At 39.1% G+C, this 239,191-nt stretch overlaps 1 protein-coding gene across 7 annotated transcripts; it reads left to right on the top strand.

Annotated features, from left to right (window-relative positions):
- Nucleotides 1-2,464: 2,464 nt before the first annotated feature.
- Nucleotides 2,465-216,347, top strand: LOC103480793 (phospholipid-transporting ATPase ABCA1). 7 transcript variants are annotated; one of them, XM_081600007.1, is made up of 51 exons: nucleotides 2,465-4,263; nucleotides 14,325-14,460; nucleotides 34,383-34,512; nucleotides 39,768-39,861; nucleotides 40,262-40,403; nucleotides 40,492-40,631; nucleotides 43,480-43,598; nucleotides 44,289-44,486; nucleotides 51,048-51,134; nucleotides 52,472-52,667; nucleotides 63,810-63,949; nucleotides 64,676-64,792; nucleotides 72,157-72,354; nucleotides 77,233-77,438; nucleotides 78,524-78,700; nucleotides 90,944-91,166; nucleotides 92,276-92,497; nucleotides 96,908-97,112; nucleotides 97,894-98,010; nucleotides 99,049-99,220; nucleotides 100,478-100,609; nucleotides 101,374-101,513; nucleotides 102,583-102,720; nucleotides 107,600-107,823; nucleotides 110,406-110,481; nucleotides 112,057-112,262; nucleotides 114,596-114,644; nucleotides 116,344-116,445; nucleotides 117,259-117,291; nucleotides 117,460-117,599; nucleotides 121,942-122,069; nucleotides 125,632-125,730; nucleotides 125,899-126,088; nucleotides 136,955-137,049; nucleotides 138,090-138,195; nucleotides 145,513-145,587; nucleotides 147,876-148,045; nucleotides 155,078-155,255; nucleotides 157,030-157,145; nucleotides 159,964-160,108; nucleotides 168,183-168,306; nucleotides 170,459-170,588; nucleotides 171,319-171,439; nucleotides 177,052-177,114; nucleotides 181,472-181,578; nucleotides 187,437-187,578; nucleotides 189,041-189,175; nucleotides 197,922-198,025; nucleotides 199,040-199,132; nucleotides 207,785-208,028; nucleotides 214,841-216,347. In XM_081600007.1, the coding sequence occupies exons 3-51, from the start codon at nucleotides 34,447-34,449 to the stop codon at nucleotides 214,967-214,969; spliced, it is 6,753 nt and encodes a 2,250-aa protein (XP_081456133.1). In that variant the 5' UTR covers nucleotides 2,465-4,263; nucleotides 14,325-14,460; nucleotides 34,383-34,446; the 3' UTR covers nucleotides 214,970-216,347. The 7 variants fall into 7 exon arrangements, with proteins under 7 accessions (XP_081456133.1, XP_081456127.1, XP_081456131.1 ...); XM_081600001.1 differs by having other exon boundaries at nucleotides 116,341-116,445; XM_081600005.1 differs by lacking the exon at nucleotides 90,944-91,166 and adding an exon at nucleotides 87,459-87,681 and having other exon boundaries at nucleotides 116,341-116,445.
- Nucleotides 216,348-239,191: the final 22,844 nt, after the last annotated feature.

The following is a 239,191-nucleotide window of genomic DNA, read 5'->3' as shown; positions in this document are numbered from 1 at the left end:
TTGAAGCACTTAACTCAATTAATGTCAGATTTTGTGACGCAATAATGGGAGACCGAGCAAAAATGGCTTCCATGGGTGGGAGAGAAGGCTAAAACCACCGATAATTAAATATTACACATGGGCTCATCTTACAGTTGCAAGTACAGATCTTGATGATTCCCCCAACTCTTGTAGTTTCAGTATTCTGAGGACTAGAGAGACTTTTTTTTTTTGAAAATGTTCGTCTTGTGATATCAAGAGGGAAAGTCACACAGCATTTTAGAAAAAGGACATTCTACAGTCAGCTATGATGGTGGTAGTGTCATGGTCTAGTGTTGCTCTGCAATTTCACGACCTTGATGACTTCCTGTAATTCATGGACTCACAGGTTGTTCACTCCAGTAGAAAACACTAAAGGAGAATGTCCAACAATAAGTTTGTGGTCTTAAGCTCAAGTTTAGTTGGGATCACAGCAGGACAATGATCCAAAGATGACCAGCAAGTCTACATCTGAATAGCTCAAAGGAAGAAAAAAAAAAGCTTTTGTTGTGGCCCAAGGTTTAATGTGATGGAGATGTTGTGGAATGATGCTAAACAGGTATTTTATGCTCAATATCCCTTCAACGTGGCTGAATCGAAACTAATTTGCAAAACAGGGCAGCCAAGATGCTTCTGTCATGATATAAAAACAAGTGCTTGATATAAATGATTGATGTTGTTCCTCACTGCCTTTGTCTAGGAAGCAATCGCATTGAGGCAAGGTTAGTTTGGATTCTTCTTAATAAATCAAAATCTAAATTAGAAAATTGGTTTGAAAATTTGAGATGTTTGACAAAAAAAAGCTAATGAAAAGAAATCCAAGAGGCAAGGACTTTGTTAAAGCGCTGCATTAGATGTAAAACAAAATGTAATCTTTCATTTTGACCCTTTAATTGTTTGAAAATTATTTTAGTAGATTTTTATTACATTTGAAATGGTTGCTTTTTTTGTGTGTCTGTCCATTTTTTTTTACAGTACTAGATATTACCACTTGCAAAATTTTAACCTTGTTAATTTTCATCAGCTGTAAGCTTCAGATGTTCAAACTAGAAAACAAAAGCCATCCAACAGCCCACTTTACAAGGACACAGATAAAAGTGACCTCTGCGAATCAGCTTTTGTCTGTTCTGTGGTTATTACAGTTGCACCAAGGTAGAGCGAGAAATCACATCTGAGATGAAAATCAGCTCTGTGGCCTTTTCCACTGCGTGTCGAGACGATCCTGTAAGACATAAATTATAGATACACCACAGATAGGATGCTTCACAATAAACCTTAACGCAAAAAATTTGAACTGTAGATGGAGAGGGAGAAAGCGACACTTTGTGATGTGACCGAGTGTCACTCTTAGGGGTATACTTGTGCAAATGCCAAACTGAGTGATATTCCTGCCGTATTTACAGAAAGTTCATTTTCCTATACAGCAGAGGTGTGACTAAAGCATAAATTTATTCATGCTAACTGCAACTTTTTTTTTTTTTTTAATAGCTACCAGAATTTGCCTGAGTAGATGAATCACAAATACACTGACTGTGATTGATGGAGGGAATGCACCGTAGAAGACGTTTATTGGGAACGAACAGGGCAGCAGAGAAGATGCACATTTGTTTATTCATGAGAGCATTAGTTCTAAATGCAACGTTCAGTTTGCTCTATTTTTTTTTTGCCCCCAACAGAGAAAGGAGCAGTGTCAAAATACAAGCCCATCAGAAAAAACAAAGCTTATTTAACAGATCTATTAGTACAGCGGTTTAAATGCCAGCATAGATTTGCACATAGGAAAATATTGGACTTCTGGATCCTCTATAAAAATAATTTAAGTCACATTATTGATTCTCAATCCAAATGAGGACTTGATTATGATTTGACCATTTTAACAAATGAGTTTAGCTTTTAAACTGCTAGCATCACCTCACAAAAATGTTAATATGTAGGCCAAAAAGTTTTTTTGTCCAAAACGTTCATGGCAGACCAGAGCTCTTCCCTTAACTAGACAAATAGAGTTTGCATGTCAACAGATTTTCCTACTTGAGCTGTGAATATCTGCTGCTCCTCCAGAGTTACCACAGAGCTCTTGACTATTAATATTGTTTCATAGACTAAATTTTAAACAATATCATCATTCTCCACTTCATCGCCTGTGAACTGACTTTTATGTTGCTTTATCTTCATGATGCTGTTTGTTCACTAATGTTCTCTGGTAAACCTCTGCTACAATCGATGAGCAGCTGAAATGTTTAAGATTTTGAATCACTAGACAAGTTGTGCTCTATTAAATAGTTAATTGCCAAAAGTGATTGGATGCACTCAGTCCTATTTCTGGGCATAAGACAAATGCATCCCACACTTTTCAGACGGCTTGTTTCTCTATTTTTATTTTTTTTAAATCACAATTAAATACATGTTTGTGTTGCAATGTCACAAAATAAAAAAAAAAAGAAAAGAAAAAGAAAAGTTGAAGGGGTATAAAGACTTGCAAAACATTGTATAATAATTCTATAGTCATTCTTAGAAAAAAAAAAAAGTTTAATCTGTTTTTATTTTGTCTTCTTCCTTTTTAAAATCATGCAAGCAGCTGATCCCGTCCCCACTTGATCCCTTCAAACGTTCCTCTTCCTGCGTTTCTCTAGCATTTGCTGTTTGACTGCAGTGACCTTAGATTTTAACCTGACATTTGACGTCCAGGCCCCTTTCTTCCATCTAACTGAGAGCAGTGGCACTAAAGCTTAACAAGACCTATCTTAGTTCAGAGCCTAACCTATATATCTTTCTATGTGCAGTTGGGAAATGTTGTTCTCAAGAGAGCCGACCTACGAAAACTCTCCAGTTCAGCCTTGTGGCATAAACGACCTGCTGCTTGAAAAGTACACTTCTTTATGCAGTTCTGGGTATTTTCACATTGTGAAAACGCAGTGATAATTCTCTGAAATGGGGTAAAAGTATTCCAAATGAATCATGAGCTCTTCAAAAAAAAAAAAATCACTATCAAGGTTATAGACAATATTACCAAGAGTCTTCACGAAAAAAAAACAATGTTCCGAAATTAAACAAGAACATGGGGTTTAAATCAAATGCCAAACAGTTGGCTGGTTTGACTATGAAATTATTAACAAAGTAAGTAATTTTAATTAAAAAGAGTCAGAGGACCAGCAGATTAACAAAATAAAATTAGCCATTCTCAGCCTCCATCAGTTATTGTTTTATAAATTCCTGGCAGGTGAGATGTGGGACAGTAGATGAAGGAGGTCATGTGTGCAGTGGCGTTCTAAAACAGCAATTTATTAACAAAATACTTTAACTTTCATATAAAAAACTTCAGAAAAAAAAGAAAGACAATTCTTTACCTAAGCTTCAACTAGCCTAGTAAGTAAAAATGAAAAGAATAAAAACTAAGACGGGAGAAAAATAGTAAAGGGAACCTTTGAATAAAAAAACAACCAATAAATGCAGTGATATGACAGGTTAGTGTGAACAGCCTATGTACTTTTAAGAGCCCAGGTTTAGTTTAGTGTTCTAACTGTGCAGTTTAGTGCTTTTTGATGGCTGGGACCAGCACAGGTCTCGTCCTCCGTCCTTTGCCAAAGAAAATTTGGTTGATAATTAGAAAACAGAGCTGTAATGCACATACAATATGAGCAATTCAAGCTTTCATCCCTTTATGAAAGCAATAACCAGAATTTGAATCCAAGTCCTCATGTGAAGACAAAGATCCCAAAGGACAAATGATGCCTGCATTAAATTAAGAGAGCCTTCTACTGCCATCACATCACCCAGAGCATCTGTGTCTGTGTTTTCATAATTATTCATGTCCTGCTGTACATCTGTGCCACAGCTTATTTAGTATTCCAGCACATATACTGTCAATTAAGCTCAGTTCCCAAGATGTCGCCTCACTGGTAAGTGGATTGATTAAATTGTACATATGAATTTGTTTTTGTTTTTGGATTTTATGGCATGGCAATAAAATTAAAGCCGTATTCTGGCCTTCGGAATCTCTTCGTACAGATGTGTGTTTTCTTTTTATTTCATACTTTTTTTGTTGTTGTTTTTGACTTTTGTGTGGAATTACATGATTTTACTGGATGCTTAATACATCCATATTTATAACTGGAAACCTGCCATGACATGGTTGTCAACCTTGTCGTGGTTGTCATGGTTTCTAGCCTGACAACAAGAGTGTTAATCAGAGGAGGCCAAAGGAAAGTCTGCTGGAACTGCAGAGATTTGCACCTCAAACAGGAGGCAGTAAGTCATGTTTATATGCGCAAAATTTCTTGATAGAATTGATGTGTGTTCGGCAGTGGTGGTAAGTAACGAAGTACAAGTACTTCGCTACTGTACTTAAGTACAATTTTCATGTATCTATACATAAGTAGATTTAATAATGGATACTTTATACTTTTACTCCACTACATTTTACAGTAAGTATCTGTACTTTCTACTTCACTACATTTCTACAAAACTGTCGCGTTACTCGTTACATCCAAGTCGCTCTGCGCTTTTTGTCCGTTAAAATGTGAAGTTCAGGGACTTAAGGTGGCAACGTAAAATCCAAGCAATAACGTGACTTAGTGTCTGTTGTCACCCATCGGCTCCACCTTTACTCGCACGTGGAGCTCCAAGAAATGCGCAGTGGTTTCCTCTGAGCGGGAGAAAATGTCTGTCTAATAGTCAGTAATATAATAGCGCTGCATAAATCATAAGATATGGCGACATGTAAAATCAGCAGCGCTTCGCTTTCACAGACGGTGGGGACTTCGTCCAACTTTTAACGTCACTTGGAAGGAAAGCTTAAAGAAAGGTAAGATCTGTGGACGTGATGCTAGCAAAGCTAGCTGTACAGAAACACATGCTGCATCTGCTATAAAAAAAAGTTGTCACTCATGCTCTGAATTATTGAGTGGAGGTGTTGACTGAGGTGTCCCATTTATGGGACAACACTGTGACCAAAGTGCAATATAGTGATATGACATTCAGGAACGATCCGATTCTTCTGGACGGATCTTTACTGATAAAATTTATTTCAGCTCTAAGTATTTAATATCTATGGGAATGTGGATCTTTAAGATCAAATTGAGAAGCAATTTTGATAGGTAAAACCTATTTTTTTGTGTCATGTAGCATGGGGTGCTGGTGTTGACTTGGTCTTGGGTAGGTGATCTTGACTACAACTCTGCTACTGGCTCCTCGGTTGCATGTCCTCCCCACCCACCTTCTTTCCATCCCCTTTCTGTTGGATTTCTTTAAAAATAAAAGCCACTAGTGGCAAAAAAGTGAAATTCATGCTATGTTAGGACAGGAGACAAGATGCTTCCATCCCTGAAATTATGATGCATAGAATCACATATCTAAGTCTAAACTATGTTACAGAGTAAACACAATAAAAACATGATTTATCTGTGGCATTGTCCATTAAACTGGCACATTTCTAATGTATTAAAATGAAATACAATCTGTTCACTTACTGATATTGTATTAGGGATTAGGTAATGCATTCAGCAAGTACTTTTACTTTTAATACTTAAGTATTTTTAAAAGCCAGTACTTTTTTACTTTTACTTAAGTACAAATGTCAATGTGGTAGTTTTACTTTTACTAGAGTACATTTTTGTCTGTGTATTTGTACTTTTACTTAAGTACGTTCTTTGAGTACTTTCTCCACCACTGGTGTTCGAATTAAGTAATTCGAATGCATTGTTTACATAAGAACAAAATTAAATAATCCGTTGATGACGTGTTTCAATGAACCAGGCTTATTTCAAAAAAGAAGCAGACACGTGTAGAGGTGCACAATTTTCCCCCCAAATAAACCACAGAAGAAGAAGAAGTTGTACGTCCATCTGTGCTGAACATAACAATAAATTCAAGCAGCGTGTTCGCTCTGTGTTTTTTGAGCACAGGTTCTCATAACGGTGCGAGACGTTACTGCGCTACCTAATTAAGCTACAAGCTAAGCAACACTTGCTGCTGATTGTCCTTCATCACAGGATGAGAGAGAGAAGGAAGGAAATAAACATCCTTCAAAGTTTTGACATTAACGGACCACTTTTAGATCCGTTTTGTTTCCTCGACATTGCGTCTAGCCGATGAAGGGAGTCGAGTCGACATAGCGCACGCATCAGGTCACAATCTTGGTTTGCTTCAATCTGAGGGCAACGCAGGGATATGCAACCATTAATGCACACCTAGGGATAAATTACAGAGACCAGTTAACAGGTTTTTTTGGTGAGAGAGCTGGAGTACCCAGAGAGAACCCCCACATTCACAAGGAAAACATGCAAACTCAATGCAGAAAGACCCCAGATTGGGATTCGAACCCAGCACCTTCTTGCTGTAAGGCGATAGCGTGACCCACTGCACCACTCTGCAGCCTCTGCTTATCAGATATTAAAATTTAATCTGCCAAAGATTAGAAGTGCTGTATTGTGTGCGTGTTTTGAAATACAAATTGTTTCCTGAAAAAAAAAGAGAGATGCATTTCTCCTCTTGGTTTCAACTACAATCAAACAGCGTTCTGTGCTGCTGGTAGTCCGGTGAGCTGATTGATCATATATAAATGTTCACTCAAGTCGAGCTAAAATAACAGACAGATCATTTCCAACACTAATCAAAGTATGACTGTTTAATGGTTTTATTATAACTAACCAGGATGGAAATAATTGAGCCCCTGAGCAAGTTGTTTTAAAGATTGTTTTTTTTTTTTTGTGTGAAAGTTTCTGTTCAAGGTGTCTATTATCTAGTAACACATGAATAATTCATTCCTCTGGTACTCTAAGTAATTTGTTTCTCAGTTCAGGGTCGCTCGGCATCAAGGAGTTACAAGGCAAGCATCCAGCTATAATAAGTACAACTTCATTGAATTCTAATTCATCATTCCTCTACCAAATGCAACCATTAGAGCAAACGGATTGCTTTTTAATTGTCTGTCTGCTGCGATACTGCAGCACTTTTTATTGACGGTAGTGTCTAAAGCCTTGTTCAATTATGTTTCCGGCTTTATTTTTGATTTGAGGTCCACGTTAAACTCCTCACCTATTGGCACCTCGCTCTTTCTCCTCCACGCATTTCAATTTTTTTCCTGTTTTTTGGCTGTCGGATTAATTAAAGGTGAAACGTTTATGGATGTAGATATTGATAATAAATAATTCCTCCATTTGACTGGTTTAAATTATATTAGTTGAGTCAGGTAATGGTTATCTTTTTTCTTTCTATTTAAAGTCTGTTGGACGGTCAAACAGTGCTTTGGAAAAATATTCCTACCCTTTGAAGTTTTTAATGTTTTTGCCATGTCGATACCAAATATTGTTGCGGATATCAGAAAAGTGTGACGTCATGCAACTTTGTACAGCCACTCTGCTTTCATACTTTGTAGAACCAACATTTGCAATTACAGTTTTAAGGCTATGCCACTGCCAGCTTTGGACACTCGATTTTGTTTTTCTTTGCGAAATAGCTCAAGCTTAGTCCATAAAATTTTGAGTTTATAAAGCATTTTGGAAAGTATGTGTTATTTTCCTTCCACATCATAAATATGTGTTGCTTTGTGTTGGTCATCGCACAAAATCCCAATGAAATACATTGAAATTTGTTGCCGTTACTTGGGAAATTTGAGAAGGTTGAAAGAGTCGGAATGCTTTAGCCGAGCACTTCTTGGTCTTTTATGGGGTATTCTTTTTAGATGGCTGTTTTTGTAGCCTGTAGGTGCTACTCTGCATGTCTATTGATCTCCAAACAACTAATAACTCGTTTATATGCGACTTCATGTCTCCGAGGCGTGTGCTGCAAACCACGAATGCAATCATCAGCCAGCGTGATCTTAATTATTAAAACTCTGCATTCTTTATTAGCCTAATAGTTCTGGTTCAGACCCTCGTGCGGCAGCGACGCAGGAAGCCAATAAACAGTTCATCAAACTGGCCAATGTGGAAAAGGAAACTGCGTTTAGCTGCATGATTAATGGGGTCAATATGCTACTGACGTGGGTACGCTGAAACATGTCATTTTAATCATAGCGGCGCTTGTTCTGAGGCAAATTATTTCATTACCATTTCCAAGCGTCTCGCCTGCACTGCAAAAGGAAGAAAAAGAAAAGCTCAAGCACCGCCTGCTCAAGGCGTAGAAGTTGTCGAGTGCTGAGCTCAAAAAGGAGAAAGTCTGTCATTTCACGTGGCTTTTCCCCTTGAGAGCGGAGCCATAATGCCAGGGTGTGTTCGACGTTTTAGCGTGGAAACGGCGTGCCATCAGTGTCGGAGCTTGTGAACTTTTCATTTTTTTATGTGCTGTCATGTTTTTTGTCAAGGGAGCCTATTGATGTAGCTCTTGTAATGTCTTTTGTGTGTGTTGACACAAGTTTCTGCACGCGGTGCTGATTAGACGAGTCCAATATAACCGCAGAGGAAAAATGTTTTTCTTCACAGGCTGCCTGGCAGAAATGGCAGCTCATCCGAGCACTGGTGTATTTGTCACAAGTAATTAATTTCTCCTTCCATAAAAAAAAAAAAAAACGCCCACTGGGATGATGGAAAAGGTGGGTTCATTAACCCTCCTCATCCGAGCTTCCTGTGGCACTTTACAATGTATTGGTTGCTGGTCTCTCCAACCGTCCGTGACAAGAAAATGTGCAGGAATGGAAAGTCTTTTATTCTAAAATGGCTGTTTTGCTTTGGGAGTAAAATGGATTTGTGTGGCAGCTCAGTCCGAAAATTTTCAGATGTTTTCACAGCCCCTTCACACTCAATTTCTTCTTTTATCCAAGACACATCCAAAGATGTCTTCTCTATTTTGTTTTTTTGGGGGGTTTTATGCCCTTTCTCCACAACATTCTGGTATTCTCTCCTTTGTGTTTCATTATTTTCCCCTCAGTTCTTCTCATTCCTTGCTGGATGTTGTTCTCTTCCATTTCGAAGTGCTTAAGCTTTGTGTTCTAGAAAATATCTGTGGCTGTCAAAAAAACTTTGCTATGTCGAATAGTAATGGTAGAGCGGCAGAAGGAAACGGCAGGGGCGACAAGGATTTATGGGTGATTAATAATTTCATGTACCAATAAAGCTTGATGCCGATTCATCTGCATTAACTACCTCTGCACCAAAATGACTGAGCTAAACAAAAGTGCTAATCAGGTCTCTTGTTCCCTGCATAGAAATACCTCTCTCATTCTATGGCAGCTGGAAGTTGTCCGCAGTTGCAAAATTTGCCAAGGCCCACTTCACATTTACTTTAAGACGTTCTCATTAAGGGCACGATTCATCAAAAAACGCGAGTGCCTTTCGTGAATGCTAGTTTCACTTTTGCACGATTTCTGTGCTGGTAAATTCACTACGTTTTTTTTTTCTTTTTTTTTTAGCAGTGCTAGCAAATACCACAAGTGTGCAACATAAATAAAGAAAGAAACTTGTATTGAACCTTAATTCCCCCAAAACCGCAGACGTCTGCTTTGAGACTTTAGTTCAGTTTCCTTACTGTCCAGTTTTTTTTTTTTCTTCAAATTTTCCCCCACGGCAAGAAAGAAAACCAAGCTACTCGGGTTTCCAATTGTAATGTCATGAGTGAGTTAATTTCTCCCTCTTCATGATCAGCCGTACGCAGTGTCAGTCTATCAGAGAAATCACAAGAACGCATAGTGAAGCTTATGGTTGGATCGTTCAAACGTCAACGTTTTAAAGGGATAATCCTGCCATTTTAAACTAAGCATGTCCCATTGTTTGTATTCTGATCATTTCCTTGTTGTTTATTTACATTCTGTAGGTCTTGTGTTATGTTCTTTGGGCTTTTAGAATTTCAATCTTAAATTACTGTTTTCCTGTTTTTCTTTTAGGTTTTTTCTTCACAATTCTTTCTCATTTCATTGCGCTCCCCTTCGCAGCTGTTCCCCATCACCTGATATTCTGAATCAGCTGTTCCCCATTCGCCTCTGATTACTTCTCTTGGTTGCTTTGTCATTTCCACCCTCGTCTCAGTATGTATGCTCATCGGTTTTCATTTGTCATTACTGGATCCTTCTGTTACGCTTACTATTTGGTTCCTTGTCTTGCCTTCACTACTTGTTTGCCTGTAAGTTGTTTATTTTATCACATTTCTCCATTTCATTCACAATTTTGTTCAGCATTTGGGTAATTTCAAATAAAAAAACACGACTAAACAGTACTCTACAGGGTAAAGAAAACTATTAAGCCTGAAGAAGTAAAAGAAAAAAAAAATTAATGTCATTTTTTTAGTTTATTTGTCCTTCATCTTGATGCAAAATAGAAGATAGAGTCAAATGGAGTAATTTCTCTTGAACAGTTAATCTAAATGAAATACTCGCAGCACACATGATTTGTCATTATTTGAAAATCATGTTGTTCCTACAAACATGATTGCACTTTTGACAGCATTTATTGAATTATTGAATTTATTGAATTCCACTAAGCTTCACAAAGCCCATTTATTGTGAGCCTTTTAGCTTTCCGTATTCCCAGCTGTTGCTCTTTAGTCGCCACACATCTCTGGAAACCTGAAGGTTTTCCATGCTTCTGATTAAAGAGGAGCAGGCAGGTCCTCGTGCATCTGTGTGGCATAAATATCATTATGTACTTTTTTTCCCCCCTGTTTTTGTATTTATAGTGAATTCACCATGCTGGAATGAAGGCATTTTTACTTTGCATTTAACAATATATCATAAAAAAAAAGATCTTTCCTAAGATGATTAAAGGAGTGACACCCAAATGGCATCACACCATACTACGATGACGTTTATCGGTGACTGACACACGGCGTGTTAAGACTCGGTGCGCTTGCTGTGTGGCTCAGGCTCGGCTCCGCGAACAGTTATACATCTTCACACTCATCGCTTACATCATTCAGAGTGATCTACCCTCCTCCCCACCTCCCCCGAGGCTACCAAGAGAGCATCAGACAGATTCTGAGGACACCATGCATGGCACCATTATCAGAGCCCAGTAATGGATTCCCTCAATGGTCAGCCTGTCACGGTCAATGTTTGCACTGACATTTCATGTAAAGTTCTTCTCCCTCAGTGAAATATTGTATTGCTGCCAGACGGCGATCGTTTCGCCAAACTGGTTGTCATTGTGTTTGTCCTATAATTTCGCTCCTTGTCCTTTCAGCCTGTCAGTTCTCAGGTCTTAAGATTGCACTTATTTTTCTTCCGTCACTTAGATGCACATGGAAAAATACATTTATGGATTCCAGTTTAGTTGGAAGCCCTGCTCTTTACTGATGCAACCTATTATTGGTAATGTAACACGCGTTTAGGACATGAATCTACTCACCATTCGTTATTATTTTTAATTAGTGTGGATGCATTAAAACATACAAATCAATTCTTCCATTTTTGACCTAAGTCCCAACACCACTAAACATTTAAAGCACAGATGAAGCGTAATTGTTTTTGAACTCTTCCCATGGACACCGTGATCCCCAAAAAGCCATCGTGTTGCTCATGCTTCAGGAAATCCCCCACAAGCAAAATAGGTTTGACATTAGTTCATGGCACAAACAACAGAGGCTGACATATCCAATAGAAGAAGAATGGCAGGGCTAAATATTTTAATTTTTTTCTCAAGCCATAGAACAGTGAAAACAAAATGTGGTTGAAGGGTGGATCCGAATTTGAAAACTGCATTCTAGCAAGGCCAAACGGCTGGTGTATGTCTCCTCTATGTACGTTGGTGTTATTAGAAGTCAGAGAGGACACACATCTTTAATTTAGAAATTCAAAACGCCTGCAGGCAGATTTAATAGATCTTTGCAAAGATTTTCTCTTACAAATCCATTACCTTTAAATTATGTAAGCAAGTCACTTAATTAAATGTGTAGTTCCGACATAATCCACAAATGGGAAGCAGTATGTTTGAAAGTTGCAATTTCCACCAAAAGAGCGATTAGAAATATCTGTTATATTACCGTTTTCTGAGACATCCTCACTGTATTTAGTCAATCAACACTTGAGCCACATATTGTACATTTCTTCGGAATTTCTTACAATCAGTTCAACAAGGTGCCACAAATTTTTTACTAGAGGTCCTGATCCACATGGGCATAATTGGCGTCACACAGTTGCCACATGAGCAGATTTGTCTTCTGTACATTCATTATGGGAATCTCCTGCTGTGTCTTGTTCCAAAGGTGCCGTATTGGATTAAGATTTAGTGACCGTGGAGGCCAGTGGACTTATTGTCTTGTTTAAGAGACCAGACTGAGATGATTTGAGCTTTGTGACATGCTCCATTAGCCTTTTCGCTGCTAACATTAGACGGACTGGATCCATGCGTCCATGTTGTTTGCACCAAATTTTGATCCAAGCACTTGAATTTTGCACCTGAAACGAAGACTCATCAGGCCAGACAACGTGTTTTCCCTGTTCGCAGCTGAGGGTATGTATACTGCTCAAAAAAATAAAGGGAACACTTCAGTGTTCACTTAAATGTTAAAGTGTTCCCTTTATTTTTTTTGAGCAGTGTAGTATGTCTGTGAGGTTTTCTGCCACTGCAGCCAGTCTGCTTTCAAGGTGTGACATATTAGAGGTCGTAATTCCATGTTTGCTTGTAGCGGGTGTTTATTTGTCTCTTAAATATTATAAGTAATCCCACATTTTACAAGACATTTACCACAAGCTAATGGAAATATGGTTCATTATAAACTTGACACAAGACGATACAGATAATGAAGCAATGAGGGAAAAGTGATTACTTTTATGATTATCCATCTGCAAAATTCACCCAGTCTGCAAAATTACAAAGAGAAATCAAGAAATTCGTGATGACTGGTACTCTGAAATGCATCGCTTTCAGAATTAAGTGGAGGGAAGGTGGGACAAACTGGGTGAACTGACCCAGAGATCATTAAGTGAAAATAGATCAAGAAAAATAATAAGGGCTGCATTGAAAGTATCAGCAGACATGCAAAGAGCAGAACAAAGCGGGCCACTGCGTCATCCTTGGTCATTCTCCACCTCCAAAGTTGTCTTTTTATTTAATAAAAAGGCTGTTTGAATGTGGCTAAGGACTGCAAAACAGCAGAAAATATTTTGCTCTAAAATGTCATCATTGGCAAGAAAAGAGCTGCAGAGAAATGTCATAATTTGTATAACCCAATGCCACACTGTCCAGTCAGACGGAATCCCACAACGCATCCCTTAATTTGTAAACTGCATACAAGAACCGACGAGTTCTAAATATATGAAATTCCAATGTGCTCGTGTTGTATGTTGTTCTTAAGCTACTCATCAGCATCTGTCATCTTAACTTGTAGCACAGAGGCTTTTAGTCAGCTTATGCAGCCTAATTTAACTCTTAGCTTCCAGTTAACTTCCTGCTGGGCAGAGTGTGTCATGTTAGAGGAAATAACCCAAGTAGATCAATGAACCTTTTTTTTTTTTTTTTAAATGTCAATCAGACTTTGAACAGAGATCATTTTGGGATCAAGTGTAAATCCCAAGGTCAGAACGTTCAGAAAATCTCTGTCGCCCGTAGCCTTACTCTTTGAAAGGCGAGAAACGCTCGGACAAGCAGACCTGTTCTAATAGTTATGGGATGTCTGCTGTTTTGTTTTTTATGTATTTGTGGTGGATTACAGTCCCTTTTGAGTAAAGTTTGCATAATTAGTATTCACGTCTCTTATGATTTCTCTCACATTCTGTCGCATGGCAATGAAAAACCTCAAAGTATTCTAATGAGATTTTATGACGGATCAACAAAAATACTTTTTTGTTGTTGTAAATGATACATTTTTTTCTAAAATTTTAATCAAGATTTTGAAGTGTTATGCATCTCCTCTCGGTTGAATCAAATGACTGACCTACCTCTTCAACATGCCTTCACATTTCTCAGAGACCAAAGGAATAGCAAGCCATTCATATGAATCAGGTGTGTTGGAGAAAGTTGCATCTAGAAGAGTCTCATTTCACATTTCTATCAAGGGGGGGAAGCCAAATTTCTGGCAAACTGCTGTGAGAAGCCTGCAGACAGAAACCAAAAAATGTATGACTTGACTCATAAAATTTGAGGCAGTTCCACCAAAAAGTACAGGAAATGTGTGCAATCTTCTGAATATGATGAAAGTTTAAAAAAAAGAAAATGTGTGTCTGGCATGTAGCAACAGAATTGATTCTTGTAGTTCTGAGTGATGTACAACAGAAAACTTGTAGTCTGATTTCATACAAATATTAGTCAGTGAGGAAAAGAAAAGTTGACGCGTCTCTCCACTTGGTGTATGTAAACGATTCATTTTAACGGCACGTGTAATTCTCTGTAAACCAAAGCATTGTGCTGGAAAACACAGCAGAGCTCTGTTCTGTCATCTCTTAGGCACGGGTCCTTATTAAGAGACCAAGGCAGCTCCTGCAGACGTCCTCGAGCCAGTTTATCCACCTTCTATCGACGTTTCTCTCATGCGGCGAGGTGAATCACAGAAACCTCTTGTTCTCAAATACGGCATGAAAAGGTACAACTCAATTTCCCTGTAATCCCAGCTTTAGAGCTGAGGGCTGCAGCATCACACCGAGATAAGTTCTTTGCCATCTGAACAGGTCCTGTTACACTCAAACATTGTGAATGTGGGAGATGGTACGAGTTAACCGCTGATTTGCTATCAAACTTGGTTGCCCTGGATCTAAAGGTTGTTTTCTTTTTCTTTTCTTTTTTTTCCCTTTGATTTCCTCTGGCACTTAGTCAGCATACCACGATGATATAAATGCTTTGACTTATGTGAATAATATTTCATGTTAATCCTGAAGTATTCTAATGACTAAGCAAATACTTTTATTCAATATAATTTTTCGCAGACCTGATTGTGAAATGCACAGTACGATTTTACAGTTCAGTAAAATGTTGATCCACTTTTGCAGTTGCTAGAGGAATAACACTAAAGTTAATGTAATGGTCTCGGTATATCTCACTGTTTTCTGTGCTGCTTTCTTTTTTCTTTTTTTTTGTCAAACATTTCTAACTTCTGTTTCCAAAATCCCAGTCTTGGGTGTTTTTTATAATTCTTCAGACTAATCCTAAAAAACTTTACAACAGTCAGTCAGTTGGTCTGCAGGCAGCAGGATATTATCTTCTGATATCTTCATAGAACTTGTCATAATTACACCACACTAAAACAGTGTTTTAAATGCTTGTGGAAATCATTAAGAGATTATAATTTTGTATTTGACTAATTATTAATTACTTCCTAATGAGTGTGTTTTATAATTTCTTGATGTCTGTGAGCCAAGATAAATTAATTTTACACATCATTAAGAAACTTGCTTCCTGGAGAACATTAGACAATAATATGTCAAATACTCTCTTTTTAATTCGAGCACTCTCTACTTGGAAAGTGTCTTCAATAAATGCACTAAAATCTGTCTTCCTGAAATTAGGAGGTGCATTTTCCATAACTACCTGATGTTTGCCCTGGTATTTTTCCATGTAAAGATTTGTCAAAAGGCTACTAAAATATTTGACAGGCAAAATATGACTTTTTTTTTTAAGTTGAGCACTCTTGCCTGTCTTGAAGTTGTTTAAATAGTTGTTGGAATTGAAACAGTATTTCATTTATTTCAGTCTTGGATATAAACACATGTTTCACGCTCCTTTCACATCATTAAAGTGATGGTTTAAATTTGAATGAAATGCCATTTTTGTGGAGTTTTTTTAGGACAGTTGATCTCAGACTTCCAGGAAATAAAGTTGAAAATAATTTAGGTTATGAGAAATATGAGAGATTTATTTATAACCATTACTCTTCGCTTACTTTTGTGTTAGGCAAGTAAAATGGTTCAAATTATATCTCTTGTGGCTTAAAACTCAAGATATATATATATTTTTAATCAAATTAGCCTAGATTTTTATTTGCCTGCATTGATTCGACCCAGATCTTTCCGTTTCTCTATTCTCTGCCAATACCAATAAATCTTTGGATTTATTGGTATCTTTTTGGTCATTTACACATTGCAAAGTTCAGATTTGCTCTTTATGTTCTTTCCAGATGAACACACATTTTCCTTAAGCACCTTCTGTTGCACGATAGAGTTTGTAGTGGGTTTTACAATGATTAGCAGGCCATGTACTGCTGCAACAAAGTGTCCCCAAACTATGACACCTTCAGGTCTATTCTTTACTATTGCCTCGATCTTAATACGTTTGGAAATTGTATTTTGTTTTGTGCCAAACGACTCCATTGCTTTTGGTGCTCAAGTAATTGGATTTTTGATTTATTTGACCAACAAACATTGTTCCAGATGTCCTGGTCACTGCCTGTATTCAAAGATTAGCTCCTTGCACAGACGTTAAACTTTATGTAGTCTCTCTTTAATTGTAGACTCATGCATTCTCTTGTAGTTGGTAGCAAAGTAAACTTTTGGATTTCTAGAGACTTTCTTGTAGCATTTTGTTCACGTATCGTCGCCTGGAGAGAGAGTCGGGAGCACAACAAGCTAAGCACATAAATGAAGAAAATGTTAAAATGTTGGCACTCTACAAAGATTAGAGAGAAAACAGGCCTCAAGCTTTCAAAAGTATTGTGTCTAAATCTGACTAGTTTTCTGGGAGTGTTAACTAACTCTGTTAATTTACATTACTTTGCATTGACTGCACTGCAGGCTATAGGCTGTAGGCTATACTTGCGAAAATTATGCTTGATTTTGTCTGGCTCAGTAAAAAATATATTTGTAGACGTTCTTTTAGTAGGCTCTAATTCTGATCGTAGAGTCGAGCTAAAGTTCTGTTCTTCAAACCGAGGTCATTCGGAAAGTTATTTATGAAGGCAAGACACTTATCAGAATAAGTCCACGGAAGCTCGTTTTAATAAAAACCTAAAACAACCTCTTGAACTTGTGCATGTAGAAACGCAAAGGTTAAGTACTGCACATAATGTAAGACAACATCCTACCTTTGCCTCACCTCTAAAAAGCAGAAAGATGCATGTTAACAGCTCATTTGGCAGTTGTACTAATTGACAGTAATACATGGCCATTTCTGTCCAAGTTGGTGTTTCCTCTGAGAACATGGCCTGCCATTAGCACTCTGCCATTTTTCCTTGACATGGGCCCATAAACAGTGGTCATAGCACAGTACTCACCAAATTAAAACACTAATTCATTTTGAAGGCTTTACAATATGATAAAGTTTGAAGCTGTAAACAGTGTAGAAAGTAGGGACGTCTAATGCATTTCCTTATTAGAATTCCTTCATGTTCAGTAATTAGAATAACTCTGTCTGCCGGTGGCAGCTTTTCATGTCCAACAATAATAATAAGAAAAAAAAAACAAAAAAAACAATACATTCATGTTTCAAGTAATAATCTGAAAGGACGACTGGTTTTCACACTTCTTTATTTTTTTACAACTTCTTTTAGGAGTAATTTCTTTTGATATGACTAGGTATTCAAACGAGGCTCAACACAAAAACATGAACATAAAATAATGTTTTTGAAGCGGGGGGGAAGATGAAAAAACAGGCCACGAATAAGACACAAAAAGCCTTTATTTTTGTCTCGCTGAATCAGTCGCAGCTCACAATGTGCCCAAACACTGCTATTTATTTCCGCAAAACAGGACTTGAGTTTCTCTGAGACACAAACCAGGGGCATTAATCAAGCCTCTCTTTGTTCGAGCCTCGGACGTTTGCGTCCATTTGTCATGAACGATCGCTTTCCCCCCAAAACGCCACCGCTTTTGTATATTGATGTCGCGCCACTCTCCTCTGTTTAAACAGCCTCTAATGCATGGCACCATTCGTTGTTTTAATAAGGCTTTAGAGCCCAACATCCAGTGATCTCATCATCCTTTCTGATTTCAACGTTCACTCAGAGAAGCAGAAAATGGCCTGCGTTATCTCCAGAGACATCGCAGACGCAAGCTCCTCCACTGATTGGTTCAATAGAAAGTAATCGATACGCAATCATCATTCTTTTTTGCTCGCTGAAGGAATAATTTGGTCACTCTTTCACATTATTGGTAGCTTCAGTGAAAGTGGACACACAAAGCCGTGGACACAACTGGAACATTCAGAAGAAAATAAAGCAGTCCAGTGCAACTCCCAAACAATAAGCGATGCTATTGTTTAAAATGTACTATATAATTACCTTACCTAGTTTCGCATATTGTTTATGTGTATAAATCGCTATCTCCAGTCAGTGATTTTGAACGCATCCCTTTGAAGCACATTCATCTTGGAGCATAAAATCATTTAGTTTTGTTTAGATACGTATACATACATACCTTCCAGAAAATGCCACGTCAACCTATGAAATTTTAAGTCTTTTCTCATTTGTTTATCCCTTGTGTCATTTTGGCTTTCCAACAATTAAAAAGAAATTGCTGATAAAGCTTAAACTATGATTAAAAGCAGTGGCATGTAAGAATAATATTTAGCCGCATGAGTTGCATAAATTTGAGAAACCCCACAAGAAATTCAAACTTCCTTTTAAAGTTAAAATATTCTTGCTTGTGTGATCGTTTCGCCCTGAAGAAAACTTCTAATCGGCACATATTGCTCAAGCGGAGAAGCAGAGATTAATTTTACCGGAACACTTCATCACAGTAGGTGATAATTAGGCGCTTAGAAAAATGTATTAAACCAGGTAAAAAAATTAAAAAAAACGATTTTGTGTTTTCACAACCGAAGTCATGTTCCCATCAGTGGACTGACCGGCACTGTGACTCGAGGCCCAAGCTTACGGGTTGTTGACTTCTGGAAATGCCAAGGACATAAACTTCTTACCCAGCACTACAAAATGAAATGGACAGTATACGGGCTGCTAAAAGCTCCTATTAAGTCAGTATAGCTCAGCTCTAGTTCACTCTTTCATTACTGAGCTGTAAAATGATGAAAAAGGATTGATGGATCTATATAGAAGGCCACTTAAAGCCATTAAACAAATACGCAACGTAAAAGCATTGCGACATGAAATGAGCTTGAGGTAAGTGTATTTTGAATACCAACATCAATAAACATTTGCCAGGAGGCAAATTAAAAGTTCAATTAATAAATATTAATATTTAAGGCTAGAGAGATTAAAAGGGACAATTGGACTTTGTTGTTTATGAGGTTTGCGGAGAAGTCACGAGCAGTCAATATGAAATGGAGCTTTAGAGCAAATAGATTGTCAGAAAAATAAATGGTCTTCTGCCATGTTGAAGCATCTTGTATTTGATTTGATTTTGTTTTGTATTCATCTCTATTGAATTTTTCATATTTTGTCCCTTCACAACCACAAACTTCAATATCTTTTAATGTGTCTTTTTGTGATAACACAAGGAAGAACATAACTGTGAAATAATAAAAAGGTACATAATGACTTATGAGACTAAAGTTTGTACAAATAAAAATCTCAAAGGTATGCTTTGGATTTGTATTGACCTTTAATCTGATTTCACCTAGAGAAAATACATTGTAACCACCCAGAACAGATTTGGGCTCCTCCAAATAAGACTTAAGTTGACGAAAATGTGCCATAGATTGGACTCTTGAAAAGGAAAATTATTGTAAATGTAAAGCTGCAAAGATTTAGAGATCAACTAAATTTAGAATCTTCGCTTAAAACAGAAAATATATGTTCTGCATCTTGTCTGACTGAACTTGAGCTATTTTGAAAAAAATTGACAACAATTTTTGTCTCTAGATGTCTGAATCTGGTAGAGAATTGAAACTGTGGCTAAAGGTGGCTCTACAAAATGCTCAATTTTTTCCCCCAGATATTTCTCACGTAAATATCCTTAAAAACCACATATTGATTAAATCAAACAATTCCCATTTAGTTTTAGTTATCAGATGGTTTCTTGTCAGGATATTCTTAACATGTTCTCACACTTTAAAACTTTGTAGTGTTCACATAAACTGGTGATGACATGAATTTGGATATGTTTCAACATGGCAGAAACGCAGGGAGTATCATCTACTAGGAGGAACGTATTGACAAGTTACAGCCTTTTCAATATAACAGTTTAATTTTAACCGTGCCTTCAGAAGCATCCAATAAACGAGGGACCAAGATTGGCTAAATTACTGTGTATTTATATTAATGGGTGTTACACACAATTTATGCTTAACGTCAAATGTTCTTCGAATGTACACCTGCCTTACTTTTGCTTTTTGACAGATTCCGTATGTAATTTTCACAGTGCTAAACGTTGGCGTCCTTTAAAATGACACTGCTAGTGTAAGTTAAAGAGGGCAAAAGCAAGTACTGCAGATTATACCAGGGCAGATTCGAGCCCCATCAATATGCAGGCAGAGAACCGGGTTGGAGCTGTTGTTCCTGTGGTTCTCCATGCGAGAGCAGCAGCAGGTGCCAACGTCTGACTGTGACCGGGCAGACGAACCCATTGATCATAGATTAAAATCACGCACAGGTGAGGAAAAAAGTCCTATGTTTAACTGGGTTCTTTAACCAATAAGCCCTGTGTTTCATCTAAACTTCAGCAATTAACTTGATTACTGTTCAAGAGCTAAAATGGGAAATCTGCATATGCAGAAATTTATGTAAGAATTGTCTTATTGAGAATTTTGTCATTATTTGTACTTTTAAATAAAAAAAAAAAATGGAAAAGGCTTTTTCTGGAAATGTCTTAAGGGAAATAATAAGAATTGCTCCAACTTTGCCAGTAAAAGCTGAGCACAACAACTCTCTCACACATGTAACTTTTCCTCTGGTGTTTTAGCATTAGTAACCTTAATTCAGAGTGAAAATCTTCAACATAGTCTGTCAGATCCCTTGGATTTCAGATGGCCTTTATTTTTGTGTATTTAGTTTACTTCATTCTTGCAACTCTGTCTCTACAGAGCAAACTCCTTTTCTACTTATTAACTTTGTAATTTTTAACCTTTGTATTCCTCTCCTTGGGCTGCCACCTTATCGTGGTGGAGGGGTTTGAGTGTCCCAATGATCCTAGGAGCTATGCTGTCTGGGGCTTTATGCCCCTGGTAGGGTCACCCAAGGCAAACAGGTCCTAGGTGAGGAACCAGACAAAGTGCAGCCCGAAGACCCCTATGATGAATACGAACTTTGGACTGCGTTTTCCCTCGCCCGGACGCGGGTCACCGGGGCCCCACTCTGGAGCCAGGCCTGGAGGTGGGGCACGATGGCGAGCACCTGGTGGCCGGGCTTTTACCCACGGAGCCCGGCCGGGCTCAGCCCGAAGAGGAGACGTGGGTCCCCCTTCCGATGGGCTCACCACCTGTCCGAGGGGCCAAAGGGGTCGGGTGCATTGTGCTATGGGCGGCAGCCAAGGGAGGGGACCCTGGCGGTCTGATCCTCGGCTGCAGAAGCTGGCTCTCGGGACGTGGAACGTCACCTCTCTGGTGGGGAAGGAGCCGGAGCTAGTGTGCGAGGCTGAGAGGTTCCGGCTAGAAATAGTCGGCCTCACCTCGACGCATGGCTCTGGTTCTGGAACCAGTCTCCTTGAGAGGGGCTGGACGTACTTCCACTCTGGAGTTGCCCACGGTGAGAGGCGCCGGGCTGGAGTGGGCATACTTGTTGCCCCCCATTTGGGCGCCTGTACGTTGGGGTTCACCCCGGTGAACGAGAGGGTGGCCTCCCTCCGCCTACGGGTGGGGGACGGGTTCTGACTGTTGTTTGTGCTTACGGGCCGAACGGCAGTTCAGATTACCCACCCTTCTTGGAGTCCTTAGAGGGGGTACTGGAGAGTGCCCCTCCTGGGGACTCCCTTGTTCTACTGGGAGACTTCAACGCTCACGTGGGCAATGACAGTGAGACCTGGAGAGGCGTGGTTGGGAGGAACGGCCCCCCCGATCTGAACCCAAGCGGTGTTCTGTTGTTGGACTTCTGTGCTCGTCACGGATTGTCCATCACGAACACCATGTTCAGGCATAAGGGCGTCCATATGTGCACTTGGCACCAGGACGCCCTAGGCCGCAGTTCGATGATTGACTTTGTCATCGTCTCATCGGATTTGCGGCCGTATGTCTTGGACACTCGGGTGAAGAGAGGTGCGGAGCTGTCCACTGACCACTACCTGGTGACGAGTTGGCTCCGGTGGTGGGGGAGGAAGCCGGTCAGACCTGGCAGGCCCAAACGTGTAGTGAGGGTCTGCTGGGAACGTCTGGCGGAGTCCCCTGTGAGACGGAGCTTCAACTCTCATCTCCGGCAGAACTTCGAACACGTTCCGGGGGAGGTGGGGGACATTGAGTCTGAGTGGACCATGTTCCGTACCTCCATTGCCGAGGCGGCCTATCGGAGCTGCGGCCGCAAGGTCGTTGGTGCCTGTCGCGGCGGCAACCCTCGAACCCGTTGGTGGACACCTTCGGTGAGGGATGCTGTCAAGCTGAAGAAGGAGTCCTACCGGGCCTTTTTGGCCTGTGGGACTCCAGAAGCAGCTGATAGGTACCGGCGGGCGAAACGGCATGCGGCTCGGGTTGTCGCTGAGGCAAAAACTCGGACGTGGGAGGAGTTTGGAGAGGCCATGGAGACAGACTTCCGTACGGCTTCGAGGCGATTCTGGTCCACCATCCGGCGTCTCAGGAGGGGGAAGCAGTGCAGCACCAACACTGTTTATAGTGGGGATGGTGCGCTGCTGACCTCAACTCGGGACGTTGTGGGCCGGTGGGCGGAATACTTCGAAGACCTCCTCAATCCCACCAACATGCCTTCTGTTGAGGAAGCTGAGCATGGGGACTCTGGGCTGGGCTCTCCAATCTCTGGGGACGAGGTCGCCGAGGTGGTCAAAAAGCTCCTCGGTGGCAGGGCCCCAGGGGTGGATGAGATCCGCCCGGAGTTCCTTAAGGCTCTGGATGTTGCGGGGTTGTGTTGGCTAACGCGACTCTGCAATATCGCATGGACATCGGGGCAGTTCCCCTGGACTGGCAGACTGGGGTGGTGGTCCCCTGTTTAAAAAGGGGGACCGGAGGGTGTGCTCCAATTACAGGGGGATCACACTCTTAAGCCTCCCTGGTAAGGTCTATTCAGGGGTCCTGGAGAGGAGGGTCCGTCGGATAGTCGAACCTCGGATTCAGGAAGAGCAGTGTGGTTTTCGTCCTGGTCGTGGAACACTGGACCAGCTCTACACCCTCAGCGGGGTCCTGGAGGGTGCATGGGAGTTCGCCCAACCAGTCTACATGTGTTTTGTGGACTTGGAGAAGGCGTTCGACCGTGTCCCTCGGGGGGCCCTGTGGGGGTACTCCGGGAGTATGGGGTACCGGGCCCTTTGATACGGGCTGTCAGGTCCCTGTATGACCGGTGTCAGAGTCTGGTCCGCATTGCCGGCAGTAAGTCGGGCTCGTTTCCGGTGAGAGTTGGACTCCGCCAAGGCTGCCCTTTGTCACCGATTCTGTTCATTACTTTTATGGACAGAATTTCTAGGCGCAGCCGAGGTGTTGAGGGGATCCGTTTTGGTGGCCTTAGGATCGCATCTCTGCTTTTTGCGGATGATGTGGTCCTGTTGGCTTCATCGGAACGTGATCTGCAGCTCTCACTGGAGCGGTTCGCAGCCGAGTGTGAAGCGGCCGGGATGAGGCTCAGTGCCTCCAAATCCGAGGCCATGGTCTTGAGCCGGAAAAGGGTAGAGTGCCTTCTCCGGGTCAGGGGGGTCGTCCTGCCTCAAGTGGAGGAGTTTAAGTATCTGGGGATCTTGTTCACGAATGAGGGAAGAAGGGAACGGGAGATCGACAGGCGGATTGGGGCAGCGTCTACTGTGAAGCGGGCGCTGTACCGGTCCGTCGTGGTGAAGAGAGAGCTGAGCCAAAAAGCGAAGCTCTCGATTTACCGGTCGATCTACGTTCCCACCCTCATCTATGGTCATGAGCTTTGGGTCATGACCGAAAGAACGAGATCACGGGTACAAGCGGCCGAAATGAGTTTCCTCCGCAGGGTGGCTGGGCTCTCCCTTAGAGATAGGGTGAGAAGCTCGGTCATCCGGGAGGGACTCAGAGTAGAGCCGCTGCTCCTCCACGTCGAGAGGAGCCAGTTGAGGTGGCTCGGGCATCTGGTAAGGATGCCTCCTGGACGCCTCCCTGGTGAGGTGTTCCGGGCACGTCCCACCGGGAGGAGGCCTCGGGGAAGACCCAGGACACGCTGGAGGGATTACGTCTCTCGGCTGGCCTGGGAACGCCTTGGGATTCCCCCGGAGGAGCTGGAAGAAGTGGCTGGGGAGAGGGAAGTCTGGGCCTCCCTTCTGAAGCTGCTGCCCCCGCGACCCGACCCCGGATAAGCGGAAGAAAATGGATGGATGGATGGATGGATGGAACCTTTGTATTCATATACACTAAGAAATGAACCAATTTAACCTTTTGAATCTTACAAATTTATCACAGAAGTACCTCAAAGCTGCTGCTTCTTCTTTGGTCTAATTGGCATGTGTAAATAGCTCTGCGGTTTTTTGTTTTTTTTTCTCTGCACTATGTTCTCTCTGCAGGCTATGTAGCATTAATGTCAAAACAGACTACCCAAGTTAAAAAAAAACCACCTCTCCCTCTTCACAGTATGTGTGGGCTATGTTGGCTGACGTCAAAACAAATGCAATGTTAACCAGAGCCAGCAGTCAGAATCAAGCTACAATATCTGTTGAGGAAAGCCATTATTTGTTTTCCCTCAAGTTTTCTGCTTTTCTCTCCTTCAGGATGAATTTTCACTTGCTAAGAAAAAAAGTGAAAGCCACAGAACCGGCTGTAATTCTGCAGCGCTTCTCATATTTTCAGTGTCCGTAAATTTATCTGACAGAAGAATCAGATTAGCATAATTGCTGAGTAGAATAATTCACAAGTGACTGATTGTTAGCACAGCTACAACTAATAAAAATATTGTTATACTCAGCAAGATGAATGAATATTAATATAAACGGTTCGAAGGAGATGCCCGATATTGGCTAGAACATAGTATTAAAAACAAGGTCACTGACATTATCTGGAAAGGGTTACAAAGTCATTTCTAAGGTCTTAGCACGCCGGTGAATCGGTTAAAACCTTTCAATCTGACAAATGAGCCTCATTGAAACGCACATGAATTTTTTTTCATTTCATTGGCTTGTCCAATTCCTCTGCAGAAAACCGTAAACATGTTCCAACATTCTTCAGCATTTTATTTTCTTCATCAGTGGAGCCTTGTGAGATGAGGTTCACTGGTGTTTTGTGACCGTTGCTAAAACTACCTGTTATTTCCAGATTTGTCTAAAAGCTCTCTGCAAACTCTCCTGGACTCCAGCACAAATCTTTGAAATTTGTATTTATTTGTTTGACTCCACTGTAAATCTTACAAGGAACTCTTGACCATTATTGTCTTTCCACTTCAAGATCCAATTTCTCTCACTGTAACTTTCAAGAGTTTAGAACTGCAGTCAATGTCCAGGCAATGACAAGGACACTCACACAGAGATGGTATGTCTTTCTGCCTTAACAAGGACTTTGAAGTGGCTTCCATTTGCTTTTTATTCTTTTCTGTTGTCCTAACCCTAAACCTAACCATTTCCATTATATACCAAACATAAACTCAATTCACACCTTGGCTCTAAACCCAACTCCTAAACCCAAAAAAAATACTTTGGTCCCCACAATGTAGCGTGTTTGAAAAATGGTCTTTACAATGTATAAAATACAAAGCCACACACGCACACGCACATGAGCCTAATGATGCAAAGCCTCCAACTCAAACTTTGTTGCAAATAAGTCATTCTGTGCTAACTTTTCTTTTTTTTTCCCTTCACTATGCCAATAAAACACTGTAGGCTACAAAATGTTTTTACTGTTCCTCCATTGTTGTCTAGAAGATAATGTCACTGTAAATCACAGGAAACATTGGTACTTGTGTGAGCAGAGGAGTGGAATAAAGTGTTAAAGGGCTCCATTGGGGAGTCTTCTCACAACGTGATTAAAGTACAGCTCGGAACAAGCCAAGACTGGAGAGAACATTTCATCCGGCTTTGTTTAATTAATCTGTCTTTTACTGGTTACATTCGGGGGTTTTATCCAAAATGCCCTATTAGTTTTACTTTTGCTAATCTTTCTCCTGGACACTTTAATCCGCACAGTTTACAAATTATTTCAATCACTGCTTTCCATTTCAGAATAGGAAATGGCTCTCCCAATTACTCAATGTAGAAGTCCCAGAGAGAGTACATGATTTATAGATGATGAACTCCTTAAAGGTGAAAACCAGCTAATGAAGTGTTTGCCAGGAGGAAAATCTGCTTTTCTGATGGATTTTTGCTAGTTTCCCTTACTTACTGAGTGCATTAGGCAAACTTCTGTTCACATTGTCCTTTGAAAGTGGCAATCTTTTTTTTCTCTGTGTATATGGCAGAATAAAAAGGTTTACTGACCTGGGAACGACAGACGTACTCCACAGCACTGGCACGTTCCAGCAGCAGCACTTCATTAGCTGAAGCAATTACTTTTGAGAAGTCAGTCTTTCACCTGGGCTCCATGAGCTCAAATGTGTGTAACTAATTGAGTATGGGCCCGCAACTGAAGTACAAGTCACACTGACCCCTGAGTGATTGCAAGCACTGGAAAACTTAGCTTCTTTGAAAGGAGCATTAAAGGTGACTATTTGGCAAGAGTCATGAAAAACAACTTTGTATATTTGATTGCTTTTAGACTTTATCTGTTCATTGTGATGTTTTTGGATGCATGTGGTTGTACAAAGTCTTTGTAAAGTCATAATTATTTTTATTTTAGGCTAATTTCCAGATCGGGGCATGGTGTGTTGCTTTTTGAGATCTTAAACCTTTTTTTTTCAAAAAGGTTCCCTGGAAGTAATTTCTTGATTCTGCAGATTTGACAAGAATGTGGAACGTAACATTTAACTCAGCTTTCCAAAAGCTGAGGGGTAATAACATTTGCATATGACCAAGTTGGAACGTATACCTTTCTTCCATCCATAAATGAAACCATCACTTGGAAACTGTAATCTGTACCTGCAGTTTTCAAATTAGTTTAAAATCTACAGGGAGGAAAATACCTTTTCAAAGCATTGTGCCTACGTTATTGCATATCCACTGATACGTCTTTAGAGTTCAAATTTTGAAAGAGCTATTGACTCAAAAATGACCCTCAACATATAGAGATACAACGTGGTTTAGATTTAAACATATTGTGTTAGAAAGGCCTAGTCAAAGTCCAGCTTTGCTATTGGAGGTATGCCAGTTTGAGTAACTGCATGTTAGAGATATGAATGTCATATGGTGGAACGTGGCGCCTATTAAGGTGAAATGAAAACGGCACGATACCAACATCTGTAACTGTTTTAACATGACAGAAGCATCATCCAGTGTGAGGTTTCTCTTTTCATTACTCGTCTTCGCTTTCAGCAAACACCCATCTCATCTACATAATTATATCCTCCCAGTGCACCTTTGGTATTATTCTTTATCATCCTGAATAATAAACTCTTAGCCCCCTTGTTACCAAATTATATTGTTGCTATAAAAGCCTACGGTCGATGCACTTAGCTGCTCTCCCCCATGTGACGCATTCGGCTGAGCATCGACAATATCATCAACACGTGCATCTTGGCCTCGTCCCTCAGTAAACAAGTGAACAAATAGATGAACTTCTTCCGGTCCCATCTGGTCTCTAACCTCTCTGACTAATGTTTTATTTATTAAAAGAAGAGGATTAATTCAGACTAATTAGTTCAGGAACAGCCAAGTCAACAGGCAGGTGACTAAATCCCAAACTGAGACACACAAGGCGAATGAAACGCAGGTCAGTGCTCCTGTTTGCCCTTCCTCGCTCAGTCAGAAACAAGAAGCTGACAAACACAGTCTGCTGCGGGACTAAGCTTTAGGGAATTTTCTGTGTAATGTACGACTCTTGTGTGCTTCCTGGTTGGAGCATTGCCGTGGCTACTGTCACCACAGTGTTCTCTGCCGAGGCCATTTGCATATTTTATGACTGTGGGTGAAAGAGGACGGCAGACACAGGAGGACGGCATGTGAGTGAGAAATAAGAGACAGGTAGTTCTCTCTTAGGTGAGGCATAAGAGGCCCCGGCAGGTAAAAACTACTCCATCCGTAGAAGCCCTAGGATGTGCTGATGGGTAAAGACCGCACAGCTTGGAGGTAAGTTGTTTCTGACAGTTTGTTTTCTCTAACAGGACACGTGTTCTGCAGCCAGGCCTCCTGTGATGCCGTCTTTGGTCTGGCTGCTGTTGTTGTTTTGTTTTTTGTAGCTCGCTCCTGTACTCCTGAGGCGCGCTCAGGCTCTGGGCTCGTAGTAGCTGTATGTGTGTTTCCTTCCCTCCCGTCTAGACTGGAGCGGGATCAAATAGACTGCCTTGAGAACTGCTTATTGCATTGGAAAACGTTTATTAAACTGGTCTGCGGGCTACTGCTGTACAAAAAGGAAAAAACAAAAAGAAGGCGGCGAAAACAAGGAAAAATAAAGCGATGCGTAATTTTCACCAAAAAAAAAAATCACCAGAAATGAGAAAGTTACTGTTTATTGAGCGTCGGATTTTGAATGCGAGTGTATTTGAAATTTGACAGAGAGCTTGTTTGCTAATCTGGAAGCGCTGTGAGCTTTGACCCCCTGTTGAGTTATATACTTCAATCATTTACTGCTTTAAGTGGAAGCCGAGAGGTGTGTATACCTTTGCACCGCACATATATACCAAACGCATGTCTGTGACTGACATGCAGTAATGATTCACTAACTCCAAAGATTTATCCCATAATATTTTAGCCATCACGTTGATTCATTTCTAATGAAGGAGCAATTAGCAGAAAGATGTGACTGACAGCTTTGCTCCGTGTGGCACAATTTTCAGATACTCAACATATTCTCCAGTGAAAATAACCTGCAGAAATGCCCTGCAGGGCAATGACCTGCTGTAATTGTACTGTAACATTATGACAGTATTTTACTGCTCTTGAAAGGACAACTGAATAGTCTTTCCTTTCCGGGAATGCCACTTGCTCACGTAATATAGCAGGCAGCTTGTAATGTAGAATAAAGAACAAAAAAAGAAAAACGATTGTATCACTCGTCCTGTCTATTAGGTACCACTCTCGCCTTTAGAACTGCTTTTATTTTGCTGGATGTTGGAACCGTTCCTCAGAGATGGTTGGTTGTATGGACATGACGGCATCACTGAGTTGCAACAGATTTTTCAGCTGCACTTTCTGACGTGATATGTCCATTTCGTCGCATCCTAAAGGTACACCGTTGAGTTGAATTCTGGTGACTGTGGAGGCCGTTGGAACTCCTTGTCACGTTCAACAAATCTGTTTCAGATGACGTAAGCTTTTTACAAGATGGATTGTCCTTGAAGTAGCAGTGGCTACACTCTGGTCAGAGGGCAACGGGTTTAGAAACTGACCTGTTATCTTATTATAAAGAGTTTTATTTTCTGTTTATCACTTTTTTTTTATCATGTCATTTACTTTGACTTGCGGTATTCCATAAATTCTTTTGACTGCGTTCATTATGTTATTATTGTCAATATTTTGGGGGACTAACTTTTGACATTCTTTGGCTCAAATACATTTTAACAATGCTTTGTCGCACATTGTAAATCAAAGAATTTTCACCCGTCTCACTCTTGCACATTCTAATGCCCTATATACAGTACATACCTTCGAATCAGAGGTCAAAATATGAAGCTTAACTTATTTGACTAAATCAAAGGGGTCAAACCATTTGACCTCCAAACTGAATTATCAGGACGTGTGTTTAAAGCATTATTTTACCTTCAGCCAGACTTGAGCTGTGTTAAGCACCTATTCAACAACAGTCGCTTTCTATTCTTACACCTAAAGGACAAAAAAAAAATCCCCATTACGAGTAATTTATTTGTTTTCAAATTTAACGTCGGCACAACCTCTTGTTGAGGTCCGTAACACCAGGGTGCAGCAGCACAATTTGGCCACATTGTCCTCTCAAGCGTGGCATAACTCTCAACCCAAATAAGTAATTACGGGTGCGCGTCTGAGTCAGTCTGTCGAGAAAATGAATAGCCGTGGAAAGGGGCTTTTCTTCATTATGTGCAACACTGTTTGCAGTGTGTACATGCTTATTTTCTGACAAGGACACTGCTATCCTCAGAATGCGAACTGGAACAGTAAAATCATCTTGGCACTAGAATAATTGTGCTCTGAGAGACACGTGGCAGGTTAGTTGATTTCACAGCATTAAATCTATTGTTGCGCATTGTATTGTTCTGCCTTTTTTTTTTTTTTTTAGAGGTGCGTGTTACAGTCTGTGGCTGTGATCTCTGAATATAAATGGAGAAGGGAAAAGGTGCTTATATTATCCAGAAACTCTCGGCTTTCTTTGCTGAGAAATCAGTTTGGGGGGCTCCAAATGAAAATTAAGTCTCATCTTGGGGTCAGTAAACTCTCTCCTACTGACAGCTTGGTGGAGGCATGAGACGTGCCTGAAGGGAGAACAGGGGGGGCTGATAGCTTAAGGTGCAGCGCTGCAGTAAAAAGGCAATGCAACGATACAAAGGAGGTTTTCACAGCTGCCACAGGCGGGTGATTATGCTGCAGAAACTCAGAGGTTGGAGTGGCCCACAGCGCTGTAGAGCTGAAGGACGGGGCTGCTGATGGGCCACCAGAGGAAAATCATATCTTACAGCATTCCTTTTATTTTTATTTTTTGTAGAGAAACTGGAAAATCCAGTCATGCTTGATGTCTGTTGATATGTTGAGGTAATAAATTTGCACAAGAATAATGGGAGAAGGATAAATATAATTTTCTATGAACTCATGTTCTTCATCTGAACTGACAGGATCGAGTAGAGCTCCAGCTGGCAGTACGGCAGCGCTGCAGCAACTCTTCCTTTAAGACTGGAGAGTTTGGTTGTTGTTGGAACTGTTGTAAAACTGTTAACGTGGGAGAGTAACATCTGTCATCCAACAGGAAGCCGAATGTACCTTTGATTCTCACGTGCTTTACAGAATTTTTAAATGAATGTATTTTTGTATTTATGTATTTTCTAAAAATGGAAAATATTTGACTGTTTTAAATTTACCTCTTTAGTAGAGTATTTTGAAACCAGATTTTGGTTTTGCTTTTTTGACCTATATCAAGGTATATTCCTATACCACAGAAAAGTACGACTTCAAATGAGAACCACTACAAATTTTATTTAACTTTATCTGAAAAAAAGTATTAACATCTTTTTTTTATTTTTGTTTCTCCTGCTTTCGATACCAATGTATATTGACACCTATGTGGTATGGTATAGGAGCCCAAATACAACCTTATCACCTGTCAGCAGACATGTTTACCTTTTTTGGACACCGCTTTTACTGTCTAGAATTTTTGTATTGTGAAAATTGCACTGATCATAAGACGGAGGTGGAGGCAGACACAAAAAAAAGACAGATTGAACAAAGAAGCACAGGGACCATTATGCTCTTCAGAGGGCCATGGCGACCCATCTTGTAAGTGATGTCTGCTGTCATTCTTCGCTGTCCTCTGCTCTCACGCTCTATGACAAATATCTGTTTTTCCTTTCGATTATCCTGCAGGCTGAAATAATGTACTTCACTCTTCAGTTCCCAAATGTCAGGAATGCATCACCACTTATATTTTCCCCCATAGTTTACTTTCTTTTTTTATACAGGAATGGTTTTTCCTGCTTTCATTTCAGCTTGGCTTTTTCTGGAACTGATACAGTAATAAGCTGATACAAGTGCCAAATAGCAACTGTCTCTTCAAACTTAATTTGAAAAGGAGAAAGTCGTAGATTAAAATCAAGTTCTGGAAAACTGCTCGACATGTAGATTTCTTGTTTTCCCATCACAATCGTAGCCCTTTTCAACTAGGAGCAAGTCATTGAATTTAGCTTTTTTTTTTTTTTTTTTTTCCTACGACTCTCACCCACATCACAAAACTGGGAGGAAAATATATATTTTTTTCCTTCAGATATAAGCAACGCCTGACATGCACATTTTTTGACGCGCAGCTTCAGTAAATTCCCAGAGATGTTGTTTACCCTTCACGGTTGACGTGATTTCTGAGTGGAGGTGGTACCGAGCTGTTCCCATCTTGTCCGTTGCATGTTTCAAAAGATGAGCCTCAAACTCTGCGGTAGAATGCTGCACTTAATTATACAAGATGGTTGAAGGAGTTGAGTTTTCACGCATGTATGCGAAGCCTCGGTTTAATGACTCACCCTTTTCATTTTTGTGTTGGTTTTTTTTAATGTATTTTTTATTTTTTTGTCCTTGTAGAGTTCCATAACCATCCCCTTCAGGAGACAAAGAAATATCAGGGACCGAGGGGGCAGGAACACATAATAAACACTACAAATAAAACCACTCTGATGGTAGGGAATTGGATTTTTCAGCCTCTGGTGACTTGTTAAAATATGAGTTTTGAACAAGAGCAGTGGAGAAATAATTCAGTTCAACCGGCATCGATTAATTTAGCACTAGCCAGCTCTCAGGTTATAAAGTCCAAGGCCTCTACCTGCTCCACCCCGCAGTCACAGTTCAGAACATTAAACCTTAAAAGTAAAAAAATGTTTTCAACATATGTCAGAACATAATTGGTCTTCCTAAATCAGTGGTGTCCAAAGTCAATCATCAAGGTCCAGTATCCTGCATATTTCTGCCACATTCCAGTTACCTCGGAAGGGGGAAACCGGAGCTGGGCTTGACGTCACACTCGATGTAACGATATTCCAGTTAGGAAGTCGGAATTTCAACATTTCGATGTCCATGAACGTTGTTTACAGTACCTCTTATGAACATCCAGCTTTACTTTCCATATATAAACCAGTTTAATTTGTTCAGCATAGCTGCACGAGCAACATGCAACATTGATTTTAGACACACTCTTACATGCGTTTTATGAAATAAACATATTTCCGCCACAGCCTACTACTGTTTGTGTGAGAAGTAGCAGCCATATTGTAAAGTCTGAGTTGCTCAAAGTCAGACTTGGTAGAACATTCCAGTCAATTTTTCCTGACTGGGAAGTCAGAACTTTCCGGTTCTGTCTACAACTGGAGCATTAGTACTTCACCTGGCTCATATTAATCAAATGATGGTTCATTATCAGGCCTCTGCAGAACATTGACATGCTGAGGAGGGAGAGACACATCTACCTCCTCAAACGGGCAGAACACCAGCCCTTGAGAACTGGAGCTGGACACTGCTGCTCCAAATCCTGATTTATTGAATGGGATACAACTTATGGAGAACACTGCTTTGCCACCGTCTTGAGTCATTCCTTATTTTTATGTTTTGCTTCCTCTGTTGTGGGTTTATTCTTAGGTTTTAAGATTCCTTTTTTCATCTTGTTTTCACATCATTATTGTACTGTAAAACTTACTTATAAATTATTCAACCACAAAAAGATCCCTGGAGAGATGAATATGATGTGTTGGCAAAGAACTCGACAAATAATCAATTTGTTACAAATTGGATCTTAGGCTACCAGCAGACTGTTGCAAAAAGTACAATTTGTTCCCTTTGTATTTTTTTATTTTTGTTATCGTAGAATCTATGAAAAACCACAAAATGGTGAAAGTATACAAAAATTAAATTGTCAAAGTATGGGTTTACTAGCGTCATCAGCACTAAACTCTGGTGGATGTTCTTATTGGAGGTTGTACACCAGTTTGGGTTTGTTATTGGAAGGTCCTGACGTGATCAGTGGTTTTGATCAGGATTCCATGCCTGTCTTAGTTCTTAATATTTCTGTCAAGGTACATAATGTTGTAACTTTGCACGATTGTTGCAGAATTTACTTCATCATACCCATGTTGGGTTTAAGTTTGGTTTCCCTTACGGTGGAAGAAGGAGGGCTCTAGTAGTCCATTGAAAATAGCAACGGAGCCAAATTCCTGTTTTAATAAACCTATGCCTTATTTCATACTAACAAGCCAAGTGAAGTTAGTGGAAAGACACTCACTTGTGGAGCTTTAATAAAGGTCATTCTTGATGTAGCCACATAAAAATAGCACAGCAGACATATTTGTTTATTAGCTGTGTAATCAGGGTTGAGTAGCCTGTAAAATATGCAATAAATATTTTACACCAGTCTTTTGTTACTATGAAAAGTGATGAAGCTGTTAAAACCTATTTTTTTTTCTACTTTTATTGTTCTCTATAGTCTTTTAAGCTGAATAATTGACAGTCGGGAAGACAGAAGTCTCTGAGACGAAGACTACGCCATGTGCTGAAAGAAGAAATTTCTTTTAGCCCTAATATGTGTCATATCATCTTTCAGTTCCATGATGTTTGTAAAAAAAAAAAAAAAAAGTCTTGTGCTGTGGAGGCAAACTGTGTAATCTCCACATGCTGAGACGTTGGCCGTCTTGAGATTTGCTGAGCGTAGGTGATAATAATTCTTCGAACAGGTGCTGCGCCATAAGCCCCAAGGCTTGGGGAAGTGAGTGATTAGTGGCATTCCCTCAAGATGTATTGCTTCGCTGTATTAAAACCAAACTCTGCCTTTTTTTATTCCCTCTAGGGTTTATTAAGTGGGCCAGTTGCCATCGCGACACATTGGCAAGATATTGCCAGGAAAAGCCATAATGGGTCTCCTGACGCAGTTCTCTCTGCTCCTGTGGAAGAACTTCACTCTCCGGAAGAGGCAAAAGGTATACTCATGCTCACCAGCCTTTCCCTTTCTTCTTCTTTTTTTTTTTTTGTGTTCTTTTTTCCTGCAAATCAACGTGTATCTGCCAGAATTGGTCAGCAATAGGGGGAAAATGAGGATGTGGTCCCAGACTTGTGTTATCAAGGACAGCTAAGTTATTCATGGAGAGGAACGGTAATAGGCAGGGATTTACAACAAAAATCGTCTCCTATAGAAGTAAGCTGCCTTTAACTCCCTCTCTGGAGAATGAGAACAATCTTATCTTAATGCCAGCCAATTCAGAGTGTCACCTTCAATTTTTGATGATCTATCTCTTCTACCCGTTATGTCACATTGCCTGTATTTTACTTCTAACAAAGCCAGTGTTAGGCTCGGTGGGAACGGATAGGGACTTTAAAAGGCTTTGTTTGAAGGGCAGAAAGTCTTTCTTCTCAGAGACTACACTTGCTACCTAAAAGGGGACGTTATAAAAATAAAATTTGCAGTTTTTAATTAACTTTTTCACCAATAAAACATATTTTCTGACGTTTTCTTTGATGGTAGTCCTTTCATATACACCTTAACAACTATAACAGCTACAATAACATCAATAATTTGTGGCACTCCTGTAGGATATAAATGGCTTTTGTTGTTCATTAGTCCGACGACAGCTATACTGCTTTCAGTGCTTTAGCTTAATTGTTAGCACTTTAAGAAGTCACAACATGACAACTTAAAGGTTTGAGCATTTCAGCTAATTTCACTTCATTTGCTTTAAATGCTTTAACTGGAACTCCATCTGCCATGCAGCATTTCTAATGCCGTTAGAGGTTCCTGTGTTCAAAGGCATCCCGCAAAGAACCACGCTGACAATTTCTGTCAGAAAAATATCCCTGTTTCTTAAATGGCTATTATTATTTTATTGATGTGACATTTTATCACTTTCTGCACTCTGAAATAAGTAGATTTTCCAATTCTTGTGTAGTCTGTATCTAGAATATTAGTCTCTGACATATCTATGTTTAGAGAGACAGAGATGTGTGAGTCAAGCTCGCACTTAATTAACAGTCCAGCTCATTTCTGTTAAAATGTTAACATTTTTTTTCAGAAAAAAAAAAAAATTCTTGCACAGAACCTTGCCAGTTCCACAACCCTGCCAAAACAGGCAGGGTGGCTCCATCGACCTCATCAACTGCACTGAAGCATCCTTGCACAGAAGTGAACTCACTGCACAGAAAACTGTGTTAAATTCAACTCCTTTTCTGAGTTCCTATAATTCTCACAGATTCTGGGTTAAAGTTATACTTTGAAAATAATTAACATTTTAACTCTTTGATATTGTTAAATTATATGACATTCTGTTGTTCCATAACACCACGTAAGTGCACTTTTAGCTGAAATGTATTTCCTTTCACTGTGTTAATTTTTTATTGTGCATCATGTTATTTAATGGCGCATTAAAGTGTAAGGTGTATTTTTAACACTAAAATTGTGTGTCTTTCCACTGCCATTGTTTTGTTTTACCACACAGTAAAAGTGCACTCCGCGTTCACCAACCTAAAGTCACCAAATCTGAAAATTCTTGAAGTCAATTTCAATGCTACAGGAAGTTAGCATACTGTAGCATGGCACCTCACAGCTTCTGAGAGAAAAGTACAGTTGTCATTTAAATTTTTTTTCATAATTGCCAGAGCGCTTAGAGCAACGTACACATTCCACATGTTGTGCTGCCATATATGGAGATTGATTCCCGTGAAGATCACTCTGCAGGTTTTTAAAGGGTACACAAGCAATAATGCCAAGTATTGGAAGCTATTGGTGTGCTCCCTGCACCCATATAAAAGGCAGAAACTCTAGTTTCAGGGGGGCGAATTTTATTGCCTTTGTTCTCCTGACTGTTCTTAAAATTTTGGTTCTCTTAATTTCTAATTTTGGGATTGCTTAATCTGTAAATTTGGATTTCTTAAAATCTTTAATCAGTTAAGTATGTCTTTACAGAGTCTTCACTTATGCATCTCACAGAGGCATATTCTATACAACCAGGATATTTTGCTGAGTGATGAGCTTATTTAACTACTTCCTCTTAGCTGTTGATAAAAATCTATGTAAATAGTATCAAATATTCCAAACAATAAACTATATGTACTATATGGAACACTACATTAGTATATCTAATTTATAGCAAATAAATTTGGTAGTCAAAGTGAATACAGAATCGCTTCTTTGTTTATGCTAACTGATCCTCAGCATTGATGTTTTTTTGTTTGTTTTGTTTTTCAGAAATTAACCAAGTTGCATAGGTATGAAAATTAGGAGGAGGGTTGGAAAGCAATCTGGACACATCTACAGACCATCGCAGGGCAACACAGACATTTACAGAACAAACAACCATGCACGCACACACTTGCATGTAAGGGCAATTTAGAGAGACCAATTAACCCAACAGTCATGTTTTTTGACTGTGGGGTGAAGCTGGAGTACCTGGAGAGAACCTACACATGCACAGTTAGAGAATGTAAGCTGCGTGTAGAAAAGACCGCAGGCTGGGATTTGAACACAGGCTTTACTTACTGAAAGATGGTAGTCTGCCAACTGCCGTTGTGCATCTTCACAAGTATGCACTTAAGATATACATTTACTTTTAAGCATGATGTTTTTAGCTTCTTAACTGTCATGAGGACAATGGTGTCCTCTTGGACACGTTTACTTGCATGTAAGTGTTTTGAGGGTGACAGTTAAGGGGTTTTAAATAAAACAGTGGGACAGATGGTTTAAAAAAAAAAAAAGAAAAAATACTCCTTTGCCAATTCTTACTTGCACCGCCACCACATCACATTTGATAAGTCAATAACACACGCTACGGCAGCCTTTGATTTCAGCTGACGCATCTCGTCTTGCTAACACTTAACCCAAGTAACCTTTAAAGTACCCAAATAGGTAATCGAGGAATCTAGCGAGACTTATTTGATTTCTGGGCTGGTATTACTATTACTGAGAGCTGCGGAGTGTTTGATTTGTTCCGTGCAGTGATGACAGGACTCGCTGCCATGAGCTTGTTTTGTCAGGAGGCTCGAGCACAGCAGTGTTTCTGTTGTCTGAGTTCAATAAAATATAAAAAGTGAAGACGGTAAGCAAGTTATGAAAACATACCTCTAAAGAAATGCTGAAGGCAGACTTGTAGTTTCACGTTTTTGCAGCCTGCGTAAATCTATCAGCCTTGCAGAGAAACATGTGGGTATTAAAAAAAATTTGGGAGGGGAAAGGTGGGTTGTGGGATGCTTCACCCCAATGATGCATAAGCAGACAGTGGCGGCTTTATGCTTCAGACTGGGGGATATTTAGCCAACGTCAACATGAAATATTATTATTAGGGAAAACCAGTGGGAGTTAGCAAGGACAATGGTGCTTGTGGAGGGCTTGTGGAGGTTAATGACCAATTATATGAATGCCTCACCAAGCATTTTAGGATTTTATAACAGGCATGAAACTGATTTTTATGGTCCAGTATTCAGCATAATTTCTTAGGAAGAGATTATCTATTCACAAAGACTCTGGTGTCCAATGGCAAAACGCCTGGGGAGCCAGACACTGAGAGAGTCTCAGGGATCTGCGTTCACCGTCCATTCTTCCTCTGTTCAGAATACATTAGGATAATGCCTGCTCTCGGCAGAGTTGCAGCGTCACTTGAAACAAAGTTTTAAGAAGTTTCTCTTCATAGCTCTCTATGCAAAACTACACAATTCTTGTCTAGTCTGTAATTTAGCCAATGCTCCGAATTGAGATTGTTTTTTCCAGGTCAGACTCCATTTGGTTCACCTATCAGGACTAAAACAGTTGTCATTGCTTATTATTTCCATTAATGTCATCAGATGCAACCATCTGAGTGGTCTAACCAGGTCGCTTCACCTGAGCTGATGCGCGTGTGTGTTGGCAGAATAGGTCAGCCGAGGTTAGGTCTAAGAGAATGATTACACACGACAGTGGGAGTGGTGTGTGGTGATGTGGTAAGCAATGCAAAATACCAGATGAAGATCCATCATGGACTGCTTCATTATGTTGTTTCAGTCCAAGTTGATGAAATTTGCATGCTATTGTCGCTTATATAATCTGTTTATATAGAAAAGTGTGAATTACAATATGTTATGTCTGTGTTAATATTTAAACAAAAAAATAATGGCTCAATAAAATGACTTATAAACAAAAATTATCACATTTTTTGTTTTAACAAAACATCAGCAATGACTCCTGCAGCTAAAATTATATGTATATTCATTAAATCCAAATATGTAGCATTTTCTTTGTCACTGGATATTAGTCATGTCTCCTTGTTCCACTTGAAGCAGCTAATCAATTAGTACAATAAGTGTGTTTGGTCCTGAGGGAAAAATATGACAAAGCAAAGCCTTGAGGTCACCCTTTGTGCTTTGTTGGTTTGTCTTCTTACACCTTCCTCTGGTGTTGAAATAAAAAGCCTGACACGCCACTCGGGACTCTCCCTGGAAGGTGGCGAGAAGTGGTTGTATTAACGCAAAGAAGTGGTTGACACTTGTTTTTTTTTTTTTCCAGGAGAGGATTGAGTGTGGCAAGGAGATGATAAGGAGTGTGTGATAGCTTCAGTTTAGGGAGTTACTGGCAGAAATGGCTCTCTCAATCTTGTGCTTGGAGTAATAGTTGGAGTAAATCGAGGAATGCTGATGTAGAGTCATGAACTGAGCTGAAACTTCAACATTTTGTTGTAAATATGTGTAGCAGTAATATCTGTTAGACAATATAATGTTGTGAAAAGGTCAAAAGGTGATATTGTTTTCTGTTTTTACTTTTGCTGTGTGTATAAAAATGATAAAAATAAGTAAATAAAATACAGTGACTGTCTTCAGCATTTCTGTCTAACAGAAAAAATATCAATTTAGGAAGAAAAATGTTCTCTGTGCACAAATTGACCAAAAACAGATCTTCTATGAAAGCTCTGTTTTGGTTGCTAGTTACCGTGCTTACTTTAACAGGTTGCCATGTTTTTTTCTCTAGCTTTAGTTCAACAGGTAAATGACCAGATTTTCCAAAAAAAAAAAACGGTTAAGGTTTTCATTTACAGTATGGCTTAATTTTCTTTTGACCTTTCTAACAGAGTCGAAGCGCACTGAGAATTTTTATCTTTTGCTTTGTGGAGATTCAGAGTTGACTGCTGAGAACACAATGCAAATTACTTCAGCTGGCATGACTTTTAAAGATGCATTTTATAAGCAAAGCATTTGAATGAAATAAATGTCTTTGTTGCAGGTGCGGCTGGTTGTGGAGCTGGTCTGGCCTCTGTTTCTCTTCTTCATACTGGTGGGGGTGAGGACCACCAATAAGCCAATTCACAAAGACCAATGTAAGTACAACAGGTTTATCCTGCATATAAAATAGTCTGGCATTTTTGTTCCTTTGAACATTTGTTCTCTAATGAGTGAGATTTTAATTGAAACTACTTTTTGCTGAGGGAAACGTGTTATAAATACATAAATATAAACACTTACTATTACAGCTCAAACTACCAGTCCAAACAAATTGGATGTGAAGTTAAAAGAAACTCATCTTTATATGAATGAATCATAGAAATATAGTCGTAGCTCACACGTGTAATTCACCAAGTGAAGTCACATGCTGACATCTGGATAGTATGACCAGAGTTGATCAGGAGATCTCATTTAATCGCTAACCGTTGCCCTTCAGTAAGGCGTGATCAAAGAACATGTGTTCATCTCATTTTGCTTTTTTTTTTCCCTTTTCAGGCCACTATCCAAACAAAGCCATGCCATCTGCTGGCGTACTGCCCTGGCTTCAAGGAATTATATGCAACATCGACAATCCATGTTTGAGCCACCCAACGCCAGGGGAGACACCAGGCCAAGTGAATAACTTCAACAACTCCATGTATGCTTTGGGATTACATTCATTACAATATTAGTGTGGCTTTTTGATTCAACAATTTGAGATCTTCTGTGTCTTTTCAATTCGCTAGAATTGCTGGAATGTTGATTGAGCTGCAGTCTGTGCTGGCAGACAGGTCTGTTCTCAGTAAGATGCAGTTGCTGGCAGATGATGTTGACCAGTGGACTTCAGTGCTGTCTAAAGCGGGACTCGGAAAAGGGAATCGGACTGGTAAGCAGTGGCGACTGGCCAACAGAGGGCGCAAGGGCGTCGCCTCACCAATGACCTCTCGTCACATTTGCTCGAATTAAGATATAAAATAATAACCAATAATAAAATTTAATATTTGGAAATATTCTTATCTTATTCTTATGATTGTAGTTGTGTCAGATAAATATTTTATAGTTCATCATGAGATAAACTAAAGTTGTTTCGTTCATCCACGCTCTCCAATTGTTTACGTATTTCGTATTGGAAACCTGTGTTTGTTGACTGACTTTTATTTGTCCCGCTTACGAGACAAAAGCTGAAAAAAAGATCGATTCTCTTCGCGTTTAAAATAACCCAAAACAACGTAAAAAGACCTCTACACAAGACCTCGTTTATTTATGTATGTATTTTTATTTTGATAGCTGCTGATTAAACTGAAAGTTACAACATTGACATGATTATATGAGTAGTTTTTACCGAGAAATCGATCAGAAGCGCCGTGAAAATGGTCAGATCCGCCGGATCCACCTCTCTGGCCGCAATGCGCGCTCCCGACACAGGGGGAACAGATTTTCACAGGGACATATGTCCCTGTGACAGATTGGCGACCTGTCCAGGGTGAACCCCGCCTCTCGCCCGGAACGTTAGTTGGAGATAGGCACCAGCATTCCTCCCAACTCCACTAAGGGACAAGGGTGTAAAGAAAATGGATGGATGGATTATTCATGTTATAGCTATCTCTGGAGGAGAGCAGGTCTTGTGGGTGAGGTCAAATTTGGTATACTCACGCCACAGTGGCACCATAGAAAAAAAAATTAAAGAAAGCCAAAATAGCCTTGTCATGCCTGCACTCAATCAAGGAAAGTATCCCCTTCACTTGGATGACAAGTTGGAGGATTTGTTAGTCCCCTTTATCCCTTAAAAACAATGGTGTGTGATTATTTATGATGCAATTTGCTATGCAGACTGACAGATCGTTTGTCTTGATAAGCTGCTGTTTTGCATTAGGCTCATTTAGTCTGATGATATTCAGATTTTCATACTGCACCTAATTTGCAAAAAGCCAATAGAGGTAGGGAGGAAGGGAGGGCTGTGCTGCTCAACAAGCGGCCTGTGGGCCATTTGCATTTTGGGGTCACCGGTTTGTAATATACAAGATTAAATCCATCAAAGATTTAAGCCTGGACATAATTAATGGCACTTGCCGTCTGAGGCGGGAGCACGAAAGATCATTAAGAAGGAAAGGGAGTGAAGTGCTATCAAAAAGGCTAAAATGGCAAAGGTGATTGTGTCGTCTTCTCTCTCCTTTTTTGTTTTGTTTTGACCATGGGCTGATTAAGAAGACCCAGGTGGCCATTTGTGCAAAGCATGTTCTGTTTCCTGGCCATCTAAACCTCCTGCAGTCATGAAGAGCATAATAATTGTCATCAGTAGAATTCAGAAGGTGAAGGCTGCGTTTCCGACGATGTAATTAATTCTAGTCATTCCCACAATACATCTGTCAGAATTGGACCTTTCTTACCCTACCCAGATAATTGACTGTGGTACCCATATTACAATTACAAAAGCTGTAATTGAATTATTTCATGTGGTCCCTTCATCATCAGCTGCAGCACAAGTTAGACTCCCAGGAAGCAGAAAACACGCACAAAAAAAGAAAATGGCACGGGTAGGCATGCAGGAGTGGGGACCCCTGCTGTGCGGCATCATTGTTTCTTTCAGTGATGAAGTGTAACAATAAGGCGATTTTTTTTGGAAACCTCCTCTCCTTTTTGGCAGCTAATCAACAGAGAACACTTTGGTAAATGCGTAGCATAAAATTATCTCGTCGTTCGCTCTCATCCGGCTGAGGTGTTCATCCCTCTTGCAAGGGATTTAACTGTAATGAAGAAAGCTTTTATTACATTTTTTTTGGGGAAAAAATATAATAGAATTTGTGTTTCTTTGGTCATTTATTCTAGACCAGTGTCTTCTTGAAAGACCCCATGATGACCTCCTTTTGAGTTTCTTACTAGCCAACAGATTTCAATTTAATTTGTCCATGTTCCGTTTAGGCTTCCTGCGGAAGAAAACAGGCCCGCAGCATCACAGATCCTCCACTGTGCTTCACAGGATGCATGAAGTGATTTTCCACACAATCGTTATTTGTGCGACATCATAATAATATGCATTGCAGAAAACTCATCTTACCAAAACATGTTTGCATTGAAATCCTCAGTAGAGCTCATGTAAACATAGAACAGAAAGTAGTTTAGCACTTTTCAGAAACAACCCGGATGTGAATAGCGTCCAATGGTTTTTTTTAAAAACACTTGGTGATCAGAAGACCGTCCAGTGAGTATACTCAATTTAGAAGTTGTTTTTCTTCATGCGTTCCCTCTTCCAGGAACCAGCCCCTTTATTGAAAGCCAAACAATTCACCATTTTAAAAAAGTGATTTTGCTTTTGGTGTTCCACCTTAAGCTTTAAAAACTGCATGTTTCAAAAATAATATCAAATTGTTGCAGTCTTTATTTACCATTGCATTTAAGATAACATCATCGGTATGTAGAGTTGGCATATTGGGTATTCATTGTGACAACGTGTCATGAACCTACAGATCAGTTCATTTTTGTTTCCGTTAAGAGGGTGCAATCAAAGCTCGGAAGGATGAGCAGAGAGTCGTACGTATGCTTGTGACCAAAAGAGTCTGAAAATAGTTTTTGCTTAATTGTTGTGGACAGAAAGTGGCACACGATTCTTAAAAGCATCAAATATGCTTTTTTTTTTTCTTTCTCGAGTTCAGTCGCATTTCTGAACAGCGTGTATGACTATGCATATACAAAATGTATCCATAAAACACTGTTTCTCCACATTTCTTTTTAATTAGTGATCCTAAGACGTATCCTACAAGACAGTGAAACCTTCAGCGCCCATCTGACAGAGGATTTGTCAGTTCCACCAGACGTAGTTCAAAGCCTCATGGATGCGAAGATTCAGCTCGGTTCAGTAAGTAGTCCTCTGCCAAGAAAACAGTAAAGCCACGTTCCCTCGGGTACCCATTCATTTCATGGTTAGTGTGACCAAAGCAAATTAAAAACTATTATACTTTTTCAAACAGCAAAATGTGCCCAAAAAAATAGCATTTCACAGCCTGTCCGGCAAGAGAAGCCTCTGTTTCGACATTCAAAGTGCTCTCCGAAGCTAATTTAACAAAGTGCAGCTTCAGTTTGCTAAAGGGAAACAAGTTTATCCAAATGTCTATTGCCTCATTGTTTAATGTGCATTAAATGTTATCAGATAAACTGGAAATAATTTTTTTTTTTTAATTATTGAGAAGAAAGGTTAAATTCATTGAATTGCAGACTGTTTGATGGCCAGAGAGCCTGGACATGTGAAAACTGTGGCAATATTGTATAAAATGGGTTAGAGGGAATTTTGAGCAGCCAGTCCATGTGCAAGTTAAGAGCATAGAAACTTCTTATCGGGGTTGTAATAAAAAATATGTTTCTTGCATATTGTTTTTATCCATTCATTAACAATAAGAAAAGTCATTTCTTTTTAAAATCACCTAGAAAGCTACAAAGACTTGCTTTGATACATTTCGGTACGTATTTTTGCTACAGGGTTACGACTAAATGGGAGAATAAACCCCTCGTGTGTCAACTTTTAGCCAATGTTGTCTCTTTTTTTTTCCAGACGACGGGCATCCCAAGGCCTGACAATGTGAGGAGCATCTTGTGTGAGGGGACAGATCTGGATGACTATGTCCAATTTAGCAGCCAAGCTGAGAGGGAGGCTTTTCAAAATGTCAGCTGCTCCCTCAGTCAACAGCAGCTGATTAAAACCCAGCAAGTCCTTCTACAAAACGTGGACGTGAGGAAAGTGCTTTCAGAGGTGAGTCTCCTCCTCGCCAACCTCCGCTGAACCAACATATTTCAAAACTTGTCTAACAAACTTTTGCTTAGCAAGTTTTGAGTACTTTGGAATAATGAAAAGGAATCTAGGATGATAATATTTGGTAAGGGCTTCACACTGATTGGATGAAGTAAAAATGGTAATCTTAATGAAAGAAAAAATCCTACTGTTTGGATTAATCAAGGCTGTATTAAAAATAAGAATTTAATGAGAACTGAACTTTTTACAGCGTTCCAAGATGATTTAAGGAGTGGCAATTTTAATAGCTCTAATATATTTCAAGCCTCCTTTTTATAAGACTCAAACAATTTTGGATTTTTTAATAGAACTGGAATTAAAAGTTAACTCAATGTTTACTGGAGATGCACAGATTCTGGATTCGCCTTAAGAATTATAATTTATCAATATATAAGAACATCATTTAAAACCTGTAGCATCCAGTCAGCCCAAACTCCATAAATCATTGATGAGAGAGGGTTTACCTAAATACTGTTGCTGTAGTGCAACACTAGGTTGTCTAAATATTAAAGCAAATTATTAATAGTAGTATTAAAGCATACTACTATTGACAAACAGCCAACCTGTAGTTAGTTTTACGTTTAAGATTCTTTAAGTTGTAAAATGTAATACAGTAATAAAATTAAACCATAGCTATGCATATTTTACATGCGATGTTGACCTATAGAAGTTATGTTCGGTCATTGTTTCTTTCTGGTTGAATCTGTTGACTTATTTTTCACCAGCAAAGACTAAAACTGAATTAGTTTATGTTCATGGCTCATCGCTTAACAAAAAAAATTGAGAAATTTTTCTATGACAAAAAGTGCTCTAAAAAAAGTTAAATGTTTGTAGATTTTGACCATCATTTGATAAATTGGTTGAAAAACTGTCATCATTTTTACCAGAGAGCTATTTGCATTTGGGTGATTCTCTCCACGTGTTTTGGTCAGATAAACAGTAAAATTGTCTTTCTTTCACCTCTTCCCAATTTTGCTGTCGGAAAGCAGGACAGAAATTGTGACTGAACAGTGTGTGGCCCATTAAAGTTTATTTTTTATTTTTTATAGCGCCTGCTTTAAAAGCACTGTTTGGTGCTTGAATTGGATAAACTAATCATATTTCGGCGCATCAGCAGACAAAAACCTCAAATTAAAGACATCTGTGCTGTTACATTCACTGTACTTGCACATATTGTGGTGAGAGACAACAGAACTGACTAAAACGTCTTTTCCTAATTTGCTAATCTATTTTGTTCTTCTGGTCTCCATTTGCAAGCTCATTTACAGTGTTTCGCAAAATTATTCATACTCTAACATAATTAGATACTGCAAGGTTACAAGCTAAAAGTTTGTATTTTATGTTTTTATAAGAGACCACAATATGGTACATAACTTTAAAGTGGACAGAAAGTGGCACACGATTCTTAAAATACCTTACAAATTAAAATGCATCTGAATTTGACCCTCTATTATCCTTTACCCCCTAATAAAAGTGAGTACTGAGGGAGGTTGGGGACATGGAATCAGACTGAGTCATATTTACTACCAAGACATTTGGTTGGACTAAAGGAAACTCTGGAAAACTGTTAACTGACTGTGGAAGGGAAAAGATGTTGATGCGTGGTTTGAGGGGGCAACTGCTAAACTAAGACTATTGTCGAAGGGAATTGAAGAGTTATCAAAATGCGATTTCATCACTATTGCAGAGGTGTCAAGGTGGTTAAAAAGCTCCCCAGTTAGCCAGGTGGCACAGAGGAATAAGATTTGGCTTGAGACGCCGAAGCCTCTGTACGCTGTAGGGGCTGTCATGGTTGGCGCGTCTTTTTAGTGTCACATGGAGAACTGGGACATCACTGGTAGGGTGACATCCTGGGCAGATAGTCCTAATTTTTAAGCAGCAGGACCAAAGTGTGCGTCGGAGAGGAAGATCTTACTGACGATTGAACCTTGGACTAAAGAGGGAGTCCAAGGTTTTTGTCCCAGCCGTGAAAACAGTGGACAAGGTTTATACCATTGCGGAACTGCTGAGCAAACGCATTCAAAGTTTTTGTACTTTACAATTTCTTTTTGAAATAGATAAGATAAAAAACTTTATTGTCCACAGAAATGGAAATTTGGTTTTCGTAATCAGTCAGATGCCTCCCATAAGAACAGCAATTATAACACAACATCATAAACATTTCCACATAATGCATAACAGAAAGCTAAAACATGATCTGCACTGGCGAGTTCGTTTATTCCTCTGGTTTAGGAGTTTGATAGAATACAGCAGCAAAGCATCATCAATCGCTTCCTGGATGGCAAAAGGTCAAACTCACTGCTCAACACATGAGCACATTCTCATCACATTCTGTTCAACGCCAAGCGTAATGTACCATGAACAGACTAACTATGTTAGATGACACACATTTTGGACATCAGTAATTAATTTTGAACCCATTTTCATATTTATCAATGTATCGGTCATCGAGTTTTCCATCACTAGGTATTGGAAAGAGATTTGCAGCTGAAACTGCAGCAAAAGGTCCCTTGAAAAACTGTTGGAATAGGGAGTCTTTTGTAAAACGAAAATATTAAATTGAATCATTTTTATCCCATTTCAGTTATGCGTCATGTTGTGTTGCTCATTTACATGAAACTCTCATAAAATACATTGAACTTTGTTGTGATTTCAAGGGCATTTTGTCAAGTGCAGCGTTGATAAGGAAACTTCTCTGAATCATAGTCTGTCTGATTAATGTAAAAAAAACTTTCTGAATAGAAAACATGAAGAATTGTCACTGAATACTCTAAACATTGCGAGCAATACCATAACACTGTAGTAGTAGTGTCATAGGTGTTGATGTATATATGTTTTTTCATCTGTGAACCTATTCAATATATGCAGCTACATAATAATTACTCATTTAAGCAAATGTTTTCCTAATTTATTTATTTTTTTTAAATTGCCTCCCTTTCCTTTGGGGGATAACGAAAGCTTGTACTTTTCTTTGACTTTATCTTTGAGAGAAAATATATGGGACAGAAAATCCAATAAATAAGTGATAAGGCAGGAAGTTCGTAGGAGAGAGCTTTTTGAACAATTTAAGCCCACAGGCGTTTTCAGACGTAGAAAAAAAAGGGAGGCCCAGACAAGATATGGTGGAAAAGCTCTTCAGCGCCGCAAGCAGATAGATGGAAAAGAACATCAGTGCCTTCACACTTAAAGCTTGACATTGCTGAGTGATTGTGATAACAACAACGGCACTAAGAAATAGACAAAAGGAAGGAGTATAAGGAGTCTATAAACTGATCTCGATGTAGTTTCTTACACCTTTGGGTGTAGAGGAAGTATCAATACGTCGTCCTCAATTATCAGAACCTCCTGTCGTATGCACATTATTTAAGATAAATGTGAGATTGCAATAGTGTTAGAATCCCTGGAACTTCTTCACATTTTGTTAAGCCGCAAAAACAAACATTAGTGCATTTTTATTGAGATTTTATGTGATACATGAACACAAAAGTGTACAGATTGCGAGGCGGACGCATATCTTTCAGTACTACAATGAGGAAAAAATGTTGGTGTCTGTAAGTACAAACCTGGTAGAGCCACACCCTAAATCAGAAGTTCATAATGTTGGTCCTTGGGGTCCACTGTCCTGCATGCTTTAGGTGTGTCCCAGCTGCTGCAATGACTGGGTGATTAACAGGCTTCTGCAGCAACTGCTAAAAAGGGGATGCAAACATTTGAATCAGTTGTGCTGGTTTAAATGAAGCACCTAAAACATGCAGTACGGCGGGCCCACAGGACCAGAGTTGGGGGACAGATGCTTGTCAGATTTAAATTAATAGAAAATTCGAAAACCGTCTATCTTTTTCCATCCGCTTAACAATTATGCGGCATTCTGGGTTGGTCTGTCACACAAAACGTCGATCAATCGCAGTGAAGTTTGCCGTCGTATTGTGACGAAATGTGGTAAAAATCTCGGGGGATATTTTTCAGAGGCGCCACATATCATCCTAATTCTTGCACTAAAACAAAAGCTTGTAAAACAGTGAAGTTTACAACCAGAAAGCAGTTGTGATTTGTGATGGTACCGACTTAATGTACCTCTTAATCGGACTCCTCGTCCGCTGATCATTACCAGGTGATTTAGCGCCGTCTTCCTCAAAATTAGGAGACTCCAGTGAATCCCATTTTAATTTCCTTCTCTCATTAACAATGAAAGTAAATATCTCCTTTTATTTAAACAAAAAATATTCAAGCTTTTATTTGAACAAAGTGGTTTGTTTATATTTTTTCTCCTACAAATTGTTTCTCATAAATCTCCTTTGTGTATTATCCAGACATGACATCTACTCTGAACTTTCTTGACCCTTGTTTTTCATGCGTCCCTATGCTTTGGGAGTTAAACCGCCAAAGACGAAGCAAACACTCTTTAATAAAGGCTACCGCTGACACTTGATGCATGAAGCTGACGGTGGTTAAAAGGGCGTGCCATTTATTTCCCCCTGATCGCATTCATATCGTAGGCTTTCAGAATGTCACAGGAACGCTAAGTAGTACTAATGCCAATCTAATAGAATTGTGTTTGAACAACGCTGAGACAAAGGTTATAATTACATCAAATTATGAGTGAACATAAACTACCCTTCGTGTTGACTGGCAGTGAAGATGCCACATAACCTTAAAATTGTGTTGTTGAGGATTGATCTTGTGATGAAAACTTTGCTACAGATCTTTAACATCGAGCAGTGAAGATTTGTCTTCTCCAGTTGTGGTAGCAACAAATACTTGCATCCTAAGTTAGAGGTATTTGTCAAATTTTAGGTTTTTAAACTTTTAAAAATTGGTTGCCATTCTTGCCTAAATGGACCATACTTCTTTTTCCTCCACCTGAGCATGCGCTCTTTCCCATTTTCAACAATAATTGAGAGATTGTTAGTCATTTTGAATGTGTGCTGATATTAATAGCCGATATTTATTTCCACCTTATTTCTGTTTGTGTTTCTGGAGGAGTAGGGATGGAGGTTGGTCATGTGGCATTTGTTTGGAGACTGTGATCGTGATGCAGTTCAGGATTAGGCGGTGTTTAACTGAAGCAGAGAGACGGCAAAAACACATCAAATATATATTTATAATATCTGTTTCCAGCCATAACAGCAATATTAATATCTAATATCACATTTTCAAATCGGTACATCCGTCGGTTGTAACCCACCAAGACATTTAGATGCAATCTTATTACCCCCCCTGACCCCCGTGCACTTTGACATTTAATTTAAAGTAACAAAAGAAAAGTGAAATAAAATAAGCTACTTTTGTATAAAAAACAATCCAATTTGAAATGCTTCCAAATGTTAAAAATCTGGTCAATATATTATGTTACCTTTTTAAGGTTGTGAATGAAATATAATAATACTACTTTTACATAATTTAGGGGAACACACTAAACTACATGTTATCTTGGTGGCTGTAACAATGCTGGGTTTTAAAAAAAAACAAAGAAATATGATGCTAGATTTTGTTTTTATATGTTGGTGAAGAAAACCGACAACATAAAGCATGACACATTAATAACCATCAAACTGCACATTATAGTAATTGAGAAAAATATCCAACAGCTTACGTCTATGTTTTCTAAGCACAGTTAAAATACCAGACATGCTGCTACACAACTAGATTTTTCAAGGTTTTTGTGCCAGTGAAAATATTTTTTAATCAGGGAAGCACATTAGTAAGTCTGTTTGGCAAAAAATGAATGTGACCCTGGAAATTTTAATTCAAAAGTTCAGATGGAGCTGGCCCTTCACCGTCCCCTTAACACGACAAAGAGCTGTCATGTTTTGAACTCTCACGGTAAAAAAGAAAAGAACAAGGGGATGGGAAAGGATGAGGGAACGGATGAAAGGTGTTTTTTCCCTTCCTTTTTCTTATTCACATTACCACCACTTCAATGTAATTGGACTACAGAAGGTAGTACAATTTATAAAGAGAGGATAGATTTTTTTTCTTCCATTTTTTTTAAAACAACTACAAATTTATCTTGTGCATTTCTGTTCAGCACCGCTTTTACTCCTGTTTGACCACATTTCACAATAAATACATCAGGGGTTTGTTTCTGCTTGGTTGCATATATACAGGTGGAAATTTAACACATTCATTTTTTGCAAAATAGCTCAAACTCTGTAACGCTGGTTGTTGACAGCAAATATCAATTAAATCTCTGGACAGGACTGTGACGTTCCCACGACTAGCCAAACCATTCCATTTTAGCTCCGGTTTATTGTCCCGCTGGAAGGCGAAACTCTACCGCTGAACTGTTTCAAGTTAGCAGCCTCACACAGCATTCATTCCAGAACTGCACTGTATTCAGCTCCATTCAGCTAATAGCCGTCTTGTTGCAAATTCTCCTACATGTGCTATGGAAGTCTGTGGCTCCTCTATGACTATAGCTACTTTGGCCAAGTGACATGACTTCTGTAATGTTGCTGATAATTTTACTGTCAATGTTTTTGCGTTGTGGCTAATTTCTCTCTGTTTCAATTATTCCTCAAGATCCCTTCAGCTGCGGACCTGAATCCAGTGGACACAGAGGCACTAATGAGAAAAACCAGTGCAGACGCACTGCCATTGATCGAGAATGTGAGTGTTAATTATCCTCACTCTTTTTTTTTTTTTTTTTTTTGAAGAATCTAAATATCCTCTAGATCAGTGTTTCTCAACCTTTTTGGGCCAGCGCCCAAAAAAGGTTGGGCCAATAAATATATCAAATCTAATTAAAAACATAAATAAGTGATCGGTTTTTTACTGTTATGGTCTGTAAGATATTTATTCTCAGTACTAGATATGGTCTCAACAAACCCATGGCACTTAAACAATATTATTTTACCTTTTATCTGGAAATAGTGTCTGTTTATTCTTGCCATACTGTCCTCTGTATTAATTATTGCTCGAAAGGTCTTGCCATACCAGTTTATTCCTCTGTATTTACTTTAGTTTCTTAGTTTATTCTTGCATTTTGTTCTTCATTCATTTCATTTAGTTTCCTTTGATTAGTATCATCTTCTCTTGGTTTATTGCTATGTCCACTTTAGTTTCTTTCCTGTTGCTAGATTTCTTTTATCATTTATTGACGCTATTCACCACCAGTAATTTTCACTCATCACCTGCTGCGCCGCCTAATCGTTATGTGTTTCACATCATGTGATGATTTTTTTCACTGTTCAGCGTCGTATTCTCTGTTTTTATGCCATAATTCACATCTAGTTCGTCGCTCCATTTTATGTCCCGCTTCTCCTGTTTCAGAGTTTTGCGCAATGTGAACGTCTTTTTTTTTAAGCCCCTAAGGTGCAGGGCGGTCGGGAAGCGTATTGATGGGGAAAAGGCAGACTGACATAAACCTTTTAAAACAACGGAAACAATTTCTGCATTCTGATTATTGAAATTTAAAAGTGCTGTGTTGTTCTATCACCCCCGTTTCATAGCGGACCACTTACAGCACCGGTGTTAACGCTATAAAATGAACGCCCTCTATCGTGGTATCACCCATGGAGGGATTTCTTTATTTCTTTATTTAAATGGGTTCATTTTTCAGAGGGATACACAGTGATTTTAGCTACCAGTAGCAGGAGAACGGAGCTGCGCCAAGAAGCTAACAGAAGCTAACAAACACTAGAAGAGCTGCCATCAGTACAGCTGCAGCCAAGCATGGTTTAATGTTACACAAGACAGTTTTACCAAGTTGCTCAAAGTCTAAACTGGCATTGTTGTGCATTTAAGGTGTAAAGTTTACCTTCGACCAAACGCCCCCCTAAGACATCCCAGTGCCCCCCTTTTGTAAAATTGTCCGCCAGCGCCCCCTGCCGTCCTCTGAACGCCCCCTGGGGAGCGGTACCGCCCACGTTGAGAACCGCTACTCTAGATGATAGGAATGTTATGTAAAAATCGTTTTTCTCTCTTGTTTTTTTTTTCTCAACCAGGTGGTCAGGCTGCGGAACTCCATGAACTTTAAGGCAGCAGAGTCCCTGGATTTTCGGGAGGACATGTTTGGGAGCGTCAACATGCTGCTCTGTGGGAAGCAGCCTAACCACAACTTCACCAAGATGACTTTCGGTTTTCCTTCATCTACACAGATGGCTAACAATATGTCAGCTTCCAGCATGGGCAACAGTTCCGGTAGGTGCCGTAGGGATGTAATTTATGTGCGACATGCGGTCGCACAGATCCTGTTTTCCAGCTGTAGGTCTGCACTAAATTTGATAACAGCATCTAGCAAAAGTAGGGGAAAAAAACACAAAAAATAAACAGAAACCTGTGATGCTTAATGCAGGATGTCACAGGGATTGATTTGTGGTAATTTTACTGCCCCACATTGCTTTTCATTGTGCTGCATTCTGAAAGTAGGAAATTGCTGGGAATTACACAGGATTATCATGGGTGGCAGAACATCCCTGAGTGTTCATAAAGCCTCCGTTTTATCTTTTTTGTATGAGAATCCGAGGCAATTTTGGTTGAAAATTGTTGAGAAAAAAAAAAAAATCAGAATTTAATCATGCCGTACACCAGAAATGGACAATTTATCATGTTAGGGGAGCTGTTGAAGAGACAAACACTCAAAGTAATTATATTTCAGCAATTACACAGTTCAGACAGATTGGAGGAAACCTCGTGCATTTCCTGTGTGCTGGTGGGGAAGAGAAGATGAATTAGCAGGGCATGGTTGCACAGTGCTGCCAGCTGTGCAGGTTGCACAGGATGCGGCCACTTACGCACATCCAGAAGCAGGCACCTGTGACACAGTCGGCCCCTTCACTGGAGCTCAGAAACCGGGCTTGATTAGCGATGCATCCTTGCAGATTGAGTCTGCGGCCCGGCATCTGCCGTAACCAATCAAATCAGCTCTTTTCATTCCATTTAAAAGTTGTTTGGTCTCTGTACCGACAGAATGATGTTTCGTTAATGCAAAGGAAATGACACGTCAGATTCTCCCAAGCGGGAGTGAATGTTTGGATGGACCAGAACCACATGGTGCACACATATAGCATGCTAAACTTGGACACATGGCTTTCAAAACTTCCCACAGAGGACAGATGGTCCACGAAAAGTCTTGATGAAGATTTGAGTCTGAATTAGCATTTTGTGATATTTAGAAACTACAATGCTACCGTGGCAGCCATGTTCTTCAACTAATTGCTAATTATAGTGCTGGGTTCAACTGTTATTGGGATTTCTGTGAAGATGGCTGAGTTCACCTACAAGTGGTTCCCTGGACAGTTTTGATTTTCGTTTAAAAAGGGTCTGGTGGTTTGGTGTGACCTGCCAATCATTGCTGCCTTAAGTTTAGGGGGGGAAAAAAGGTGAGTTTTCATGTGAGAGTCAAACTTGTGACTGGTTAGAATGGTGACGGTTCCAAAGCAGATTTATAGCACTTCAAACATTTACAGTGTTGAATATTTCTTATTTTCATGATATTTACAATGCCAACACTTTTCCATGACATATTAATATAAATAGAAGTGTTACTTTTATGAGCATAACGGACCACATTGCCCTCAGATGTTCAGGAATAGTGCTGTTTTACAGAAATTGGCCAGAAGGGGATTTTGCTTGGCCACAAGTTGTACAATTAAAAAACTTTTGTAATAAAAAGATATACATTTTCAGCACACAATTTCATAAAATTAAGTTTTAATAAAGCAAGGCAAGAAAAGCTATTAGTTCAGCTTGGCGAACAGTCGGATCGCTGATGTCTGATTGGTTGTTTGGACTGACGCTAAACTGGGGCTTTTCCCCTGAGAAATTTAAATCAAACGGAAGAATTGTTTTGACCAGCCAGAACGACGGACGCCGTGATGGATGCTAACACGAATGCCGAAAAGATGATCATCTTCAGAATGTAAACTGATTCAGATCTGTTTTTACAGCATATTCCGCAGATGCTGCCTTAGTTAAGCGAAAACCCAACACAGCAGCAGTCACACAAATAACATCAAATGTAATCCGTCCAACCAGTTACAAGCAAAATAATTGTCAAATGTCAAGCTGTCGTGCTGCTCAGGAGTGAGACAGATTGTGTCCCGGTTATGAAATCAATCCTAGAGCAAGCATAAAAGTTAAAGTTATTCACAGTGAAACGAGTCTTGTAGTGGTAAGGGCAGAAATGCCACTCGCCAAAGCCTTCCCACGGATTTCCTATACATTAGGCGTACATCTTTTAGATGTTTGACTTCCCGTATGGATAATTCGCCGCAGTGCTGGTACCCATCAATATTGTAAAGTTAAGACTTCTTCCACACGGCTGTGAGCCTAGTTGAAGTGTGAAGCTGCTGATTAGAGATTTATTCCAAGTAGTAACACAGAAAACTGGTTCATTTACACAATTTGGAAGAAACTGAAACACTTCCTGCGAAAATAACACAAGTGTACTCATGCTTGATTGATTTAATTAGTAAAAGCTGAAATGTAGATTACATAAACAGTTGTGCATCAGCCTTTGATCTAACCTGGCGCTCTCATTGCAGTAAAGCTCGTGTTTGATGTCTGAATTATTAGTGTAAAGGTTGAGGACTCTATCAAGGTGAAGTGGGTGCACAAGGTATGCATGCAAGGATTTTTGTTTCTCATGCCTATGGAGCAATTTGTTAAAGACAAAAGGAAGAAAAGTGCAAATAAGGTACATCCTGCATAATAATTTAAAATGATTAAAGTGCATTTAACATATCTGCTTCCTTTAAAGAGGACAAATACAACGGGCTGCTCATTTAAAGACTGGGTTGCTAAAAGTTCTGATTTTTATTTATTTATTTTTCATAATTCCAGAGAAACAAATGTAAAATTTGGCCAGTCTGTAGTTTCACCAACAGACTTCTTTAGCTTTACCTTTTATTTGCTGTTATGAAAAATTTTTTAGAACCTAGTTTGTCAAAAGATGAAAAAAATTTGTGAACTGCTTTTGAAAAACATGTCAGAATTCTCAGAAACATGAGAGATTTTCAGTATGCAGATGTGTTTATTTATTTATTTTGTTTTGGTTAAAATCAGCGCTTGCCCTCTTAAATGCTTAAATAAAGAACTCAATAATATGCAACCTTCAATTTTGAAATAAAATTACTGGAAATAAATTAACTGGTTAATAAATTACCCTTTTGTATACATTTGTAGTTGAAACTACAGATAATTTTTTTAAAATTGTTTTTAAGAAAAGACAAAACAAAACTATGTATCCATAAAAGCACAACTCCAGGTTACGGTGTGGTGCGTTTGTGGGGAGCTTAAAGAATAACTGAATGAGCTTGTACCATAAACGCTCTGAGCCTTAGATGTGCAGCGAAACATCTTGTAGCCCTGTGCTCATTAGAGACCCCACAGTCCTGTTTCATTAAATGCTTGCTCTTTGGAGAAAACTGCACAAAATTAGATTCTAATAAGAAGCTGCTATTCCTTGGGAATAAAGTTACTCTGCGGAGTGAAACTGCATGCTCATGCCAGTGCAAATTAGCGAAGACAGCATACCCTACTTACATAATAAGCAGTAACATCTCAGTTAGCATGCTAATGGCTTTTTCAGATCTGCTGTAGCATTTCATTGTGTTGGTCTATGTAAATGGTCCTGGGATATGCAGTATGTCTGCATAATGGCCAATTATGCCTCTTGTGTAAGTCTAAAAGTAGTCTCAAGAGGACCAGGGAAACAGAGGCCAGATCTCGGGTTTTTGCTAATGAATCAGCAAAATCTCTTTATTGGTTAACTTTGGACAATAACCTTTGTATTGCTTACGTAAAGGAAATGGAACTATATCTCATAGAAATATTGTACTGGTTGTTTTCTCAACTACTTATTCAATAGCGGCTCACTTCAAAATGTGAAAAACTAAATTTGTTTCACATTCTGGTTGAGCAATGTTTGTTTTTTATCCGCATTTGAGGATTTTCATAAAAGAACCACATCCCATTTGGTGTCCAGACTTCAGTAGGTTAGAGTTCACGATTCAGCAACAATAAACAGGCATTCAGTTCCAGGCCGGAAACAAGAAGGAAACAAAGGTCCATTTTATAATGGATAAATAATAATAACAAAAACACCTTGATGATCCCTAAGACCTTTGGAAAAATATTGAGTGAACTGACAAGTGAAAAATAACATTTTCAGAAGGATTGCATCTTGTTAAATCTGTTGTAAAGCTTGCACAGAGTCATATAAACATTCAAACATGCTGGGGGTGGCCCAAAGCTGCTTTCTTCCTAAAAGTTGTGGATGACTTTCCATAATTAATGAAATCCATTAATTCTCCTCCAAAAAATATAAATATATACAAACAAAATGAAAGTTTTGGAATAACCTTTCAGTGAGTTCTTTAGATGTTCCTTTTCTGACGTCCTGAATGAGTCACCGGTAGCTACTCTTAGTAACCCGGACACTCCTGAGAAGGTTCTCGATTATTCCGTGTTTTCTCCATTTGTGAACAGAGTCTCTCTGTGGTTCATTTGAGTCCTACAGCCTTAAGAATGAGCTTTAGCACTCTCTAGAAACTTGCAATCATTTGTCCGCCTTCATGTTATCGAACAGGTTCCAAGTATGTGATCTCAACGGTTGAGATAAACCTCAACCATACCTTTAAAAAAGTTTCTCTTTTTTTTGCATTTGTCTAAGCAAATGAAATGGTCCGGAAACAGCATTTGCTGTTTTTCCCGGTTATCATTGTCTGATATTTGAATTGGCTTGATTTCAATCTTTCAAGTATAACCAAATAGGAAAAACAAGATGGATTACTGAAGTGAGCAAACACTTTTATTTAGTTTTCCAAAGCATCATATAAACATAAATTTAATGTTTATACGATGTTGTTTTGAGGTGAGTTATCGAACAAGAAAATATATGTGGTGTTTGTGCAGTCTTTCATGTGTTTCATAGTTATTTTCTCAGTATCTCAGTGCGTCATGCTGGTGGAACTCAGTTGACCATAAATACACGCAGACGGCTCGGAACCTGTAAACAAGAAACGACACGGACGCATGTATTTCTCCATCTTTTAAATGAAATGCATGACAAATCACAACTTTGTAAACTATTACACCATAAAATGTTTTCATGTAACAGCTGGAGCTCACCCAGGAGTCCAACGGGCAGCTGTTGTTTATGTAAAATGTCTGTTACGTCACGGCTTAGCTAATCATTACGCCAACGTTCTTCTTTTTTAACTTCCTTTTAAAATACCATGCTGCACATTTAGTTTTATTTTAATAGTATCTTTTGTTACCTTTGACATTTTTTGCTGAACATTTTACTTTAAAAAGGACCTACTCCAACAAAATTATACCTTGATTTATTGCATCACAGTTCTATCGGTGCAGATCAGAGGTTGTTAAACTTCTTGTTCAAAAAGCAAATGGAAGCCAATGCATATGGTTAGAAAGACCAATATAGTTAGAAATATAAATGTCTGTGGGTGTGCGTGTGTGAGTTTGATGGCACTGTTTCACAGAGGTACTGAATTGAGCCCCTCTCTAGGGTACAACTCAAATTGATTAAATTTGTCAGGTAAGTTGAGGGGCTGGCTTAAGGCTCCAAGCAATTATTTTACCGTGGCTATGGCTGGTGTATAGAGCAGCTTGTTGTTTTGTCTTGTTTCACCGTCTGTTCGGTAATAAACTAAGCTTCTGTTGTCAAAAAAAAAAAAGCCACAGAGACTTGGAGAATATGTCACCTCTGTAATCTGATGCTCCCTTCAGCACAGAAAATATACAAAAATGATTTATCTTTCCCAAGACACAAAGGTGATTCATATTAAGCTGCAAAGCATTTGTCACTGTCACCTTTATTCTCACTTTATTGTTGAGAAAGGCCGCCTCTCACTTTGATTATCAGAATACATTTATGAAGGCAGGAACAAAACTGCGCGTGTCTTTTTATTTAGTCCATTTGTCAATTGCTCGCAAATTTATTAAAGCACTTTCCAATGGCAAATTCAAGAATAACATTGAGTGTTCAGATGGGGTTTTTAAATGTCTAATGTTGGGAAGGGCATGATGTGAAGAAGCAGTTTGTTACAAAATTGAGGAGCAGACCCAACAAAGGCCTGATTTTCCCCTTTGCTGTGATATTTTACAAGTGAACTGGCCTAAACAGGATCAGAATTACAATCAAGAAAAATGGAGTGTAGTGAAAACAAAATCACATTGGGCTGCTTCAATCAAAGAAATATAAATACTGATACTAAAAACATGATTATTTTGGTCAATAAGTCATTATTAAAATGATTAAAATGTTTGGAAATAACATTTTTCCCCAAATGAACATTTCTCTGTTGATTCTCTCTTAAATTAACTGACAAAGTACTTTGTTAAATCCGAGATATTTAAGTAAGATAAGCACAATAAAAATTAGCACAAGTAGCAACATATTTAGACCAAAACATATTTTGGTAACCCTAACACCGATTTATCAGCCAGCCGATTTGTCAGTGCCGATTTCCTTAATTTTGGGAGATCGGTGATCGGCCGACTTTTACATGTGAAGCCGACGTCATCCACTGATCTTGTCTACCTCGACAAAGGTGAAAAGTCGACCACTGTCTTCTTCTGCTCTCCCGTGAGAAAGGTTTTACTGATAGACTGGCCCACCAGGTCATGTCTGCATGTTTGCAGTTAACAGAAGTCATCCCACTGGCGCCCATTCAGCAATTTTCTCGCTATAATGAGTAACATTTCAGGCAACAATCGTCTAAAATCGGTATTGGCAGGTTAGGCGTTTTACAAAGATCGGCGATTGGCCAGAAAACTGCAATCGGTGCGCCCCTATTGATGTATAACAGTGATGTATGAGGACAAAGATTACTAAATATTTTTTTCAAATGCACATATTTAGAAATATTAAAAGGATTCATTCTATTCATTGTCTAATGCAAATGGTGAGGAACAAAGTTCATCAGGTGTTTTCATCATTTTCCTTCTCTTCATCAATATTCTTTTGTAATCAATATACACATTTACCCTGCTGTGGAAAAAAAATAGATAAATAAATTACTAACATTTTAACGTACTTCATTAGGTATTCTATTTAATGTTGGGAGTTGTAAACACACTGCTTTTTTTTTTTTTTTTTTACTACTCCAGACTATGAAATCACTGCCTTAAAGCTAAATTTTAACTTCTCTTATATGCCCAAAATTCACATTTGCTTTGTGAAACATAAAGCGCATCTGTTTCTGTCCCATCATGAGCAGAACAGCTGGCCAAGTTTAGCTACACAGCAGTCTATTAAACAAAACAAGTGCCGATTTTACTCAAAAGAAAAACAATCCCTGCAGCTTTATGGGCTGAAACAATAAGTAAATAAAGAGAAGAAGTAATGCATTTGTTCTGTCGGCTTGGATTTCATTATTAAAATGCTTGACAATCAAGTTGAAACAAACATGGTTGGAGAAATATCTATTTTAATTGCTCATTAAAAATGGAAACCTAAGTGAAATTTGAACTTAAGCTTTGAGATTCTTTGAGGGTCAACATTATAAAGCAAGACTTGTTTTTTTTTTTCTTTTTCATATTCTGAAATGATAAATGGGACATTGAGTTCATGGAAAATGGTGGATAATTTCAATTCGGCTATGATTGTTTCATATTTTAGATGATATTTTTTCCTGTCAACACAGAACTTGCCATGCACTGCTGACTCTTAAATCTGCATCCACAGGTGCAAAGGAGAAGATTGTATTGTCAACCCCAGAAAGGACTGTGATAGTTTATGCAGTTTAAAGAGAATTTGACAATAATAGATGAGGAAATGAACAATACGTCCAGGTCATGAGACAAGACATAGGTCGATTTTTTTAATTTTTTAATCACTGTTTCTCTCCATGTGAGTCTCTTCAGGTTGAAATGCTGTCAGTCTGAAACCAGATGTGATGCAGACCTTCCAGAAAGTTCAATTGTTTCCTCTATCGTTCCTCTGACTCATTTTCTCTGATGTGAGGCGGATTAGCATTTGAAATGTTCAAATGGATGCCATTTCTGTCAAGTTATTTTATTTTATTTTTAATCGCTGCGTTATGAACGCTGGGCTTAGCTGCGGGACAAAAAAGGCCCCTGTGCCGTAGATGTTCTAGATAAGTAATGGAGCAGTTTTGGTAGCTTCCCCTCGCCTGGGAAGGTTCACCATTGCCCCATGTTTTCTCCAAAAATATCTTTGCAACCCTTTATTAGCTCATAGCTCTTATTGATTTTGTTTCTCATCAGTGCTTGGGATTTTTTAGTCAGGACATGAAGTGTTGCTTTTTAAGATCTTTTGTTGAGAAATTCTTTTTAAGGGTTAGATTTATTTCAACGATCATGATAAAATACATTAATATCAACAAATCGCATCACATTTGCATATTATGTTTCATTCTTCCATCAAAAGTAGTTGGTATAAACTTACTGTACATATTCTTAAGACAGTCAACTACTAAATTATTTACAAAGGTTACCATCAAAAACAAAAAAAATCAGTCATGCTACTGCAAAAATAAAATATACACAAGAGTTTAAATATTGCAAAACAGAAACAAATCTTTAGCTGCAATATTTTGAATACGTCAGTGTTTACTGTCCAATATTAAGCAGCTGTTTAAATGATTCAGTGGTACTACAGGTCTGCCAGTAAAGAACCTGGAGTGAAACTGAGTCAAAATCATGGTCAGTGCCTGTTAATGATTTCAATGAGGCAATTCTACTTTCACAAATAGGTGTTTTTGGGTAGATTTGTTGTTTACTCTTATAGGACTGATTACATGTGACAGGGGAAAAACAGACAACTAAAATATTCTTGCCTGAATAAATGTTTACATCTTGCCCTAATCTCTGAGAAGCTTGCTTTTTCTTTTACTTCAGACCATATGAATCCTGGAATTGTCTTCAGAAATACTGACAGGACAATCTATGCCTGTGGATGTAGTGAAATCAGAAGTTTATTGTCTTTATCTTGTCACCTACAGTGTAAAACCTTCTTACTGGCAGTCTGCAGCTGCATTCAGTCAAACCCTGACATGTCTCACCAGGCGGTTGGTGAGACATGTCAGTATTGCTAATGGTTTTTTTTTTCTTCTTTTGTGAAACACCATAAGCTTATAAAGGATATTTTCTAAAGTGGAGTTAGTTTTCCAATCAAACCAAAGCGCGTGTTGAACAGACGGTTGCTGAGCTGACTGTAATGCACACTGCTCATTTCTCGAGTGTTAGGATTGCAGAAAGTGCCATCGCTGCAGCTTGCGAAGAGAACAGGTGGCCGGACCCAACCTAAAGGGAGGCCATTAGCCGTGTGTGCACCGACCTCCCTGGAGCACCAGGGAAAGATGACCAGCAGGCAGAAGGGCTAACATTTAATTGCACTGAAAATGGCCTCTAAACTACCTCAGATGGGAGACATGGCTGCTCTGGTGAAATGAGAGGAGAGAGCTTGGAGGCACCGAAGTCTTGACGGTAAAAAAAATAAAAATAATAATAATTAGATGCGACAGGAAAAAGCAATGACTGACAGGCGTCAGAACAACGGGGACGCCTGTCAGTCCCCGTCATCTGAATGGCAGATGACGTACCACATTGATCGGTTGCTTGATGAAGTACCGCACTTCAAGAACGACTCATTCGGATTCAAAACAAGCAAAAGGAAAGTTAAAGAACAAGCCTTCGATGTGCTCCAGGTGCTTTTGCTCACAGCACAGACCTCATGTAACTTACAGCACTCTCACACCGTAGCAATATTCAGGTTGGCAGAAAAGTTAAATTAATAATGATCTTGCTGCTTCTGTGCTTATTGATTCTTCTTTTTTCTTTTTTTTTTACTTGGTTGATGGAAGTTTTTTGGTATGTAGTCTGGTGTGGACCCTTGACTTGTGTTTACTGTCAGTATTTTTTAGTGAAAAAAACATGATAAACACATCCTCTCTGCAACTTTCTTTTTCCAAAGCTGTTGTAGTTATAACTGTCGGTGTCCATTTCGTTGAGTGATTTTTATTCACTGACTGAAATTTCCATTGAACGTTTCACTAATAAGGTCACATAGAATCCTCCCAAGTACGGTAAACAACCACTTACTCTCCAACTTTGAACCAAGTTTTCCCAACCATCTAAAGCTCACTCGATTCTGATCTTTCAACTAGCAGTTGTATTATTCTTCCAACAACAATAATAATAATAATAATAATATGGCTAAGTGCTCAAAACCACTTCATTTCGAAGCGTTGTCATAAATGCTTTCATAATTATTTTTTTTTCAAAGTACCTGCAAAAGTTTAGCAAAGAAATCAACTACGTCTGCCAAGCCAGTGACTGTAACTGATTGGAAAATGAACAAGTCCTTAATCAAGGCTACGGTTTATATAGACATCTGTGCTGAAGGGCTCTGATTGGATCAATATTTCCCCCATGTTGACAATCTTTCTTTCTTGCCATGCTCTTTAAAAGCAATTTGATGTGTTTTCTCTTCCTCGCACTTCTTAAAGTTAACTGCTGCTACTAGGGAGATTCTCAACACGTTGGGTTCGTTCTTATTTCCTGGCCATATTTCGTCAGCAACAGAATGGCGAGACGACAACACAACACTATTATTTGTTTAGGTCTTCAAACAGATATACAGTAAGCATATTGTATATTTCATATCTAACTTTGATGGAAGTTAGAAATGACGTTTCAAACTAATGAATTTGTGTGATTTTGCCTGAACAAACATTTATGGTTGAATAGGGCTCCACAAACTTCACAAATTTGAAAGATACTTGTGCGAAAGGACGAGGAATGACGTTTGTCGTCATAGGAACATCAGAAAAATGCTCTTTCTCTCTCCCTGTTGGCCTAAAAATTCATAATTTAGGAAGGGGTCATTTACCTTTTCACACAGCCAGGTTGGTTTGGATAGTTGTTTTAATTTTAACCTGCTTTTTGTATTTACCCTGAATCTTTAATATTAAAACTTAGTTCAAGATTTATTTAAACATGCCTCAGGTTTATGCCAGCTCTTAAACACTGGATAGTTCTAGTTAGTAGTAGTTGGTTTGTTAAAATCAGACTTCTCTTGGCATTAAATAAACTTTTTTTTCCCAGATAATATCTGTGATAAAAATTCAAAATCTGGAAAAAATTCACGCCGGATGAACATTTTTTTCAAAAGCGTTGCGTATCAAATTAAAAACGCACGGTTTATGTTCACAAATTATTTCTGAAAAGACGAGAATTAAACGCTCACAAATGCAAGACAGCTACTACATGTTGAACTCCTGTTTGTCAATGTTCCCTTGGCCTTTGATTTGACTTTCCCAAACTTCTCTGCTCACCTCCTGTCTTCCGCAGATGCCTTTTGTCAGATTCTTGTCGACACCCTGGAGGGCACACCTGGTCTGCGCTACATTTGGAGCACCTTCAAGCCATTATTGCAAGGGAAGGTCCTCTACACACCTGATACACCTGCTGCTCGCCTCCTGGTGAAAGAAGTAGGTTCAGAACAAAAAGAGACAGAGAAAAAAAAAAAACATGTTATGCTGTTGGGTTTTATCCCTCCTGCAGATGCAGGCTGCATTTTATATAGCTGGAAATCAGTTTTATTTGGAGTATATATATTCGAATATATTGTTTGGTGCATAATTAATTCTAACTAGAGGATGCTTTCAATTAGTATAAAGCCTGGATGTCACACTTTACAAATGGGGCTGAAGAAAAAAAAAATCAAATATGTAGACTTGAGGCCTTTTTAATGAATGTTTTATCATTTCATGACATGATTTTTCTCCAAGAGATCAGCATAATTTCAGGCGAAACAAACTCAATGTGAAGGGTGAATTTTCCACAGCGATTGTATAATGAGGGCGTGCAAAACCTGCCAGCTTCACAGCCACCGGCCCGGCGCTCTACTCAAGCCGACCCTTTTCACACCACACACTAAATGCTTACAAGTCGGTGTTATAGAGCAAAAACAAGAATTTACTTTCACCCCCAGGAGCTTTGGGGGTCAGAAGCAGGATAAGAAGTGGTTGTGGAAGGAGGTTTTATTGGAGTTGCGACGTAATGAGTTCCTCTTGAGAGTGAAATTGTAGAGCACTTTAATGTATGTGTTGGCTTCTTAGTGCCTCTCATTGAGAGAAAGGAAGGGCGAGTTGGAGGTTTTTTTTTTCTAAACATTGTTTTTTTTTTTTCTTGGTGTGTTTTGTTTTTTGTTCCAGGCAAACAGCACTTTCAACTCCCTGGCCATGTTAAAGGAGCTGGCAGATTCTTGGGATGAACTTGGCCCACGTGTCTGGGATTTTCTGCAGAATAGCACTCAAGTCAACACGTTGCGGGTGAGGCCCAACGAAGCAGATCCACACCGAATTACCGCTGTCCTGTTTTTTTTCTTTTTTTTCATTTCGCTTAGGTTATCTGAAAGGTTTTCTTCGTAATTTCAAGGTAAAAGAGAAAAAAAGTGTACTTTTTTTGACACGATAAAAAAAAAGTTGTGGTTTTCTGTATTGCCTCTAGTATAGACACAAGTTGATCAATTATGCATCTATTTATCGTTTATACCTGCTTGTCCCTGTGGGGTGCCCGTCTCCAGCAGTCATTGCTAGTCCAGCAAAATGCAGAAGAACACAGGACAAACAACCGTGTGCACTCACAAACTAATACTTATCTACAGAGAACTTATTATTTTAAAGTAGTTCAGATCTTTGTAACAGATATGCTGACCTATAAGTTGTTGCTACTAGATTTAGAACAATTGCACCGCTAAAAAAATTAATGAGTACTATAACTCAGTGGTCCCCAACCTTTTCATTACCACGGACCGGTCAAGACTTGGAAAATTTTGCTGCGGCCCGGGAGGAAGAGGGGGGTGGGTTAACCGTCAGATAAAGCTTCTGCATGTTGGTGTTTATCGCAGCCTGTGGGGTTTTTCCTAACTGGGAACGAGAATACAACCTGTTGAATGTGACAGGTAACCAATCTAAAAGCGTGGTGACGTAAGAACAGAGGGGAATCCCAAACAGCTGACATATCGCACAACTGTGAGTCCGGTGGATATCAGAGATGATATGTGGAAATGTTTATTATTATATGTAAAGGTCATTATTGTATCTGTTTATTCAGTTAAAAATGTTAACTATGAAAACACATAGTTACCTCCAAATCATAGTGCAGCAAATAGAGCGGCTGCTCCCTTCGTCTTTTATCCATCGCCTTTTCTTTTTGTTACATCTTTTATCTCTTAAAATGAGTCCACAAACTATCACTATTGCTTCTACATAGTCATCCATGTTTGGTTATCCTAAATTCCCGCTATGTTGGGGGTTTTACTGAATTATCCTCTGGAATCGGGATGTTTGTGCCTGGAATCGGTTCGTGTTGCTCCTGCCTTGGACACACGAACCGATCGAACCTGTTGTACTTTTATCAGCTCTGTGATCACAGAGGTTTGGAGAATCGTCCGACAATTCTTAAATCTTGCCGTCTAAACCAGACTTAAGACTCACAAGCTCTACTCATCTCCTCTTGACCACTGCCCAAACGCTCTCTGACTCTGGTCGCTGTGGTAACGTTTACATATCCCTTCAAACTAAGATACAGATACGCCACAAAAACGAACATTTTACTTCATTTTACTTTCGTGAAAATTTTAACTCACGATAATGACTAACGGGAGCCCTGAGCTTGTTTCTCTGCAACGAGACGGTCATCAGGGAGTGACGAGAGACAATGACCCCCGAAGTGTTGCTTATATCCACAGCCTGCTTGGTCTCTACGTGGCAAAGCAGTTTGAAGCTTCATTGCCTCATTAGCAGCCGGTCGCCGCAAGTTATGCAGAGCGGGCTTGTAATGTGGGTCCAGGATAAAATCCATTGTCCTGTTTCTTCTCTGGGCCTTTTCCCCTTTGCAAAGAAACTTTCCAAAGACATCTGGTCTGTTTCTTACTCATTTTGCTGCTTGTGGCCTCAGTGTTGGCGCGCAAGTAACCGAGAGAATCCGGTTAAAGATTTTTCAAAATAAAAGATCCTCCAGACTCGATACATAAAACGGAAATATTTAATTATTTCTTGCGCGGCCCGGTACCAATTGGTCCACGGACTGGGGGGTTGGGGACCATTGCTATAACTAACTATAAATCTGTAGTTTTTTTTAATACTCCAAATCACAAGATGCCTTCTTTTAAAGGACAAGAGGCTTTAAAAGCCTGATTCTTCCTGGGGCCAGAAAGCACAGTGCCTGACGGCTGACTGAAGACGCAGCTGTGTAGAACGAAAGTAACTACTACAAGGTTCATTAGGCAGGATGAAACTAAGCACCGTTTCTGGCATCTCATTAAAAAGGAGCTGCTTGAAGTAAACTTTTAGATGTTTTACAAGTGTCTTAGTCTGTTGTAAATCTTAAAGCTGAACATTTATCCATACCAAATTGCAGTCTGTGGATGCCTGAAGCAAACGGTTTTAAATGACCAATTTACACTTTGTAAAAACCCTGTCTACTTTTGTCTGCAATGGGTTTGTCTTGGCATTTAGTCCCGGGTCAAATGATAGAGGAAAATTACCAATCAGTTGCTTGCTTCAGCAGAGACGTAAAAAAAAAAAAAAAAGGATGCACATATGAGAGCACTTTAGTTTTTGCTGAGCCTCGTGTGCTTGGAAGTGCAGGCCTGTGCCCCTGCTTTATTTTATTTTTTTCTCTCGCCACACATTTATAGTCCAGAGTCTCACACGAGGCCGAGTCTGACACTAACAACAACAACAACCCAGGGATCAAAAGATGAGCAGGATCAATTTTAGCAGCCTGCACTGCACTGTCTACAGCTCGCTCTCTCCTGTAGGCCCTACTCCTGCAGTTCAGTCAAAAATAATGAACAAATTGTCTCTGAAAATTGTTCTTATCAGCAATTGTGTTCCACTCCAGCCCATGGGATGAAATTCTTTTGTTCTTAAGAAGTGTACAGGCTGTCCTTTTTAAGAAGAAATAGGAATTACTTAACATACATCGCCGGTCAGATGATTACATTAAACTCAGCGTTAGCATACATTTGGCAATTAAGCATTTTACTGATCCATTTAAATCATTCTTTTTGCAGAAAAAACGAACACAAGAATAGGGTGCACAAGTTTGAATTAATTGTAGATTGTAGCTAAAGGATACATGTTCAAATTCTGTTATTTTTCTTTCTGTTTTATTAAAGTATCAATGGAAAAACCACTAAAATTATGCAGTTACAAGGATTGGCATATTTTTCTGTGGAAAAAAAAAACTAAAATAAGAGGTAGGAGAATGAAGCTGCAGGTGAACATATACATGCTGTGTGCATCAATTTGCAGCACCTTCTGTTGGGTACGAAAACCGAGGGAGAAAAGTAATTATGGATAAGTGCAGGATAATTCTCATCCTGGCAGAGGGGATTATCCAGCAGAAATAAAGGTTGCAGACTCTTCGCCACCACTTCTCTTTCCTCCTCCTCTTTTGCTCTTTGTTTGCCTCTCGCTGTATTTCCTTGACACTGACATTACTCCGGTGTCACTCCAAATGAGCTTATAGGCAGCTGGAGGGAAGCAGACATCGGGAGCTCCATATAGCAAGGGTATTCATTACCCTAGCCCTAACCTTTACACAAATGGACCTGCAATCCTCCTTTGTCTTCATTTTCTCCCAGCCCGGCTTTATGCCCACCGCTCACTATGAAACTTGTGGCTTTCAAAGGTTCGTCATCTCTAGAGGTCCCTCAAGGTTACAGGCTGCTGTTTTACTCCAGTATCTTCAACCATTGCGTCTAGAATTAGGGATGAAATACCTCGTGTCTCATCAGAAATGATCAAATATAACGAGACATATATTTGAATCACGGTAATGTATTTGAAGCATGCGACTCGAAGGTAGCCCATGGTGCCATAGTATGGCCAGGAACAGTGTCTGCAAACATCCACTCCGGTGCATCCTTTTGGAGACCTTTTGACCTTCTTGGAAAATTGTACAGCCACCATGCGGATCAAAGGTTTCCATTTCTTTTAGGAAGAAAAGCAAGCACATATGACTTTGTCACCGGAAGGCAGTCTTATGACAAATAAGTTCATTTAACACTTGACCCGGGAGGTTAAACTGTGCATCTGCAACAATTTTGGTTCAAATGCCACAGAACATTAAGCGGTGGACGACCCATTCAGACACAAACTTCAGCTGAACAGACGCTTTAACGGCTACCCTCCATTTGACTGGCTGATGCTCCTACATGACATAAACCCGTGAAGTAAAGAAAGTAAAGGTGCCAATTCTTTTGATGCTAGAAGCTATGGATCACTACAAATTAAAGTGATCTTATGTAACCAAATTGTAACATAAAGTGGGGAAAAAGGCACAGATTTCTCACAAGCAATACTTATTTAGCGAAGATGAAGAAAAAAAATGGAGTACAGTCCATGACTCGAAGGGTTGAGACTAGAGGTGTGCCGATCGATCGGCCACCGATCATAATCGGGCCGATTTCCGTGAAAAAGTGCATGATCGGTGATCGGCGATCATTGGCTCTTGTTGCCGATACCGATCACCTGCATCTCATTTCGCAGCCTGCTTGTGCAGCTGGTCTCCTCTTTCCTTCACACTGCGCAAACGCGCAGCAACAAATCCTAATCGATGTGGAACTATAACGCACTGAGTGAATGGGGACGTTTGCGTGTTGCGGCGAAAAATTGAAGCACGTCAAAATGCATCAACACAACGAAGCTAATATGACATAAAAACAATGCCATACTTGACAGAGTTCGGCTACATCGAGGCTCACTGCAGTAAAAAGACATATGGAGGATCAGATAGCAGGTAAAGCAGCGCACAGCTACAAAGACTCACCCAGATTAGCATGACGGTCAGAAAGCTAAACAAATAACCCGCAAAATTATTTAAGTCTTCGAGCTGCGATGTAAGACGCTGGTTCTGCTCTCGCTGTTGAACCGCTGCTACGCTACAGGTAGTAATATTTCACAGACGGAGCGCCGCTTCTGCTCCACCTGGTAGTGACTCTCACACCGAACCGCTGTTTGAAGCTGCAGTATCTAACTTAAAAAAATAAATTTTACATACGTATTAAAACTTTCGCTGTCCTAACATGAGACAGATAATCTCAAAAAAATAATCGATCTCCTCCCTGTTCTGCATAATTACTTCGCTCAGTCAAAAACCGCCACTCAGAACTAGCAGTAATCAGCTAGCCGCTATGCTATCAGGAAGTTTTCATTCAGCAACTCAGGATTGTTTATTGTAATGGATCCTGTATTTGCCTTTGAATGTTAAGTTTTATACTTTAATTTTTTTGGCAATGTTGAGAGGTTTTATTTTGGCTCTTTACATTATTTAGCCTCTTCAGAGCCTTCAAATGTTGTCAGTCTGTTAAAGATAGTATTACCGATCAATTTGCAGAATTCCTGTTGTGTTTAGTTTTCTTCTTGGAAAAAGTTATTAAAAACAAGTTTTTGTCTAAATTAAGGTGAATTCATGGTTCCTTTTTCCACATAATGTAACCGGTAGTGCTTATGATTAAAAAAAAAATGATGTGATCGGTATCGGTGATCGGCCCTCATGGGTGATCGGTATCGGCAGGAAAAAACCTGATCGGCACATCTCTAGTTGAGACCCACTTTAGCAGCAATAACCTGGAGTCGTCGTGCTTTCTTCAACTATCTGTCTTAAACATCATTCTTTCTTTGAATTATGAAATTCTTTCATTCTTTCTTTGAATTGCTTCAGTTAAGTTTTGTGAACATTCGTTTCGTCACAGTACCTTTCAGGTCCTGTCACAGTTTTATTCATGTAGATGTCAAATCATTACCCCTCTACCACTGTGCTTCACCGCTGGTTTAAGTGCTGCAGTACATCAGGGGTTTTTTTTGCACTGCAAAAGTCTACTTTAGTATCACTTGTAAAGAGGAATTTGGTCCAGAAGAGCAACATTTATTCACATGTGGCTGTTTTTTTGTTGTTGTTTTTTTTAGAATTAAGGCCTCCACTTGGTATTCCTCAAGCTAGAATTGTTTTGTCGTTAACTGCCCGGACATGCATTTTAATATTTAACGTTCCGAATGTGGTTTGTAGAATATGAAAAGGATAGGTTTTGAAATTTCTCTAAACATTTCATGTATTTACCATATGGGTGAATTCACTGCGACATCAGTTCCTGGGAAGTTAGGCAGCTGCCATTAATTTGTCTCACTATGTCAATATAAATTTGGAAATTCTTTTTGTTTGCTTTACTTATTAAATAATTACAGTATCTAATCTGCTGTGCACTCTTACATGTGAGGTTAGATTTTTAATCATTTAAGAACTTGGTAAAAACAATACATCCTAATGCATTAAATCCTAAACTTGGATGGTCAGACCGTGATGACAAACAATTTTAATCATAATTCCGCATCTGCAAAGATGAACATTTATTTGGATGTTGCGTGTTTTTAATGTATTGGCCACACACACACACACACACACACACACACACACACACACACACACACACACACACACACACACACACACACACACACACACACACACACACACACACACACACAAAAAGCTAAGATATATTTCCATTTTATTCCTAAAGGTTACACAGCAGAAACATTATTTAATGTGACACTCTGTTCTTAGGTTTGGCATAATGTCATGAGAAGTGTTGGTGCTGAAATGCCACCGAGCACACTTGGCAGAAGACGCTTGAATGTCACGTCAGGATTTAGCGCAACAGATGACCGGTGCTCGGTTGACGTTCAGCTGAGTTTCTGCACCAGAACCTCGTGCCTATTGGCTTTGAAACATAATAGTTAGCTGTAATGGGTTTCCAAACTACATCACAATACAATGACTTGTAATTAATCGGGCGGTCAGTTTCTTTCAGGTTCTCTAGCAGAGGCCTAATTTTAATGGTTCTAATGATTGTCCGGCAGCCATATATAGTCCCTTCGTTTTATATGACATCTGAGTAACACTTGGAGAGGAGGAGGGAAATGATTATGGCTACTAAGTGAAGGGCATCACTTTTAAACTAAAAAGGTGGGAGTAGAACGACTGCATTATTAGAGAACTTTTGTATGAGGGACATTTAAATGTCTATATTACTGCTGCACTTGTTCCCACTCTGAGCCTCATATCAGCTTTGCTAATTTTTTGCAAAGCAGCTCTATCCTTTTATGTCAAGTTTAGAAGGAACGATGCACATGTTTTCCCCTTATCCGTGAATGAAAAAATTGTTTATGGGTTCTCGATAAGCAACAAGATTTGATTAGGATTTATTTTTACTATTGAGAAAATGTTATATTTTTCGGTGTTTTTGCATACGCAGTTGATCTTTGTCCAGATCTGTTGACATATGAATGTGTACAAGTCAGTAATCATTTTATCAAAAATGATGAAAGACAACTTTTCAAACTCAAAATTCTAACAAGATTCTAAAAAAAGAAGAAGCTGAGATTCTAAAAAAAAAATCTTGAGAATTTTGAGCTTGAAAAATTGTCTTTTGAATCCACTAAAAAGTTAAATCCAGTCCTACTTAAATCTGGCCTGCCTTTACCCTTCATTCGAATATCCCCCCACAGTACTGGACCCTGTTAGTCCCCCATTAATATTCATTTTTCTTCTCACTGCCTTTTTGTGCCTATAACAACTGACTGCTGTAGCCTAATCATGTACATCTTCTTGGTGTCAAAATCAGGCTCTGCTGGCAGATCCCATATTCGCAGCTGCCCTCAACCAGCGCCTCAGTGGGACAGGATGGACGGCCGAGCTGCTGAAGAACTTCCTGTACAATGGCGCTCCAGAAGACCGTCCGCCCGGCATGCCGCCCTACAACTGGCGGGATGTTTACAACTCCACCACTGAAATCCTGAAGCTCCTCTCCAATTTCCTGAATGTACGTAATATAGCTCTGTTTTTTTCTTTTTTGTGCAAAGCACCTTACATTTTAGAGATTTCTCTGCCATTTAGGTTTCGAAACTCAATTCAATCAAGAAAGCTCTGGCCTGTTTGTGCTGTTTGGCGTCTGGACTTCGGTGGCTGAAAGTCGTGCTCCTCTGAGTTTGCAGGATTGAGCCTGCTTTCGTCAGCCTTGTGCGCATTTCTGTGCAGGCTTGATCGGATTGGGATCAGGAGAGTTTTAGTTTGGATCAGTGCCTGTGGGTTCATTAGTGTTTTAAACCCTTTCCTGAGCAGTCTTTTGTAATACGCTGGGAGACGATACTGCCATTGCCACTGTTCTTTTTGCCACAGCGGGGTTGTAATTACAAGACGACAGAGATTTAGGGTTTTTTCAAGGCATCCTCATGAACAGTAAAAACCCAGATTAAGATCGCAATATGAGGATTTCCATTTTTAATGCTGGTGTATTAGTCAGTTTAGATAGTTACTTTCTATAGCTGGTTGAAATTGCAGCGATCTCACATAATTTACTAGATCGTGTAATTAAAGTAGAAGCGCACTGCTAAATAAGTATGCAACATTTTTCATTCCCGTTTGTACACATGCCACAGAAACGCAAGACAGGTGCACAATAGTTCAACAGCAGCAATAAATGTGATTTTGTAGCCTGCATTGCAGGCACCAATAGACAAAGTTTTAAAAACATAAATAGGCATGGAGTCGGTAAGCACACTGCAGTCGTCTTTGTTTGTTTTTGATGCATTATGAAGAAGTGGTTGCTAAATAATTAAAAATAAATCTTTGAGGGACGCGGATGTCGAAACCCAGTAAAACAGTGGCCACAGTAGTAGTTTTCAGATATCCCTCGGATCAACAGACAAAATAAAATGTTTTATTTAACGACACGTTTGAAGACATTTTTAATCACAACATTGCTGCTTACTGACAGCTGCGTGTGTACTTACATTGACGTAACGTGGCACTTTTTAACCCTCTGTAAAGTCAAAAAAAATTTGCACTAAGATTATTCAAGGCTGCAGCATCAGCTTCCTTATCAGCATGATTTCTCTTTTGCTCCGTCTTGAGAGAAGACGGAGTCTTTTGGATCAGTCATGTGTCTCTAAAATAATTGTCGGTTTACTTTAATTTATCTCTGCATCTTTTTGTTCGCAACTGTCTCATCTGTCATCTACCAGAACATCAGGGGTGCCACAATTTGTTAGCCGGGCGCGTTAAATCTAACACATCCTTGTTTAGCACAGCACTTTATTGTTTTCCAGCTCTTTTGTTGCTGGATCTATTCACTGCTATTGTTCGCACCGAAATCAAGGCTGCAGCTTCTTGAAATATCCCTCCATCTCTCTGCTTTTGTATTTTTTTTTTTGTGGAGAACAACCTGAAGAGGATTAGTGCATTTACTCATTAAACTCTAATACCTCTGACTTAACAAACTGTCAAGATCTGTCACCGTAGCACATCTATGATAATCATATAATGAAAGCACTGTCACAGACTAGACTGAAGTAAATGTGAGAGGCCATTAAACAGGCCGCTGTGTGTAAAAATACACACATAATACGGTTGACAGTGATATATTGACAGTCTATAGCAGTATATTTTTTTTCTCTTTTTTCTGTGCAGCCAATATATAAACACACTCATAATAATTCACCAGCAGGTAACATGGTAGCGTAAGTCCCCTGTGGTATACCGTACATAATATCGCAACCTGTTTTCTTAGTCGATTTTGTTTTCAGTCCAAACACATAACAGAGCTATTCTAGCATATTTTCTCAGCTTTGTTCACTCCAGTGGATACATGCATATTTATTGGAATTACATTTTTTTTTATAAGCAGGGGAATAAGTTGACATAAAATTATCCGTCATAATACACCATATTTAGTCAAAGTACAAAAAACGAAAAAAACATTATGGAAAGTCATTTTGCTTAATGGTTCTTTAGAGAAAAGTGGAATGCTAAAAACATAGGCAGTGCTTAAAATGCAGGTACAAGAGAAGATTAAAGCACTTTGCCGACATCTAACATAAGTAACACATTTTTGTGAAATTACAACTAAAGATTCAAACCCCAGCGTAACCCTGCTTCTCTAAAAGTTTATCTGTAACCCATCTGTTGTGTTTCTTGGTCTTAATGATGCTACAAGGCCTTCACAGAACAGCTGAGCTTATGGGATTAAATTAAAACTCAAGTTGACTCTATTTACTATGTGACTTCTGAAGGCACTAACACCTAATTTCATTTTTCGGGTATCAGAGTAAAGGAGGCTGAATATAATGCATAGCACACTTTTCAGAATTCTCGATTAAGATCACCGCTATACTAGTTCACAATTTGCTACAAATGTAATTTTACTGTTCAAAATGTATATTTGTTGACAGATTTTTAACTAAAGCATGACCACATTTTGGCAGGAGGTGGTGATGACATCAACAATATTTAAAAAAATAACAGTGGAAGAATTCAAGAACATCCTGAGCTCTCATAAGCCAGTGGTTATGTTTTTATCTTTTTATCAAATGCCCACTCCTCTCATCTTCATTTTCAGTAGCATGAACATTTTTTGCATGTTATCATAGGGCTATAGTCATGTACTTACTTTATTTAAATGGTTTGTTTAAACAATGCGAACAGCAGAAATGTAAGTAAATGTATGCAAGTATCCTGCACACCATTCCGCAGGATAGCTACAAAAAAATCCTTCAAAATAAAAGACTTAGACGATCTTAAACATATACAGTAGTCCCTAAATTCATGCATAATTGCACATTTAAAGGCAGTGAATGAAACTACTTCACCCGTCCTCCTATTTCGTTAAAACCGTATTGAGCTTTTGGTGGAGCAGATAAAATAATAATTGCCACTGCATCATTTGCATCCCAGGGAATAAACTCAATTAGTTGCTACTAATAACCCTGGTCTGATGCTCACAGAGATTAATACACTGCTTCAAATGAATGCTTTTTTTTAATAGAATAATATTCAGTGTAAGCCATTGTATGAGCTACTGGAGTCCCCCCCACCTCACGAGTATACAAGTTTAAAGGATAAACAGCAGATGTGATGGTTCACACTTGCACAGCCTCTTGACTAGAACATTGGCTGTAACTCATCCGGTGTTTGTGTATCCCAAGGAGCTCAGCTCATCATTTAAATTAGCAGCCATGTTGCAGCTATGTCTAAACAACTGCGTGTGTGTGGTTTCGAAGAGGAAAGCCGAGCTCTCAGCACGGTCTGGTCTTTGTTTTTGGTTTGTTTTATCAAGCTGGAGTCATATTGATGACATCATTTTGCTGAAATTTGGCTGCCAGCCCGGTGGTCATCGAAAACAAAGCTAAATAAAATTAATAAACATCGAGTTTGTGCCCTCTAGGAGCGTCTTGGCTGTTTGGACTGAGGTTAACAAAGAATGGTGCTTATGTTCCAACATGACAAAAGAACATAGTAAACAGACTGGAGAGGCTCTGAGGGACTTGTGTATTGCAATAGATGTACATTTTCAGGCGTGTTGGAATATTTCTCTCTTAGGGGGTGAATAGGGTCAGTTTCATAAAAACTATTTTACACACTGAATGCTGCTATAAAACATCTTCTGTTCTCTGTGCCTGGTATTGAGTATCATTGTGTAACTTGTTATTCAAAGATTAATGGTGACAATAATCCCTCCGAAGGAAATGTTTAATCACATAAACATAAAAAATAGGATATGCCTTTAGCCTTAGCAATATCAAAATGTGGATAATTGATGTCTAATCCAGTTTAAATATTATTATAGCTGATCCAGTGTCTAAAACAAGGCTGCCTTTTTGTGCTTAACGGAGATTGAATTAGTCCAAGAGTTTTGGGTTAAAAAAAGTCAAATCTTTATGTTTTCGGGGTTAAAAGTCAGACAAAAAATGGCCAAAGTAAAATGTCCACGGACATTTTGCTTTTAGTGGTGTGTAAATCACAGTTGGAGGCAATATCATATTGACTTTAATTGCTATCACATTAATGTAAGTTTTACAGTAATGCATTCAAGTACAAACTGACAACTTCTGATTATACTCACTGGAAGAGGGACAGTGCTGGAAAAAAACATCTTTAAGATACCATAACGGACTTCCTCTTTCAGCAGCATTTTATCCCAATTAAATCTCCACTTATCATGTCAAGGCTTAGATCATTGCATTTCGTTGTGTTAGAATGGCTCAGTCAAAGTCCAGATGTTCTGCAGTACGCAGAAGCTGGTACCAGAATTATTCAGCGCATTGTCTTCCCTACATTTTTTCCCAGCCATTATCCAAACTTTTGGCCCATCCAACTCTTCAGTGCCCTGTTATCCTCTCTATTATGTACAGAACAAATGGAGTAGCTGTAATATTTTCTGTCATAGCTTGATATAGAATGCAGGCTGCTGGGGGGGAGAAAGAAATGATAAAACTATTGCAGCACCGAGATGCGTGGACATCTGTCAGGTGTGGCTGCCTCCCAGGATGGCTGGCTCATTATCGTCTCGTGAAACGAGGGGACAAGACTGCAGAACAGGGGAGTGTTACCAAGCCTGTATCTCATTTGCCCGTCTCTACTGAAGCCCAAAACATGTTCCCACCCCCCTGGCAGCTCCGGATAATTTGAACTACACTCTGTATGGTTTAGTCAATAGCTGTGTGAATAGCTTTTTTTTTTTTTTTCCCTCTTAAAAATCCATCTGCTGCTCTTCTAATGAGGTTATTCCTGCCTCAGCTTTATTCCCTCGTGTGAAATCCAGAAGTTTGAATAAAAAGACAACCTTTCTCTGAAAAAACACAGGGGTTATAGTAAAGTAAGAATCTTTCTTTTTCTTTTTGGTTTTCTCTGATTTTGTTGACAGTGTCTTGATCTGAATAAGTTTGAAGCAGCCGCGACAGAAACCCATCTGGTGAACAAAGCCTTGGAGCATCTGAAAAATGGCACATTCTGGGCCGGAGTTGTGTTTGCGAACCTCGATCCAAACTCAAGTCACATCCCTCCTTATGTGAAGTACAAAATCCGGATGGACATTGATGAGGTGGAGCGAACCAACAGGTTGAAAACAAGGTAAGGACTTCTCCTACGACCTCTTTCTTTATCTGCTATTGCTTCTAACTTTTTTTTTCTCCACAGGACTTAACATTAGCTTTATCATAAAAATAGGTGTATGTTGCTTTCAATTGGCCCAGTCTTACAAGTCCTGGGAAGGACTTTGCATACACTGTTCAGGTCACATTGAGATGACTTTTATAGTTTTCATCACTAGTAGCAATAGTATAAACGATCAAAAGTAGGGATGTAATGGCTATTTCCTACACACAAAAGACAAGTTGGTACCTGAGGTGTAACTTGATAAATCCTAAACTGTCCACGGCAGTTTTAAAGGTAGGAGGTGAGACTAAAGGAGCTGAACTGAGATTCAAATAATAAAAGGTAAAAGGCCTTGACAATAAGAGCTAAATACAAAAGTACAGGAAACGGAACTTAAGAATAAAGAAAGATGCAATGCATAAAGAAATGACACAACAATAACAGAGAAATAGCAGAATATATAGCAAGACCTACGGAACATAAACAGCTAACAGGGAAAAGATCAAACCCCCTCCCAAAAAAAAGTCCCAAACTCAAACACCCAAGGAACATGGCATTAAAATGCCGCTTGTGGTTTTGGGAAGAAGTTACATCTCTCTCATCTCAACTTCCTCATGTTTTTATGTTTATTGCTTCTGGCCCACAAAACATTAAAACAGAATAGGTTTGTTGTAAACTTTGACTGCATTTTAAGTGAAGTTGATGGGGGGGAATTAAATTCTTCTTGTAAATACGGAAACCTTTTGTAGTTTTCTCACTTACCTTTAGTTAATCAGAGAACTGACGACAGTCAGTTCTGTCTAGTCTAGTATAGCTCCAAGTATTTATGCAACGGTAAACTTTTTCTTTAATAAATAAGATCGAGATTTAATCCAGAGGAGGAAGATTTATGTTCCACGACACCAATTATTATTATTATTTTTTTTTCTTTTCAGAATAAGCTGTTTATTTTATTCCATTAATGACTTTCAAAATAGTCGGGATAGATGCCTTGCTGCTCAGTTTATGGTTTACTTGCCCTTTCAAGCAACATATCATTGTCTGACTTTCTTTTTAATAAGGTCATGGTCTCCTGGAGCCAGGGACAGCTCCTTTAACGACCTGCGCTACATCTGGGGAGGCTTTGCCTACCTGCAGGACATGATTGACCACGCCGTTGTACGACTGCAAACGTCAAAGTCTCAGCCGCTCGGTGTTTTCGTCCAGCAGATCCCGTACCCTTGCTTTGTCGATGATGCGTGAGTACTAATGCTTTACTCTGTTGCCATAAGTGTGCGATTGGAGATAGAGGAAGGAGGTTTTCGAGGGATGCCGCTTTACCCACTTGAGGTGCTACTCGATGTTCCACATGGTTAAATGATGGCCCTATTAGTTGCCTATGCACTTTTAGATTTCCCTGTTGAAAAAATGTGTCAGTTTACCTATCAAGCCATTTTTTTTAATAATACGTTTGCGGTTATTCTTGTGTCCTATAGCATTTACCTAAAGAAGAGAGGGAATTTAGCTATATGTTGAGGGTCAGCAAGGGAGGTTGAATCAAAGAAGACAGCGAAACAGCCAGAGTAAGTTAAAAGTATTGATTTTAGCCAAACCACGGGAAGTGTTCTTATAATTAGGTTGTGTTTAATTATTTAAGATTCCAGTCAGTTTCAATGCTTTCCTGTATCTCGTTCTCTCGCAAGTGTGCCGTCTTCAATTTCTTTATATGAAAATAACACATTTCTGCTTCTTTCAAATAAAATGTAATGCCTGACAGAGATAATCTGAGTATGTCAAACATGATGGAGCCGTGAACTCGGTTCTCCACCAGAAAGTAGCGAAGAAGAATTTCTGACCATCAGCTCACGACCTTATTCAAAATGCATACGGTTTTGGAAATTAGAATATGCCACAATTACTTCACAGTTTGATGGCAGTTGTTGAAATCCATACTGGCTCAACTAGTTGTGCTTGGTTTGAATAGCTCATTTTCTCTTAATAACTGAAATCATGATTTGAAAAATGTTAAAATTGGACAATTTTGAATTTGCCAAGGCTATCTTTGGCTGGTAAAATTAGTTTGATCTGAAACATTTAGCTGTGATAAAAAACAAAAAAACAAAACTATAAGGGAACAAATACTTTCTCAGAGCACTACAGGTTTAAGAACAGAACATAAAGGTTAAACCCTAGTAGAGTTGAGTAATTTTTTGTTTAATATTTTGTATGTGTCGAGTCATTTTACTTTAGTATCTTTATTAACTCTAGTAATACATGTCCTACTGTTTTTCTAAGGTATAAATATGACACAGTGGTCAACTTCTCTTAGGTTCTCTGCAAAATGGGAAAGACAAAAATCATATCATGCAAGTAAGGAAGAGCTCTCTCTCACAGATGTACAATCAAAGAAATGACCAAAATCTTTCATGCATCAAATAGAAGGTACTGCAGGCGGGCTTGATAATGGCTTCCAACCATGCAGTGGTATTATAAAGATCAATAAAAACAAAAAATATATATAATCAATAAGATGGATAATTGTAATAAAAATTCAGAATCAATTGTGCATACGCAAAAATTTAAACAAATTTTGAACAAATCTTGTATATTGAAAAATCTGGTAGATTTTGGTATGAATACATTTAACTGAACTTCAGGTCACTTGACTTCATACAGCTTTTAATGCTACATGTGTACAGTGGCGTTTGAAAACGCAACAAATAATTGCACAAAAAGGCGTCTTGCACCTTTCCAGAGTTCAGCTCTTTGCCTGTCCAGAGATTTGGAACATTTCTTTAAATTATTAACGTTCAAAAATACTCTTTTACTTCTAAATTATTCAGAATGACAGCACAGAAAGGAAGAACCATTAAAACACAGAAAGTCATGTTGTGGAAAAAAACTGTTTTTCAGCCTCAATTATTTTACCAGGGAATATGATAGACAAGGTATGTTGACGTTTTTGATGTTTTAGTCAATTTCTTGTTTTTGTTCTCAAAACATCAAAATACCTCCTTTACTTTAGCGATTTAAAAAGACGGTAAATGATACCATCTGAATGGAATGATACAATCTTGCTTGGTTAAAAGGGAAAGTGAACATCATGTAAATTTACATGTAAATTTACTAGATTGGGATGCACAGTCTAATTTTCATTTGAAATACTAAAATGCACAATTATTAAAATAACACAATCACAAAGGGGGAATTAATACATTACAAAATAAAAACAACGCTGACATTATTCAACAGCCACTAGTCTTATATGCATCAAATAATCAAAACTGATGCTTATTCTACAATCTGATGCTTGTTTTGTTTTTTAAGTAGATGTACAGCAGCATCTTGAGCAAACATCTGACAAACTAAAGTAGGTCAACAATTGTACTAAAAACTAGAGTACCCAATATAGAACCCTGAGGTACACTAGATTTAATAAATAGACTTTTTATTTTAATTACTATATGATTTTTTCCCCCCTGTTATTCTAACATGACTTATTATATTAACAGAAAATTATATTACCAGAAAATTAACTTAGGTTTATCATATGTAATTTATATTGAATTGTTTTGACAGTGGCCCGAAGCAATCGCACCATTGGCTTCTCTGAGACCTTATCATGCTCTTTTTTTTTTTTTACTTTGTTTTATTTTTCTTCAAAACTTGCATAAACATTTCCAGCATCCAAATATTCTCTACTGAACCCTAAAGCTCATGCTCGTACCTGCTTTAGCAATATTTTTTTTCTTTTCTCCTTCCTCAGTTCCACCCTTTGCATTTTTGGCAGCGAAACACCTGAAGAACCAGAGCAATCTGGGCAGCTTCAACAACAGCTGACCCTGTTGGCATTTTCAACATGAGATAACCAAACTGGTTTAGCTCCCAGTACTGCCTCATACACACTGAGCGCAGGCCTGCAGCGGCAGCGTGGGATGCAGCCAGACCCCTGCAGGGCCCTGATATCACATAAATGTTCTTTTATCAGCAGCCTTTGCTCTGCTGCACGTTCCTAAATCAAATGCATGTCTTGTTTGGATCCTGAGGTGCTGCTCCACACCAGCAGGTCTCGCATTCACATAGGATTGATATGAAGCAGAAAACAAGCAGAGATGATCTATAGTGAATGTTTTTACCTGTTTACAAGAAGAAATTCAACTGAGACATTCAGTTCTGTATGCATAGACCATTACCTCAGATCAGTAGCATGCTGGACTAATCGATACTGACGGACTGGAAAATTCTACAAGAAAATTGTGGAAAAATATGTCTTAACACACACACACACACACACAAATTATATATATATATATATATATATATAAATCTTCTAATAGTAGGAGTGATATTGACAGTTCATTTCTAGAGGAGCTATATATATATATATATATATATATATATATATATATATATATATATATATATACAGCTCCTCTAGAAATGAACTGTCAATATCACTCCTACTATTAGAAGATTTGTTTCTTCCTGTCTAAATTCACTAAACATATTGGGACATATTTTAACATATTCAACTAAAACAAATTCATCTTCAGAGTTACAGAGTTGTTGCCACAGCTGCTTGGATCGGTGCAGAACTATGGCACGTCAGAGTGCAGAACTATGGCACGTCAGAGTGCAGAACTATGGCACGTCAGAGTGCAGAACTATGGCACGTCGGTGCTGTCTGAATCAACGATAAGAGCTCGTTAAAGCTGGTTGTTTATGTTCCTGTGGAACATTTTTGCGATCTCGTAGCATTCACGCCGAGCGACGCAATGATACGTTTATACAGTAAAAGTGGTGGGTTTGTAAGGAATGTGATGCAAAGGTTAATTGCTCGGAATCTGTTAGTTTGATGGCTTCATGAGCGCGATAAAGAAACTCAACTCAAGTAAAGCTGGTCAATCTGGACAGTTGACAGTAATAATGATCACAGTGTATTTCTTCTCAAATTTACAAGATACAAAAGGAAATGCATTTTGTCCGGGTTGCAATAACCACATGCAGGGCAACTATCTTTCTGTTAAAATGTAAATTAATGCAAGCTAAACTGTAATATATATATATATACTTAAAATAGAGAGAGAAAAACACTTAAAATATTCCGGTATTCCAGATAGATAAAAATATATCTACAGAAAAGCCCAGAAATATTTGCTGCAAAATGAGGTTTAAAGTAATCTTTCAATATTTAATCATTCAGTCTGACTAAAATGTTAATTCTGTGGGCTTAACTGTATTTGTATCCCATTCATCTCTATTGCCATATTTTGTTATTGCAGCAGGATGTTTGTTTCACATTTATAAGAAATGTACTTGTAATTCCAGCTGACAGTAAATCCCAAATCAATAATTAGTAGCTTTTAGCAAAGCATTGTTTCTACAATTTTGGGTTAACAACCCATGACTTCCGGTTTACGTGAGGGTTTAAATAGTCTTGACACAGATGTCGATATGTTTTTAACCAATTTTCAAGATAGGGAAAAGAAGGAGAACATGCCATTTACTCAAATTTCTTTAATACTAATGTTGAAGTTCAAAACAACTGAAAGTTATTTCTCATTCCAACTTTTATTGAGGGATGATCATATTAATACTGATTTAGGTTATACTTTAACATGTTCTTATTCCAGTTCCATCAGCTCGCCCAAGCAGACGTATCTCTGCTGTTTGGTCAGACTGAGTGACTTGTGAGTCAAGTGCTCAGAGGTCACTCTGATGGAGCTTTAGATGTCTTTCGCTGGGCTTAGCCAGAGTTGCAGCCAGCACAGCGTCCTCCTTCAATCAACCTTTTATGGCAGAGTGGCTGAATACAACTCTTAAGTTTAGGACGGATGACAGCTCCCATTGAGTTTGAGAACATTTTAAAAGACTTTTAGAGCACCTGGTCTACTGGGAGAAAAGTTAAAGTGTTGGAGAAGTACTTTGACAAACACATGGACTGTCCGTTGCATACCTAATGCCAAACGGCGGCAGCGTCCCCCATTAAGAGTCTCTGGTGAGACAACTGGACTGCTCAGAAGTGCAGGAAAGATAATTTTTTTGTCCAACATAGATATTTTATTAAGGCAAAGCAGCATGTAAGCTGAAGACCATTGTAGATTTTCTTTTTTCACTTTGAGTATAAAGGATTTTATTTCAAGTTTGAAAGCGCTGAAGCAAAAAGCCTTAAGAGCAGGGAAGTCTAAAAAAACTCAAAACATTACATTTCCTTGTGTTTGAAGTCAGGAGGGTTATTAGCTGAGATTCATATTCTATGAAGAAAGACACTTTCACAAGAATAGATCTGTATCCAATGCAGATCTATTCATTGTACACAAACAAAAGCAAAGCATGTATCAAGCTTCCATCAGAAATTGGCATGCAGACATAGTAAAGAGAAATGTCATCCTCTTTCAGTTCTAAGGTTTTAAGACTCGGGCCATAATAAAAGTTTTTTTTTTTGCCATGTTCAAAGGTCACACTAATTTAATCTGCAGTGTACAAAAACATGCAATCCGTGCTGTCATTGCTTCATACACAAAAATTAGGACAAAATTAAAAGGTGTGTGAAAGAACTAAGAATCACAGGGTTGACTTTAGCAGCAATGACTTTGTTAATCTCTTAATTCGTTGAGAAGGAATTTGGCAAAACTTCTTTTACAACATTGATTTGGTTCACTTAGGCTTGTGGGCAGAACTCACTTGAGGTTTTTTTAATGACTTTCAATTAGACTGAGGTCTGGACATTATTTATTTTTTTGTTCCGACATCTGTTGTTGATTTGCTGCTGTGTTTGAGAGAGTTGCATGTGAACACCTTATGGCTTCTTACTTTGTCAGTCTCTGAATTTGGTTGCCATTTTATATTAAAATTAAACATGGTAAAAAGTTACTCAGTTACTCATGCAACTTACTCAATTGCATGCAGTTACTCATGCAATTGAGTAACTGACGCTGATACTTCCTGTGCTGTCTGATAATTACATAATTTTAATGTTTTATTAGCAATATTAATATATTAATTAACCTATTTCATTTACTGTAATATTTTCCTATTTTGGATTTTGATTTTTTTTTTCCCAGTTGAAAAATTAGATATTTTCTCACATTCTAAAGTTAAAGCATTTTCATTTGCTAAAATAATCTAAACAGTAATATTAATAAAACTAGTTTTTTTATGTTAATATTTAACTAGACTGTGAAACCACATTTCTACAAAACTATATCTTGTGTAAATTCTCCTATAAATGCAAATGCAATTTGTCTATTTGGAAAATAAACAAATAATTCCTAATATATGATTCTTATAAGCTATAAAAAGAACCCAAAAAAGAAAATACAGCCTACTCCTCTCAGTGAGTCCTTCACTTTTTCGAGCGCTGGACCTGAATGGCATATTTGTCAAAAATGAGACCGGATGTAAACCTGTGAGGGAGGCAAGTCGTCTCTTTCTCGATTTATCCGTCTACCAGCTTCCCCCAAATTTAGGCCAGCCTGCCAATGTTCCCGAAGCCCCACAACCCACGGGCCGCCTCAGGTTCTATTACTTAAGCACCTTTGATCGATCAGCAGATGTATAATTCACGAGAGTCTTGGTGGCAAGGTTGTCAGTGTCAGACACGGTGTGCATGACTGATCTCCTCTTCCTCCTCCTCCTCAGGGAGAAAACAGCCACAGAAGGAGTTAACTCACACAGGATGTTAGTCGCTACGGCCTGTTTGGAGCAGATAATGCCAGAAATTAGTATTCTGACTCTTACTGGAGGCTTTCATACATATCAGTTAGCTATTTGTAACTGTGTATCGATTTAATTATCTCTTCAAAGAGACGATTTTATGTGCGTAAGCGAATCCGGGGTTTCGGATTCGGTTGATATGGGTGTGAACATTTAGGACACAATGTCAAACGATCCTTTCCCTAAGCTTCTGGGATGTCGATGATCGATTCCTTTAGGGTTGTGTAAGTGTCCTCAAAAATATCATACTTTCTCCTTTATACTTTTAATGCAGCAGGACTTTTATTTCTTGCAGCTCACCATAAGCACTGTTTGTTTCGATGCTATTTTGCAAAAATACTACTGTTTATTGAGACCCCTGACTTAATTTTTTTTAAACATTTCTTATTCATGTTTCAATGCAGATGTCTAGAACTGGACTTTTAGAATAAAACCACACAACGTCGAAAATGTGAACTTTTCCTGCACTATTAGTTATGAATATTTGCTCCTTGTTATGCAAACTGAAATTTACAGGGCAATAAAGCATAAAAATAATAATTTGCTTAACCCCATTAAATAAAAATAAATAGTACAATGACGAACAATAAAAGCAGAACATACCACAATGGCTTAATTAGAAGAGCAACACCATTAAGACATTAAAGGCCAAGATGAGAGTTTTAAAAGGTATTATTGGCACCCAGGCAGCCAACGTAATATAATTTTGATATTTATCTGCAATATGGTTAATACAATTCCCTTTAACGCCAACGTATATGTTAAAATAACCCAATCACCATTCGTTTTTTTTTTTTTATCGATCAGAATCTTCAGAAAGAACTCGACAAAAAAACATGACTTTCTGTTGTTTTTTTTTTCTCTGTGAATAAATATAAAACAAAATCACATTGTCAGTTGTGCTTTAACACTTTTGACTAATCCTTACACGGAATGCCAATTACGTGGATGGCGCCTTGATTGACACGGAAAATTTCAGAGTAACCACTTTAAATGTTGACAAAAGGGATAATTCATGGTAGTTTGTGTAAAAAAAAAAAAAAAATTGTTCTGGAGAAACGGATTAAAGATGCAAAAACGTCCTTCCAAAAAAGAAGATTGATGCATGAGCGAACTGATCCTTAATGTCAGGAATTCAAAAAGATTTGTCCAGAGTTATAATAGAACCTAATTTCTGCACGCGCTCTGGAGACGCAGCTTTCATCAGGTGTTTATCGGCATTTTCTCAACAGAAAGGCCCCGTTCCTCCAGCGACAGCAGATTCTCCGTGGTTCATTCATCCTCGTATTTGTGCTGAACAGAGCATCGCTTGCACCGCGTCACCGGTGTTTATAGATATGCAAGCATTAACGTTGAACACTTTGTCAAAGCGTATTTGATATCTCTCCTTCACTGTCTCATAAATCAAAGGAAGCACTTTATTATATTGGCAGCGTAGGAGATATTGACATGGCATTTTGGTGGCATTATGAAGCCAGTTTAATATTGCCTTATTGTGTTGTAACGGCATCAAATCGTACATCATCTCAGGCTTGAGCTGAAGCACTAAATGCTCGATTGAGCTGATGCACCAACTTTATAAAGGTTAGCTCAGCGTAAAAATGAAAACGCCTCGAAGGCATCGAGTCCGTGAATGCTGCTCGGATCGTCTTGTTTGTTCTTTGGGAATTTAAAACTTTTATTATCTCCGAAGGACATTTCCTGTCCTTTTTGACTCAATAAATGAAGACAAACATTGTGGAAGGTTGCCTTTGTGGATTTAACATTTGTTTTACATCGGCTCTGCACACCTAAAGCTAACAAAGTCTTTCAGAGCGAAGTGTCTAGGACTTACAAAACGTTGTAACTCTGCATTTCTAACTTTAAATCGCAGGCAAACCTCGTGTTGTCTGAAATTAGTTCAAACTCATTTGTCCCTTTTTTAGTTTTAATCAAGCAAAGTTGTTTCAATTTGCTAAATAGCAGGTTTTGTGTTTGTGCATCTTAACAGAAAACCCAGCGTAGAAACGGCCTGAGCTTTCCCTATTTAACACTTCTCAAACTTCTGTTTTGTTTGTTTTTTTTTTGGGCAGAAAAATGAAAGCAAAATGTTATTTGTTGTTCAGTTTTATTTAGTAGGCTAGGTTGAACGTTTCAGCAAATGTCACCAAAAAAAAAAAAAAAACAAGCACCCAGAAACTTTGTAAATGCACTTTCTGACAATCTGTTTGGCAGGTACAGTTTCCATGTTTATAACCACGGTGAGTGCTGTGTGTGACGACGGACTTCTGACATCATTTGGTTGCTTTCCTCAATGCCCAGCTTTATCCAGAGTATTGGAGCAATTCTACCCATGTTCCTGGTGCTGGCCTTCATGTACTCTGTGTGCATGACCATCAAAAGCCTGGTGCTGGAGAAGGAGCTGCGGCTTAAGGAGGTGCTGCGCGCCGTCGGTGTTCAAAACGGCGCCCTCTGGTCCGCCACGTTCACAGAGAACATTGTTCTGCTCACACTTCCGTGTGTGCTCATAAGTATCATGCTCAAGGTCAGTAGGACAGGGTTTGCTCAATTGAAAGTATCAAAACTCAAAGCATAAAATGTGAAGGTTATCCAAGCCGTTTTTAGAGCTTTTCAAAATCCACAAAGTTAGGAAAAAATGCTTACGAATAAATCTCACATAGGTCAATCTGGACAAAAACCGTTTATGCTTTGTGTTTTGGTTCTCTCTCTCTCTCTTTGTTAATCATAACTAATTGATGAGCGTAGAATCAGATCATTATCTGCAAATCTTCTAATCAGCCATATCCGTCTAATTAATTAAGCATGCAACCAAAACTGCACTCGTGTTTTCTTCTGTTCCTGTAATCATAGGATACAGTTGTAATTGCTCCTATTTTCTAATTTGGGAAGTGACTGTTTGCTGCTACGTGTTTTTGTGATTGCAGAGGAAATGAATCATATTTCACTGCCGAATAAGTTTGACACTATATGGTGTTGAAGGTAATTTGCTTCGTGAGAGTCGTAAAGTGGGAGGTAAAGGTGAGGCTCTTGTTCAGTGATGAGCGATGGATGGGCTGAAAAAAATCTCTTTGGAGGTTGAGATGGGTCAAATCTGTCACATATTGTTATCTGTACTTATTATCTTACAAACTTACCTAGGTCCAATAATACAAGAGATGAAAAAAAGTTTCTGTGCAGTCTCTAGGTTCAGATTTTATTTTATTGATGCACATTTGTGTAAATTATGCTGAATATATATAGACAAGAGATGAATCCAAAAGTGACCAAACATTATTTACAGTAACTTGCAAATGTAAGACAAAAAGTGATCCTTTTTTATAGTCTTCATTTTTTTTTTGAACATGTAGTATCAAATAATTTAAGGATAATTGATCTGGATTTATATTAAAACACATTTGCGTTTTGCTGAGAATCTGTTAATACAATATAACATTCAAGGACACCATCAATGTTACACAGGTTGATATTTTTTCTGGTAATTAAAATGAACAGCTGTTTAGGGTTTTTAATTTTTTTTGCCTGCAAGCTGGCTTGATAAAATAAATGGTTTTATTGTATATCTGCTCATTTTGCTTTTGGTGCACATGTCGGTGTTATTCATCTGCTCGAATAACATTCGCTTGAGATCTTTTTAGGAAATAAACACAAGCTGTCGTGTTAAAAGAAATCACGCCTCTAGCGTTCGCCCGGCGAAGCGGGATTCAAACCCGACCCCCTTTAGATGTTGCGCATCCTTCAAAAAAAAAAAAAAAAACTTCTCGCTTTTGAAGGCACATTTAATGAAGTAAAAATGATGGTTATCGGGGATGAGTGTAATCAATTTGAGCAGCTTAATTGGAAAATGTGGCTGATAAATAAGAAACCGATACTCGAGCAGCTGGGTTAAATGTAATTTCCCATCAGCCTAATGCGTTTGCGAGCTCTCAACAGTTTGTAAACATTAATAACAATAAATTGAGTTAGTCGCCTGCTGCGTAGGAGCCAGAGCAGTGTCTGTGCATTCAGATCACAGGCTCGTTCTAAATGATAATTTCACAGCCATTTTCAGCGCGTTAATAATAATTGTGAATCAAATGGTAATTATCAGACGCTGGATCTGGATAAGGTCTACCAACAAGCGGTTTAGTCGCATGCACCTGGGTCCTCCGTCACTGCGCGCTTGTTTTCTCTTCCACTATAGCAGAGATAATGCTTTGACTGTCTGGCACACAGGTGGATTTATTTGCGGCGCTCCCACATGTGGCTCCCACATCAGATCAGTTCAGTGGAGGAGTTGTGTGATCAACTTTCCAAATGCATTTTTTGCTGTTCCCACATTTCTGCTTGGTGGTAAATGTTTTACTCCAAAAACGACCTTCTAAATCCACGGCATCATCACTGAAGCGTTTAATATCCGTCGGTATTGTGAGCCGGCCAGCTGAAGAACTGAAGAGGTCTCTCTCTTCACTCGCCCCTGCCACAAGCCGAAATGAAAAGCCTTTAATGGAAAACTCCCAAGACGCCACAAATTACACGCTGTGTGTGAAAGCAGCACGCTTGATGCCATGTTCAAAGAAAGAAGGAACTTTGTGTGACATTTGTGTGATCGACTGTTGTGTGACCCCCCTCCTCACAACACCACCGGCACAGGTCTAACTAGTCATCAGTCTCCGCCACTGACCTTTCTAAACCAGACACTTCTCAGGATGAGAGTCTCAACTTGGTCAGATGCAGTGTACCTTCCAAGAAATGCCATTTTTCACTTCACCTTTCAGTCAGCCGCCACACAGGAGGTTGAATATGGAGCTAATTATTACATCAATCCCTTGTTTCAATGGGGCTCCTGATGTGGGTGACACATGCGCTGGGTCCCATTTACCTTGGTTGTCATATTAAGATTTTGGAATGATGTCACTCTTGGCAAACTGGAAACCTTGTTGGCGTTTTCTATTTATTTCAGTATTTTAGGATAACACTGTAGTAACTCACTTATTAAAGCTCTTTTCTCTGAGCGACAGGTTGTTGGACACACAACTCTCCTTAGTTTTAAAGTAACCAGCCTATATGTGCAATTTGGAGGGATGGGTGCTTCTCCCCATCAGGGACCCCCAGTCCACAGAAAGCACCATATAGACTCAAGGGATCTGTTATTGATGTAGAAATCTTGAATTGAACTGCTTCACTGTGAATAGCATAACAGTTTGGTGAGGTTCTAGTATCGGTACCAGGTCGACGTTGTCCATTTTATGTTCTCTAATAACCGACCTAATCAAGTAAATTTGAACCACATGTTCAATATGACGTATTCTTTTTGCCAGGTTCATCTCTGCCTTCAGGATTGAGCAATTCTTTCACCATAATGAATTCATCACAGATGTTTTCTGTTCACTCTAAGCAGTTGGGCATCTGTAGTGCTCGATTACATGGAAAAGGCGACAAAATGTTATCTTTTCAAAACCTTAGAGAGACCATCCAAAGTCCAGTTGGTTTACGTTTTTGTGTGTTCTTGTTGTGCAGTGATGGCTGCCTGCTAAGGACTAAAAAAAAACAAAAAAAAACTTGTATTTATTTTACTTTTATTCAGAATTCAACTATCAACACTTTTATCTATTGGAGCAAAAGAAAATCACTTCTGAGTTTAAACAGAATGCATACGTTTATTACTGCACGCATTTATTAAAAGCTCTGTTGTTCTTTATGCTGCTAGTTTCTTATTTTAGATCAGTGGTCCAAAATGTGATGTAGGAGGATATATTACATTTGTACCCAGATATAAACTTTTCTGGTAATGCTCCTTCACCTTTCAGATTCCTACGGTCGCTGGCGAGTTCTCTTCCCTTGTACATGACCTTAGCGTGGGTTTATTCGGTGGCCATGATCGTTAAAGGCGTTGTTTCTGAGAAAGAGGCGCGACTGAAGGAGACCGTGAGAATCATGGGCCTGAGAAACGGCATCTATTGGCTGACCTGGGCGGTTTCCAGCATGTTGCCGCTAGCCATCAGTGCTTTTCTTCTATCTCTGACACTCAAGGTGATTTAAGGATAATTTAAAATTGGCTCAGAAAGGACCTGACTCTAGTTTTGGAGAGATTTGGTCGTTCATTAATCTTAGTAATAACAATGGTTTTATCCTAAGCAGCACTTTGACCTTGGAAGATAATTAATTTACCTCAATTGACCTTAAATGTTCTCTTTGATTTTAACAGGCTTTTACATCATGGAACTTCTCTTTAATGAGAATTAATCTTTCTCAGAAGAACCATGTTAATCAGTAGTGCAGTGGGTTTTTTTAGTTAATTACAGAAACTACAACTGCATTGCTGATTTTGTTTAAAGTGAATAGACTGCAAGCGGCTCTCTAAAATTAGAGAATGGTCCTTTATCAAACAGGTAGAGTAAAAGCGTTGCACATTAAAAGGGCATATCTATATCTATATCTATATAGATATATATATCTAAATTTTTACACTTTTTCCTTTTCCACTATGTTCAGGCTAATAAAGTTACTTCTAAAAAAATGGAATATGGTGTAAAAGTGCAATATTTCTTACCAATCATCTCAGAAAGATACAATTTTTTAGAATAATAACAGATTTACATATTCCAAGCCTTTATTTATTGTAATTTTGTCGATTATGGGTTACAGAAAATGAAAACCCAACATTCAGTGTTTCACAAAATTTAAATGCCGTGGGCCAAGGTCATTAATAGAAACTCGCATGCAACACCGCCAATAGGCGTTAACCAAAATCATCTTTTACTCTGCCTGAACTGGCAAAGCCATACAAATTCAGAAATTGTAATACGAGCTGAAACCTCTCTGTTCATTTTTGATTTCCTCAAATTGTTGAAAATTCCCCAAGAGGTAAACTGGAAAGAGTACAAAAAAAAAAAGAGAGAAACGACATGCATGATGTATCCGAGTTGTGGCTAATGAAACCTGCTGCAACAGATGGATGGAAATCTGTTTTGAACAAGAGAGGTTTTAGTCAACGTTCTGAAATAACTCTGTGTGGTCTGCTTCTGCAATAAATCTGCTGCGATGATCATTCTCTTCCCAACCAGCCTCCGTGATTTCTTTGCAGTGTTTTTGAGACTAACTTTTCTCTCCGTCTTGTTCACCAAACTTCTCACATACAGTACGGCAAAGTCCTGCAGTACAGCGACCCCTCAGTGATCTTTGTCTTCTTGCTGGTCTTCTGTTTGGCCACCATCTCCCAGTGCTTCCTCATTAGCGTCTTCTTCTCCAAGGCCAATTTAGCGGCGGCGTGTGGCGGCCTCATCTTCTTTCTCCTCTACCTGCCACACAGCCTCTGCTACGCCTGGAGGGACGTCATGGGTTTCGGGGCCAAGGTGGCTGTGGTAAGTCCATCTTTAGCTCTAACATTTCTTCTTTTTTTTTTTATTATTATATCTTCCCCTGCTGTTATTATAAGTAAGGGTGGATTTTTATCTTGAGTGTTATTCCAAGGTTATATTTGAACTATTTAGATCAAAACTTAAAGTCCCAGTTGTTCGTCCTATATCTATTCACTGAAAAAAAAAAAAAAAGACCCAGAGTATTTTATAGTGAAAGGAGTGAGTTCACCTCTAGCACCGGTAATGTCCATCTCCGATTTGTCATCGTCTTTGTAAGCCAACAGATGGTAAAATGGGATCTGCTGTGAAGTCTTGCAAATGAATTGAGGACGGTAGTGACATTAAATGACAATGGAGCTGCTTGTGGGAAATGCTTTTTCTATTCGTGATGTCTCCATAAATTTTTGTTACAGTTTTGTTTGTGCTGCCACGTTTTCACATGAGGATTCTCATAAAAGATTTGCATAAATGAAAAGACAAATACTCATATTGTACATTTTTATTGTGTTTTCTCCTGTTTCCGAGTAAGAAAAGACAAACAGTATACCGCTGCTCAACTTTCAGCGTAGCCTTTCTGTGTGACCTTCATTACACTTCTGGTATTATTTGTCTTGACACTGCTTCTTGCAGATAGAAGGATGAGAAATCTTGATCCTTGAATGCGGTGTGAGCCGACGCGTCCTTAAACAAGTGCATCAAGTCGAGTTTTTTTTTTTTTTTTGCCTGCTTCAAAAAGGCTGCACCAGGTGTTTTTATGGTCACTGTTTTTATGTTGTTTCATAAAACGCAAACATTAACGTGTGAAGTGAATGGAATATCAAATGGAAAGTCTGAACTTTGTCTAGACTGCTCTACACCATGAATTTGCTTTGGTTTAAAGTATCCAGAGTCTCTGACTTTGCTGTGTCTCCCGTGGCTCATGGAAAACTGCAAACAGGGCTGTATGTTTCAACAATGACTTTCTTTCTTTTCTTGGCACTCGTTCATGACAAACCTGTTATAGGCATAGCTAACAGGTCTCAGATTCTGACACCTGAGCTGTAGTTCCCTGAATTTCCTTCAGAGTTACCGTGAGCCTCTTGGTAGCTCCTCTGATTGCCAATCTTCTTGGGTGTGTCCAAGTTCTTGGCTGCTTCCTTTGAAGGCCTCGGCTTACTCAGTCAATGCTCTGGAATATCTAGGAATTTCAATATACCCAGTTCCAAACAAAAGCATCTGTTTTCTTTTATTGCAGCACAGACTTAATGGCACATTAGAACCGGTCTCTAAACTCCACAGTTGGCTGTTCAGTGTTGGAAACAGAATTAACTCCTGTTTAGATTTACGCCCTTATTAGATCTTGGAAAACCCCCCAAAGGGTCATTTGCATTTCCTCCCCAAGTTTGGAACTGCAATAATGACACAAACCACCATCCAATTTATTCTTTCTCTCTGTCAGAGTGCCGGTCTCTGTGTGTGTAGTTTCCATTTTTTTCATTCAGCTCAGATAAAACCACATTATTCCAAGGCCAACACACCCCACCCCCTAACACACGCACACACACCTTGATACTTTGGTTTTTAATCTGAACGAATTTTTTCCATTTTGTAAAGACAATATTCACCTGTGTGCTTGAGGGAGAGCTTCAGGCAGTGCACAGAGGTAAAACAGAGAAAATTCTGCTGTGCTTTGACCACTTCCTTTCTTTTTTAATGAGATAGAAAATAGGAGAGGGGCTAAACTTCCTTTGTGCTGGATAACCAGAGACATTTTCAATTAGCCATTAAGTCCAGGAAAATCTTGAAAATTGCTAAGCTTCCCCAAAAAAAAAAGAAAAGAATGTGGAACTTTTCAGGCTCTTCTTTGAAATCAATTAATTGATCTGTGGTTTTATGACAGAGAGCAGTAGTTACACGACTCCACTGGCACATTGGAATCTACAGATGAAAGAAGTGTCTGTTACGTAGAGCTGGGGCTATTTCAGCATTGGTTCTGAAACACAGTACAAAGTCAAAGAGGAAATGAGAAATGAGAATTCAGTTTATTTAGGATTCACATGTAGCTGCAGCAAAGCAATGGTCCACACATCATATGAGCACAACTCTAAGACAATTGTTAAAAATTTAATTAAAACAAAACAACATCATGGGTAGGACTATAATAAGGACATTTTGTGTTGGGCTATGATCTAAAATCCCAATAAAATGCATTGAGGCTTACAGTTAAGCTCAAGGTTGGGAAGTGCAACAAAATGTGAGAAATCAATTATTTGTCAAGGATTGGAGAGAAGTGTAGCTTTTTGCTGCTCAGGTCTCAAAAATGTTCAACGTCTTGGAGATAGAATAATAATCACATCTAAGAGTAAGAATGGGTACAACACTTTGTAAAGGAGACTTTTTCAGACAGAAACATATTTATCCCTGTGGGGTTCTTTGCCTGTCATTCCAGGAATACCGGTCATAAATGTCAAAAGCGAACAAAAAGAGTAGCCACCTTGATTACTCTTCCTCTTAACAATGGATTTTGTCCAAAGCCAGCTGAACGATGTCTAAATCTCCGGTTTGACATGTGTTCAATAAGAGGGGGCTTGTTTTGTCTGCCTCCCAACTTGTGCCCTTTTCTCAACAGCCAAAAGGATTGGGCTCTTGTTGTTTTGTCAGCCGTTCATACAGAGGTCGAGGATGGGTAGTCCCTCGCCCCGCTGTCAGCCCTCATCTGTTGACTGATTGGCAGATGGGCAGCGGAGGGCAGCGAAAGATGCTGCCAGCAGGGTTAGGAGCCAGGCAGGCTAGAGGTTTGGCGTCGGCCACAGAGCTGCTCTCTCGCTCGTCCCCTCTCCCCGTCTCTCTGTGTAGTTGTGTAACCTCGGCTATCCGTGATGATTCGTCTCTCAAGCTTCAGCAAACACTTGTGCAGGAGTATAAATGCTGCGAGCAAATGAGGTGTGATGAAACAGCTGGCGGGCAACATGGCAATGTGGAACGAGGGGCCATGGCAGATGATGTCTCACGCGGGCAAAGCATCATTTGCAATTTCCCGCTGTATGAAAAATCCGACAGATTTTTGTTTGCAGCAGATGGATTCGACTGTCCGTCTTGTCGGGTGGCAACAGTCTCTCATTGGCTTCGCCTAAATTCGGTAATTAAAGATGGGGCTTTTTTCCAACCATTTCTTTTCATTAGCTCGACGTTTTACGGCGCAATCGTTTAGTTTGTTAACCTGAAACGATTTGTGCTGGAAACACACAAATTTAGTGACCTTTTTCACATTCTGTCATGTTACAACCACAACCCTCCATTGACCTTGTTAGGATTTTATGTGCTTGATCAAAACTAATTGTGCGATTGTGAAGTAAAATTGAAACAATACAAGGTTGTTAAACTTATCATTCAGCCACCGATTACTCAAATAAAATCAACATAGCTGTTAAATAGAGGTCACCTCTGTGTAATTTAGTTTAATTTTAAATACAACTGTCCAGCAAGGTCCTCGGTTTAAATTTATTCAGTGAACCATCAGTATCATGAAGACCAAGGAACAAGGGATAATGTTTTGGAAAGGTGTAAATCGGAGTTAGGTTATGAAACGACATCCCTCTGAACATCTCATCTGTTCAGTTTACCATCTTAAAATTAAGAGTATAGCATGATTACCAACCCACTAAGAGTGGCCTATTCAAAGTACAGACCAAATAAGACTCCATAGAAAGAGCTGTAAATTAATGTCCACACATTACCTCGATCCAGAGAATTGACAAAATCCTAAAAATTGTGTAAAGAAATAGTCTGAAGTCGCAGCAAAAGGTTTCCACCCACCAAGAGGCTGAATAGAAAATGCACACCAGACTTTGCGAGAAAAATGGAAACTGCGTCACGACCCTTCAATTTCTCAGTTATGCAAAGCTTTGTGTTTTTCTCACAAATCATCATCATCGAAGCGACATCAGAAATGTCGCTTCGTTATATGAGGATTTTATGTAACAGACAATGAGATAAACTTCAATGGATGGGAATACTTTAAAGGCAGTGGATTTGACTGTACTAAGAAGGGGAAAAAATGTAAACAACTCAGCACGTCTCCTCATAAAACTCACTCCCTAATTAGTGATCTCCTAGTTTCATTGAGAAATGAAAAGGAAAAGCACACATTTATTGTTTTTTTTGTTGGTTGGTGAGCCAAGCTCTGTTGGCTGAGACCGCTCACCAGGCATCCACCCAAGACTCCAGATCCAAGCTTAGCTGATTCCTCCGTTCCCGTCTTTACAGTACAGTATGTTAACACAACCAACTGCTCGCCCCTATTACATATTTAGCACGCAGATGAAAAGGAGCAGGGTGAACTTTGTGCAACATTTGCATATTTTCTGAGTAGTTAAGAATTTTGCTTAACTAAAAATGTTTGTTTTTGCTTTTTTTTTCCCCCCCCATCTTCAGAGTTTACTGTCATGTGTTGCCTTTGGTTACGGGTGCGAGAACTTTTCCAAATATGAGGAGCAAGGCGTCGGTATACAGTGGCACAACATTATGAGGAGTCCCCAGGAGGGGGATCCGTACACCTTCATCATCTCCATCGCCATGATGCTCGCCGATGCCGTCTTATACTGGGTGCTAACCTGGTACATTGAAAATGTCTTCCCAGGTAATGATCTGAAGCAAATTATTAGTATATGTCCAATATTGTCTGCTGTTTTAAAAATGTTTTTATGTTATAGCTTTTGAGAAGAAATGACAAATAGTACAAATGTTGCGTCGAAAGCTGATGAAAGCCGTTCTAATGTGCAAGGAGTGGAGATTGTATACTTTTTCAAGAGCAGCAGCAGGCTAATACAGCATTTAAGCTGTTGTGTTTGGTAGCTGACATGCTCAGTGACCACAGTAGCCTATATTAGCAAAACGACATTCTAACAGAAGTACTTTCGTGCACTGTGGCAACAATCTCACCGTCTTGAGTTTGGACAGGATAATAAACGTTCCAAATTTTAATGAAAATCATTTTCAAATGAGGTTTTGGGGAGAGCAATCCATCTTTCTTAGTTGTAACTCTGGATTCAATGGGTCATTAGAGTAGATTTTTCTCACTTCAAATTTGAAATGCAGGCCTGTGAGTGGAAATATTAACTCCGCAGGAGAAACTTGTGTTGTAATGAACTATTAAAAGATTAAGTTTGCGATGTAGCCATTTGTTTTCTCCTTAATAGTTTTTCCAAATAGCATTTGTTCACTGTTTCAACATCGCTTTGCCAAACAATAACCTCTTGTTCTTGAACATAATTCTGTATTTTATTAATGTCTATGCAACAATGTCCTTCTGAACCCAATGAATCATTTCTTCTTCCTCCACTTCTATTTTACGCCTTGCATCTCCTGGACTTCATTGTGTACTTTAAAATATGACGACCGTTGTTCTCGTTTGATTGCAGGTCAATATGGGATTCCTAAGCCGTGGTACTTCCTGTTCACTTCCTCCTACTGGTGTGGGATGACACCAGTAGCTGAAAACAGCCCCGATCTGCTGACAGACTCTGGGGCGCACGTCGGTAAACTCCCGTTTCGTTTTCAGTTCTCACTTCTTAGTCTGCAATTGTTGATCATATTCTCATCAGCCTGTTTATGTCCCGTGGGGAAACGCGGTTCTGATAAGACCTTGGAGGTGAGAAGAGGAGGGTTGCGAACAAACATTAGCACCTTATTTGTCACATCTGGTGATAATGGTGCTTTGTGCCTTGAGGAGGGGTGACGGGGGAAGCGGGAGTTTCAAGTGAAGGAAACTGCTAAAAACAAGCAAAAACTCCAATTAACGTTCCTAGTAACAAGTTTCTGTTTCTGTTACTTTCTGTTTAGCTTTTCTGTGTTTCAGTTTTTTAAGGCGTGTGCATATGGGTGCATGTTGTTTCATGGATCAAAATGGGCTCTCAGAAATTTGCTAAACTCAGAATATGAGTAATTGTACGTAATTAGAAAAGTTTTTGATGGTTTTCATTATTCTTAAAACGTTGGTCTAAACAAAGATGTAATTGATGTAAGCAATTGATGCAAACCTTTATAGTTTGAAACATATTTTCTTCTGTTTTTTTTTCTTACGTTTTTTAAAACGTATCCAATTTTTTGCTAATGTAGTTTTTATTTATTCATTTATCTCTTATATTTTTTTTCTTACTTTTCGATAGTATTCAAAAAGACATCGGTGTAAATATTGATGCAGGTGTGGTAAACACTTTAGCACTTTACTTCACTTTGTTTATTCTAAGTTATCCATTTTTTGATATTGTATTTTAGTTTAATTTGTTTTGAACCAAAGTTAAATGAAAAAAAACCCTCAAAACATTAATACGTAAAAGCATTTATATCGATGCAGATGTTACACCTTCAAACAGTTAATCTGCAAACATGATCAACTTTAATCATATTTTTCTTTAATTTCAATGTATTTTTCTTATATATGTAAATTTATTCTCTTTTTTTTACTTTTTTGCTTTTTCAGAATTTATTTTGCTGAAAACAAGTTTTTTTTTTTCCCTTTTTAAATGCATTTTCCTTGTTTCCCTGTTTGGGGCCATATGTGTGTTTTCATAAAGGATATTTTGAAAGACCACCTCCCAGTGTGAAAGCGGGGGTGTCGATTCGCAATCTTGTCAAAATCTACAAGACCGGGAAGAAGCTGGCGGTGGACGGGCTGAGCGTGGACTTCTACGAGAATCAGATCACATCGTTTTTGGGCCACAATGGCGCTGGAAAAACGACCACAATGTGAGGCATATTATTCAATCCTCTTGTATTTTTTCCAACCTGTCTCAACCTTTGTGCAAATTGAACATAAACTGCTGACTTCACTGTAGCTGCATGTATTCAGAGTTTACTGCTTTGAAAAAGGGAGATATTACTGTAAAGACATCCATCAGAAAAAGTCAGCTATTACAACCGATCGTGGGAGTTATCTAATTGCTGCTTGGGAAACGGCTGAAAAAAGGCTGGTTGGGGTTTTGGGTGACAGAAAATAAATGAAATCCAGTGGCCCAGAAAGTCTGAGTGACACAGAGAGCGAGTGATGCAGGACCAAGGGCTGCAGGGAAGACGTCTGCTCTGAGCCGCTGGAACGAAACATAACAGGGAACAATAAGAGGAAGGACAGAGTAAGGACTCTGTCACATACTAAAACACTGTGTCGGTGGATTTTATTAAGGGCAATATCTCCTCATCAGGGAAATGGGATCTCATAGCTGATGTTTTTTTTTTTTTTTTGTAAGTCATGAGAAGAGAATCTAAACTCTCCCTAAAACTGAATTTAAGTTTTATTCAGTTTCAGTTTAAACTGTGAGTTTAAACAGATACAGTTTGCCTGGACCTTATGATGAAAATAAATATTATACTGAAAAAACAATCTTTAGATATAGGGGAACAAACTTGCTTTTAGGAGTTATGATTTTTTAAAGAAAGAAAACTGTCTATACATAGTATAATTTGGGGCAAGAAAAAAAATCAAGCCAAAGACATTTATTTCACTAAATGAAGTAGAAACTAAGAAATAATTAGACACAAAGTTATTTATATCTCAATGACATTTAACCAGAGGGTCAGACTTTTCCTGTTTTAGTTCACTTAATCTTGCTGCAATACTTTAAATTTGTTACGTCAGAAAAAAATAGATTTATCTTATTTTTTACTTATTTAATGTCAGATGTGGTTAGTTGCATGACATAAAATGTGCTGGGCCATTCTCCTTCAAGATGATCACAATAGCCTGCTAGAATTTTGGCCTATTCCTATTGAACTGAAGAAACTCAGTCAGGTTCACCTCTTCACATTTGTCAACAGTTTTTTATCTCTCCCAAATATTGATCTTTTTTTTGTTGTTAACCCATACTGAAATTAACTTGACTGCATGGCTTGGGTAATCTTTTTTTATTTATTTATTATTATTATTATTATTATTATTATTATTATTATTATTATTATTATTATTATTTTTAATAAATTCTGGCATTTTTCCTTTGCTTCTCTTCATAGGTCAATTCTGACCGGGCTGTTCCCCCCTACATCAGGCACAGCCCTCATCCACGGATACGACATCCGCACCGACATAGACGGCATCAGGAAGTATTTGGGAATGTGTCCGCAGCATAATGTCCTATTTAATGAGTGAGTGAATTAACGAGGCTTAGTCATTCTCTCTCTTTGGATTACAAAGTGGAAGTATGTGGGTCTTTGCGCAACAATGTATTTGTTCCATGTAATGAGGCCTTGTAATGACTCAGGCTCCCCAGCAACACATAATTATTCAGTGTTTATTTTGAAATGCATTGACCTTTATTAATACCGTCTGCAAGACTCTCCTTAAACTGCCTTTACTGATCACCATATGTTACCTTTTTATTTATTTATTTATTTATTTATTTATTTATTTATTTATTTATTTATTTATTTATTTATTTATTTAATGTTTTTAATTTATTTATTTGTCTCACTTCTTTGTTCTTTGCCTCTAACTGATACTCTGGTACCCAATGCAAATGTGACAGCCCAATTATAGCAGGTCCCAATTAATTTCCTTGGTAACTTCCCATCACTAGAATAGGATTCCTGTAAAATGCCTGTCAAATTATATTATATATTGTATGTTTAGCAAGTTTTTTTTTATTTTTCTTATTATTGCTAAAAAGTTTCTGGAACTCCAAATACCTAAGTCTGTAAAAGTATTGAATTTTGGCATGAAACAAAAATGGTTTCAGTGGGAACCCTGACTTAGTTAAAAATGTTCATTAAGGTCTAAAGATGTCTGGAGGGAAATGAATTGCTTTCAAACATTTCAGCGGGCAAAAATACGACAGTTTTGCTTTAGGCCACTTGCCCCCCTTCTCACATTAGCTGAACTGGTCTCTCATGCTGTTTTAAAACTTTTCTAGACTCACTGTGGAGGAGCACATTTACTTCTACGCCAGGTTGAAGGGACGCAGTCGCAGTGAGGTCGACTCCGAGATGGACCAGATGATTAAAGATGTCGGTTTGCCACACAAGCGTAAGGATCTTGCTAAGAACCTCTCAGGTGAGGCTCAGTGTACCACGACACATCGCTTATGATCTGATTGGCATTATGCTGACCTATAAATTTAGTCTTGATATGTGTAGTAATAAGTGTAAGAATATTTTTTTATAAAGAAAACATGCTAATTATAAGCCACTCCTTCCTATCTTGCTACCTGCATGCATCTCCTCCTCTACACCCGCTGTACCTGTGCTCTGTAATTCATTGTCTGGGGAGGCACAAGCAGATCCTATTTGATAAATTGTTCCAAGTCACGGAATGCTTGTGAGTAAAATCACTGAAATACGACTTTCAAGGTTGATCTACGATGACATTTCCACTACATTAGCACCGCACTGGATGCATTTTGAAGAGCCTGCTAAGAGAGAGGAGCTGAGAATTATTGTTGTGAAAGTGCATCTGCGTCTCGGCCATCAATCATTTCACAGCTTCCAAACGGCAATAGAGCACAGGGCCAAACGTCTCGTCATATTTATTCCATAATCACTTTCCAATATTGTGTCTGTATTTGAAACTTAATTCTGACACAGCCACGTGGTGTTTTGTTTTTGAAATGTGATTGTTTTTACCTCATTTACATTTGATTAAATAATAAGTGAGAACGGTGCTTTTTTTCAAAAGTATTTGTAATCCCAGAGCTTTTTCACATGTTGTCGTGTTGCAACCAAAAACATTCAATGTCCACCTAAACTTGGCAAGAAGAATTATTGTGAAGTTCACACAAATCATAGTCATTTTCTTCAGTGAAGACATACGCATAAAACCCAGTACACACCTACATAAATAACGAGTAAATGAATAAATAAATCATGTATTTATTAATTCTGGATGGCGCCACTTAATGAAAACACGTAAATATTTTGTAATAATAGTGTGTTTTAAGAAATTATGTCGGTGACTATATACAACCCCACCGTCTGAACTGAGATAAGCCAGTCGATCACAGGAAAACTGTCAAGACAGCGATCAAGACCGTCTTAGCAGATTAAGAATCTGGAAATTTGTGAAAAAAAACAAAACGTTTTTCAAAACGTTTTAAGAACTATGTGTTGTCTTTAATGCTTTTCAGGTGGCATGCAGCGAAAACTCTCTGTGGCAATAGCCTTTGTTGGCGGTTCAAAGATTGTCATCCTGGATGAACCGACAGCAGGAGTAGACCCTTACGCTCGCCGGGGGATTTGGGAACTACTGCTAAAATATAAACAAGGTGGGAATTCAGGAATAAATACAGTTTTGAAGTCTTTTGTTTTTACTGAAGAAGATGTATGGCTCAAAGCTTGTTTGAACCGTTTTAGACTAAGAAACAAAATCTTCACCTGTACTGAACCTTTCAACCTGCAGCAATATTAGATGTAGGCTATTAAAGTAATCAGGCACTCAGAATAGCCTAAAAAGTATCTTTTCAGCCCCGCTGTCAGGAAAAAGTCAACTGTAAACGGAGAGAAACTGTGAATTGTACAAACACGAGTCGAAGCGGAAGAGAAGACAAGTAGCTTTTATTGACGGACTCCCTAATTGTCTGCTGAATTAGTCAGCCTGTCACTCTCTGGCTTTATATACACTGTGGTTGCTGAAGACTATAAGCAGAGCATGCACATTTTCTCTCCAAATGTCTAAATGTTTAATGTGCACTGAGTGACATTCCGCCCTCACTGTGTCATTAGCATCTGCCTCTCTCTAATCAAGGCCCTTTTTACTCCAATCGTTAGCTGCAGATAACTCGGTTCTAATGAGAACCCCCACATTGTGGCTGCTCGGAATGACTCATTTTTTGTTTCTCTCCGGTTTTTATTTGAGCCGCTGTCTTACGAAGGGTTGTCATTAGGCAAAGGATGTGGGGAAAATGCTACAGGGAGACTATTTGTGTGGAAAAACTGAAGGATGAGTTTAGAGTTAATATTACAGTTCATCACAGCTTATTAAATGTGGAGGTTTTTCCGCATGGACAGGTTGACCACTTTGTCTCAGAGTGGGTGTAGCTTTTATTGAACTGAGTGGCGGCTTATTTGTTTGGTGGCACTTTACCCGTTATGTTAAAATTACCGGAAATAAAGTACTTTTTAAAGATATTGTATGTTCGTAAGCCTTTATATATTTAATTTAACTGTCGGCGTAAGCTAAACAAATTCATCTGAAACCTATAACTTTAGTTATTGACTCCTATGTCTGACTCACAGGTCTCCATGAACTTTACATTCTGTGTTTTTTTTTTGTACGCATAAGGATTCAAAAAACAGAAAAAGAAAAGAGGAAACAAAAAGAGAAACAAGAAGAAAATATCTTACTTTAGAAAGTGATAGAAATAGAAAATTCTGACTTTTTGATCATTATCCTTCACTATTCATTTGCCCCAGTCAAAATAGATAAAGCCCTGAGAATAAATTATATAATCAATGAAGATTTTCAATACGGGCGGTATGGCTGTGTGTCCAGGGTCTCTGTCCATCGTGGTCTGACCCTGAGCTGCTGAAAAACACAAACAAGCAAAAAAATAAATAAATTTAAACAAGGAAATCTTTTATGTTTATGTTTATATTTATAACAGCCTTTGACAAACATGGAAATCGCATGGACTGCTCAAATCTGAGGTGAATTAATCAAATATTAAATGATATACTTAACAAAAGATTTGGTAAAACACAGTTTAAAAAAAGATGTATATAAAACAAGATACAAAATATGGTGTCCTTTTTTATTATCTTTTGAAATGCTTTTATATTAGTATATCTCTCAATGTAGGGAAGTTCTTAATTTTGGTTTAACTTAGTTTCCTTGTTAGAATTATCCCCAAGTTTCTTAAATATTGAATTGAATTCGCAATTTATTTTTATTCCATAGAAATGAAAGGGATTCTGGTGATACAAGGAGTTGGAATGATTTCCTGCATATGTAGCATACCCATAATTTAATGTTATGAATTGCAATGGATGGTAAATTACAACATACATACGAAACATGACATAAATTCAGTCAAAATGAACGTAAATAAATTCTGAATAAATGGGACGTTTTTGCATTTGCAGTGAAAACTTGATGGGACTAAGAAAATGTTAACTAAGCCTTTGTACCAACTATTTTAGGACTGCGACATGTTTTATATACCATACATAGTGCAACTGTCACACAAATGCAAATTAATGTTTAGCAGACAAATGGGATAAAGTATAGAAGTAGTTCTTTTTTCATGCAACAGTCAAAAATTGACCAAAAACAACATAGTAATGACATATGAAACAGTTCCCATGACAGTACACAGCATCTTGCGCCACAATCACAAATGAGTTTTACAAACCATAATGTCTAAAATGTGTTAACATTTTATAATAAGAACAAGGACTTGTAACCCAATGGACAGGATATACATTGAGTTGAAATAACTTAAGAGGTTTAAGACTTGAAGTGACTGTCGCTAATAGCAGTTATAGAGTTTGCTTGTTCTTTATTACAAAGCCAAAGCTCGTTATGTTTTCATCCCGCCTTTCTCATCCACTGTGCAATCCACCTGTCTCCACTTGACTTAGAAGAAAGGAATCTAAATAAAAGAATACAGTTTGGCGACTGCTTTGCTGTATGTGTTTTGAGTATGTAAAACAGCAATTTACCTGAACACATCCTTGATATATTACCGCATGCTCTAATTTGCTGCAACTTGCTATAAATCAAAATACCTTTGAGAGCCATTTGCAGTCCAAACAAATTTATTTTTTCCTCCAACTTGCAAACGACTCGATACTCTTCGGATTTTCTCTACACGCACGCACACATTCATCTTCCAGGTTTGACCATCCCATGCAAAAACGAGCCCAGTCGGTTTGACTAAACCGCAAGCAATCTCTTCAGCCGTCCCCTTTTTTGAAACCATATTTCCCTGCTGTATGTTAAATTGACTGGATTGCGTGCCTTGCTGTTTCATTTCAGTTTATGTAGAAGGTAGGCTGAGTTTGTGAGGCAAAACATCATGCAGCAATGCTTTACTGTGAAGAGATGAATTAAGCAGTTTGACTGGTGGCAGGGGCACAGTGGCGTAGAGAGAGAGAGAGAGAGAGAGAGCATGTAGAAATAGTTGGACAAGCAAAATGGCCGCAACGGGCCACAGTTAATGACCTCTCAGTGCATCCTTATCCCCGGGATAATGTGACGTGTGAGGATACAAATTTAACTTTGTGCAAAAAACAGCCATGCTCAGCACCGTGCCTGACCCTTTGCAGTAATAACCATCCTCAACATTTGTGCAGAAAGGGTGAGAGTCCTTGTTCGTACTAAATTTAGAACGCTGATGTCTTATACCTTACACATGTAGAGCTGTGTCTCAGTAGGTGGCAAGAACTGAAGATGCTGCAGGAAAAGCTTCACAAAAGTCTTGACTTCTGTGACCAGAGGAGGAAAAATTGTAAATATTTTTGAAATAATTATTAGGCTTATTTCATATCACATTTACTCTTTAATATAAAATATATTAAAAGCAAAGTTTGATTCTACTAAAGTGAGGGTAGGTGGGGTACTTATTAGCCTTCAGCAATAAGATTATATGGAAAACTGTTTAGAAAATATGTCAAGTCAAGCTAATGGCTAGCAATCTAAACTAATTAGCTATTTAATTTAATGGGTACTATAGCTAATTGCCACTTAAGCTAACAGTTACACTAGCAACAGCTCCCTAAACTAAAAGCTTCAGTGGCTTTTAGTTGAGCAAACTACTACTCAAACTGACAACTGTTCAAGACAATTGCTACTTAGCTTAACGACTATTTCAGCTGACATCAACTTACCGGTAACCTAATGGCTACTTCGCTTAGCAGCTACTTTGACAACTTCCTAAGCTAGCAGTCACTAAAGCTAAAAGTTACCTACAGTTCATCCAGAAAGTATTCATAGCACTTTGCTCATTGTTGCCAACTCCTCAGAAAAGAAAGTAGCTATTGGCTGTCATGGAAGTCACTGGATGATGTCATTGGGTAATTTGCATATTTGGTCATGTGTAATGGAGGCAGAAGAAAAAAATATCAATGTTGGCAAGACACAATTATTATTTTTTTTCTCAAAGTTGTTCAGTGATTGTAACTGAGTAAATCTAACCAGTGGCTACACACCTCTGGATCCTCCGCTATCTGTCTTTCTGCCTCGATTGAGGGCAGTTGCTTTATATCTCCAACAGCTACCCCTTATTTTAAATTTTTTTTAAAATTTATTTATTTCTACAGTGATTCTGTTGTCAAAAGAAGGCAAAAAAACATAATTTTTATGTTCGCAATCACAAGTTCTTCTGTTAAGGTTTCTGGATTTAATCAGGCCATCTTTGAGGTTGAACAAATGCGCAAACTATTTATTCATTGACAGTAAAGGTGTGTCTCTAGCATGTGATTGCAATTTATTTAGACTTTAATAACAAATCACTTGAGAAACCCATGTCAAAGCAGCTATCTTTCAATGTAATAGAGGTAACAGGTTAAATGTTTGCTACTTAAAAACATGACTGGATCAAAGAACCCATTTCTCTCTGATACTGCTTTCCTGCAGACAGCAGAGACAGGACCACGCTGTGACTTCATTACAAATCTGCCGTTTTTTTCCCTCACTTTCTGGGGTATGTGATAATTAATATGTGTTATCTGATCCAGCGTGATGTAAAAGGATTAGAACACCTGTGAATAATCGTGCGATTCATGCCGTTTTTGTCACTGCAAATGCTTTCAGTTTGATGCCGCTCGAATCAAAGGACTCTGGGAACAAAACGGAGCTGGAATTTGTTTCCTATAGAAATGTTGGAAAGCAGCTTGTGGAAGGCCTTTATCGTTATTTTAATTATGTCCCAGTTTCACATCCCACGCGCTTTTCTTCAGTTTGCTTTGTTACCACGCTCAAAGGCACGAGGAAAAAAAAAAGATCACAGTGAAATTGACGCTAAGATAAGTGACGACACGCGGATTCAAATTTTGATATCTACCTCGTTTTTTAGGAGACCGTGTCCACACAAACGCTTCGTCTGGATTTCCATGACTAACTTTTACAAGCCGTACTTGGAGCCTGCGTTTTATTTTATCTTTCAGCAGTTATCTAAAAGACATGTCTATTGTGGTTCTCCTAAGGTCGCACCATTATTTTGTCAACACACCACATGGACGAGGCAGACATCTTAGGAGACCGTATAGCCATCATCTCTCAAGGAAAGATGCGATGCTGCGGCTCCTCGCTCTTCCTGAAGAAGTGTTTCGGCAGTGGCTACTACCTGACTCTGGTCAGAGACGGAACAGAAAAGATGACCAATCAGCGTAAAAACATCAAACAAAGTCTGTCCAAGGAGAGACAAAGGGTAAGCATGTTTTATTTTAGAAATTATTTGTTTTAAAAGCAATTGGATTTTTTTTTTTTTGCCAATGTGTTAGTGTATGTGCCTTTGTTAGCAGGCAGAGTAGTAAACATTCGATACATCCAAGGGTCAAATTTGATCCGTGTTCTCCTTGAGAAAATTGGATATTGGCATGTTAAAAGTAAAGCAAAGCCATAACTTTTCTTTTGACACTTGCACACAAGTATCAAAAGAGCCAAACTGCAACCTTGGCTCTTTACCCTGAAGGTTCCAGCCGATGTGTGCAAGTGGTTCGTCGTCGCAACGTAGCAAATCCCCATGCACATTCACACACTAAGATCCAGTCATTTATTACTTGGCTGTGCTCTAAAGCATAATAGCAAGAAGTTAGAGGGTAGAAAAATATACTCTCAGCTAATGAGATCGTTCAATGAGGAAAAAAATTCTTGATCATACAACAATGGAACAGCTGTTCTTTGTTCTTTTCAAATCTTTCGACCTATGGTAGCGCAGCTAAAAGTTTTTACACATCTGAAGAAATTGTATAAAGCACATCTTGTAAAAACGTTGTATCCTGTCATGTAAGTATTTGGCTCAAGACGTTTGTGCTTTATGGAGTGAAGTGTGTGGAACTGTCAGGATACTACTGCATTGGGACAGTGATTTACACTCACATCTTTTTCTTTTAACTTTGTTTCAATTTAATGACCAAGTAAACGTCAGAGAATAACTCATAGAGTCTGACACTCATCGGAGTCTATGAGTATCCCCAAGAGTTAAGAAAAATGCCAGCTAAGTCAGTCTAAACTGGCTAAAGTCCCATACCTTGTCGGATGCTGCAAACAGTTTGCTTGCCGAGGTGAATGAATTTTCCTCAGCATAGATAGAGATGGTCCACCTGCTCGGCTTTTAGCAGCTGGAGTAGCGGGGTTCTGCAGCTTTCTCCTGTATGTTCAGAAAGTTTGGCCTAATGTGTGTGATGCATCCAGTGTTGGCTGTGGGTGTTGTCACGTTTTCTGCCTGGGTCCCGGAACGCCTGCTTACAGTGGGTTGGAGATTCACTTGATAGCAGGAAATCGGCAATGGTGGAGCAGGAATGGGTTGTCTGGCGGCAAGGGCGCCAGCGTGTGGGCTGCTCTGAGGCGTTGGTGGTGGGCATGCGATCTGACCTGATGGCATTGCCAGATGGGGCGGGGGGTCTTTATTTTTGGACTGGGTTGCGTTTAATTGCCTCCGCAGGGGGGGGTTGTCTACTGTCTGCAGGATTATGACGACTCCTTTCTGTGGCCATTGGCAGTGTGAAGGTGTTTCCTTTCTGTGGATCTTGTTAGGGGTTTGGAGTGCAGTGGGAATAGTTTATGGGGGCCTGCTGAGTTTCCCTCAAAAGTTAAATGCCACAACTTTTCTTCCACTACTTTGAATAATTAGTTACAAACAAAACCAACATAAATGCATGGAGGGGGGGTGAAACTACATAATAGAAAGCGCATACAAAAAGGGAACACAGCAGTTGAGGCAGTTCTGTCACGGTCTGCATAAAATAACGGCTTTGTTTTTCATCACTGGAAAACTGCATTCTGTAATTAGTTCCTTCGTTTTTTTATCAGTTTATATTGACCTGATTAGTTATTTCACAAAAACTTTATTCTGATCTTGGATTTTTACAATAACTTGGAATAGGGTTATTCCTTTTGATGTAATGTATAAACAGATTTCAAAAGAATGTTTAACATATTCTTTGTTGTTAGGAAAGCAGCTTAAAATTAGGTTCTTTATTGCAATCTCCTCACTGCTCTGATCTTAGTTTAGCCCTTTCAATAACTAATAAATGTCTTTAAGTTGGACAAGAAAAAAAAACAACTAAATTGCTGCTTTTGGTGGCCTGTAAAACCTAAGTTTGACACGTATGGCATTAAAACTACCAGTGAGTTTTTAGATCCATTTTTCTTGTGATTGACACTGTGTGCTTTATCTGTACAAGTTTCCACAAATAATATCCTGTTGTAGAAAACCAACACATCCTCTTTTTGTTATTCTTATTTTTAAATTTAAAACAGAAATAAAATGGCGGTCTTCAAAAATGACAAGTTTCCAATAGTAGATTTTATCCAAATGTATAATATGTCTTCTCTCGAAAAGTCATGTAGTTTTTGTAGCTCTAAATAAATTTTATTTAGCTGGACTGAGGGCCAAAAGTTTCTCTTCGAATTAAAAAGGTTGCAGACTCTTTCTGTATTAGTCAACTGTTTAATGAAGTTAATTTAGTCATTGTTATTTCACTGGGAAAAAAAGCAAAAACTATGCATTTTATTCTAAAAATTTTAAAGATTTACTCAACTATTTTCTGAGACCAATTATTCATGTGTTGTTGTTTTGCTTGAAGATGCAAACAGCGAACACTTTTCATCACAGATTGAGCACACTTCATGCTGATGTACGCACACGGCTCTATTTAGACTAATTAAGTGCAAACTTACAGAGGCACATTATTTGATTAATGCTTCATAGGAGTCCTGGAGGAGGCACTGCTCATCATTCTGAGTGGTAAGGTATGATAGCCTTTCTAATCCAATTCTGATTAACAGGAGACAGCCCGTCCTTCCAGGCAAAGTCCAGATGAAGGCTTCGGAAGTCAAACGTGGGAGAATTCTGGCCGTACAGGTACACGGTTACTTAGGTTCATTTGCATGCATGTTTAAAAATTAGAAGTATGTTTTAGATGTTTTTTTTAATTATTATTTTGTACATTTTTAAATTTCCACTTTATTCAAACCATAAACACCAACAGCTCCCCCCGAGCTCTCGTCATCTGAGACTCTAAAACTTGTCGGAAGAGCATAGAAACTGGGAAAACTATCATTTCTGACGGTGGAAAACAGTGTTGAATACAAGTGAATTCTTTATTTAATTAGTTTATTTAATGTTTACTTTTGTGACTCACCTTTTTAACCTTTTTTTTTAACTGGCTACTAAATTAGACACGATTCCTTTAAAATTATATACTTCATTCAGTCATTTTGTGTTCTTGTTTTTAATTTCTTTCAATTTGTAATAATCAGAAATGACTTCTGTTGACAGCCGGCACTGCATAAATGACATAAACTATGCTCAGTTAAAGTGAACCTCATTAAACTCAGGCCTTGACTCTTCATTCTTCAGTGTCAATTATTTGTATAAACTAAACCAGTCTTTCTAAGACGGCAAACATGAGTTTAAATACATGCATGTTTTTTTAACAGTATACACTAAGCATGAAGTTATTTATGGTATTTTTTTTTACAACTAATTGTGAGGGTTTTATCACAAAGTAAATTCTTCATACACAGATTCTGATTAGTTTCTGGTGTTTATAGATGCAAACTAAAGATAGATTGATGAAACCAGATCCTTCCTTCCTTCCTTTCCTTGCTTCGTTGGGTGCAGAGTGGCGGGCTCCTCTCCCAGCTGCGATTTTATACCAGGTTGGCTACACCCTGGAAGGGGTAAAAGTCCATTGCAAGGTCAACACAGGCACCCACAGGGCAGAACAATTGGAAGCGCACCTTTACACAAAGGGCACAGCATCAAGTTCAAGGAAAACACCTTTTTTTCTGCACAACAGTTAAACACTAGACAGAAAAGCAGCATAACAGCAGGAATCACATTTCTATAAGTGACAGTCCATTATTCTTCATTAGTCTAAAACAAGCAGACCACATCACCACACGTGTGCATTCCAAAAGGCGATTCAGTCTGAAGTGTAAAGTAGATCCATTTACTTCTCCACAAAGTGCCAAGCCAGTAGTTGTTAAGCTTCAGTAATTATGTATGAGAGGCGCTGGATCAATAATGGATGTGTTGTGTTCTGCAACGCCGTGTGGATTGATCCTCACCAAATCCCCGCTTCAGAGCAGATGACTGAGAGGAGTTACAGTTTGTTCGGAGAAGGTGTTTTTTTTTTTTTGTTGTTTTTTTTGCAAATGTCAAATGATCAGGTACGCAACCTTTTCAGTGTGTTTGGGGGCGCTGCACCAACGCCACACTGCAGGTCTTTTAATATTGCATGTCGTTGCTGAAATTTAGTGGCGGCTACTCTTAAATAATCTGGAGCCACACCAAAAACAAATCAAATCAAAATGTATATTCAGCAAAAAGGAAAGGAATACTTTTTCTTTCTGTTTGGGGGTGGGGGGAAACGTTACATTCTGTACATAGTTCTTTAAATTGATTCTTTTTTTTTTGTTTTATCTGTTAAAGCAGATCTTGATGCTGTGACTCGGCTTGTGCGCCGCCACGTACCAGAAGCTGCGTTTTTGGAGAGCATCGGTCAGGAGATCACCTTCATCCTGCCCTATGGTGGAGCCAGAGACGGGTCCTTCGCCACCCTCTTCAGCAAGCTTGATCTCGCTATGGCTGACCTTGGCCTGACCAGCTATGGCATCTCTGACACCACACTGGAGGAGGTAAACTGACGGCAGCATGGACAGCATTCAAAAATAATGAATTCACTGTCAGAAGATTAGAAGAATTATATCCTTTATTTTATCTTCAATAGTTTTTAGCATTTATTTAGAAGGGAAAATATTATATTTTAAGAAATTGGTATCACAATTGCAATGTCTTTTAAATAAAAGGAACTATGGTAGTTTTTTTTGTCCATACTTTTACAGTTTCACAACTTCTATATCATATTCTTTCTACTTCTCAGAGCTTTAAATGTAATATAATGCAAAGGGGCATTTCTTTAAAACACTGATCACTGGCCTGGACAATGACCTACATGTTTCTTTTCACCAGGAAGAGGTGGACTACTCTTAAATAATCTGGAGGCGCACAAAAGTGAATCAAATCTAAAAGTATAATCAACAAAAAGGAAAAGAATACTTTTCCATATCTCGCTGTTAGAGAACTACAGCAAAGAGCCGTCAAAAAAGAAACGCAGACGTCACTAAATTCTTCTGGGCCTTTTATGTGGAACTGAAATCAAGCTTGTCAACACCGAGCTCTCCTGGTTCGGTGTGCAAACAAGGGATGGATATGTGGAAAATCACCTCGTTGCCTCAATGCTAAGTACGATGGAGGATCTGTGATGCTCTGGGCATTTTCCTTAACCAAAGACTGTCTTAAACACCAGGACAGTTAAAACAGTATTTAGTGGCTTCTATCACTCAGAAAATGGGTTGTCATTGAGTCCATCAGCGAGATAAAGATCCAAAGACTATGTCAAAAGCGACCTATTACAGTAAATGTTCACCCGTTTTTTTATTTTTTTATTATTATTATTATTTTTGTTTAATTTTATTTTTAAACTTGTCATTCAGTATTCAGTATTTATCAAAAATGTTCAGGGTGAGGTCATGCAACTGATTAAGAATACATTTATTCAAAGGTTGTTGTTTTTTTTTAAGTAAATGTGCACAATACTCTGTACTTGATAAAACATGTTCACAAACTCAAAAAATCAATGAATTCACAAAATTAAATATTATTATTGAACATCTTTTCAGTCCCTCCAGGATTTTGTGATATTTTATTTTATTTTTTGCAATTAAAAAGTGTTTTTGGGAGTAATTTGGAAATATTTGCCCTTATTTATGATGGTAAACGTGACTTTTTATAACTCGTTGTATAGATCATGGACTATAATCTGACATCAATTAATCCTGAGGCAGCTGTTTAGTACAAGTAAGAAAGTTTTTGACAATTTTTGAGAAAAATCTGCAATAAACTCCCAATTATTAGCTCAGAAAAGTGCGGGGATTTGTTGATTTTGTGTGAATTGCCACGATAATTCTCAAAAAACTGGAGGAACTGATTGATATAATTTGGCAGTAAACGCATAAAAACTGCATTGATTTGATAACATAATATTTAGGCACACTTAGTGTTTAGTCTGAAATTTAGAGGGCCACATAAAAACCTACCGTGGGCCTCGAGTTTGACACGTGATGTATAATATTACAGATTCTTTTCTCACTTATATATAAAAGCCTTAGTTTCCCATATGGATGACTCTTTTTGGAGGTGAACTAGACAGATATACTGTTTGATCATAAACGTGTATGACTCTTCATGTGCCTTAGACAGACCAGAGACACTCTTGGCTGGAAGGCAATATGAATAATTGCTTTTTAAATGTACTGAAACTCAACCATGACAAGAATTTTTTATAATTTTTTTTTCCTTCATCCATTTCATCTTTTGAAGCCTGAATATGCTGCTGTGAATATTCGGGTATTAATAATTGAATATGAACATAGAACCTATGGAAGTTGGTTTAAAAAAACAAAAATGTCGAAAACCTGGATTGGGAAATTTGTGTTAAATGAAGAAATTGGCCATGTGAAACAGTCTGTTTAGAAGAATTGCTTGTTTTTGTCAAAGCAATGTTCACAAGAGGATACCCCTTGGGCATCCTCTTGTGAGGATGATACCCCTTGGGTATTATTTGAAATTAGATATGGTAAGAAATCACTTGATTGTTTACCTCTGAGCTGCATAAGTAAATACAGAAAACCGGGGTATCATTATGGACAAGCTGCATGGTATATGTTCAAATGAAGTTCATCCCACCAGACGTATGAAACAGAGCAGGTTGACAGAAACTTTATGACATGTCTGTGTGGAAGTCTCAAGTTCATAAATACTGTAAAAATACAGAAACCTGAAAGTCATTCTTGTGCTTTAGAGTTACCATCCACGGAAATTCATCATAATCGTGCACTTGATATGAAGTGTCTTGTAAATACTAAACCTAAATATAATGAAAAATGTTTCAATTTTGTTTATTTTGCAGATATTTCTGAAAGTGGCAGAAGAAACCGGCGTGGATGCAGAAGTGCCATGTAAGACTGCAAAACGTGTGGTAGAGCAACAATGACGCATCGTTCACCGACATAGAAATGGTCTTGTTAAGAAAAGCAGAGTTTAAAAGGAACAAAGTTTGTTAAAAACCAAAAACATTTCAACCACTCATGCCGAGTCTTATAATCAAAAAAATGCCTCTCACATGGGGTCTATTAACATATTGTCCACTATGGGAAGTGAAAAAAGAAGCACCAAAAAAAAGTTATTTCATAAAACTTTTAATAAAATCCTATTTTACTTTATTTCACCACCTGACAAGCAGGAACTAACAAAGTGTCTTACTTGTCTGAAACCAGCTCTTCATAAAATATCAACTCAGTCAATCATTTATTTATTTATACAGCAATTTACACATAAACAATATTGTCACAGTATAAGTCTTGAGCTTTGATTTAAAAAGTTCATTTACAACTTGAAGTTGATTCCAGAGCCACAGAAAAAAGCTTCCTCATTCTAACCTATATACTGTGTCAGTGGAACCGTAAGTGTTGACTGAAATCCCTGAAGCCAGACGGCTTCAGGGATTTCGACATTAAAAATCTACAATTGTCAGATTTTTTTAAAAATAGAGAGCCTCACTAACATTTGAGTGTGTGTGAAAGCAGTGTATGACCGTAGAGGTGAAACCACATCAAAGGAGTTTAGACTTCTTTTTTTAAATTATTTATCACCATCCCCTTGTTGTCAGTCTGGTCGTCTGAGAAGATGGCCTACTAGGCGTAGAAACATGCAAATGGTGTTCAAGATGGTGGATCTGGTGGACCACATGTTGCATGCAAGAGCATGTGCTCTGCACCAGTTGGTGTTTCGGCACAACCCTAACCCTCTCATCAGTCCACAGATGCCTCTGCTGCACATGCTTGACATGAGTTACTGTAAGCATGTCAATGACCAGTCTGAGAACCTGCTGTCTGCAGCAGGAGCTCCAACCAGAGATTCTTGTGAGGAGAAGAATATCTAAAACTCTCCTGAGTCGTAGCCCTAGTTATTGTGAAAGCAACTGCAGATATGTGTGGCTCATGTAGCGGGTTTAATCAAGACATTTTAGTGTTGGGATGCAAGACCTGGTATAAAGCATGACTAATTCCACTTTGTTTTGCTGATCGTTCTTGATTAGTTGACCCCTGCAGGTTAACTTGGCCTGGACGCACTGGTCCCCCAAGTCTACTTTCTTTTCATTTTGAGTGCAAACAGTGGAGTTAAATCTGAGAGAGGGCCTTGCAACAAAGATAAATAAAACAAGTGCAAAACATCATTTGATCAGGTTAAAGTCACAGATGGGAATGATTACTGTCATTTGAGATGAGGGGTAAGTCAAATACAAAACTGGAAAAGTGCTAAGTACAACTATTCACATAATAAAAGTGATTCATTTGTGCTGCTTTTATTATTAATCTTAAAAATATAAGCTACTATTCACTTTGTGATTGATTGAGTTCATTTAAAAAAAATGTTTTACCTGCTAGCTTTTTTTTTTTTTTTTTTTTTTCATCCATTTCTTGGAAACTTCTCCTTCCAGCTTATCAGAAGTGTCTGTCCCTTTAAAAACTCCTGAGTTTGTGCTTTTACATGGCATAATGTGGCATCTTGCGAGACAAGGAGCTATTCTTATTGTTATTTATATCCTTAAATTGGGTCAGGCCAAAACAACATATCTTATTTGTATTCCCACAGCAGCAAAGGAGCCATTGGTTAGAGACTGGAAAAGAAGCTCCCGCGAATCTAAAAGGAACAGCGTTGCCAGCGTCCGCGCCAAATCGGAGCACAACGGGACGAGAGGCATGTTCTGTTTTTTTTTTTTGTTTTTTTTTTTCAAATGAATGATACAATAATCATACTCCTTAAATATTACATTGTGTTGATAAAAATGCTATACTGACTTTGTACAAGATGATGTGTGCTCTCATAGATGTAGCTGGTTTTGCATTAATTACTTTAAACCACTGACCAGCAGTCCAGTCTAGCTTTTTATTCTTTTTTTTTTTCTTACCCCCAGATTAGATACCTCAGAACTTACGATTTTAACCCACATCCTGATTATGCCTTTGCATTGTGGCTTTTAAAGTCTATACCTTGTGAATCTTGTTCAAACAAACTCTTAAATGTATTCTGCTTCATATTTGTCTCAAAGCTGCAATTATCCCTGTTGCTTCTGAAACTTTTTTCCGCCTTCCCCTCTGCTTTCCATGAGTGTGCCTCGATATAGCACTCTCTTGAAAAGCCAGCTTGTCTAGGAGAAATCTTTTATAGGTTACTCTCCGAGGAGAGGGCGGATGTCTGTGACTGTCTTCTGGGCAACTCTGAAGTTATTCTACAGAAACGCATTTCTGTAGAAATGTGCATTTGCCTCTTATAATAATCCAATTTTCTGAAAAATTGAAATTTTTATTTGTAAGGTTGTCATAATCATCAACAGCAATCGACATTTGAAAGATATTTCTCTGTTTTGCAAGAATGTGTTTTACTTTCAGAAATAAAGTAAAATATAAGTTTACAACGATAGTTTATTGAGATATTCCTCAATACAGTGTGAAAATACTGTAGTTATTGTAGTGTCTTTCTAAAGTTTGATATTTTTCTGTTTTATTTCAGAAGTTAAAGAAAATTTTTTAAACAAAGTTGAAGGTATGTACTTTTTTCCCACACTAAGGAAAAAATAATGACAATTTTTGATTTACTATAATTTTATTTAGTAAAGAATAACCCGTCATGCTGATAACTGACTGAGTCAAGCTGACCATTTTCATATATATGCATATATACGAGATGAATAACGGTGTAACTTAACGGCAGATTATAAGAAAAGCGCCAGCCTGAATGGAAGAGGATCCATGGTCATCACCGGTTGGAAGCTGATCAGAACGCAGTTTGTGGCTCTCTTCATCAAGCGCTTCCACCACGCCCGACGGAGCCGCAAGGGACTCATTGCGCAGGTAATGGCCTCGGTTTGTCACATTGATGAATTGAAGGGTTACCCTCACACAGCTACACAGGAGGATCAAGGTAGGATTGTGTGAAATGCATGTTGGCTTTCCAAAATCAGTTAGTGACACGTATGATCGAGTGCGTTAATTTAAACTCCGGAGGGAACGCATCAGTCTTGATGTAGTCAATAGTTGTGGAAATTTAAGTTGTTCAAAAAGAAATTCACACCGAAAGCAGTGCATAAAGCGTTGGAAGACTGAACAGCGGCGCCTCGGAGTGATGTAACGGCGTGTCAGCGCGGCGCGTTTGCAATAATCGTCTCCGTATCCCCGAGGCACGTGTCGCACAAGAAGACACTCGAGAGACAAAAGCGAGGGCTAATCGTGGAGAAGGTCTTCCGTATAATTCAGACACGTTCTTAGTCTCAATATAACCCGGTGCAAATTTTTCAACATCCTGTTTGCCCTTTGAAAGGACAACACATTTTGTACAGCCAGAAAAGAGAAGGAAAAACACATTTCCAGAGATGAAAGGCGCTCCAGCTGCATCATATCTTCCATCTGACCACTGAGAGGGGAAAAAAAAAAAAGGAAGACATCCAGTGTGACGCTTCCGATTTGTTTTCACCAATCAGGTGTTTTGATTAGACACGCATTAAAATTGAACAATTAAACAGATGACAGGCTTCTGTTAGCTCATTAAGTGAATGTCTGTGTTATTTTCTTCTTTGTAAATATAATTTCAAAAGTCAAGACTAATAAAGAGACATAATTTCAGCAAGTCGAAACCAATTTCAGTAAGCAGCAATTTTTCTAGGCAATGAATATTTTATTTATTTATTTTTCCCCACACAGCTTTGAGACTTAAATTGCCTTTGCCATTCCTCTGTATTCATTATTCACAACGCTGCGCTTGTATATATGCAGCAATGCTATCAGTTATGATCCCTCCCATTATGGTTAAAATAATCAGGACTGAAACAGAGCAGCAAAGAACATCCTCTCCTTTGTTGGAGATGCAGAACAGAAAGAACAAGCACTTCACCTTTGATAGGCTCTTCTTGTAATTTGCTGCGGTACCAATCCCCATTAGTCACTGTCAGTCCTGGACGTCCCTCTGCAGAGGGTACGCATCGGAGGGCGGTTCGGTACGTGTGCGCGCGCTGATGTGTATGTACAAGGCCACATCTATTTCTCATTTAGCTAAAGGTCTTTCTTTTGCTCGGTCGTGTCAACAGCTTTCATTGCTGACGGATGTGTTTCTGCAGTGAGGTGAACTCTTTGATTGCGAGCTTTTATGGAAATCTCAATGAATCTCCAACACGGGAGGTTATTCAAGGGGCAAGAAGTTGGAGATGGCATTTTTGATTTAATGTTTGAAATGCAAAGAGTTGTCTAATAGTTATAACGTGGTAGGCGAGTTTAAAAGTTTGAATACGCAGATGCTGAGACAAGACCTCTGACTCTGAAACGATTGATTTGGAAGTAGACACGTTTTCCCAGCATTATTTGACTGGTTTTGAGTTCAATTCCCCTTATTTTTCAAAAATATTTTATTTGAAATATTGTACCTCTATTTCATTTCTTTTACTTGAGATTCTACTAAGGTTAAGATATATTTTAGAAAGAAAATCCTTTTCTACATTAAAATGTAGATCCAGCTGGTGCCAGGACAAATTAAAAATTGCATGTTTAATCAAACCGAATATTTTTTAAGGGGAATTACTTTCAACAGGACTTGTGTCTAAAATTCAAAAGGGTGGTTCAGGAGATGTAGATTTTAAAACTGTTTTATTATGTGAGGTGCCATTGTTTTTCTTTGGAAGTTGGTGCAGCTAGCACTGCACAGCACACTGTAGAAATACATTTCAGCCTTTTCATTCAATTTCATATTAGAAAAAAAAAAATGCCAGCAGAGTGGTTCTTTCGTTCTTTGTTTTTAATTTGACTGCTCCTGGTCACTGCAGATTTTTGTAATTACTGCATGAACTGAAAGGGCTACCTGAAAGGGGTGGGAAAAAAAACATTTCTGTCTCTAATGGCCTTCTTCTGCTTTGTGTCCAGTAATTATTTCAATTTTCATCGTACCAGGCAGCTGCTTTGAGAAGTCCATAGGTGCTCTTTGTAGAAACCACGCTGTGGAGTGAAATTCTTTACAAAAGCTTTCAAATACGCATCACCTTTTCCTTTTTTTTGGTTTTACAATAACATTATTTTCTTTTTCAAAATTGTAGGAGTTTTTTTCAACTATATCGACCATACATGTTGAACCTCAACTTATTTTGCTGATTAAATGGTGATATCTTGGCACGTTATGTTTACAAATTTTACCTCCAAAAAACTTTGTACCTCTTCCGTACGTGGCACTAAATATCCAGTAATTTTCAAAGCATCTCCAGTGTGTCATGTGACTGTTACATCATTGATGTGAGAGAAAAGCATCATAATTGTTAACAATAGTTGAAATTATAATTATGAAAATTCTAAAATGATGACAAAAAACTCAGTGAAGTGAATCGCAACACAGTCCCACCTCGATGTATCCAAACAGATTTCTCTTCTGAAGTTGCAGTCAGTTCTCCACAAAAGGCCACTGTTTTTAGTTGTGCTTTCTATATCTTAGCTTTTATATGATCTTGTGACAATCCTATTGGCTGCTGTTGCGCAAAAACTTACAACTCTTACTTGAGTTGTGAGTGGCCAACTCAAATAAGCCTCAGAATATCTGGTAGTCTGACAATCAGACTACCAGTGTTGGGCACCGCTGCTATCTGACCTGTTAGCGAAAACAAACATTAACCCTAACCCGGTTCGTATATGACATCAACCTCTTCCCAGAATCTCCGCTAAACTTGGGGGTGCAATAAACTTTGTCATTGGTTTGTGTAGCATGTGTGAGCGCCGCTCCTTGTTTATATGCAGGTTCTCTCAATGTCAGACACACCAGCTGTCACCTGTATTTATTGCTGAGAAGAAGGAAAAAGCGAAAAACAGTTATTTATTTTTTTGGTGGTCTGCCATTAGGCTTTTTCAGTCCAATTTCTGCTGTTTGGTTTTCCTCTGCGCACATTTTCATTTAAATTTAACGCTTTCAATTGCAGTTCTGCGATTTGGCTGGACAAATTTCCACGCTCTGCAATTAATCAGCTGGATGCAGAACCTCCCCTTTTTAATATGACTCGACCTACAAATGATTAAATATCAGAGATATGTAGGTTTTTTTTTTCCCTATAACCCCCTTTGTCAGCTGTAACAATGTAATGAAAAGAGAATTACACAAAGAGGATCGGATGTGAAGACGAGGTTAGGCAAGAGTGTTTTCTGTCTGCGTGTTTGGGCGCGTGGGTGTGTGTGTGTTAAATAACAAGAGACGAAAGAAAGGCGAGAATCTAATTATATCTGAGTGGCCAGATGACGACGGGTGTGTTGCAAGTGTTTAATCAAACTCATAAAGCATGCAGAGGGGCCCAAACAAGTTGGCAGGGAGCATATTAATGTGTAAGATTTGTTGTACTGGTCCTGGATTATTGTTAATTAGATGAGCCTCTTTTGCATGTTGCTATACAAAACAACCAGAAAGCGGAGAAACTTAATGACATGTTGTTGATTAGGAGTTGTGAAACTGTAAACATTGATCTGTTTCAATATTTGGAGGAGTCTTTTTCCTCTTAGAAAGAGGACAATTATATGTTTACCCTTTACTGTAACAGTTGAAATGGGATCGTAAAAACCAATGCAACTTGTTTACATTAAAATAGAACATGTAAATGGTTTGCTATACTTCACCGTGAATAGCTGTTGATGATGAAAAAGTATTCATATCCCCCCCACCTTTTTCAAAATGTATTACAACAATCATGTATTTTATTGAGATTTTTTTTTATGACCTATGTATACTGAGATAAAATCAGAGTTTGACTCCGTTTACTTGTTCGGAAGTGCAACTGGTCGAACTCTTTATTTAAGGGCGTCAGAGTAATGGCTGCCAAATTCACACCACACTTTTCAGGTTTGGATTTGTGGAAAATGTTGAAAACTATGCATTACTCTTACCTTCACCACACTCTTATGCACTGCTTTGTTTTGTTCTATTTCACAAAATCCAAAAAAGCACATTTTTTACTTTATTACTAGTTATATGAGGTTGTTGCTTTTGCAGGGCACTGTGTGCTTTTAATCTTTAATGCTGATTGTAAAAATTTTGGATTGATTTTACGCCGTTCGCATATGGTCATCTTCGTATCGGATTTCTCTGACTTTCTCATTATAACTCAAAAGGGTTTCAGACGGTTGCAGCGTAGGGACAGTTTAATGAGGTGCTTTGACTTGAAATTTGTCACTGTCCCCCTAGGTGGTCTTGCCTGCTTTCTTCGTGTGCCTGTCTCTGATCTTCTCCCTCATCGTTCCACCATTCAGAGAATATCCGAGTCTGGAGCTGCAGCCGTGGATGTACAGTCTTCCCCAAACCACATTTTATAGGTAACAACATCTAATAGAATATCATTGATTTTTTTTCCCCCTCCCCAATACACTGAAGTTTTTTTCCTTCAAATTCACCAAGGAATTTTATTGGAGGTATAAACGACCTCATTTTTTTCTAGCCACAATTTTATTCCTCCTGAAAATAACTTTTAACAGTGTGAGTTTATAGCAAATTCCGTTTTACATGGTGATTGGATCATATTCTGTGGCCTCATGATCGAAGATAAACACCACGAAGGTAAAGAGTTTGGCTATCAAAGACTGAAACCTAAAACTGATTTATGCATTAATCCAGATTGCACAGTTTTAAGATGCCTCATCTGCATTTGATCACCTCTAGATCAAAATATAATCCTGAATTGGATTATTCTATGGTGAACATTGATTCATTACAGCACAGTCTGTGAAGCCTTTCCTTTTTTGGAAAAACAAACACGATGCCCTAAAAAAGGGATCCTGCCTGGAAAACTGCAGTACTTAAACAAATCTCGTCTGGATAAATTATTTCTACTGATTCAGATTCTTTTGAATAATATTTAGTCCATATACCAACATTTAAATGAAAATATTGTTGTTGTTGATCCTGTCTAATCCTCTTGGAGTAAATTATTACACTCTGAACTGATGGCAACACAATTGTTAATAGGAACATTTACCACTTCCTGAAGCACAATACTGAAGCTCTTATGAGGAATTTACTAAATAAAATAACATTCAAAGCAATTTGTCTATAACCCTAATAAAACAAAACCCATTAGACTTTTACCAGAAATACATTTCCCGGCAAATAATTTTAACTGTTGTCATAACATGTCTCTTACAGTAATGTTTCAGTATTTTTCATAGGGCTACAAAAGCGCCTTTGGCAATATTTAACATTAAAGGCAGAAAATCAAAGCAAAAAGATGCAAGAACTGCGCTCACTATGTATTGGCAGCAGATTTTGTATTGCTAAGGTCATCCGTCTGGACGTTGTCCCGCTATTGGCTGACTTTCTACATCACAAGCATAACTGCTGACAAAGTTTTGCTCTGACTAACTGTGTAAACAGTGCAGCAGAGTGTACCTTTGCAAAAACTTTAAAAAAGAAAACTCACCGTATTATCATGCATAAAATAAATACTAACGCAAATGCGTGTTTCCAAACATTCTTTTTTTTGTACGTAGAGAAAGTTCAGTTACAGACTTCGAGGGTCATTGCTGAAAATTTTGTGTATTTTTGAAATGCGAATATTGACTTTAGATATGTCAAACTTTCTTTCTTCATAATTATAAAATATTAAAATGCTAATTTTTGCAACTTTTCACTGAATTAAAAATTAAAGTGTTTTTTTTTTTTTTTTTTTTTTTTTTTTTACAACCAAATTGTTTCTTTTAAAAAATGCCCAATTTTATGAAGCTGCCTCGTTGAATAACTGAATGCCATACACCTTAAAATCCCATTATGCCACATGGTTCTGTGTGCAAATAACCAAAATTCCCCTTTACCTTTTTACAAGATAAATTAGCAGCTATTTTTTTCTCTTTTATGTTATAAAAATAGTCAGTTATACGGTGACATTTTCTGAATCTGTTGTTTATTGAAAATACAAAAGATGCTTTAACAGCTATGTCATAAACAATAAGTGAAATTCACTTAATGCTTGAAAGTGATAAACGTTTTACACAGTCCAGCTTATTGTAATTGCACATACGAGCTAACATGTATCCCTGAACAGAACCTTTGTAGGCCCTAATCATGCTGCCAATAGTATCTGACTATTATAGTGTTCTTGTTTCCCAAGTCTCCCTCAAATGTTCTTCCCATTCTCCGTGCTAGTTGCACCCTCTGCCCTTTACTTTCATGGTGCTTTGGGATTTAAAACGGTACTTCATAAAGACCGCGCTGATGGCCCTCGGCCAGCAGTGGTCACAGCTCAGCCAACCATTTGGATTAATATAGTGTTCATTGTCTCATTTAGGGGCGTCTCTGTGAAGGTCATACGGCCGTTTCCTGGCCACCAGCAAGTGGAAGTAGTCTGCTTGTAAAAAAAAAAAAAAAAAAAGATTATGTGCAGCCATCTGTTTTGTAATTAACAATGGCTGGGTTACTGTGTTATTTAAGATAATAAAACTACTGGATAGCTCCAAAATGAAGACTTGGGCATATACATGGAAACGGTGGAACTAATGAATGACTCGCAGAAGGAGGAACTAAGCCGATATGAGCAGAATGTCAAATAATGGCCTGGGAGCATCTTGTGCGTCTTGGATTCACATCTTATTTTCTTACAGGGGCGGTATTATGTATTTTCCAGGTATGTAGTGCCATTTTATGCCATAATCAAGAAATTGTGTTGCCTTCAGTTGTTCTAAAATGCGGCACATATCAAACATGATTTAATGCCTTGAAATTGTTGCTTTAAGAAGCTCTTGCTCTTTCCAATACTCCACCTTTAGCATGTCATTGCAACATTGACTTTCCATTAAGTCATTTACAACCGTTTTTAGGAGCGTTGAACAGAGTAGTTCAGGGGTTCATTGTGAGGCGGACGCTCGGCAGAAGACTGCAGCTCCAATGAAGATCTTTGTGGAAGTGGGTGGTGCTTTGTGGCAGCAAACGTGTAGGCAACCCCCGAAGAGCTGCCGCAGTAGATTCAAGGATTTCTTAAACAATGCATGAAATAATCGGAGCAAAACTTCAGGTATGTTTTTGGTGAGGCGGCAATTCTATTGTAGCATTACAATTAGCTGGACTTTATAGAATTATAAAGACACAAGCTCTAAAAGCTTTAGGCGGTTCCCTAGTAGCATGCAGGACGGTTACCAAGACTTTACAATGTCTCACCATCGTATTTTTCATTTTCCATATTTTTAGGATTTCTAAGCACACAATATTAGATGTTGTACAGTTGCATAAACTTCAGTGTTCTTTTTAAGTTAGAAAATTAATCAATTTTCAAATATATTCTAGATCATTTGTTACCAGAAACGCAGTAAAGGTCGGCTTTCAATACAGTATATTATAGCTAAAAGCTTGATTAAAACGGTGCCATCCACACATTTTTTTTACCTTTCTAATTCTGTTTAGGGCCCCATTGAGACTGGAGCCAATTCCATCAGAATTTTTCCTTTTTCAATTATTTTTGGGCTTACGGATCAATAGTCGCCATCATCTCCCTGTCCAAAGTTAGAACATTTCTTTACACATTTAAAAAACAATCGGGATAAACAAGTGAGGCTTCATCCTTTAGGAAAAACACACTTGCTTGGTGAGTAAGTAGAAATCTACAATCTTCAGTTTCACAACTAAACTTAGAGTGGCGCTTTACTGTTCAGTGTAGCAGGTCCTTATCAATACGTATTTCTTATTGTGCCAGGGAATGGTGCTTAATCTGGTTTGAACATTTAAATTTGTACTGTATTGTCAAAAATGTAAATTTAAAATAAGGTTCTTTTCAGACTTTAAGTGAACAGAACTGTGAGGCTTTTGCATTTGACTTGCAGACTGTGGAATACAAAAACATTGTCTGTTGTAAATGTAGTATTTTAATTTTGTATCAATTTCTAATATGCACAGCAATGACATGCCTGAAAACTTGGAGGTGTCCAAGGTGACAGAAACTTTATTGAACAACCCTGGTTTTGGGACACGTTGTATGCATGGAGATCCGATACCGTAAGTATTCTGGACTTTTTCAGCTAACAATCATATATTAATTTAACGAAAAAATCAGTGTCTGAGAGTTTTAAAATACCTATAATACTGATAATACTAACCTCACTTGTAGGGGTCTGTGGCTGTGAAAGGAATCCACATTAATAGTCTCTTACTATTGCCTTACAGAGGTTTACCGTGTTCGCCGAAGTACTCTGATTGGTTCACTCCATCTGTGGATCAGTCAATCACAGACATCTTCCTCAACGGGAACTGGAGCATGGCTAACCCTTCGCCTTCCTGCCAGTGCAGCACTCCTAAACGGACGATTTTGTTACCCGACTGTCCACCCGGAGCGGGAGGTCTCCCTCCGCCACAGGTTAGTCTGTCATTCTGTACAGTGGGACTATTTCTTACAATAAATCGCTCTGTTACCCTCCGAGGTCCCTTTACCACGACAGGGCCGCTGTGTGCCGAACAGCATAGTAAATATGTGGCACAGAGCGACGAGGGAATGCAAGGGTCTAAATATAAGAAACGACAAATAAATCAGTGACAGTGCAGTACAATGAAAGTGCTTATCATCGAGGCATTTTTGCATGCTCTCCGAAAGTCCCAGTCAGCACCATTTTGATTCAAAGATGTAAAGGTACTTACAAACAGGAAATTTGCATCGCATTGCAAAATGGAAATCAGACTTCTGTGTTAGCTCTTTATTGTGGAACTTGCACTCAAGCATGAAAGCGGGGGACCAACTAAAAATATCATGAGATTTATTGTCGGCGACTCAGCTAGTTCTATATATTTACTAAAAGATTAACATAAAAATTCACCCTAGCGGTGTCATGTACACCAGTAAGTACAGTAACTTTCAAAATATGCATTAGCTTTAAGATCTTTAAAATTTTGCCACATTAAGCTCACTAACTTCAGTGTATCGCCTTGGTGTTTTATATGATATGAAAACAAAAATGCAAATAAAGTTAGTGAGCAAACAGACATCAGGGATAAAGTTATAGCATAAACTTCATGCTTTACACCGAATACGGAGGACAATAAGCAATACACATCACTCTGAAACTCATCTCTATGGTTACATGTGGTGGTGACAGTCTCACGATGTGGGAATTATTATTCTTCAAGGAAGAAAAGTATTGAATTAGAAACGTAATCAAACTTTTCTGATTTTCTTCTATAAAAAATATTTAAAGCCATGCATCATTTTCCTTCCATCTCATAGATATGCACTGCATTGTGTTGTTTAATCATAACATTGTACGTACCTTCCGATGTATTTTGAGTACCTTCCTACATGTGCAATATGGTGTGTGTGTATACAATTAGTCATCCTGGGATTTTGACAATGGCAGCATGACAGTTACTGAATGAACTGTAACAGCTAAAGAGTAATACAGAATACAGAAAAAAAACTAACAGGATATAAACTCAACATATTGTACTCAAAAGCTAGAGAGAAGACTAAGGGTGCGTTCAGACCACTCAAGCTTAGTTGGCTTTCTCAAAAAAGTCAACTCTGGTCGCCCCATTAATAATGATAATGGCGTAATAATGCAAGCACACCCTCTCAAGGATCAATAAACACATTTCTAAAGAAAACTGAACACTGGAAAGTGCAAAACTTTTTACAAATCTGAAACAAATAAACAAATGGATTATGGAGTCTCTGCAAACAAAGTTGCCCTTCAAAATATACTCATCATTAGACTCAGACAAGGAAAAACAGGCTGTATTGTCAGGTAGGACTTTTGTGGAAAAATATTTATGATATACCAGATGATCTAGTTTCCATCACAACTAATACAGTCGTGGTTTAATAATTTCTAAAACCACTGTTATCAGCAATGCCTTAATGCATTGTATGTTGTTTTGCTCAATAAATGCTTAAACATGTTTCTCTGTCATCTCGGACATCTAAGTGGTATAAACACTTTGACAATGCAGTCACAACTTTAAAAAAAAAAGTCTAGCACACTTGTTTGACTGAATGCAGGGCCAGCCTAGACTTCGCTTTTTTTTTCTGCTCACATCATACGTCCAGGGAACTTAGCAGGTTTCATCCCGCAGCAAATCGATACCGATTCTTCATAGACCATTACTTCAACAACAGACATGGACAAAATGCAACCCGGACAAATGCTTCACGGTCGGACCTGAAATGAAGTGATCCAAGCGGGGGATCGATGGGCGTCTCTGGGACGCCGCGTCACTGCCAAGCTGCAGCCACCTGCTGGCTGAACTAATCGTGATGCGGAGAGCAAGTGGGATTTCATTTAGAGCTAAATGATTTGCACTGCTGTTGGCCAATGATGATGAGAAATCTAAAGTTTAGAGGGAGAGAGAGAGAGAAAGTAGATGGATTTTTCTTCCTAGGGTCGATCTGGTCTGTTTACGTTGGTTTTGTGGAATGTACCAGCATTGCAAGAGAACTGGATTTAAACATCTCATTGATAACCAGAGTGAGCATTATCTTTCTGTAATGATTTGACAATCATGCTGCAGGATACGACGGTGTACTACTTTTTGCATATTGTTCTACACAACTGCTTGTAAAGCCTAACAGGCATCCTTATGATGCTGAAATACCACCTGTCAAGTTTTTTTTTTTCTCCCCAAAAACTTTTCACAAGCTTTAGAAAGATCTCTTAGGAAATAAGCTGTAGCCCACACAGTTTGGATTGTGTGCTGCTGGGCAGCCTTGGTATAACCGGATTTTAGAAGTGGGAAGGTGTTTCAGCAAATCTTGTTGCGCAAGGTAGGTGTGGAATTGAACATTAAAAACTAGGAAAATGTTCCATTAAGTACGAGACAGTGGTGGTGTTTGCATATTTCTCAGATATTTTTGTTATTGTTTTTTTTGGGGGGGGAATATAATATTAAGTCTAAATGCCTTTTGATCAGGCATGACTCACTCACATTAGGTCACACTTTGGTTTTCTCTTAAGCTTACAACCATATGGTTATATTAGATTAGAAGTAACTCCTTTGTTATTTTTGCAGGACCAATTAAACAACTATCACCAGGACATTCGACGTGCAAGAAAAGAATAAAATGCCTAAAGCAATGATATAATATGCAAATGGTACGCAGAATAATGACTGTAGTTCACGGTAGATGCAACAGACGGGGGAGCATCTTACGTTCATTTTGTAGTTTTCTTTTCCACCAAGTTTTTACTCTTCTGTGAAGAGCAGCATGGTCAGCATGGCACAGCAGCCAGACCAGACAACAGTACAGTGAAATATGCCGATGTAGAAATTTGTCTGAATCCTCGATGAGAGGTGAGCTGCTTTAAAAGTCTTTGAGGTATAGATGCTCATGCGTCATTTTGACCAGATTGTTTTCGAGCTGCAACATATAAAATCAAAAGAGGTTATTTTAACCTCAACTCCTCAAACTTGACTTTTAAAAAAACGATGCATTAATGCTGTTTGCCTGGTTGGTAAACAAAACAGATAGGTTTTCATTAGTATATTCATGAAACGGATAATTTACATAGCACCAAATTAGACTTTAACACTGAAAAAAGATTAATAAGGGCTCATAATACAGACGACGTATGCACGATTCCCGTGCTCCATATATTTATTTTTGCAAATTCATAATGAATAATACATAAAGCCTTTAACGCATGCCATCCTGGCGTAACGAATGAAGATAACTTTTTCCCGTCGCTGTTAGATCTTTATTCATTTGAAGTTAATTATGTAGAAAGTTTGCTGCAGAACATGCAGATAAAGACGAGCACCACATCAGTGTTATTTACGTGATTTTAAAATAGATCTTTGGGTTGAGTTCAACTTACAAATATGTCAGCAACAGTCTTTGGTGTTTTGAGTTTGGATATATAACTTCTAAGTTATAGATTTACAAATAAAAGCAAAAAGAAAACATATCAATAGAATAGTTCCTTGATGTTATGCTCACTGTGCATGTTCCAGTGATGCAATTTCACAACTTGGTGAGCTAAACGTAGGGGTGTCACAGGGATTGGTATAAAGCAAATGTATATAATGTATACCATACATTTCAACTCATAGTACAGATATGAATGTTATTGTTGTGAGCCATACGAATGAGTATAAAATAAAATTATGATATATGCGATGGGATAAAAAAAAAGAGTTGAAAAAAATGCAGCTACATTACATGAAATCAGTTCCATGGCATTTCACTCTGAATTAATTAGCTTTTTTTTTTGGTCATGTTGCAAGGACAAATGAAAAAAAAAAAAAAACATTGTGAAAGGAAAAAAAGTCAATACCTTCCAACGAGCAGGAAATCTATTAATATTCCCTCAAACTGTTAATTTCACTGCTTAGTTTCTCCCAATCCCCCCTATAGCTTCCTTATATCACAATGAAGTACTGTAATGTGCTATTTCACACTTGGCGTGGATTTCCAATCCTTTGTAGGAGCCATGTGAGACTAAAATGGTGGACTTCTCCGTAACAAGACCATCCGGAGCACTTTTAAAGGAGCAGCTGTCCAGGAATCATGTTAAAGGATGATTGTTGAGCCAGTCAAGCAGAAGTAGTGCCCTTTCCGTAACCTTTTCCAGCTTCTGATGTGCAATCCTAGCACATGAGAGCATTGTTGCCATCTCGTATCCTGCTGGGCCTTCAAGGTCTTTCCCTGAAATTTTTTTTTTCTTATTATTATCTTGATATATTCTTCATTCTCTCTCTGCTTTTCAGCTGAGGGAGGAAAACATTAGATGCGTCTCTGCCCGAATTTCTTTCTCATTATTCAAATTTCTGCCTCTTTGTAACTTAACAGGAGTACTGCCATTCCCCAGCATGCAATTAGTGGAAAGCAGCTTCAGTAGTCAGCCCTAGTAAAAAGGCCATTTATCAAGGCCACAACGTTCGTCTTGTTACCTCCACTTGCACTGTTCCTTATTTATTCATGGCGACTTATTTCCTCGATTTGTGATCCTGTAAAAGAGAATTAAATCGTCTCATTTTTTTCATGGAAACAACCTTGAGGACAGTGAATTACCATCATGCAGAAGGATTATTGCCAGTCATCACACACTGTGTGTGAAGGTGCTTGAAATGTCACTTTCTCTGCCCTCGATACTTTCCTTTTGTAAAAAATGCAGTGCCTTGTGTATTTGGCAGAAGTCAGATTTTGACACACTGTGAGTCGGCAAGCTTTCAAGGCTTGTATTTCGACATCAGAAACTGGAAAAGATTTGTGATGGTATCTGATTTTTGGATGGTAGAGAGACCGTGATTCAGCATGATCTTGTGATGAAATAGAGCTTTTTCTCTTAAGGCATTGATTCTAAGCTGTGGATAAAACTGTGCTGCCAACTCTCCACAGTTAGATTTTTATTTCGTCCTTAAGCGTGATCTGTTGGGTCATATGCACAATCTGACACACACAACACCAGAATGCTCTGTCTTGATGACTAACTGCTGCTTGATGAGTCATGACGAACACGGTGACAAATATATTTAATGTACAAGTTGTGCATTATGGCTGAGTCATTAACATTTTATTTATGATATACCCGATGATCTGGTTTCCATCATAACTAATACAGTCGTGGTTTAATAGTTTCTAAAACCACTGTTATCAGGAATGCCTTAAATCCTAGTAATTTTTTTTCTCTATGGCAGGAAATGAATGGAGAGGGAGCGATGTCGCTTCCTGAATGTTGGGTTTTACCCCTGGTTGCTATGACGTTGTCGTGTTGCTGTTGTTTTATCGCTCCCTGTGTGTCAAGCCCTTAACGAGGAGTGAACTCTTGCATCAGGCACTTGCCAGGCTCATGGTGTCGTACCACAGAGTGTAGCATAAAAAACCCCGCGAGGAAGAACAAGCCAGACTGGTTTAAGAGCAGAACATGACAGCTGCAGCTGGGGAGCACTTTGAATTCAAGCTGAATGACTGTGGTGAACCATTTAACCTGTGTGTCATGATATGTTGCATTTGTTACAAAGCAGCGGCGACTGCAATACAACAAACATGGAGCTTCTACCAAGGCATAATCACGCCTTGCAGATTTACGGCTTGGGAAAAAAAAAAAAAAAAAAAACCAATGGGCTGTCTCCGTCGTACCGGAAGTCGAGAATGAATTTCTTTTAATCGACAAACAAAATATGAAAAGGCCATTGCAAAGTAGTGCACACTAAGTTTGCTTAATCGCTAAAGAGATTCTGCCCTTTAATTTCATTCGAAAAACGCCGCAAACTTTTGACGCCCCAGTACACAGTTGTAAGTTTGCACTTTTTTTTTTTTTCCACAAAAGTCCTACCTGACAATACAGCCTGTTTTTCCTTGTCTGAGTCTAATGATGAGTATATTTTGAAGGGCAACTTTGTTTGCAGAGACTCCATAATCCATTTGTTTATTTGTTTCGGATCTGTAAAATGTTTTGCACTTTCCAGTGTTCAGTTTTCTTTAGAAATGTGTTTATTGATCCTTGAGAGGGTGTGCTTGAATTATTACGCCATTATCATTATTAATGGGGCGACCAGAGTTGACTTTTTTGAGAAAGCCAACTAAGCTTGAGTGGTCTGAACGCACCCTTAGACTTCACTCTAGCTTTTGAGTACAATATGTTGAGTTTATATCTTGTTAGTTTTTTTTCTGTATTCTGTATTACTCTTTAGCTGTTACAGTTCATTCAGTAACTGTCATGCTGCCATTGTCAAAAAATCCCAGGATGACTAATTGTATATACACACACACCATATTGCACATGTATGAAGGTACTCAAAATACATAGGAAGGTGATAGACCGTATCACTACACTGCAAATATGTACACCATAATCCACTGTCAAGGCTTCTAAATTAATTCAAGTCCATGGCAAAGACCACCCATGAAAGTAGAGCATATCATGAGGATGTACTTCCTTTGACCTGGAATACTCTCCCGTTGAATAAATCATGACAAAGTGCACCAGCTCCACACTAGTTTTCTTCTTTTTATCTTTTATCCTGCCAATCCTCAGAATATGCCCTTGAGAAGCTACAGAAAATAAGAGAGATGGGGGAAAATACTGGATACTACACCGCAGGAGGTAGTGTGGAAACAATGTTTCCATGGTAATGACAAGCAACAGCAAGCCCGCTATCAGTTCTGAGGTATTGACTCTCGTTCATCTGTGATATTTAACCTTCACAGACGAACAGGCAGCCATGCATGCACTGGAATTGATAAAGGCGACGTATTCCCTACATTACGATTAATGTCATTATCATTTAGAACCTGGCAGAATACTCTGCTTGGCCTCCTCATCTGTCAGGCTGCTCAGGTCGGCCATTAAGTTATAGTTTTTTATTTTTTGAAGATAAAGGAGATGGGTCTGCATGGTGACTAGCACTGCTTTGGCAAAAACAGTGCCAAAACAGAAGACTTGTAGTAGAATATTTGCAGTGTAAGGTTAAAAGTAATTGCAGCATCTCTTGCTGCTTTGAGGTCAGGTTGTAGGAATCAGTTCCTAAACATTGCAGTTAAATTGTATGGGTTTTTTTTTTTGTTCTTTTTGTGTGTGTGTTTTTTTCACCTCTATAAAAGTTGAATTGGGAAATATACAGGAACCCTACAAACCATAAACTTGTGATCTGGAGGAGTAAAGCATTTTTTCTTATTTGTTCCAAGATGTGACATAAGTAGTATTGATGAAAATCCATCACCACATGTGCAAAGTCTCCAACAACGACATTGTTGGTTTTTTTGTTTTTTTTTAGAGCTGCATGTTCGCAATATAGTGTGTCCTTTGTCTTTATCTAAAAGCTACATCAGGCTAGGTTTTAAATTATTATGGGGTTGTGATTGCAGACATTCAACAAATGTCTGAGCAGTTCCAGAAACACATATTGACATTCACGTCTAAGAAGTAACGCTGTTCCAACATGAAGTGGTACGCAATACTTGCTATAAAAGTTTGAAGGGTTTTTGCTTTTACCGTGGCTTCTCACAGGCTTGTCAGCATCATTATTCTGTTCAGCACTTGTAAGACAAGGGACTCTACAGCTTTAAAAGTTTAATTTAAAAAAAAAAAAGAGTTCACAAACACAGAATTCAATTTCAGCTTTACCTCAATGGGAGCGTGGCCATAACCAGCACCAAGAACACAACTCATTCACGCATCTCTGCAGTGTTCAACTATGCCAGCTCCTTCAATGGATTTGATTACTTCTTGGTTTACATTTCCCTCACCCCGACTCGCTTCCTTGGCCGTCAAGCCGCACAGAGAACAGACGACTTAAACGGACAGCTGAATACACAGAGCCTTGCTGACGGAAGCCCAGGTACTATTCTCACATAATGTTCCCCCTTTCAGTCTTTCTGATGGACGACATGGACCAAGGCCAAAATAATTAGACCCACACAGTCTAAACTCATTGTGCGCACAGTGGATCGTGGAAGCTCTTACTTTAGGTTCTGTTTGTTTGTGTCTCGGTTCCCGTGGCTTTCAGAAAGAGAAGCATGTTTGTTCAGAGATAAGCCAAGGTTGTCGTGCTGTTCATCCACCTTATCTCTGATTCATAAGCCAGATGGGACTCTCTTCTTCCTCTGTTTTCTCATCTTGTCTCTTCTTTGCCTTCTGATTTCAGTTATCCTCCTTGTTTTCTTCTTCTTCACTTTTTAAATTAGCGTTGCAGTTTTCTGCAGAACTGCGTTTTCATTTGAGTTTTGTTTTTGCCTTTTCCAGTCCAAATTTAATTTAGCCACCAATGTTTTTCTGTATAAAATTATAGTGCCTTGCAAAAGTAATCACAAGGAGTAGTGCTGCATAGCATGTTTCTAAAAGCATCCTATCTGAAACAGAAGCTTATTTAGCTGGTCTTAGCAGAGGTTACTCTGAGGCATTTGATGCTTCTTTGGCGCAGTCAGAAGGTTTTTGTTGTTTTCGCTCATTGGAAATTCAGAAGACAGTTGGTTATGGTGCAAAAAACACATTCTTGTTAAAAAATAAGGGCTTTCTTTCTTATATGTAGGTTCATAATGGGACTTGGTGGCCAGCAAGGACAGTTTATCCTATATTTTTAAACCCGTATTGTTTTAAAAGAAGACACAGTTCCAAATCAAAATCAGGCTAGATAAGATTTATGTGATGGTCTATTTCAGAAACACTGGCATTATGAATGCATTCATTTCCAAGAGCTTACTTAGTTCTGAACTGTAAGTCATTTTAAAACCCAATTCTTGATATGTACTGATCTTTTCTATGACATTTGAGTAAGCAGTTTTGTGTAATAGAGTCATGTCTGCTTCATCTATGCATCTATGTAATAATCTTTTTTTTTTTTTCAGTTCAGTCTAATGTCGTGAAGAAATCGGTGCAAAATGTTTGTGTTGAAAAAGGCCCCATAATGCTACAAGTACACTGAAGAGTTGTGGTTGCTTTGAGACCAGATGTGAAAGTTGAAGAGATATAAACACTTTTTTCAAGGCAACGTAGCAATCTTAACTTTAATTGAAATGCAGTTCTATATGCTAAGTGAGAAAAATGAGTATACATCCAAGGCTAATTGGCACAGCGGTAACCGATTAAACAACATACTGTTTGAACGTAAAGCTCACTCATCAACCCTTTTTGTAACTGGGGGCATGTGGATAAATTGCATCACAGTTGGGGGTCCAAACCCAACTTTATAAAGGACAACTCTGCTTAGTAATTAGCGTTACCTCTGTGAACAAGCTTTGCAATTGCATCTGTGGAGGCGGCGTTCATCCACTGAGCATCGCTCTGCACAAGGTGCAGTTTATTCATAGCTCTGAATCTAACCCCTTCCTAATTGGATGTTTGAATGTGCCCATTCATCCACAGAGGGGCATCTAATTAAGGTCCTTTGACATTAGACACAGCTTTCTGAGTTTTTGGCAGGGGTCTCAATTTCAGCCAGGCTTCCCATAGTCAAGCTTAATTGACTATTATGATAAGAGTTGAGAGTGTGTTTCTCAGCAGTGTAAACACATGCCACCTGTTAAGTATTCTTGCTTTTTACTGTTGTTGATTTTGCACAGTGAATCGTAATGCACAGGTGAGTGTTTATTTCAGCTCAGACATGTTTGATGAGCAGCCCTTCGCAGGATGTGACAACAGGTCTGAATACAAATGATTTAGGGTATGTTGTGCCAGAATACATATCTAACCCGATTGATAGTTCTGTTTTCAGACATTATCCTCATTGTTCTAATCTGAAGTTTACACACACACGCGGTCACAAACGCATCATCGCCATGAATAGCTGGTTAATTTGTTCGGGGTGGAATAACTTTGCAACACACAAACATGTTTTGTATGTTTTTAAATCCACAAAAGGTAAAAAAAAAAAAAAAAAAAAATTACACATACAAACTTAAGATATAAAAACACCACTCATATTTAGGTAAATGTTACCTAGTAAGTTACAAGCAAAGTTTAACATTAACCTCCATTGTCTAAAAAGTTTTGGGTGTCATTTTTCTGTTGCAACACCCGATTATGTCCAGGTTTCTGCTATCTGACCCAAACTATCACCTTTTTGTTGAAAAAAAAGTTGGTTAGGATGTTCAGGAACAAATGTAGGCTCAAATTTATCATGAACTGGAAACTGCTGGAGCACCACTGTCGGTGTCACCAGCTTCTTGTGCACCAACACAATAAATAAGCTTCTGTTTTAAAATTAGAGCAGGGAGAAGGGGGTGGAAAACGACTGAGGAACCAAAAGATAAAATCAAAATAAACGGCTGTAGCAGGATTCAAGACGGGAAACTGAGGGACGGAGATTAATTTACACAAGGGAGTTGAACTAAGACTCAAAGAACTACAAACCAAGAGATGCCTGGCAGTAATGTACGAAATCAATTCAAAAGTAAAATACAGGAATAAAACTAAGAAAGTAACTAGAATGGCAAAACCCAAATGATGATGATAAAAACTGAACATAGCAAGATGTTTTAACAATAATAATCCCAGTAATGATAAACACAAACACCTGTGGATTGTGACATGCTCTCTGAGAAGCCTGCATAAGATGACGAAAACTCTGCAGAGAGCTTATTTTAGGTGATTCTGTCTTGAGGCAGCTGTAGGAAGCAGCTGTTTTTACTGCAAATACACATTGATCAAAAACACAGCTTGGCTGAATGCAAGTAAAACTGATGAAAAAAGGGGGTGCCTTGATGTTCCCTAATAAACCAGATGTTCTTTTGAAAACATGCATAGAAAGAAAAAGGGTCTACAATTGTTTACAGTTGTTGGCTTGCTGTCTTTGACAGAGAGTACAGAACACAACAGAAACTCTGCTGGATTTAACTGGACGGAACATGACAGACTTCTTGATCAAGACTTTTGAGGACTCCGGAAAAAAAAGGTAACAAATATTTATTTTATACTCTAGTAGCACCACTTTTTTTTTTTTCTCCCACAAACCCAGCCAAATTCCTGCATGCTGTCATTTCTCGTCTTCACGGATTTTGCAGCTGAAATGTTTTGACAAATCCTTGTGGGCCACTCTTTGATTTACTTTCCTTAACCTGTCACTCTGCTGTATGGAAACAGTTTCCGCCAACTGTCAGTGATGGAAATGAAAGGAATTAGCTTGACGTTTGTTTAATCGTGACTCTAAAGCTGTCCGCGTTTCTAGTAGTTCCTTTGCATTCCGTGTACCCTCCATGAGTATGGCCGCCTCTCAAAAGGATGTTTAAAAAGCCTTAAATAAATCCATATTTTATATGTATATACATTAATATATATTACTCTCACAGAACCTCCACCGTGGTCTGATGATTGACATATTGTCTGTCTATGTAATGGCTTGACTCGGGAAGAATAATCACTTTGTTGGTGATATGATTCCAGGTTTTGTTTTTTTTATGGCCCCTTGTCGATGTGCCGTTTGGAGAGGCGCTTAACCAAGTGCAAAATAAGGCAACGTGTATTGTTGGTGTGTTTATCAGGCGCATCGCCATACCCTCACATTATTTACATTGACAGATAAGGGGAACAGTGACAGATGACCATAAAGGTGTCAGATAGAGGTGATTACAAGTGATCAAATTGTAAAATGCCACCTCGACTTGTTCTTGTTGCAGATGGATCTAACCTCAGTTTCTTGCGCTAATGGTTTTATTTTTTTTTTCTTTCTTTTTTTGGGGGGGCAAAATTCTGTGTCAATAAACTGTGCAAATTTGTCCAAACAATGGTTTACTACTACTACTGCTGAGATGGTGTGTACCTTTTTTCACGTATGTGTACAAAACACATACGTGACGTAAAGACAAAATGATCACCAATGCAGACGTTTGGCACGCCTGCTGTTGCTGTTGTCAATATGTATGCCTTCTTCTCCAAATGAATCCGTCTCCACTTGTGTTTTTTGTTTGTTAGTTGTTTTTTTTTCTGTGATTGCAGGTATGGAGGCATTTCTGTGGGAGCAGTCAACTCACAAGTCCGTCTAACCGAGACAGAGGTCGAGGATGTCTTCAGGGATTTGAAAAATCTTTTTAACTCATCTCAGGTACGTCATAAATGTTTGCACTGATTGCACCAGATTGGCTTACACAGTTGGTTTCTTTGTGTCTACGTCTAATGGTTCTGAAACAGCACCGCAGTTCTGGAAATCCAACACTTTTTTTGTGGAGACTGGATTCTCTTTTGTAAAGGCTTTATTACAAAAACAAGAGTAGAATTCTTAAGTCATCTCTTTAAAAAAAAAAAAAAAACTAACTAGTCTTATCAATCTTTAATATCTCACCACATGTGTGTGTTGTCTGGATGTTTGCAACTTGCGACAGGGACATTTTTTTTTGACAGCTGAAGAAAACGTATGAACACTGAGTTTGAAAATAACTAGAAATTTTTGTGTTTGATCATCCTCAGAAACAGTATTGGTTGGGAAACTAAAACATTTAGTTGTTCGTATAAGTCTTTAGAACAAAAAAAAAACCCTAAATAGTTTGAAAACTGGCCATCATGAGTAGATGCAAACATTAGCACTGTTCTTACTCGAGGTTAAATTGCCTGTTCATACCCCCAGTTCTTTGCCTAACCTTCGCTGTCTTGCAAAACTATTCTTGCCCCTTTTGCTGTTTTTATATTTTCTGTAACTGAAGAGCGACGGAGCTAAATACAGTGCACAACTTTGAAAGAGTTGAGACTGGATCTAGCCCAGATATTAGTTGATGCAATTTTGTGACGCTTTATTCCCATACAAGAATAAAATTAAATTTAATAATGCAAATAAAGATTTTTCCAATGATCAAAGAAGACGTGCGTAATTGTTATGTGATTTTACAAGCAAAAAATTGATGCGCCTTTCAAATTGTTAGTACACAATTCGATTTTTTTGGCGTTGTAAATCACTGTAGTCTAGACTGCCGTGTATTGTAGTTTCGACAACTTCATTAAACGATTGCTCAGACGTATTTTGTTAAATAGATTAGCCTGTCACAAAGTAAAATTTTGCACAGAAGAAAATAACCCTACATGTAAGCTCCAAAAATAATATGAAAACAATAAATAAATGAAATCATATTAAATTTTATTTATTAAAGCAATAAATAAAGAGACAAGTTTCGATTCAGGACTTGGCTTTTAAATGAGTTCGTATAAGCACAGCGACGTCTCAGCATTGACATCAAGGCTGCAGCTCTTGCATCTAAACATTGCTTTCTTTATTTATCTTTTTTTTTTTTTTGCCTGTGTTGTGTCGACGGTGGCTCTTAATTTTTGTAGTGTGTAGACCTTGATGAATTGCTGAACAACAAAAAGGAATAAAAAAGAGGGGCAAAGACCAACACTCCTCACATCTGTCTTTGAGTGTCCATGGCAACAGACCACAGCTGTGTGATACTTTAAATAGACCAAGAAGTTAAGAAGCTTCATGTTTAAAACAATTCATGCTCAAAATCCTTTAAGGACTTTAACTCACACATGGTTTTTATGTCGTTTGTATTTATAATCTTAAACTCAGTCAGTTTAGCTCATGTGAAGTTTTATAGTCAAGCTAAAGTATTTATAGCCTCAGGGGCAGTTTTTCTAGAACCCCATGCCAAGCCCAGTTGTCTCCCTCTTTTGTCTTTTTTTTTTTATTTTCCCTCTCTGTTTGTTTCCCGCAAATAAACTCATTAACATTTTAAATTTGTGGACATTCTAACTACTCTAAGATCAGCGGGCTGCTTTGGCTTCAGGCAACCTCAGCATCATCCTCGCCCGTGTTTACCCCCCTGCGTCTCCGGGATCTCAATGCTAATGTGACTTTAATTTGAGCAGCAGAAATGATGTAGCCCTTAATGGCTGGGCATTAACTGTCCTAGCATTGCTGTCCTTGTTATAAAAAAAAAAAAACAACATGTAACACTGTCCTTGGGAAATGTCTGGCTTTCTGCTGCTTCTTGGCAGGTTTGTAATGTGAAACGGTAAATGGAAGTAGCACTTTTTTTTTTTTTGTACTTTGTCAGTTCCGACTGGGAAGTGGGCATTTAAATTTTGGCTTAATTGCATTTTCTGTATCCAGCAGGTAGAAATGGAATTATGTGCAGCGGGATGCATTGGGAACAGTAAGAAGCAGAAAGCCTAAGTGCTGAAAATTTCATAATTAGGCCAAAAAGGAAAGAAAGACAAAAAAAAAATCACACACACAGTAGTTGGATGATGTGAGAGTTCGACTGTTTCCCGAAATGCTTCTGTAACCCGTTGAAGGAAGTTTTCCTCACTGAATCTGTTAATGTAATAATCTTTGACTCTTTTCTACCTGTGTTAATATCCGCTTATTTATACATCTGCTTGTTGTAGCTTTGTTACTGTACATAGGAGGAAATAATAGATGACCAGGTGGTTTTAAATGCTACTTGAAAATACTTGTAAATACTTAATTAATGCAACAGAAGTAATCCTAAATACGTACCACAAAAATTGCTTCAAATCAATTTACCCATTTCCTAAATCATACTAAATTTTTCTCTTTGCGTGTTTTCATTTTGCTTTTTTGTGCTCTGCTTTTATCCACTCAAACCATTTTGCATGAGCGTAGTTGATTCATTTTTAATCAGTTAACTATTTTGCACTTAATAATTGTAACCTTCTAAAACCTCAGTTTCCTGTGAAAGTCTCCCAAATAAGAATTTTCTGTTAGGAAACACATTTCTTTTCTATTTTTGTGTTAAAATTTCAGATTTTGATTTTTGACTTTATGACACAATTCTGATTTTGTACATTCATTTTTGCTGCATTATATGAAATTAAATCTGCACCTGCCGCCTCAACAATTTTAAATCTATCGTAATGCAAAACGTATGAATATTATTTGTGGGAAAACTATACAACATCCTGTAACGGGGAGGATGTAGAAGCAAAAACGCGACACATACGCTGCCAGCTTTGGCATGTTTATGTTGCAGACATAATGTCAAAACATTTTTAGCAGGTTTCACTACATGTTTTCCAAAAACTCTCAATGCATCTGTCCACACAAAACATGTCGCATATTTTGTATTTGCATCTCATTTTCACATGGAAAGGGAATTTTTGGTGGAAATAAGCAAGATTAGTGATTTTTAAGTAATTCGGAAAACAAAGATTGTGTTGTGAAGTGGACATGTTGAATTATACCTTAGCAGTCAGTATGGTTAGTGTGGTTAGGTGTGCTAAAACAATACTGTGTGAATTTTTAATCTGACTTTTACAAATTCACCAGGTTTTGTGGTAGACAGACATTATAGAAAGAAAAAAAACGTTAAAAAGTAATTTTACTCCAATAAATTTTCCTCCCAGAGATTAAATAGAAAATACTTTCCTATTAAATTGCCTCTTTGTTCTTCTGCACCCTTCATCTTTAAAGACCACATTGATACTGAAAATCTTCAGTTTTCTTCGCACAGTAACAGAATCCATACTAAAGGGTGTTGCTGTTAGCTTAACCTAGTAGTCTTTAGTATGTTCCTGATTGGAAAAGGGTCTGATATGGGTTTTAAAAATTATGTACATTGGTGTTTGATGGCGAGTGACACTATACATTCTCAAACAACTTTACTTTCTACATCAGAAATATTGAGCTTGAACCCTAGACAAGAAAGGACAATTTGGACCAGGCGTTTTCAACTCCAGTCCTTGTTGAGCCACTGTCACAACAGGCTTTTGGTTACCAATATGTGGAATGAGAATGTATGGAAAAAATGTGAACACCATTTGCTGAGTAAGGGGACAACTGCAATGCAAACACACACACACACTCACACACATACACAAAAACTACCAAACAGGCAATTTGACCAGTGAAACGGTCAAAAAGATTTCCCTCGCACATTTCAGCGGTGTGTCGTGAACCCCGGCGCTGACTGGGGTCTTCGGGCCAAACTAGCCTTGTCATTGTTGTTGAGCAGGAAGGAGTTTGTCAAGGATTAGACTCAGGCAGCTGCTGGCCCACTTCTCATCTTGTTTCAGTTGCCGCTAATCCTCGGGAATTCTCCCAACTGGAGCCTCTTTTTTCCTGCTTGGCACGATTCATCCCAGAGTGGAGTGAAAACGCGAAACACACACACGCAAAAAGAAGATTTCCTTTGGTTGTTGCTGTGGGATGCATCACAGACAAGCGTAGGAGTCTTGTTCTCGGCCCCGTGCATGAATAGACTTGGAACAGGGAGAATGTTATTCAACAAATATTTCTGTCAGCAGAGATTTCGGAGCTCTTCCCTTGTCCCCCTTTCATCCACCCCCCCCCCCAACACTGATACAGAAGAAGATGATGAGTTCATGCTGCCTTACTGAAATGATGTGTAAACATTTTGTTAAGCCATGCAAGCAGAATGATTCGAAAGGAGGACAAGAAATGCTCTGAATAGACAAAGCATTGCACTTCTGAGAATGCCACTGTGCGTTATAGGTTTTTGAGACTGAACGATTGTAGAATGGAGAGAAATAAGCCCCTTGTAACTGTCTCTGGAGCTGGAGATGTCTCTTTGTTGTCCATTGCTCTCCTTTCCATTGCCGCCGTGTCAGTGCAGACAAGAATTTGCACCTGAGCACACTCCTGCATTCTTGGGATGTCTTTCTTGATTTCTCTCCTCTTATTTTTCCCCACCTCCCACCTCCCACACCAGTTGTCACTGACACTTTACCTCCTCAGACTTCTCTGATACCGCATACACTTCCCCCCTGCAACCCACCGACACACGCACACACGCGCTCACACACAACCTCTTTTTTCCCCGCTCCTTTCGTTTGCTTCTGATGGTCCAACAGGAGGTCCATTTGCATTTATATCACACATGTAATGTCCTCAGCACTCTCGCGGCTGGGCTCAACAGCGTGGTGTCAGCATGCCACTTCTGAAAATCGGACGCCCATCATCTCGCGCCCTCATCTCAAGGCTCATTTCACATGATGCGCAAGTGGAGGGCAGCAGCTTTTAATGCAACCTGTCCGGTCTGCTCTCCCTCCAACATTTGCATCTCCTCACCACTTTGAAAAGTGTTTATTATCCGATTTAATTGTCTTTCTTGCATGATTGATTACATGAGGTAATTAAACAGTTGTGGCGCTCTGTAAAATAACTCATTGCCTTTAAACGTATTCACGTTTTTTGTGACATTGCAACCGCTAATTCCAGTGTGTTTCATTTGAATTTTCTCTTTTATGGTAAAACAGAGGAGCACTTAAATATGAAGTGGAACAAAAACAAAACAGGGTTTTCAAAATTCCGTACAAATAAAAACCTAAAAGTTGTGATCTGTGTATTCTTTAGCCCCCTTAGTTAAATGCTTTATAGAACAACCATTTGCTGCAAACAATACACGTAGAAGGCCTTTTACCGGCTTTGCACTCATAGGGGCTGACATTTTTGCCCATTCTTTTTTGGAAAGTGGACATGACTTTCAAATCTGGCCACAAGTTTGACTATAACTGGGCTGTTCTAATACGTGAATATGGTTAGATCTAAATTGTATCACTGAATATGAAATGTACACCTATCATATATTCCCTTTAATAATTGTCCTAGAGAGTCATGTTGCCTCCTCTGATGTTGGTCTCTCCATCTCCTAAGTTGTCTTAGACTGTTGGCTGTTTTACTGAGTAATGCTCCTCTGTCCCAACTTGTCATTTGGGTTGACAGCCACTTCATGGTTCGGTTACAGTTTGCCTTACTCTTTCCATGGTCAGATGATAGATTGAGCAGTGCACTTGAGACGTTCAAAACTATTATTTTGTAAATATAACCTTCTCCACAACTGTATTCTTGATAGTTTTTCTGTTTCTTCTGAATCCTTATAATGCATTGTTTTCCTTATGTTCTCTAACAAATAGCAGGTGTTGTCCTCCCAGTGGCTTTTCGACAACTGCTGTATTTATACTGACAACACTCCATCCATCCAACAGGAGGATTAAACTAGACTTGTTTTCTGTCATTTTGACTGACATGGTCAAAAAAAAACCATCTAGTCATAATCTATTTTTATCTGTCCTTTTTAAAGAATTATAATATGCATTTAATTTTCACTGAGTTGAGTTAATATTCAGTCTGAAGAAGCTCAACTGAGAATCCACATTGTGCTATCACACATCCAGCAGATGAAAACATATTACTTTTTCTCCACAGTGACAAATACCACTGACTCTGGCCCCAATAACTGTATATGAGCAATGAAAACAAACAATTGCACTTAAATTATGGATGATTCACCTCCTGTGACATGAAAGCAGTCTTATTATTTCCACCTGGTATGCATGGACTTGAGATGCCCACCCACTTGTGTGTCTTGGACAGTTGATTTTCACGGATGTTTCGATACTAATCTGGAGGCTGAATCCATTCTGCCGCCACACTGGACACTTGAACTACAAGCACCACTTCAGCCAAAGTTTTGAAATCAGGGAACATTTCTCCAACTAAAGTGATCAGAAGTCGGCAAGACTCTGAACGAGGACTTTTCTGATATTATTAGCCCTCGCCTTTGTGAGTGGAAATCTTGCAGCATGCAATCTTTTTTTACCTCCTTGTTTTAGTTGCAACAGTCTGTAACCTAATGTGGTCACAGACGTATTCCAAAGTCTCCATAACCCTTCAATGTGCTGTCAGCTCCTGGATAGTGAGATCCATTGAGTATGGTTTCCAGGTTAGAGATGGTACTCGGATGATGCGATGGGAATAATTTTTTTGTTTCAATTTAGTTACCTGCACTGTGCGAAAAGTTGAAAATGTCCATTTATCTTCACCATGTGGTCAGGAGTGTCATTATGTCAAAACAACAGATGTCCAAAAAACATCCACTTAACACATCCAATGCTCTACTATGCAATGGACACTATTTTCTAATTTACATGACTTTTATAAGCAATCGACTGCACTGGATTTTAGTTGGGTGTGATTGAAGTTAAAAGGGGTTGAATACAAATGCACATAAAACTTTTTTTTAAATTGAAAGTCAATATTTTCCTTCCACCCCACAACTTAGCGTTTGTCTATTTCATAAAATTCCAATAAAACAATGAGGTTGTAATGTGACAATATGGAAAGAGTTCAATGGGTTTGACTACATTTACAAGGCACCGTTTGGTAATAGTGCACTCATTTTAATTATTTTGCATAACAAATCCAGAAATGTCAAAAATGGAGAAAAAAAAAAGCAATCAGAAATATGGTGGGCATATTTTATTTCCCCTGAAGCCTGAGTAAAATAAGTGGCTCAGTACTCCCTAATGCTCTCCAGAAGTCTTAATTCTTGTCTCCCCTCTGCTTCACACTTTGCATTTCAAAGAGCACTGGTGCTTTTCTAAGGGTATCCAATTAAGTTTCAACTCAGGATTGTTTTTCTCTTGTTTTCTCCCCCGTCTTTATTAGGATAACGTCACCGATCAGACCCTGCAGAGAGCCGAGGCGGTGCTGAAGAAGCTTGGAACCAGGGACAATGTCAAGGTATCGTATTAACACTCCGAGGCCGTTGCGTCAAATTAAAGAGGATGAAAGTGTGACGGCAGGAGAGGTGAAAATTAGTGTGGTGCATTTGGGGCTTTTTGGGGGGAACTGTGGTGATTAAAAGGGAATGGAGCACACAGGCAAGAAAACGCTAATGCAACATTTTATTCAAATGAAACTGTCATAAATTGTAATGTTGTAAGTAATAGTTGAGCATCTTCTCGGACTGCAAAATGACTTCTCCTCCCACTTAGCCGAAGTCAATTCTGGGAAAAAAGCTGTCAGATTGAGGACTTGAGACTGATGTGGGGTTTACCTCCAATTGGGACATCAATTCTGAAGATACATCCGGAGCTACATAGAAGTGGTTTAGAGTTTGAGAGCAACCATGATTGATTAAAAGGAACATAAAGGCAGTATGTTATGCATGTTAACATCTTAGACTTTTAAATCACAAAAACGCCACACAGAAATGAAGATAGTTTCATGAAAGTGTCAGTAATTGAGACAGAGTGGCTCAAATAATGAACAAAGTCCCTATTAAATTGCACTAAAATAACCCATATTTGATGTTTTTGAATATCCTTAAGCAGAACTGGCAAAAAAAAATAAAAAATCAAGTCTGTTCAAATTCAGTAAATTTGTTTTAAATTATAAAATTATGTTGAATCCCCCTTACAAACATCAAACACTTCTCTTACTGGGAATTTCTCTCCTCCGTGGAATTCTTTGATGCTCTTTAATTTTTCTAAAAAGTAAAAATTCTAACAGGATTTTTCCACTCTGCTTGTCAAAACTACGTATTTAGTCGACGAGCCTTGTGCTCTCAAACCTCGTCAGTCTTCAATGAACGATTGATGTTTTGGAGAGGTTTGCTGATAAAATGGCAGGTATTTTTCCTGAGATAAAGCAAGGCAGAGTGCACACGTGTGTGTGTGTGTGTGTGTGTGCATGTGTGTGTGTGTGTGTGTGTCTGCGTGTGCTAATTCCTTCACAGGCTCCTTTGTGATGGCTCGTTGTGTTAGGCTGGTACTCAGACACCATCCACTCTTAATTATCGCTGAACTACCAGCGGGGAGTCCTCTCTCACACCCACTTTCTTTCATCCTCTTTTTTTCTTCTTCTTCTTCTTCAGCTCCCCAGCAACCAAAGGCTCAGAGAATCACTTACATGAAAAAGAATGTGTTAAAAATATTTTTGCTTCACGGCTTGTGCGCTGTGTCGCATCAGGATTTCACTGTGAGATGACTGATGCCCAATTAATAAAAAAAATAATACACGCTTCTCAATGCAATTGGTTATTTTTGATGGTCCGTACTTCCTCCAACAAGCTCAGAATGTCATTTGAACTCCTTTCTTTTGGAAAAATAAATAAAATAAATTGGCTTAGCAGTGGACTTGAAGCACAGAACTGCAGCACAAAACATTAGAGGAGTGTCCCACGGTACCAGTGTTTTATTATAGATCATAGCAACAACTAATGCTCATAATCTATTTCACCTGCTTCCTTATGGCCATTATAGTAAGACAAATTCTCTGTTTTATTTATTAGGCAGGCATACCTGTTGAATTCTTGACCAATCACATAGCAGCATCTGGCTATGTATGGTAAAATATGTCTTAATGAAGTTGAAACCGTTTAACAATATGAGGAAGAAAGACTGATTTAAGTAGCTTGAAAGACAGCATGGTTATCGTTACCACATGGGCTGGTCTGAATATTTTAGAAACTGCTAACATGCTGGGATCTCTATGCATTACCAAGTTAATAGAGAATATTCTAAAAAAAAGACAAAATAAAATGTCTAGTAACTGGAAATTGCATTGACTAAAAAAAATTGTTTTTAAATCAGAGTTCAGAGGAGAATAGGCGGAATGGTTCGAGAACATGGAGTGGTAACGGTAGCTATGCAAACCTGCTACACAGAATACAAGCTCTGAATCAATGGAGTGGGCTACAGTGGCAAAAGACCACGCCAGATGCAACTCATGTTAGCTAAGAAATAAAAGCTATAATTCACACAGACTGAACTACGTGAATTATCATATCATCTGAATTTTGCATTAGTCCTTACCGTTTTAACTATGTTAAAATTAAGGCATAACTTCAAAAAAAAAAAAAGGTAAATGTGTTACTATGTAAGTAAATTATAATTTATCAGAAGCATGTATTCTATTTTTTTCTGATCTTGGAATGTTTTTTTTTTTTTTAATGTTGCTTCATAATTTTGGATATGTAGATAAATGCTAGATCTCATGCAACATCTAGAACATTCTCCGTTTTGTAGGTGTGGTTCTACAATCAGGCATGGCACGGCGTGGTGTCCTTCCTAAGTGTGGCCAACAATGGCATCCTGAGAGGAAATCTTCCCAAGGGAGAGGATCCACGCCGCCATGGCATCTCCGTTTCTAATCACCCCCTGAATCTCACCAAGGAGCAGCTCTCCTCTGCAGCCATGTAAGTGAAAACAGTCCTGTTGGCGTTTCTTCTGCCCCTCTCACAATATTATCCATCAGCCTTTTTGTGTCAGTGGTATTGAAAGAAATAATGAAATGGAAAAATAATCATCTCTCTTCCTATGTGTTTAGCACCATAGTGTGCTCGGCTTGATCACCACATTAACCAGCTTGCTAGAAATAATTTTGGAGAAATTCCACCACATTAGTGCACCGCCGCCACAGAAACCGTTCGACTGCAATGCTAAAGGTTCCAGTGACGTTACTTAATAGTCTCACATATTTGACTATGCGGGATGCTTTACTTACCTCCTGGCCACGCACAGGTACAACAATGAAAAGCATTGTACTGTGTAATGGGGCAACGATTTCACATTTCAGCAACAAGTCATTTCAAAGAGCTTTATATCAATTGTGAAAACGAGCAATAAACATCAACCCCCCCGACATATTTTATGGATTCTCAACATGGATGCTGAGGTCTCCTACATAATCAAACAGTCATAATAATAAATGCACAAAACGGATAAAAGCTTACAAATATCATTGAAAAAAGTTTGCCACATATTTTAAGGTTTTGTATAAAGCTTGTGTCAGAGTTCGCTTACGGCCTTTTACCTCGAGTCCCAAATATTCAAAAGAGTCAAATATTATCAGGAAAACTTTATTATAGTTTAGCGAATCATGAAATGTTGTTGCAACACCTTCCCCCTTATACTTTCTATTCTTTACCCCCGAAATTCTCTCAGCAATGCATAAAAAGGGCCACATATATTTCAAAGACATCACATGACTTTATGTCCAACAAAATCTCTATTTGCATTCATGCAAAGTGTTTTTTTTTGGGGTGGGGGGTTTAACACCAGCACACATGATGCCACAACAAAAACAAGTTGCTTGCTTCATTTTGCATATTATTATTTAACTCATTACCATTGTTTAATGAAAACATGGATGAGTTCGTTTATTTCAAACAAACTATTATTTCCGTATGTAAACTGTTAGGAAGATGGTGCAGTAAGAGAATCTACTGCCTCGAAACAAGACCTGCGTGTATGTGCACTTCCATCTGCTCCCTCCAACATTATAAGAAAAGTCATGCAAGTTAGTTTACTTGATTCCAGATAGAGCCTCTAGATATGAATGTGTTTTGACCTCTTACTACTGTTAGGTGAAAGAAACTGTCAGCAGACTCACTGCAGTGTTTACCTTTAGTTTCCTTCTTAAAATTTCATCTTCGTCAAATAGAGAGAGAGAAAATGTTATTTTTTTTACTTCTGCTGTTGGTGGCCAAAGAAACCTTTCTATCCCTGAGATGTCAAAAGATACAGTCTCATGCTTTTAGCTTGTATCGTTGCTGGCAAGTTTCCAGCAGGGATCACTTTTCTTTTTCTTTTTTTTTATAATGACACTGACCCTTCAACTATCCCATAGAAGTGACATCGTGTTAAGTGTCACTTCCTGTATTTAACTGGAGAACAGCCTCTCATAGATTTTATGTCTTTTAAAAAGAAAAAAAAACTCTGATCAAAATGTAACTATATTTGGCTCATTGGTCTTAATACCATATTTTGCAGCAGTATCAGAGGATGCGTTTTGATTTCCAGTTTTAATTAGGCCCTGTGGCTTTTTCTCTAGATGCAAAAAGCAACTGGATGCAATGCGGTGATTTTGGGGATATATTTTTAAAATGTGTTTAGTTATGTTTTAATTGGCTTGACAGTTGAGATTTAATTATTTAATTTTGACTGTACTTAATCTAAAACTAACCTATTTCTGCTGTACTCATTGTGAAAATCCCACAAACAACTAGAATCAGACTGAGAAGAATTCTTACCCTGAGAAAACTCCCATAACTACCAACATGTGTTGGTAAGTTGCCAACACATGTTGGCAACTTACCAACATGTGTTGGTAAGTTGCCAGGTAACTTACCTGGCAACTTGAATTTCCCTCTGCTGTCACTCCCTCATTAGGTTCAATTTCCACCTGGTAGCAAAACTGCTCCTTACATATAAGCAAAAAACAGTCTGAAAAATCAGGATTGTTGCTGTAGTTCATAATTTCTTCATTATCTGTGTAAAGTCAGCTCTTGAAATTCTCATTTCAGTTGGGAGTTTCACACATAAACACACATCGCGGTGAGACGAGAATAAGCTTGCATCACGTTGAAAGAAAGGGAACATTCAATTGTCTGTAGCAGTAAAAGACCATAATGGTTGCTGCTCATGTCAGCTAAGAACAGGGAACTATAGTCCACAATGTACACGGGCTGCACAATAACATAATAGGAAAATGATGCTCGGACAATTAGTCTTGATTTTACTCAGATTTACTTGGCAGTCAAAATGTAAAGATGTAGAAAAAGTGATTTATTCTGCTTTTTATAAACCAGTTTAGCCGTTGGTGGCGGTGTTTTGGTGTGTGGATATTTTCTTTGGACACCTTAGTGCCAGTTAAGCTTAGCCAGTACCACTGCTGACAATAATATCCCTTATAACCACAATTTGAATGTTGACCACTATGCTTTTGGTCTTACGTTGCCATAGTCCCATTGGGGTTATTTGTTCCAATCTCAGCTATTGACTGTCTAAATAGCCTTTGAGATGTTTTGTAAGCAGATCAAATCTAGCTTAGTTTTTAACATTTATCAGATGTAGTTTAGACGTATTTTGATCTCAAAAAAAAAAATGCAGAGCTGGAAATGGAGGACAAGAGGCACAGCAAGGAATGCAAAAAATAAAGAAAGAACAGAATGATATGAAGTACTGGGCAAATCAACGGATGATCACAACATTTATAGTATTGGCACCATTCATTTCTAATACCTCATAAACTCCACATATAAGAGATAAGGGACACTGCTTATTACAGCGGATTAATACTTCATTTACTGAGTAATGAATGGATAGATGCTTGTCCCGTGTACTTTAGATCAGCATCGTGGTCTGTTGTTGATTTTGGCTGTAGCATCGCATCCATCTGCTGCAGATAATCACAATCATATCTCGTAACAAAATACAGGCTCCTTGCTTTCCATTGAGATTGGTTTCCATCCATGCTCCCAATCTGCAGCCAGTCTGGTGTTTATGAAGTGCCTGGGGGCCAACGACAGCTTTGAGTTAGGGGGGGAGGTGGCGCCCGGAGATAATTACGACATTCTGTCTGCCGTAGATTCAGCCTGAGCCTCTCCTTCTTTTCTACCTCGCGGTCCAGAGCGTGACATAATTTAAGAGCTATGATTTCAAGATTAGATGGCACTTTCCTTAATATTGAAAAAAGCAGACAGGTGTCGGGGTATTAAAAAAAAAAAAATTAAACGTTGACAGGTGGGGGAAGGGACCCGATTAAGCACAGCAGTAAAGCTCAGTATACATTGCTTCTTTAATCAGAATGACAGAGCTACATGAAACATTGCGCTCACACTCGCCATTTTTAGCCGTAAGCAAGAAAAGATCAATAAAACTGCTCTGTCCCATTATTTGTTCGAAAAAGAAAAGTTGGTAAAAGCAGGTTGAGGAGTCAGCGTATCTGACGGTTTCAATCTGGAAATCTGTTATGGTAAAAATCACTTACTATTCAGCCTGTGAAAACGTGAAAGATAAATATCGCCATGTTCATTAAGGGAACAAAACCTCCTGTGTAATTTGTCTGGGGAAAAAAGTGTTCACATAAAAAACTAAAAGGCGAAATATCTGTAATATAAACACTCATAATTAAGCACATTTTAGAACAATAATTTAACCAAATATGAATGACTTAGTACTGGTAGCAAAGAAGCACCCTGAGAAAACTCCCATAACTACTGAGAGAACGTGACAACTTTACCAAAGAAAACTAAGCTGACTTTCAAACCAGAGACCTTTAAGGTTCAAAGTGACAAGGCTCACCACCACTGATTGGACAAAAGAAATTATTTTTGTTTAATCCAACATGGCCAACAGACAAAAAAGCATGCCAACCGACCCGGTGCCTCCTTCTACTGTAGACGACTCTTGCAGGTAAAAAAAATATTGTGATATCAGATAACCTCCAAAGAACAATACTACTGATGTATTTTTCAAGTAACAACTTTGTATTTGGAGAAAATTACAATTGATCACCTAAAAAAAATTATATATGTATTTTGTTTTTTACAAAATAATTTTCCTACCTTAAGAAAATAAGAAAACAATTGGAAAAAAATCCTGACACAAAGGATCATAATTCATGCATGAAAGGGTTAATGATTTTCTCCACAAAGTTTGATGGTTAGAAATTAATACATTAGGTGTGCTGTGGTGGCACAGGGGCAAAGCACAACCCATGTATTGAGGCCTTAGTCCTCATGCCGGTGGTCGCAGGTTCTATTCCCAGCCTGGTGACATTTGCCACATATCCTCCCCTTCTCTCATAACCCTCCTTCCTGTCAAACTACTTTCAAATAAAGGCCACTAGAACCAACCAAACCTTTAAAAAAAAGAAAAGAAAAAGAAATTAATACATTAAAAAAGAAAAAAAATAAGTTTTGGCCTTCTCCATCCATCCATTTTCTTTCACCCTTGTCCCTCAGTGGGGTCGGGAGGGTTGCTGGTGCCCATCTCCAGCTAACGTTCCGGGCGAGAGGCGGGGTTCACCCTGGACAGGTCGCCAGTCTGTCATAGGGCAACACAGAAACACACAGGACAAACAACCATGCACACACACACTCACACCTCGGGGCAATTTGGAGAGGCCAATTAACCTAACAGTCATGTTTTTGGACTGTGGGAGGAAACCTGAGTACCCGGAGAAAACCCACACATGCACAGGGAGAACATGCAAACTCCATGCAGAAAGACCGGGGCCGGGAATTGAACCCAGAACCTTCTTGCTGCAAGGCAACAGCTCTACCAACTGCGCCACTGTGCAGCCTGTTTTGGCCTTCTCTTCCCTATCAAATGTGATTTTTTTTTTCAGACTATATTTGTGTGAACTTTCCTTGTGCTCTACTCTAGCAACCGTTAGCTCTAATTTTAATGTTTTGTCTAATGGCCAAAACTTCCAACAAAGCCTTCTGTTTCTCAAATAATCTGCAACAAGTGGATTTTAAATATAAGCCTCTGACAAAAAAATAAATAAATAAATAAATAACAATATTATGAACAGACAGTAATTGTGCAATTCTCGAGGTAATTTCTAATTGTGTGTTATTTTTTATACGCATCAACCAGTTTGTTTTGACACCTCTATGCTTTGCAGCTATTTTTAAACTTGTGTGATGTTTAAAAAAAACACAGAAAATAATTTTTCAAAGTAAAAGAGAAGTCATATAAAATTGCAGCTCAATTTTTATGTGTTCACTGTTCTTTATCTGCACCGATACAAAAATAGAGCCTTTGTTAATTTTCTTCTGTTATTTAAAAAAAATAAAAATCTACCGTCTCCTCGACTGCACTGAAGTGTTTTCTCTGGCAGATGACAAAACCTCCAGTTTAAGTGACTGTAAAACAAATTAATCTAGAAAAACATTGGAAAACTGCTTCAAACTTACTTGCTGCATTTCTTGTACAGTCCTGCATGAGCTACATATTGGTCACTGTGCAAAAATGTTTTATATTCTGTATTTACCACAGCCTCCTTTCACTGTTGCATTTAAAACTTTGCTCTGCAGCCCTCGGCAATAAAATAATGCCCTGAAGGAGAGCAATACCTTCTATCCAGCTTTCCTCCCACTGTTCATCTTTCTTGTTCTTCCATTATTGGTTAATTAGCAGATTGCTTGTCCTCTTTTCACAGTAATTAACCACCTTCAAGCATTCAGAGCTGGTTCATTCAGCGCTCCGTCCCCTGCATTACCTCCCCACAGCCCCTTGAAGCCGGCAGAAACGTGGGCCGGAACCAACTCGGTGTAAATTATTTTGCATTTATGTGCTCTAATTGGTGCCTGTTTGTCAATGATAAATGTGACAGGGGCAGCTGATTTAATATGCAAATGATGCAGCGGGACGGAAGCACCGGAAAGCGGGGGTTAAAGAATGAAAATCATTTTTATCCGGTGCTAATTAAGCTGTTGGACTGAAGGACCTTTTAGAAGGAGAACTGTATTAAAAAGAATGTGTGGCAACGAAACGAAGGTCAGCTTAATAAAAAAGACGGTTTAAAAAAAAAATCTGTTTTGTCTGAAATAACGTCCTCTACTTACAACATATTGATGTGATTGGGGGGGGAAAAATGGAACAAAATGTGGGGTTTGCAAACTAGTGAAAAATGATGAGGATCCTCATCATTTTTCACTAGTTTGCAAACCCCACATTTTGTTCCATTTTTTGACTTGATGGAGCCACGCAAATAAATAAATTGAATGAGAAGTTGAACTACTTATTATACGCTTTTGTGTTGGGACACGTTAAATTAAAAATACACATTTAAGCATCAGTTTATGAGTAAAAAGCACACAGGTATATCTTCACCAAACCAGTGTATGATTCCAGCCAAGCATCTGCAATTTGTAAAATGGTCCTCCGAGGTTCTTTGACATCTGTGGGATTGTTGGAATGTTTTGAAGTGAACCGTAGTGCGGCTGCACTTGGACGTTTCCTCACCCCTGTCATCATTTTATTTTCAGAAACTTTCAGTAATTTGGACGTCTTATCCGTGGTGCAACATAATGGGGATGAGGTGTTTTCTGTTTGTACATCTTGCTAAGTAGATTTAGAAGAAAGCATGCACACAGAATCTAAAATCCCATTTTCGCTGATCACACTGAGGTTCCGAAACCTAAATTTTTATTTGCATGATTGACTGCATGCATTGATTGATTTTTAATGAGCAACACTAGAAGTGCTATAAAACTTGCATTATAAATTCTCTGAACCAAAGCTAACCCTAACCTTATGCACCCAACTGTTTGTATTTAAGAGTTATTCAGCATGGAAAAAAGAACAGTTTAAATAAAATAATTTAAAGCTCAAAATCAGACATTCATGCCTATTATAAAATGTTTTTTTTGTGTGTGTGTACACTTGCCTCTCTGCTTCACTTTAAATCTAAAACGTTATCTCTTGATCCGCAGGGCGACGACCTCTACAGACGTGGTGGTGTCCATCTGTGTTATTTTCGCCATGTCCTTCATCCCTGCCAGCTTCGTCCTCTTTCTAATCCAGGAGAGGGTGAGCAAAGCCAAGCATCTGCAATTTGTCAGCGGCGTAAACCCGACCGTCTACTGGTTAACCAATTTCGTCTGGGATATGGTAAGTGTTCCAGCTCTCGAAGGATTACGTCTCAATTAATAATGTTGAACATGTGCTGCTAAAGATGCGTTCTTTAATTCTTCCAGGTTCGCTTCGAAGGCCTTTTTATTTCTTGTTTTATAATCTTAACTCACTGACGTCCGAAAGATTTTATTCCCACCTAGGGCTATGGGTGAAAAATTTCAATCCACTGTAATTGATAATGCAGCTCTGACAGCACCGGCCACAGGGAAAAGGGCTTTACCTGATGCACTGTTATAGGCTGAGGCGTAATTATCGACAGCAGCTGCCCCCGTTGGTTATGCTCAACAGGCTTACTGGTACTTTCCCCCAGGCATCATGGAAGTAAACATTTCATCAGGCTCTTTTGGTAACGAAATGCTATCAGGACACACATCATTATTGTGAATAAATGCAGTCTAAGTGGAGGACAAATTCACCTAGGGAGCCAGACTAAAGATGTATTTATTTTTTTTGTTTTCTGACGTGGACTGCATTACCAAACAAATACAATCAAAACATAAAATATTGAACATGTCTCCATTGAAAACTCTCAAAAGCACAAAGAAGGTACATTAAATTAAATATCCACCAAGCTTTCTACTGAGTTTAAAGCAAGTGTTTTCAAAATGTGGAAGAGATCACGCCCCTCAGACAAAAAGACAACTGCAGCCCCCCCCTCCCTACTATATTACTGCAATTATTCCTGTAAACTTTCTGCTGCTGTTGCTATGCTTGATGTTTCACTTATACATGACTCATTGATGTTGTGGGATTTACCTGCTTAAGCTATGTGTAACCCCACATGATATGATGCTTCAGTTGCCTTGTTGTTTACAGTGCGAAAAATATAAACTACTTTCTGCTGTGAGTGCACTACATTTAGTCTCTTGTGAAAAAAAACAAAAAAAACTCCAGATGCTTCACAGAAAATACCGTGACCGCAGAGCACCTTCACATCCAGTCCAGGAAAATCTAAATTTTAAATAATCATGGTCATTCTTTCTTCCTTTGTTGGCACAGACACTGTCTCTCCTTACTTATCATTGCTTTAGGTACTAAAATATTCTCAGTTACTATATCTGTTTTTGTTTTTGTTCCCCCTTTGTCCCCATTTCCTTAATGTACATACAGGTCAATAATTTATCCTTAAGATTAGCTTTGAGTGATGTCTATTAAAAGTAATAAAAACAGAATTACATTTTTTGGATAGTTTAGGGTTTAAATTCTCTATATGATAAATCAAAGATAATGTACAGATTCAGCAGCGATGTTTTGAAATGCCTTACTGAACAGTTTCCATACGTATACCAGGTACATCTTTACCAACTCTAAATATGTATTTAACACTATTTTTCGCACCTTTTAATTCCGTATGGAATAAATTAACAATGAGATGTATATTCATCTCATTGTATATATATATATATATATATATATATATATATATATATATATATATATATATATATATATGTCACAGTATCATAGCACAGTTGTTCAGTCACTGAGAAAACATTTACTTCAAAGAGCAGCAAATGCGTCTCTTCATCACTGAATTAATTAGAAAGTTAAAGCTGGGTACACTTAAGTGTTAATTGAAAAGTTATTCACTGATTTTATAATCAGAGAAAATGAAATTAGATTAAAAAAAAACTTTGCTAAAGTGTTGCAGTGCAACTGTTGATGCTCTGTAGGCCAACTTCTCTTATTAAACACAAATTGTCTGCTTAAGATCGCTGCTCACGTTTTATCTTCATTATCGTTTTGACAGTGTAACTACATCGTGCCCTGCTTCATCGTGATCGTGATCTTCCTCTGTTTTCAACAAAAAGCCTATGTTTCACCTCCGAATCTGCCCGCTTTGATACTGCTCCTGATTTTTTATGGGTAAGTTAATTAAAATTTTCAGTTTTCCTAGAAATGTTTGTCAACCGTCTTCATAGTTACATTAATTAATTTCTATTCTTGTCACATATTTGCTATAAGGTTGATTTTTTACTTTTTTTTTGTAAAGCTGAGTTCACCAGTCTAACAGTTATTGTTTTACTGTCACTGTCTGAGGCAATATTGAATAACAGGACCCAAAATAAATCAGGTTTGAATTATTGTGCAATAGGAGTCTCATTTTGGCTACGAATAAGTATAAATAATTGCAAAGGGCAATTATTAATAAAGCAATGTTGATAGTTTGTGGACTAAGCTGAACAGAGGAAACGCAACAGGAGATGCGACAGATGTCCAAGACACTTTCTGGTTCAGCACGGCAGTTGTGTTTTACCTCCCATGTTTTCATAACCTCAGTTTCTGATTGGTTACATGTCACATGCAACAGGCTGCGTTCTCATTTGTCCTCGTGGGAACACAACAGGCTGCATTCCATCTTAGAAACCATCCTGCTAATCAGGACATCCTTAAGATTGTCAGAAAGGGGAAAATCAGGACAAAATTTAATTCAAACACTATGAATCAGGATATTAATTGCTAATCAGCATCAGCAGTTTGCTGTGGCTGAATTCTCTAACTTTTTGCCAGATTTAGCTTAGCTGCCGTTAACGCTAAGTCCGCAGTCATTTAAAATGCTTTTAGGGCTATTTTCTGCAATTTGTTGGCATGAAAGGTAAGGAAAATGCCCAGATATGAGATAAGATCAACCTTACCAGATTATCGGCGATCTGATTATCAGATTGACCTGTATGAGGTGGTCAAAACTCCGTATCATCCGACTTGTGCGGAGGAAATCCAAGGTTACGGTTCGAGAGTGTGACACTTTTATAGACGGGTTGCAGGGCCAGCTGGTTGGGAAATTTCAGTCCAAAACACTCAGACCAGCTCCGTACGGTGCCTGTTTGACTCACATCACTTCTCACCACTAACACACACTGGAGAGTCACACTGAAGAGCTTCAGGACAGAACAGACCACTGGACTTTAGCCTGGCATCAAGTTCTTCAGTCGCAGTTATGCTTAGAAATAGAAAAAAATAATAATAACGAAGGCGTCACATGCCACATGTGTTTCTCAGTTTAGAGGTTTCTTGATTGTCATTTCGTCTGCGCTGTATATCAAACCCCACAGAGCATCATTGCATGCCTTCTTTGGTTATGCACTGACCGTTTTGAGTTTTAAGAGCTTCCATGTGTGTGGAAAATTGCTAGCCTGAGCTGTGATTTATGGAAGACATGTGGTATCTTTGAGAGGTAGTCATTTTGACTGGTTTATGGATGAAACTGTTTTCATGAAAGCTCGTGGTTTCAATTAAAGTCCCAGCAGCATTTAGTACAATTGTTATGGTAGACTAGAAGAGGCGTTTTCCTGGCCTCAGTCCCAAACGTTCAAGTTTGCATTTAGATGGCGTCTTCTCATTGCTAAGAGTTTGTGAAACCAGGATTTCACCTGTTTTTCCACAGCGTTCTACTCATTTGGTGGCCTTTATGTTACAGTTGTTGCTTTGTGAATGTGAATTTTCTATCAAAAGCACTTTGATGGGTCGGTATGATAAGAGAGGCGCTTTATAAAATTAGCCAAATTATCATTTATGAATACCAATAATTGAGGGATCATGGATTTTGTCATAAAATAAACACAGCACTAACCCTGTCCCACACTGAATAAATGTACTAAATTTAGGAGTGGATTTAAAAAAAATAATATAAGAGTTTGCAATTGCAATTCTAAATCCTTTATTTTAAAACTATTGATTTTTTTTTAAGTGTTTCCTGTTTTGATGGATTAATCAAAGTTTCATAGCCACTGACAATCAATAAGTCATTTCTATGCTATATAAATAACACCCAGTCTGTTCTGCCATATTTTCTGGAAAGTTAACACACACACACACACGCACACACACACACACACACACATATGCATGCACGCATGCATGCATACAACAACACATAGAAAGGGCAAAAAAAACACACAAAAAAACAAGAGATCTTAGTGCTGACCTTTAAAAAGCCCTATAAGTAAATCATTTAAAAAATATATATCTAATTTTATTCTACAATGTGCCTCTAAAGATCAGGCCAAGGCCATTAATGGAAACATTGTAGTTTGTTTTTCTTTTTTCCATTGTGACTAATAAATTCTTTCTCTAACAATTACAGCGCTTAAGTTTTATTGCACAACAAAGTAAAACCCTAATGCAACTTAACAGACACACAAACTAACGATGGCTTTCTAAAGAAAGCCATCTGTGAATCAAATGTAATCAGTTAAAAACAAGCGATTAGCTCATGTAAATATATTTTCTAAAACATATATTTTGCATAAATTGCATGCAAGAGAGCATACAATTATGGAGATGATCTGCCAGTGCTACTGGATAACCCACCGCAGCTCCACTTCATAACAGTTTCACTTCGTCTCCTTTAATAACCGAACTTGATCTGCTCTCTGCCAAGTGTGGGCGGCATCCATTTTGCAACGCTTTTATGGGTCACTTGCTTGAAATGCAAATGATCTGATAGAGGCTGCTGGTGTCGTGAACCGGCACGGTTGACCTGGTAATCTGCATTCATGAATTGAAAATTGCATGGATTCAGTAACCGCTAATTTTATATTTGCCACCACTATTAACCCCGGTGGTTATTTCCATGAGTGTGGACCAGTGTGGAAATAGCCTCTCAGAAATTTGAAGTTGGACAGAATTTTTATGAAAGTTTTTTCATTCTGGTATCTCTTGTGTCTTGCTTCGCTCCGATCAGATGGGCCATCACACCCATGATGTACCCGGCCTCCTTCGTCTTTAGCGTTCCCAGCACGGCTTACGTGGTGTTGACCTGCGTCAACCTCTTCATTGGCATCAACGGCAGCGTGGCCACCTTCATCATGGAGCTCATTGAGGACGATGTGAGTGACAAACGCGACACGAAGCGCAACCGTTAAATCGGCCACAATAAACAATGATGATTTTAACTGTTTGATATTTTTTGAATCACCTACTTACTCGTATGAAATTACAAGGCGTAGTTAAATTAATTCAACACAATGTGGGACTAACCTACATAAGCTTAATACATGAGAAGCGGTTGCTAATTATATTCTCATAAACTCATGCAATATTATGCCCGTTTATGCTATATAAATTGTGTTCCTGTTGTATATTTTGATGATCCGTTTTGTCTTTTGCTCTAACTTCTTGTTTCCCTGTTAACACCTGTTCTTGAGTTGTTCAGTCTGTTGTGTTTGATTGTGCTCCGGTTACTTGGCTTCTCCTTTTATCCTCAAGTTTCTTTGTAATTTCTTGAGTTTGGTCACTTTGTCCTTCCTCGCTTGTCCCCAGATCCATTACAGCTGTTTTACATTCAGTTCTAAGGCTTGATTAACTCACAGTCTGATCCCAGATATCTGATTGTACATTGTTCAAGCAATTATAGACAGACGTTAAAACCCTTGTAAAGGTCCAGCCTTCATAGTGTTTAGGAATGAGAGGGCTTATGTATCCCAGAGATAAAATTGCTGTGCCAAATATGTGCACATCAACCCCCAAACAAAATCAGAAACCTTGAGAAGATACTGGCTTAATGTGGTAACAGCTTTATTATTCCATGAAAAATAAACCCTGTGACAGTGAGGCTAAAGGGCCACTCAAATCTTTCAGTAAACAAATTAAAAAGCCATATTACAATTTGAGGCAAAAACTTTCGTTTTCATATAAAGAAAAAAAAAACCTTGAGAAAATATTTAAACATCTGAAGACATCAATAAGAAAGTTAATAGTTGGACAGGAAATTGTCTTCCGGATGGACAGTGTTACTTGACATAGCGTCAGATTTGCTACAAACTGGCTTTTGGGCAGCAAAGTCTTTGTGCTGGAGTGACTGGCACAAGGTGGGTGAGGCTTATGAAAAGATACCCAAATAGTAGGATGAAAGTCATACATTTAAGGAGGCAAATTTTATGTTTGTACAACTTCAGAATTTGAAGATTGTTAAAAACAAATAGCCTTTTCTGGAAAATCCAACTCTGGAATTTTGCAAAAAGAAAACAAAAACGGTGGTACAGATTGACCTAAAACAGAAATGTCGGGCTATTTTTTAAATACTTTTTTCATGGAAAAAAAAGAAAGTTGTCTTTTTACATAGTATATGTCTCTGTAGAGACCTCTCCTCTAGTCTCTACAGAGGAGAGGAGAGTCTCTCTTACTGCCAAGCAGCAAACTCAGGCTGTAAAAATTTCACAGCTGCTCAAAAAATCCTATTTACGCAGGAGCCATAACAGAAGCTGGCTAATTGACTTGAATCCTTGATAAACGCTGTGTGTTTTCTAAGCAAAGCCTTCCTTGTGCCTGCATGCATGCATGTAGGTGGGTGGGTGGGTAGAACGTGTGTATCCACCTGGTGTTTGCCTTAAAGCAGCCCCTTTAATCCTTTCAAGGATTTTTCAAAGAGCCCGTTTTTCCCTATTCTTTTTAAACTTTAATCGTTCGCTGAGAATTAGGGTCCTCGGAGAAGTTCCCTCATCCATCTTTCAGCGAGTTGTTCATTATGGCGGCAGCCTTGGTCTCAAAGGATTCATAAAAGACAAAGAAAAACCAAAAGGGAGCTAAATAAGAAATGCAGAGATTTGGTTCGGAGAGGAAGCGACGCAGAGTGAGAGGAGAAAAAACCCGAATGTCAATCATTTTTATTTGTGATTGTATTTAAATGGAATTTCCATGGAAAAACTTGGCAGTTTCTGACACAGAAATGATATTTTCATCAGTGGATGGATACTATCTACTTCTTTGCTTTTCTTTCCCTATCATTCTCTGAACCAAATACATCCAGATAGACCTGTAGATTAGCATTCCTTATCAACACGCACAATAACACTTAACTCTGACAAGCTCCTCATACATCTGATGCTTCATAAGAGTCCCAGCATCCTCCACAGCTCCGCTCTGACGCTGGATGTCGTCTTTCCGGACAGTTTTCTTCCCTTTTCACGGACGCGGATCCCTGTGACTTGATGTCTCCTCTGGCTCAGCTCAGCTCGGGATGTCTCTTGTCTCTCCTGCATTGAATTTATTGTTGCCAGCATTCATTGGCAATTTTTAGTCATTTATTTTTTACTTGGCTCTATTTTTGCCGTCTGCATTCTCATTATTTATTAACACAGTGTCAGTGGGGCATGTAACTCGTAAAAGGTGCCAACTTAATGGGCAGGATGTTGCCCGCAGGCAGAGTAAAGGGACGGATTTACAGCTTGCATCTCTTGCTTCGAAGCACCGGGGATGCTGACTGTGTTTCTGTGAGACTCGACGGCGACAATAATCCCTTTAATTAGACTTGATTTTTCAGTGTTAGGAGAGCAGATGGGTCAGCAGCAGTGGAAGAATGTTAAAACCCTCAACAAGAGTTCGGACTTGATTTCTCTTCTGAATGGACTTTATCATTCTTCGCATTGCAACCAAAATCTAGAAGGGTTTCCACTGGGATTTTATAACGGATTAACATGTAGACGTAAGTCTGATGTGGAATGAAAAGGGCATGCAGTCCTCAAAATATTTGACAAATCACATTCTGAGAAGTGTTTTTACTTTGATACTCTTAAATAAAATCCAGCGCAACCAGTTTGCTTCATATGTTCACCGGGGTGTAATTTAATTGCAACACAAATCCAGCTTTTCTGAAAGGCCTGAAGAGGACAAACATCATGAAAAGTAAAACACATGGCAGTTGCGGAGAGGTTTTAAGCAGGTTTGGATAGGAACAGAGTATCCCAGGTTTTGAACAACACATTGACCACTGTTCAATCCATCACTGTGAAATGTCACAGTTGCAAACCTACCAAGACGCTGCCCACCATGCGAACTGACAAACGGGAAAGCGTAGCATTAATCAAAGATGCCGTCCAGAGGATGCAGAGATGCACAACTTAGGCGGAAGAATATGTTGACAGCAGAACTATAAGTGACGCGCTCCACAAATAGGACTTTGAGGAAGACTGGCACTATGAAAGCTATTGTTGAGAGTTAGCATGCCATGTAGGAAAACCCTGCAGACACGTGGATGAAGATGCTCTCGTCAAATAGCGATGGCAGCAAAACGGGGATGTTTTTCCTGGTGTCGGGACAAGAAGACACAGCAAAGTTGATGGGAAGGTTGATGGAGATGCATGTAGGCCGATAACTGAGGAAAGCCTGTTTGAGGTTAAAGAGTAGTTGGTAGAGACATAACCCAAAAGATTGCAGCTGGAAAAACAGCAAATGGTTATTTTACAAAGTATTAACTCATGGGGGATGAATAACAAACACACAAGACTTATCAGCCTTTTATTTGAGAAAAGGGGAAAATAAATTGGTGTCGTCCCGCTACTTTACCATTATTCTTTGTTCATCAAAAGGAATTACCCTCCCCCCAAAAATATGCTAAAGCTTGTGGGTGTAGCGCAACAAAGTACGGAAAAGTTCAAGTGGCTTGAATAGGTTTGCATGACACGACGGCGAACAGACGTACTCCTACAACATGACGGCTCAATCCTGCAACAAAGCTTTGTCTCATCATCTCCGGGCTCCTCGGCGGTGGCGTTAGTCAAACAGTGTCGCTCAAAAGTAAAGCTACAGGCTCCAGGATGTTTTCTGACTTCAAGCAGAGGGAGTATCTTGATCCCCTTTGGGCATTGCTCCATTTTTTTTTTTTTTTTTTTTATCAGTGAAAGAAAAATGTGAGGGAAAGAAAACAGCAGAGTGAAGAACCGGAGCAGCACTTTCACACACTCTTTTGCCCTAGTTTTTGTTTTAAAACCACTGGGAGATTTTCTACCCCTTAGGACTGTCCGACTCCCTGTAGACTACATCAATCCTCGGCTCGCCTAACGCCTCGAGCCGTGTCTGAGTCAATATCTCCACCACGTGCCACTCGGAGATAACCGCAGGCAGGCATTGTGATTATATATATATATATATAGTGATGGAGGTAAAGGTGGGGCCATCAAATTTAACTTGAGCAGATTGTATCAAACTCTACATTTACTGCCTAGCAGTGTCCGTCATCGCATTCTAGCATTGCACTCAAAACCACAAGTTCATACAGTACCCTGAACGATCTAAGCGATAGTACCTTAGCAGTTCCACAAAAATATCAAGAGTATAAAAAACGATAGTTGACAGTTTGAGGTATGTACTGTATATATATATATATATATTTTTTTTTTTATCTGCATGCTTTCCCTGATGCTATGAATGGAGTTGCGTCGAGAAAATAAGCACAAGCGGTGATATGGGTCAGATAAACCAGAGCGCAAAAGGATTTACAGCAGCGAACATAATAAAAAAAAGAGGACAAATTTCCTAGTATTCCATCATTTGCTTTTACAAATGATGGGACAAACTAAGAGAAGATGCTTTTTTTGTTGTATTCTGAAATCAAGTCCCGCTTTGCGTCACCCGTCAGCCCAGCTTCCCAAGTCAGCCCAGCCTCTTGCACCAAAGGTCATTGCTGTTTATTAATTGCTTGACTTTCCTATGTCTCTACTAACTCTCTGGAGAATGTAAGGAATAAAGGTGCGTTCAGAAAATCCCAGCGTGGATGTGTGCTTAAACGTTTACATCCAACAGCAAGGGACTAAACACAGACGGACAAATTTGAAACAGTGAAAAGTGTTTTTATTAAGAGATATTTTGTTTCATAAACCTACATCCTTTTAGAATGTGGTAGAGTTTACACTGAAATCCCATGGGGGGTGGGGTTGGTGGTAACCAGTGGCAACAGGTGAAAAAATTCTTGATGTGCGGATTCAAATGATTGGAAAATGACTACAATTCCTCAGTAATGTGAAATTCCTGATACAGGAAAATTACATAAAGAGGGTGATGTTGGGGGGGAACGCAGTGGTTTACTTAATAACACTCTTTTGGCTTGATTATGTTCTAGAGCTGCTTAGGATACAATGAAGTCTCGGGATTACAAGGCATCCTGGAGGAAAAAAAATACCACAGTATGTCAGTAGACTTGGCTTCGCATGCAAGTCAACTTAACCATGATCTCAAAGAGCTGAGGGAAAACGAAAGAACATTGGGTCATTAAGTGACCCTCCATAAGCTCTGAATATTTCCGTCTGGAGACACCATCCTTCACGCTTCAGTCGGCTTTAGCAGATTCTTCAGGGGAAAAAACAACAAATTACCAGCAGTTTAGGCTGTAAAAGATGCTTCCACGCCAAAAGAAATCAGTAGTCCCATCTTTTTTGGTGTGAGCCTATTTTATTGGTTTTAGTATTTTTCAAAAATGATGCAATAAAAAAAATCTGATTTGTGTCTAAATGTAGACCAAACAATAAGTAATTTCACTAAACTTTTATGATTTTTTTGTGTGTGTGTATTGTGGAAGGCTATCCTTGCCCATATACATGTCTGCAAAACATATTATGTATTTTATCGGAATTCATACAAAACATAAAACTATGGTTCTGTGTATTTATTAATCTTTCTTGCGTAACCTCTGACAGGGATGAATAAAAGGAGTTATTTTCAAGTCAAACTCTGCTGTTTGTGTGTTCTGAAATAGTAAGTTTTTCAAAGGAAGACTGCTTGAATATTAAAAAGCGCCGTACACCAAATGCATTAAGGTAGAAGGAGAAAAGGCAGCAAATTATTGCTAAACCCAACATCTGAAGGTTTGCTTTTACATGGTGATCGGTGAGAGCTTTTCATCATGGTCTCATGTCTACTGCAGTGACCACCTACTCATAAGAGGAGAAACGAATGTTCTTACATAAGCCCACGTTTGATCTTAAGCATCCGTGTGTTTATTTTTCCACAAAGAGAAATGATTAGATTTGGTTGCATTTTCATTAATTTCCATGCACTCATATTGTATGCATGGTTAAATCATTTTAAAGTAAAAAAATAAAATCAGCATCAAACAGAGTGGTTTTAAATTGTTTTGCGAACTGTACTTCATTCTGTGCATCTGGTGTCGCTACCTCCAGCCCTTCTCACCTCGCTTCCCCACCATTTTTTATTTTTTGTTTTTCGTGGATGTGGCATTATCATCTCTCCTAGCTTCTTCAGATAAAAGTAGAAAGAGTTGAGCATGAAAATCCACACCTGGATTTAAAATCAGTTCCTGAACACTGACATCTCAGTTCCCCGCTTTGCATGAAAATAAATACATAACAAGATCACAGAGTCGGTTCTACTGATGTTTCTGTAGCATCACAGATGCATTCAGTCACTTGGGCCATGTTATTATTTAGACTCTCTAGTTACATTGGCTACAGACTCTTTTTGAGCTTAATTAACAAATACAATATCTGGCTGTTTGCTGGCAGTTGTCTGCATTGTGTACATATCCACTAAAATTGACTTACAATTCTTTTGGAGACTGTTTCTACTTCTTAGTCCAATGTTCCGATGAAGCGTTGTAAATAGCATCATGGAGGAGCATCATTGCGATGAAATGCCGAAGGGGAAATTTCGGAAAGACCAGGAGCTTCTTAAAGAGACAGAGAACAATTTCAAGGTGTCAAATTGCAAAGTCCAATTTCTTTTAAGTTACGTTTAACATTTTCATTAGAACTGAGGGTTACGTAGTTACTTGATTGTGCTATAAAATGTTACTATATGTCTGGACAATACATAATACTCTGTTTTAATTGTAAAATGGGATGGACCCAAAAAGTCCTGTCACGTGTTTCCGAGGCATACAGCTAGAGAGAGTTTAAGTTAGTATCGCCTAACTTAATGAATCCAAGATGTTTGCAACCAGAACGTCTGTCTTTTGTGCCATTTTTCCTGCCTGGCACACGGCAAGCAGCTGAGATTAGCTGCTTCTTTTCAGAGCAGGCACCTTACCCAGAAACGTGACCGGTGAAAGTCTGTCTGACTGTGGCATTTGTCCTGTTATGGCTCCATGCAATCTTGGTAACTGCATATTGAAAGCTCAGTCATGCAAACTAATTTCACCTTGCAATAACAGACACACACACATACACACACACATCCATGGATGAAATATGGGGCTTTAATGGACTTTACCTGGAAAACTATGGCACAACTTACAACATCCTGCAGTACCTAATCTTTACACCGGCAAAAGCAGAAATGATGAATTTTTAGTCTCCTGCTGCGTACGCGTGAGCTTTGAAGACTGCGATGAAGCAGGATGCATAATGCATGAAGTTGGTTTTGAACGCCAAGCCACGGCAGGTGTATTTATAGTTTGTCCTTGCTCTTTCTGCGTTTTGTTTTCCAAACTCCGTTTCTCCTCTGTGGCGTACTGGACGTCCTTCCTGACATCCATTAGATTGTTACAAGCTCATTTTTCTGAAGTCATTTTAGCTCATTACTGCTTTGTCCTTTATTGGAATCCCACTTAATTGCCACCATGGGGGGAAATATGTTTGGTAAAGGAGTAGTAAAATACCTCGTCAAGATAAGACGTGCCTTTAATTTGTTCCGTGTTGAACAGCGAGCCAATACGGTTTTGCTCTGTTTTCGGTGTTTTCTGTCTTGTTTATCACAAAAGAATCCAAAAAAGAGGCAGATAAACAGAGTTCTCATCTCTTGGGTCAGGATGCTGCGTTTCCCCTCGCCTTTTATGATGTAAAAGGCGAACATCTGTTTGCCTGAGCCTCAGCTCATCCATTTATTTGTACATGTTTTTTTCCGTATGTGGGCCTTTTCACAGATCACACAGTATGCTCCCCACTGTCAAATATGGTAGATGAAACTTGATGCGCTGTGCTCTCTGAACGCGCCATTTGGAGCTCTGCAACACAACGGCGCTCAGCGTGTGAATGGAGTGCAGGGTGTTTGTTAATTATCAGCGACGTCTTCTGAAGTTCTGGCTCCTCTCGCCCTGCTGATTAAAGATTAATGTTCAACATATTGCGCTTGGGCTACACAAAAACCCTACGAGGGCAAATAAATATCAGAAAGTTTGTCATGCCACTGATGGGTTTGTTTTCGCTTTGTTTTTGTTTTTTTTTTCTTCAACAGAACATAACCCGCATTAATGACATAGTGAAGCAGGTGCTTCTGATATTCCCACATTTCTGTCTGGGCAGAGGTCTTATTGACATGGCCAAGAACCAGGCAACGGCAACACTTTTCATCAATTTTGGTAAGTACTATGAAGTTCTAAGGCTATTAAGAACTATTAAGCTGGCATCCAGTGGTAGGGTTTAAGAAAAAAAACACTCTTCCTCTTACACACTGCACAGGAGACTGACTGCTTGTGACAAAAACTACAATTTCAAAAGCTTAAAATGCCGTCACTTCTTTTCAGGAAATCAAACCAACTTTTTATTCTTTCTTTCTTGCAAAGCAGAATGAACTTTTGTTTTTGTACATTTGAATCAATAAGTTTTGTGCATTTTTGTTGATATACGCATTGAAATAATGTTTCTTCATACACCAGAATATTATCCAGATTACTTAAAAGCATCCTAACACGTGAATATCTTTTGTCAAATTCAAATTCATTTAATCGACACAACAAAGAGGAGGAAAAAAGTACTCAGAAAGAGAATGCACTCTCTGTCTGTGGGAGGAAACTTGACACAAACTAGAGTGTGAGTTATCCTTGAACAGTTTGGCTGAAAGGAGAACAGATGAACGCTAACAAACAAACACTGAACAGGTTGGTGAGAACAGTAAAACATACATGCTGAGATCGGGGAGGGCTGCTTAAAGCTACGGGGAGAGAAGAACAGATTGGGGGGAAAAAATTAGAAAGAATATTTACCCATTCATTTTATAAGGGTTTGTTTCTCTTTTTTTTTCTTTTGACAAATACCTGGGTTCCATTTATTAAATGTACAAAAACAGTTCTTACGTTCTACTAAACTAACAATGGATTGCTTTTAAAGCAGTGCGATTCGATGCCACGACAGGATGTACAAAGAAAGAGGTTCATAAATGATACAAATATTCATTTTTATAGAAAAAAAACTAACCATATTAGTACTGTTAATAATATTAATGTTGAAGGTTTTGACTTTTGAGGGGATGTTGCTCAGATAAACAAACTCAAACTCATGGAGGACTAACACTTAAAAATCAGTTTGAACAAACTGTATCTGCAGTTGCTGAAAATGACTCGGTGGGATCCTTCCACTCACCTCCCCTCCCCGATTCTGACCAAATATTGAGCATACCAGAGATCTAGTTTGATAAATATGGGGGAACCATGAACTGGTTCGAAAACAGTAGTTGTTCAAATTGCAGCTCGCCCTATAATTTTGAAAATGGCGTATACCATGTGACCAACCGGCACGTGTGTTTGAGTGTAACACCTCAAACATTCGAATATTCGGGCATAAAAAAAACAGCATGCCTTGGGTCTACTTGTGGTCACAACTCCAAGTAACACTAAAGTAGTACACATACCCACAAATCATTCTCAGCCCTTCCCAGAGAAGCACTAAATTCAACCACAGTCCTCATTTTAAAGTGACACCATACTATTTCTTTCAAATTGCTAGCTCTCCAGGGGGGGAAATATTTGACCGGTAACACAGCTCCCAAACCTCTACTAAAGCTCTTCTCTGCATTTGAGTTAAATTTAGAAGGGAGAAAGGGAGACAAGTGGCACGGTGGCTGCGCAGGTGGATCCGGGGTCGAGGGGGCTGTCAAGAGGCAAAGAGGCACATGAAAGAGGAAGAGGAGTCTTATCTGTCGAGAGATGGAGCAGGAAATAGCGGTCTGAGGAATAATTTGCAGTGGTGGCAGAGACCAGAGAGAGAAAAGCAATCACAACTTAAAAGGGCTGGTGTGAAGAGGGGCTATTTACTAGAGAATGAGACTGAAAGCGCTTTCGTTTTTCTTGTCTCTCATTTCGCTCCCCCCGCCGCTCCCCTCGCCCCGCCGCATCAGGCTGGAAGGAGGGAGAAAGTTTGTCGAGGGCTGTCACCGCTTTACTTATGTGTTCATCCATTAAAGACCCTCACTTATACAAAACAAATACAGGATGTCAACAATTTTCTCAAATGACTTTTTTTTTTTTTTTTTTTTTTTTTTATTTTGGCTATTCTGTCCAAAGCTTAAATGGCTTCTTAAACTGCTGGCTTCAATAATATGTCACGGATCAATTTTAAAAGGCCAATAACATTTACAGAAGACACGCCGTAATTTGGCTGTCTGTGAAATGAAAACGTAGCAGTTTTCTTTTTTATTTCAGACAATTTTTACCTGAAAAACTTTCTGACAAAATCTAAAAATGGAAATAAAATGACCCATGAATCTCACCGCTGTCGTCATATCCTTTGTTTTAGGGGAAGATCGTTTTAAGAATCCACTGAGCTGGGATATGGTGGGAAAAAATCTCCTTGCCATGTCCATTCAAGGAGCTGTGATGTTCATCACCACCATTCTGATCCAGTACAAGTTCTTCTGCAAACCGAGGTGACTCTTAGCAACTTTTTAATGGCATTCCTCTTTGCCTAGGTACAGTAATATCAGACAACAATTAAGATGTGAAAATTTAACATAGCCAAGAGAAATTTCTTATTTAACATTATCTGAATGCAAACATGTTTTGGCGAGCACAACGATAACATCAGCGTCCATAGTTCATATTTCTGATAATCCCTTCTTTTCAAAGACGCTACATGAATGATCAGGTTTTCCTGAAACACTCGAGAGCTGAATAGGAATATTAGCACTATAGGTTGTTCAGCACCAATCTGATGATTGAATGAAGAACACATTAATTTACTGAATGGTAAATTATAAGTAGTAATTTATTGTTCAATAAATTAATGCATCTAAAAGGGGTTTTGGATTGAAAATGTTGCCTAGTTTATGTAAATTTTCCTTAAAATGTGATTAATTGTGTTAAATAAATTACAAACCCTTCCATTAAACTGATTAAAAAATAAAAGTGTTTGTTCCACAAGCAAACAACAAATCTTTGCAATATCTGTTTATTCGTTCTGCGACTGCATTTGGGTTTGTGGGTGTGAGTTATTTTGTCAAATTAATGTTTCCATGGAAACTAACCCTCTGCAGCTCATGAAAATTGTAGGAATTGTTTTCACTGGGTTTGAACTTTGACCGAGCCAATTTATTAGGTTTATTTTAATATTGATAAGCAGAGATAATCGCAGCCCTTGACTTTTTTTTGTCCAATCAGGCTTGTAACACCAAAGCAGTCGGCTACAGAGGAGGAGGACGTCGACGTTGCCCGGGAACGCAAGAGAGTGTACGAAGGCAGAGCTCTGAACGACCTGTTGAAGATCAGTGACCTCACAAAGGTATTCGACCTTGATTTCTTTTTTTAGTCGGTGTTATCCAGTCTTTTTCTATGACTTATCATAGAAAAAGATTTGCAGGCTGGTTTGCACAACAAGACACAATCACACAATTTGAATGCACTTTGGCATAGTCCGTTTTCAATGCGAGAGCCACAGGATTCTAATTAGTGCAGGAACACACTGCCTTCAGATGATCCCCAGCTGCCTATCTTGTCTTGAAATGTGGCAGTTTTGTGAATGTGTGTAGTAACATTTCATCATGAATGCCATAAAAAAAAACATATTTTTGAGTCCTTGGTTTTTCTTTTTCTTTCCAATCAAACATCAGCAAGGTACTTTGTGTTTGCCCTTGAGGATCCTCATTCAATTTTATTATTTTTTTTATCTTACATCAAAAAACATATGTATTTTACATTTTTGAGATGCATTTCGCACACAGTAACCTCCTCATTTATCTTCACCTCTGGTGAAGATGTGTGAAAAGGTTTCAATTTGTCTTTTAGAGCAGTAGCGAAATTTAATTTCATTTTTTTTCATTTACTGAGTTGGAAAAATGCAGACTTTAGAAATAACAGTTGCTAACAACTACTGGCATCCCTGACAGGTAATGATGAATAAATAGCATATTTTTTTTATTTGGAGTTTACTGTTTTAAGATTATCAAAAATATGTCTAGTAAGTAACCTATGCGTCTTTGATTCCTCAGGGTATAAACATGGAGTAAGATCAGGCCTGTTTTTCTTACCTACTTTTAAAAAAACGGGGAACACAAAGTAACATGAAGCAGAAGTAACATGAGGAAATCTATTTCTGCATGTTTGTTTTCTGTGGTCATGCATTTTTGTGTTAAATGAAAATTAAAAGCTTAATTAAAATACTACGCAAAAATATAAGAATGCCTGCTTTCTTAACACAACAAATACCTAAAATTAGATCAGGCGAGCATAAGACCTTCATATTAAAGACGGAATGCAAAACATACATATTTGCCAAGTTGAGCTAAAATTTCGAGCTGTTTTAAACGAGCCAGCTCTCAGAAAGGAGAAGAACTTCCCCTCACTAGCAAGGAGTGTCATCTTCAGGTCACCGTCTCTCTGTAAGCACAATCTGTGTGAAAACTTTTAGTTGTGTCAATAATCATGGATGGTGCTGTACAGTATGTGGCTGACTTTTCTTAACATGTTTCATATATTCTGTACAGTTCAAGTAAAAAAAAAAATATCAAGCACATTTATTAGAAGATTAAAAAAACCACATTTACAATGGCTGTTCCCTTAGCTCAATACTTTGTTGAAGTGTTTTCTGAGGTTAGTTTCAGCATCTAGCCTTCTCAGTTACACACACCTCTCACCAATGAGTTAACCTGATGGACGTGACATAAAGTTCAGCTTTCCGCGTTGAAATCCCCAGAGATTAATTGGCATCCTATAAGTAAAGCCTTGGTAGAGGTTGCAGTGATTCAAAAGCAATTCATTCTTCAAATGTGTAGCTCAGGAGTAGGACACCAAAACATCTCCCGATTTTATAGATAAATCATTGACAAAGAAAGCAGTCACCCAATAGTTGAAATAAATATAATCCTGTAGTAGCATTACAAAAACTGATCATTTCTCCAAAAGAAACGAAAATACAAGATTGATACTGTAGGTCATCGTTTCTTGAAGCAATTCAGCAAAGACTGACACAGAATCTAAGAGATGCTCCATCCCTCCAGTTGATCATCTGGTTTAGTAATCATGTTTTTAACTAACAGCTGTTTGGAATATGTATTGTTGGAGCTAGAATACCATTTTATGTCTGTGAAACTGTCTTGCTATTAAATCTGAATACAATACCCATCTATTTGTTTGAGGCACTTCCTGCTTCACATGGTTTACAAACCAGTGCCCACTTCTTCAATAACAATAGAAGCAGAGGAACGTATTGTGAAGCAGTGAGATTGTGGTTTTGATGTGCCAATGACTGTTTAAAGGTTGTATCGTGAGTCAACACAACGTTTTTAGTTTTTCCAACTCTTTATTATGACGATATGATTCATATGTAAGTATCACTTAAAAGATTGTCAGAAAACTAGACTGTCAATGAAGAAAAAAGCAGTCAAAGTCCAAGGATGACAGAGAGGATGACATGCGACTGGTTATGTTTCGGTGTTGGTTCTCTGGCCTTTAGTTTCATCACAGCGCTTGTGCATCTCTGAGGCGGCAGGATTAATGTTTGCTCCACTGGCAGATGTTCCCTCCCCGCGGGCCGCGTGGCAGCAGGAAGTGCCACGACGGCAGCCTCCGTTGCACTTCTGACGCCGACAGTTGGCTGATCTGAGAGCCTCTTCCTCCTTACCACCTTTCCTTTACTTCTCTGCTCCCTTGGTCTCCTCGGTCTCACCGTACTTAATCTTTCGCTTATTGCTCGCTCGCACAGTTGGCGCCGCGCTCTCAGGGATAATTACTGAACAAGTGCTGGCTGAAACAGTTGGAGAGGTAATGTATTACAAATCATCTCTCAAGGTGAAAAAAAAATGAGAAGCTTGTATAGTTGTTCCTCTTCAGATAGGATTTATGTAACTTTTTGGAGAATTACGCCTCATCGGTACAACGGATGACTTCACAAATCTTCTGTTTCTGATGAGGCGCAGGCAGCACTCGAACACCTTCTCCAGTGACGGCCTGCGTCTGAAATGACACATTTTCCGTCACTGTGGAAAAACAGCAGTTTGTTGGCAGAAGGCATCAGGATTCTTCATGCAGTGCCCTCATTGACTCCCACAACAGCTGTGGCCCATCCATTTGAGAGGTGGAGGGGGGGTTAGATAAAAAATTGATCAATGAGCGCACGGCTTCGGTGGCCACACGCCACAGGCTAGACCCCGTCATAAATCCAAGCATGCCTCTGAAGCGATCGACAGCACATCAGTCATCTGTCGGATTTCCGATTCACCCTCCTTCCTTCCAACTCCTTTTTCCTGCTCCTCCAAACATCAGTTCCCCCCCCCCCCCCCCCCCCATCTGCTAGCTTCCACTTAGCATTAGCACCTCGGCTGTCACCGGTTAAGACTCTAATGGAAGCGTGTCGGTCTGAGAGCCCGTTATTGGGATGCCGCTGTCAATTGAGCGTTCCAGACGCTCATTAAGTTGACAGGGAAGTTTTCGGGAGACCTATGACAGATGTTTGAGTTTAGAAGATGAGCAGATGAGTGGCACCTTGGCGAGCTACAGCTCAACTCATGCGATAATGTTTGCCCTTGGACTTTTAGTGGCACAAATCAGACACGAGCTGGCAAGAGATCTTTATTGAATGATCACTAAAATGTTACCTCTGTTTCTCCTGGGTGTTTGCAAAGATGGGGAAGTAGGTATTTGCTATCCAGCTGAATTTATTATTATTACTATTTTTTTTTTTTTTTTTACATTTATCACTTAAAAATAAAAACATTGTGTCTTGAAATGACTGTACTTTTTAGAGAATTCTCTCTGCATAAGATAAGAAAAATAAAAGATGAGTATTGAAAATGTATTTTACTTCCAGCCTGTATGTTCATCCATCTAAATGACTAGATGAAGTCATTTTTGTTTTGAAGAAACAAATCTTTTTTAGGAAAACCCAAGAAGAGCTGTTGACAAGAGTTTCACTCTCAAAAATATTGTCAAGCCAAGACGTGACACGTTAGCAGCTCCTAACAAAGATGTCTGAATACTGGATTTAAATATAAAGGTGCTTCAAAATAGAAGTAATTCAACTATGTGCACACCTACAGTATGCACATCTTTTGTCTGTTTTTTGGTGTAAAAGTCACATTTACTGTGTTTGAGTTTCCAAACTCTCCTTGTTAATTTACCAAATGCTAACTTGAGTTTTCTTCAGGATTTTTGGTTGACATTCCATCGCTCCACCTTAAATGAAAAAAAAAACCAAACAAACAAAAAACGAGCTGGTACACAAAGTAATCATTCTTCATAGCTCTGAAGGACACAGTCTTTGTTGTAGATTTCAATTCTTTTTCATGTTATATCATTATCAGCAAGACTTTCTCATCTAACCACCTGCAGCAAAACAAAACTTTGGATTGACTATAGAAGAATTTTCTTGGAAAAGAAAACTGTGTAATGCACTAATTATACTATTATGTTGAATACAATTCAGCAATTCTAATTCCAAGTCAATGTTACTGCAATCCATTGCCAATACAGTTTTATTTTTTGTTTTGTTTTGTTTTGTTTAGTTTTTTTTAGGTAGATATAGTCTGATTAGGCACATTGATATGGAGCGGCTTAATGAGGCTGGTTTGAGCCGTGGATGGTTTTGTGTGAAGTCTTTCAGATTGACCTGAAAAATCCCAGCCACCTTTTATTTGGACTACAAAGAGTCGGAATGAAATGGCTGCTTTCAAATGTTTTAAAGGTAAATGATAGAGAAGCGACAGATCCATAATTAGACAGGTTTAACAAAGCTGTACTTTGTGTAATATGACTCATTAATATTCATTCATGCCTGTGACCACAATGTGCCTTTGGCAACTTAGGCATCCTGCTTCAGATTCTTTGAGCGTCCTAACAAAACAAAAGGAGCACTTCACATGCCCTGCCCTAATTGACTTTAAAAGAGAAGCATCTTGATAACTATGATGCAGATCCATAGTGGTGTTTCAATGTCTGAGTAGTCAGTAATTTGCACTCTGGAGTCATTTTGGCCCAGTCTTTTCTACAGAATTGTTGTAATTCAGTCACATTGGAGAATTTCCAGCATGACTGACCTCTTTTTTTTTTTTTAAGAGGTTTGTCATTTAAATTTGACTCAAGTCTGGGGTATTGACTAGGCCACTTTATGATCTTTACTTGCTACCAGGTGATTTTAGTGAGTTCTAATTCCAAAGGGTGAAATGCAACATAGTTCAATATGAAATCTAGAAATTTATTTGAAAATTTGCACGTAAACTTGTGCTGCCAACTTAAACAAAAAAAAAAAAAAAAAGCTTTTTAAATCACTTCCTTTATTCAATACAATGTGTTGGACATACAATGTTCAGGAACATACAAGCCGTTTAAAACATCTCCTCTGTTTTTTAGGGTATGTTGTTTTGTTTATTTATTTTGCTCAGTTTGGTTTCCAGTCTGTCGCGCTGAGAACACTAGATGTGTTTGAAGAAAGTACCCATTAATAAAATACTTCCAGCTTGTGAGCGATGAAGGTTATTGAGGCTGATAAAGTGCTCCTCAAAGTCAAGGCAGATTACCTTCACAGGCTCCGTCACCGCAAACACTCATTTAAAAAAAAAAATTAAATAAAAATTCTACTTTTCCGTTCTGCACGAGTTTCTTAAATGCATTTGGAAAGCCTTTCCCCCCCATCTGGCTTCTTTATGGTTTTCCAAGTGATCCATTGTATTTAAAATGTGTTTCCTTGACTTTCATAATCTCTCTTTCCCTTTTTCTGCTACCCTCTTCCTCTCCCCCTCGCCTTTTTTTTTCCTTTTCTTGCTGCTGCTATGGTCTATCGCGCTGTACTCTCTCATGCCATCCACTGTTCTGTCTCCGTCGCAGTCTGCTCCCCACCGTCCGCCGCCTCCCGCCTTTTCTCTGGCTGGTTGGTTGATTCATTGTATTGTCTGTTCGCTGCAGGTATACCCTGGGAAGAAAACCCCTGCTGTGGACCAGCTATGCGTGGGCGTGCCTGCTGCAGAGGTGAGCCAGATGCTGCCGAATTACACAAGCAACTTCTCAACTGTAAAGTTTGTGTGAAATTTGTCAACCAGGACTTTTTTTTTTTGCACAGTGGAAACTAGAAGTTTACATACACAGAAAAAAGTGGACACATGTATACATATATTTTTTCTAACTCCCTGCATCTAAATCAGACCAAACTTATCTTGTTGTAGATTACAGGTCCTTTTCAAAAAATTAGCATATTGTGATAAAGTTCATTATTTTCCATAATGCAATGATAAAAATTAAACTGTCATATATTTTAGATTTATTGCACACCAACTGAAATATTTCAGGTCTTTTATTGTTTTAATACTGATGACTTTGGCATACAGCTCATGAAAACCCAAAGTCCCTGTCTCAAAAAATTAGCATATTTCATCCAACCAATAAAAGAAAAGTGTTTTAATACCAAAGAAGTCAACCTTCAAATAATTATGTTCAGTTATGCACTCAATACTTGGTCAGGAATCCTTTTGCAGCCTTCAATGCGGCGTGGCATGGAGGCAATCAGCCTGAGTCTCTGCTGAGGTGTTATGGAGGCCATGATGCTTCGATGGCAGCCTTAAGCTCATCCAGAGTTTTGGGTCTTGCGTCTCTCAACTTTCTCTTCACAATATCCCACAGATTCTCTGTGGTTCAGGTCAGGAGAGTTGGCCAGCCAATTTCAACAGTAATACCACGATCAGGGGTTTTGGCACTGTGAGCAGGTGCCAGGTCGTGCTGAAGAATGAAATCTTCATCTCCATAAAGCGTTTCAGCAGATGGAGCACGAAGTGCTCCAAAATCTCCTGATAGCTGCTGCATTGACCCTGCCCTTTGACATGGCTCCCCAGACCATCACTGACGGTGGGTACTTGACACTGGACTTCTGACATTTTGGAATTTCCTTCTCCCCAGTCTTCCTCCAGTCTCTGGTACCTTGATTTCTGAATGACATGCAAAATTTGCTTTGATCCGAAAAAAGTACTTTGGACCACTGAGTAACAGTCCAGTGCTGCTTCTCTGTAGCCCAGGTCAGATGCTTCTGCTGCAGTTTCTGGTTCAAAAGTGGCTTGAGCTGAGTAATGCGGCACCTGTAGCCCATTTCCTGCACACGCCTGTGCACGGTGTCTCTGGATGTTTCTACTCCAGACTCAGTCCACTGGTTCCGCAGGTCCCCCAAGGTCTGGAATCGGCCCTTCTCCTCAATCTTCCTCAGGGTTTGGTCACCTCTTCTGGTTGTGCAGCTTTTTCTGCCACACTTTTTCCTTCCCACTGAGGTGCCTTGATGCAGCACTCTGGGAACAGCCTATTGGTTCAGAAATGTCTTTCTGTGTCTTACCCTCTTGCTTGAGGGCGTCAATGATGGCCTTCTGGACAGCAGTCAGGTCAGCAATCTTACCCTGATTGCGGTTTTGAGTAATGAACCAGGCTTGGAGTTTTTAAAAGCCTCAGGAATTTTTTGCAGGTGATTAGAGTTACTTTGTTGATTCAGATGATCAGGTTAATTACTTGTTCAGAGAACCTTTTCATGATATGCTAATTTTTTTAGACAGGGATTTTGGGTTTTCATGAGCTGTATGCCAAAATCATCAGTATTAAAACAATAAAAGACCTAAAATATTTCAGTTGGTGTGCAATGAATCTAAAATATATGACAGTTTAATTTTTATTAAGCATTATGGAAAATAATTAACTTTATCGCTATATGCTAATTTTTTGAGAAGGACCTGTAGTTAGAATTACCTCAAAAATAAAAGACAGACTATGTCTAAAATGTATTTCTTTATTTATTATTGTCTTGAAACTTGGGAGTTTACATAACATCAGTATTTGGGAGTATTGCTTTTAAACTGTTTTACGTTTTCAATCAACCAAGTTTATTTGCGTAGCACTTTTCAGCAATAAGGCAGTTTAAAACTCACAGGGGTTGGGATTGGTTTGAATTACGATTCTAGTTCCTCATTTCGATTCCAGGTTTTTATTATTCTTGATTCCGGTTCTGTGTCAAAAAAAGTTCACAGGGTTTAAAGGAGCTGGATAACCAGCTGGTTCTGGATAAAACAGTCTCAACTTCTGAATTCATTTTAATTCTCAGCTTTTTATCTTTTATTAACTTCACCATGAATTTTTTCACTACTACTTCTAACTAGTTTATAAAATACTTACTTGAATATAAATGTTCAGAATCTTTTTTATGAAAACACATTTACAGCAGGATTCACATTAACCAAATATTTTCCATCTTTTATGTTTTTGTGTTTTTGTTTTTTTTTACTGTGATGGCCATCCATCATTTTGACAGATTACACACACTTGACCACTTGGTGCAGACATGTGGACATTTTCAACTTTACACATGGAGAACATCACGGATGTAACCAAATCGATCAATCCAAAAAAAAGTCCCACATGGGTGTCATCTCTGACCGAGACACTGAAACACCTGAAGTCAATGCATCTTGTTATCCATGAGCTGACAGCGCACTGACGACTCGTGGAGGCTTTGCAGCGCGTCTGCAGCTGAACCACTGCTGCGGGATTCTCCTCCTGTTCAGGGGAGCGTTTGTGGGATCAGGAAAAACCCTTCATTCAGAGAGTCCGGCTGACTACCGATCACTTTAATTGGAAAAAAAATGTTTCCTGATATCACTGCACAGACACATCTGCTTGGTGTCATCACAAGCAACTTATAAGCAGAAAATAACAAAAAAAAAAACTACTTTTTAAACCCATTCCAGGTTAGGAGCTGGTGCAGTAATAAATGGGTGAACAGAGTGAGTCTGTTCGGTGCTATGCTGGCAATCAGAGCCTGTAGGAAGGAGCACCGGAGCGGCGCGTTAGATACAGAGATTTCTATAACTCTACTCCATTAACTCACAGGTTTTCAAACATATTGGTCATGTTCTTCTTCTTTGCACAACTTTTTGTTGCTGCAAATGTTGCAGTGAGCCAACTTGTCAGTTCTTTTATTAAATGTAGCCACACTCTTTATTCCTGCTGCACACCGTCCATGTGTGGCTCAGCACAAACTTCCAGCTGAGTCTTAATTCGTTGAAATGCGGCAAATTCTTCCGTTGGCAGACTGGGAATCAAAAACTACAAACTGAAATGTAAAAATGAAACAACGTGACTACGTATGTATAATGTCAACTACGTATTTTTGCTAATTTCCTTATTTTAAACAAAACATTGCGATTGTATAATCAAGCCAACATGGACAAAAATACAGGTGATATAAACGGTATGAAGACCAAAATCAATGTGATATTGGTTGAGTAATTGTAAATGTCTGACCACCGCTTCTGTTTTTTTGAAATCAATAGATTTTATCTCATTCTTTCCTCCAACCAAGTCCAAACAAAATGTTCTCTGAACTCAGCTTAATGAAGGCAGCAAAGCAATCCATCTCCATCACTTATGGCATTATAGTACCGTTTAGTATAATTGTTCAAAAATAAACTCACAAAGACTACACGGTACCAAGCAGCGAAGGCGTGCGGATCGAATTTAATATCGCAAACCTTGTAAATTACAACTGGATAACAAATTTGGTTAAATGCAATCATTTCATAGCATGCGATGCGTTACACACGGCTTAAAAAGCTGCTCCGCACACACATATAAACACAGTGTGAAAAGCTGACAGTCATTGGGGCTCAGAGGGCTTCCCCGCTGGTGCCCATCGTCGTTGCCGGTGTTTACTCGGAGCCCAGTGTAAATGCCAGAGGAATATTGGGATTCGTGGGGCTCTGCTGATCACACGCCACACTTCCATGCATTATTTACATCGAGCTTAGCCCCGCTCGACGCCTTCATTGGGCGCGGGTCACAAACAAGCAGGGATCAATGGAAGACAGGAATCAAATATTTATGCCAAAGCCTGAATACCTAAGACCGAGTAGGGGGGTTGGGGGGGAGGGGTCACATGACCACAAATAGAGGGGTCGGCAGGAACAACTTCCTTTCATGCCGAAGCCGTAGAAACGGTAGCGTTGGGAGAGAAAAAAAATAAAGACCGAGGAGGGCGTTTGTTTGTTGCAGTGTGAAGAGGCACGTAGAGACTCTGGGAATAGCCAGACTCTCACGGTGTTTGTTGATTTACTGCCTGTTTTGTTTGTGCACACAATACGTCAATTTGTTATTTTGTAACCCACCGAACCTGCTCTCGCAGACACTGCAATGTCCAGCTTCAATTATCTGCCTCGGAAAGACGTTTGCGTTTCCCCGCACATTCGCCTCATTGTATTTGCTAATGATCAGAGAGTGTTACGAACGCAATCGAGAATGTTGCCCTGTCAGTCCTCCGATGAGACTCGCACTGTTTTCCTAACGGACGACCCCTCTTCTCCAGTGTTTCGGCCTGCTGGGGATCAACGGCGCTGGGAAAACCACGACATTCAAGATGCTGACGGGAGACATCCCAGTCTCCAGCGGAGAGGCCTTTCTAAACGGATACAGGTGAGGCTCTGTGTCTCACTAGTGCACAGAGTAACTTATCTCAATTAGCCACCCAAGATAGCTGCTCAGGTGGGGATCGAGCTCTAGTTTTCTTTTTTTTCTTCTTCTTTTTCCCCTCTCTCAACATCTCTTTTTTTGCTTCCCAGTAGTTTCTAACTTTTATATTTTTGCTTTTTCTACCTTCCGTGGGTTCTGTTGTCAGGGTTCCTGGAAATGTCTGGGACAGTATGTGATTTGATTTTAATTTATTTTCTTGCAGAGTAGTAGGCAATGTTTGTATCTCCAGAGGGTAGTAACTGTTTCATCCATCCATCCATTTGTTCTTCCCCTTCTTCCTTCCTTCCTTCCTTTCCATTTTTCCTATGTTTCTTCTGGCCTTCTTTCTGTTTGCCTTCCAGTTGCTTCAAGCTTTACTTCCACACTTTGGTTATTTCTTTTCTCCTTGTCTCCTGTGCTTGCTATTTCATTATTCAGTTTTTTTTTTTCATTTCTTCATCCCTTCCATCTCGCCTATCTCCCCTTCATTTTTTCCTTCCTTCTTTTGTCCTTTGTTTCCCCCTGCTTTCTCTTTCTTTTATTCTCTCTACCAGCGTATTTTTTCTTCGAAATCCCATTTTAAAGCCTGCCAGTGTTGTGTTATAAGTTTTCTATGAACTTTTGTATTCATACACAGTGAGGCAGGACAAAAATCTCCGGAAGCCTGAGTTACGGGAATGTGTGGGAATTTGAAATATATGTTTCTGCTTTGTCTCCTCGCCAACATATTCGGAACACTGTGATCTTTCTTGCAAACATATCATTCCTTTTGACCTGTACCTGCTTCAGTTTTGTTTTGTTTTTTTTGTTCCATGTGTCTACAAAATCAACCACAAAGAATGGTTGTACATGTAATATGAAAAAATAAAACACCTTGACAACAGCGAAACAAGAACCTAGAACGCTTTAGCGAGAAAGTAGGTTTTTGCCGTCTCTTATTTTTAGGAACAAACAGCTCTGTTCCTTCACCTCCTTCGTCTAGCATCTCCACGCCCGGCTGAGGGGAGTGCGCACGCAGCGGAGCGGCGGTTGCTCTAGATGTTCGCTCATACATCTGATAATTGACTTTGTGTTCGACGCGGGAGCAAAGTCGTATGCAGCGGGGGCCTTACACGGCTCCGGTAATGTTGATTAATGTGGGTGATAGTGATCAAAGAAAAATCTCTGGGACCTTTAGGGGAATCATCTGAAAAGAGGGAAAACAGATGTGAGCAGGCAACACCCACTCTTATGTTTTCATCTCATTATGCTCGCTTTCTGCGCTCCGGCAAGAAAGAACGATCAGCAGAGGAGGAAAGGCAACAGTTTCCTAAATGGATGCTTCTGCTCTTGCAGCAGTTCTCTCTCTTATCTGTAATTTCAAGAATATCTGTCCCTACCTGCATCGACTTCATTTTCTGCGTGGCATCTGGTTAGTGTTTAAAAAAAGGAAACCATGTGGGTGTCGGCTCATTTGCTGTCTTTTGTTCTAATAGACCAAGAGGAAATTAGAAAATTAGTGAATCATTACCTCATTTTTGGTTGTGTTGGATCTTTACGTCATAGACTTTTTGTGCGATCTCTCAATTGCAAACAAAAGCACATCTCATCTCCACCACCCCCCCCCCCCATTTTTCTAAGTTATGGGCATATTTAAATTCGGTTCTGTTTATTTTTATAGCTTCAGTTCACAAGAACCATCTTCTCAGGGTACTTTGCAAGACAAATAGGCCATATTCTTTTCAGGTATGTAGAATCCAATTCAGTTCAGACTGACTTCAAATCCATCTCATTCATTCCAGCACAATACAACCACACAGTCACATTCAGATCAAGCTACACTGTGTCCAAATCAATCTGAACTACAGTGCAACCTAGTCAGATTAAGCTGATGATGTAATGAAAATTAGCAAAAAGACATCAGTCTACAGAGGCCAACTGGAAGAAGACTTTGTCTTTGCAGCAATCCCTCATCCTGAGAAAGCATGTGTCAAGAGTGAAGGAAAAAATAAGGATACCGGCAGCAGTAGCTCCGTCAATAGGTCCGTCCATCAACATACGTACCTAAACACAGAAGCACTGAGCTAATTGAACTTTCCATGGGAAAGAAAAACAAGTTGAGTGAATTGGCTGGCAGCTCCATCAATGTTTGCATCCAAGAAAGCAAACCGATAAAAACGAAGTGGCAATTTCTGTGGGAGGACAAAAACAAAGGAAGTTTAGCAGAATGGCAGCAAACAGCTCCATTAATAACTTTGCTGAGGACATAAACACCTAAACATAGAAATATTCGCCCAGCTGTACTTCCTATGGGAGAGTATGATGGGGTGTAAACTTTGTCCATGGAAGAAATACATCCAAACACAGAAGTACTTTCTAGGCAAAAGAAAAATGGAATACTTAGTCACACAGTCCTTGATTTAGCTTTTAAAAGTTAAAATAATCAAAAGAATCAAATGTTTGTACATTTCTAAAAATGCAGAGGTACATAAAGGATGAAGAATTAAGTAAAGGAATATTTTTAAAAAAATACCAGTTCAACTTAATTCTGCACAAATAAGCTTGTTGCAAAGAAAATTATAGTGCAAGTACATTTTCAGTCTTTTGTGGAGGTTTGAGCAGCTGAGGATTGATTTTATAACCTGGTAAACACCAAGGCAATTTTATACGGCACCATTCATCACAAGGCACTCCAAAGTAAAGTAACAAGGCGCGCACATAAAAGCACTGCACAAAAGAAAAAGATGTTAAAATGCAGATACTGAAGGGACTTTTAAATCCAACTTCGGCTTGAAGTTTAATTTTACGTTTACGTCTTCTCCAAATCAAGTTTTTTCTCTCTTCAACAGAAAGTCCCTATGTCAGATTTTTATTTTTATTTATTTCTTTTTTTTTTTTCAAAACCTGCAATGAACAAAAAATGTTTTGAGACTTGATCTAAAGTAGACACATCTCAGCTTTCCAGTGAGTTTCCTCCCGAGTGAACAGCATATAAACTACATACAGCCTCACCTTGTTCAGTCTGTGCTTGGAACACTAAACAACCACACTCTGGGGGGTCTACATGGTTTATAATTGACAAGCAACTCAGACCAGTTCATTTATACAGTAGAATTTATAGTAATTGGTCTTTCTGTATTTTTTTCTTGTCTGCAAGCCTCTCTAGAGGTCCTGTGCTGTGTAGAGACACAGTAATGACAAAGGTTGTCTTAACAAGTTTACAAAGTTTTACTGAACCCTTTAGTCATATATAGAATTGCAGCTTTTTATATGGATTATGTGTTGCTTTTGTCTAAACTCAATGTCCTGAGTAATGTTTAAAATCGTTTTCCTGAACGATTGCTTTATATTGTTTTAGACTTTTTCTTTTGTTATATAACCCAGTCCCCCGTTAAGTAAAAAAAAACAACTCCACTGAGTGACTGCCAAAGGCAAAGTTTGACTGCAGGAATACTGACGTATTAATAAAGCGATGCTCAGGTCGGTCTTTGTATCAACCTCTACCTTCACTGAGAATAGTCAATTATTGTTTGGAGAGCTGAGGATTTCCATTCTAATGATTTCAGAGTGCTTGAACGGATTTCTTTGTTGTTTTTGTTTGTAGCTTTTGTCTATTCACTCTGTAATTGAAGCCACCCTTTACTCTAGATTAAGACTACACCATAAAAATAAAAAGCAGGGAAAAAATGAAAAGGTAATTTTTTATTCATTTGTAAAGTTGTCTTGGCTGATTTAAGGACATTCTTCATTCTGTACTATGGATAAGAAACGGTTCCTGACCATTTTAAACATGCTGATGAGAGTTTGATGTTTGAATATTGTGGCGGGAGGATGTCAAGATGTTGAGGGTACCATACAGTAGATGCGCTTGTAGGTTATCTGTGACTAACACGCACTGCTGCCTGCGACCTTATCATTGGAAAAAATAAAGCAGAACTAGCAACTATGGCTTCATGCTAAGGCTACAACGTTATAATCCCCAATCCCATCAAACGATCTATTATCTCCAGGCCAAATAAATAGAATACAAAGCTCAAGCCCCTTGCACATGGTCCTGGGTTACTCATGATGTAGGGCTATCAGGAGGAGGAAAATGTTTTATGTGAAACCTGTATTTTTGGTGCTACTGTGATGGAAAAAAAGCAAAAACATTTTGGAAAATGATTGCGCGATTCCTGGTGAGTTGAGAAAAATACCAATCGTGTTTCTTTCTACACAATACGGCTGTACCTAATGGCAGAGGTGCAGAAACCACTCAATGAACAAATGGTCACGTTAGTGCTGCGGACCACAGAAACAAAGTTGTACACTGATGGTCACCAGTAGGACTTTCACTGCTTTTTCTTTGAAACGTTTCCCACCTCTATGGAAAATTCTTTTAACTACATAACTGGATTTTCACTGTGACATTTAAGTACCTATGAAACGTCCTGTTAGGAGGTTTGTTGCTTAATTATGGCCAGCAAATTTAATTTGACACATTTAAAATACAGCTCACCTGCAGATGGGCGCCTGAGGCGTTGCTAAATTTGCATCATCTAATGGGCTCTTTGGCAGCTGAAGTATGCTTTTATTCTTCATGAATGTGAAGAGGAAAACTTTTTGGTGTGATTGTGGGGATTTGTGTGTACATTGGGGTACAAAAAAAACTTGAAGGAACATAAAATGAGCTTTGTTGCTGGGCACAGTAGATCAGCTTAGATGTTTTATTGATCCATGGAGGTAAAAAATATTTAAAAAATATCGCAATAGCATATGTAACAACAATAATTGCAGAGTAATCAGACCTATATTATTTATACTCCAAGTAAAAAAAAAACAGTCATGGGTCACTGATTAAACGTTTTTAGAAAATCAAATTGGCTGTATCCATGAATAAATTGTGATTTTTGCTTAGAAAAGTCATTGCTTAGTGACTCTTGTTGGACATTAAGCAATGAAAGCTAAAATAATTGAGAGGTCTCCTATTGATGTCTACCAGAGGTTTTAACAAATGTGGAAAATGCTGTATGTAGCCATCTAAATATGTCTCCATGCCTTCTATTTTCATCTGGTTATTAGGCAACACTGATTTCCGATCCATGCTGCAAAATTGATTCGTCTGCAGGGATTCATTAAGCAAAGTTAGGCTTTAAACGACAGTCATCAAATTCTACCAGGCAGAAGACTGGCAAACACTCCTCAGCAAAAAACATCTCAAGAAGAAATATTTTTATTCCAACTCGGAACGGTTTTTGGTGTAGAGTCCTCTCATGAAACTGATGTTGAGGAATATTTAACCACTTTGTGTTGGAACCAGATGCAGACCATTAAATACACTTACCACAAACCTTTATCACAAGACCAAAACACAGAATTAGATCACTGAAGCTTTAAGTTTTATTTAATTCTTTATGGGATTTATCCATTTGACCATTCCTTTTGAAAAATGCCCATTAAAGAAAAAACTCTCCCAATGTTATCTTTAAGAAACAAAGCAGCTTGGTAGAGATGAAAGAAAATCCACTTCACCGCTTTATGCCTCGGAGTGATAAAGGCAGCTTGTGTGTGGAGGTATTTTTTATTTTTTTGCCAATTTGTTTCAGACATAGTGACATTTAGTTGGAGGTACGTGCAGAGTATGAAACATTTCATTCTGTGGCTTTTACTGGGCTATCTCTGTTTTCTTGTGTTTCTTATCAAGTCATTGTGAATATTTGACAAGCCTCTCAGAAATGTTTGCTTTTCCAGCTCTTGAACTCTTCTCCTTCTCCAAAGGTTTTGCCATACCATTCTATAATTAAGTTATTTCAAAAAACTATTGGCAATCATGCTAAAAACATTTTGTTTGTTTTTTTTCCCAGCATTCGGACAGAAATGAGACATGTTCACCAGAACATGGGTTACTGTCCCCAGTTCGACGCCATTGATGACCTTTTGACTGGACGAGAGCATCTGGAGTTTTATGCTCGGCTAAGAGGGGTACCAGAAGACGAGGTTGCCATGGTAATTGACGTTTTATTTTCCACCTTCCAATGGATTGAGGCGACGTTAGGCTGCAAAGCTAATGCGGACGCAATGAAATGCTTTCTTTTTACCAGGTGGCTTAGGGTGTGTTCTCCGCTGCATGTCAGCAAGAATACATGTTTAGAAACAAACATGCAGAAGCTAGAGATAACCTGGATGCAAGAAGCCATGCATAATGAAATATGGCCCGTGGAACAAAAGCAGCAGCTGTGGGTTATGGCTCTACATTATTCACAGTGCCCAGTGGTGTGGCATGCCTTAGGCAGCCTGGCTGCTCTTCTCTCACACCAACTGCCTGCAGGAGAAAAAAAAAAAAAAAAAATCAAAAGAGGAAGGAGGCCAGCAGTGACCACAGACTCAGAGCCAGGACTTTGATGTCTTAGCTGCAGTGCAAAGGGACCCCGTCCTGCAAGCAGTACTCCAAATGTTGCAGCAATCCATTGTGATGTTATTTGAAGAAGAAAAAATTTTTAAAAAATCCAGCCAAACAAATTCCTTCTAATATTTTACTTGTCCAAAACAAAACTCTCACGCATTTAGAGTTTTGGGATAATTATAACTTTCAGAGAAAATACGGCAGTATATCATTCATTTTTAGAAAACATTATTACGTCCTTATTCCTCCTACACAAGCGGAAGTGGGAAGTGAGCAGCAGCCACTGGTCAAACATCATCAGCAAGCATCTACTCTATATACAATATAGAGTAGATGCTCAGCTGACAGATAAACTGTCAGATGTTTATATTTACTTATTCTGGGCGTAGATGTGCTTAGTTTTATACTCGTGAACGTTTATTTAAAGATCAGAATTATGCAAAATAGAAACTTTCTGAGTTCTAGAAATAAAAATCGATTGAGCAGTTTTGAATGAATTGTTTTGTGGTACATTTTGTCAACGGTCAAAATTATACATCTTAGCTCAAATATCATAAACGCTCCAAAAAGGTGTTTGGTAAAAGTCGCTCTGCACATTACACTTATATAATGATGAAGAACTTTGTGCATATCTGTTTGGAAATTTGACACATTTTTCAGTAACTTCCACAAAAACCTTTAGAGGTTTGGGCCTTTGCCAAAGCATTTTTCATTTAATTTGAAAAAACATTGGCTCTCAGATATGAGCTTTACCTAATAATAATAATACCTCATTTACCAAAGCATTTACAGACTACCTTGTTTGTAAAAGCTAAATCATAACTTTATGTAATGATTAATGTTGGGCAATGTTTGCTTTACCGAAACTTCACCCCGCAGCCTGCGATGAACGTCTCACTGTGACGCCTGTCGACATATTCAAATGTGAAAACCGCAGAGCTCAGTGTTTGCCGAATAACCGAGACCAAATGTCATCCACGACGATTTCATGGGTTCATCCCTGGGTTTACAAACCGCCATTTTGAATCCATAATAGCAGCTGTGTCTTTCTCCCTCTCTTGAAAGGTGGCCGAGTGGGGGATTCAGAAGCTGGGGCTGATCAAGTACGCCAACAAGTCAGCAGGAACCTACAGCGGCGGGAACAAACGTAAACTTTCCACAGCGATGGCCCTGATCGGGTGTCCGCCAGTGGTTTTCTTGGTGAGATTGAGCTTTGTTATTATGCTCTACACAGTGGAATGAATTATGCCGCCATTTCATAACCGAGTGGTACTTTTCTGTCAATATTTGTTCATTGAAGGTGTTTAGAGTGAAGTAGCTCATTTATTTTTGTCTCTGTGCGCTCAGAGATTGTATCGAGGAGATGGAAATAGCTTTGGAATATGAACCAAGGTCTAAGAGGCAGGGGAAAAACAAGATATGGATCGAAGCTGCAAATCCTCATTAAATTTCCCAAAGGAGCACGAGTGTGTATGCCTTGGGAGAAGAGTGGTCACACACACTCTCACGTTTGAACCAAGCCTTGGTTCTGAGAGTGAAGAGAGGTTAAGATAAAGAAATGTCACCTTAATATAGATGGTAAATAATTACCTTCAAGTTTAATATTCTTTGGACTACTGCACAGCGTTGCTTTTTCGATCTCTGAAGATCTCAGTAAGACTTTTGAGAAACCGGCAATGAGAACAATCAATGATGCGGGTGCTATTTGAGGCCTTTTCTACACACTATAACACAATACCTGACCGTGCCAGTATCCCGTCTGCTGAAAATAGCAAAGAGGGTAGGTGGAAAAGAAAAAACAAAACAAAAAAAAATCCTGGTGTATCTGAAAGTTATGTGTTTAAGAAACTGAAAAGATTTGAAACGAGCTCATCATCAACTGCAGTTATTCAAAGTTGTACATGTGGTTTTGAACCAAGAGGTAAAAAGCATGAAAGTTTCTGGTCTTCCAACGTTGTCAGACCCCCACAAACCCCTCATCCCTGTCGCAATAGAGAAATTACCCATGATGCCTAACCAGAACCCTAATCATGGACTGCACTGAATGATGGTTTCAGGGTAAAATGAAAAGTACCACCTCTATTCTAGTACATTTTCTCGAGTTGAATTTCCGCACAGATTTTCTTTTGTCTTTTTACCCTGGTGGATGTAAAACGAAAAGAAAAAAAAGGGGGAGAGGTCAAGAATAACTCAAATTTTACAGTGCAGTGGAAACCCACTTTTTTTTTTTTTTTTTACATTTATATATATATATATATATATATATATATATATATATATATATATATATATATATATATATATGTATTTATATTTCAGAGCTGAGTGGTTTAGCAAACAACATAATTATCTGAAAATGGTCAAATACTAGTGGTCACCAAATAAGTATGAAAGCAGGGGAAAAACACTGAAAGACCTTCAAAAAGCCTTGATAATCATCAAGACCACTCTAAAAGATTGCAGAAAGGTCTGTCTTGGAAAGCAGATTTTGAAGAAAGAAGGTATGAGAGACCGTTTTATATTTGTATAAATGTTTATGTAAGAAAAGGTTCTGCTTTTCTTCCATAAAGAAACATTAAAAGCAAGGATTAGATTAGAGGCATATTGTGCTTGGAGTAATTTACCTGATTTGATTTACTTGGAAATATATATATATATATATATAATTTTTTTTTTTTTATGTGTTATCATATGCCATAAACGGCCCGTGACTAAAATAACCAACCGGATCCACATTCAAGTCTAAATTGTCATGAAATGATGGCTATCCATGTTCTACTGAAGGCCATTTCAGATCCCATTTTCATGCAAGCCTCTCCCGCTACCAAGCACACAAAGCAAACTGTAACCATATACTTCCTCGGAAGTAATAAAGAGAAGCTCCAAATGTGCCAAACGCGTGATTTCCTGTGAGCTCGTGTAGCAATGTGACATCTGTTTGGTTCGCTGAATTATTCACCATTTCCTGCTCTTACACTGTAATATATGCATAAGCCGTTCATAAGTTTATGCTTCCAATAACTTCAACGCGGTAATGAATAATCCACAATAAATTACATGTAATAGGATAATCTTTACAGCTTTGGCGGGATCAAATTGTGCACACCGTTCCAAACTGCCTTATTTAGTCCCTGCAGCCAAGTTAGCCTTCACTTTAAAGCTGAGGGGATAATGTGGCATCTGTGTCTGTGTCAATTTAAGCATTGTGTGGTAGCCCAGGGAGCCCAGTCAGCCTTGAGGCAGCATCACATAGGTTTTTTTTTTTTTTTGCACAGGCTTGCGTTGGGCATCCTGACCAAACCCGTGGGATTTGTAGGATTCGGTTTCTGAGGGAAGTTTGGAATGAAACCAGTCAGTCTGAGGACTGTCACTCTAATCGTGTGTGAACAGACAGGCCCTGAGGAAAAAGAGAAACAGCAGTGGCACTCTGTGTGTCTCCGCGTTGAGTTGTGCTGAGCTGAGCCGAGCTGAGCCTGCCTGGGCTTCAGCCTGCGACCTCGTTATGTGCGCGCGGGGGTTGTGGTCAGAAAGCGATCCCCGTGCGCTGCATGTCTGCGGGCTTCTAAATGTCTCTTTTTGTTTCTTATTAATTGTGTCACGTGCCTGTGGAACAGCTGCAAAGCACCTTGGCAGATACGGGACTTCACTGAACAGATGGCGCTCCAATGTTCCAAAAAATATTCCCAATTACAGATCTAAAAGACATTTGATTGCTCTTTGTTGCATCGTTTTTGTTTTGTTTTCAAAGCCCACCTACAGTGCTTTGAAAAAAAAAAAAGCTATCCATACTCCTTGAGTATTGTGACATATTTTCATATTTACATCCAAATGACGTTTTTCGGGGATCTTGTATGAACAGTTGCATCCAAACTTTTTGCTATACAGGCAAAATTTGGCAAGTTGAAAATATTGTAAGATACAAAAATTCACTTTTTTAAATTAAAGATAAAATAGTTTTATTGTGAGTTTTATATATACAGCTCCTTCTCAAAACATTATTATATTGTGATAAAGTTCATTATTTTCCATAATGTAATAATAAAAATTTAACTGTCGTATATTTTAGATTCATTGCACACCAACTGAAATATTTCAGGTCTTTTATTGTTTTAATACTGATGATTTTGGCATACAGCTCATGAAAACCCAAAATCCCTGTCTCAAAAAATTAGCATATCATGAAAAGGTTCTCTGAACGAGCAGTTAACCTGATCATCTGAATCAACAAAGTAACTCTAATCACCTGCAAAAGATTCCTGAGGCTTTTAAAAACTCCCAGCCTGGTTCATTACTCAAAACCACAATCAGGGTAAGACTGCTGACCCGACTGCTGTCCAGAAGGCCATCATTGACGGCCTCAAGCAAGAGGGTAAGACACAGAAAGACATTTCTGAACGAATAGGCTGTTCCCAGAGTGCTGCATTAAGGCACCTCAGTGGGAAGGAAAAAGTGTGGCAGAAAAAGCTGCACAACGAGAAGAGGTGACCAAACCCTGAGGAAGATTGAGGAGAAGGGCCGATTCCAGACCTTGGGGGACCTGCGGAACCAGTGGACTGAGTCTGGAGTAGAAACATCCAGAGACACCGTGCACAGGCGTGTGCAGGAAATGGGCTACAGGTGCTGCATTCCCCAGGTCAAAGGTCAAGCCACTGTTGAAACAGAAACAGCAGCAGAAGCGTCTGACCTGGGCTACAGAGAAGCAGCACTGGACTGTTGCTCAGTGGTCCAAAGTACTTTTTTCGGATGAAAGCAAATTTTGCATGTCATTCAGAAATCAAGGTACCAGAGACTGGAGGAAGACTGGGGAGAAGGAAATGCCAAAAGGCCAGAAGTCCAGTGTCAAGTACCCACCGTCAGTGATGGTCTGGGGAGCCATGTCAAAGGGCAGGGTCAATGCAGCAGCTATCAGGAGATTTTAGAGCACTTCGTGCTCCATCTGCTGAAAAGCTTTATGGAGATGAAGATTTCATTTTTCAGCACTACCTGGCACCTGCTCACAGTGCCAAAACCACTGGTATTACTGACCATGGTATTGCTGTGCTCAATTGGCCTGCCAACTCTCCTGACCTGAACCCCATAGAGAATCTGTGGGATATTGTGAAGAGAAACGCAAGACCCAAAACTCTGGATGAGCTTAAGGCTATCGAAGCATCATGGCCTCCATAACACCTCAGCAGTGCTACAGGCTGATTGCCTCCATGCCACGCCACATTGAAGGCTGCAAAAGGATTCCTGACCAAGTATTGAGTGCATAACTTAAACATAATTATTTGAAAGTTGACTTCTTTGGTATTAAAGCACTTTTCTTTTATCGGTCGGATGAAATATGCTAATTTTTTGAGACAGGGACTTTGGGTTTTCATGAGCTGTATGCCAAAGTCATCAGTATTAAAACAATAAAAGACCTGAAATATTTCAGTTGGTGTGCAATAAATCTAAAATATATGACAGTTTAATTTTTATCATTACATTATGGAAAAAAAAAACTTTATCACAATATGCTAATTTTATGAGAAGGACCAGTACGTGTGTATATATATATATATATATATATATATATATATATATATATAGCTGACTGTATAGCTCAATAGGTAAGTCACCAGTCTTCCACCCGGGAGACCCGGGTTCGAGGCCAGGCTGGGGGCTGGGGCAAAAAGTTACAACGGTGACATTGAGCTGTCAGTGTGGGTCCTTAGGCAAGACCCTTGGAGCTATATAGCCTACCTCATACCATGAGAGACACAAATAAGCATGACATGCCGGCTCAGACGTCGCCCGGTCAAACAAGGTCTGCGTCAGGTGCTGGGGGACCAGAGCACCCTGATGAAAAGTGGGCTACTGGAACAAGACGGAAATGGGCGAGAGATGAAAACATGGATCTGTTGGAATGCTACTACTCAAGTAATCCTAGTCAGAGGGGCTACATGCAAAGACTGTGGGAGGAATGGTTAGCTCGACATCCCCAGTCAACACTAACTGCCAAACAACTAGTAGCTCAGTGTTCCAACATCCGCAAACGGCAACTGCTGTCACAACTGGAGATTGACGAGGTACGACACAAGTGCTACGGGAAGGAGCCAGGATGCCAGGTCAGAAGGGAGTCAACTACAACTCCCCGCCCAGAGACTGGGTATGTAGCCCCAGTAATGAACGAACCATCTGAGCTGAATGAGGCAGCAACTGACCTGAGAGAGAGAATCATGGCCCGAATGAACACCAGACGACCCCGACGCCAATTACAACGGCTGAGTGAAGTACCATCAGAAAGTCTCATTGAAGATGTGAATTCGGCATTGAGAACGATCCCTACCAACACCATAACAGAAACCAATGAGCTGATATACAACTCAGCATCAGTGATCCTTGAGATGCTTGGTTATAAGAGCAACCATGAGACCCAATACCCACCATGGAAAAGACGGTTAGAGGCTAAGATCAAGATAACAAGGAGGGAAGTGAGTCAACTGTCAGAGCTCCAAAGGGGTGCAATGAAAAGATCAGTACCCAAGAAGTACAGCCAGATGCCCATACCTGAAGCACTCGAAACTGCCAAACAAAGGCTCCAAGCCTTGGCCAGCCGCCTAAAGAGATACACGAGAGAGAATGAAGCCAGGAGGATTAACCGGCTCTTCGCCACCCAACCAGCTAAAGTGTACTCTCAATGGCAGGGTAATAACAATAGAGCAGACCCACCCAGGCTGGAGACTGAACAATACTGGAAAGGCATATGGGAAAGGGAGGCGTCCCACAACAGCAATGCACAGTGGCTAACCTCTCTACGAGAGGACCACAGCAACCTCCCTGAACAAGCCCCGGTAACCATCACTGTGGCAGATGTCCAAGACAGAGTCTCGGGTATGAAAAACTGGACAGCACCAGGACCTGACATGATCCATGCCTACTGGCTTAAGAAACTCACTGCCCTCCATGAGCGACTGGCAGCTCAACTGAACCAGCTGCTACAAAATGGGACTCACCCTGAATGGTTAACTGAAGGGCGCACAATCCTGATACAGAAGGAACCCTCGAAGGGTTCAGTCCCATCCAACTATCGGCCAATAACCTGTCTCTCTACAACATGGAAGCTCATGTCAGGCATCATAGCGGCTAAGATAAGCGGGCACATGGATACATACATGAGCAAGGCACAGAAGGGCATAGGCATAAATAGCAGAGGAGCCAAACACCAACTCCTTGTAGACCACACAGTTGCCCGAGACTGCAAAACCCGACACACCAACCTGTGTACCGCTTGGATTGATTACAAGAAAGCCTATGACTCAATGCCACACACTTGGATCATTGAATGCTTAGAGATGTACAACATCAATAGGACTCTAAGAGCCTTCATTGCAAACTCGATGGGGCTGTGGAAAACCACCCTTGAAGCCAACTGCAAACCACTTGCACAAGTGTCCATCAAATGTGGCATATACCAAGGAGATGCTCTGTCCCCACTGCTGTTCTGCATAGGCCTGAACCCTCTCAGCCAAATCATCAACAAGACTGGCTACGGATACCGACTCAAGAATGGGGCTACAATCAGTCACCTCCTCTACATGGATGACATCAAGCTGTACGCCAAGAGCGAGCGAGACATCGACTCACTGATCCACACCACCAGGATCTACAGCACTGACATTGGGATGTCATTCGGACTAGAGAAGTGTGGTCGGATGGTTACAAAGAGAGGAAAGGTCGCCCACACAGAAGGGGTCTCACTCCCAGAAGGAACAATAGCAGACATAGAGCACAGCTACAAGTACCTGGGAATACCACAAGCAAATGGCAACCTCGATGAGGTCACAAGGAAAAGAGCCACAGCCAAATACCTTCAACGAATAAGGCAAGTCCTGAGAAGCCAGCTCAATGGCAAGAACAAGATCCGTGCAATAAACAGCTATGCCTTACCAGTAATCAGATACCCTGCCGGAATAATTAGCTGGCCAATGGAAGAGATGAAGGCCACGGATGTTAAGACTAGGAAGCTACTAACCATGCATGGAGGGTTCCACCCCAAATCCAGCACCCTGAGACTGTACACGAGCCGTAAGGAAGGAGGCAGAGGACTAGTGAGTGTGAGAGCCACTGTCCAGGATGAAACATCCAAGATCCATAAATACATCAAGGACAAAGCCTCAACAGACGATGTGCTCAGCGAATGTCTCAGGCAATGGGGAACAGAAGACACGGTGCTGGAAGTACCATCATGGGAGGACAAGCCCCTACATGGGATGTACCACCGACAAATAACTGAAGTGGCTGATGTCAGGAAAACCTACCAATGGCTGGAGAAAGCTGGACTCAAGGACAGCACAGAGGCTCTCATCCTGGCCGCCCAGGAACAGGCCCTAAACACCAGAGCAATAGAGGCTCAGATCTACCACACCAGGCAAGACCCAAGGTGTAGGTTGTGCAAGGAGGCCCCTGAGACAGTCCAGCACATAATAGCAGGGTGCAAGATGCTGGCAGGGAAAGCGTACATGGAACGACATAACCAAGTGGCGGGCATAGTGTACAGGAACATCTGTGCAGAATATGGACTGGAAGCCCCAAGATCAAAGTGGGGAACACCCCCAAAAGTGGTGGAGAATGACCGAGCTAAGATCCTGTGGGACTTCCAGATCCAGACAGACAAGATGGTAATGGCGAACCAACCGGACATTGTGGTGGTGGATAAAGAACAGAGGAAAGCCGTTGTGGTGGATGTAGCAATACCAAGTGATTACAACATCAGGAAAAAGGAGCATGAGAAATTGGAGAAATACCAGGGCCTCAGGGAGGAACTGGAAAAGACCTGGAAGGTGAAGACCACAGTGGTGCCTGTGGTCATCGGGGCCCTCGGGGCAGTCACCCCCAAACTGGAGCAGTGGCTCAAACAGATCCCAGGAACAACATCAGACATCTCAGTCCAGAAATGTGCAGTTCTAGGCACAGCCAAGATACTGCGCAGAACCCTCAAGCTCCCAGGCCTCTGGTAGAGGACCCGAGCTCAGAGGATGAAACAGACCACCCGCGGAGGGTGAGAAGGGAATTTTTTTTTTTATATATATATATATATTACATACCAGATAACTGAAAAGTATAACAAAAATCTGATTTGAAAAAGTCAGTTTCCTTCAATATTTACATACATAAACGTTCCCTTTTTTAAATATATATGTTTTATGTCTATTATCAGCTATAACAAGCAGATATGTGCCAACCTTTCACTGAAAAAAAAACACATGTTGTATTTAGACATGTTTAGTAAATGTATGTGCCAAAGTCTTCCTTGAAGTAAACATCGCTTGATGATGTTTCTGATCCTATTAACAATATATATTTTTAAAAATATATCATTAAGAAAATACTTAAATTGTTCACCTAATATTTTCCATGTTAAGAAGATTTTTCAGTTAAAAGCTTCTCCTTTAGCTTCTGGTTTGGTCAAATCTGCTACATTCTTGAATTGATGTAGTAAGCATTCCGACACATTGGTGCTTCTTTGATCAGCATAAAGGTGTATATAAATGTGAACCCAAATAAAAATTGTACATTGATTAAAATGAGGTTTACGAAGTGGGGAAGCTCCCTTTATTCTGATACCTCTAAATAAAATGCTATTTTGCAAGGAGAAGTGGGAAAAATGTCCGTCTCTAAATGTGCAAGGCAGCTGGAGATGTACGGTCTGATTGATTCTCTCCTTGCACTGTTTGCACTGTAGATTTGTTATTTTTGGTAAAGTATAATTTAAAAAACAAAAACACATTTAAATGCGCTGTTGTGATGCAACAACATGGAAGGTCAAGGGTTTTCTTTTGCAAGGCACTGAATTTCTATCTCAGGTGGTGATGAACAGCTCCACACTGCAGGTTCTTCCTAAGCAATGTGATGATTTCAAAAGAAAGAGAAAGCAGATTTATTTTTTGTTTTGTTTTGTGTTTTTTTTAATTTACTGCAGGATGAGCCAACCACCGGGATGGACCCCAAAGCCAGACGCTTCCTTTGGGACTGCATCCTGAGTGTCATCAAAGAGGGACGCTCAGTCATTCTCACATCGCACAGGTGGGACCCCACTCGTCTCATCGATCCCCCTTTGATGCGCTCACCCAGTCAAAATATTTAGACTCTCCTCCGGGGCAGAAAAGTGCGGAAAACATGTTTTCTGTAAGCGAATGGGAGCCATAAATATTGTAATTATAATTGATTGAAGTCCCCGTTTTGTTGAGAGGTATTGTTTCCAGAGTGGCAGTTAATATTGGCTGCCAGAAACACACTGGCTGCTATAAAGCTTTCATGAAGCGAGAGGGCATATCGACTGACTGCAGCTTTTTTTTTTTTTGGCCTTCTTTGAAAAGGGGGGAAACTGTCAATATCAGTGCTAGAGTCTTTTCATTACCCAAGACTTCCTGAAGCAAACTTTAAGTTCCCAAACTTTTGTTTCCTCCCGTTGAGGAAAAAAAATAAGCAGGGAAATGTAATTGTTTGCTTACTTCATCACTCATTTTAACATTCCCCGAACTGAAGCATTTGTTCCCCCTGGCTCAGTTTCGTTCAGAATAGATTCTCCTCATTACACTGGCTCCTTTGATGGAGGAATAAAAAGCGTTTGTTGTTGTCGCAGGCAATGTGGCAGAGCTGCGTCCAATTGTCCATGTCATGACCAGGTGGTTCTGTTTTGTTAGGTGGCAAATTCATCGGGTTTTACAAACTCATAATACTAATTGTGCCGTACTTCAGAAGGCTGTCGCAGGTTTCGCTTCGGCTACGTTTGGCTCAAGCTGTGGCTCAACAATGAAAAAAAAAAAATGATAATAAATAATAGGGCTGCAGATGGCACTCTGTACTCAACCTAATTACCATATTTGTCCTCCGTTTAAGGTGTCAGAACGGATGAGTAAAACACTCAGACCAAAAGCTTTTTCTTTGAGAGAAGTGAGCTCTGAAAGTCTGTACGAAGGTTAAAAAGTTGCAGAATGATTGCTGTTTTCTCTTAGGATCCCATTGTTTTAAAAGGAAAAACACACTTGGTCAAAAGTTTACTTTTTCTATTACCTTCCCTCTCGTGTCTTCCGACAGCATGGAGGAGTGCGAAGCGCTGTGCACTCGCATGGCCATCATGGTAAACGGCCGTTTCAAATGCCTCGGAAGCATCCAGCATCTGAAAAACAGGTGAGGACTCTTAATTTGTCTCCGAATGTGAAACTGGTGTTAAAAGGACGTGCCACAATTTTAAATATGAACTAAAACTTTTTCGACTAAAGTGAAAGAAAACTCCAGAGCTAAACTCTCTTCTTTCTCCGTCAATATGAAACAGACCTCGACAGATGTTGCACTTGCTTTTTCGTGTTTTTATGCAACATTCATTTATGTGACATTTTCAAAAGCCAGCATTTAATACCGCAAAGAGGTCAGTCCATTACCTCGGGTACAGTCAGCTGACGTTATTGCCGCTCCTTTTGTTTGAGCTTGTGAGAGGAATGACGTTCAACCGGCAGGCTCACACACACACACACACACGCATGCACACGCACACACACACACACACACACATGCGGGAACAAAACTCCTGACAGGATTACGCGGTGGCAATCGCTGGGTGGAGAGTCGGATCAATACACCTGAGATGAGGGGGTGGAGCGGACCATTTGTCAAGTTGTGCAGGGGATTAGGGGAAACGTGTGGCGCAGCACGTAGGGGGCGGCAGTGTCAAGGGTATTTCCCATCAAGAGCGTTAATGTCACATGAATAACTGCGGTTTTTAGATCACTGCAAAGGAGGAAAACGTAGGCCGCTCTGTCGGAAGGGCTATTAAAAGACTGGGAGAGTTGAGGTGAAGGACTAAAGTGGGAGGGTTTGAACTAATCAGTCCCTCCCAGATGTTAGGGTAGCAGGCAAATTCTCTGTCAATTACGTCCTGAACGTAACGGCACGAGCAGAGTGGTGTAAATAATTTATGAAGTAAGCGGGAGTTATCAGATAGGTAGGAGCAACGCGAGACAATGTGGGGGACGGGGAGGTGAACACATGTCCCACTTCACTCTGCTTGCTGTTCGGTAAAAAGGGAATCTCACTTCACAAGACAAGCATGTGATGGGGGGGGACCAGATAAGCGCTGCGTCTACATAGATTTTCGCTGCGCTTATTTTAGATCTCACACGGACAATTTACACGCCGCAGAAATACTATCGCTCAGCTCTCGCTGTGCAGTGAATAATTTCTAATTAAGCTTCCCTATCTCCACAGCGCTCGGTGTAATTAATGTTTCATGAGGTGTGAGACCCCGTTAATGACTGAAAAGGCAATTAAGCAATGTCTTCTCTGTTTTCTTTCCTTGTCACCATCTTGCCACGTTTGTGCTGTGCCACATCATCCACACACGCACGCACGCACGCATACTGTTGAAATTTGCACACACACACACACACACACACACACACACACGCGCACACACACACACACACACACACACACACAAAAAAAATTGTCACACAAAGAGCCTCTTGAACCTTTCCACTTTTGGTCATGTTATACCCACAAGCGTCAAAGTGTTTCATCGGGATTTGATGAGAGACCAACACAAAGTAGAACATAACTGTGAAGTGAGTGGAGATGTTTGCGCACTCGTTTTGTTTGTGTTTTTACAAATACAAATCAAGTCTTTTGGGGCATGTCTCTAGCAGTTTTGCACCTCTACTACCATCGGTTTATCCCATCCTAACATGTGGCATATAGCCCACAAAGTTCAACCCTTAGCAGAGCAACTTATTTTACATGTTTACTGTGGTGGAGCAATGGGCAAATGGGACTTCTTGTAGTTTTTCTTTTCCAAAAACAACTTTCTCTACCAGTAAGACCACGAAGCACACAACAAAGGGTTCAGCAAGTTCACCCACCAGAAAAATGGATCTCTGGAAATCATCATGGGTCTCTTGGCATCTTCTCTTATTGCTCTTCTTCTGTCCTGCAGTTGTACTGTGCCCTTTCTATTTTCAGACAATGGATTGAACAGTCTTTGTGAGAGGTTCAAAGCTTGGTAATTTTCTAGAGAGCTACATCTGCTTTAAATTAATCCCCAGCTTTATCTCTGACATGCCTACTGTTGTTCCTAGGTCTTCACGAGGCAGTTTGTTCACTGATTTTCTCTAATAAATCCTCTGTTGCACATTTGTAGTCAGCTGACCTCTCAAGTCTCAAATCTTCCTTCTACTTTAGAAGTGTACACTACTTTGTCACTATAAATCCTAAGAAAACACATTAAAAGTAAGATGACGTAATCACAAGAGTGTTGAATACTAGCTGCTACCTTTTAAAATAACAGAAAAAGGGGCAGGTTTGCACAAGCAGCAGCTTGCAGAAGGAGAAGCTTCTGTTAGGCAATAAGGGAGGCATTGCATCAGAGACAGGTGATGCATGCCATTGTCACACGGCGAGAGCGTCTTGACCTGCAAAGCGGGGGGGGTTACCACTTCATCCCCTCGCCACTTGCTCCTCCGTCGTTTTTCCATCACAAGCCCCAGAAACGAGCTTGCGGCGTCTCACCACGGCGGCGGCTCTCACAGTTTTGACCCCCCGTGGCTCATATGTAATACATGCTTACCCTCAAACATTTGCAACCCTTCGCTCCCTCGCTTCCTCCCAGAATCCTTCTCTCCTTCAAAACACCCCCCTAACTGCACTGTCCTTGTTTGTGTCTCTCCGCCATTTGCTGTGCTTACAGTGGTCTTTCTTAGCGCTGCCCCGTTTAGTTCGTCATTTCACCTTTTTGGTTATCGGTGAAACACCCGCCTGCTGCTGCTTTAAGAAACCTGCCTTTGTGTGAGTCAGGCACAAAATGAGCCAATTTCTGCCACTGCTGAGGTGGTCATCAGGTTGAAAAGAAGGCTGAAGATTAAGTTTTGGACAGTCCCTTCTTCTGAGACGGCGGGCAGCCTCTTCGTTATCCCCATCCATCTGTTTATCCCCTCCTCATATATGGCGCCCCTTAAATCACTCACATTTCAGGAGTTTATGAAAAGCGGACTGAGATGGTGAGGAATAAATAAGCAAAAAAATATATATAAAAAAATGCACAGGAGGCTATAAATTGGTTTTTAGTATGGTGGTGCGCTCATATGAAAGCTCCCAGGTGTTAAGTAAACCCAAATGAAGTGGAGGAACCAATAAAAGCAGCTTCAAAGCTTCCCCATAATCTTGTCAGTTAGGAAGGACACCGTCTAGCCAACTGCAGGATTTTCCACTGATTGATATCATTCATATCGCCTCTTCATAGAGTACCTGCAGTTAAGCACATCCAACAGCCAGGAGTCTTATACTCTTCACGGTCAAAATGCGTCACCGTATTAAAAAGGGGGGGAAAAAAAGTGGGGCAGAGAGGGGCTTTAATGCATTAAGGTAATGCTGGAGTGTTTTCTTTTACAAGAGGCAGTCTCTGAAAGTTTGGATCAGTTCCTGAAGTTGACATGGAGAAGTCCAATAAACTCCTTCCTTCTCGCTGTGCATCAAGCTCTGCAGGTACGCCATTAAGTAAATACTTTAGTGCTTTTAAGTGCTTGTCAAACCGCAGAGATGGATGACAAAATAATCCTCTTTACGGTTTACAATGCATCAACATCGTAGGTGTAATTAAGACACGGCGCTGACAGACAGATGGCGCATCGGGTGGACTGTCTGTAAGGGCTGCTGACTTTCAGAATGCATGTCTTCAGCTTTGATAGCTGCAGGACGACTTTAATTTGTTTGAAACTGCGATGCTTGAAACATATTGTTGTTTGCTGTCACGTCTACAAGCAGTCTTAAAATTTGCAGACGACAGACTACATCTGAAATCTGTATGAGTTTGTTTTGCTGTACAAAAATTCGATTTTCTTTAAAGCAACACATTACATTTCACATTTCAGTACCCCTGCAGATAACCCTCTACTAGTATAAGTATATTGACGTTTAATTCTGTAACACAGAATTGTGGGAATATCTCATCCCGATGTTTGTCTTGTGGTACCAGTCGGGCTTTTTTTTTCTCAAGATTGTTTTTTGTTAAAGGTCTTATACAAGACGTACTCTAATTAAAAGACTCATATAAATTTTCTTTGTCTTTTTTTGTTGTTTTTACGATACTCTTTCAACTATTTCCGAGATTGTAGTTCACAATAGTTGCATTCATTTTAAGAAAGTGTAGAAGGAAAGGCTGGAGCCTGGAACGCAGCCGGGATTGTAGAGAAACTGTGATGCGTCGGAGCCATCGATGCATGACCAATGTCCATGCAGCTTGAATTGAAATTCATAAACTGGAGATTTAGTGGCGATTCATTTGATGACGAGCAGAAGGTCAGGAGAACTTCGGCGATGGAGACTTAACAGGGATTTAAAAACACATTTGTCATAATGTTTTTATAAAGAATTTCTTTTCATGGTAGGATTTTTTATTTTATTTATTTTTGCAGCAATAACTTCCAATGAATTGTGTTGCAAAACTTCAAAAACTAGTTGAATTATCAGTTTGACTTTCTCTATTTTCCCCATTGTTGCTTACATGAGAGCATCAATAGAGGATATAATTACTGCAATGCATTTGCAGCCATATAGTTTCCTTAAAAAGACTGCGAAGAGATTTAGAGTAGTTTCTTTTATCAATTGTCACATTTTTAAAATGTTCATATGTAAAAAAAAAAAAAAAAAGTATTGTGATTACAGTAAGATATTTTGATCAATAGTCATATAGCATAACGATTTCAAACAATAAATCTTTCTTTGAATAATTTGAATAATTCCTGAATATGTGAAGGTCTTTCAAAGTTTTATTTATTTTTTTCTTACAGTGCTTTACATTTCCTCAATCCAGTGTTGAATGTATTCCAATTTCTTTATGAAAAATAACAAAAATAAGTTTTTACATCAAATATTTTTAGCACCAAGAAGGGGGCTTGCCAAAAAAAAGAAGCTATAATCTAAAAATACACCAGTGTACAGTAGACGATCTCCATTCGCTCCTTCTCAACCATCTGACTCTTAAATTAGGAAAGAATGTTGCACTTTTCAGCTGTTCTCCTGGATCAGAGCATCTTTACTCTGAAAGCACCACTTCTTCATATTTGATCAAAGTGTCAGACCACCCAAGCCCCACTCTGACCTCTCGCCCTGCAGTTGCCCCTCCCCTCCCTTGTGCACACAAACGTTGTGACTTGGCAGCAGCACTGATGACCTTTCTGGGCTCCCGCAGACGAAGAGAGGCAGCCGAATTATTTTCAGCCCGTCATGCTCTTATCTGTGTCTGGCTGTTGTTTGTTTTAAATTACATGGAAGAGTGACTACCAGGCACACCACGGTGGAGGAGAAGATTGAGGCAGAATAATGAAAATGAAGAAAGGGGAAAAGAGTGGTGGGGGGAACCATTCTGTTGAAATTACAGCTGCTCTGCCACGCTGTGTTGAGCTGCTGTATCATATCTGAAATGTAAAATATTCTGAAAGGATTAGCTGTGACAATGTGTGCAGTCATGACTGTAAATATAACCCATTCATTATTTCCTCCCGGGCTGAATTTAGCCCCAAGTTGCTAAGATCTTGCTTTTATGTGGTTTTCAAATCACCAGTTTAAAACCTAATTTATTGTTTCAAACGCCGGCCCACGTGTGGCAGTGCGGGCTCTATTTACTCATATCTGCGTGTTTTTATTCCGTTCCGTACACTTGCAGAAGTTCTTTCAGAGGAGCCAAGACGGTGTGTCCAGGATGAAAGAACGTGGATTCTGGTGGATTTAGAGGGGAAGTAAAAATATGAGCATATGAAAAGACTTATTTCCCTCAAAGTGGTGCCTGAAATCTCTGCCGTAGTGCAACAAGAGAGGAAATGAAAAGGCAAGCAGAGGGACAGACTGAGGGAGAGCTAATTGATAAGGGCTTTTTACTGTCACGGAAAGCCTGCTTTCCACTGAAGTAGGTGTTTCGCTGCAGTGTTTTTAGGAAGTTGGACTTGTGCAGCTTGGTTGAGTTTGAGCGTTGTTAGACTAAGCTTATCTCAGATATAGCACAAAGTAAAACACCGAAAGGCAATGGTCTCAACCGTGATGGGGGGCTGTTGTCTTTTTAGTCTGTTGTATCTGTTGTCTGTTGTAGGAAAAAAAGTTGAATATTATTGGTGTGGGGGGTTTACATGACACACCATGTAAACCCCCCACACCCCCACATTTATTTATAAATAAATTTATTTATTTATTTATAAATAAATACCTGATTTATTTATAAATCAGGTATTTGTGAAAAATACCTGATTTATAAATAACTGTTAAGAACATTTACAAGAAAACATAGAGGTTCCAAGACAGTATGGAAAAATCCATCCATCCATCCATCCATCCATCCATCCATCCATCCATCCATCCATCCATCCATCCATCCATCCATCCATCCATCCATCCATCCATCCATCCATCCATCCATCCATCCACTTATTCTGCAGATTATGAATGTTTGGATTTATATTTATAGTATCTACGACTGAATTTTTTGAAAAAATTTTGAATTTAGACATAAAAAGGTGCAGAAAACCTCAAAGAAAGATGGACACTTGTTGATTTTACATTTCCACAAATGTTTTACATACCAATTAACAATTCACTGGAGGTTTCTCCAAAATTCTTCTCAAGATTTTGCAACCATGCTTAACATTAAGGGAAGCTCCAGATCGCCACCTTCCTATATTTTCTAAAACGATTTAACTGTGTGGTCCTTTAAAAAATAAAATAAAAAAATCTGTCAAACTTCTGCTGCAGACTCAAAATGTTCTACGAACAAAGGCCAACAGTTCAGCCAAAGTTTGAGCTCAGGAAGTTTCACATTTATTTCTTTATGGCTGATAAAAACATTCCTATATGGAATGCTTTTTCTTAAGTTCCATTGAATCAAAAATGTGTTATTCAGTGGGAAAAAAACAAAAGAAGGCTGCTTGCTGAAAAGTGTTTTATGTGCATGATCACACAGTGTGATTGTGACAAAGCCGCACCCGAGTCCTCTGTGACTCTCCAGATTTCCTGTTTGAACCTTCTTGCATTGAAATTGTTTAATGCTAGAATTACTATTAGCTCTTTTAATTATGGAGACAAAGTTTGGCTTTATTTGTGGCATCCTATGGAGCAATATCTGCATAGACAATATCTGTATGTGACTTGCTGTGCACACTGATAAGATAAGATTGGCAATGTTGGAAAAACTGCCAAGGAACAAGCAGGTGGGAATTTTCCCCTGGGCTACAGTTTGGCATATTGCAAAGCATGTGTAGCATTCTGAAAGTTTCTTGGGTTAGTCACATTTTGGGAATGCATGAGGCCTGGTTTGTATATTTTAGAGTTGTCACAGACGTTAGGCATGAGGTTAACTGCTGTAATCAGTCTGAAGATTACATCCTGCTAAAACTTGTAGACTTTGCACGGTTGATGTGCTCACGTTGGGAAGGTCTTTGGAAACATCTTTGTTTCTTGTTTGACCAAAAGTGTAACGTAAGTGGTTTACTGTTCCAAGAAGCCTGCAGCAGACAAAATACCGCTTGAATATTTTTATGTAGGAAATCAATGGTCTCCTAAAACATGTTTCAGGAAATTACAAACATTTATTAAAACAGCGTTATTACTGACATAATGTCAAGGAAACTCATCTTCAAACCAGATATGAAACCACTAAACATAAACAATCCAATTCCAAATAAAATCTGGTGCTAAATAATTGTAGTAACTCACAATATTGCCACATTTTGACTCTTGAAGTCTAATTTCTCATGTTCTGACTCAAGGATCCTGGCCACCTATGAGGTTTGCTTGTGCTGTTCAGTAGCAGCAGTGCTTCACTTCCTCCTCCCTCCCTTTGGGATCACGCAGGCTTGGTTTATCCACCACATCTCTAATTGTCACTGAGGGGGCTCCAACACTCGTTACACGAAGCTCAGTACAAGCCACAATGGACATTTCTGAGAGTAAATCCAACATCAGGGAATTAATTAGGCAGAAAACAAGGGGTCATAGGAGTACTAATGACAGAATAACAAGGCACAGAGTTTTTATTTGCTGCTCAGCAGACATAACACATATTCAAAGACGTGGAATGCTAATTAGGTTTAGAGTTTAGCTTCGTTTATGACAATATTTATGTCTGTGATGACTTTTTATGCATAGTTTTAGCAAAAAAAAAATATTAATTACTTGGGGCTTGTTAATGTTTTTGAGAATTATTTTATTTTCAATTGAACATTTTTAGCTTGAGTTCATAATGTAGTGGTATTTTCACCATGCAATGATGACACTACCACTTTTTTAGACCTCCTTTCTTTATGAGAGGTGCTGTTAATGCCGCTGAGTGTGAACGTACACTAATAAAATTAGACAAAATTACAATACTGAAGCATTGCTGTAGCTTTAGTACAATGAGCATTTTTTGTGATTTTTATATTTAAATGAGCAGCTTATTTTAGATTATACAAATATAAAACATGTCGACACAGTGCCCTTACTCTCAGCCAAACTTAAAAGGGACCTATTATGTAAAATCTACTTTTGCATTGTTTTTGTACTTCCTTTTGCGTCTCAGTTGCTTCTAAAAACAGTCGAAGTGCTTAAAAAAACATAAGACATCCAGCCATTTTCTGACAATAAGTTAATGTTTTTTGGTGTCTGGAAAACGAGCAATTTCAAAAAACCTACCAAATATAAGGTCACAATATTGAACTTTTTCTATCAAGTTAAATATTGTTTACTTTTTGGTCAGATTTGGATGCTTCCATCTTTTTATACAGTCACCACAGAAAATCAGATGCCGAATGTCTACTAACTCTGCTCCAGGTTTGGCGATGGCTACACGGTGATCGTGCGCGTTGGCGGCTCCCCTCCTGCCCTCAGACCAGTCGAGGACTTCGTCCGGCTGACTTTCCCGGACAGCGTTCTCAAGGAGAAACACCACAACACACTCCAGTACCAACTCCCATACACGCAGGGAGCTTTGGCCAGCATCTTCAGCCAGTTCACCAGAAATCAGGGCAGGCTGGCCGTGGAGGACTACTCCGTATCCCAGACAACTCTGGATCAGGTGAGACATGAAAAAAAAACAAAAAAAAACGAGCCTCACTTTACTGATTAAAAACTTTTCGTCTTGTTTGAAATCATTGGTCATGCGTGAAAATTGTGTATGAAAGCAGAATTGAATCATAGGATATGCTTCCACATTTTCATGTTAACTTTTGAAAAGCTTCTGCAAAAATGTTACAAAACCTTATACATAATACTGTGTGCATAAAGTCCATATTGATTTGAGTCTGCCTACATACCCCCAGCTTGAAATGGGTCAGATAAATACAGCCATAGATTTGGTATTATGTGCATTTTTGACATTATTGTTCTAAACTATGAAACATTTTTCAGCTCAACTTTTAATATTTCATTGATTTTCCATCATTCAATTTATGGACGTCGTAAAACGAGTCTCATTTTTCACACAAGAGACTTAAAACACATTTTTTGTTGTGGTAGTACATTAAAAAAGTAACTTCCTTACTTTAAGAAGTTACTTTGGTGGTGATTGATTTTCTATTACCAAGATTTATTAGTGCAAACTCCAGAGCTTCACTTTTATCCTCATGGGGAAGTTGTTCGGGAGTGCTTTTTTGACAAAAAAATGATGATGTTGAGAATGATAAATATTTCCTGTGTTTATGCTTGAGAGCAAACTATTGATTTTTAGCCAGTTTTACTGTACAAGGGAGACATTTTGACCCTGAAATTCTTTTTTTCCTGAAATACACTGATATTTACCAATAATTCTATAGCAGCTCAACTTATTGGATTACTACTTCAACAATCCATCAGTGGTGAACTCTAGGAATTTTCAAGTAACCAGTAGAACTAAATAGCCAAGACGGTTTCACTGTACCGATCTCATATATCTTGACTTCTGCAGACGCATACGACGTCCTTCATATTTGAAGCGTTTTCCCGTCTCCACACACCCGACTTAAAGTATTGATTAACATGCTTCTGCAGCATTTTGTGGCATGCTTAGGAAGGGAATACAATCATTCGTTTTAGAGCAGAGATATGCCTGAAACGTGACAGACAGAGAGCCGTGAGGACCAGGACTGAGAACCGTTCTTCTAGATCATCTTGAGTCTTTTCTTCTGCTCACCTCACGGGTTTCCTGTAGGATTTACCTCTGTTCATTGCTGAACGATGATTTAATGTCCAATGATCAGATTTTTGTCGATTCGACCGTTTTATTTTGAGTCGGTATCTTCTGAAACACCAATTGACGACAACCCATTTTCAGTTTCTTAGTAGAGTCCCTCATGACACATCTTCCACATCAGGTGCTTTATAATTTTCCACATAGTCATCATTTTCTGTACTTCAAACCAGACTCGCCACAATTTTCAGTTGCCAGAAAGCTAAATATTTTCCTCATCAGGCCAAAGTACACAGTTTTGATAGGGTTTATCTGACAATATTTTGTACATCTCCTTGAGATAACACTTTCTTTGCTGACCGTTCCCCTTTGCACCGTCTCTCTAGATCCTCCTGAGTCCACTTCATTACACTCGTCTCATTTCTGAGTTAATCTGCCTTTATTTTTTGGATGTTGATCGAGCTATACTGTATTTCCTTGCCAACAGCATAAAATATTTGTTAGAGAAACATGATCCAATGCTTCATCAGACTTTTACCCCCATCTGAATTAATGTATGCAAAGTAATGTTGGGCTTATTTATGCTTTTTCACTAAAAGATGAATTTATTTCTTATTTACTTTAAGGCTTTTGACACGTTTCCACCTGAGATGCCCAAAAAATGCGGGGGAGTGCTTTATAAATATATATATATTTTCTCTTTATTTCATTCCAAGCGCTACACCTTTTTGTTGAAAATAAGCCGAGTACTGGATGCCTCAGACTGTCTTCACCTTGTGTTTTTCCTCGCGCCCCCAGAGGTCTGATACAATCAGGCAGTGAGTGGTGAGTGTGGGTGTGATTGGTCTTACAAACCCTCTATTAGCTCCACAGCAGATGACCAGACGGGGAGGTGGGGGATGACTTCTCGTAGGTCTGCAAAGGTCATGAGTCCGCCTCGCTGAGAGAGGAGCGAAAACAGACACAGATGGGAGGCATCTTTACGGTCTCTCTGCTGTATTTTAATCAAATTATCTGCGCCGTATAAAGGATACCGCAGCAATATTAAGAGTTTTACTGTCAGAATTTTATGAACACGATCCCCGTGTGGATGGCTTGTAATTTGGGATGAATGCCGTCTTTGCGGGTGTTATTTGTGTAAAATGCGTCTTTCAGGAGTCGTTTAGCCGTCCAATTAAGTATTTAAAACACACATCAGAAAGTAAATGCTTTAATTAATATTTATGGTAAGCGTTTAACTCGAGCCATGTTTCCACTTCAGCCGTGCTGCAGCTGCCAACCTTGGAACGCGTCACTGAACGTTTGTGTCAGCTGCTGCAGTTTGTGCTCTGGTCAATGTTTACCAGATAAAAGGCAGTAAATAAATCATACCTAAACCAGCAGGTCAGGGTGTTACAGCACAGAGGGGATCGGGGTGCGGAGCCTGCAGAGACCCAGACAGTCACCTTTCAGCTGCTGATTTATACAGCACAGCCTCGACCTACAGCATAACACCCAACTTGAACTACAATTAATATTGATCGACACGGCCTGGTGATGGTGATTGTGGGGACGGTGCGGACCTCGCAGGAGAACGTGACGGTGTCACTCGTCTCTCAGAGGACAGTCTGGGTCCAGAAGACGAAACGTTAATCGTGGCGATATTTGGAAAACTGTTCAAATTTGTCGCCAAAGCAGGACGAGTAGGGAGGCAACAAATATTTTATTTTATTTTTTTCCAACATGTGTCGTGCATTGTTGCTAAAGGTGCTATGTTCAGTTTATGTTGATGTTATTTGACAATGAAACAGTTCTAACTATAAAGACATGGATAGATAAGAGTGTGGGGCCATTAGCAGAAAAATACGAGTCCAAGAACATTTTTCATGCAGCCTGCTTTATGCCAACATGCTCTGCTTTTTTTGCCAAATGAATATTTGTTTATGAGGATTCATGCAACAACAACAACAGTCTTGGCACTCCACTGCTAGTGCTTTGCTTTTTTTTTTTAATACACATAATGTGATATACTTTTGGCCAGTATGAATGAGCAGATGGAAACATATATTATCACTGACAACGGAAAGGTGTGAAATTGCTTTCTTGGGTTAACTTCTAATCATTGCTTGTGGTTGCAACGCTGCATTTCTGGAATAGTTTATTTCCAAGTTTTCTCTATGAATTGTCTAAAACGGATTACTTTGATTACAATCCTGATAAACAACAAATACTAATTTTACCAAACATTATTTCCTGATGGCCCCCGACACAAAGTTTAGGATGAATCACTTGGGTCATAATACGGTTTCATGGTACAAGCGGCAGATGAAATCAACATCCCCCCATTTGGGGGATAAATGGGAAGGTCCAAATCAGGCTTATTCTACTGATTGGACTCTATATATTTCTGTCTTTTTTGCAGGCTGAAAGAACTTGAGAAATGTCTCGACAGGGTATAGAAAAGTCTATTTCCTCTTAAATAACTCGTAGCATCTCTGCACTTCATCTGATTTCATTCTAAGGGCCTCACAGATACTAACATCAGCACATTAACAGCATCCACACAGAACAATGATATGGATGAAGGCAAACATTGTGCATTGGTAAGATAAAGACCTTTAAAAAGATTTTTGATTGACTCGTGAACCGAGCTAAAAAAAATAAATAAAAGTTTCTGATTCCAGTCATCAAAAAATGTCTCATCTCATTTCTATGCTTAAGCTGACATTGAGCTAGCTGAAACCCTTGATCGCTAACTGGAATGTTATCACAAAGGTTTTTGTGAAGTGAACTCCCAACCTAGAACTTTGCATCAATACATTAGCGTGTTGGCAGATTGTGTGTATGATCTCTAGATAAATCCCTTTGCGCTCTGCAACACGTCCTTTGTTACAAAACAAAGGTTAATTGCGTAAATGACGTCCTTCCCCTCCCGCGTTACGCCTCGGTGGTCTCCAAATCAACACCTGAGTTTACCCTCCGTAATGTAATTAATGCCTGTATCCATCTGTTATCGCAGAAATGCCACCGAGTTGCACTGGTGCACGATGTTCATGTCGTTCTCAGATACATAAATTAAAGGGAATATTAGGGGAAGCAAAAAAATTAGGACTCATCACAGCACAAGATGTATCCACTTTACTTTTTTTGTGTGTGTGTACGTGTGCGTGTGTGGGGGTGTGCGCGTGTGTGTGCGTGTGGGGGTGTGTGCGTGTGTGTGGGGGGGTGTGTGTGCGTGCGTGTGCGTGTGTGTGTGTGTGTTCAGTCAGAAGTGCTGCACTATGCAAGACCTCTCCAACTATTGGTCTTATGGAAAGTTAAACACAAACACTACTTGGATATTCTGCTGGATAACTGCGCAGCCTTGAGTGCGAATATCAGATTCTGAGCGTGCTTCGGCATATCAAACCGATATCAGCCGGCAGCGGGGTCAGAGATGCCCACAGAGATGGGCAGAGAGGGTATTTGTTGCTACTGTCATTCTTATCCTCTTGCTCACTGTCATCTGACAAAATGCTTTGACAAGCCTGACCTTGATGCGCACTGCTGATGAGCCGACGTCAGCCGTGCGTACTCGAGCTTTAGCGGCTCTGCTGCTTGTTTCTTAGTCGTGACGTTTCCCAGCATGCAGCGGCCACATGACACACACACACGCAGGTTTATCGTTGGAGCTAATTTTGTGTCTTTGTTTTAGAAACGCGATAAGATTTAAAATCCTGATGATGGATAAGGAGGATTTATTTAGTTTTTACTATTAGGCTACTTCTGGAAATGTTTTTTTTTTGTTGCACTGTCCCACTTTCCAGGAAAACATTGTGAAATCCATAAATCATCATACAATCACGCAGTTGTTTGTGTTGGCCTATCGTAAAATCCATCTAAAAATCTGCATTGAACTCGAGGGCTGTGAAAACCACAAATTGATCACTTGATTTACTAATGTTCCAACAGGTTTTCTTTCTACTCTTCCATTCATGCAAGTTTTGAGAAGTTTCTCCTTGAACGCAAATCTGAGCACGAGCTCTTAAATATTTGTGGGCAACTGATACTTGCAGCTAAATATTTATCTCGGCTCAAAAATGCAATCAGATGTCTGACATTTAGATGCTTTATTTACATATATATATTTCGTATTTACGTTCCTCGAAAAATAAATCTTATTACATTGACGTACTCCTCCGTCTGGCCTCAGTCCGTTCATTTCCTTTAAAATAAGAAGCACACAGTTCTTCCTTCTCTGTTATTTTTCCTCCTGTTTATTTTTTTGTACTAAGCTGCAACCTGTGCACTTCAGAAAGGCAAATACCATTTACCAAGGAAGACACCGGTCCTGCTGACGCTCTGCGTTAGCCGTCAGGACTTGTGTCCAGGGGACGTTTCGGGTTCCCAACGTATAACTGCTAATAAACGGAGAGTAATTAAAACATACACGGCTGAGCTAATCGCCACGTTTCGCGCCGTTCCCTGAACCAATTTGCTGAAGCTCTCCCTCAGCAGCCGAGCTCATACAACACGCCTCGGCCACATGGTCCATGTGGCCGAGTTGGCAGGTCCGAACAGAGCCGCGTTGCACTTAGCACGCGGGCCTGAAGGGTTTTCTTTGTGGATACCTGAGCATGAATAAGCAGACTTTCTAAAAATGTTTTATTAGGAAGCATTTTTACAAGAAGGAATTAACTCTCCAAACACATTTCTTCTTATTATTATTATGTTTAACTCAGCTTTGTCCATTTTTGTTCTTCATCTTTAGTTTTACATTTCTTTATGTCCTTTACGTTTTCGTATTAAAAAAAAAAATTTCTATATATATTTCTGAAATTTACTTTCTTATGCTTTCCTTTTTTAATACTTCTTTTTTCTATTCAGTCATAAGACATCTGACCACATTTTCCAAAGTGAATTCATAAAATGTTCTCATTGACAAATTAAATATGTCAGCATAATTAGCATTTATTCTCTTAATAATGCTGTTGCAGATATAAAAAAAAACAAACAATAGGCTGCAGATTATATTCATTAGTTAATTAAAACAGAATGATGCTAACAGATCTCTCTTTCCCAGTTATCAGGGTCTCATGAAACAAAAGAATATATTTCAGCTCGGCACAACTCTGATGTGTTCATCTGGTAATTCAAGCCCTGTCGCTCGAGTTTATTCGCCTCCTACCAGAGCATATTTTGTGACCGTAAAGAGCATTTTAATTGATGGAAACTCTGAGTAGTCTCTGATAGGATTGGCCTAGATGGCTATTCTTTTCTTTTTTTTTTTTTTTTTCCCTTATCCCCATGATTTTAAAAGCAGCCTCATAAATCACATGCTTTTACTTTCACACAGCCATTGAAATCCATTTAATGAAAAAGCAATGCTCTTATCATTTTATACGATCCTCTTTGCTGCTTTTGCTCTGCGGAGTAAAAGTTTTTTTTTTTTTTTTTAATAAAAGCCATAGGATTGACTTTGTTTTATAATATATTGGCATCACAGAGAGGAGAATGATTGTTTTATTGTCTTTCTCAGCTGGTCAAAGATGTCAAGCTGACATTCACCGTCTGAGTCCAGACGTCTTGCTTGACGCCTCGTGGCCTTTGCACGGCAACTCGTTCACACGAAAGCTGCCAGCTGAATCACCGTTTCTGGCTTTTTTTTTTTTCTTTTTCAAAACCAGGAGAAAAGAGGAGAGAAACTTTTATTTTGGAAAATGGAATCTGTCTTGATTTGTGACGACGTGTTGTTGATGTTTCAGGTCTTTGTGAACTTTGCGCGCCACCAGCACGGGGAGGATGACTCTCAGGCCCACAGCAACCCGGTCGACATCACGGACGAGATGCCGCTCAGGTCGCTGCGGAGACCCCGAGGAGCGGAGAGCGCCTGATGGAGAAATCGACGTATCGGACCAGAATGAATCGGCAATAAATCTCAGGGGGAAAAAAAAAGGTTTTTTATTGGCAGCAATGCGATAATTGGATTCTTAACACCTTCTACTACTCAGATTGTTCTGTGAACTCAGGCTTCCTGTAGACGCATATTGAAAAACATATCCCGTTTTTTATTTTTTTATTTTGACATTTTATTGCAGTTTGACATTTGAAATCGCCCCTGTCCTTCTAAATTTGTGTTAAAAACTAAACAGTTCTAAATTTGTGTTAAAAACTAAACAGTTGCTCAAATACTATTTATTACTCTCAGGGAAGGCGTCGCTTCTTTCTTTACAGAAATGAATTACGTTAGAGGCGTTTACAGTAGAATAGTTTTGAAGCATTTTCTAAACTTGTGTTCAAGTGTAAAAAGGATATCGGTAAAAATGTCTTATTTTTAAAAATGAGAACACAACACTAACCATGTCAATTTTAACTTACGCGGAGTTACTCAAACTGCACACATTTAAAAGTTTTGCGCTGTATTTTTAGCACACGGGTAGATGATCTTTCTTTTTCAAAGGTTTACAGACCGAAAAGAACGCAGTCCGATTTGAGATTTGTTGCTGATCATTACATACCTCAGGCCTGGTCTTTGGGCCAAAATCTTCCAGCTTTCGCATAGATAATTGCACGGCGTCGAGGACGCCTCGTTTTATTTGAAGACCTGGTGTATCGTCTGCTTACGTTTGAGAGAATGTAATTCTGTCGGTTCGTGTTGCAAAACACCGCGTGGGGATGTTGAAGCGACGCGATCGCCTACAGGCGCAGCAGCTTTATTTGCTGACAGGCACTCCAGTGATGACTTTCAGACAACAAATGACGTCGGCGGGATGCATTTGCACTGAACGTCTGAACGTTTTCAACTAATTAGAGGCATGTTGAACGACTGACTCTGAGGTTACTGCAAAGTCAAGTAGGTGTCAACATGTTAGTTAGTTATTTAAAGAGGGCGACGTATCCTTTGTGTGCCTACATGCGTTTTTACACGCAGCACTTTTCGCAGCTCTGGATGCAGCAGTCATTCATGTAAGTGGCTATAATGTTTTCATAAAATCATCTGGAGACGTATACGGCTGTGTGAGCCTTAGACCGTTTAATTATGTTGTAATTTATTGCTTGATGAATTATTTCTGTTATATCGATTCATGTTCTTATGTTTTTAAAAGTTTTAAGTGTCAGTTTATCACATTAATGCATTAATTAATGCATAATTAAGTATAATAAAAATGAATACATGAATAAACATCAACAATTTAATATCTCTGTAAGACAATGTGTTAATCCCAATTCAATGCTTTATGTCAAAATAAAAATAATTGTGATTAATTGTGATTGGTTTTGACGTTTATTTGATTCCGTAAAACAGAAATGAACAAAAGCATTCATGTTTTGTTCCGATTACTTCATTTTGCCCTTGTTGCTGTTGCCATCCTTATCCTGGCTTCCAGTCTCTTCATTTCAATTAAATTCTGTTTTAAAGATATTCTATTCATCCCAAAGGGAAAATTAAATGTTGTAACTCATATCGAGTGTTGCCAGGTTGGACGGGTTTCCGCCCAACTGGGCTTCGATTGATCACATTGGGTTTGGGGGGGAAAAAAAACAAAAAAACAGCTTTGAGTGGGTTGTTAAAATTTCAGCCGTTTTTCACAACATTTGGAAGTGTTTATAGAATTACATCAAACCAGTTGCCTTTATGTGGCAGAAAAGCAGAAAACCGTTACATTTTAATAAAAGCCCATGTCCTTGCACTTGTTATTTCATTTATTTTGAAGTGTCTAGATAGAAGGTGTCAAATATCATTAATGATTAATAGTCATTGGTTAATCAAGTGTCACTTCTTAGTAGCTGTGTAAAACAGAAATCCCACTTTGTTTTGAAAAGATGCCACAAAAAACAAAAAAGGTCTTGTTTGCGTTTCAGGAGTCACGTTAAAATATGGTTAATGAAATAAAGAACAATGGAAAATGTTAATTGAGGATTACAAATCACGTCGCCTGTCACATGTACAGAGGAAGTCAATGACCTACAGGACAGCTTAAATGTAAATCTATAGTAATCTCAAAGTAGCGCTTCTAGCGTATTTAAACGTCTGACTAAAGGAATATCCTATGATTAATGTGGCAGATGGCAGAGTAAAAAATACTGTTAATCCCAACTGACCTGAAACAGGTCAAGCTGTTTTTCAACCACGTTGAAACCCTAGGAAATTTGTAAATGGTGCGATTTCTTCATACCATAAAAACTTTGCAAGTGTTTCTTCAATACAAGAACTTTTTCTTTTCTTTTTACAACTTTTGTTTTTGCACATGCACGAACGCTCTGCCTTGCCTCAAAAGTATTTTATTGAAGAGGCTTTTAATGATTCTTTAGATGAACTAATAAAGGCCCACCAGCCTTTGGTCGAGGTTTACACTGTGTTGCTCCCCTGTGAGTCTGCTTTTCCACTCAATACTATTCTCTCTACTCAAAATGCAAAAAAAAAAAAGAACAGAAAAATGCTGCCCTGCAGAAACAGTTTTCCAGTTCAGATAATATTTTATTTGCTCACTGCTTCCTTAGTCATTCATTTCCCCGTCCCTACCCACTTTCAACATCTCTGTGTGTTGCAAAACTAATTCTGCAGTTGATTTTCAAGTTCTAAACAACATTCTTGCGCGGTTTACTTTCCACATTGGGGAGTCCTAATAAAACGTTGATACCCTCGTCACACGCTTTGCGGTTTGCTTGTGGAGCTTAACATGGTTTGCATTCTTTGTTAAATCCTCGAACGGCGATACTGTGTGTCGCAAACCATAATGAGTCTTTTTGGGTTCCGAATATTTTTCCGAGACGAAGCGAATCAACATTTGCACAAATTGTAATACGACTCTGAATTAATGTTTGCTCACCATCTTTATTTGTCCAAAGAGTCATTTGGGTCCCAGTTTGAAAAGTCTCTTTCCTTCATGCTGTTCTATTTACTTGACTTTTTCTAGTTTTTTGTTTTTTTTTCCTTCTTCTTCTTCTTCTTTTTCCTTTCAACAGGAGCTCTGCTTATTCTGTATTCGACATTCTTCCTCCTGAATCTACAGGATGCCAGAACACAGACTGGGCCTTAGGCATTTTACTTCGCCGTTAGTGGAGTGGCTTCATCTGAAAGCCGAAAAGACATTTTTGTCTGCCAGGTGTCTGATGATGATTTCATTTTCCTGTCAAACTGTTGCACCGATGCTGGGTTTTTTTTTTCTTGTGTGGGCTTCCTCTGTATTTTAGTTTTTGGTTAAAGTTCAAGGCTCACACATAATTTTTAGAATTTGCACACAGTAAAAAACCAGTTGAGTTTGAATATAATATAATAATTAAATCTCCTACTGGAAGTCTTGTGTCTCAAATATTTTGTAAAAGTGACATTTTTCTTGCCAGTCATTTCAGTAAATGAAACAATCATTTTATAGAGATTTTGTTACACAGAGTAAAACATTTCAAGCTTTTATTTTATTTTATTTATTTATTTTGCAATTTTACTGATTATAACTTACGGGTCAAGGAAACCCAAAATTCAGTGTTTTGGAAAATTACACCACCACCTTGGACAAATCAAAAGCAGATGTTTTCTGGACATGCTTTCTGAAAAGTACGTCCATATCTTTGTAATTTGTGAGTTTTCCTTAATGCAACGAATTCTTAATACAAAAAGTCCTCTCCATAAATCGAGCATCTCATCTAAATCTCTGGGCGTCTGCCAGGTATCACTTGTCTTTGCTTTCTTTTCTCATTTAGCGCGCAGAGTTCTGCGGCACAGTGCCAGACATGGAGACAATTGGGAACCGGACAGAGGTGATAAAATCTCAGATGTTAAGGTACTTGTTATTTTTTGCCATTGTTTCAATGTACTTTTTTCTTTTTTCCGGTGTAACATGTTAGTTAGTTTATGGGTCGGGGGTTACATTACAGAAGGAAAGCTGAACACACAGAAACGAGGAGTAAATGCTGCTAATGCTTTAAGTACCATTTATATGTCCTTGACGAATTGTTTTATCGTTTGATGAGTCAATTGTTTAGGAAATTTGAATCTCAAGTGCGACACAAGGGCTATAAAAGTAAGCACCACTTTAAGTATTCTTTAAAAGTAAATAACTTGTAGTTATATAGCACCTTCTTGAGAGAGAAACCACTGTACTTCACAAAGACGGAGTACAAAATAAAACTTGGTTGAAAGAGCATCATGTAAATAAATGAATAAATTGAATGGTAGAGATTGAAATCAAAATATTGATCTTGATGGGAGACAACTCTGAAACTCACTTTGTTTCATAAAATTTTAATGTTTATATATTTTTAATATTTTAAAAAATATATATAGTATCCATTTAATAATATTACTCATTCTTGTCATAGAGATAGGCAGGAGGTCATCACCAAGACGAGAAGTAAAAAAAAAAAAAGATCAGCTTTTCTTCCATCTCGTCACTATTTTTGACCAGCCAGAAGATTTTCACCAACAAATTCGAATAATAATAATGACTTGTAAGGATTTTAATAATAATGACTTGTAAGGATTTTCGGAGACAAAACTTCTTCTTCTTCTTCTTCTTCTTCTTCTTGTTCTTCTTCTTTTTGGTTTAATGGATGGTTTCCAGTTTGGAAGCCCATGAATGTTGGCGATTGTCCGTAGAAGTAGAGCATTAGGCTGTTGGCTGTGGATTCAGATGCTGAGTAAATTAAAACAATCAGCGCCTGTAATGAATATTCTGAGCCAAGGCGTCATGCTAATTGAGCCAGTTTGAGCGGATTCCAATAAATACTGAGAAAGTTCAATCTCCACAAACTGATATAGAAAGATTTTTGTGAAACTGTTTCAGCCAATGTTGCTTCCCCTCTTCTGAATGTAACATTTCAACCGTTTCCTGCCAAAGTCTGCCCAGGTTTGATCAGTGAGTGGTGCTGTAGCTACAAACAGAGACCAAAATGCGACTGAACAAATTTCCCTTTAAATATATAGAAAGTGACGAATCCTGCCTTGCATTTCTATGCGTTATGAAAAGACGCTGCTTTAAGCAAATATTCTAGCAACGCCTATCCTTGCGTCTTTTAGTGTAGCATAATTTTTAAAAACAAAAAGTCTTATGTTCTGTTATGCAGACACTTTGTCTGCACTGATGAAAGATTTGCTCACTTCAGCCTGCCAAGTGTTGGGAGTGTCTGGAGTGGCGGGGTGTTGCAACTACTTTTTGATCACTTCAGCCGATTCTTTGACCTTTGGGGGCCAATCCGTACTAGCTCCATAAAGTATTGAAGAAGAAACGTCATGCTCTGTTTCTGTTTGTTTTTTAGCTCTCAAAGCTAGCAGACTTTCTACAACTGAAGGAAGGATGAATGAAGACATTTTTGGGAAATATCTTCTTCAGATGCTGAACGAGAAATGGGGACGGACTGTGTTTTTATGAAAATAATGATTCCAAAAATATACTTTTTTGTAGACCCCGTACAGAGAAAATGCTGATGTGTTCAATACTCAAACGTGCTGCAGCAGTTTTACCTCACTTCTGCATGTTTAAATGTGACCAGATTGGAAATGGCAGCTCGGACGGCGGCTAACCTCTTTCCCATTCGGTCATGCGCAAACACACTTCAGCGTAATTAACGGTTTCCGATTTTGACATTTGAGGAAAAAAAAAAACTCTCTTCTCACGTTGTCGGTTCTTGAGCTTACTGATTTTGCCAGAAGTGATAACATCTTTCCTTGTTAAATGCCCGTGTCAGCAGCAGGATGTTAATGTTTCGACAGGCCTCGTTCTATCAAATATTTAGGATTTTAACTGGCGGGGATTTTAATATTAACCTCGTGGGTTTTTTTGACAGACGCGCTGCCCAACTCGTCAGTGTCGACTCGTTAGGATCCTTTTGACGCTGCCTGTGGAAAAATCTTGGCAGGCTGAATTTTTTACGCTTTATCAAATTAAAGTATGAAAACACATATGCAATTCCCATGGGTTGTTTGACAACAATGTGCTGCCTGAAGCAGCTCTGTGGATAAAAGGAAGAGGCTAACATTTGGGGATTGCTATCACAAATGCCCCAGATCTAAATGATCTGGGATTGAGAAGCTGCTTTTTTTAAATTCCAGATAGGATTTTGAAAGGCTTTGATATTATTAATATTTTTTTTTTGCTTTCTATCCTACATCAAGTGTTTCTGTGTTTAATATTTAAAAACGGCATTGAATGATTTATTTAGCTCTTTGTGTCCGCAGAGCTGCATGCGGTGTCCGTCCTTCAAAGGGAGAGATAAGCAGACGGATTTATTTCTTCCGACGTGGAGTAAAGATTCACGCCATCTCCTCAAACATGAAAAAGGATATGATCAAATGCTAACTTATAATGGAAGCTAAATGTTCGACATTTCCAGATTTTAATCATATTTTATGTGATTTTTTTTTTAATCCCTCAAAGACGGCAGCAGTAAACATACCAGTAGTGATAGAATCACTGTGAAAGTTTTCTATATGTTTACATTCCAGATTCACCAGGAAGCTCCAATTAGTCATTTAAAAATATATTTAAGTGTCAGAGTTGGCTTTTGAATAGTAGAGGATCGTTTCTGTTGCACTTGTAGATTCCAGTCTGTTCAAAATGGTAGCAATTTCAAACTCAATCTTACTCGCACCTTAAACAGAGAATAGAATTTTCTCTCCATCAAAGAAAAGTCATGATAACAAGGAAACAAAGTTATGAGCTGAAGTGAAGAACAGTAAAAAAAAATAAAATAAAAAATGCTTGTGTCTTCAGCAGAAATCCCTACAGTCATCTCCAGAGAAGACAGTTTGACAGGAGGAGAACTGGTGTTCTACGATAAATGATGCATGAATTCCATTTAGCTGCCTCCGTCTCAGCAACCAGGTTTTCTATAAAGTCGGGACTGACAAGTTGCCCTGGTTTGCTCAGACTGTCGAGCAGATCTGCGTCTCTGTCTGCGTTATTAGCAGCGCATGAGCCACAAAACACGTCCGAAATGTAAAAAAAATAATAAAAAATCCAGACTGCAAGTACTGGTGTCGCTAGTTGGAAGCTTTTAAAAAGCAGAGATAAAATAACTGTAAGCTGTAAGGTGGTTTTTCTGGTTCTTGTCCACTGTCAATGGATGCTGAGTGCTGTAAGGCTCAGCAGTATAACTTCCTTTCAATTCCAAATGACAAACCAGCACTTACATCTATTACACACACAAGTCTTTGTTTCCTTTTTTCCTAGAAATATCGGTGTGGAGGTAACCAAGTGTTTTAGCCGGAGCGTCCTCTTCGTCTTCTGGTTCTTCTGCTCTTCAATCTACTTTAGCAAAGACCAGCCATCATTTATGATCGCGTGTGTCATCCAATAACCTCCATCATCCCCGGATGGTGGTATTACTCTGTAACCTGCAGGTAAGACAAAAAAGAAAAACCTGAAAAATATTTCCAGAGCTCCACTTGTCTTACTTTCTTCAACTTCAGGCATCTCACCGCACCATTAACTGAGAGCACAGGATTTGCTGCTTCACCAGAACATAATCAAGATGTTAGAAAAGAAAAGAAGATTTTGCTTCACCTTACCTCTTTATTTTATGATATATTTACACATGAGGCTTCCATCCGTTATTATCCGATTTTGACCGTCTGGGGCAACAAATTCCAGGAAGTAAATCCAGATTTCCCCTCATCTAGCATCACTGCTCAGCTCATTCTGTGGGGTCTGGATCCACTCCATGTTGTCTGCCTGAAAATCCAAAAGAGATGCATTCATGTTGTTTCCTGATCAGACGCCTGAAACCTGTCAACTAACTCCAGTCCAATGTGAAAAAAAATATCCGCTTTGCTCCAAGCTTCCCCCCGGATGATTCGTCTCTTCATCATATTTTAAAGGCCGAGTCCAGCCACCGTATAAAGGATGTATCCATATATTTTCCAAACCATCCTCCATAACCATTACTTGTGAAGTATACATAACATATATACTTAAGGCAGCTGCTAAACCCCTGCCTGGAGGAAGCATTTCACCTTTTCCTGATTGAGAACCAAGACCCTGGGATACAGAGGAGCTGAATCTTATTTCCTCCGCTCTGCATCCATCTTTGAGCCGCTCCACCGCATGCTGATGTCATCGTTACGGCTTGAAGAACCCACCGGGACCGAATCACCTGCAAAAAGCCAAACAGCTTTGCCAACCAAAATTCCTCCTCTCCAGAAACACGCCTTGAGACTCTCTCCACGAACGCAAAAATCAGTGTGTCAACCTGCTTTGGAGACATGTTTGCTTTATGTTTGGGGGGTTTTTCGGGTTAAGGGTTTTAACAACACTTCCTCGTGTGACTCATGTCACACAAAATGAACAGTTTACTGTTGCAACACAAACGTATCATCTGAATCAGTACTGCCACCTTCAGGTGACTTTCTCCACCACCCCCCATAGAGACATGGTGTGAGGACTGAATGTGTCTTGCTTCTGCGAGTTGCCCTGCCTTATTGAGACCGTTGAACAGCGCTGAGCCGTTATTGATGTTTTCAGCAGCGCATGAACCTCATAACATGCCAAGGATCCGTGTGAATGAAAAAGTCAAGCCTGGGGTAGAGGTGATGTTTTTCCACGGTGAAAATGAATTTCAAAAGCTTTTAACGGACAAAAGCAAATGGAGAAGAAAGCTTGAAAGCAGCTCTGACTTTATGTTTTGAAATATGTGTTTCATCCTTTTGTCCAAAGCCGTTTCATGGAGTTCCTCATACAAGGGACTTCTGTTGACGCAGTCGACACCCGAGTCCAAATATCACCGCAAGGAAACGTTCTTTTCTCCTCGATGTTCAAGAATCGCTTTTGTTGGCATTTCTGTTCAAACTATCTCGTGCTTTTTTTGTTTCTTTTTTTTATTTTTTATGCTGAACACATCTCTGTTGAAAATGATGGGAATTTATTTTATTCTCAAAACACAGCAGGGCTGCTTACTACCGCATCGGCCACAAAAAAACAAAGCAAGGTCAGACCCTAATGTGCAATTAATTTCCATCTAAATGTTTTCGCCAAGCACCTGTACTGATGACGGGAGAGTCTTGACCCACTTTGCGAAGCTTTCTCTTACACATCCCAAAGATTCTCCGGTCCAGACTCTGGTGGCCAATAATCCATGTGTGAAGACGATATGATGTCTTGTGCTTCCTGAACAAACTCTTTCTTGAGTCCGACGAATCCTGGTTTTGTTATCTAGGAACATGTCTGTGTCATTAGGGAAGAAAAAGAAAAAAAAAAAAACACTGATGGAACAACCTGGTCATTCAGTATCTTCAGGTACCAACTGAACTTGTTTGACTCTTAAACAGGAGCATGTTTTTGACTGCCACAGGATACATGGATTTCTACAGTGAGACTCTAGTCATTCCATCAGCTGAGGTTAAACAACATGTTCCGAGCTGAGATAATTACTCATGTAGCAGGAGGCTTGTACATGTTTACTCTGTTAAATCCAGGCAATTTTATTTTTGCCCTTTTCCAAGCTTTTATCTAAATGGTCATGAGCTCATTCTGATCCGGTGTGCAGCACTGTTTCGAGCTCTGAGCTCCGACTTCGCTCGGCGGAGTGACCTACGCCACAGCGACTGTTGAGACTTACAAGGGTGTGTGATGGAGCAATCTGTAACACGGTTGCGTTTAAACGAATCGCTTTATCTTTAACAAGGCAGGAATGCTCCAGAAATGCCCGTGATAACCATGTATTGTCACACTTGTCGCCTTGAGCAATTTGAGATTCTTCTTTTATTTTGTTCTTAAAGATGGCCCCACGTCTCTGCAGGGCTTCCAGCTGAGGGATGATAAGGGTTCGAACTCGATGTGTGGGCCTCTATTCTCTTTTGATTGCTGATCATTTGGGATCTCCCGCTGCGATGAATGCAGCAACATCTCTGTCAGAGATGCTTCTCATCCCCTTTTTTGGGCAATTTTCTTTCCGTTTGTTGACCGAACCCGAAGCATTGCCACCTTATTATAGCAAAAGATGAGAAGGGAGCAAAAATGACTTTGGCGTTGGCTGATTAGGACCATTTATATATATATATCTTTTTGCTTTCTTCAAGTCACTTTGCAATCAGCGCTGAAAAAACTTTCTTATAATTCTTTACATTGTGTGTCCTTGAACTTGATTAACTTGCACAAATCGTAGTTATCTGTTCTGGGGAAGAGAGACTGATTGGTTTGGTTCGTGACTATGAATGTTTGCAATGGAAAACTAATAATTCACACACACTTTGATGTAATGAATCAAGACAAGTTACAACTTTCTGCTACATTCAGCATGAGTTCTTTTATGTCTAGTGAACATTAATTCCCGCCCATGCCAAGGATTTACATACAGGGCAAGCTGTTTCCTTTACAACGGCTGAGGAAAATCTTGAGCAAGCAGGTTACATGAGACGTACTGAGGTCTTACAAGGCCAACTTCCACTCTTCTTCATCAATAAAAAATGTGCGTATATATTTTCTTCTACCTATACAAGAAAAGCCCTGTAGGTGGAAATGTAACACACTAAAATATGTCGAAAAACAAAGAATGTAAGGAGAATGTGTTGAAAGCTTTTGGTACTGCTGCCAAGGACTTGTTTTTGTGATATCTTCAAATAGTTGCACACTGACATTTCTCTCATCACCATTACATGGCTTTGTAGTTTTAAATGTTTTGCTTTGTCTGTGTTCTTACGATATATGAGTAGTTTGTTTTTGCCCCCCCCCCAACACTTTAGGATACAAAACGAAGTCAGGGGAAATGTTTCACACAAGCTTTTATGATTGAAAGTACACTTTTGAACATACTGACTTATTCTGTTAGGAAATTAGGTTTAATGAGACCAATAAATAATATCTGCAATGTTTCTTGCCTCTTTCTCTCATTTTTTCTGATTGAGAAAAAAATCTGCTTTTGAAAATTTTCCCACATGTTCAGTAAGGTGATGTTTATCATACAGGACTGGTCTTAGTTAAGTTTTGGGATTTTTTTTTCCACAAAAAAAATGTGGTGAATCGCAATGAATCTCTGTCTAAAATTACTTTTTTTTTCCTGTAAGGTAAAAAATGTTCTTTTGTTTATCTTTTTCTCTTTAACAATGAAATCATCATTTAAAATAATCTTGCATTTTGTAATTCTCAAAATCAATTTTTTTGACTATTGGAAACATTGAAGTGAGTGAAAAAAAAAAAAATTGAAGAAAACGTTTTGGGAACAAACATTTGTCAACAGTGCTGATAATTCAGAGTAGGCCTGACTTGAGTTCTGCGGATGTGTAAACTGACATTGTCCTCTGGCGGCCATGTTTTCCTCATTCCTTCCTCCCACCTTTGTCTGGCATGTTGCTGAGTTTGTTTCATTGTCTTGACCGTTACAGGGAACAGCCTTGAAGTCTCCGTGTTAAGGGAGTTATGAGACTTCGGTCAAAACGTTTTATACAACCTTGTCTGTAAAGTGATGCACTCGCTTGAAAGAAACGGCAGGGTTCTCGTTGACAATAGAGGCAAAATAACAAGCAGGCTCTCCCTGCCTCTTGCCACTTTAAAACCTTGCTGTCTAATGGCATCGCGAAAAGGCTTGGTTTTCTATAACAAGCAGCCGGAGGAAGAGGAAGGGGGAGTAAAACTGACGGGGAAGAAAACTGGATAAGAGTTCACAACCCAGACTCGCTCGTGCTCTCATTGTGTTTCTCATCGCTCTCTTTCTCCCTCATGCCTCCCAGTGCTTTTCAGTCTGTTTTGGTAACAGGGCGTGCCTCTCTGCTCCAAGTGTTTACCTGCCATCATGAGGAGGGGGGTGGGGGGGGGGGGGTGTCATCTCCCTGACAGCTCAAACCCATCAGTGTGTACACAAACCAGCTTTAGCAGATGACAAAGCGCCGCTCAGCCTGCCGACAGAACCGCACGGCTCCCAGCTTGCTTCGCCCTCATCACGTCACCTACCTGGTTCTGCACTGGCTCTGCCTCGTAAACCAGCTCATTATTCACTTAGACTGGGTTTTATGACCTAGCATCTACAAAAAGGTTTTTTTTTTTGTTGTTGTTTTTTTTCAAGACGGTTGTTCTTTTTTTTTTCCTGAGCGCATGTGAATCTACAGCTACAGCACCGTTATCAACCAGAAACAGGAAACGGCTCTGTACGGGAAAGATGCGTATAGTTAAGCCGAGGTTGTGATGTGGCGGTTAGGTCTCCGTCTGATGAGTTTATTGCGTGGCTGAGCGCTGAATCTGAAACAACGATGTAAATGAGCAGAAAAATTAAACAGATTGGTTTAAAGGGGATTGTTATTCAGCACAGGTTTAAGACTTAAGAAGAAAGCCTTTTCAGAACTTATTGATGCATCACACTCATCTGTCTGCAGGTGAATACCGATCAGCAAAGCTTGACTGAGCACTGGATGGTTCCCCAGGATAGTAATTTCCGAGCCGCTCGTGAGGACCCATGTCTTCATTTGTTGAGTTTTTCTCCAGACACAGAGAGCCCCAGCTATTATTAATGCACACAATGTCTGCTTTAAGGCATTCTAATAACCTCTGTGCGGTATGTTTATCAGTGGTGAGTGAATTTGTGATGTATTCTTAGCGATAATAAATGGTTTACTCCTCCTAAGCTAGTTTGATAAACAGTTGTATGGTGATGCTGTGGCATATACTACCTTGCAAAAGTATTCAAACCTCTCTGACCATTTTCTCAGATTATAACCAGAATCTTCAAACAATTAATCAGTCAAACTCTAATTATTTAGCACCTTCCAGCAACGCCTCACAACACAAAACGCAATAACCAGAAGTAAGTGCAAAGTAAGAAACTAAGAAACACGAGTGCGAAGGCAGGGAGCAGCAGAGGGTAAAGGAGGACGACCGTGGAGTGAGAGGACATCCGGCGTAGACCCAGAGACAGGCGAGGCTTAAGAAAGGTAAGGAACGAAGGGTTTGGAACTGCAACCTGAAAGTGCAGAGCTCAAGGAAAAAGTCCAGGACTTTGCAAGAACAAGTATGAAGCTGCTTGACCCTACCCAAAGACAGTCAAGCATCAGGCGTCAAATGGTCATTTAACGGCTCCTTAAAAGCCTCGACTAAACAAAGAAACTGATCAGGTGTGTGAAGAGCAGCGATATTCTGAGAGAGATCAGGCAAAGAACACAGTCCTAACACAGACAGCTTGTGGAAGAATGTTTTCTGGTCAAATTACTCCAACATGGAGCTTTCTGGCCTAAGAAGCAGAATAATGCCTACTTCCGAACATCCGTTCCGAACATACGGCATGATGTTCGTATATTCATCATTCCGAACACACGGCATGATGCGGCATGATGGTGGCCGCATCATACGGTGGGGAGGGTTTTTCTTTTTCAGGGACAGTGAAAATGATGGGAAGATATGCGACTGGAAAGCAGCTGTGAAAGAAAAAAATAATAGAGGCTTCAAACTGAGTGTGGTGGAGGTTCACCTTCCATAAGGGCGGCAACCTAAAACATACAATACAATAATTATTTAGATCAAAGTATATCTATGTGTTACAATGGCCCAATCTAAGTGAAGACCCAATTTAGAATCTGTGTCAAAGACGACATGTCTCATTCATAGACACTCTCCACCCAATTGAATTTTGTAATACGTAAAGTATAGTGGGGAGAGAAGTGGGCAGAAATTTTAGTCTCACTGTTCTGTGAAATGCTTTCATGCACTTAGTGACAGTCAATTGAAATAATTTTATGAAATGAGATTCAGTCTACCTTTTTTTCTTAAGTCAAAGAAAGTTTGACTTGATGTATACACAGTGTGCATATTAAGAAGTGAGACGAAAAGCCAGTATGTAACATAAGATCAGAACGGGCTGTCAGAGAGTTGAAAAACTAACAGTATCACATCCCTGCAGCCTTGCAGAAAACTCCAGTCAGCCCCAAAAACAGAAATATTCACTATGAACGTGCTCCACTGCATCAGGGAAAAACTGATGAGGGCATGCAATATGGCTGACCTTTAAAGTACTGCATAGCAGCTGGATGAGTCCCTCAAATAATGCCTACTTCCCTGCTAAATCAAAACAAAGGCGCACGCTGACGCAAACGTGCAACGATTGTTTATGAAAAACACACGAGTTACTGGAGGTTAGGGTTTTGCTGCAGCGCGCCTGTTAAATAATTAACACTTCTTGTTTATGGTCTTAGAATCATGAACAATGAAGTAATCACTTGTCCCAAAATGATGATTAATGGGTGCTAATTATGGCGGTTGCTGTTTTGAAAGTCAACTGGCAACTCAACTGAGCAGGTAGGAAGGAAGTATATATTACTCATTAGGGCCTATTCACTTAGAATTACTTAGTTATGCTGTCGTATGACATGCAAGCAGATTATCTTTACTCTGTCACTTTGTCCTGCTAGTCAATATATATGTGTTGGTGTGTATTTTTGCTACAATTAACTTTCTCTTCTCTTGTCTTTTATTCCACTGAAAGCATACTTGCCGCCTTGGTGCTTCTTTGTTTAACTACAATCTTTATAAATATGTTGCTGACAACAACCTTTTGCAGAGTGTTGCCACTTAAAGTCTTTTGTCAGCTAAGGTGTTGTCTGTCTAAGCCTACCAATATATCAGTATCTATTGCAATAGATACCTGATCCATATCAATAGTAAATGCACCTGATAGAATATTAATAATTTCACTCAATTTCAACCCAAAGGTTTATGACATTAAGGGAGCTGATGGAAGAGGAAACGCTTTAGCCGCTCAACCTCTTATGGCCAGCTAAGCAAGGGTTGGTGGCAGTGGCGCAATTACATATTATTCAGGTGGATGTGATAACATAAATGCCCCACTGGTTGGTGGGATCATCTAACAACCTTCTACGTAGCATGTGGAGTTTCATGTTGCCCCCAACATACTCATACTTCACTCTTTGGAAGTGCACTCGTACTTGAGGAAATCGATGTGGATGTCCTCCGGACACATCCCCACAAAGAGTACATTTGTACGATCAGGTATTGGCTCTCAGTGGCGCACTGACTCCCACAGGAAACTTGATTGAGGTAATGCTGAACTCAACCAGTTTAAAATGATTTGTACCGCTTGCTGATGTAAATGTGTAAAAGCCCTGAAGAAGGGGAGAATTTTAATAAAAGAACCGGACACGGTGCTTCTGCTCCAGCGATTATTACTATTATCTAAATTAGCTTACAAACATACAGAATCAATGTTGAAACGGTAGTATATTAGCAACGGCGCTAACAATGGAGCTAACAACAGAATTTGCCAACACTCGAGCGCCAAAAAAAACCTACAGGTTCTTCTTCCCCTACCATATATATATATATATATATTTTGCTCTTAGCTAGCCCAAGCGCTAGTCTCCCCCTGCTGGTTGAATTTGACCACTGCTTCAGCCAAATCAGACTAGTCAGCCTCTGAAATAACCAAATTTCAATCCATCACATATGCAAGTCTCTACATGTGGGCCTATTGGTAAAGTGTACCGTGGTTTGATAGTGGTCATACAGTTCCAGTTGATGCTCATTTCAGCTCACTGGCCTGGATACTCCGGGGCTCCCTGTGGTGAGGTTGTTTTATTGCTGGACTTAAATGTTGAAAACTCAATAATGATAGTCACTGTCAGAGTTTAGACACGATCTAGAAACCAAGAACTTCAAAGGGATTTCTCTTTTTAATGTTGTTTACTTTCAGGACTTCAAAAGTAACCCAGGCAAATTCTCATCAACATTAATTAAACTACAAGCTCCTTTAAGAAATTTAGATTGTCATACAGACAGCCCAACATCATCCGGATGTGATTAGCTCCTCCTCTACTGTCAACAGTAATGGAAGACCTTGTCCTAGACCCCGTTGTACAGAAAAGAGGTGGCTCTTATCACCTGATGTCCTTTATGACCATATCAGCAGAGCAGTGAACTGTGAGAAATCACACTCATACAGACTACAGGCGACAAGAGAAACTATCAGCACGAGTGGCTGTAGAGTCCATTAATTTCTGCCACGTCCTTCCCGAACCCGTCTGAAAAACCTTGCAAGTACAAACTTTTTGGAGTCACCTGCTGATAAATTAAGTCTGAATTCAAAAACCGGAGGCCCAGTGCAGCCTGAGCACGACTTCGAGCTGCATGTCGGCTTCAGACTGCACTGAACGCGAGTGACACGCTTCATGTTTTGTTCTTGTCACTTTGATCGACAGAGTTATTTATAGAGGATACGTGTCTGCCTTTAGGTAACAGAAAAAAAAACTAACTGATGTGCACTTTGAGTTCTTGTTTGAACTTTCTAGGGTTAGATTTCGAAAAGCAAAGAAATGCTCGCTTTCTGTTGTCGCATAAAACTTTTTGCTTTAATTGTCTTGTGGCGTGTTCCTTGTCATGACGATGTTCCGCATTTCCGGTTCAACGGGAATGTGAAACCGGATTTCACATCAACCTTTTCCACCCTGCAAACGAAGCGGGTAACCATAAAGTCCTTTACTTTGAACAACTGGGGGGTGCTGGATATTCAGCATCAACGGTAACAAATTGCTTCGGTAGATTGTAGGCAATAATTGAGTTTCAAAGTCGGTTCATTATCAAACCAAACCGCCCTTTTCAAGTGAATGCTCTTATCTTCACCTTTCTTGTTGAACACTTAATGAAACCACTTTTACTTGTCAAATTGATCACCTTACAACATGCACAGCAGCTCTTGGCTAGAGGAGAGTTAAGGTTTTTGCAGCTGTTTATTTTAATCTCGAGCAGCTCCGATTACCGGGCTCGCTGCCCAGACCGGACCGCGTCCTTATAAAGCTAAAATACACCGACTGTACACAGTTGCGTCGAAAGGAAGAGCTGACTGAGGTCAGATTGAAAGACAGATGCGTAGCGTTTGCTGTGTCATCTTAAAACAAACAGGCCGGCAGCATCATTAATCGCGTGCAGGTAATAGTTTTTAGACAAATCCAGCCTTTAATTATCAGACAGAGATAACCTGAATAATACAAGAGGCAGACTGATTTTATGCCACTGCAGCATCACATGTTTTTTTTTTCTTAGCTGAACTTGTTCAAACAGAAAATGTTCAATTAGAAACCGTTATGACGGTATTCAGCGAAAGTTAATCCGGTTTCTTCTCCGTGCAAACGAGCATTTTAATTTGTTTTAGTGGGATTTTATGCCACAAAACAACATAAAGCTATTTTTAATTTAAAGTGGAAGGAAAGTAATGCGAGGTTCTAGCTCTGCACGTTAAGACAGTGAGATTTTTACCTAATCTATTTTACGAGGGGTGGAACACAACAATATATTCAGAGGAAAAAAGGATAATGGTTTGTCAAAGCCATATTTCTGGATGATGATGACTCTTTTGTTTCTTCTCGCAAAGCCACTGATACCTCTACACTCTGTGTGACACGGTGAAAAAAACAGCAAATGAGATGCATCCTCTTAATTACTGGACCTTAAGGGTACCATCGGGCTGGTTTTTAAACGTTTAATATCGCCTCAACGCTTCCTGCTTCCAGTTAATCACCCTTCATTTATTGCTTATTCCTAATCTGCTCATCAAACTCTTGTCCAATATAAAGCGACTGCTCTAATAAAGAGGTTTTTTTTGTATGTGTGTGTGTGTGCAGCTGGGAGTTTGCTTAACAAAAGCGTATTGGATTTATTTCTTGAGCAAAAACTTATTTTCTCTGTGATCTGTGTAAGCGGAGTTTGGGGATGAATTGCAGTTTCATAGCAGCGCGAGCAATTTGCATGTGTTTGCAAAAGATAGGGAGGCCTCTGTTATTTTGACACATCTCCAAATTATTTTCAGCTTTCCAATCTTATCTCTTGACACGGGGGTTAAACTTTGAGCCGTTTTGATTTACTTACTCTCTTTTACTGCGTTTCAGAAACAAGTGACAGCTATGAAGATGGACACTTTTAATATTCGAGAGGTAAGAAGTTTGGCTCTCTCTGTGGCGCTGCGCTGCTCCCGGTTAACCCTCTGCTGCTAGCTCTCTGGCTGGAAAAGAGCTGAACATCTGGAATGACATTTCCAAGCAGATGCAGAGTCCATTAAATGCCCCCACCGACGCACACACACCTTCCTTCTTGGACACATTCCCTCTGTCATTTACCTCAATGAGATTCTGAGGGAGGTGACCAAGAGCATGCCCTCCTCCCCCGTTCAATCTGCTTCCAGGACGGTGAACAGACGTAGCGACACAGTGTTGTGCCATATGGCTACGGCACATAATGAGGGTCATTAATGTGCTGTTGAGATGACTGATTGACAGGTGAGGAGCCCTGCTGAGTGGCAGCTTTCTTCCACAATCGAAGAGCATCTGTGTTGTTTCTAATAAGATGCGACGACGTCGAGGCTCGAACGACCTGCCTCGATAAGATAGCGGATGAAATCGTCACGAGCTTTATTTAGGAGTTCAAAATGCCCCTTCCGTTGCCCCTCATCGGGTAATAGTTTTGAAGCCTGGTTTGGTTCGATTTATTTGTTTTTGATTTGAAGTTCTGTCATGGATGAGCATAATTTTTTTAAGTCTTTTTTTTTTTTTTTTTTGCAAACGACAGAGAGCGCTTTGTGAAATACGAAGATGGATACCTGGGAATATGAAATACTTTCACACAAACCCTGTTTTCTGATGAAACTTTTTAATGCCTCAACAAATTCAAGATTTTTCGTTTTAGGTGTAACTTTCCACTAAAGAAAAAAAATCCCTCAACTGGTGTTTCTAGTCACATCTCATTACAAATAAAAAGAGCCTTATAATAGATAGAACACACCAGATGTAGATGAAACTCCTTTCATGTCTTTGTTTCGTAAATACCTGATAAGCCAGGTATTGCATTGGGCCTGACTGGAACCAGATTTGATGCTCAGGAACCTTGATTTTTGAGTAAAAACACACAACACTGGATCAAAATCCCATTTAGGAACCAGAATGAACTCTGGACTGCATGATAAAGTCTTGTCTGAATGGTCGTCAATATGTAAAATCAGTCAGACATAAGTGTCTTACTATTGGCTGATCAGACTTCAAAAACTACAATTCACGGCTGAGTCCTACCAGGTTGATCAGACTTGGTTCTGACTCAAATGGATATTTGGCCCATAAAAATTGGAATGAATAAAGCAAGTTTACAAAAAAAATTACAAAATGCCATTGACCTTAATCCTATTGAAAATGTGTGGTCTGTTTTAAAAAAAAAACCCCAGATGTGTCAGGAGTACACTAACCTGTTCAAATTAACTCTACAAAGTTTGCCAAAAAAGAGTAACCATCAGCATCCAGTGTGAGCAGTTTGTAGATGGGTACTGAGAGCATGTGGACAAAGCTATACAGCATTTGGTATGTATGTTTATCGTATAGCTTCAGTCAGCACAATCTATCCATCCTAAAAAAAAAGAGAGAGAAAATCAAAAAAATTACTAATAGCCCCAAATGAACAAGATTCATGGCAACAAAAAGTGAATGCAGATTTATTACCAGAGTTGTAATGGGCTGACTGAGCAATTTGTTCCGAAGGTGCTCAGGTCCTAAGAGGACAGTATTGTAAGTCATCAGTATGATGACTGGATATGATGGAAAAAATAAAATAAATTATGCTCGAGTGACTGGATGAAACTAAATGAATGGTTTGGCACGTCAACTTACAGGAAAATGAGAGAGCTCATAAAAGGTAAAAGCAAAGACAGAGAATCAATTTCCCAGTAAAAAAAAAACAAAAAAAAACTGGTCTGCATTTGGATTTGGATTATTAGTCCATTTAAACCTGGAGACCACTTTTCTCTGAACTACCAGAGCGGTTTATGACAAAGGACAATGCTTTAAGAGCACTCACACTCACTTGGATAGAGGCGGGGCTGTTCTGGTCACAACATCATCGAAGGTAGTTTTATATTACATCTTTGTGATAATATGACAAATGACAGAACTTGTTAGAAAGTTTATTTAAAGATGGAGCAAAAACCTGAGATTGAGGTTTATTGTGCAGAGGCAGAGAATAGTGTCTCTGCATAGAGATATACGTTCATGTATTCATATTAACGTATGAAAAATATATTCATTCATTAATTCATAACAGTGTTCAGGTTGTTGAGAAGATTTCTTTAGATCACATAACTACATAGCAACATCTTGGTAAACATGCTTTGCAGGTCGTTTAATAGCACTTCTGTTATGAGAGACACAAAGGTCTAATAAGTACCCGTGACATTTCTGTGAGTGAACCTGACACTAGTTTCTGGACCCCTTTGAGTCTTTTGGTCTAGGTACTTCCAGTTTCTAATCTAAATTTCTTCACGTTTTCTACCTTTTCAATTCAATATCATTCATGATCATTTTATGATTTTTTTTTCCCACGTGGTTTGGATTTTCTTCAAATTCCAGGCAAACTTGACGCAGAACGGTAAGCGTCTTCTGATAGATGCCATGTCGATTTACAAGGGTGGTTAGTTTCTTCTCCCTTTCACTACAATTTGCAAATTGTAGTGAAAGGACTAACTCCAAGTTGTTCAAGTTTACATCAAATTAAGTTCATGAGTGAAACTCAAACCGTGTTTCGGTTAAGCAGTGGTCTCAAACAGTAGCTTAATCTAACATTAAGATAGCCTGTAAATCTAGCTTGATGTTAGATTTACAGGCTAACATTAAGCTTTGTGAGTGGCCTTGAAATAAATAGCAGGACCGTGCCTGGACAACTCAAACAGTCAGTTGAGATACAACCTATATATATAATTTGTGACTGTCTAGATTAGGTAAAATTTCACAATGAATTCACGCTTCATCGCAGTCATCGCAGATGTATTTCTCCAATATTTTCATGCAGCAAAAGCAATAAAATGCACCATCAAACTCAAAAAGTAAAATGACAAATCATGGCCCTTTATGGTAACTTTTAACCAAAAGTCTAAATTTTGTTAGATTTTCTTCCCATAGTGTTTTCTTTTTTTTTCCAAGATGACTGTAACTTATAGTGTGAAGTGAACCTTCTTTTTGTGTCTGCAGTAGAATAGTTAAGTAAAGCCAAGGCAGCAGCATGTGGGTCCAAGGGCACAAGATTGACATTTCCAAAGACCTCCAGGGCCACAGCCAGAGCCTAAAAGCTGCCGGATTTCCAGCCGTGTCAGTGGCCCCCTTGCATGCTCATCAATGCTGAGACGGTGTGAGTCCCACCCACACCAGGCACCCCCTGCGGTCAGGGAGGCATTAACAAGGCAGGTTGTGCCCTATCCACTGCACTCCAACACCTGGTTTTTCCTGTTGACTGTTTACTGCGTCTTCTCTGTGAGCCTGCAGGGAAGAGGTGATGGATGCAGCACCGTTGCCTTAAAAAAGCCCCACCACGCATCATATATTCATGCATTGACCATTTCTACAGCCTTTCTACTTTCAATCTCATTCTTTATTGACCCGGCTTTGTAGATCTAGTCCTACATTTTTCTGCTTTTATCGCCTAAGAGTGAGTTTTTCCAAACCATTTTGGGATGTTAAGGAAGTTCAACTTCCCACCCCAGATGTAGCGACTGATGAAAGTTCATTTGTGTGTAAATATGTTTTGTCAGGCTCTAGAGTAAAATGAATCGATCTTTTCTAAACTCCAAATCAATCTGAAGGAAAAAAAAGTCTTCAGCATATGTTAAAAAATACCAACAACCGTATCAAGGGTTGGACTAGACTTTTTCAATGTCTATAATTTTGACTGAAAGGGTCTGAAAAAGGAAATATCCAGTCCTAATCTATTTTTACCTATTTTTCAGTTTTTTAAATGATGGTCATAACATTATAATTTTCATTTTTATTTATTTAAGTCAGCAAGACTCTGAACAAAAGGTTTCCTGATCCACTCACTGCACCCGGAGGAAAGCCTCCGTAACTCTGACCACCACACACTGCATGACCAAAACTGTCATACCCAAGATTTCCTGTCATCATGTGTGGGGTCTCCCAGATTGTGAAAATTGGTCAACATTTTTCAAATCTTGCCACGTGAACGAGGCACTAGTGAGTGACGTGTATATTACAGGGCCGACTCCACACTGCTGTAAGTCTCTTCAATGGCCCTATGCAGAAACCTCAGATGCGAGGTGAGCTATGGTTTCTTGTCGCGTGTCTTCGTCTGCACTCGTGCATTTCCTCCTAACGGCTGATGTAAGAAGTCACGGTTTTGAGCAAGTCCATTCTGGCTTCTGGTCAATGGTTGAAGCTCTAACAACACTCCAATCTGTGGAATAAAAGCAGGCCTATTACACCTAGGTGTAATAAGCCATTACACCTTCATCCACTCCTTTACAGACATAACCACAGGGTTAGAAGTGTTTTTAATGGCTGCATGTAGGTTAGAATGAAGCACATATTTCCTTCCTGACTGATCTGCTGGTTTTTCAACTGAAATGTATGCTGTTTTGAGAGTCACCCTGTTGCTGCACGAAAGCTCCAGTTTCTCTGCCGCCACCCACAGTGAGCTCACTGTTAGAGAACTGCAGCAAAGATTGCCATCTTGGGTCGCCAAGCTGCCATAGCAACCATTTATTATTTATTTTAAGGCTTTTTATAAATCCATACCATGGATGCCAACAATTGTGAGGGCATTATATGGAGATTTTCTTATGGCTTCTGCTTATGTAGAAAGAGCAGATGAGCTGACGACATAAAGGCTGCTAGATTGAGTTTTCCCACTTCAGATGCAACCATTTTTCCTACAAAGAAGGCAAAGGACTCAGCCGTCGTGTTCTAAATTTTAGACAATTAGGTTAATAAATAACAGGCCGCCCTGCATTCTGATCCGTTCTACCTGGATACGATTCAGCGGCGGGAGTCATTTAGCAGATTAAACACCAGGAGTAGAAGTGAAGCTCAGGAAAAAAAAAAAAAAAAAGAACAGGCCTCACCCCCGCAAAGTCAAACCCGGTGCCCAAAGTCTTTTTTGTTTTTCTCACTTTGTCAGGCGGTCTGTGGGGAAATTAACTGATGAAATCATGCTGGCAACAGGGTTGCTATAGAAACTTCTCATATAAGACTTGGGCTGGAGTTTGTCACCAGAGAGAAAACAGGAGAGGCAGAGATGGAGAGACAAAGAGGTGGCAGCACTGAATGCTCGCTGGAGAGGCATCAAAGGTTGTGCGTCGTTTGCAGCACAACATTAACGCCACGGCTTATTTCCCCTCTCCTATAAAGCGCCCAGCCTGTAGGATTCCTACTTCAGGCTTGTCTGGAATATCAGATATCAGGAAGGAGGGCTTTTTTTCTTCTTTTTTTTTTTACTTCCCACCAATGTGCATCATAAATATCACTGCAGACGGCATCATTTCTTTTGTTACGAGATTATGAATCGAATTGGACTATAAATTAGAATAAATTACCCATCAGCGGAACACTCCACGCTGTCAGCGTTTGTTTGTGTTTCAGGAAAATCACTTAGGAAATAGCACGGCTCTGGAGGAGTCAGACACGCACTGTATTGACGAGCAGCTCCGAATGTCTTCATCGAATGTGCTGCTACTGTCTCCCTGTGGTTCGAGCTTGAAATGACAGCACAGTATCACGGGTTGCATCCCTGCATGGTAGTTGTACAGCATAGGTGAAATTATGTGTTTATCTAACTTTGAATGGAAGCCAAGGATTTTCTATTCTGTTTATCAAGAAACCTTGATAGATATTAGTTTTTATGATTCTTCATGAGGATTACAGAGCCTTTCAAAAGTATTCACACACCTTGTTTTCAAATTGATTCATATGACAACCACACATACTGCTGTATTTATTTATCTGCTAGATCAACACAAAGTCATGCATAACTGGAAAGTGAAAAAAAAAGACAAAGTCTAACAAGTGTGGTGTACACCTGTGTTTAGCCCCTCTTGAGTCGGCCCTTTATTTAGACACCTTTTGTGACAATTACAGCTGCTGTTTTTGTGTTTCAACCAGGTTGCCATACTTTCAGACTAAAATTTGTTCCCTCATTTCGGAAAATATCTTGAGTTCAGTCAGATTGAAGATTAAATTAGTTTTTAAATCTCGCCACGACATCTCGCTCGCATTTAATTTGTGACTTTGGATCATTCCAACACACAGAAACCCCTTTTGCAATCCAAACGGTTTTCTGTCGGGAATGTATGACATCTGTCTTTGTCCATCTACCTTTCCTGCAATTGCTGAAGAGACACATCCCTTCAGCATGATGCTGCCATGTCCAAGTTTC

This window comes from Poecilia reticulata, chromosome 18 (genome assembly GCF_904066995.2).
Source record: "Poecilia reticulata chromosome 18, P_reticulata-male-v2, whole genome shotgun sequence".
Classification (NCBI taxonomy): domain Eukaryota; kingdom Metazoa; phylum Chordata; class Actinopteri; order Cyprinodontiformes; family Poeciliidae; genus Poecilia; species Poecilia reticulata.
This window is presented reverse-complemented; position numbering and strand designations above follow the sequence as displayed.

Bases quoted from the DNA above. Each gene is read 5' to 3' on its own strand.
- LOC103480793 (XM_081600003.1), top strand. From the start codon at position 34,447: ATGGGTCTCCTGACGCAGTTCTCTCTGCTCCTGTGGAAGAACTTCACT. The intron at 116,446-117,258 runs GCATGTTCTGTT...GTTTTATTTCAG, and splicing joins GGAGCACAACGGGACGAGAG to AAGTTAAAGAAAATTTTTTA. The intron at 157,146-159,963 runs GTAAGTTAATTA...CGCTCCGATCAG, and splicing joins CTGCTCCTGATTTTTTATGG to ATGGGCCATCACACCCATGA.